Genomic DNA, 288,358 nt, shown 5'->3' on the forward strand with positions numbered 1-288,358 from the left:
TAGCTCTACAAGCAAGTCTTTCCTACCCCATGCTAAACATTACTTACTACAGGGTCACAGTACGCAGCCATTGTCTTAGTGCCACGCAATCCAGAAAACCTGTTCCTGTCCAAACCATCTGGAATGTCTGAGAGAAGTGAAATAAACTCTGATACAGAAAGCACATGAATTGTGAACCACTAGCTAAACACTCATCACTAAACTTCCTTTAAACATTGTGCTCTTGCCTTCCCGGTATTTGTTTCTGGGCTCTTCCTTTCCTTCATTCTTTGTACTTTTTTTATTTAGAATCACAGTACATTAATTACAATTTATAATAACAGCTTGAGGTATCACTCTTTTATTCCACTCTCACATGAAAACAGAACTGCAAGATACAATAAGCAAAAGATAACCTTTAACAGGTATCTTTACAAAGATTAAACAGTTGCTAAATCATCCTTTTCTTACTTGTTCCCAGTAGAACCAAACCTTTTATTTTAGAATACTTTTTATTTTGCTATATCAATTTTTCTTCAATGTATCTGCAAATAATATTGAAGGACAACCTGGGTACCCTCCCTCTTCTTCCCCCAGGTCAGCAAGACGTTAAACGTGCACTCCTCAACCTTTCACTTTCTCCCACTCACAGATAACCTACTCTATTGCTGAGCTGGTTTTCTAGAAAAGCCTCGTTCTTCCTCTGTGCTTCCTCAGAAGCACTGTCAAGTTGCTGTGAAAAGCAAATGACACAAATCAGTATCCATGCCAACAAACACCGTGGTTAGTGTTAAAACTGGACTCATTTTGTTTTTCTGTCTATGGTTATTCTAGTGAAAAGTATTTCTTGGCACAGTATTAGTTCCAATGGCAAATATTTCAAACTTCTCACAGAAAACCATCGTCAATTATTTTTGTAGAAAACAGCTTCACGTTGACAACTTGCAAATAGAGTCTAAATTCATTAAATAAATTATTCATGCCGAACGTAAAAGTGTTAATAGAAATAGAACAAACTTAGAACAAACTGAAGGTGTCTTTCCATTGATTCAACCACTCATCAAGGTATAATTTCAACCTCTTTGTCTTTCCCATATTCATATAAATGGCAACAAAGCCAGTCTCTCCCATTCACACTATACATGATCATATTTTATTTAATGAATATAAATTTTTGTAGGTGTCTGAAACATAAAGGGATGAGAGAAAGAAAGAAATTATTTGCTTTTTGGAATCCTTTATATTTGGATAACACACTTGCCTTTAGAAAGAACTGACAGGTTATAAAAAAACCCTGAGATGCTGACCTGCAGTGCTGTCTAGCTTCACGCCAATAAGGCGTTATCTTCCCACTCTAACTCATGAGTTGAAGAGACACAGAAAATCAATTTTGAAAGCATAAAACTTGGAGTTGTAGAATCCTATTCACTGTCAGTAAGAATATATCCTTATATACAAAGATATCTAGAGATTTCAGGGAGAAAGGTTCAAGGCAAATAAAATACATTTTTAACATTTTATTGATGAACAGCAGAAAACACAGCTTTTGTTTATCATGCTGCTGGATGTCATATCAATTTGTACACGTGTAAATAAACTTCTGCACACGTTTTCAACATAATAGCCGCTGTTCTGAAAATAACTCGGGCATATGGTGTCAGAGTCATGGACATCACCCTGAGAAAGACTGAGGATACCAAGCAGTGTGGTGGGAGCAGCAGAGGGATCTGAGGACTGTAAATCCAGCTACAGCCACAGAGTAAATTATCAGTGGCTATTTTGTGCTGAGCCATCTGTTGCCTTGACTACCCTGCCAGCAATAGTTTAAAGATAGCTGGAGTGTGTCTATACAAGCTACACATAATGATAACTTCTGTGCTCTTTGAAAAGAACAGGATCTGACTTACAGTATACGGTAAGCATTGCAGATGGCCTTTTAATACATCATTCTTCCCAGGAACAAGTTTTGTCACCAGGGACCACACAATGCCCTTTGACCTGTATCACCAGAGGCTCAATAAACTTCTTTTCCACATCCTGGTGGGCACAGCCTGTAGTATTTTCTTCAAATGTTATTCCTATACCTGTATTACAAGTAACTTATCAGAGCCCATGAATATTGGTGTTCATAGTCTCAGTTAGCCATCTGTGTTATCACTGCCTTTCTGTAGAGAAGACGGTGCTCTAAAATAAGGTATACATGCATACATAAATATTTTCGGTTGAGAAGTGGTCTTGTAACGGAATGAATTACAGATCTGTAGATGAAGATTTGAAATGCTGCTCCACAGACTGCTTTCCATCTTCCAGAACTTTGGAAATGCGCTGCAAAAAAAACAGGAACAGTATGCCATATGTTAAAATTACTACTGTATTGGATTCGGTAATATGTGTATTAATTACTAGCTTGTGGCCTTAAGGTATGGCTAAAGAAAAAAGATGCTGACCAATTCCAGGGTATTTTGAGTTAGTTTCTCCATCCTGCAAAACCATAAACCTGTATTTAAACTTGTCAACATGATTCCAGTCATGCTGTGGAAGCACTATACAAATGGATTTCTAGCTTTATTCAGTCCTTTTTCAAATTTTTAAAAAAGGACGTTTTGTCCTCCTTATTTTATATGCTATTTAGGTTTAAATGTGAGTGGATGAAATCACAATGAAAAGCTGTTACTCCTGGGTTTGAAAAGAACAAGTATGTGATAAATTAAATATGTGAAACCCTACAGACTTCAAATTAATAGGTTATTCTTGTTCCTACCAGAAAAATATGATTATGAACACATCTGCATTTAGGAGATTTTCTTAAGCGTTGCTCTGTGGTCCCTGAAGGCACTATCTATATTTTTTAAAAGACTGCAGAAACTAATGGATGAAAATGAAACCTATACACCAGAAAAAAAAATAATTAAAAAAAATCAGCCTTTGCTTTGATGAGCAAAGAGTTGACATGTAACTTATTCAGTGTGCACATCAGTAGCTACCAGCATCAGCATGAAATATCACCCTCCCACTACCTGAAAAACAGGAAAACTTTAAAACTTTTTAATCTTAATATCTGTACTGAATATACATTTTTTTATTTCCAACACTACATTAAATTCAATGGTTTTAATTTGGCGAAATTTCCACAGAAATCAGCAAATGGAAGGCAAGCTCTTCTGAGCAACATTAATGACTCCAGTGCAAGCCAATTTCTACTTTCAAATAAGCATCTCCGACAACAGTAATGGACTCACTCTGTGCATGTTTTGCCATATATGCTATGCTTACCGTACTCCGATGCTAGTGCTAACTGCCCAACGTAATTAAATCGAACAAGAATTAATTGCTTTCCTCATTTGCTAATAAATGTTATATAAAGCAAATCAGAGAAAATCAGTAGGTCAAATGAGACCTCTTGTGGTACAGGTGCAGAACTGCACATCTGAGCCTGCCTTTTAAACACACTAAGATGTACATCCCTACTCCAGAAAGCACAGCCAGAAGCAAATTTTTGCTTCCCGGTAGAGCTTTCACCCCTCTCTCTGACGACAGAAGTAAGAAAAAAAACCAAACACACACGCAAAAAAAAGGAGAATTTAACTTATGATCTTAGGGTATTTTAAAATTGCTTAATTTTCAGAACACATAACTTTTGAAAATGTAACACTTTCTTTTTTTCACCCACAAACACAGAGAACTTACCATTGTTTTAAATAACTGGTTCACTTTCTTTTTTTTGGAGGTTTTCTTGTCACCATCTGAGGTGGAAGGAAACACTGGTTGACTCAACCTGTGCGACGCAATTGTTTCATCAGGTGCCGCGACGCTGACGGACAGAGTTAATCCTTAGAATAGAAACATTGGTTGCACAAAACAAAACCAAAAAAGGAGAGTCAGAGCATAAGATAAAGGCAAATGCAAAATAATGAACTACTGCAATTATGAGAAAAATATGAGACTTTTTTCAATCTAACTGTATCATTAGAATACAAAAATAAGTAAAAAATTTCCCATGGGGAAGCACTAAGCTTCATTTCATTGAAACTGAACAGTGAAATAAACGAACTGATCTAGTCAAAGAAGAGAAAACAGATAAATAGAAAAATACATGGAAAATAAGTGAGCCATAACAGTCTCTTGTGTTGTGCTAAATATATGTTACAGGCATCTGGAAAGACAGGGACAATGAGAGGGACAGATGAAGGGCAAGCTAAGAAATGGTCTGTGCTATGGAAGAAACGGGGTAAAGGGTATTGATACAGGGCACGTTTTCTCTGTATACCTTGGCCTAGAACTGAGTTCCACCTTCAGTTATGCCTTCCTCTTCTCTGTCACGTAACTGTCAGTCTTTCTAGGGGGCAGTTATCTTGTTTCCCCTTCCTCTCCCTGTGAGGAAGGCTTATGAGATTCCTCTCTAACATGAAAAGCGGAAGTTGAAAGCCTACTATGGGGCAACCTTTGGGGACATTAGCCTGCCAAAGCAAAGTACAGAGCTTTTCTTCCCATTTCAAACGCTGCTCTCAGCTGTGAGGGCAGACTGCAAAAGCCCTTGCTTCTGCAAACGAGAGCCTACAAAGCAAGGAAGATGAATAAACCTTGCCTCTCTCAAGGCAGGGGGAATACCCACACTGTACGAGGAAGCAAAATGCGGAGCTCCAGAAGTAATGCTTTTAGAATTTGGAAGCTAGCACTAGGCAGCGCAGATACAATCTTTGTATCTTTGTCTCAGAGGCACAGAGCCATACAGAGCGAGCTAGCTGCTCTCTTGGAGTGAACCCTTTACTGCTATGTTTTCTTAACATAGCAATAAAGAAGTGCAAAACTCTTACCTTACTGTAAGCAGCTTACCTGGGATAGTTGGCATGGAACGACTGACAGAACTCATCTGCTTGAGGACAGATGTTTTCTGAGGTGCTACTGCATGTTCTGAGAGGTTGGTGTCACTCATGAACTCGTATTTCCTTGACAGCTGTTTAGTAAAAAACAAAGTCATTAATGATGAACTGAGATATGAGAAACAAACCTCTAAACAAAATAATATTTTGAGAAAAGCATAATGGAAAATACTTAATAAACAAACTATCATGCCTAACCTGAGTTCTTTATGGGATTGTTTGCTGAGTAAACAATAAAAGTAACTAGAAGCAATAGAACTGGGTCCACATATAATATTATATACTAGCTAAAAATATGTAATGATTTTGCAAGATGATTTATAGTTAGATAAATACTTCTCATTCTAGATAGAAAAACTACTTAACAAAGCTAGCTAGAAGAGACTCTAATCTGGGACTGTAGGATGGTACTCCTACCATATCTTTGGAACAATACCATCAGCCAGCTCTGACTGTGACCTGCAAAGTAAAATGAAGTTTTGAAAACATTTTTCCCTATTGCATTAACATAGCCAGCTCGGCTGCTGCGACGCTTGTCACTATTTTTCTGAAGCAAAAGAACATCCTGTAACTTAGTATGTAATGGGATTCCCACAGTCAGGTGCGTTATCTAATTTAATCAAAAGACAAAAGGTGTTGCTTGTTTTTATATATTAATGCTTCGCAGAGCATGACTGTGCTTTATATCTCTCTTTTGGATGAGGACATGTAGTGTAAGACAATCATAATCCTCCACGAGTTTTACTTTGTTTCCCAAAAGAATCTTAGCGTTCTACTGAATTCACTTTCCCTTTGGTGATTCCTCCAAAAATTTTTGATCAAATGACTTATGCCCTTTCCATGTAATTAAACAATCTGTTACTGCCTGACATTTTAATTTAGATAGGGCTTGTATTTCAAGAGGACATCTTTCAATTTGTTTTTTATTATTTATTTTTATACTAAAAGAAGAAAAGTCTCCTGAGAATTAAACTAGGGAAAAAAAAAAAAGAAAGCCCACTGTGAGTTACAGAAGTCATTCTAATGATCCAGCAGTGCAATAAAAGCACTCAGATGATCTATGGTGCGAGAGATGCCAGTACTTCCAAACTTCAGTCTGGCACCATTTAAGGAACACTGTTTGCAATCTTGCAATTCCTAACAGCTGCGCGTTCCATAACAAGGTACAAAACGTACAGGGCTCATCACTTTTGAAATAGCCCTGACTGCAAGGAGCTGCCATGAAATGTCAGCACAGTCAATTGCCTCTCCACAGGAAAGCTAGCTTAACCCTCCCCAATACAGTACTTCATTTCAAGCTAACCAAGCTTCAGAATTTGCAACTTCAGGGCTATATTATCTGTCATCATAAGCGAGTAGAGATGTTCTGATTTTCCACTGATTTGTTTCCTCCTCAGCATCTTGCAGGTTTCATTCGTGGCAGGGCAGATCATCTCTGCATCCTGCGTATTTCCTTTTATGACAGCTAGAGTTCTAGCTGATAACATTTTTCTTTTCCTAAGCAAAGGAGTAATGTCCTCTTTTTTTATGCGTTATGAAATACTATGCCGAATCAGTAACATACACATTTCATGTCAGAGACAGAAATATCAGGTGCTGTCTTCTCATCAGCAAACACCACGCTGCTTCTTTTTGTTCTTTTTTTGGACCTTCTCATCTTTACTTCAGGGTGAGGATTAATTTGCAGAGCAGTCTCCTCTGATTCTGCTTTCACTGGCTTTGGTAGCACTACTTCCAGATCAAAGCTGCAGGAGCAAAAGAAAAAAGTACAAGTTGCTGAGTGATATTTTAAAAGCCACCGGTATTCTGATGTCATTTCCCTATGAAATATAGATGCAGGTCACCCTTTTCTTTGACTTTCTATGCAGCCTTGCAAGCTGTTTGCAAAAAGTATATGATGTGCTTCAGCTGGCAACTGTAGATGCAAATGAGATGCCTTCAGGAGGTATGATATCGTTTTAAAATGTTGCAAAGAGCGTAAAATATTAATATGATTGCAAATCCCTTCTTAAAGGTTTGTGCATTAGCTTAAGAACTCCCAAACTAAACAGAATTAGAGCTTATATGGCAACTTTATGCACGATGATGATGGTCCTGAAAGCAAGACAGTATTACTATTTATTCTCATGTCTTAAATGCATCCTCCTATTGATTTCAGCATATCGGACAACAATGTACGTACCCAGTGCCAAAATCTCCCTACACAAACAAAATCTCCCTCCTTCTCTTCCTCTAATTTTTATAGTTTAAAAAATTGGGCTATTTTCATTTAAAAACAAAACAAACCCAAATATGAAATTGGTGCTGGCTTTACTGCCTTCGCTGCTGATGGAATTAGCCTATTCAGCATGGGGCTCAACTTATTTTACAACAAAACCCATTAAAGCAAGTAGTATGGTGAATTTGTTGACCCATGTTTCCTAGAAACAAATTAGAATCCTGAGAATTAAAACTAGGTGAACAATTCAGCTGCTTAAGTATAGTTGTCTGGTTCCATAGCAGCCGTGCTGTATTAGAGACAGGGGGCTGGCAGACACGCCATAAATCATGTTTGTGTGATAACACCCTTCTGGAGTGGAAGCTGAAGGGCAGGAAGAGCATCTCATAACATGTGATGCTACACGTTTGTTAGACAACTCAAAAAATTTAATTAAGAATTGTTAAACAACGAACTGGCAGTCAAAGATGCATTAATAGAGGGGTATCTTAAAAAGAAACAGTTCCAAGTTAGGGTCACACACTTTTGGACTTTTTACCGTTTAAAACTGAACTACTCAAAAACGGAGATCACAATCACAAAAAAGCCCACAATCAAACACTGCTCAGCAACATCTACTTTATATGGGCCTTGTTTGTGAACAAGTTCCGTGTGCCCAAAGGATAATTTATAAAGTGATCAAAAGAATTTGTGGATGAAAAGGCTAATCAGTAGACCTATAACGGATCTCTCAAACTTAAAAAGATTTTGTTTGCCACGCAGTTAAGAAAGCATATTAGGCAAAGCATTTTACATCACTACAGGCTTTACTAAAACATTCCACCTCCTTGCTTTTAAATTTGTAAAGGCTTTCCTCTTCCCCCCCAATTCATACAAGCATAAAGATGCTAATTAAGTTCAGTATAAAGAGAAACTTGCAAAAACCCCCCAAATCTTTGTGTTTTTTCTGAAGTGTCATTTAAATTAAAAAATACTTGTTTCCTGAAAATTAAATGCCACTTTTTCAGACAGATTTGAGTATGTTTTGTCTATTAAGGTTGAAATACTGTAGCTTTAAACCCGGTGGAAATGTTAGGTACAGGTAAAAATAATTTTGGCATAATCTGAAAAGACTGCAAGTGGTCTTTATCCTTGAATACCTTTTTTTTTGTCTTTTAGTTTCATCCCATAAAACTGTTTAAAAATCAGGACTGGAAGAAAATTTGTATTGTATTCAGAACCAACCTTTCAGAAACAATTTTGTTTGGAGTACTGCAGTCGGAATTCATGGAAGTCAGTGAAATAACTGATAACTGACGATAGGATCTCAGCATTGATCTTGGCCGTCCTACTCTCTTGTCATCAAAATCTGGCTGTAGGATGAAAAAGAGAAACATTTTCTATCAAAAAACTTTGTGTGAACCTCATTTCATCTCTTTTCACTAGTTCTTGAAGAGAGTACAAATGTTTTAACATTTGGCATGAAAGAAATTATTTGCTACCATTAATTACTGTGATTGTTTCTTCTGTCTGGATGCACTCTAAGACCTCTCAGGGTTTTTCAGAATTTCCCAGTATGTGCATACCATAAACTACTTTTCCAGCCTACTTCAATTTCTATCCTATGAACAGGATATGAACAACTTTAAAACAAACATTTCATATTAAAGCACAGGGGTTTGTTCTGGTTATCCAGAAAAATATTAAAAATATACATGTAATTTCATATGCCGAATTCCCACATACTTTGCTTGTGATGTCATTTCTCACTATGACTCTGATGTCTAGAAGACTTGGAAACATTTGTAGTTTCAAAAATTATTTTCAAGTGTTTTGCAGAGTTTACATGCAATGAGTTTATATGCTGCTCATCCTTTGAATGGCCAGAATCTTGTGATAAAGGCACAATAGCTGCATAACATTTTTTTTCTTTTAATAAAAAAGCTCAGGCCAGCCACCAGAGTCAGACATGGTAAAAAGTACATTCTCTGCTTTTGCAAAATTTTAAATAGGTTGGTTTTTTTAAGTTCTGACCTGTAAGAGTGCTGAAGGTTTCAAGCATTAGGCAAGATTGTTAACTGTGGATTACAGCCTCTTTACTATTGCAAGGATGATGGCATGGGACTGAAAATAAGACAATCATACTGAGATAAATATATAGAATTTTCATCATATAGATGTGTAACACAGCACAACAGCCAAAATTTAGTTTAGAAACTTGCTACTTTTCCCCCTGTAACAGAAGAAATAAATGCTGTTATAAAATCATCAACGCTGAAAGTAAAAACATGAAATAATTTCCAAAGCAACTGGTGTTTAATCACAAAAAAAAAGCCATCATCATTCCGGCCAGCCTGCACAACCGCAGATAGACTATTTTATTCAAGAATTGTCTGGAGAGTTTGTGTTTAGAACGTATCCTTCAATTCCCATATATTTCAGTTTGGTGTCAACTAATATTTATAGTATTATAGACATGATATGTTTTACTTCACAACACAGCTGGAAGTGGCTAGCAAAGGGAGACATCAATTGCAGATCAAAGCCCTAAACCACTAAGAAAAATTACAGAGGAGAAACATGAGAATTTGCTTTTACTTCCTTAATAAAGCAGTAAAGAATTGCAAGTTTAATAGACATAATAAAATACTGTACATCTTCCAGAATGAGGAATATTCAATACATCAGAGAATTGAATTAACTCTGTGACTATTAAACTCAGGTCCTACTACCTTCAGATCACAAGAAAACGCACAGGCAACAAAAGTTTAGTGAATGTTTTTGTTTAGAAGAACAAGATGTGCATTAAGAGAAACTGCAGGAGACATTAAAAGGAGAGCAATACCAATTCTCTGGCTCCATATTGTTTTTCCACTTTAACTTTTAAATGCTTGAAACATTCCTCCATCCGGTCATGGAAAGGACGAAGATTATCAGAAACTCTTCTTTCATGAATTTTAATTCCAGCCCCAAGGAAAGGTATCTTGAAGAGGGAGAAAAAAAGAAAAAAAAATGAGAATATTAAACTGGGTCTGACAACCCCTCTAACTCCATTTAGCATGTGTGCTAAGTCAACTGCAAAACTCTTACTGTGACTGGCAGACAGATTTGTCAGTTGATCTCAGCTTTTAGCAGCAAGTACAAGATGGAAAGGTCTCTTGAAAAATAGGCTTGCTCAGTAAATTTTTAAAGAACGTTGGCTGCCTCATAGTGACTCTAGTCTCTCTTCTATGTATTGTAACGTTAATCCCTTATGAGTTTTAACACACCATGCGCCAGTTTAAAAAATTCTTAGGCTACTAGTCTACCTGCTTATGAAGGTGCCTCCAATAGCTTACAAGAGAGAAGGCAGGGACCAAAAAATATCCAAGTGGATTCCAGGCAGGTGGTTTCAAACTCTTCTCTTTCAAATGGAGGATTAAGTGACTGGGAAAGGTTTAAATCAATGCACTGGGGCTTAGTCCTGTGATCACTTCCACAACTCCTGCAGCAATTTAATATGCTAATGCCTGGTTACTGGAAGTGACCTCTTCCTTTCCCTTGATTTTACTCTGCAGACTTCTTCTGTACTCCCCACATCTCCAGAAAAAATCAGTAAGATAATGCTTCAATACAAAAATGAACGAATCAAGCCATGAATAGGGGCAGCTTGCACTAAGAAATCTGACTTTGCTCAATTTTACCCCTGCCCTTTTGTTTTTTGATGCTTATCCTTTAGGCTGGGGTCAGTGACAAGTAACCAAAGAGGTTAAGAGCTCTGATTCTTCCCACTAGAGTTGAAATAAGGTACATAACAATAGTTTTTAAAAACTAGGGGGGTGGGGGAAGTGTAGGTGTAGTGTAGTCCCTTAAAGGAGAACACCTGATAAAAAGATTAGGAAAAAGTCTATCGGTTCATTAAATACCTCCCTGCACTTGAACTTCCTAAAAAATCCCTCTCCTTTGTCAGAAGGAATGGCTTGCTTATCAACTACAATAAAATAATAGTTAAAAAATCTTATAATGAAACAAATATGATAGTAGTACTACCTTCCTAACCCCTCTTCCCTATAATGCTTTCCTTTGCTTTTATATTGCTACTATCATATTGGCTGTTATATCAGTGTAATATTATCCCGTTAAAAGCAAACAAAACAAATCTTATCTTCAAACATAACGGACAGCACACTTTGACATGCTGTTTAATTAATAATAAACATATTCACAAAGAGCAACTTTTGTAGTGCTGCTCTTTAAAAATATAAAGACATTTCATTACTCTTCAGTCTTTGAAGATAGTGATTTATGAGATTTATGCAATATACTTTCAGCTACCCTTCTGACAGTAACCTTCTCTATCTGCTTCACCATTGACTTTTAGCTATTTTGCATTAATGTTTGGGGTAAAAAAACCTAAAAAAAATCAAAACCCCAACCCCCCAAAACACAGTAAACATGACACAATCACCTAAATGCTATGTTCTCCTGCTAGAAGGGAACAGAAAAACAGAAAAAAGGAATAGCTCGTAAAGCCTCAGAGAGCTGCTGTCAGTAAGAAGTTACCTGCCACGCAATTAGATCTTTGAGTCTATTCAGCTTTTCTTGATCCTCTGGATGGTCCCTGATATATTCTTCTGTAAAGAAAGCCTTAGGTAGACAAAAAAAAATAATTCAGTCCGTCATTTCAACAGGTAAAAAGTCAGTGATTGCTCCAGCTGGTGACCATAATATTGGTCATCAAGCAAGACAACACATACACATGTGCTTCTATAGCAGATGCTGCTAGTAATGATTCCTTGTTATATCAGTTGAGAACTGAGGTGCTCTTTTAAAAGATATTCAGTCTTTATCCAACACTTCAGAGTTTAAGACCCTTACTATGAAACCCAATTACTGTTTGTTTTTTTTAAGCTTGCACTGAAACTAAAAGGGCATAAATTTGGAGTACTGTGATTTCCATTGATAAATGATCATTTTATTCAAGTATCCTGCTTACTGTGATTAGCCAGTGTTACACAATAAAGAAACGGAACTCTTTCATACATAAGCAGAGCCAGATATCACATACATGCTGCTTTTTGCTGCCCCAAGATTTTGTCCCCCAGGTACAAAAGAAGAATGTAGCTATTTGTCCACGATTGCCAAATATCTAATCAAATGATACATTAGGACTAACGTTGCATAAGTCATACTCCTCCAGAATATGTCATGCTTATTGCATATAATTTATGCGTGTACATCTATATGTATATATATGGCATCTTTTCAGTATTGTCTGAGTCTATCCGACACGCTGGGCTCACGGAGCATGGCACATGATTTTCATCAGGAAATGGCAGGCAGAAATAATAGAGCTCTACAGCTGTTGGTTAACCCCACATTCATTTTCATCCAAAACTTTAAAAATTAATAATTTAGAATTTAAATTCATATGAGTTTTTAACATTCCCGCCTTCTTCCCCGCCCTGCCTTCACAAGGTGGCCTTAGGGACAAATTTTCTACAGTTCAGTTCTTCAAGACATTCAATTTCCATGTATTGCCAGAACGTTTTTTTTATTTGTATTCCCATTTTTTAATAACAAAACCCGTTATGCAGAATGGCCACAGTTACTAAGAAAACCTGATGACGGTTTATTCAATAACCCACATCTAAATACTCCAGACCTACTGTAAGATAATCATCACTCATTTACTTCAGACTAAACCTTTGGATGTGTGAGAGCCTATTTCATTACAGAAGGGGTATCTTGTCTCAGATGTATATGAGAACCCTCAAGACTGCAACTAATATTGAGCTTCAGTTACTCTAGTTTGCAAGTTTCTGCTTTCAAAGACAGATGTGACCAGGATATGAGGATTTCTTAATCAGTGGAGTTATGGCTTTCATATTCCCAGCCCACATTCCACTGACGCTTGGAACAAATGATGTAGGAGGATTATGAAATAATATATTTGAATATGTTCTTTGCATTGACTTAAAGGCTCTTACCTTCTCATATTTAGCAAAGCCACCCATAACAGCTGGATCAACGATTCCATTCAGAAGCATAGAAAGTGGGTTAATAGGAAGGTTCTCATCACTCTGGTATTGGTTAATCATCATCAAAATTTTTTCATTCGTTGTGGACATAGTCTCAATAGCATTCTCTAAAGGACTAATTGTAGCCTATAAAGAAACAAAAGACTTCTAAAGTTTATAAAGAGATAAAAAGGTCTTTTTGGTTTTATAAAACTTCATGTATATGAACAACATTCTTACAATTCAGCAAACGAATACAGACTTGTTAAATTCTCTTAGGGCTTGGCCCTGAAACTATAAATCAGATGTAAGATATGTTGATCCCAGAAGCAGAAAGATAAAACATAAGTAATAAGTGTTTCATATGTATAAAAGTAAGTAAATAACAATAGCCTTGTGTGATACATTTACCAGCTATTTTTACATGAGGATTCATATAGATATATGCTTTATGGGTTCTTTGCATGTTAATACACACCTGCGACATGGAGACAACCTCAAACCATCGTAAAATTCCAGGAAGTTTGTATGCTGTAACAAACGATGTTCTCTCAATCCACATAGACTATTAAAAAAGACAGCAGGGAGAAAATGATACTTCAGTATTTAAACTTTAATCTTTTCTGCCTTCTGAAACGCCAGAGTAAAAAGAATATAGATGGAAAACATATGCACATTTTTGCATAAAAAGACACTGCAAAATGAGTCTAGCACAGCAATTTGCACAAATCATTTTTCTGATTTCAGATTAGGTCATCTTCAGGCACTAAGCCTGCACAAAGCAGAGAAAGAAAATTACCCTTAAATCTTTTAGTATCTATTCCTATTTTTGCCATTACAGAGTGGATGACTGTGACTCAATGACCTACTCTCACCTCTACCCAGATTATACTTCCTCCCTCCACTTTTGAAATGGATTTCTGCAATTAAAAGCAGTAATAGCCGTATAATAAATTGCCAGCATTCTTACTTTTTTTTTTCTTTATCCTCTTCTGAACAAGACTAGCTGGTGGTATTTTAAAATGCCACTAGTTCATTTACCCTACTGCTCCTTATGTTACTAATACCAGCTCATCTACAATGCCAGTACTGAGAAACATAATAATGAATGCAATGAAGACATACTCCAGCTATCCCAATTTCCACCTATCTGAAGTAAGTATGTGTATTATCTATTGTCATCAGCAATGAAAATATTAATGATTATTTTATGTAAAACCATTTCAAGGTATATTCATAAATGGTTTCAAAACTCTCCGGTTTGCAAAGGAAGCCGGTGTGCATCATGAGTCTTGATAATACAGCGCAAAGCTGGGATGTCAGGGTAGAGTTTGCATCTGAAGCATTTAATTTGAAAGCAGGTCAGAAGCTCCTTACATGGAACTGTTGACACTACTGATCAGCAGGCACATAACTGAAATTGTACATTTTTGAAATAAATGGCTTTTCCTATCAGTATCGCAAGAGCACAGCTGTAGCCATAAAGACTGGATGGTCTGGTTTTCATGACAAACTATAAAATATCTGATATCTGTAAAATTAAAATATAGAAACTTAACCACATTTTTATTCATGACATTGAAAAATAATTTATAGTGTTGCAGATTTCCTAGAATATTTGAACAACGCAGACTATTTCTCAGCATTACACCATTATGCATGGGAATAAAAATGACATAGGGAGCTCTCGAGTCTGTCAAGATTTCACAGGACTGATGAAAGCAGACAACGCACACCTCTCATTGTCAAGCTGGCAGCTGACAAAAGTGTTGTAAACTACAAGAGGGAAACCATTTGATATTTATTTACATGTCATCTTGTTTCATCATGAAAATCTGTACCAGAAAATGCTAGTGCTTCACACATAATGTTTACCTGCAATTGAAAGTGATGTATCACTAAGTACATAGGAGTAGTGCCGAAACAGAGAAATCTTGCGTTTTTTTGGACCAGATGCTAAAGTTAGGATGTCTGTAATGAGTAATCTGAAACTATGAAAGATCTAGATCCAAATTCAGTCACAGCTACCAGAACTGAACCCATCACCCCGTCATTCATTTACTTACAGCAAATTCATTTTCAGGGTCAACAGATCCTTTTCTGACTGGTCTCGAATAGTGGAACCGGTGCACATTATTGGACTTATAAAAACTGAAAGATTTAAAAAAGACTATTGTAAAATACAGAATTGAGAAATTTATGTCTTGTTATCACAGTGAAATATTTCGAGTCAGTTGAGTTTTTAATTAAAAGCAAATTTACTGCTCAGAAAAAAAAGCACTTTACTGAAAACTTAGGAGACAACTCCTTTATCTATAAATCAGGTTGAACACATAGTATTTTAAAAGTATTAAGCTTCAGCTTGTGACAGGGTATAATTTCCAGGTATAAAAACTCCAGAACTTCCAGATTAATCTTAAAACCTAAAGAAGGTGGTGTAGAAAATATTTTTACTTTCCTGTATTCTTGCTGTGGCATGCAAACTGCTCGCTTGCTTTATTAATGGGGTACAAAAGGAATATATTTTGTTAAAAGTAACTGACTGAACAGAGCAGATATATTCACCTGGACTGAAATACATGGGTTTTTTCATCCATGGTGCATGCCGAACCCGTGTAACCACGTCTAAAAATTCTGCTCACAATGCAGAACAATAGTTATTCGATAAACTACAGATTTGAAGCCGTTAATAACAATTTATTGTGATGGATAAGAAACTGCATATAAACACTTGTAGAGGGGGACATCGATGTAAAGAATCTATTGCAAATTCATGTTGTGGTCTATTCTATTTGGCTACTGACTCATTCTCAATCACTGTGACCACGTATTTCCACTAAATTAACAACCACTCGGCTTTTTGCACCGCCTAATTTGAAAGAACAGAGATTGCCCAATTTTGGCTAAGTATTTTGCTGTCCACAGAAAAATCTCTCCTTTTGGTTTTTAGTTTTTGTTTTAAAGACGAATTAAATTTAAAGCCATGTTCAGTGAAAGCTAATTTTGCACAGCAAAAAAATATCTCAGAAATACCTTAGAGTAAAACCAAGCCATGCTTTGGAAGCTAGAGAAATAAGTAAATGGCAAGACCCGAAACAGTTGAGCTAAGCAAACTTCTGGTTTGTTAGCTCATAGGAACCTATGATTTCTGATCCAAACTACTACGATTATCTTCATCAATAAAGAAAAGAAAAAGGAAAACAGTGCCATGCTGAGTCAGATCACTTTATGCAGTTCCATCTGAAAGGACAGATATTTTGAAGCTCTTTGATAGAATAAATGCATTGCCATCAACTAATGTAACTAAAAATTAAATGCCCAATAAAGTACACTCATAAAAATCTAAGACCAGATGAAATTAGCAGTTTGGTTGAATTCTGCAGCTGAGACAATCAATTAAAACGTCTCCCATATGACAAGAGATTGTACTTTCTGTGGTGTGTTTCACTAAATAAAACTGTTAGAAGTTCAAAATGTGGCTGGCACTACACTGAAATCTAGTCAAACAGGACCAGACTTACAAGCTATATTTCAGTTAATGATTTTGAAATGAATTCAAGTTGAAATGAGGACCACAGTTAATTATTTTTTTATTTATTTTTAATCTTGTAGTACAAGACCTGTGTTTGTATCTGCTTTATTTATTTTGGTGTATGTGGGGGGCAAGTCTTCTTTTTCCACTCTGTATCAATTGCAATTGATTCTAACCAGAAGGCTGCTGACAAAGGTGACATCTGGTTTGAATCCAGTTGTGGAGCAGTTAGAAATGAACTCATCTCAGCTGACAGCAAGGAGCCTTCTATCCTTAGTCTCTTTTTGGAAAGTCATAATACAAGTGTTGTTAAAGGCTTTAGTCTGAGTGCTTGTTTGTTTAAGTGAGGAGGCATTGCAAAGCCTCTCTTACATTAAAAGTGCAGATGCCTCAGTTTACCTGGAGAAAATTTAGCTTAAGATGCCTGTTTAAACCTGTTTCAGTTGGGGAGATGCAGCCATACCTTGTGCTTTCACGAGGTTCTGACAAGAATAGGCAGAAAATACGGCCTGCCTTAACTGATGGTGCTTATACTTTTTGCTGTCCTTAAGTTACAAGCTAACAAATACCATCTTGAAATTTTTCATTCAGGTGTTAGTGACAAGCAACAGCTTTTATTGACCATATTTGCAACGTATAAATCACAGAAGGGTTTGAGTTGGAAGGAACCTTTAAAGATCATCTAGTTCCAACCCCCTGCCCTGGGCAGGGACACCTCCCACCAGACCAAGTTGCCCAAAGCCCCATCCAACCTGGCCTCGAGCACCGCCAGGGATGGGGCAGCCACAGCTTCTCTGGGCAACCTGGGCCAGGGGCTCACCACCCTCACAGCCAAGAATCTTTTCCTTATATCCAATCTAAATCTACCCTCTTTCAGTTTAAAACCATTGCGCCCCATCCTGTCACTACAGGCCTTGGGAAAAAGTCTCTCTTTGTTATAATCCCCTTTTATATACTGATGGATTTGGAGCCGAAAATCTCACAAGCCTGAAGTCAGCCAGTATTCCAGTAGGTACTGTATGCAGTTTGGGCATCAGCTATTAGAATGAACCATCACTTTTCACACATGTAGTCAGAACACTTAATTAGAAGCATGTAATAAATTCAACCTGTTCTACGTTGGGGTAGGAGTTTGGAAATGTTATCCAGTCTGTTCTTAAAAGACTTTGTACAATTAATTTCCTTTATTCCTTTACAAAATCTGGACCATAGTATCAATGGAAACCACTTTGCCACTATGTGTTTTGCCCTTGGCAAGGTAAATCATAACAGATTCTGGTGTACCAGAGCCTTCAACTCAACCATTCTCATACTGCCAGTCACTTTAAAAGCCCTCTCACCATCACTTGTTTAAGAAGCTGCGTTGAAAACTTAATAAGTTGGACCCAAAGCCTGGATTTCGCCTCCCACCCTGTAACCATATGCTTTTTCTTAAGTCGTAGATGACCTAAGTCAGTAAACTAAGACAATAAAAGCTCTAAGGTTCATGGGCAATTGACTGAGTTCACAAAATAAGGCTGTCAGTTTAGCAGTATGGACTGACTTTCATTATATTATCTATTACAGAAATTCACTTACTTTATAATTTGATCAGGTACTGCCTTATTTTTGAATCTAGGTTGCTCCTCCAGGACTGGTTGCACTGTAAAACACTGGATATCTGAAATTGTGAAAGTTAAGGGCATTTTATGAAGTATCAGTATGAAATACTGTAGACTGCAGGGGAAATTTTATTAAAAAAAAAAAAAAGATACTTCCTGATGAAAAATGTGCAGGGTTCATTTGTGGAGCTTTCTTGGCCAAAAAAGGAAAAATCTGCCAGTAGTAACCAGTGAATATATATTAATATTAATTTTGAACTGTGTATTTTCATTATTTACTGAGCTTGAATATCTTTAGCTGAATTTATCACACTGAATCATTCATTAAATTTTAAAGCCCAGCTAACTCACAAAAATAACATCAACAACATCTGATGTTAGCACTTTCACTATTTAGCTTTCAGCATGCATAATGTCATGATGTTTAGCATTTCATCTTTGAAATCTGTAATTGAGCAGCCCTTTTACCCAAGATTTCCTTTTTCTATGAAAGTGTTATTTTTTAAGTTGAGTAGTGTATTTGTAACTAAATATATCATATTCTTACATATTTCAGTGTATTGGAAACTCATGCCCTCTGGTTAGATTCCGCAGCTTTTTCTTAAGTGCCTAAGTGGTGCATATCTCCTGTTAGTTGCAAATAGACTTGAGCAAATTCTACTTTGAGAAAGGACTGAAGCATATCATCTCAAAAAAAAAAAAAAATAGTTAAGACACAAGACAGACTTATCAGAGCTTTGCTCTCAAGCTTCATGTACTATTTTAGACAAGTCTGTATACTCTGTATACTCTCTGCTTCAGTCCCAACAGTGTGAGAAGAAAGCAGTATTCCTTTTCTCCTCCAGCAGTTCCATCAGAATAGACTCAAGAGAACATGTGAAATGTTACAATGTTACCTTGATAATTAATAAAGGAAAAGCAACACGTGAAAAAAAGTATCTGATACAATGAGGTGATTTCATATCTGCTCAGCCAGTAATGACTTAAATCAGAACATGAAGAAACAGATAATGTGTGCAAGCAACTGTTAGAGAGTACTTCATCAGAAGAATCATTTAGCACATTCTAAAAGATGGTTAATGATATTTATCAGCTAATTTTCCTAGGAAAACTTCCAAGAGTGACATAAGGCATGTTTGTGTTGCCAAAAAATAAAGGTGATACCCAAGTGCTGTGCCAGTCAGGAAAATGTTCAAGGAAGACATGAATTTAATATCCAGACACAACAGCTAGGAAGGTGAGGTAATAGACAACTTGCTGCTTTAAACTTGGCCAATTCAAGTGTTCATCACTGGTTTTGCCATTTGAAGAAAATAAAGGCAAACCATGTATGAACTCAAATGTATTTTCTTCACCACAAGGGTTGTCAAGCACTGGAACAGGCCGCCCACAGAAGCGGGGCTGAGTCACCATCCTTGGAGGTATTGAAAAGACGGAGATGTGCCAGTTAGGGACATGGTTTCGTGGTGGACTAGGTTTATGTTTGGGCTCAACCTTACGGTCTTTCCCAACCTAAATGATTCTATGATGACTGAAAGAGACACACTTCTTAGAACTGTGAGAAAAACAGGAGCAAACACCTTAGGAACAAACCAAAAAAGACATGCAGGACATATAAGTAAAACTGCAAACTGAGCTGCCACATTAATAAACTTTCAGCCTTTTTCGGAAATGATTGTTCCACATTATTGCAAAAAACAAGGTTTCCCCAACGCGCATTCGTTGTGTAACGTCCCACGTGTTCAAGGATACATTGACCAGGAGAGTTTTTGACATCCTCTCCAGGTGCTGAGGTGGTGTTCATCTTCTCTGCGCTGGGAAACTGACTCATCAGCTGTGCCTGGAAATCCTCTCTCCTCTCATATTCCTTCCCACGATAGATGAATACTTTGTTCTGCAAGGAACATATAGCTCGTTTCTTGGGCTGTATGATGCTGAGGCAGAAGTTATAGATGCATGTTTATAAGTACAAAGACACAACGGGGTCTCCAAATTTTGGAATGAGTGTTACTGTTTTCTGAATGTTAATTAACTGTAAAGCAAGACACCATTTTGACCAGGTGCTGGAATGCAGCCCTGACTCTCCAGAGACCCTACGTCACGCTGCTGGACAGAAGGAAGATAAACTGGCATCACCACTGAGAATGCTCCTGTAGAGCACAATAAAACCAGAATGGGAGGTAAAACTAGTGAAATTCCTTTTTTTTCTTGTCTGTCAAGTAAAATGATTTCCTTTCAAATACATTCTGGGTCCAGGTTTCACATCTTTCTAATACCAACATATAGGTTTCCCCTGCCTGCTCCTTCTCCTTGGTATTATGAAATGTCCTCATTTATGACACAGTCTAACCCCAAATGTGGTCACTTGTGGTTCAGTTTGCTTCATTTAGCAGGATACTTCTATAACACCAGAAACAAGAGGTACGTGTCCTTTGGTTTAATATTAGCATATACTTTCACTATTTTTCCAGTGTTTTCAAGGCAACTTTGGCCCTTAAAACTGGGAAAGAGAGGTCTTTCATTGGTTTTCAAATGTGAGGAGAGCTATTATGTTCATTGTAGTATGTAAGAAAAGATATTTTTTTTCTACAAGAAAACATCAAATATTCAGGTTAGTTGTATGCTCTGGAAACGTGCGCTACTGTGCTTAAAAGAAAGCAATGATCTTTTAAAAAACTAAAGCATAAGCCAGTTGTGCGTGACTTCCTAAGTTTGGCAGGTTTCTTGAAAAAACAGACCCTCTGGATTCTTGATTTCACACATGGTAGTAAAAAAATGGAGAAAAGTAAAGCAAACGGAGAGACTAGACTCAGTATATAGACGTCCGTTTAATGAAAACAGTTCAAACTTAGCATAATTGTCCTAAGATATCAACTAGCCGTTACCATTCAGGAAAAAACTCAAGAGTAACACAAGACAGCTGTTAAGTCTCTCTTTAAGACCTAGTGTAGAGAAATTATCAGATGACAACAAAAATGCAACAGTAAATCTCCAGCAGACAGAGTTGTGTATTGTGAGGCCACAGTATGTTCTGCAGGGCATCAGTTCAGAAAGCACTGGACAAATTCACCATAGAACGATCCATGAAGGGCTGGAAAACAAAACTGCTACCTTCAAACCGGGAAGCTGCTTATCGGGTAAGTGGGGAATATATACCAGGTCAATATTACTACATACCTATTCTGTATTATACTCTTCCCTGCCCTACTTATCTACTATTTCCCACTGTTAAAGACACAGTATTGGGCTATAGAATACATTGGTCTGAAAAATATGCTGTTTCTACATTCGTAGTGTGTTTCAACTGTAGCTGAGAGGCAATATAAATTTGAAAATCTTGTCAATTCTTGACAAGGTCCGACAAAAACACCAAGCTTATGTGAAACAGAATTTTGGATTTAATTTGAATACAAGTTAGTTAATAACATTCTACTAGTTATCACTAACCTGTGTGGGGACTCATCTGAGAAATATGTACCATAAGAGCTGCCCATACCAAATGACATCCTATTGCTGCATTTGGCTCATGTATCACCTTCACTACCTGATAGGTCTTCTAGTTTCCACAATTAAACTGAGAGAAAGAATCAGCATAAAAGCATCTGAAAACATTTCATGTATATTCTTACGAGTAACAATTCAGATTTTGACTACAGTCCTGCATCCAAGCAAAACTAAATCCTTGGCAAATCTTCGCAGAGACTCACTTGCGTTCGCAGAGCATGCTCGTATTTTTAGAAGCATACGAAAACAGATGAAAAAAAAAGTAAGAATTTAAACAGGTTTACCCTTAGAAATGTGGGGAATCCTTGTCCATAATACCCAACAGCAAAATAGTCTGGTTTAGGTCTCAGAATTTTCATGATGTTTTCATAGAACTTTGCTTGTTGAATCTGAAAGCAAAACCAACTGTAATTACTTCTGTTTGATTTTTTTTCAATTTGTTTTTTAACATCTACAGCAGTACTACACTACATACTACAGCTGTCAGTGGACATGCAAGAGCTATCAATTATCAGCTGATAAGCTACAGCAATAAGCATTAGCATGCACGTGACTGCTATGGCACGTTAAATATTGTTTACATTTATATGCAAATATAATAGATAGCTAAATGTGTATGGCTTCAACTTCAATTATTTGACCTCGGAATCAAGCTTACCCTTAATTTACTAGTGTGAAAAGAAAAAAAGCAAACACCAAAGTCATACTTGGCACTTTACATTTTAAACACTAAACTGATAAGATATTGAAATAACACCATTGGAAAAACTCCGTTTCAGGCGTCTCCTGAGGTACGGATCAAGTGAAGCTTTTGCCCTAGTGTCACGCTACGGACATACTCCAAGAACGCTGGCTTCCAGAAAATAATCCGTGTCATTTAGGTTTACTATTTTTATTTCCCATGTTATATCTATGACGCAACAATGCAACTTAAATGGAATTGGTAAAAATATTGTCTTTATCTTTTAGTTTATGACAAAAGCAGAACTGAATGTAAGGAAAAGTAGCCTTCTTTATAGACAACACTGTTCAAGAAAATGATGTTTTGATTCCTGTGGTTTCTTTATGGAAGTTTCAGGGATATCTATTGAATGAACCTTAAACATTTGTTAAAGATCATGCAAGTGTGGAAAAAAGAAGGTACGTGGGAAGGGGGTTCTTTTTAGATTAATTCAATTTTAATGAAAACAAGTAATTGAAAATTTAGTCTTCCTTCAAAATCTTACTTCTAGCCTTTGGACCTAGTTCTAATTCCTTGTGATATATTACTTCCCCAGTCCCTGATTAGGACAGAATTCTTTAGGCTTGTCAAGATTTGAGTTCCTAAAATTTCAAGAAATTGAAAGAAAAATTTCAGGGAAAAAAATGCATCCAGGTGCATTTTCTACCCTATAGCCGAACAAAGGCTTCAAAAACCTGTTCTATTTCTTTTCTATATGGGCTTTAACTTGTGCTAAGTGAGAACACGTTTATTTCATCTATAGCAGTTTCAAAAAAAAAAAAAAAAAAAAAGCAGATGTCCATGCAACTTGAACAAACAGTTCTTTAGGAATCTCTCCTTTACCACAGGATTGTTACAATAAAGCATAGCAACTCTTTGACAAATGAATTAAAAATCAATTTTAGACAACAAGCTCATAAGCAGCTCTATTTATTGTAGCTCAAAAGTACTTATTTCTGTGACTGAAATAATTTGAAGACCTGTATATAAATCTTACCAGGTTTTGACTTAGAAGTTCATAGTCAAAAACTTCCTTTTCATATTGCTCTGCAAGTTCTTTGCATAAGGATATGGCTTCTTCCCACATCTGCAACGCAACCACACGTTCCAAAAAGTAAATCCAGTACCAACAAATAAGTTTTTAATGCATCACTGTTTTAACTACAGTTTTATTGATTATGCTGTCCTTAAACTGCAGTCATTTATTAATTGCACATTTAGAATGGAAGACTCAAGGCAATCATAAACTTTAGGAAAGCAGATTAATTGAAAAAATAAAAGTGCTTTATGGTTCAGTATAGGAAGTAATAAGTAAACGTACTTTATTCTTACAGTAAGATAATAAAAAATCACCTAAGCTTTCAGATACATTAGAAAAGAAGAGTCAATCACTAAGGTGCATAACATCCTGAATATACCCCACGCAGAGGAGCACTGTATGAGGGGACTGACACCTGCCTCTCTAAAATAAACACACTAATTTTTACAAGAAATCCTGAAGCATACATAAACATAGGTGGCCTTGCATATGGCACCTCTCCTAGTCAGCTAAAAAACTACGAGACTTAAATTGCCACTTGCCAGGAGTAGCAGCTTGTTTCTTCACACACAACTTAATACCTACCTCTGAAAATTACTGCCAGGAATTACAGAGCTGCATTGGAAAGACGAGGACGGTTTTTCCTCATCTGCTACAGGCACTTAATGAATGCAGCACAAAAGCAGTCTTAAAGCAGACACTCTCTTGAGGATATTTCTCAAATTCTGTCAGTCACATCTACTCAGAATAAAGGAGGCAAAAGGGGGTTTCTCTACTGATGCGAGGTCACTGGTGCTCACACGCACTGGGACCATTGTTACATGGTGCCATGTACTTCGGCTGGGGAGTTCTGCGCCTGACAGCTGCAAACCTCCTCTGCTCCCTCCGAGGAGAACCTGAAGGCTGGGTAGACTGGATTATTCTGATACCGTGGGTGGGGACTGCTACACTCTAGTTCGTTCAGATGCTGACAAAAAACCTGGGAAGTTATAAATAGCACTGCATTTTCCTGCACGGTGCTGAAACACCAAAAACTTTCTATCTTCTGAATTATGGGAGGGACTCTCATGGGGGAGTTATGCCTCTATTTTGCAAGAGGCAGTAATGAATTGCCTTCCCCCTTCAAACCTTGAGCTATAGCTCAACAGAACATAATGACTCAAAGGCCTTATTGGGTCATACCATTCATTATCCAGCACTGCAGAATTTTTCCCTGCTTTCTAGTCCTTTGCTTTATTCCCAAAAATCTTGCTTCTACTGTCATTGTATTGACAGGCAATTTTATTAACATATTTTTTTAAAAAAGCTGAACTACACCGAGGTACTGCACATCAAACTACTACATTTTAACTTTGGGATGCAATTCTCAGACTTCTGTGAAACAAGTATGTCCATTTTGAACCGACTGGTTTTTGGAAGATAATGACCAAATGGATTAGAAATGCAATCTGTGTAGTCAGTATTCTTTTCCTAGTAAAGGAAAGTACATTGAACAATTTTTATTATTTTATTACTGTCTGACAGAGATGTTTGTGACCAGTGTCGACATCAGCCCTCTTTCTTTGTGAATGTGGTTATTGAAAGAATACATTGATACAGAACAGATATACTCTGTGAATAAGCCTTCAGGCACAATTTTTACTTGACCCACATTCCAAAGAGGATTTCCTATGCAAACGCTTTATACCGAGCGCCTTCATTAAATACTATTATACAGAGTAACTCAGTAAAAAGATTTGGCAGCAGGAGGAAATCTACAGACCTACCTTTCCTTTGTCAAAGTATTCTATGATCTTCTCATACAAATTCTCTTTCAAGTGTCGATAGGTCTGTGAACACTGGAACTCTGTTGACATGACCTGGGGTGCACACTGTTCATCTGACCACTGAGAATAAAAACACATTAAAAAAACATGATTTTGGAGTTCAACATCTCACACACACTTCCACCTTCCCCCGGGGTCTGGCTCCTGGGCTCTTCTAAGTGTTTTTTTTCTCCAGTCTTTTTTACCCTTCCACAAAGAAACTGGGAAAGGCACTGGAAATGTTTTCACCACCTCTTCAAACAAGTGCTGTAGTTCATGTGATAACCAGGACTGGACATAACATTTTAAAAACCTGTGTTCCTTCCTGCCCCCACCCAAAAAATTTTGGATAAAAACCTATGTGAGACAATTAGTTCATTTTATTTTGGTGATGTCATCCTGACTGATTTGGTTTTGATTTTTGTTGTATTAGAATACTTGCACATAATATTATCTTTGTTTACAGCAGTACATACAATGTGCCTCATAGTTTTGTTTAGTTTTGCCTCGGTTTTTTTTTTTTTTAGTTTTGCCTCATAGTTCTGTTTAGACAAGAGTCAAAATGAAATTTGAGCAAAACAGCACAGTGAAAAGCCAAATTGATACGGTTCTGCACTAAAAGAAATTACATAGGAAATCTCAAATTGTTGCTAAAGAATATTTAAGTTTTGAATTTTCCCGTGAAATGGAAATGCATCTTACTGACCATTTCTTTGGATAACATCAGTTACAATAAGAATAAACATTAGTTCTAGCAAAAAATAATTACGAGCTACAAAAGAAAGCACGCATTATTTGGCAGAGCGATCCATATCATTTAAAATGAAAACTCAGATGTCCCCCTGTGATAGTTGGAAAAGATTGCGTTTGATTTTCATCATTGTCATGTTTGGGACAGTAAAAAAATCAGCAAAATGAAAACCAAATGGAAGTTAAATGGCTTCAGAATTTGCACACAATGTTCTCACTATAATATTGCTACAATATTTAGTTCTACCAATATGTGGCTTTTAATCACCAACTGAAAACACAATTTCAACAATTAACGTTAATTTTTTATGACCTACTGCAGTATTTTTAACTAGAAACTTGAATGTCCTGTGGAAAATAACTAATATGCAGTAAACCAGAGATTAAGACAATAACTTTTTAATTTATACATTTGAGAATTGCAAAAGGCTATTTACTGAGTTTAGAAAATCAAACCTTCAAGAGCCACGTATGGAGTAGAAGGGTATATGCTGCTTCCGTGTAATTCTCACAATCTAAATGAAGATCTCGCAATTTATACAAATATCTGTTAGAGGAGAGAACAAGAATTAGACTAGATAATGACATGACTGGCATACTAAGTGTCAAATAAGTTCTAGACAAACTCTAACGGAAGCTTCATAGATGTCACGGAGTCACTACCCAAAGAGTCTTTAAGCACACTCTAGAAGGCTCAAAGCTCTGTGCGTTTGTTCAGACAACGTTCTGTTCTCTGTATGCTGAAACACTGTGCACAAAAGGAGGAGAAAGAGCTAATCTCCCTCTGTGAATTGCTGTCACTCCACCTCTGAGAAAAAGAGCTACAAGACTCAAGGTCTCAAGTCAGACCTCCAAGTCCATTATTTCTGGACTGTTACTAAACATTGCTGCCTTTCTCTGTAGCACTTTTTGATTGCATGTAAACAGATGCAAGCACAACAGATAACACAGGGTAAAGCAGAAAACAGAAAATACCAGCGCAGAAGGACAAAGCAAGTCCCCATAAAACCTGGAAGGTGGTAGGGGCAGAAGCGTTGTTCTAAGTTACATGTTGCCATGGTTCTGGATCCCTGGGGCAGCATTGCTGCTACCAGCACAACCATTGCCCATCATGGTAACTCAAGCCATATCTCTTCCAGCAGCCAGACAGAAAAAGCGGGTCCTCTTCCACACAACAGGAGTTTTGACACAGGAATTCTGACACCTTCCTGCAGCAGTTCAAGGCATTACCGTTCCCAGTTGCCAACACAACTCAGCAATGCCTGCAGAGGGAGGGTTGCTTCTCCCTGGTCACTCCAGCTCATAGCTCCAGGTTTAGCTCTGAATCCCCTTCAGTGCTCATTTCCGCTGAGATTCGGGGCTTTGCACTGCAGCGGCTGAGGTGCAGAGGGTTCTGCAGGTTTTGCAGAATGAGAGGAGAGGCAGGAAATAGTGAGCTTTGGAACAGCAAGATTTGCTGCAGCTCATATGCAAAAGTCTTGGAGAGAGTAACAGGCCATGTCGCATCTGAGAGAATTTGGTAGTATAGCTATAGCTCTTACAGAAAAATGCTTTACTAGTAACTCTGCATTGCATGCTGTCGCATATTTAAAGAGGCCGCGCAGTTCTACAAAACTTGAATGTTTTTCTGCCATTCTAAATGCATGATACATCCTCCATCAAACCTCAAATCTAGACGTATTTTCTTTATTTAAAACAATAGACAATGAATGCTGAGTGATTTGATGAAGTAAAAGTTGATTTTTGGAGAAAAAAATGCTGCTGCTGAATATATACAATAGATTCCAAATCACCGAAGGCTAAGCAAACAATGGAGTAAGAATACAAATGAGGCCAGGACTACAGCGGAGTCACAGCGATGGTAAACTAACGGTAAGTAACAGAAATCCAAGTACAACGATAAAACCAGAATTTATAAGAGAATATTATTGCCCTGTCCAAAACAGATCCAATAGAACAACTGCCATACCTGATATACATCTCTTCACGGTTAATGTCCTTGTAGAAATTCTAGGGACACAAACATTTAAAAGTTATCTCCTAATGTCTTTTATTAATGCACAAGATAAAAATATAGAGAGAGAGGTTTTGCTTTTCTTGCTAGTTGGATAGCATAAGAAATACATTATTTACACGCCATCTTAAGTTTAAACCTGGCACTACTACTTCAATTAACATTTTAATTAGTTATTGGTATGTATTATTATTATACGTACTTCTCCTAGTTCACTAATAAAATCATTAGTGAAAGTTTTTCTGTTGGAGAAGAGGAAAATGTGGTTATCCAAATGCACTAACATAACAAACTACAAGCTCTGGCTACCCTCGATGGCCAGAAAAGCAGCTGGTATTTATTGAAGCTGGTATGTAACACTGTTGATACGAAACACTGTCGTGCAATACCTCTAAAGGGGGTAATTCCAGGAATGAAGCCTGTGTTTGTCACACAACACTTGTGCAGGTACATGAGTTGCTAAGGCTGTGCAAAATGTTATGTATGACAAGAATTGCCTCCTGAAGAGCTGCAGGAATCTATACCGCATTGCGCAGCGATTACTGAGGAACAGAGAGTATGTGAGTGCAATACATATTAACCACGTTCTCTTTCCAACCTTTAAAGTTGGTTCCTCTTCAGCTTAGAGGAATTTCCTCGTGGAGAAGTCTCTATATGCGATATCCTCATTACAAAATAGGAATGGAAAAAAAGATTGGGTGGCCTAGAACCAGATCAGAGACTCAGATTTTCTCGGCACCTTACAGCTTTCTTCCCCAGATTTAAAAAACGTAATTGTTGAGTTGCTAAAGCAGACAGTGGGTTAGTTCCTCATGCAAAACTTGACTCTGGCAAAAACCCACTGTTATGTTAAGCCTATCAAAAGGTGAAGGTGATTCTCCACAGAATCAAAGTGGATAAAACATACAAGCAAACCCAAAGAACTGCGTGGACGTTACTTTCAGGTTTATGCATATATCCACGCCGATAGCTACAAAAATCCCTTGCCTCAGAGTTTAAATCACTACTGAGCACTGTCAATCACTCCTGTCCCCAGGAAGATTTCCCTTCATCCTTAGTAAATGGATTCTAAAGCTCTTCCCCATTCTCACACAAGAATTACAAGAGCGACCATACCAGTAAGTTCACGGTGCAGCTCATGCGATTGTCCTTGCTTTCATCATTCATCACAGTTCGGTAATCCAGCAGTTTTTCCAGGAGGCCTTTAACTAGGCTGACAAAACTTTCAACCAAGCTAAAAATGGCAGGATACTGACGTGCACACTCTGTAAGTCTGCAAATACAAGGAAAAAAAAAAAAGTTTTTACAATACTGTGAAAATCAGTGTCCCAGCAGCTCAAAAACTGTTTGGACCTGAAGGCAAATACTGAATTAGAGCTAACGCAACTTCGAACGCACTGGAAATTCCCTTTGTGGGTTGGTAAGTTAGATATCCAGAAGGCAGACGGGATATAAATCAAAAGAAAAAAAAAATGAAATATTTACTTTTCCTGTCTGAAAATGACTTCAAATTCAAGGCTATACCCACAATTTCAGAACAGAGTGACCTGCATCTGTGGTATTACAAGCTCAATCCTCTGGAATGCCACACTACTGCAATAAACATTAGACCTTTCTTTCCTCTTTTCCTCTTACTGTGCAACATAAAATGCAACAATTATTCTTCTCTTGGTACAGTTACATGTGAGTAGAAAGTTCAAACTGACAAATTATAGTTTTAAGTCAAAAAAGACCACCACAAACAAGACCTCATCAGAGCAATTTGCACTTGAGAAATAAGAAAAGCAAACAATAAACTTTCTTCAGATTAAAAAGAGCAGTCAGTTCACTTTTGATAAAAGTATAGGAAAGTGAGTTTTATACATCATCAGCAGATTCCAATTGACATTAATAAAATATTCGCATATGCTGTTTCTATAAATTACTGAAGTGATTTAGGAGCTTTGTCTTTATCATACCTTGGTTTTCAAAGTTTAACGGTTTAAACATTATGAAATGATTACCAGCATCTCATTAAGCATTATTTTCTTTCTTTCCTTAAGAGCTTGTTTCCTCTTCTTAGCATTCTGATTTTCCATTGGGACTCCCTAACATTTTTTGTCATTAGCATTTTTAATATTATACAGGAAAAATGGGGTTATTTTACACGTATAAGTATCAGAAACAGGATAAAATGCTAACAAAAGAAAGTACAGCCACCATTTCAGTGACTCTAATGAATTTTTGCCATAGGTTCCCCTGGAGCGACAGCAAACAAGGCAGAGCTGTGGACATGAGTTGGCTGTGAAATGAACCTGAGTCACCAAGACATCACATTTCCTTCCAATACAAGCAGAAAAACACTGACGTAAAACAGAAGCTATTGCTACATCTCACCCAGGATATAGTACATAACTCCAGTCACTAAAGATGAACTGAAGTACACAGAGAACAACTACAAAATGAGCGGGAGCGAGCAATACCTGTCTCACGAGGGAAGATTTAAAAAGTTGTCTTGCTCAGCTTTATACAATAACCCAAATAAAAAGGACCCATAAAACTTTTAGAAGATTTTTTTTTTTTCTCCCCAGGAGGGAGCAAGAAACCTTTGAATTTTTAAACAGAGTTTGAATAAAATAGAAGTTTTAAAATAAAAAATATTTTCAATAAAGCTCAAGAAAACAACACGGGCCACTGAAATGATGGGGACCTGGAAAGCTTCCAAATGCTCTTTTCTGTTGTGCCTATATTAGTAACTAAAACGTGCCAGAACTCATTTTCTGAGCCTGAGGAAAAGTGGCAGAGCACAACTTGTACCCGTATAGCTACTTTTCCCTCCAGTTCCCAAAACAGGGCAGCCTTGGCTATTTTGCCTACTGAGAACAGCCTCCCATCTGTTCCATATTATCCCGGCTCTTCCTTGGTGTCGTCTGGGACAGCATCCATTAGCACACAACCCTGCCACGGCGCACGCTAACATTTAGGACTATGACAACTGCAAGGCAGTGATTAAACTTCTGCTGGTCCGATTTAGTTTACTGGGCCTGGGGAAGTTCCCAGCAACCAAGCAGTATGGGCAAGTGTTGGATACAGCGCTGGGTGAGCATCAACACACAGGGCAGTCATTGACTACTGCCAAATAGCTGCACTCAGGTGGCAACTGGAACTGTGCAGGAATGCGGACAGTTACAGGAAATTAGTTGATGCAAATATGAGCAAATGAATAAATCTGGAGCCCAGTTTAACTGGGTGCCTACCCAGTTGCAATGGGGAGTTGAGGATAGAGGCTTGAAATCCCTGCTTTGGAAGGTGTGAAGGCAGGAAGATTCTAAACAAAAACAAACAAACAAAAACAACAGAGAGAAGAGAACAGGGTCCTACCACAAACAAGTCACCAGCCTCCGCTTCAACTGTCCCTCTACAGGCATCATTAAACAACTTCAAGGATGGAACAAAAAAAATATTATCTGGAGATAATATGAAGTGACATCTTTAGAAACATGGAAACCTTGAACTTGAAGTGTTGTAGAACATGGGAGAGTATCAAGAGGAAAAAAACAGATATGTCAAAGAAAAAAGGGTTCCTAGGAAAGACAGAAAGATCAAATACTACGTAATATATCTGATGAGACTATTTAACTGCACTACTGAGAGATGGGGTTTAACTGGATAGGTACCAGTTCGCTAGAAAAATATGAATGTAAGAGTAAAGTGCAAACAAGACATGCGAACAACGTTACACAGGTCAGAAAAAGTAAACCTCAAAGAGTCTCATACACAAGATCTGAAGGAAGCTTTTCTCTTTGCATTGATAAACTCTCGGTTTGAATACTCTTGCCAGCTTTAAGGCAATGTAGTATTTCAAAATAGATGTAGACATTGTAGGAATGTCCAGAAAACATTGCATGTGATAAACTGAAATACTGCGGTTGTTTACCCTAAAGAGAAGACCAAAGGACGCTTGACAGCAACGTTCCAATTTGTTAAAAGCTGCTGCAAAGAGAAGCAGAATAAATGATTCTTTATGTCCCCTGTGGGTAAAACAAGAAATAATTGGCGTAAACTGAGGCAAGGAAGATTTAGTATGGATGTTTGGCAAAAAACTTACTAGTAGCAAGGAAAGTTTAACACTGCAATAAATGTCCTCTGTGTCAGCTGAATGCCCAGCCCCGGAGATGATGAATTGTAGCGCCGGTTCAGGCAGGCATCGCCATTTAGGCTTCGCAGCAGTGTGGTTAAGGAAACTATGTGCTTACAGGCCTGTTTTCGGTCATAGCAAGAGCCAGTCTGAACATCTCTGCATCTCCTCTTAGCTATCCCAACACTTGAAGTCAAACAGTAAACATTCAAAATTGAAAAATTACTTTATTGCTCTCAGTTGACGTAGTCATTGCATGTTAGGAAGCGAAAGACACATTTTTTAAACTTCATCTGTCCTTGCCAGTGTTACCAGTTTCAAAGAATAGTTTTAGATTGCTTAAAAAGTGTCAGTAATTTTAATTTTTTCAAGTCTGCCTCTCTATATTTTATCTGCCTCCTCATAGGACAGTAATTAAACTAATATAGCAAACATTTCAATTCTGTTTGATTTAAACAACGTTTCTTTTAAATTATGCTATTTGATTAGAATCTAATTACATATTGTTTATATATGATAACGTACACATATTATTTATTATATAATTCAGTATTTTTTACAAAATTACGTTGTCACTGAAAGTAGACCTTTATCCGCTGTGGTATACACAAAGATTTAATGCTTCCCCTGGTGAGGGATGGGATTTTGCAGATTGCTACCCCCTACCCAAAAATACAATCTATCCAAGGTAGCAGGCTTTGAGAGCAAACACATACACACTCAAATGTCACAAAGCCTGTGCTTAACTGCTTAATAACTATTATGTTCTCAGTGCTTGAGAAAGTGTATGATGGGTGACGTAGTTTCTCACTGTTGCAGCCTAAGGCAAAAGCTAGGAACAAATTCTCAGGGGCAGGCACAGGGATTCCAGCGCTGCCCGAAACATCACACACACAACCTGCCACAAGTGAAGCCACTGCTAGTAAGTCTGAGAATAAAACTGAATAAGGGCGGCCAAGAAAAGAAGGAGATGCTATATCTGGCTTTGGGATTGTTAGAAATATTTTTATTAAACTGTAGCACTTTGCAATATTCTCATCCCAGGATAGTCACTTCGTGTTAATTTAGAGAATTGGAGTCCAATCTAGACATCGGGAAAAGCAAGTAAGGCATTTCAAAATCCCTTCTTATTAGTGTGAAACAAAACCAAGAAAGGTTACAAAGAAAAATGGGGAAAGACTAAAAAGTGGGGTAAATATTTAATTATCTTGGCTTGAAAGTTGGATAGAGAACTGCAGGTTAGGTATAATTTCTTCATAATTTAGCTGGAGCACAAAATATTGAAAAACAACCATGAAAATAGTTTCAATGAGCAAAACTACACTTCAAACCAGGTTTAATGAAACAGTATGCTATTGCCAGGCCCTTCATAAAAAAAGCTGCTAAGATTCTATTTTATTCTTAAGTGAGGTTACCAACTTGAGAAGTGGTAAGGACTGCAGATAAAACCACATCCTGAAGGCATTTCTTCTCATGCGCTACTTACATGGACTCAAAGAGCTGCATGTAGTGCTCGTCCCCTCGTCCTCCTTCCACCTCGTGGTCCAACTTCAAAATGATTTCATTTTCAAACTAATAAAGAAAGAACAATCAAAACACTGAGCAGATACCCAGAGGTCAAACACATCGCAATATGGCATCAAGAGAGTCTCTTTGTAGAGTTATAGCACATATTCCCAAGGCTTAAACACGTGAATATCTTCCGGTTGAACAGCGCACATCTGACTATCTCCAGATACCTGTTTCTTAGTACAAACTGATAAAAGAACCTGAGGAAACGGGTTACAGTATCTGCATCATGGGTTTTCATAGAACATCTCTGATTTGAAATGCAGGGGTTCAGAGTAAGTAGAATGACTGTCACTCAGATAAAATAGGAACAATCCTACAGTATGCGATACCCCATTTACTTGTTATTTGTTAGGTCTATCTAGACCCTAATTAGGAAACAGCGACATGTAAACAAAACCAGCAAGGAAGCTATTTTTGTAGTTAGTAGCAGTTAGTAGTATTCCTTCCTCTCTACTGCATCATTTTTTCAGTTTTGCTTTACAGTTGTGCCACTGCTTCATTTGGAGCCATCATCAGCCTCATTTCTCTACTTGTAAGGTCAGAAAGTACCCTTTGCCACTCTCCGAACTGAAAAAGAACCTATGCAGCTTGTGCGCATATGAAGAGAGAAAACCTGTTAATACGTCTCCACTGGTCACACCTTGTTAGCTATCACTAATCCGCCAACTCTTAGAACTCCAAGGCCAAATTAAAAGGTTTCCTTTTATCCCAAACTTTGCTTACTGAGAATCACGGAATCTTCAGAGTTGGAAGGGACCTCTAGAGATCATGTAGTCCAACTCCCCTGCTAGAGCAGGATTGCCTAAAGCACATTACTCAGGGCTGCATCCAGGCGGGTCTTGAAAATCTCCAGAGAAGGGGACTCCACACCCTCCCTGGGCAGCCTGTTCCAGTGCTCTGTCACCCTCACTGTAAAGAAGTTTTTCCGTGAGAAGCGCCACATCCCAGTCTGCACAGTTGGCCTTGAAACTTCAGCTTAACTACTGGGCTCAGGCCTTATAATAAATTCCTTGAAGCTGGATATCTGAAGATGTTTTCTAAATTATTTACTTGCTGTTCCTGTTACACCCTGTATCTCCGGGTAGTTTTACATAATTAAGCAAGGGAACAATATCTCACAATATTCAGAAAAAGATAAAACCTATTTTTCAAGTTTGTCAGAGGTAAAGAAAAATTATCTGGGAAACTAATGCCAACCTGCAAAATTGTTGTTACAAATATGTGTGCAAATTGTCAATGACAATAGCCTGACATCTTTAAAGTGTAATAAACTCTGGCAACACCTCTGGAGAATTTCTAGCTAACAGACCATAGCAATATACCATTACCTCTTCAAGAAATGCAAACACATGTCGGATTATATTTTAACCCAGCACTTTGCAGCATCATACCTTCATTATATAAAGCCTCTTTAAAATGTTATTGTGTTATTGCAATATAAATACATGAATGTAATTTGTCATTTCAAAGCCTTTGCAATACATCATACACAGGAAACTGCTGTATCATTTTGAAAGGGTTAATCCAACCTAACGTGGTTAGATCCGAATTTGTAATTAGTTACCGATGCCTTTACCATATACGATGCAGGCTGCATTCAGGTCCAGGCAATTAAAACCTGGAAACTCTAGTACATGCATATGATTTGTTTAGGGTTTTTTTCCTTCCCCCCACCTTTTCCAAGCACCTTAAAGCATTAAGATTTGCAGGTTGAAATATGTCCTCAAATAGTTGATATTTATGTATCATACTTGTAACACAAATACAAAAGGTGAGTTGTTTTTTTTTCTCAATACGAAATGAAAAGCACCAGAGAAGAATTAAAAAAACAACAACAACAACAACAGAAAAACCCCAAGAAAAAGTCAGTTGGAAATTTACTGGGAGAGGGTTGCAAGGAAAATATACTCCATTAATATTGCCCAGTGTAGACCAAGGCATTTTGAACCAAATTACTGTCTGTTCTAGCCTTTTTTTGCTGTTCAGACATGATGTGAAACAATTTTTTTTAAAAAGAACTAAAAAATTCAAGTGTTTTAAAACAACCTAACTGGTTATTTCAATAGTGGAAAACAGAAAAATAATTAAAATTAATTTAATATAAAAATATTGCACGGCAGAAAATAATTTATTTCAATAAGCTTAGCAGCAATAAATATTAAAATGCTGCAGGTTTTAAGATGTAAAATAAAAATAAAAATAAATCACTAAAAGGCAGCCAGTCCATTAGCATAATTTTTCCCAAGCTTCAAATATTATGCTGTGAAGAAGCCGGTATCTTTTTGCACCTGCAGGCTGGAAACTCAGCACAAATGTAAGCACTTCATTGATGGAAATCCCCTTCGAGGCAGAGCCATTCTTCTATTAACCCCTCTCGAGCTCTAGCTGCAATGGCAATACATTCATTCTCTGGTCACCTAAGCCAGTCTGACCTCGCTCTGTGCTCAGCTTTTCCTGAACACCGTCATCGCTTCTAAGCCTCTTGCATGATCATTTGCTTTGATTCTTCATTCCTTGACATCTCTTTTTGGCTTGTTATATGAAAACCCTAAAATTTATAAAAGCATTCCAAGATTCATCAGCTTGATTCACAGTCTGGGCTTTTAGCGCTGCTGACAGCCTGGACAAACCCTGTCCCTAAGCTGCTGGTTCATTTTGGGATCCCGCTGAAAGAAGGGCGAGACGTGAATCTCAAAGTCTTAGTGCAGCTATAGCCATTTTTTGTTCTCCTCCAACCAATTGTATCACGTTCAGATATCATCAGATGAGAAAACAGCTTGATAGTGATTTGTAAAGAACCTGCACAGTGAGAGAATTACAAGTTTTTAATACCAACACTTTTTTAAACTTTTCTAATGTGGCTGTCAATGTCTTCTTTATGCAGTCACAACACATCTCAATGCCCTCACCCCAATATTTCTACTAAAATCTTTGAATATCGTATGAATAAATTACTCAGGTGTGGCAAAACTTATATTTTTTTTTATTTCTAATATTTCATGTAAGCACTGAGTGTTTCACATGGTTCCATACCGCGTGGTGAGGCAGCAGAAAGGAACGCCCGCTTGTTTATGTTTGCTCTGGTGCCATCTGAGTCACCTGGAGCTACACTAGAAATGGAAGATCGCTCGTGCTCCAAGAGTAAGCCCACGCGCTAGTGAGAGGAACGTGCGGAAGGCTGCAGATAATCCATTGGAGAACAACAGGAAATAAGTCTAAACCAGACTGTGCCAGGTGCTACGCCAAAGTTTGTCTCCAAGAAAGATCTGGCTTCAGAGAAAAGAAACCTTGCCATAACATTTTCAAAGGGAGGTGGGAAGGACCTACCACAAGGTTCCAGACAAGCCATTAACCCATCAAGAGGCACCGAGAAAGCATTAAAAAGCTATGAGATCTGCATTGAAATAAAGCTCTGTTGCTTTACGTGGATATAATTATTAAAAGCACTATAAAAAAGACAGAGGATTCACCACTGTGGTAAAACAGAAAATGTTCGTGTTTTTTTTTCTTTCACACAGTTTTCAGTATATGAATAATTCTGTTTTCTCTGGGGAGTGTTTCTGTGTAATTGAGAGCTTTGGCAGACTGGGCTCCAGATCACCCCATGAGAGAACCGGAAGCCTTTCATGGTAGAAAGAATTTCTATAGTATTTTAGAGGTGGTAATAATTGCAGATAACTGCAATGCAAGATATTTTTCCATACTCTAAATATATCCTCATCAAAAAGTTCAGCCCTGAGCTGAAGAAGCCAAGCCCAAGGGTACATATAACAAAATAGTTCTTCCCCTCAGAACCCCAAGCAGGTCACGCGTATCTTTCAGACATGTTTTGGGAGGCACAGTTCCTTCAGTTGCAGAGAACGTGACATTCTAACTGAAAACATGGTACTACATGTACTTCCTTCAAGTAGGTCACGATTAAAACTCTTCATCCAGAAAAATTACTCAGCATTTCTCAAGAACAAAGGCCAAGTAATTCCCATTTTTCTCCTGAATATCTGATATCCTTCATTTTTGTCCTGACATTCGGCTAAACAGGATCAGCAAATGTCAAACATCAAAGTTATTCCAGAATATAAGCAAATCAAATGATTTTGCCCCTAAAATCAAGTGCAATTGTGTTAAAACAACTTCTCAAACAAAAAGATTTCAAAGTTACATAATATGTAAAAAGCTCTATTTAAACATCCTTAGATCTATTCCTGAGAGCAACCTAAAAAAAAAAAATCCACATAAATTCAGAGTTTTAAGATGACTGACAGGTACTACATGCTTGCTACCCATTGGCTGTAGGATTCCTCAGGTTCCACCCTCTCCCAGCAGCGAGCTGCACACCAGAAGAACCGCCACCAGGATTCCTCAAGCAGTACTCACCAAAGACAGCAGGAAGCTGTGCATCCAGCCCCACACCTACCAGGTCATCCCGATGCTGGTAACTGCTCTTTAGACAGAAGACTGAAGTGGGCTGCCGCTGCTTTCAAGGAGCTTGAAACAGTGTCTTGGGTGGCCTAACTTCTACACTCATCACACAAAAAGCTAGATACAGAAAATCAGGCAATAAAGATACGTGCTTCTTTTCTAGGGGGGCAGGGAGGAAGGCGCAATTTCAACCACTTCATATTTCTCAGACCAAGTCAAAACTACAAAACCACAGCTGTAGGTGTGTGGAACTATAACTGTTCGTACGGTTATAATGCAGCACCAGGCAGATACGCTTCAAATAGAAATATTTAAATGCTTCACAGGGTTGATGTGAGACACAAGAACTTGGATACAAATTGCATACATGCCATACAATGGCACAGACAGGTGACTTCTCCGGCTCAGCAGCAGGTATAACAGATTTTAAGATGACTCTGTAGGAAAATAATGTTCATGAAGAAACCAATAGCCCTGTTTTAAATGGGCACAGAATGGTTAAAATATTCTGCTGTCTGGATGAAGGGGAAAATTGAGAAAATAGGTTGCTTTTTATTATCAGTGGGATGCCTACATGGAAAAGGTCAAGCTGAATGTGAATTTGGACACCTGTACGGTATGCACATGGGAACCACTGATAGCAGAACAGGAGTAACTCCAGCAGCACGTACTCATCCGGTGTGTCAACAGAAGTTGGCAGTGAATGTTTCATCTCTGTGGCTACTGAATAGGCTCTACACTGTTCCTCAAAACATCTAATGATTTCAGATCTCAACATCTCCGTTTAAGAGACACTTCCCAAAATGTTCTCAGAGAAAACTAAGTTGTTCAGTAGAAACAGAAATCCTATTTTCTGATTTAAGTAGAAGGAAAGGACTACTACACTAGTACTATTTCTTAATTATTTTTTAATAGGAGTGTCAAATAAAAGGGAACCTTGTTTTCTCTTTGCAGGCCACAAAGAATTGTGTTTTGTTGGGAGTACCAACAGTCTGTGATCCAGAACAATTCTTTGTCCTGTTACTGGCAGGTTTTGCTACTCTAATATTAGCTCTTTCTCTGTAATTAGAATACAAATTAAAGATTGCCAGTGAAACAGCACATACTATACCAGTACTAGAGAATAAAGAGCTATCATTGAATTACAGAGAAACAGGAAAAAAAAAATTACTGTGGCTGGTCCAGGCTGGAAAAGAAGTTTAAAGGGCTCAGAATTCATTTCTATGTGTAAGTAATATATGTATTAGTATATATATGTGTATTAGTAACGTGGGTAACATAGCTACAGGGCACTTTCAAGACAAGACAATATTAAACAAAAACATCCAATCCAGTCATTTTCTAGAGCTGAAGTCTGCGGACTTATTGGAGTAAGACAGAAATCTGTGAATATAGTGCAAGTCAAGCACCAGTTAAAAATCATCCAGCTCTTAAATCCTTCCTAGTACTGATTCAGCAGGTAGAGAATTGATTACTTCTCTAAGAGGCAATAATTTCACAGATGCTGGATCTGAACAAAAAAAACTCTTCCTAAGCATCTTTCCTGCAGTTTCTCAACGAGCTGCAAAACAAGCCGGTTCCTTGAACCAAAATAAATAAAAAAGTTGGCAGAAATATAGAATAAACTTTTAAGGTGTCTGTGCCAAAATTAAGCCCTGGAAGGGGTATTTCTCCTCTAACTTAAACAGAGTGTGCCTAATTGTCACTGGCACTAATTTGGCTTCAAAGCCACCTGCTTGTCTATCTAATAGATTCAAGAAATCTCCATATCCAAACACACTTCAATACCAAAGCACGAAAGATCTCCATTTTTTATACACGGACCGGTCTGAAGCACCAAGCCGTACAAACTTGGTTTCTGCTAACGAGATGATCTCACATCCTTCTGAAATCCTCACGCATAATAAAATTTCAAGAACTGAGAGTAAGAAACATGGGTATTTACAGCAATGATAAATCACTTGCACCAGAGGAGCTTGCTGAGAACACCTACATTCACCCATGTAGTAACCTTTTACAGCCGGTAGCTCAGAAAGATACAAGACTCCAATAGGCTGACTAAGAATAAATATCTGTCCTCTAACCCAACTAATAGCTGTGTAAGCCCGAGAACACACCATCCGTCAGCACGATTTTCTGACACAGACCAGCAAGAGTCAGGAAGGGATGCAAATAGAGAAAACTTCCCCAGATGGCTTCAGCAACTGCTGGAACCAAGGAGAGACACTAAATTGAAAATACCAAACATGAACAGATTTACTTATTTGGCTGAAAATATAAACACAGATGAATTAATCTTTCCTAAGCCAAGTTAAATCCTTAATGTAACTTGAATCCATGTTTATTTCAGTATTTTCATTTACTCTGCAAAGAGCTAATCTCTCTCTCTTTCTAAGTCTTTTCCAGCTTTTGGTCTCAAATTCTCAGTTAGAACAAATATTACTAGATTGCTTGGTGATGTGTCTTGCTTAGGGAAGTCTTCCTTTCAAGGAAAGATGGATGATCAGCATTTGGAGGATGGGATTCTATTCTTCTGTGTCCAACAGAGAGGCAACAAGCTTCCCTCTATCTGTGAAGCAGAAGATATATTTGGAGCACTAATTCTATCCACAGACACTGAACAGAGTTGGATAAATGGCATTTCCAAGATTCCTAGCTCTCTGAGATAATGACAGACAGAGCCTTGATGGCTACAATTAGTAGATATTAATGGCTTCTTCCCTAGTTCTTCAATTAGAGTTAAAATTACAAACTTATATAACATTCCTTCTGGGTGACTGGAAGTTACATGTGCAAAGTAAAATCAAGGATTGTGACAAAAATGCCTTAGTATGCCATATGCCTACGTACATATCCCATTCCATTCAACACTGATGTACAGTACGTCATTCTTGAGATAACCAGAGGTGGAGTTTTCTTTTCTCTGGGATTAGTTGACTTCCTAGAAATAGCCAAATGAAATAAAATTCCTGTTTGATGAATTTGAATACCTTTCTATCCTGATCACACGTATATCGTGTACATAAAGCAGGACACAGACTTTTGAGCTAGCAGCAACGTAATACGTCTGTCCACCCAGGCGGGAGCACTGCCACGCTGATGTCTCATAACAGTGGAGAGTTATGTGTTATATCCTGTTATATCCACAGGTATGATGTGGATAACAGTCCACATCAAGTTAACAAAATCAGTCTTTTTTGGTAAAGTTTATTAAATTACGTGTCAGACACCAGACAAGCTCTAGTTCCAGTGCCAGCACAGACTCAACTAGTGAAAATGTCTCTGTTTGTGCTTTTTCCCCCCTCTCTCATTAGAAAGGATTAGATTAGAAATAAATTATTTACTTTTAAGTTCAGCAAAATTATGTTTTAATTGAATGTCAAGCTAGGTTCCCGAGTGCCTAAGGCAGTCTTGAAATAACACATTATGATTCTCAAAATCTTATATTAGAGCTTTAAGAAAATATCCTTCATAATACTAAATGCCAATCTGTATACGAAAATTGTCCACTGGCAAAAGCTAGAGTTTACGTGTTTGTGCAACAAATGATTTTCCGCTCATATTAATTCTTTGCCTTTTCTAATTAAGATGGCAACAATTTTAAGTAATAAAACTTAATGTGCCTTCCCTTTAAAATGCGTTTTTTTTAAAGCACCAGAATGGGCAAACTTACAGATCCAAGTTTAGGAAATTTATCTCAATTACCTCATCCACAGGAAAGGAGAGAATAAACCCCACAATTCTTGACCAGTAATTGGATCACAATTTCTAAAGCAGAACATTAGAATCCAATGAGACTCAGCTGCTCAATTATCAAACAGTGCCATCTGATAAAAATTACCTCTTATTTTTAAGCTGCAATAAAATGAATGTCCTTGTTCCTCGGCATCAAAAAAAATGTCACCTGAAACTTATTTGTATTAGCATAAGAAGTGATTTAAGGGTCAGCTAAGTGTCCGGCATCTTCCAGGCTCCTAAGCTGATGTTCTTAATCGGTCAGTATGACTGATGAGTTTTGAGGATTTTTGGTCTGTCTAGATCTGTGCATCTCTCCCAAGAGACGAAATATAAGCCAAGAGCAGGAAAACATTTTAAGAAGGCAAATATAGGACTATTAGGACACGTAGGGAACAGATGCACAGACGCAAAGTGGTTTTTAATCTTGGTCTTGAATCAAAAGCTTTGCTTTGCGATTTGTGGAATATAGACCAAAACAGAAAATCCATCTGCCCGTTTGCTCCACACATAGTTGACACAGAAATACCCCACATGATTTAAAGTATGAAACATAGCTGGGTACAGGAGCCATGTAGTTATATTTACTTTCCTACGGATGTCTAAAATCACGACTTTTTGTTTGCCACTCACCATTACACAGATTCTTCTGAATTAGTTTGTGTAACGACAAAGCCTGAATGTCCAATGTAAAACTTCCCATGAAGGGAAGCGTATGCCCAAAGAGCTTGCAGAGAATGGAAAAGTCAGCTAGGAAAGACACTGACAGATACTCACTGCTCAGGAAGACACAGCAAGCGGTGGCAGATTTAGATTACATTCCCAAATGTCCTATCCCACCATCCTTATTTCTATTCCACCAGTCAAAAATATTTAATACTTGTGATTTAAGAATAATTTTTCTTTTCAAAATTACTGTAGAGAACATTTTTGCAATGCCAGCTATTCACAGTGGTTGTTTCTCTCACAATAATCCTTTAAAAAGTTAGAGTTTCCTGAGAAATGTGATAATACATAATTAACTATTCACTGCTACTTCTGTCAGATATTCTGTATTAAAAATCGGAAGCTTTGTCTTATCGATATCTATTTTACAAGGAAGGGGTTTAATGAAAAATTTAGATTAGAGAGCACCCTTAGAGGTCATTTAATTCTAACCCCTACTTAACCGAGGGCTGCCCTCAATATCATGTCTTGTTGCTTAGAATCTTTTTCAGTAGAAGTTTGAAAATTGTGATAAAAATCCTGCAACCTCTCTGGGTGCCAATTCCACCGCATTATTGCTGTCATTGTGAAGAAAGTTTTACTTAAGTCCAACTAAATGACTCTAGAGAGCCCACTCTCACTTGCACAAGAGCTCTTCCTTTTGTTCTTAATATTTTGGATTTTACTTTCTGTAATCAGAAAAGCCCACACAACAAAGATTTAGCAGAAAGATATGGATCACATGGCATTTTAATGCATTTTCACACAGAGTGCTTGTAATTACCTTTCTGAATTCTCCCGTCCTTTGATATTCACACAGCATCATGTCAAAGAAAATAGGGATTGTGGCTTTTCGTAGTTCAACTTCTGGAATAAGAGTCATTTCCAAGATGGGTCCAACCATCCCCGGAATAAAGCAGATTTTATTCTGGCCTGAAACAGAAACACAAATTGGTTATTTGAAAGGAGAGAAAAAAAAATTTAGGGAAACATTTAGGACATGCAATCATTTAAAGCAGTGTTTTAAATCACCTATGTTGGTAAAGTCTTACAACTTAGCCACTCATCTCCATTCCTTCTCAAAAGCTGTTAAGCATGTTAATGGATATCGTCTCATTCTAAGATGCCAGAAATACATATGCCAGCTTAGTTAACATGTTCAGTGAACATTTCAGTTTTTCAGCTTTTGACATCTCGTTTTGAATACCTGGAGTGATAAAAAAACCTAAGAATCCCCCATATTCTATCACTATGGGAGCGCCACATGGTGTAACCTTTCTGGCTTACCAAGGAGAAAAACATTACTTGCTTTCATTTCGTAATAACATCAAACATTGTAACCAATAAATCAAACCAATGCATCCAACATTGAAAGCAATAACAGAAACCCTATCTACACAACTCCTAAAACCCCACAAAATTATCTTGTAGCACAAGTCTTACATCAGCTGCCAACGAACATCCAAATCTGCAAAAAATTCAACCACGTCCAAGATGTTCTTCAAATGCTGATTGTTTTTTGGGGAAGAAAAAAATTTGATATGTGGAACAGACCAGCATCAAAATCCAACGACCTGCGTAACAATGTCAATACTGTCTAAACCTTGTAAAAAGATAACGTATTCTCACGAACAATTAGACTTGTTCAATAACTAAACAGTAATCTGATTCTGATTTTCCTCGCATATGGTTGCCAGACTAACGTAACTCTAAGCATAACGGAACTATGACTTCAGTGGTTTTTTCTTCTACTCAGGATGCTTAAAATCATTATTAATCCTACTTAAATCAGTAATGTCAATAAGATTGAAAAGAATCTTAGGACAACTGAATAACTTCCAATACCTAGATGTATTAGACCTTACAGGTCTGTAATTGTTGAAACGCACAGAAATTCATGCATTACGTAGCTATCCATTCACCTCTAAAAATCTTCACTCTCCCACACAATCCTCTTCAATGAGTAGAAAAGAGAAACTTTCAGTTAGGTGACCGGGAGACTAATCTTACACTTAAAACCAAAAGACCTTAGCACACATCTTTAAATAAATAAAATATATATTAAAAAAAGGCTTTTTGAAGACTATCTGGCCATCAGCACCTGTTATTTCCATTTCAGGAATTAAGAGTGACATCTCCTCCAACCTCACAAAGACTGAACGGCTGAAGTGGACAAAGGAAGATCATCTGCCCCAGAGCACAAGGCAAGTCAGTTTATAATTTGAAAGGCTCTCTCGAGGTCACAGTATGAGATCCTGACAAGCATTTGCCTGTTTCAATCTTGCCGTGTATGTATCCCTCAAATGTGGTTTATACTTAAGATGCTCCACTGCTTTTCAGAATGCAGATCACTTTTTGTTAAAGCTACAGAAAGGAGCCTGAAATTATTGAGAATAAATGGAAGGGACATGTATTATTAAGTGAGAACTATTATATATTAGTTTGAAACATTTCTCAATCTGCATGCCTCGCTTTTTCCATTGGGTATATAAGACAATATTATTTAAATAAATTAATAATGCATTTGGATATTAGAAAACAATCCTTTGGTCTTCAACATTATGCTAGACAAAACTGCTAAAGGCCCTTAAAATTTTATAAAGCCATTGCGCTTGCTGTTTTTAACACAGACTCTCAGATTCAGCGTAAGTAGGATGCAAAGAGCAAACCTGCAATACACACAGGTGGCAGAGTTCTTCTGCAAGATTTGTTGTACTTTGTAGTACAGTGAAAACTTGAAATTTTATGTTAACAAACAGATGTTAATGGCTCTAGAATCAAGAGTTCACTTGAAAACAATTAATTTCAAATTTACACCTACCAATATTAAAAAGGACAATAGTGTTAAACTAGAAAATTAATGACTATGCTGAAAACATTTGAGAGTCTGCCAATTATTCAGCAGAAGTATCAAATCCTTTGAAATCTTGACTACATCTTTTTGATACATGAGAGTATACTGATTCATTAAAAAAAATTCTACTAAAAATACTAAAATAAAAAATTTAAGAAAAGAAAAACTGAAAGGGGTATATGTCAGCAGAAGGAGTATGTGCAAGGTGATGAAAACATCCAAAGTCTCCAGGCAAGCACTGATACGCTGCTACACCTTGAAACTAGAATGTTTTAATAGAGATTATAAAGAAATTGCACGTGTCCTAATAGAAGAACTTTTCAAAAATTTTCCAAGATAAAACAAATGTTCTACAGTTAATAACAATCACTTTCAGTGCTTTTTGAAAATCATAGTTGGCTTCCTTGTGTAATAATGTGACATTATGGCCTCTCCAACGCTTATTTACCTCGCACATTGCTGCGTCAGAGGTTGTAACACACTGCAAAACTTACTGGGCCAACTCAGAGGCGAGAGGAAAGGTGACTACTAGAACGTGAACACGCTAAAAGGAGAAACACGGAATTACTTTTGCCTCTACAGGAGGTATTGCCACCTCACTGAGGGAAGAAAATATCCCCATTTTGAGATGACGTTTCTTTGCAATAAATATGGTATATCAGGGGAGACAAAGATGTGTGCTGCACTGCATTGTATTTATGAATAAACCAGTAGACTATATAGCAGAGGAAGGCAAACAATGCACTGTCCACTTGAATTCTGTGTGTTGGTTTCTGTATGCTTGGTATTTAGTTCAGAATAAATTCTCCTTTCCCATTCACTTCCAGCCAATCACTTTAAATCTTGCCTTGTATGCAGAAAGGCAATCCTTTTAATTCAAGTATCTTCAAATTTCAGATACTGTGGGTGTACTTTTGATGAAATTTGAATAACATGCAAAAAATATTGATACTACTGGGAAAAAAATGCTCTTTTGTTGCAGGCACTGAGAAGATTCCACACCATTCTTAAAATATAAACTTCTAATACATAGAGATTACACAAGTTGGATGAAGTTTCCTGCATTTTAGCTGAGTCAGAACAATGAGGACCTCAGGAAATAGGGAAAAATACTGTTAGCTTGTGCTCAGCACTCCACTAAAGTGGCACACGGGAACAAAAGTCCAGAACTGGCTTGCGGTCAAGAGATCTTAGACAGAATGGTTGTAAAAGCCTTTTTCTCTGTCTTCTTTCTGTTGTTAAACTGATGAAATCTACTCTTTTCATGATTAACTGGCTGAAATTAGACACTCAGCTTACATTTCAAAGTATAATCATAAGTATCATCATAATTGTCTTCATTGTATATTTAAAAACCCCTCTATAATACATATTTTCATAGAACAATACGTTATTGTTTCCTCTATTATGAGCTCTGAAAGGGGCAGTAGCAGGACACAACTGTACAATAAATGTAAAAACATTTTGGAATTTTAATCCAGACAGCTTCCAAATATGAGCCTACTAATTTCTGGAACTGTAGCTTCAGCCTGAGCGGTAACCTTCTCAGGGAAAATTTTTCTGGTTGTCAATTTCAGCAAAATAAGGTTTCTGAAATCTTCTGATTTCAGCCATCTTTGAAATCTGAGAGAAGGTTGGGAGCTCTCTTCGAAATAAAAAATAGGCAGGAGTCGAACAGTATCTCACATCAGTTCCAAGCTTCATCACAGAAGTGAAAACATATTATAAGTTCAAATAGCAGAAATACTTACAAAAGCAATTCGTGTCAGATATTTTTGAATGAAACAAGCAATACGCTATGGATTCAGCTGCAATTAAGTTCATTTGCCTACTCACCAAGTTTGTACCACATGTCACGGATAGCAAAGCCAATTAAACGTCTCATATCTCCATATCTAGAAAAAAAAAGAAATATGAAATGTATCATTATCTTTATCATCACTTTACTATAAAATTAAAGACATAAGCTAAAGTATACATTTTTGCTTACTTGTTCTGGATTTTGTTGTATTTTGCATGAGAAAAGTTTTCTAGCTGTAGTGAATCCTGGGTAATAAAAGCCACAGCCAAATGAAAGTAGTTGTTCCACAGCTGTAAATTGAATATAAGGAAATGATAACAGTTTTGAGAAAAGCAGGAATAATATTAAACTATGCATAATGCTTAACAATTTATGAAACCAAATGATGCAAGCAACACGAGATTTTTATATTATGCAAAGATGTACATCATTAGTATTATGCTATTAGCAGAAAAGCAAGAAAGATGAATTTTAATAACCACAACTACACATTTGCTCTTAAGACAGAGCAGCTGAATAAATATTGCTAAAAAAGATTCATATGGGATTCGTTAGCTACCAACATTAAGCCATGAACCAGAGCAGGGCCAGTGAAATATCTTACATGCCGGTGAATCTTAACAACCTGGAGCCAAAGGCACCCAATGTAATTACACTGGATTCGAGAACTACTTCAAAAGGTATCTGCTGGCTTCTCTTTGGATTCTAATTCAAAAACGATTCGTGTGACATTCCAATATATTTTGTTAAGAGCTCTCTACATGAAACAAGGACAAAAGACATCCCTAGATAACTACTATTAGTCCTGAGCCATGTAACTTGAACTAGAAGAAAACCCCTTATATTTCCAGGGCGCAACCCGTTGTTTCTGAAAGCAAATGACTTGTTCTCCAGACAGTCAAAGCGAGGTACTACGCGCTCACGCTAGAGAAGGAAAGGGGAAAAAGGAACTTCACTAGGAAACACGATTCAAGGAAGTAAATACTATTTTCAGAAGCTTCTAAGCAGTCAGCAATGGCTTTAGATACTTCTCTTAAAAATTCAGCTGCATGTAAAAATGTAGGTAGTAGGCATCAAGCAGACAGCAGAAAGGCAACAGTAAATGTATTCAGTGGTAATTTAAAGGATGGAAACAAAACATATAACAGTATTACAGAGCCCTCAATTTTGAATGGTGAAATACAACCCCAGGTTGGGAACCCACATTAATCAGCTAAGAAAGATAACGTTTCATCAAAAATTTCAGTGACCTCTGTCCTTTATAACCTGGAAAACTCTCTTGTGCACAAATAACCAGGAAAAATAGATATCAGCACACAAAGAAAACCTCAAAAACACAGGTATTTCCTACAATAAATAAAATCCTCAAACTCCCTCTGTAATGTGAAGATCCTGCATTTCATTTATTCCTCCCTCGAAGGCCCAAGGAAAGCCCTCCTTCATAGACTTGCTCATTTAAAAGCCCTTAGGAGGGCTCTTTCTGTCCTTTAAGCATTTACAGTCCAGAGAGCAGTTACCCTGGTGCAGACACACAGCCTCAACAGCGTTTCACTGGGGCCAGTTGTTAATCTGATACTTATCACACCGTTCAAAGATGCTCTGAATTCCCCCAAACCAACCACAGCCTTATCAAAAACCGCATTTGAAAATGAGCACTAGTAAGGCTGAAGCTTTTTTCCCCCTTTAATACAAACATTTGAATCATGTTCATATCTAATTTTTGACAGTACCAACAGTACATACTAATTCAGAGCATTTTTCCCCAGGATAGATGTTATTTATGCCCTGAAAAGCCTGGTTTCCCCCCTTATCAAACACTTTAAAAGATTAATTTGACCAATTTAGAGTTTTCAGTCCCTTGAGAAGCTGTATTTATTGATGTGTTGGGAATATACTTTGCATATGTCAATTACACCAGTAAAATGGAAAATTTCTCAAATTGTTCTAGATTATGGGAAGAAAAACGAAGCCTTATTACTACAGTTAATGGTCTATTTATTCACTTAATTCAAAGTTCAAATGCCACCTCTGTCAGAGATACACCCTAGAGACTCAATATCCTTATTTATAAAATACATTTCCATTCGTTCCCAAAGATGGCTGAAAAGACACGATCCTTTGCATTTCAATAGCACATTCAAGTTAAGGACCTGCAAGCTTTTAAGTACCAAAACTAACTTTAAAACCCAGTGAGACAAAGTAGTCTCTCAAAAGTAAAAAAATCGCAAAAGCTGAAAGAAAAATATTTTTAAAAAAATCAAAAAAATATACTTGAGAGACCTGCTTTGTTTTATCTTAGGCCCACAATAACATTACGATGTTGCGCATTTGGACATGCAGCTACCGGGATGTGGCAGGGCTGAGTGAAGCAGCAGTGACAGGAGAGGACCAGGGCTCTCGTGCTCTGACTTGTGGGATACTCAGCTTTGCTGCTTGACATGAGCTCCAGTGCTGAGTTGTCACCCAGGGACAGAGCACCGGGAGACAAAGCTAGAGCTGAGAAGGAACCTTGTCTGTAATTAGCTATCAATTGTTCATTGCAAACTCCTACTGAGAGGCAGCACCTGACAGTAAGAGCACAGGCTGCCTTCCTGTGCTGTAACACTTCAATACATGGCGATGGAATTGGCAGAGTCAACCGCATCAACCACGCCAGCCCCAGGCTGGGAGGGCTACGGATGTGCCAGCACCCCTCTAGAGAAGGGCAGAGGGAACGCAAAAGAAAAGAATCTCTCATTCCACTTTTTTTCAGCAGACATGTGCCTGCCCCCTAGAAAACATGACAGCTGCTGTATTGGAAAACGTGAAAGTAATTTAGTAAGGAATTTCTAGCCATCTCACAAAGAGGAGGAGATGTGGATGATTTTTCAGGGTAACTACCAAAGGCAAACAGTGCTGCCGCGTCCTTCATACACCCTCCTGAAACCAAGGCCCCTTTTGCACTAATGCCTTTTACCCGTTGGGGTTTGCTACAGATGTTTTTGTTCAATTCTTTTTGATAACGTAGGAGAAACATGGATTTACACTGCAGAGTAGGACAATTTAAGCTATGACTTCAAAAGACAAATTTTTTGTTAGAAAAATCTGTTGAAGTTATTCCTCCTTTACTATTTCCACTCTTTGTTCCTCTCCATTATGCCTCAACGCTTTAGAGCATTTTAAGAAAATTTGGTAACTTCAAGGATCATCCACTATCTTTAGGAAAGATACAGACTACTCTCTCAGCATAAAAGGCTCTACAATAGTTTGGCAAAATCCTTCTTAGAAATTATTTGGATGAAGTTGATCCTCAGAAAATGAAGAAGGCCGACTAAAGGACCTCTCAAGTTTCTCATTTCAATTAATAACATCTTTAGTTTTAAGTGCTTCTCTATATTCACGTTTTCACAGTCTGAGTAGTTGCAAGACACTGATTTATAGGGGTTTTTTTCCTAAAAACGTAAACATGAAAAACAGTAAAAGAACCTTTAAAACATTTAGATCTTCACCTACCAAGGATCTGAATATGTATAGATAATAATGGGGTTTGTGGGGGTTTTATGTGGTTTTGTGTTTTTGTAATTAAGAAAACATGCTTTGCATTATTCAGACCTTCTTTAGTCCAGTAGCAGCTTTTTTAATAGGTCTATTTACAGGACTGCTAAAAGGTTTGCAGAGCTTTTATTTGTAGAAGAAACGTAAGGTACCTCCCTGAGTTCTACTTTTAAGTCTCTTAAGAACATTAAAAGGGTATCAGAATTCTTTAGATGGAACTATTTATTGACTATAATGTTGTTTCACTTACTCAAAGCCTCCAGATATTTGACAAGTCACGAATAAAAGAGCAAGCATTAACACGTTGCCTTGAACTACATACAAGGCTCAGTGATGAACTACAACATCCCTGGTTGTTTGGTAACATCCTGGAGCGCACAGAATTGCCACAGGAAACTTATCTGAAATAAAAGTTCCAGGTGTAGACTGCTGCTTTAACTTTTGAAAGAGGCAGTGTTACACCTTAATAACATTTTGACAGATACACAGTCTTTACAGTAGTTTGCGTGGCTTTGGCAGCATACGCATACTGATGTCCACCAGATCTATTTTAGTTGCTTTTAAAAATTACTGACACATTGTGCAGTAAAAATGATCAAGTGTTCCAGAAATGATAAACTACAAATTGGTTGGTAACAAATTGAAATAGCCTAAAAGATGCTATATCAGAAATACGTGAAGGATTTGAGAGTTTCCAGCAAGGATATTTACTAAAAAGAAATGCGAAGTTTGTCAAATGAAACATCCTTCCCTAGGATTCAAAAATCTTAATTAACATATTACATACCTACATTTGTGAAGTCACACCTTTTGAATGTACAAATGTTTTCATGAAATAAATGAGGAAAAAGCTCTACATTTCATACTTGGAGGCCACTGTGAGTATGAACTGAATGTTCTACCTTTCTTTTTACTATTGTCTTTTAAACTCTGGTGTAACCGCTTACGTGACTGCTCTGTAGCTACACGTGACTGAGGTATTTCACGTTAAGGACCAAGAGACCAATATCCAAATAGTTTTTCACATAGTAAGCCTAAACACTCACGTGCAGTAGAGTAGAATCACTTAAAACAGTCTCCAAGTTGCAAGATTAACCATAAAATATAAACCCCAAGAAATCAAGGCAGCAGAGCCCTGAAATTTCTCTGAACTTCATGGTTAGGGTCAGTAAGTTATTATCTAATGATTAGATTAGATCAGGAAGCATTTTTGAGCTTAAAACATTTACTCTTAGCTGCGGTTAATATAAAGAGCAAAATACAATAATTTTTCATACTATATTTTGCTAGTGTGTTTTCCATGTATAGCACTCGCCATGATCAGGCAGCATTTAGTGACAAATCCTGGTTCTAAAACTGTCTTTACATTTTAGTAACAATTTAATGAATATGAAAACCACAGACATTTTCATTTTTATCTGAAGCAAGTCAAACATACGGTAAAATGCTAAAATGCATGACCAAATAGTTAAGTTACAAAGAATGCTATCGAGTAAACTAAAAATAAAAACCCACCCTAATTTTTAATTATTTCAGAAAGAACTACTAAAAATAAAGGAAAATAAATAAATAAAGATAGACTTATCAGGGAAGACTACATGTTAAAAAAATAAAAATCTAAGTGCTAAATACTCTAGGAATCAAACAAAGTTAAGCTCTTTCTGCCCTACATACATAGGAGTGACATTGTACGGGCTACGTGCAGCACATCAAAGATCGCCTTTCTGAATGCACTTGGCTGGCTAAGAAAAAATGAGTTTTCTGCTTGCCGGTTCTGAGAGAATCACAGCACAAAATCCTCTGGTTTAGTGCCTTATCATAAATAATTGAAGTATAATTTTCAGGTCATATCAAAGATGGCCTAATCCTGCCACACTCAAATCAACAGCCATCTTGATACCGACATAAAGTACCCGAAGGGGCTCTGACAGACCGGAATGATCACACCTCACATACTACCTCAACTCAACTGAGAAGCCGAAATACTTACTTGGACCTCAAAATTCATATTCTCCAGAAATTTCTGGTTCATTGTCTCTGCAAATTTGTTGATGGCTCTCAAGAACACCCTAAAAAAGAAAAGGAATGATACAGGTAAATGAACGTAATCTCTGGGAATCTATTCCAACCAACCACGCGTGATGTTGATGGAAGCCCATTTAAACACTGAACACACTACAAGAAGCAGAGTTCACACACACGTGGACACAGCAGATGACAGTCTGTGCAATGGCATGTTATTTATAGTCTGTTATACATAAAAAAATTAAACACACAATTGTCAAAAAGTTTCTTGATCTCCTTTGAAAAATTCAGACAACGTCATTTCTTTTCCTCTGCTGCACACTGCACTGCATTCTTGAGAAAACACAGGGAACAATTCTTTCAAAAACAATTTTACCTTCTACGTGACAAAATGGAATTGCTTACAAGAGTGTTACTGCCTCCTCCTCCTGGGTTTGACAGCGGAAAGACTTCCTGTACTTACATTAGGAGTTAGGAGCTGCCACTGCATTTTCCCAATTCAAAGATACTACGTGCAGCCTTTCTGTTTCCTCACAGGTGGTGAGGGGAGGCTGAAACCCCTGCTCATCTTCCTCCCCAGGTTGATTATAAAAACACATCCAAAGCTGAATTAATATACAATTATTTCTTCCAAGAGGAAGAGTGTGAATGTTATCCCTCTGGCTTGAAAAGCAGCACCTGTTTACACTTGTTATTAATGCAGCAAGATTAAGTCACATTTCTAAAGCTAATTTCTTTGTCTAACTTTCCAGCACAGTACATTTGTAAAACAAAAATCAATTGTATCTCTAAATATTTATAAAGTTTATTCAAATAATTCCGTTTCATTCAATTTACAGCTTTGAAAACAAACGATCCATTTTCCTCTGCTTCATAGGTAATATTTTTACAAGTTTTAAGTTGAAATATTTCTATGGGAAAAACTCTGAGGGCAAACATACTGCAACCTGAAAGAGGTGAACACAAGGGGAAAACAATCCTAACTGCTCAAATACAACGACTGACTGTCGACTAGCTACTACCAATCAGGAAAAAGATCTACTAGTTATAACAGGCAGGTCCACAAAACCCCCACCATCCTCGTGTTTAGTAGCATCAGAAAAAGCAACAATTCAATAATTAAAATTATTAGCAAAGATGAAGAGACCACAGGATATCCACATGTTACTGTCAAAGGAATGTTGTCTCCTTATGTTGGATTCTGTGTGGTGTTCTGGTCTCTCATCTCAAAAAAGATAAACAAATATATATATATAAAAAAAAAGGGATAAGAAAACAAGCAAAATAAACGTGACAAAGCAGTCAGCCAACACATTTAATGGATTGTGCCTGAGACCCTGTTTCTTTACGTGGCTGAGGGATACGGTACAACCTATAAAATCGACAGTACCATGGAGGTGAGAGACTGTTCACTGTTTCTCATACAAGCATTGGAGAGCACTGAAGAAAAATCAGAATGTGAATTCAAAATGAGCACGAGACAGTTTTTATGCTAGTCGTGCTTAGCTGTGCAACTCATTCCTACGAAGGGAGGACTACTAAATGTCATTGGTCACTGGAGGCTGGAGAACACATCAAACAGCGTTACTTCTTCCCAGCTCTGTTGTTATACTGTTCCCTGGGCAGCCCTTTACGAGCCGCTACCAGAAACAGAATAGTCAGTGATGTGAATTTTAGTCTCACCACCACAACAAAAAAAAAAAAAATTTGCAAGGGCTAAATTCAGTTTCTTAATGAGGGAGGTGAAGCAGAAGTTCAGCTTTTAGTAGGCTTGTGACAGGGAATGCTATTTAACCACTAAGCAACAGTCCAAAGCAGTGTGTTGCTTCATCAGGGCAGTAACTTGACTGGCCACATTGAAATCCTTTTTTATGATTATGGTTTTCCACGAGGATAAAAATCCTTCGTGAAAACCTAAAGAACATTTTCTTTCCATCCATGTAACATTCCTCTGTAATGCTGATGTGATCAAGGAAATAAAGTAATTTTTTTTTTTTTTTTTTTTTAATGTGATCAGAGGGACACTACAGTTTTAACTACTACAGCAAAACTCTGGCATTGGAAGGCGAGGGACTCCTAAGAGTGCTGTGCTGCTCTACTGCACCATCCCATGTGTTCAGATGAGCTTCTTTCCAATGGTCTAGGGCATAGCCTGGTCTAAGCTTGTAACGCTAGCCGAGCTAATCCCGCCAGCTGAATTAAGGGCCTGATCTGTGAAATGCTGAGTGTCAGCAAATCACCTCAAATTCAGGAAACCTAATTTTGCCCAATACTGTTCTCGCAGGCCATCACCACTCTCCTAAACCTCTGTATAGTCACAGAACTGCCCTGGGTACCCACTGCAGTTTTAGCCTCTGTTGGTCTGAACGGGACACTGTACTTCCTTTTTGGCCCTTTATGCGATCAACTCTTACTCTGGAAAACGCCATTTCCTCTGCCAGCTGCCCCGCGCTACCCACAAGAAAATAAACACATTCTTCCCTAACACTTCACTCGCATGGGTGCATTTATCTCTACAAAACTGCCTGATGCTTGACACAAACCGTTTCAGATTTTGCAAAAAAAGGGGATTCTAAAAAGAACGGTCTACTTTAGACAGCACAAAAAAATTACACAGCTAGGCAGAATCAGACACCCACAGCTTGTTCTGTCTGTCAGCATCCCCATTACTTTTCCAAGCAGGAGTTTTGGGTCAAGGCCTTTGTAGTATCATGTCTTTTCTGTAGAACTATATTGCTCTAGATTCTCCTTTGATTTACAAAGTATATATTTCTTGCCAATTCACATAATCAAGTTCTTCAGCTCCTCTTCAGCTGCTCAGAGAGCAGCACTTCCCTTCCCTCTGAACATCTTCTCTTGGGGTACAAAGGGGTGTCCATTTTTTTTTTGAGACTTTTTTTAGATTTCCCAGCTTCTGTGTATTTACACATTACTCCAGCACCAGGTGAAACACGTCACCTAAAGATCCTGTTTGGGCAGGATGCAGTGTGGTGCTGATAATTTGTCTTAAATTAAAAAAAAACTACACTGTTAGGTACTTTGTCTTTTAGCACAGAAATATCGGGCAAGATATAGTAGAAATAATCCTAACTTAAATGCACGTGAAGTTTATTAGTGCAAATCTATTTAATAATATGGACATACTTCTTGTGTGTCATAATTTAAAATTTTGGGGAAGAGCCTGTGGTTTAACGTTACCCATACATAAAAAGCCCCACAGACACTTGAGAAATGCTGAGGTACATAAGGTCCAGTAAAAATTAATGATTATATTAAAAATATTTACAGGATTCTACACAATGATACTATTACACGTAAGCTATCTTCTGTGAATATCCCTTTCGTTCTCACAGATACTTTTATTTGACGTACTGGAATGACACACTGGCAGGAAGCATGCAACACTTCCAGGCTGTCAAGTTCCACATATTTTCATGCACTTGTATTTTGCCTAAAGGGTATATCTATTTCTGTCATTGGAAGTCATTTAGGCAGTAGGTCTGAATTCTATTCCTGGCTGCTGCCAATGCCATACTGTCCTACCTCAATGATTTCATTTCTGTATGCCCCAGTCTCCCCTTTCACCAAAAAGGGGTATTAATTAACTAGCTGTAAGTACAAAGCCTAACAGACACTTATAAAGCACTTTGAGATTTTGCCAAAAACAAGGGAAAATGTAATTTTAATTATTGCTGAGAGCATCTTCTATTTAAAGAACTAAACATTGCTCCAAAAGGAGAGAATTAGTCATTTGATTGGAGAAGTCATTCCTTACAACATCAGTTATTAGTTATAACTGACACAATGGAGAAGATACAGTTAGAATAGAGACGGTAAAAAAGCGTGCCCCGGAACAGCTCAGAAAAACACCACTGGTACAGTCTGACTTCAGAAGAAGTTATTGAGAAAAATTACTGACAGGGATTGTCTTGTCACAGTGTAATATAACTTCATTTCCCTTGCTTCTATAACAGATCACTGGAGCTTACCTTGGCTCGGAACTTGGGGATTGCTGCTCAGTTTTGCTTTGCAAGTTTAGACTGATCAAGACTGACCAAAGGACGGGATCGTGATTTCTCATACTCAGATAATGCCATTAGGTGTTTTTTCTGTTTAACCTTCTCCTCTTGTCACGTTTTCCCTTAATTTTAATCATCAGACAGGGCTACAAAGATATTCTTTCAGGTGTTTAATTAGGATAACATTTCTACAGTTACTTAATATGGAATTAATTTCTCATCAGTTTTAACAATTGTGATCTAAAATTGTTGAAATGCCTTTACCCACAATAATTTCCACTGCTATTATCTCCTTCACCTTCCTAAATTTCCTGCTGCTTCTGCTTTGCCTTATTGTATTGTCAGAGATATTTCTTTCAAATTTTGGCTTGAAAGCCCAATGAACAGGATCCATGCAACAGTACGTAGCTTCAAATACTTAGATGTATGTTCTAAATAGGGATAGAATAGTACTGTAAGTAACAGATATAAATAATTTAAGACCAACAAAGATAAAAATTTGATTTCAAACTGATTCTCCCTCAAACAAAACAAAAAAAGAGAGGCTGGGGTGGAGCAAAGAAACAATTTTGTATTTGTAAACAACGTATTGTTAATCAAAGTAGGATTTCAAGGCTATTCCTTAGAAGATGATGACTCTCTATTTAACAGTAAAATAGGTCTGCGTGGTGTCCTTGCTTTTGAAATGCAAATAGGTGATAAACCTAAAACATAGATCTGGAACTCCAAGTTATTTTTAGCAAACAAGTTAGAATTAGTGCATCAACTCCTTGCAGCATAAAACACAAAGCTGATTACAGTCAAACAAAACAAACCCCAAAACCCTTAAGTTGGCATTGCCCGTTCTTAGCCAGCTTCACAAAAGCTGCCCTTTTTCTGCACCTATTTTCAGACATAAAATACTTCTGGGTCCACAAAATTATTTTGGGAAAGGTGCCTAAATCAGGTACAGAATTAGAAACCTTCCCCAAAATCATGCATTGACCTTTCCTCAGACTCTTACACATGAATTCTTTTAAAGCAGTGGTCCAACAGCAGTGCGATCCTCTTCAATGTCTTTTCAAGTTCACGAGATCTAAAATTTGGGGGTTGACCACTTCAACTTTGAGATGAGCAATCCAGATACTGAGGTGAAGGCTGAATTAATTCACTTAGGTATTTATGAGCATCGACTCAAACTCACGTCTGCTATGTCTTCTAAAGCTGTGATTACACTGATGTAATGACAGGTGGAAAAAATTAATCAAGTACAAACTTCTACTGGATAATCAGACAGAAAAATAGAGATAAGCTTTAAAAGAATATTATTTCCTGGTTGTGAAAGTTTGTACTGAAAGAAGCCACTAAAATGCTGAAATATATTTTTTTTTTTAAATTACATGGGGAAAACAATGAAGACACGGACAGTTTTTAAAACTCAGAACGTTTTCCCTTTTTCCCCACAAACTCTAAGTGCTTTTCCTTCAGAGAATTTGGTCTGCAAATTAAAGGAGTTACACTGACTTCAGTTTAGCAGGCGTTGGTTGGTGTTTTTCTATAATCCCCAAAGGCTGATCAATCAGCACTTTCACCAGTCAGTCCTCTGCTTGCGCAGATGAGGAATATGAGGGGAGGTCTTCCAAAGCCTAGGAGATGCACTGACTATTATTTTAAAGATCTTTTCTGAGTTGTGATAGACATGGTCTTGCCAGTATGCCAAATATATGAAATCTGGACTAGCAGAGCTGAACTAATACTCCCACATAATTTAAGCTGACTTGATAGTAGCATCCTCATAAAATGCTTCGCGGGAGACACCTGATAGGTATTTTAACATGAAGCAGGCACAAAGGAAAAACAGCTGAAATCAGCTGATTCTCTTGTAGGCTTCTGCCATCTTTCCTCTTCCTTCTTGTGTGCAAAGCCAGAAGGCAGCATGTTAAATAAGGAGGAGACCAGCAAAGCAGGTCAGACCCAATCCCAAATGCTGATCACTGTCAGTGACGGAAACATTTACCAGCAACTATAAACTAAACCTGGAAGATATAAAATACACAGAAGGGAGACCAGACAAAAATTACTGTGACAGGAGAGATTAAAAATAAACACTTACTATTTCAATGACCAAAACAGAGCAGCAGGAAAAAGCCAGAGAAAACAGGTGAAAAGATAATAACAAAAAATCTTTACAAAGCAACAGCAGAAATTATCTCCTAACAATGTGGCAAGCTATCATTGATTTAGAAATGAACAGCAATGCAAGATGGAAACACTATTTAAAAACCTTGTAGCTATGTGAAACCTAGTTATTAAGAGCACAATAATGGCAACACTTAGGAAGCAATCCACTTCCATGGTAACTGGGAAAATAGGGCCAGGGATGCAAGGAAAGTAATATGATTTAATCATATTTCTCCCCTGTGTCAACTCAGTATCACTACAGACTGACGAATAATTTTTTGTACCATTCATATTGAGTACTAATGATAAAGCAATTGTCATTTTCCTAACTCCTTTTTCAGCGTACGGCCAGAGAGCCTATCCAAATAACATGGTCAGAAAATGACTGTTTAAAAATAACTGTTCTCCAGCTTCTCCTGTCAATTATAAATTGTTTGTTACGTACAATTCATTTACTTTATTAGTATTATTTGAACGCTTACCTTGAATAGCTATGTCAAACATACAAAAATAATACATGCTATAATGTATCAGAGTTAATTTGACAGCAGTACAAAAGCAACACCTAGAGAAAGACAAGGAGCAATTGCTTTGATGCTCTACAGGCGAAGTTTCCATTTGAGGTCTCTTGACTTTGCCAACAATCTCTTTGCGTGTAGCTTTTTCTTCAGCAGCTACTTACAGCATGTTTTATAGACGGCTTACCTCCCATTTGGCAATCAAAATATGTTTTCAATGCTGTATATTAGGTATACATTTATACCACACTTTTGAAAACGTGGTGTTTAGCACGCTTTAGGAAACTTCTCAGCTTGAAATCTAAGCGTACAAAAAAGCTGTCATAATGGAGGCTCTGTCAAATGGACTTAGTTTGAAAGGTATTTTCAGTAATTTTCCTTATATTGTGTCTTCTCACTTCAGTCTCCTTTATTGTGCATTCCAGCTAATTGTTTGCAGAATGGAAATATTTTGAATTTTAAAAAATAATTAAAAATCACACGATGTCTTTGGTGCTAGATCAAGTCCGGGAATAAGATACAAAGTGAAAGCCAGTTAGTATACGTTAATTAATGAGGTGGTTATATCAGGACGTCATATACCAATAAAAACTCTCATGGCCTTCCCTTCTGAAGGAAGTTTGAGTTGATATTGTGAAATTACTTCTCCGTTCTGCCAATGATTTTTATTTTTCACCTGTTGACACTAATTTACCCTTACTATAATATTTATACATATCATTTAGTCTTCATTTCTATATATCTAAGAATGGAGAATGGTGCAGAGATGATACTTTGGTAAACGTATTTTCATGGATGTTTCTAGGGCTTATTTCTAGAAATACTTTTATTATTTCAGATGTCAAAGGATTAAAATTGGAGAATTACTAATGGATAACACTGTGGACAAAATTTCTTGGCTTTTAGGGCAGCCTAGCTTTCTGTGAAGCTAAGAATGCGATCTGTAATTACAGGTACAGACAACTATGCATCTGCCTCTTGTCTAATTGCTGCTCCCTTGCGCTTACTACATTACAGCCAAAACTGTATTGATACAGAAGAAGTTGCACTGAATCAGAAGATTATGTCTTTACAAAAGATGCAGCGAATTATGCAGCAAATGCATAATACACCAGCAGGGTTATTTTGTGATGTTGCTGTTTAAAAGTATGAAAATAACTGTTCAACATAATGTTAAATATGAGAAAATGGTATATATTTAATTTCCTGAAAATCTCTTAAGATACGAAGTGCTGGCCGAAGTTACTCATCAGAAAGGGGAAGACAGAAAGACTGCTCAATAGCATTTACAAAACCTGATGGAAATTATGAATACTGAGTTTATATGTTCAGTCTTTCTGTAGGGACATATTTACAACAGTTTATGTGGGTAGTCTCTTCATTATTTATTTACGCATTTGCACATATGTTCTACAGAGTGCAAAATACTACTCATTCGCTTAATCCCCAAATGTTTTAATGAAATTAAAATACCTGAAAACATACAAAAAATATTTTGTAACAGGCCAAATAGCAAAGAACCTTAGAGATTTCTGTACGGCAAGTCAAAGTTGTATCTGGAAAAATAACATTTTATCTTAATGTCTTTCTGAAAACATCAAACAAACAAGTTGTTTTTCTGCTTCTAGTTTGGGAGACCTCGTACTCCAGACGCAGAACCATCCTAGCAGTCAATACCAAGAAAGATGAGATACTCTGCAGTGGGAGTGGGAAAGGGATATCTCACAGCTTGTCTTCTCTCTGCATTTTAGATAAAAGACTAAATGACTGCAGTCAAAACATAATAGGCATCCATTGTGCACCACAACCATGGTATGCAATAGCCTGTCTTGCTGAGCGGATGACCTGCTGCAGTCACCACATAATTAAGCGTTTAGATTCTTGGTAAGCAGATAATTCCACAACAGGGGTAACAACGAGCAACATGCAGAGTTAGTGCAGAATAAGCATCTTGTAGTGTTTGGTGCTAGGAAGATGCAAGTGATTGAAAAGTAGGGTTACATCAAGCACACACAGACTCAAAACACCTACAGATGGAAGAGATGTTCTCTGCTAGGCTTATAACTGACAGCAAAGCATTAAATGACTCAGTCACACACATCAGCCACAGCTGGAAGCGTAACTCTCCATGGAAGTAAATTTACAACCCACAGTGAAACAACTGCCTCTTCTCTTTATGCGCCTTACTCCATTTTCCCAGCACTAACTTTATGCCATTTGCCCTTTTATAAGTACCAACTTCCATAGGGGCTGGGAAAGACAACAAGGAAGCAGAGTTACCTAGATTTAATGGAAAGGAGATACAAATCTGAGAATACTGCGACACTGTGTGCCAAATACCCCAGCAAGAAAAACAATAAATAAAGGCGTGAAGTGTCCTTTGCCTCCAAAAGGGACTTCATATTACCAGGGAAATTGCATTTCAGCAAGGACATTTTTAGTCTCGTAGCAAAAGCAAACTAAGGACACATCTTATTACTATACGTGATTAAAGCAATGGCAGAACAGCACAAACTGGTTGAACTTGTTACAATACTTCATTTACTCTTTTGTGTACATGTGCATAAAGGAAGATTTTCACTAGCTATTTATAGCTGTTGCATAAAATACTTTTTCATATATTAAAATTACAAAGTTCTGCAATATGCCATAACCATACTTGCAAACGCATTCTGACCCCTGAAAATTCAGGCCCTTAAGAAAAACAACTGCATTTCTGTCATGCACACTTAGGCCAGGCAAGAGTTGCCAGAGGAAAATGAGATCAAAGGAAGGAGTTACTTGTATGCAACAGATCAGCCTTCTAAATTCTGCCTTATTTGTGCAAAATACACTGCAACGCCGTCATCGATCCTTAGTTACATAAATGAATCTTAACTCCCAATACGTCTTCAAAAAACAAGAGTAAAACTAACCTAAAATACTTCCTCCACCACCACCCCTTAGGAATAAATAAACAAATAAACGTGCCTTTTAATCTCTGCAAGACAAATAATGAGCCAGGCAATGTATTAAGCAAACTGTTAAAGCATAGTTGGATAGAATAAATCTTAGTTTTCTTCTGCATTTCCTATGAGAGCAGGCCCACTTCATGTTAATAATCAGAGAATTAAAGTTAAGGAGCATTTTTTTTTCCTATTTTCATAATTAAAATGATATTATTGATTTTAAGATCTCGTCACAATTTTTATAAATTGAACACCATATTACAGCACGAGCTGGAGTAAAGGATAACGCATACTCTTATCAACTGAAGTTACGTACCTTATGTATAGTCAGATCCATTAATATCTATGAATAGTCACAACACCCACTGACATCAATACATATATCACAGTATCAAATATTTCTAAAACACAAAAATATGACAAGCTTTCATTTCCAACTGATAGGTGGAAGACTGAGAAGTCGTTCTAATAAGTAATTTGGGGTATTTCTGCCTTCCAACTTGCGACATTCTGTGAAATCTAGTAAGTTGGTAGTAGCAATACAGTTCCTCCTAAACTATTATAAACACCATTCTTGCATAATACACTTACATTGTGACTACCAGCTGTTCAGGTTTTCTCTTCAGAAAACGTAAAAGAAAATTCAGTCCAACAGCCACTGAATTTGTTACGTGTGCTTGTTACTTAAAAATTGGGACCACAACTCTAGAAATGCCATCTCCTCATAATGCACAAAGCAACATTTTATGAAGTTTCACAGGACAATACTATAAGCAGCTACTTCTTCTGAAAAGACTTTTTCTATTCAAAGGTAGAGCTGTTCAGAAACATGGATATGTATGGCGTGTAAAACACGTTTTTCAGAAAGCATGTTTAACAGAAGTCTGGAAGCCCTACTGTCCCTTTCTTAAAAAGAAATCCCTACTGTCCCTTGCTAGGTGATGAATAGGAGCTCATTCTGCCTCCTTTTGCTGGTTGGCCAGGGCCTAATGATACCAGCAGAACCTGGCAGTTCCTGGCAGTCTGAGACATGGTGCGGGACGTGGGGATGCAGGTGGCACTGATGTGAAGCCATAATGAGATTCTGCTGAATTAATAATGCTGCCACAACATGCGAGCTACATAAGAACCAAGTCTTGAGGGTGTTACAAAGCAGTTCATCAGCAAAGAGGCAGCTATTTTTAGTATGTATAATGAAAGAAAATTGGCAACACTTCCAGCTGTTTTGCCAAATACCTGCAGTGCTAAACCTTTCAAGTTAGACTTAAAAAGGGATGGGGAACATTTGACTCCGACAGATGCCTGAAAACACTCAGATCTACAGGTAATGAAAACATATTTTAGAAAAAGCCTAACTACCAGTGTTAGAAAACACCCTACCATGTTATCTCACACGAGTTTTCCAGCAAATAGGACCTGACCTTGAAATGTACTGGTGAAAAACTGATTCCTTTTATTTTTCAATACCTAAATATAATGTCAGCAAGGTTCAAAAAACAACTCAAAGGGACAACACAAACAAAGAAAGTGCTTACTAAGCCACTTGTGCCTGGACACTAACCAAAACTGATTCCAGGTACTAATTATGATAAGATCAAGTACTTTCAAACTCTATCTGAGCGATTACCATTTCAAAGCCCAGAGGAACAGAAAGAAGGGATGGGAATATTTCCCTTCTAGTTGCTAACCCCCACAACCATTTCTTTTATTCAGCGAATCTGACTCTCTATGCACTTCATGTTGACAATAAGGTATGGGAACTTCCTGGGAGGAATTATGTACCTCAATTAAGATTACAAACAGCTGAGAGATAAGCAGAATATATGGTATTACCTAAACCACAAATGCCATGTACCTAGGAATTACTGCTTTTAATAACCTAATAGCTAATAGTCTTAGTAGCATAAGCAGAATAAAGTGCATATACAAGCAGTAGCAACTAGTAATAAGTGTGCAGTATGCAACCTTTATTAGAACAAAAGTTAATTAAATCTACCATGTGGGATCACAAAAATATCTCAGATATTATATCCTCATGACCTCAGTGAGGATTTTACTATGTCCCAAAGTGTTCTGCCCCACCTAGCATGCCACAAAAAAGTGTCCTTCCCATCTTGCTGTTAATGGAAGAAGGGAAAAAAAACAGCAAGGGTAGGGGGGTGGGGTTGGGAACAGTTGTTCATTCCCCTTTTTGATTCTCGGTTGCTAAGTCTCACTCACAGTCCAGTGGGACTAGTACACAGCCTTTGTCTCCTTCAGATGGGCTTTGGGAATCAGAACGTGCTTTGAGAGTAAACAGCACATCATTTATAATAGTGATTTAAAGTAATTTGAGTTAAATCATTCCATCCTGATACAGGCAAAGCTTGACTAAGTAAGCTTAGTCAATCAAGCTTCCACTCCTGTTCTTTCAACTCTCACACCACAGTTTCTCCTGGACATGAATATGTCCATTCTCTCTTCCTTTGGACCCTGTAAGAAGTCATTCTCTTCCCCTTATCTATGCCAGACATCTAACATGTAGTAGAAATATCCCTGTTATAATACAGGCACTGTATGTCTTTCTGTAGAAGAGTAATTAGAGCGTCCTGCTCATTAGGAACACCTTTTACCCACAAACAGGACAAAACTTGCAGTGCTAGTTATGCTCTTCCCTTTCCTCTGCCTCTAAGTAAACGTACTGTGATTTTACATTTCTGTACTGCAACATATCCTGCAGCAAAATTCCTCCAATGCCCACTTTCCCTGCTAGGTACAAAACACAGGAGAGCATCTGGGGGAGACTGTCAGGCTTTGCTGAATGCCCGTAGGGAAGACGTGCCAACTCCATTCTGCCATTAGCTAGGTTACACAATACACATGCCTTACAGCCTGCAACTAATAGCTTTGCAAATCCAGAAAGGGGAGACTCTTATGGTAAAATATCTCCTTCAGGGCGTAAAAAGGCCTGCATACAGCCTCCTGCTCAGAACAGGTGAATTAAGAATGCAAAACCTAATACTTTTGGGGGTTTGTGGATTTTAATTTATTTTCTTTTCTGATTTTTATTATAAGAGAACCCAGCCTGATCCCTTTGTGACTTCTTCTCTGCTACTTCTCTGGTTTGGAGTAACGCATGTTAAAAGACAAATCTAGATACCTGAATTACTCTTCCATTCATTTCACAGAACACCTGCGCCCCTCAAAAAAAACCCACACAAAACCAAAAACACCAAACCCAAATCTCTATAAAGACTGATAAAATAATCCCCCCTCCTAGTTGTTGATTTAAACATAAAATTAAGATATGAAAGTAAGATCAATAACTCATTTCCTTATGAGTTCCTCATGTTCCTTGGGAACAGAAACATAATCAAAGAGTATAAACAGTGCCAAGTCAATTTAGGTAAGCAATGTGTTTATAGAAGCACTGTTAAATAGCTTCTAAACATATTTTTTTTTAATGCTGACTTGTTGTTTTTTTTTTTTTTTAAACTATTTTCGTTTGACTTGTCCAATGCAGGATAAGGTTCAGAGCAACAAAGCCTGCCTGGACCAAAGCATCTCACAAAGTTCAGAGTCATTAGGAGGCATCATCAACAAACATACAGTACCACAAACGAATTTCTATTGTCATTAACTTAGGCAATATAGATTTCACCAGGTGAATTCCCAAACCCCAAAGGCATAATCTTTGAACAAGGATTGACGCTTCCCCTACCCCCATAGAATAAAAAAAATCCTTTATGTGTGAATAACGCAAATGTTATCAGCATTTTCTAGATAAGAGAAACAGTTTTACATATGAAAGGTTTGATACGCTTACGTGCAATACAAGACTGTTAGGTTACTCTAGTACTAAGCTGATACTGCAAGAGCAGCCACAGAGCATCATGCACTGAATTTGATTTTACCTCTATAGCACAAAGATTCAGACAGGGAAACAAGTGGGATGAAACTACTATCATTTACAAAATCTTACCTGTAATGAACACATCCACCAGTATATACATATTTGCCCACCTCCGAAGAGGCATTAGCAATCTCTCTGCGTGAACATTAGTGGACATGAGCGACAGAAAATGCGGTTTAGGCACATGAAGCCCCGCTGCCATCATCACTACCCACCAGAACCATAATCCTTGCTTTGAATGATAGCACACACACAAAAAACCCTCTTTTCATTTAACATCGTTCCATTCAAATCCTAGATGAAAATGTATCCAATATCAACATTTGATAGCATAATGCTGTAAATTTTCTTAGCAAATCTTTTCCTCAAGACCAAACACTCTCAGGAGATTATCAACTTCATTAAGGCTCCTCTGTTCTCTCTTTCTCAATATTATAAAACTGGAGGAGTAAAGGTATGTGACATTTCAAATGAACAGCATCTGTGGACTTCTAAGTTAAGTGGAACCTATGCATCTTTGAGACTTAATTCTTAGATTAGTCTCTCTGTGACTTCTAGAAAACTCAATGTTACTGCCATTTCTACAACACTAAAATAATGATAGTACAGGTGATCAAAATTCACCTTGCCCACAGAAGTCTTGCTCAAAAAAAAGAAAGCACGGTTGCTTCATAATCCAATCCAACATATAAAGTGTTCCTTTGAGAAAAAGAAGCAAGAATAAATTCAGAATAAAACACCCAATAAAAAAGATACGTAAATGACATGAATTTTTTCCTCAAATCCATATCCCTTTCAGTGAGATTTTTAGCCATGATTTCCACTAAGTATGAAGAAAAGGAAATTCAACAAATAAAAAAATATACATAAGGTGCTCACATGCTCACAGCTACTTTTTTTGTTCGATTTCCTCTACATATGCAGATGCTTGTAAAACCTCTATGCGTTCAAATTTTGAGGAAACTCTTCCTCACCTACAAGTTCCACAAATAAACAAATTGAAGCAACTAACTGTTTAGAGCAGCCATGTCTTTTACTTTGCATTCTCAGTCCAACTCTCCCTTGCTTTCCTCTGTTATAGACTAGAGACACAAGAATAAAGTCAGTACCTCAGCATGGCTAGGAACAATCACTAGGAAACAGACAGTTACACAGCCCATCCTGTACCCTACATACTGCCCTTTCCTTGTTGACAAAAAAGTTCATTTCTAACTGATGCCCATAATAAACAAAAACCCTCACACTTCAGGAGAAAAACATTTCCTTCCTCTTCAAAGCAGCAATATTTCAAAGACACTCTGAAGAAATCCACCTGCGATATGCTGGCCCAAACCAGTTGTCTAAACATTATCAATGGTGGAGGTGCACAAAGATCACTTCTCTTGTCTCTTTGCAGCAGCAAAATCTGTATAACGTGAAATTTCTCTTACGCTACTTGCAATGCTAACACCAAGAAAACAGTGGTTCTGTGACTTAACAGAGATCGAGTGACACCTTGTTTATCCCACTATCATTTATGGTGACACCAAAACAGACAGCTTTTACACCTTTACCTACAGCTACAATCTGCACAGTTTATGTCTGCAAGATATTTCCTTCGATCAATTTTATAATATAAGAGTACTCAAAGATTTCTTATTAATAGCAAGCTCTCAATAAGCAAGCAATAGGGAGCATGATAAATTTGATTACATGAACTTTTGCTTAGATGCCATCTTGATCTACAGAGGTAATATACCTGAGTTGGAAGTAACCAATCATTATGAAACCCCAAACGATCTATTGTATAGCAATACATTTCCTCAGTGGTGTGAGCTCCAGTAAGTACCATAGATCCAACCTCCTCCTACAAATAATGCATTGTGCTCAAAGATTTGGTCTTTATCATCAGACCTTTAACCAATCCAAGCAACCATATCATTTCAGAAAGAAGATTGTGTTTGGTAACTCTTGCATCACAATGAACTTGCTGACATGTTAATGAGGACATTCTAATCATGTGCAGAAATTGTACATCTAAGATTCAACAGGCCTTTTACAGTTTGGCTTCTGTTGATTGCCAACATGGAGACCAACAATGTACTTTCCACTATACTGTTAAATACATTTTTTTTCCCCTTTCCATTGGACTTAAAACACAGGTAGCTAGCTATTTAGTGTATTGCCAGTAAATTATTTCAGATGATGACCTTCTCGGCATTCACCAAACTGCAATGATATAGTCACCTTAGACTGCACAGCAAAACTTTTTGTAAGACATGAAATGAGCTCACTTTTCACAAGCATGTGGAAAATGAGCACCGATCCTCTAGCCCCGTTTTACCTGTTCTGCACCATGCTCATTGCCATCCAGTCTGAAGGGTAAACATTCTTCCCAATGAGATCTTTGAACATGATGAATGTTTCCATCAAGAAGTCCTAGAACAACAGAATACAATAAGTCTGTGACTGTGTAACACAAAGTTTAAGTGTTCCTACTGTGATCACAGAACTAAGATGGAGGGCTCCACTTCGCTCCCAGTGAAGTCAATGGAAAAATTCCTGGTGAGATCAGTAAGCCCAAGACTGGAACTGAAGTCCTGTAAAACAGCAGTCTCAGATTCCAAATAGAAGCTAAAAACCATTGCATTGGGCTCTTAAGAAAAGATAAGCCATAAATGAATGGAAAGAAAAAGTTATAGTACTTCAGAGTAAAGCTGTTGAATTTTTAATTAATTAGCAAAACAAGTCTCACTGTGCATAAATCATTAATAGATTTGAAAAATATAGGAATTTTTTATTTCATCAATGTAGTCCAAATTTAGTATTCTAAATTAAAAATTGAAGGCACTGACGGAAAGTTTTCAAACAAAACCACAATTTCTTTTCCTAGAAGTATTTGGAGATCACTGTATAATGAACTTAAATAGAAATGAACATAAACACCTCAGGTCTATTTCATGTTTAACACATATATGTGGTTTTACCCTTGAACTTCTAAGCAAGTCACCTAGAAGTTGGTGAGACTAGCAAGCTGAAATGTTATCATCTATTTCTGCCACCTCAGGAGCAACTCTCTGCGAAGTCTGTACTCTTTCATGTCATATTACTTACAGAGAGCCAAGTGAACAACAGCTCTCAACAGCATGATTTGACAACAAATCTTTGTCATCTTCACTGACGTATACTTATGGTATGGAAAAAAATGAGAAGACAACAAACCAATGCCCTTACAAACAGTAAAGCCCATTGAACATACTGATGGCTTGTCTTTTTTAATTTTGTTTTCCCTCTGTAGAACTGTTGTAGTTTAAGGATTACTAAAATTCTAGGACCAAGTACTCAATCTGCTTGGAAGCTGAAATGATGTTAAAATACTGTTACATTTTCAAGAAAACTAAAGCACTTGAACTGCAAAAGATCCCCAAGATTTGATCTGTTAGTATTACAGTTATGGCACCACTCTGACTTTAAGAAAGGAAAATGGACAAATCTTGCCAACTTAAAATAGTATCTCCATGGACAAAATGTAGATGGTGTAATCAAAACCTTTGCCAATACCCAGACTTATTTCAGAGTTACGTCAGAAATATAAAAGGATAGACGTAGGACTACCAAAACCTTCTAGAACACAGTGAACACTGACTGGTACAAACCAGAATAAACCGCAAGTATCATTAAATCATGCCAGAAACAACTGTCAGAAAACAACGCATTGCAATAATAAGGCATTTACTGCATTGAGCATACAACATAATCTGGACCAGGAGTAGACTCAATAGTGAAAATGGTTCACCACGTGCAAAGGGAGGGTTCAATCAGTTGAGGGTTGGTTTTGTTGTAGGTTTGTTGTTGGCTTTTTTCCTCCTCAGAACAATATAACACAAAGATGCCATTAATTATTCTTGATTATTATATTATCATCTCAGTGCTAGGGTCAACAACAGTGACATTTGTATCTTTCCAAATTTCTGATTACAGTATTGTCCAAGGTCACCGCTAGAAGAGGGAGGGGCACCGTGACAGAGGCAGAAAACATACAGAAACAGGATTTGTTCTAGGAAGAACAGGACAAGATACAAAACAATACTACTGATTTTACACCAGAAATAAAATACTTAGAATTACTTATCACCTCCATGATTATTTTGTACTCACCACTAGTTCTGAACTTGTCTGAAAAGTTTCGATGTAAACTGAATAATGTTGGTTGTTCATCTGATTTAAGATCGCTGTCATGCATGCCACAAAATGACTCTGAAAGAAAACCAGACAGAAATCAACACATGCAGAATACTTAAGATATTGGATTGTATTCTTTCGAAAGTTGAACTGCTCTAAACGCCTAGTAAATCCTTTTACGTGTGCAAAAATAAAATAATATTCAAGCTTTTGCAAGCCCAGATGAAAGAAAAATACTGAGAATTCAAAAGGATAATTCAAAAGCTACCCTGACAAGGAGTAGGCTGTGCTGACAAAGCTGCATCATTTATGACACGCTGCACGGAAACACGCATTGTGACAAGAAAACTTTATATATAAAGTACCACTCATTATTACCTTAAGACTCCTAAAAGGCATGTGATGTTGCCCAGGATTCTTCCATTAGGAATTCATAGGAAGAAAATACATTAGCATCAAAATTTTCTAATCATTCTAGAAACATAGGCTAGTCACAGGAAGAAATATTGCAAGAAAGGATATTTTTTACATTCTGCACGTGTTTAAGTAGCTATTACAGAACTCCATAAAAAATGTACAGAATGCTATTCTGTAATATTTCTAATAGTATAAAATACTATTTCATCTCTCAAAACTTTTCAAACATCCTCAAGAGGAAATATTCTATTTTTCTCAATTCCTAAAGCAGAAATGCTGGAAGATATACAATCAGTTATAATTCTAGGTTTTCACTGTAATTTACTGAATGTCACAAAGACATTTAACTCTCAAGCAATAATAGTGACCTTAATGATTTGCAGTTTTCCTTTAAGACAGTGAAGAATCCTCCTTACTGTTTTCTTCTAATTTTCTAAAGTTTATTGATTGTTTTAAAAGTGAACAGCTTTAAATGCTTTGGTTTGATTAAAATAAGAGACTACAAAGTACATGGGCATGCAAAATAATTTTCTAGGATTTTCTCGGATCTTTTCATTATACCGGTTTAGAATTGATACAAGGGACGCAGCAGCCCCTCTGACAAGAATTTACTTTCCACCTGGTCCTGGTGAGATTCTCTATTTAACTCTGATTCACTTTATGCCTCTGCTTACATCAGAAAGGCAAAGACACACGTTACCAAAGTATCAGCTGCAGTTTGTCTACCCAACCATTTTGTCTACCACTTCGAAGGAAAGCCTTCTTTAACTTCAGGTTATGGCCACTAGAGGTCTTTTACTTTCATATGTTAGCTGCTGTTCAGTTTGTACTGCCTTTTTTATTTATTTATTTATTCCTACGTGAGCAGACCCCAGCACACTTCTTGCATATCAACAGTGAAAATTACAATATAAAGGACCTATTATACCTTCTTTTGGAGTAACATTAGTGCTAGTGAGAGGCTTGCCTACTTTTTAAGGCTAAGAAGACAGATTTTCTGCAGGTAAACCAAAAGCTTTCAGGTAAGGAATCGTGTGTTCTCGGGTACTGATGCTCTTCTAAAAAGAAATGCTGGTTTTCCTGCTGTAGTAGTTCACTTTTACAGTTATGGATCAGGCAAATCTTTTCCATGACATTAAATGTTACAGCTGGAAGTAATAATGAATTGCAAAGGATTCAGTAATGAAATTGTGTGGGGGGTTTTCTGATGTCTTGATTTTGAAAAGATTACTGACAGAAGTTAGAGAATTGTATGTGAAAAACAGCTTGTATTTTTAGTAGTTAGACATTCACCATAGAATGCCTTTCTATACTCATGTTAAATAATCACTTCTTGAAATAAGCTGCATTTCTTCACAAGACTGAATAGATTTATTATCTTGCTTAAAGGCATAAAGACTTTAAGAAGGTTATTTCTTTTGTTGAAACCAACTTCTAAAATGTCTGTAGCTATATCTGTGATTATGGTACAGCATGAATGCCTTTTCTTAGTGACTGTCTATGGTGATTTTAAAATTAACAGATGATATGCCTTGATTACTGAAAAGAGCCATAAGCAAAGATCGCACATTACTGGCTAGAGTCTCGCACCAAACCTGTCAAATTCACACCACTGGGACTGAATGGTACATGAAAAAAAAGAAGGGGACAGTAAAGCTGGTTTGCTACAAAAACTTCCTCCAGCATTTCCATGTAACTGTAAAGCAGGAAAATACACAAATATTGTTTGATCTTTAATAATGTTCTTGCCGGCGATCTCAACTATTAGAAATTATCTGCTAGCTTCTTTATAGGTTAAAAGTTTGCCCCTCCCTCCAAATCCCCAGTCGCCAGCAATAAAGATTCGCTTCTCAGATGCAGCCTCAGATCTCTGAAGTAACTCGGGCACTCTCAGCATCACCATTCTCACCGGTAGAACTTCAGTGGAATAATACAGGACTATTAAGAGCTGTGATCAAATCTGCTACTATCTCTCTGTAGTCACTGAAATTCTCCTACACTGTTTAAGTACCTCTTACTAGAATGTGCAAAGAGCATGAACTGCTTGAAAATACAGTAAGTTCTGCACAAGAGCAGTCCCATGCTCATGATTCAAAAATGTATTTCACTAAGGCAAGGATTGTACATAGGGATTGAATAGTATAAAAAGGGCTGTGGGAGAGAAGGTGAAGTTCTTTGGATAGCATCCCAACGAGTCATTTCAGCTTTGCTTAGGCTTGTTAGGATTTATCCTGTGAATTACAGCAGAAAAGGTTGATTAGAACTAGGTCAACTGTGTAAAAAAATAAATGTATCAAAGTAAACACTTGATTGATGAGACAGTACTAAGAAAAATTAACAGAAATAACTCAGAACACACTGCACTACTATGAAGAGATCTAATAAAATACGTTTTCTAACTTAAAAACATTAATTTCCATTTAAACAGAACAGAAAGTGCACTGAACTCTATTTTTTTAATTAATCAATTGGCTGAAAACCTTTCCAAAAATGTGTAAAGAAATAAGGAAATTCATAGTATGAGCACTGCACTTCTATCAGGAGCTGGAACACAAGTAAATAGGTAGTCAAATGAAAATGAGATAGAGGAGAAAATGTCTCAGGAAACGTTCAAACTCCCTGTTCACTTTAAAAAAAAAGCATGATTAATATCAAATTTAAATAATGATAATACTGGCTGGCTTTAGTATAAACAGAGCAAAATAGCGGCCAAGGTAAAAGAAATACTGTTTTGGTTGGGTACATACAAAGTACATCAAAAGGCACCAGAGGTGTATTCTGTAAACAAATAGGGCTTTGTAAGGTCAAGCAGAAAGAACGCGGAACCTCTCCCACTGGCACTAAAGGCGTATTAGCTGTGGATGCAACATATACAGGAAAAGAAACAGCAGAAAAACACTAGGGTCATATGAGTAAGATGACAAACTTCAACACCTAGCAACTAAATCCCAGCATACTTTATAATAGCAGATGGTGACAGGTTGCCGTAGTAACTTCAAATAATATTAGCACCACAAGAATAAATAAAGCAAATGCACTGGAAAAACAAACAGCAACAGAAGTAACGTAGAATGAAGCTACACTTCGATTCTAATCTAGTAGAAGTATTTCAGTGGCTGTAGGGTGGGTTATCTTCATGCAGCTGTACTTTTAGAAGGATTAAGGAGGGTATTTATTTCATGTAGACACTTAAGTAACGCTTATCCTCATTAATAGAGCGCTTCACCAACATAGAGCCCAAGTGTAAATATACGACCACAGGTACATCATAAAAAAGCAGACAAAACAGAAACATGAATAATTCCTAACAATTCAAAGAATTCTGAAGGCCAAAGATGATGTACTTATTATATCCCCTATTTAACAGAATACTGGGTGTTTTAAATGCTCGTTTTACTTACTCCTTTACATACCACCATCCTCATTATCTGTAACCCTTTATTCACTAATGAGGGTTTATATTTGATTAACAAACAGTTTTCTGTATTGGTCAAAGAATCTTATCCAGAAGACACAACATATTTGTGGTGTATAAAGCGATCATACTCCGTAGATTAGATTTAATACTGAACTCCCTTTCAGGTTAAGCCAGAAGTTTCAAAACTCATTGTATGTTAGTGACAGTAATGGTAAAAATGGAGCACATAAAAAAGGGCGACCAAGAATTTCTACAGGCCAAACAGTTATGTTGTTCTCTTTTTTTGTTTTCCTCTTTTTTTTTTTTTTTGGTTCTTGTTCAGAAACAAGTGCAAAAATCTTTCTGGAGGAAAAGGGATAAATATGTTATCTTTAATGTAATTAAAGAAAAGCTAACCAACCAACTATCTCAATCTAATGTTAAAAATCACCAATATTTATGTTGTAGCACAAGCACATAATCGAGAGGGCCTCCCAAAATATTGTCTCCACAGAATTATTGAGTTATCACACCTGCTTAGCCTCATGAGCTAAAGGGCGACATAATCACCACAAAAGGAAAGTATGGAAGTTGCTCCGTGATGCCATGAAGAACAACAGTGGTCTGAAGTCACAGTTCCTCAGAAAACCACATTAAACCTTGAGAAGTGTGGCATATGTAGAGGTTAGCACAAACTTCTTTATCATATTATGCAAACACTAATAGCACTCTGAAATGAAAAAATAAGCAGAATTTAAAGTGAACTGTTAATGCAGTAGCTATGTTTTTCCTCCAGAAATAGATGTTACTGCCAATGCATGTGCTGTCCTAAAATGTACTCTTTCTAGCTGTAACAGTGCAAAAATGTAAGCATTCAAACAGGCTGCTATGCAACAGCCTAGAGCATTCATCCGATGCATGGAGTGTATCTGAAATCCACACAGACTTGTAGCTTGCCAATGAGTGCACCTTACTAATAATTAATTTACCACAACAGATTCATCTACTCTTAGTAGGTCTGAGATTTTAATTTTCCATTTATACATTCATATAGTTCATTGGTTCTGTCGCCTTGTCTTTTATAGCTGAGTGCACAGAAGTTTAGGCATCCTGCTTCTACACCTTCCTGACAGCTGCTGAGTTCTGACCGAAAACATGCCAGGCTGGTTTGGTTTCATTCCTACGATTTAGCCAAAAGGATATACAACTATAAAACCACCAGACCACTAGATGGAAAAATATAGGACAATTTTATAACACAATGAAATAGTAATAGTGGCTGCTCTGTAAGATTTAAAGATACATTACAAGTTAGACAATCAAGGCAGTTTCAAAATTATTTCATTTAAGACTTTTCCCAAACATAGATAAAAGCAGTAAAGCCATGGTCTATGATATGACATCAAAACAGCATGATTTTTTTAGAATGTATCCTTTACCATCTATTTTTATTTAGTTATTCTAAACTTTGTGTTGATTTCCCAGCAATATTCCAAAAAGAAGATTTCTTCCTTCTCTACAATGTTTTTGCTGCTGCTGCTGGGTTTGGTTGGTGGTTGGTAGGGTTTGTGCCATAAATCCACTCCAGAGTTTCTACTACACTCTCTGGCTAGGATGAATACCCTACTGTATTTGATTTATGCTTAAGTCTGTGCTCACAGTTGTGTAATTTACTACTTTTCACAGAATATTGTGTTCATCTTCAAGGTGTATGTACAAATAAATACTAGATAACACTATTTAATATGAAGCGAGAAGGCAATCATCTGGAACGAGCAATCATTGTTTGAAAACTGAACTTGCTTGTCCAGACCAGTTACAACTAAAAAAAAAAAAAAAAACCAAAAAAAACCAAACAAAAAACCAAAAAACAACCCCAGCTGTTTCCCCTCCTCACTTAACCCCAGCTGTCCACACTCCCAGTCTCAGCCCTGCTGTACCAGATGAAATCTCCTACCTTTGCCTTCAGGGATGCAGCTTCATGCCACATGTCTTCCCTTCTCCTCTGTAATCCACTAATTGCTTCATCACAATTACTTGAGCATGTCTCCAGGCTCGGCTCATAGGCCAGAAGAAACTTCCTGCCCTGGTACATAAGTTATCCACTGAGAATCCCAAGTATGCCGTTGCTGTCAGGCTGTTTATTTCACTAATTTCTTATTCAAAGTGCTATTCCATTTCTGTGTTACCACTAGAGCAGATGGTCAGAAGTTGGCAAAGCATGGCTTGTCCTGCCAAGTGTCCCAGTGCACTTAATCCCATGTTAAAAGATAATGCAGTCAGTATTCCATAGAAATAAAAAAAGCACAAAAACAAGGAATAAGATTTCAAATATTATTCCCACTTTATTTACTGTGGTAAAGCTTGGCCAGTCTCTTGCATTTATTTAGAAGTACTGGAATCCAAACTGGGAACTTGAAGGAAGTGATACAATGGCTGGGATGAGCTGGAGCTAGTCCCCTGCCCAGAGGGATAATACCTAACAGCAGAAAAACCAACCCCAGAGGGGATTGCCAACTAGAGAGGACTACTCAGCAAAACACAGCAGCTGCAAGGGAGATCAGCAACGGAGTTGAAGAGAAAAGGGTAGAACCAAGCAATTTAAGCTCATGAAAGTGCAGTAACATCTTTTCTTTCTAAGCCATATATCTTAAATTTACACATATTGTGAAGATGAATGTCTGGGATGCTAATTCACTTCCTTAAAACTAAACAGAGCCACCTCCTGTATTCCCAGAATTAAGCCCCTCTTTAATTGATTTTGTTCTTTTACAGCTGCACTCACTGAACACAGAAAAATTAAATTAAACTTCAACTGTGTGATCAGAGATGAGACTAATACAATATATTTGCAAAGGGTTAAACCAAAGCTTTATCATAATAGTTCTGCTTAAAACTTCTGAAAGTCATATCGCTCCAGAAACTTTCCTCTTGCTTTTAAATTGATCCTACAAAGCAAATAAGGCCCAATAAAAATATTTTTCGAAAAACTCATATCCATTACTCTAACAAATCTACCCACTGTGTATGTTTATAATTAATTAATAGCAATCTCTAAGGAATCCACCCATATGTTTTATCATAAATTACGTACGATTTTATTTTATTATTTCTTTTTGAGCAATAGCACAGCTGCACTTGACCTTCCAAAAAACCACAGTGTTTTTCATCACCTGGCCATCAAAATCTCACCAAATCCTGAAGATATTAATGGAAAAAATCTTTAATTCTTTTAGTACCAGACATTCTTGTTGAAGAATGAATATTGGTTTTGTCAAAGTACGTGCAATCCAGTATGGAAACATTTGCAGATGCCAATATGCAGCCATCTCTTAGGCTGAGACTAAAATCAACAATGCCGTACCTGGTTGATAACCCTTTTGCTAGCTCAGAGTCTGCCCTTTTACTTGGCACAGCTAAGTAATCCATAAGATCCAAGTTGCTCCAAAATTAAAATTAAATTTATTTAAAATCACTATTTCTTTTTCAGCAGCTGTAATACCCAGATAAACTTTTATGTGAAGAGCCTGGTACTCTTCCCTGATATTTTAAATGTACACTAATGCCAAAGTGCTTTTAATTCGGCAGTTCCGATTGTCTTTTGTCCATTTCCACATTAAGGGCATTGTATTGGTACTCTGATAATTTGTTTAATTTTGTAAAAAGAACAATTAAACCAGGCTGAAAATTATAGGAGTTAATAAGCTACTATTTTATTTATAGCTTCTTTGAAATAATAATAATTACCTCCATATTTTAAAATTGTTTTGACTGCTGTTCTTGTGGGTTGAAAGCTGTCTAATTATGGTCTATTCTGATCTGTGGAGGTAGTGAAGGGTAAACAAAAGACATACTCAGCAAACCCTGCAAATACACATTGACTAAAGCCAGGAGAACTTCTAATGCTTTCCTTTAAAGCAATCTTTCACACTCAGCCTGCCTTAAAAAAGAAGTTCACTTGCCACTTTGTTTATCAGAAAATTACACAAATGTCTATAAAGAGGTTTTTCCAGGACCTAGATGAAGAATATATGAAGGGGAACCAAAAACCCCCAAAACATCCTGAACCTTTCACAAGGATCCTCAAGATTCTGTACCAAAACAGCTGAAATAAATGGAGATGCAGAGGTAACTGCCTGAAGCTGCCCTGTTAACCCCCTTGTTTACCAACACCACCCTGGCAAAGGGACTCTCAGGAGAATGATGCTGTTCTCTGCTTTTTCGCAGCTACAGTAGGGGAAAACAGAAGAATCCAGTTAGATTCAAGCATGCGTATACACAGGAGCTCCAATATATATATATAAAAAAAACTTACCCACAGAGTTTAAAACAAATTCATTCTACATCAACAGACAATGACATAAAATGCATCCAGTCTGCATAAACGGGGACTTTGCCATCAAGGAAGGAAGATGTACTGACATAAATCTTGGTTAGTGTAACGCAGCATGCATACAAACATTTCATATCATTTTCTAACTATATAACTCTTACACAGGAGAAAATACTACATGGCTTTTAAAGCCAGCTAGGCTGTGGAGAGGTGTTACAGGAACTTCTTCATGTTCTTCTGTCAAGTCGCTACTCTCTGCCACAGATGAAAGCAGGGAAAATGCGCACAGAAATCATATTTTAAAGTAAAACCAAAGGAGTAATTAGCAACGGTTGTAACACACTTGTTTTGTATCTGAAATATGAAAAGTATTTAAATTCTGTCCAATAGGGTTTTATTAGGTTTTTAATTTTTATGTAATAGTGGGCTCCACTTTTAACCATGAAAAAAAAAATCTCAGAGCGTGGTTAGCAGAGTAACTGGCTAATAATGAAAGTTCATAACTAAAAAAATATAAAATCTAAGACAGAGAGCTTTTCATATTGAATCTTGGGTAAGCTGGTTAATAGAAACCACAGGGAATATTCAGTGAAAGGAGAAAACCCCATGGGAATACGTGTATAAACTTGGAAGGATAAAACTTCAAAAATTACAGAATAAGCTGCTAGTGGGTATTCTGCAAACTACTGCCAAATAAGCATCCTTCTTAGGGTGGCTCTTTTTAAGGAGTGCCACTTCTAAGACGTCCCAGTTGATTTAGTTTCAGTTATAATATCACAAAAAGAAAGAATTCTGAAACTGGGATAATACATAAAGAAATTTACCAAAATAGCATTATTTGCACGACTAATTTATGTACATGCTAATCTCTTTTAGGGGAACTGTGTCATACTAACACACTATACCTGGGCTCTGGCAGAATAAGGAATACTCATTTAATAACTCTTTGCACCAGCCCAATGAGAGCTGGATTTATTATGTACTTACTAGAAAACTAGTATGAAGATGGGAATACAAATTTCTTTGAATAACTAAATCAAGAAATAATTTTGCTTTCAATTTTTCTTCCATTTTTTTAAATGAAGAAAAGAGAAACCAGTCAAAAGCCTGTAAAAGGCAAGGTCATTAGTACAAGAGATGAACAATCATGTAATTATTCAATTAAGGGTAAATACATAACCACACATATATACAAAACACTCCTTCAGAAACAAAGGAGAGAAAATATGTACCATTAACTGTGTTTCACAGCCACAAGTTAAAGAAAACTGCTGAGAATTTGAATAGGACTTTTTTTTTTTTTTTAATACAAATGCCAAATTTAACAAATGGTTAGAATTTATTTGTAAATAAGTTACTTGTTTTGCCTGCAGTGTTTAGGGAACTAGCTTAGTTCATATGTGCTCTGAACAGCTTTAAAACTGTATCTATTGGGAAGCTTCCTAATTTGCCTGCTAAAGCTACTCTCTGAAGCTGTGACAGATATTTTGCCAATGAAAAGAAGAGCACACGCAAATCCAGAAAGCCCCAGCTTATGCTCCATCAGTAGCATGACTGTCCCTTACCTGCGCAATGACAGCAATCGAGGGGCCACTGAATCCTAAAACTGCAGTAGGGCAAGACTGAGCTCCTGTTCCACATGGGCCACTCAGAGCCTACCTGCATTTTTTCCATCCCTCTTCTCCCCTCATTCCCACTAAGCAAGGCAGAAGATGATGTCACACGAGGGTATGACAAAACCCTGGCCTCACTTCCCATATTGGTGCTTTTGGGTTTTTATAACACACATGAGCATGCTCAAAGGCGGCACCTCCGCAACCTTGGGATTAAGTCTTTTTGACAACAAATGATAGCCTCATTCCAAAATTCACCTCACACCAAGAAAAGCCCCAAACATAAACCTTCCTCAGAATAAACGGTGACTATAGATGTAACAGCGCTGTGTTACAACAGGTCTTCCCAAACACAAACTGATTTTCAAACTTTTCCCAGCATTTTAGCAAACATGAATGTCAATATATTTTGTGGTGCCATGTCATCCCACCACGTGAACTCCTTCAGAGGATGACAACTACAAGCCAAAAAGACATCTCTTTCTTTGTGTTGCTTAACCGACAAAATATTCATGACTATTTGCAGCGATTTGTTTTTCCTAATCACGAAACTGGGATTTCATCTAAGTAGATTGGCTTGCTACCAAACCAGGATGCTGACACCTTCTCCCGAACCTAGCAAACGGAAATAACGAGTGTAGATACATGTGAGGGAATCGCATTCCTAGCGGAAAACAAACAAAATCGGAATCACACTCATACACAAGCAGACTTGATCAATGAGTCAGAGTGACAGAGAAACAGCTTATATGAAAAATATACTTTGTTATGCCTCTGATATTTCGTGTATGTATCTCCTAAACAGTCTAAAGTCTCTTTATTTTTATGATTAGTCACTGCAATACAGAATGTGTGGGAGCATCGGTATATATCTAACGACACATATAGGAAAAAAAAGATTATGATTAGAACTATTGCAACCTACACGTCCACTAATTATATTTCTATATTAACGCTATTAGATTTAACAGCAGTTTCAGAACTATATTACCAAAACTGTTCAGAAAAGCTTACTAGGTCATGGTATGCAGAAACATCCCTATTATACCACTCCACTGAAATGATAAAAAAAGGACCTGTTTATGAAGTACGTAATTTTTTGTCATTTTAATTTAGTAATGAATACACATACAATCACCTCTATAGAACTGAAGGACAGAACAATCATTTCGTAGATGCACGTATTCAAAAGAATTTTCAAGGTATTTCAAGAGGACTAACCTCTTGACAACATCGTTACAGTACGTTTTATAAACAAATTCTTCAGTCATATATGCATAAAGCCATTGAACTGAATGTTACATTACAGCCTCCTGAACCGGTATCTTATGATCTATTGTATGGTTTCGATTAAAACAAAGCCCTCTCAGAATTACAGTTGCAACCTTGCAATATTAAGAAGAGAGTTTGGAAAACTAGGGTTGATTCTCATGCTCTCATTTAACTTCAAAGGGGACTGGAATCAAATTTCCCATTTGGATCATTATCAGTTTCCAAGGCATGTTTTATGAAGACAAAAAAAAAAGTAACTTGTTCTGCTCAGTTTTTATTTTAAAGGACACTGCTGATATTTTATAGCTTAAGACAGAACTTATGGACTGCTGAGCTTAGTGCCAGGAATTCAGTAACACTGCGTATTTAAAAAAAAAAAAAAAGGAAGACAGCACAAGATGCTATAACAGTCTTTCCCACAGACTTTCTTATATTTAGAAAACATGTTGCAAAAAAGCATTTACTACTAAATGAAGGCGATTTATCTGTTTTTTTTAATGATACTGTAGTCATGTAAGATACAAAAGTGACTTTTATTTAATCTCTCCTTGGTAAAATGTCCTGACCTCTGAGAAATACAACAAACGCTTAAATATTTAAATGATTTTAGCAACTAATTACAAATCATTTGTAAAAAATGCAAAGACAAGAAGTCTGCAACCAAACAAGAGGAGAAAGAATATTGTATATATGGCAACAATACAATGCCAAGTAAGGCAAAAGAGAAGGAACAAATCTGAAATACAGGAACAGCAGTGGAGCTCCCTTACCCCTTCCAGATTATCATAAAAATCTAAATGACAGTGCTGCAATTAGAGAGTTCCAGGACATTAGGTCGGACTTAGCAGGTTGTACAGCTCAAGGCACAGATGCTCTGGAGGAACAGAGTAATCAAGCATGAAAACAGGAAACCAATAACATAGTCACCGGGATTTTGGAGGAGAGAGAAAAAGAACTTGCATTCTATTGGATTCAAGAACACGTTATTCAGGATTCCACAGCAACGTGCGGGGAAGAGGTTCTTTGGTGGCAGAGAAACTGAAGAAAATCAATGTGCAGGATATGGACAGTGGGCTGGCAGAGTAGTTTAGACTGGGCACAGTTAGCAGCTGAAAAAAACAACCCTAAACCCAGCCCTTGTTCAAACGCATATCTGTTGCTGGCTCTTCCTCCTTTAACCCTGGTTTGGGGCTCCCCCACAGGTTTGGGGCACATCAGCATTTCAGGACAAGCTAAAGGAGGAAACAACGTGATGTACAAGCCTGTGAGATATCATGGGGACATGCGTATGGAAGTCAGTCTTCACAGAATGATAACAGATAACAGAAATCTCAATTATTGCACCAGAGATAACTATATGAATCCTATGGTTTTCTATTCACAATACGAATAGTACTAGGAACGTGAACATCTCTATCAAGATATGAACTTAGAAAAAAAAAAAAAAAGGAGAGAATATTCCCACTGAACTAGGTCATTCCTGTTATACAAGGATATACATGCCTTTAGGCTGCCAGTCAGACAGACTTACATTCCTGCCTTATAAGGCTTTTTCTGGGTTTACAGTTAGCAGAATAACATAGCAATATTGACAGATTACACACAGCAACATTTTTGTGGGTTCTATCAAAATATATTTTATTTTTTTTAAGTGTTGTGACTGGAATTATCTTTTTTAAATTTACAGGGGGAAAAAAACAAAAAACAAAAGAAACTGAAATGCATACCTTATTATTCATGCTAAGACAACATAAGATAACCCAAGCTTCTCTAACAGATTCTAGGTTGTCTGCCTTGCTCAACTTTGTGGGGAAGTAGTCATTTGGTTTCTTGGTCAACCTTATCTGGAAAACCTTGGAAAAACTGCATGTCCAGTCATGTCTGAAATGAGACAAAACCCCCACACCTGCATGCTTCATATTTACCTGTCTTGTTAACAAGACAGGAATACATTTCAAAATTTTCATTGAATCAGACAGCTACTTATCCAAGTTAAACCTGAAGCTATTCCCAAGGAGACCTTTCAAAATGAAATTAGTGTTTAAAATAAAAACCAGTGCAATTTTGTGACAATAACCTCACTGCGGAGCCACTAAGGAAACGTACTGCTTTTATGGCAAATAACAAAGAAAGGAAATAACTCCTATAAAATTACTGACATCACAATAACAGGCCCCAGGAGAATACCCCAGGGGTACAAAAAAGAAGGAAGCAGTTCTTTATTCCAGAGACAGGGAAGCAGGGCAGGCCATAGTACATATTACGCAGCCACTTAGGAGCAGAGATTGCTGTTTTCTTCTCCAGCTCACTAGAGATGCTACGATCATGTAAAATACTCAATTACGCGGGCCATTCTGCATTCTTATGCTTAGAATAGCACCAGAAAGCACAGGGAAAGTGATTTTAAGGCAATATGCTTTTACTTAAGTGATTAACTTACATTATTACTTTTTAAGGATTTCACATATTTCACAACATACGAGTAACAAGATTTTCTATTAATTTGTAGAGCCTAGTACGGGTATTCTATCTTTCCGTCTCCTTTGAAGCTTACTGCTTTCACTTGCGGAAAACTAATTTCAGAACACAAGACTTTTTTTGAAGATACATATTTCCATGCAGTTTTTGAGTTACGCTCATTTCAATTCCCACATACAGCTTCTGGACTTCTTCAAAATGCCAGCCTGAGTAATGACCAAATAACAAAAAACCCAACACTGAATGACAAGCAAGTACTACACAGCTTAGGACAGTCCAGATTTATTAAAGATGTTTATCAACAATTAGCTTCTCTGACTATCTAATAATAACTTTGCTAGCTAAAAATAAAATTTGAATGTATACAAGTTATAAAACAAGTTACAAGATACAGATATTAAGAAATATCTGACGTGAGAAAAGGCAGAAAACAGGCTTTTGTTTTGCCATTGACATCACTGGGACATTTGCTTGTGTTGCCCAGAGAAACGACATGTTATTAATTTCTTCAGCCAGGTTCAGAGCCCTTGGGTGTGCTCACAGATATTAATCTTTCCTTTAGTGACCACATCAGTAGATCATTAAAGGATGACCTACCATTCTTCGTGTTCTGTCATCTTAGAGACTCAACAAGAAAGGTTAAGCATCGCCTTTCCCAAGAGGATAGTGAAATGCTTATGCACACTCTTGTGATTTATTTTTTTTTTTTTTTACTATATTATTGCACCTCTGCATTTTGGAGGCATTCCAGAATCGACTAGGCACAAGATCCAGATGATTCTAAATGCATCCAGCAGGAGATATAGATACTTTAGCATGTGCTGAGATCTCTCCCTGTCCCCATCTCCACACATACTAAAGTATCATCTCACTTTTTTCTGCCATTGTATTGGCTTCCTTTTAAATATCATACTGATTTTATTATCTCACTCCGTGCACTAAACCCATTTCATGATCCTACTGTATATTATCCTCCTAAGATTACACAATCGCACAGCATTTGCTCCATTCTGTTTCTCCATGCAGTGAGCCAAAAGAGCCAGAGCTACTCAATCTCAGCCCTTCAGTTTCGAACACTGTGCCACCTTGATAATAACCTCTCACTGCAGTCTCATTTTCTTTACTTAGTGTTTTAAAACTAGTATTAAGAGATAGTGAATATTGTCAAGATTAGGAGCTGAATATACCGAAGCAATTAGTTCACAAACAGAGGTAGAAGGTTGATAGAAAAACTGTAAATTTATCCTCCTAGTTTCTGTTTGTTTCTAACACATCACCCTCAGCACTTCAGTGATCTAGGGCATTGGGTTCCAGCTGAGTGTCCAGTCCCTGTGGAACTCAGACCTTCCCCAGCTTACTGCACTGACAAATAAACCACCTTTGGATAAAGATGATAAGCATATTTTCTTTCTAAATACCAAGGGACAAAGTTGTTTGGGTTTGTTTGGTTTTTTCTTTTTTTTGAACACTCCGTATTCCTACATTCCACAGTACCTGTTAGTATCGAGACAATTTTAAACTCTCATAACCTGTCCTAAGTCCGCAATAATCACCAAAAAAAGATAATAGTATTTTAGTAAAGTGTGAAGAATAAATCATCCAGTTGTTCATCTTACCCCAGTGAGACCAGATTTGACTGATCTGTCATTCTATTGCTTTGAAGAATGAACAACATTTAGCCATAGATATATTAAAATAATGCCACACATGGCAATAATGCTGTGACTTTAAACTGGTATCTCTGTGAAAGAATGAGCTGCAGAGAAGCTTACAGTCAGTGCCTGGGGCTCCCAACATTGGGACTGGTGCAAAGCTTAGAGAGCAACTGGAAGGTTACTTTATTTTTCAGGCTGTGAATAATTAATTGAAGTAGGTTTGTGGTGGTTTTTTTTTTTTTTTTTCCAAATCCTCCCCTCACAAACAGCAGGGCTTTTGAAAAGCAACTTCTTTCTACCTTCAGAAAAGGTTATCAGGCAATAATGATGCTACAATTCATTTTTAAAGGCACCTGCCTGGCATAATAACCTATGAACCTCACAAGAAACATTGAACCACAAATTAAATATACAGGACAGAAGTGGTCTATAAAATGACAGAATAAAGTCACAGAGAATTACAGATAAGTTGGCGTACCAGACTGAAAACATGGCTGAAAAAAAAAATTGCTTACAGAATGCTCATGAAAGAAACTAAACCTGCAACCCTTCTCATGGACCGAGAGAGAAGTACTGCACAACACATCAGATGCAAGCAAAGCAAAATATACCTGTGTTGTCATTTCCCACCATTTATTAGCAACACCAAGCTGTTGGGTTGGTTAATAGCTGGTCAGGATACTAAGTGTTGTGTTTTTAACAAATTCTTGTACATCTTATAAATCTGAACTTTGAGTTTCCCTAATGCCTACACTAAGGACAATAAGAAACAGACCTAAAATTTGCAAACGCAAAGCCAAAGGAAGATAACAAGCATGCCCAAAGACTTGTCTATCATGTATTTAATTGTAATCCCCCAAAATACATGTCATTGAACTCTCCAACAAAATCAGGTTGGTGTATTTTGAAGTAAAATGACTTATAGCAGGAACTCATAATAAAGAGTTTCTCTCTTGCTCTACTCTCCTCACCAGTCCCCTCAAGACTGGATAATTCTGGCTTCTGGCAGGTTGAGGAAAGAACGAAATCGAATTCATACAAGAACCCAAATTACCAACCTCATTGACAATTACATCACTGCATCATTTTGCAAATATTCAAAGAAAAGCCATGCCAGTACATTTAGACTGTCTTAGCAGACTATGCTGCAGAAGGATAAAACCTGAGAAAAGATTCCTCTGATATTGAAAAGTAGTCATGATCACAACTGATACCGCGTTTTCTCAGAGGAGTCCCCAGCTCATTATATCTCAACCTACATTCTTTCTCCACCTGCAGCTTTTCGCACCAGCTTATGGGAAACGTTATTCTCTGCATATATCCTGCCAAAGCCAATAAGCATAATTTCAGTCTCTCCAGCGCTTACTGTCAGCCAATTCCTTGTAACCCAGCCTCTAAACTGCCGTAATTCAATTCCCTCACACTGGAAATGTTTTTAAAGCCAGCAGTGGAAAGAGATACAGCAAGGTATATTCAGCTAAGTACACAAAATCCATCTCATGAGGACAAAATATACTGCCTCTTGCATTTCTGATGTCATTCACTGCCCTGAAGGAATACAGGTAAAAAAGCCTCAAGATGCAGATTTTGAATTCCAGCCCTGTTACCATGATGAGACCTGGCACAATCTTTCCACACAGGTTTCAATATTTCCATAGGAAACCCACAAGCCATGGGAGAATGTATTTCAGCAAGCACCTGGCACGGTTTCTTCTCTCACTGTCTCCCAATATATCCAGAAGGTTTGTGATATAACTGAGAGTAACAGTTGACTCATTACATTTACTGAATACTCCCACATACAGAAGTGGCAAAAAAAAAAAAAATTAAGTTATGGAGATCCTGAATAATCACAACTGAAAACACGATGCTTACAAGGCATTATGTACAGCTGCAGCACAGCAGACTGCTAAGTATTTTTGGACTTAGCTTTGCTGTGTCATTTTTCTTGCTCTGAAGTGATAAATTAATTGGAAAAAAAACAGAATACAGAAACCAATTGAAAGCAAAGGGGCTGCAGCAAGTACACTCAGAAATTGTTTTCTGAAAGTAAATAAATACTTTAATGATGAAAACAACTCAAGTGTAGAAGTCAGCCTTCAGAAAGTGTTTTTATTCTGTTTTTAAATGGTTTAGAATAGAAATAGAGGGTTTTTTTCCTGGAATTCAAATCTCTTCGATACATCCCACATACCTGTAGTTCAAAAGGGAAACACGTCTTAATATACAAAAGCAGTATTACCCCCGTAGTCTTCCTTTCCTGTTCACCCAACGACTGCAACATGAAGAACGTATCATGCACCCTCCAAGTGGACAGGACCAGAAGAAACACTTCATCAAATACTAAGACATGCATGGATACAAAGTAAACGTAGCCAATACAATAAATTCTTATTTGATGAATTCAGAACAAATCTGCCCAGAAAATTAAGCCTATATATAAGCCTATACACAAAATACATAATACTCTTTTGAGTAACAATGTTCATTCTAGTTACAGTTTGTGCATCCGTTGCAGCAAGGAAGACTAACAGCAGAGTAACTGGACATTTATTTTCCCCCAGTTCTCCATCCAGGCCAAATGCTGGACTCCTCTTGTTGCCCTTAGTATCCTGTGGGCCTTCTTACTGGACATGAGAAATCGCAGTCATTCTAGGCATATTCTCAACAGGTTCATTGAGAACCAATTCTGACCTATAAATCATACTTCCAGGTCAGCTGGGAGCTCTGCAGAAGAAATAACACTCCACCTCTCAGTCAGGCTTTAACTGCCCTGGTAATGCAGCAGCCCACATATTTTAAATGGAATCACAGTATGCAGTATTCGGACTTCATGCAAGATTCCTACATTCCCACCTAGAGTGCACCACTGCACTAAACAGCCTATTTAGAAAAAGCAAAATTGTCTTCAATAGTCAAGCAGTATGTTACATTGACCAACAATTATTGTTAAATACACACAATGAAAAATTACACAGTTTGGGGCAGAAGGTGTCATATTACCAGACATTCCCTATATATATATATAGTTACTGTAGAAAAATATATGAATTTTATTAAGATGTTTTCAAAATCCAGAAGCACAGCAATGAAAACAGTAGTGCCTTGGGAAACTTGAGAACATTATTAGAGAAGATGGCAAAATTTTTTCCTGTTACATACTTTAAAGTCTTCGTGCACACTGCATGGTTATCTTCCTCAAGGGCATACAGCCATCCTCATAACCTTTCACTGACGACTGAAAATTAACAAAGCATGCAATATCATTTTGCTAGTGTTTGAATTTCCGTTAGAGAGGAGCATATACATTCAAATTGAAGAGTTCTGCAGCTCACAAATGAAGACAGAAGAATCATGTTCAGTGTATGAAAGTCTAGGCAGAGATTATGTTTCTTTTTCCTAAAAGAAGCTCTACTTACAGTAAGAAAAAAATAATTCCGATAAGGAAATAAATGGTTTCTATTTGTCTGAATCAGTATGATTGAAAATAAAGATATCTTTTCTCAGTATGGAATGGAATGAAATACAAATTTGAATAATACATTGCCTAAGTTAAAATGAATGAAAATATTTCACAGCCATACTGGTGGTGGCTTCAGTTGGATACTTAACTACACTGTGATGCATTTTAAAAGGTGAAAGTTATCACTGCATGTTACAGCCAACATACGGATATCAAGAACACCACAGATCTCTGCATGACACGAGACACCCACATTGAAAGAACTCCTGAAAATATCAGTGTGAGCCAAGTGCTGAAAAGTGAATTCTGTAATGAAAGTCCTCCTGTTCCATAACAAAAAAGTCCATCAATTTTTGTTGATCTGAGGATAGCAAACAAGATCCTGTGGGATGATGGGAAGGGATTATGTTACAGAATCACCCTGAGGCACTTCAGACAGTTTTGGCCTCTTCATCTTCTGCCTAGAAAAGACACAGACCACTTGTGTTCAGAAATACACAGGAGTGGGAAACACTGTAAAGAAAGACGAAATTCAGCACGTATATTATGAAGGGAAGCTAACCTTCTGGAAGTCTAATGGAGTAAAAACATACTTTTGATCTTTTTCCTCACCTGCACTAAGATTTTGCGTAAACAAGCCCAAAAATTCAGACAATAAGCACATGAAATCACCAGATGTTGCTACTTTTAGTTATTGTTGATACTCTACTGGAAAAAACAACGTCCACTATGAACAGGACTGAAATATCAAGGAGAATAAGGGACAAGAAGGAAGGAGGGAAAAAAAAAAGGCAACTCCCCCCTCTCACCCACTTCCCCCCATTACATGGAGAAGAATCTTTTGTTAATAGATGATCAGCTGACATCTGAAGAATGAGCCAGAGCTCAGAAGTGTCAGGTGAAGTAGGGGACAGCAGAACATAGGTGCCAAAACCCAGATATTAAATGCATGGCATACGTTTCCTAGAGCAGCCTTCTCACCAGAGACACCCAGAAGGAAAGGGATGGGGAGTGGCAAACTGTCCCCACAGGAACCATGTAAACGTTGCTTTTAAGTTTGCTACTTAGGAAAAATATTAAGATTGGTTGTTACAACAGGCATAGTTGTTGTAACTAAACAACCAAAGAGAAAGTTCAAAAGGTAAGTTTCATGAATAAATATATCTGTAATCAAACCGCTAAGGCCTGCAAAGCAGCATGCTCTCTCATACACACAGGGATGGGCATATCTTAAACCTGGCTAGGGATGTCAAGCTCAACAGAAAGGGCTTCTACAAGTATATCGGAAGCAAAAGGAAGAGCAGAGAAGTTGTGGGCCCACTGTTGAATGAGACAGGAGCCATGGTGACGGAGGATGCGGAGAGGGCGGAGTTACTGAATGCCTTCTTTGCTTCGGTCTTTACTGCTCGGCCCAGCCCTCAGGAGTCACAGGCATTGGGGGAAGTAACAGGGAAAGAAGACGACTTCCCTTGGGTTGAGGACGATCGAGTGAGGGAGCAATTAGATCAATTAGATATTCACAAGTCCATGGGCCCCGATGGGATGCACCCAAGAGTGCTGAGGGAGCTGGCGGAAGTCATCGCCGGGCTGCTCTCCATCATCTTTGAAAGGTCCTGGAGAAGAGGCGAGGTGCCTGAGGACTGGAGGAAAGCCAACATCACTCCAGTCTTCAAAAAAGGCAAGAAGGAGGAGCCGGGGAACTACAGGCCGGTCAGCCTCACCTCCATCCCTGGAAAGATGATGGAACAGCATGTTTTGGGCGTCACCTCAAGGCATGTGGAGGAAAAGAAAGCTATCAGAAGTACTCAACATGGATTCACCAAGGGGAAATCATGTCTGACTAATCTGATAGCCTTCTACGATGGCATGACTGGATGGATAGATGAGGGGAGGGTGGTAGATGTCATCTACCTTGACTTTAGCAAGGCGTTTGACACAGTTTCCCACAGCATCCTCATAGGGAAGCTTAGGAAGACCGAGCTTGATGAATGGACAGTAAGGTGGATAGATAACTGGTTGAAAGACAGAGCTCAGAGGGTAGTGATTGGGGGCACAGAGTCTAGTTGGAGGTCAGTGACGAGTTGTGTTCCCCAGGGGTCAGTACTGGGTCCAGTCCTCTTCAATATATTCATCAATGACCTGGATGAGGGGATAGAGTGCACCCTCAGCAAGTTTGCTGATGACACCAAGCTGGGGGGGGTGGCTGACACAGCAGAAGGCTGTGCCGCCATACAGAGAGACCTGGACAGGCTGGAGAGCTGGGCAGAGAGGAACCTTATGAAATTCAATGAGGGCAAGTGTAGGGTGCTGCACCTGGGGAGGAATAACCCCATGCACCAGGACAGGTTGGGGGCTGACCTACTGGAGAGCAGCTCAGCTGAAAGAGACCTGGGAGTCCTGGTGGACAACAGGATGACCATGAGCCAGCAATGTGCCCTTGTGGCCAAGGCCAATGGCATCCTGGGGGGCATCAAGAAGAGTGTGGCCAGCAGGTCGAGGGAGGTCATCCTCCCCTTCTACTCTGCCTTGGTGAGGCCACATCTGGAGTGGTATATCCAGTTGTGGGCCCCCCGGTTCAAGAAGGCCAGGGAACTGCTGGAGAGGGGACAGCAGAGAGCTATCAAGATGCTGAGGGGACTGGAACACCTCTCTTGTGAAGAAAGGCTGAGGGATTTGGGTCTCTTCAGTCTGGAAAAAAGACGGCTGAGGGGGGACCTTATCAACACTTATCAATACTTAAAGGGTGGGTGTCAGGAGGATGGGGCCAGGCTCTTTTCAGTGGTGCCCGGGGACAGGACAAGAGGTAACGGGCACAAACGTGACCATAGGAAGTTCCTTCTCAACATGAGGAGGAACTTCTTTGGTGTGAGGGCGGCAGAGCCCTGGCACAGGCTGCCCAGAGAGGTGGTGGAGTCTCCATCTCTGGAGACATTCCAAACCCGCCTGGACGCGTTCCTGTGCAACCTGCTGTAGGTGACCCTGCTCTGGCAGGGCGTTGGACTAGATGATCTCCAGAGGTCCCTTCCAACCCTATGATTCTATGATATCTGCCTATGCACAGGCTACCTATGTATCTATAGCTAGAGATACGTTCACATTGCATAAAGCCTGGATACAAATTTACAGTAATGTAAGGTGTCCTCAAACCATGACAATAAATATGCATACTTTTACACAAACATCAAGTACTTGCCAGTATTTTTCCAACTACCAAGAAAATAGTAAATACCACTTTTATATGAGAAAGAGCACTGAAATTTTATGTTATGAACCAGCTATTTGGACACTTTCCAGCTCACCAACCTGTCACATTGAATAACTTCCATCTCCCTGTGGCACTCAAGCATTTTTTCAAGAGAAATTTCTCAGCTTTAAGTACACTTGTCTTTGAAAACTAACACTGAAAAAAAAAATCCAACTTGTGTACTATACATACGTGACTGAATTCATTCACTTAAGAGTATGTGCTGTATCTTATCTCCTGACAGTAAACCTTGTATTAACAGTTTCCAATATATGCTCCAAAAGAAATATTGAGCTAGAAATCTTTTCTAATTCATGAGGCCTTTTGTTCTGAAACAGCCAATGGAATGTACCACCTCTTCAAAGGAGATGGTTGAAACTGTAATTTTATTAGAGTAGAATAAAGGAATTTCGAGTACCGTAGTTCTGAAAATTATAGTCAGAAATCAGATCATGATTTTATCTTTCAGTGCATCTTCAGCGCTTCATATGAATGGCACTGCATCATCCCAAAGCATAGCCAAATCACGCTACATTTTCATTCCTAAAACTTGCTTAGCTAAGTCCATTTTTCGGCTCCTGCGAATACCGCAGCATCTTCTCTACCCAGCCTCACGAACCTGAAGTAGTTTTGAAATCGTGCTGTAATATTACTGAGATAAAATCCTCTCATCTCTTCCATCACTGAAATGTTCCCTTTCCGAAGTCAGAAGCTTACATCCCACCTTGTAGTACTTATCCGTGTTAGATCCTCCTCCCCATCTTGATCCCACCTTGAGGTAGTTCACAAAACCTGCTGGCAGGCTTTATAAAAATGTTCATGCCACCTTTCTTAGGTCCTCGTTTCTTAGTGGCTCAAGCAAGGTTTTTCAGCATTATTAAAACCACTGCAGTAGGGAACATCTGAGCACATAGAGGAACATCCCCAGAACTCTTCTGTGGCAGTGCACGCAAACGGGATAGTCTGTGTACTGGCAAATGGGAATAAGTAATAGAAGAATACTACACAAGACAACCTATGCACTGGAGAAAACTCCCGACACCAAACTATTCTACGCAAATTGTTCCAGCTTTTATAATAAACACATTTACCTTCATAAATAGCTTTTTGCTTTATTGTGTGGGACCCAAAGCAGTAAGACTCCTTGTGATCAATGACTGGCCCCTGTACACAGAGGCTATTTTAAAATCTCTCTCACCAGCTTCATCTTTCCTTTTCTCTGCTAGGTTTTTTCCTCTGTATCACAATAAGCTGCAAATTTGCACTTCTGGGGGATTGTTTTTACTGTATAGGCTCTGCATCCTTTTATCCGTTTTCATCTCAAAATATTCCCCTCAGAAGCCTCCTTGCTATTCATCTGTAACTTTCGGTACATTTCCATTCATTTCCTTCTGCAAGAAACGCTATCTAAAACATGTTTGCTAAAACTTCTTCCATCTAGTCTTAGAGGGTTTTCTTTCAAAAGAGAAAACCGTTTTGTTTCAGTGCCAATGAGATTCTGGAAGAAAATTTTGTGAAATCACCAAGACTTTCATACCAAGCCACCCACTGCATGACAGCCTGCCCTTGCTCCACGATTTTGCTAGCAACAAATCCCTGCGATCGCCACATGCTGCCTCTGGATGTTAGCTTCATAAAAGGAAAAACTTGAGTCTCATCTGAGTCTCTGACATCCTCAAGTTTGGGACATTTGCAAGTTAAAGAAAAGTCATGTTTGGAAAATAATCAGACAACATGTTAGCATTAGTGCATAAACCTAGTGACTGTCTCTGTTCAGTAGGTACTGCTTACATTCTATGTTCAAACGGCAGGGAAAAAGCCATATAGTTTAGAGTGTCTAACTAAGCTGTCAGAAAGATGCTATATAAGTCTCATGAACATTAAAACCTTGCGATTTCAGAATTTTGCCATTTTGAAATTAAGCCTGAAGCTGTAACTGAATAAATATATCCACCTTTTATAAAATTAAATTAGCTGAGGTATTGTGAATAATATAACCACAGAAACATAAAACTTCACACTATATTTAAAGAGGCCCCATCAAGGAAAATAAAGATGCACTTGGCTGGATTTTGCAGAGTTTGGGAATGTGTGCTATTTTTCCTCTAAAGGCAGATGTACTGGCTTTTTATACAAGATTTTTAAAACTGTGAAGCTTTCACGTAGAACAATACAAAAGGAAGCCTAAAAAGTTCTCTCTGACTTTGTCTTTTATTTCACACTTTATGTTTTTTAAAAGCTCCAAGAAACTCACCCCGTTTCTGCTTATGTTAGAAAGATATCTCCTGACAACATTTTTTTTTCCACCAGTCCCTCTGTCCTGACCAGGGAGAAATAAATGCAGTGTCAGCAGAAATCCGTGGTTGCATCTGCAGCACTTCACTGGACCCTCAACGATGCAGTGGGAGCCCACCACAGCCACCTCTTTGCCCAGGGGCAAGGCACAAACCCAGGGTACACAGATGGAAACAGAGAACTAAGGTTGTGCCAAAGTGTGGGCCAGTAACATAGGGGATACTTGGCAGCACAGATGCAAACAGTGAAATAAAACAAACAAAAAGAACTAGTTTGAGGTCTCTCACAATCCATTCTCACCGCAACGTTATTAGCCAGGCAAGTACTACACAAGTCAATTTTAATGGTTAAATCCAAGAAACAAACCAAAGCATACCATAGAAGCAGCTGTACTTCAGTAACATCAGAATGAATAAAATAAAGGACATCTTGAGATAGAAAAGAAACAAAACATTTACAGAATTTTCAAGACAGTCCTTTGCAGACCCTAAAAAAAATTTGGGCGCCAAAGTTCAGTTTATTACTATTAGTGACTATTAAAATAATTCAACTGCTAATTATATCCATGTCCTGACAAATATAACTGGTACATCAGGTAACTGCAAAGTGGGATATGTTTTTGTACTTTGTCACAAACCCTTTTTACAATCAGTCAAAGTGTTCTCAGATATGACAGAAACTAATAATACCATCCCAGCAAATTCTGGAGTGAAGTCTTCCAACAGAATTGTTACACTGACCTGAACAGCACGCTGTGTAGCACAGTGGCTAATAACATGTTACCTGAAGAGATATTCAGTGGTCTGGGCCGAAGATATCCAGTCACTACATACAGTGATGACCATAGTTCACAATTTCGTTTCTCATGTGCACTTCAGCACTTCATCGGTGTACTTTTAAGACCGACTTGGACTCTTAAAGGACTGCCACAAACATTAATTATTTCAGTTGCCTCCAATCTGGAAACTGCAATACTGTGAAAGTAATTGATGAAAGTGCCAGACGAAAGATAGCACCTAATTGCAGCATCCGTATTACAGCTACAGCTGTTGACTGAACATTGGAATTAAATACCACCTTTTTCAAATGCATACACGGCACCAACTCCAGACCTACAGATTTGTGGTGAAACTAACAGCAGCAATTTACCAATTCCTTAGTCTGGAAACGTTCCATTGCTAGTTCAGACTGGGGAAGCCTAGGGAGTTGTCAGGACACTCACGAAATGAGTGGAGCAGAACCATGCTACAGGTGCTGTAAAAACATGCAACTGGACATGGAATGGTTCAGATTCCACACCCTGACAAATATCCAAATCCAACTCCAACACAAAGTAAGTGTACGATAACATTAGAAAACACCCTGCAACCTAAGACAATGCAGGAAAAATATGCAGAGGAAAAATCGATTCGGAAGCAATTTGATCTTTTTTCCCCCCTCATAGAATGAAAGCTTCAATTAAAATTTTTATTTTTCCCCAAAACATTAACGTAGTAGTATTTACTTGATAAGGCTACAAACTGCATTTAAAGATGTCTATCGCTTATTAATTCAATAGTGAAAATGAATAATGTTTCAAAAATACTCAACAGACATTTTTGGATGAGAAGAAAGGAATGTTTTCATGGTACAAAAGGGTAGGAAGCTTTCAGTGAAGTATGAACCTTATTTATTCTATCTTTAAAGTTACCCACATCAAGAGAATGCTACAAGTTGCTTATACAATGGTATTCCATTATTCTAGTATCATTCTACTCTAGACTCTCAAAATCCCCCAATAACCTGATGCTACTATACAAGAGCCTGCTATAAACATGAAGGTTACCTTAAATTAAAGGTGAAACTATTAAAAACCATTCTGCAGTCCACCAGACTGATTAATTTCTTTCTGTACTTCCTGAACTTAAAAGTTTGCAGAAAAATAGGACTGTAAACTACATTGAGGTTTCTTAGGTTATAAAAATGTAAGATGTTCATTATAAACTGTCCTAGAATGACTTGCTGTGACTGTTGCTTTAGAGTTTACCTTTGAGGGAATACTGAACAAAGCAAAGTCTCGATAATAACATTAAGAATTTTGACAGTTACAGAACCACTAAATTATTAAATTGCTTTATATTCTTAGACTTTAAAGATTGCTTCCACATTGGATAGAGTACTTTTCATCCCAACTGTAAGTTTTACATCTCAAAAGAAAAATACGTACCACTCTGTCTCATCATATTTTTGCCAACATGCATGTTTTAAAACTTGTGCTGCACTGAAAAGAAGAAAGAAGGCAAAGCATCAAAACTTGACTCAGGTCTGCGGATGGAGGGAGAACAGACAGTCAACTTCAAACTATTGTTTTGATTTAGGCTTGGGGACGAGGGGAACCCAATGCAGTCCAGCTAAGGTTGTATTATTGGCACAAAAGGGCAGGAAAGGGGGAAAGGAGAGAATTTTAAGCATCATCCAATTCCAGTGGTTTTAAATCCATCTCTAGCTCTTCATGCTACCTGGTGATGTGTGTTTCCCTTTACTCTACATGGATTTCAGAAGCAGATCTAAACTTATGCTCAACATGTCTCATTATTTTGAGGAAACAAAGCCAACACGAGTTTTATAATAAGTAGAGACAGGGTTAAATTCAACAGCTTAGCCAACATCTACTGTCAAAGTTCCTGACAGAGAAAAAATGAACACGAAGACAACTGATGTCCGAACCAATGCGCCTAAAGCACGTATTTAGGCGCGTACTCATTAACCAAAGAAGTTTCATTTCAGGCACTGATTTTCCTTTTTGAAAGGCAGGGGCAAACCTGCAGATGGAATGAGTCCTCTGCAGTGTTTAGTCTGTCATCCAGCCATTAACAAGCACGCAGTTCAGAACGGCTACAACAGAGGCAGCCTCTTGTCCCACCAATAGTTTAGGAATATCAGAGACATCCACAACGTGACAGAAAAGTGACAGTCACACAAATTTCTTAGAAACTGAGGATCATGATTCTCCCACCTAGGAAACAGGTTATTAACAAACACAAACCATAATTAAATAAATCAAGATGACTGTTTAAAATGAAAATGTCCATCTAGCTGCATACCATAGAAGAACTGTATTATACAGGATAAAACACAGATCAGACATGACATAAAACTACTCAGTCTGAATATATTATCTTACAGTTATTACAGCTCTGTCAGCTGTCATTGTATCCACAATGCTCAAATTCATCTGCTGTTTAATCTTTGGTAGATACATCATCAGGAAGTGGCAAAAATTTAAAGTGGATCAGGAATTTTAAAGTATCGATGCTCAAAAGTATAACAAGGTAAAACCCACTACTCACCTTCTTGTTGAAAGCCCTCACAAAATGCTTTTAGCCTAGTGACTTTACTGAAGAGGGTCTGGCCAAACTTGTTTTTCAAGAAATACTGGCTTTAAAACATGCATAAAAGAAAGGCATAATTCTACAAATATATGTCACAATTTCACTAGAAGGAAAAACGCTTTTTCTTTTTTGAGCAAACTAATAAAATGGAAAATTAAGGTGTCAAACTGCAGCTGAACGAGGTTCAAAACCATGTCAAATATTCAACTTTCCCCACAAACTGCTGAAAACCCCCAGAACCACCACGCTTGCACATCTGCGCTCTTACAAAATCCCCACTGCCCTTTGCTACAATTCCTGCACTTTCCCATAATCCCCACTTATCCTTACCAGCTGCATTCCACTACCCACAGCTTCAGTCATTAGACTGAAACAGGAACTAAAAAATACGTTTGACTCAAGAAATCAGGAAAGGAGACAGGAAAGATGGAAAAAATAATTAAAAAAAAAATATAACTATCTTTTGTGGTCAAACATCCTCTGCCTCGCTGGCTAACTAAATTGCGTGTGCATTTCTAAGAACTCAAACCCACCATCTTGAGGGTGGAAAACCAACCCCATTGCTGTTTGAGGTGGCGGGCTTTGCACCTTAGTCTTTTCCAGGCAATTCACTTATTACACCTTGGAACACACAATTGTACCGGAGCTGGAATAAATTCACAGGGGACAGTAACTATCACCATTAAGAAGTGTGGGCGCAAAGCATGCAGAGACTTAAAAAAAAAAAAATACTCAAGATTTGCTTTAACACTATAAGCCAAGCATAAAAGAAAAAAATGCAATCATATATATATATATATCAGATTCACATACTCAAAATACTGAAAAGAGGAATGTGATATATGCACCATTTAAAAATAACATTAACTTTCAAGCACCGAATAGGCCACTTGCTTCAACAACCAGTGAAGGAAGAGACTGGAACAAATGCACAGTGCTAATTAAGCAAAACAAGGCACAAGGCATTTCCTCAGGACTGATGGGCAGCTGCCCAGGGACGGGACAGGGAGGAAGAGGAAGAGGCTGGATGCAAGGTCACAGAACCCTGGCAGACGTTAAATCCCAGTAAATTTTCCCTACCAAAACTGTTTTTATTATTATTACAAGACACAAATTTAAAACAGACATATGCTTTCTGAGATGAGTAAAATAAGTTAAATTAATACATTGAAAGCATTTCTATAAAATAGATCCCTATAATTTTTCATACTTCAGTCAATATGTGGAATAACAAGCAACACAAGAACTGTAAATTGCAGTGCCAGAAAAGAATGAGGAATTATATCCTGGGCAAAAGAAAACGTTATTTAAACTTAGTAATTGGCAATGTTACACTGATTTGTTAATCTAAACACAGACACCTATAACTCATTGAAATTCACTAGTTTGGGTTTTCAATCCAAATATTTGAGCATTCTTTTCTATATATTCTTCTATTTCAGCTTGATTTAATATAAATAACAGCATCAAAACTTTCATTACAATAATTCATATGGACCCCAGACTGCTGGATGCCAAGGTAGCTAAAACTCACACAGAATTAAAATAGCAATTTGCAAATTAAGAATGCAAGAATCGAGCTCACATGCCTCTATAGCCAAAGTAGAGAGCTCTCCTAAAACCCTTGAGGGCTTTCTACTTGTGTTTGAAACACTAAGGATTAGATTTCTAAAGCTTCTTTCTGAATTTAATTGGACAAGTATAACTTTTAAAGTAGCCCATCTGCCTGGAGCACAGCAGTCGTGATGGGAAGTGGAGAATGCTACTGCAATATTTGGATAAATTCTCAAACAAAACTGTAAAAAGCCTCCAGTAATTAGTGGATGATATGAGAATTCAGAACTTGGCACCGGAACTTTATGTGCAGAAACTGTTTGACTTGTTTATTGTGTATACTTGTTTCCACTGAACAAGCAGTACAGTGATTTAAGCAACTTAATGCTAGCATATCATGAAAGTAAAATTTGGTGTTAATGTACGTATTTACTTCCTCGATGTCTTATGCAACATTCCTCTCTGCAGTGAAATCGTCCAACACTCATTTTCTCCTAGAACTTAATAATAGAATAATATCACATTATTACTTTGCTTAAATTATATTACATTGCTTAAATGTTACATGAGGCTACATAACAGTAACAAGATCTTTCCCACTGCACCCATCTCACCAATTCTTGTAAATTAAACATGGTAAAGCTTGTGTAATGCTTAAATAAAAGGTACACTAAGAAATTTTTCACGCTGAAGGTGGTGAGCCCCTGGCCCAGGTTGCCCAGAGAATCTGTGGCTGCCCCATCCCTGGAGGGGTTCAAGGCCAGGTTGGACGGGGCTTGGAGCAGCCTGGGCTGGTGGGAGGTGTCCCTGCCCAGGGCAGGGGGTGGCACTGGATGGGCTTTAAGGTCCCTTCCAACCCAAACCATTCTGTGATTCCAATGAAACCACCAGTGAATTAACAGGTAACAGGTTTAATAGTAAATTAACACTATGCTGGGAATTTAGCCCCAGAGTCTTAAAATTCACTGTAATCCTAGAAGCAGACTATGTCGGATTATTAAAAATCCCAAAGAATGTTTCCCACATTTTGCATAAATTTCTCCTCTTATCCCTGTTTTATTCCAGCAGCTGGTTTCAGATTTAGCATAACTTATTAAAAATACAGGAAAGATACTTTTACATACAAGTACATCTCAAGAGTGAGTTTTGAAATTCAGGATTTAAAATCTATTACTAATCCAGCACTATTCATCGCATATACCAAATTTGGGCTCAAACTAATCTGGAATGATCTGGGTAGGAGAATTCACACTTGTGAGGAAGTCTATCACACAGATGATGTGGGTAAGAAACAGCAAGACCGTCCTTAACACTGTAGAAACCTAGAGTGAGAAGTCCTGGCAGAAATACAGAGAAGTTAAAGGGACACAATTTGAACAGACGACATATGGCGCACACTCACCTATACGGCCTATCTCAGGAAGCCATAACAAGTCTAAATTTGTAGCAGAAAGTTTGCCAACAAAACTCTATCAAAGCAACTTACAGTTTGACGTAAAAATATTGAAGCAACAAGATTAGTCTTGGCCTATGTGATCGCTAGTGATATTTGAAGCTGTACTCACACGGGTGAAGGGCAAGACTTGGTTTTCACTTTTACTGCCTTTATATTGTCTTACTGCAGCTCTGGTACCTCACAGGTTCATTAGCAATGCATCGTGACACGTCTTTTCCATACCCTGTTGTGCCACCAGTCAACACATCATAGCAGATGGGTTTGTATTCCAGGAAAGAGGAAACAATACACTGCACAACCCTTCAGTCAGTAAAACGTACTGTAAACAGTAAAAGGAGCAGCCTGGGAGTGACTGCCTACCTTAAAGGAATCATCCATGTCTACACTTGAGCACAGACTTACAAACAACCCATCCTGGTACTTCCCTAATCTGCATTTGGAGTGACAATTCATTAGCACTTCAAATGTCACTAATGATACTGCTTTTATAGAATAAAGACAGAGAACTTCAAAGCTGTCAGTGCTCATTACACCTTAACCTATGAATAAAATGTCTCTGCGGCAAACATCCTCATAATTGCAGTGGCAGCTGTGACAAATGGGTCAAAGGTTTATTTTTTCGGGTACAGAAAAGATTAGTGGTTATATTACACTTGAAAAAGACTACAATACTCACAACTTAAATTTTGGTAACAGCTGGCTCCATAATAAAATATGTTCTCTTACTTTCCTCCAGTCTTCCTAATGCAATACATGGTTGTTATGACTATATTATTGTCCTTTTTTCAGAAATGTAAGTTTTAGTGGTCACTCAAGATGTTCCATGTTTGTTTTTTCACTATATGAGCTCTGGACAAAAGTGACAAAGCACAGCTTTACAGGCCAGTCTCCTGCATGCAAACTGAGCAGAACACTTTACACATATGTGCAGCCAATTTTAATCTTGATTGCCAAATAACTGATACTGCACAGGAAAGAGATTTTGTCTCCTCAGAAGAGGTTCCACTTGCATTATTCACATTTTAAAACATCAGGATAATTTATTTTTCCTTGATCAAGAGCTGTGCTCAAATCCAAATACTTAGAAATGAGGAGCCCTAAAAAAATAAATTTAAAAAAAATCTGCATTTTGTTCGAACCTAAACTTGCCTCCAAATGAAGAACTTACATTTGTATTGTTCAGTTTTTTGTTATTTTTTTAAAAAGGAGATTTGATAGATCTTTAAATTTGAAAATGGGTAAGTTTTAAGTTCTATATTTGGGACCAGATTCAGGCCTGCACATGAATACTGATCACAAAGAAAAAACTACTCCTCTGAGTATTTTATAACCATTTCGGCGGGGTTGTATTTCATATGAAGAAAACTTTAGACACTTCAAAATTATAAATCATTTTTCAGTTTCTGTACAAGTATCTCACTTTCAAAGCTACAAAACCACTGGAGACAAAAAGTTATTAGGAGACAGCGGCAGAAAATTACAGTGTTTAGCAGTGTGTTCATCTACAACTGTTGTCTTTTTACTTTCAGGAAACATTTCCTGTTATGCCGTATTTGCTGGTTATTCCACCTGGACCACTCTTCTGATGCCAAAGTATTTACAGAACTTCCCCAAATGAAACAGTCCCTTGGATACGACTGGCCTCATGCTTGCATGAACTGAAGTAACAACTACACATCAATAACGTCTCTCACTGAAACCCACTGGATGCTGGATTTTTGTGGGTCAGAAGCGGTTACATCTTGCTTAACTGTTTGGGAAGATTAGTTTCATTTGCAACATTAAAGAGATGGCTAAAGAAAAAAAACTCTCTTTGAAGAAAGCAATTCAGCTTGGTATTAATGGATATATTCCATCAGTAAAGCTATGCATCAGAAATGAAAATGCCCCCAGAAGTTACTACTCTTTCTGTTTAGACAACATGCAAATAAAACAGATGTGACCGGTCCATCAGAAAACACCCCGGATCACTAATGGAGCGCTGACTGTCAAATAAGAGCCATCAGGAAAGCCACAGACTCAACCTCACCTTTAAATTAGTTAACTGTAAGCATAATGGCCTGTGGCAATTTTGTAGTAAGAAGATCATATTAGCTTCAGAACACAAGGATTTCTGCATTCCCTAGCTAAAAGAAATCTTTCCTTAAGCTTGATATTTAATTTCTTTATCTTGGAGTTTGGTCTAATCAGCAATTAAATTTGAAAGAGAGCATGTCAGTTAAAAGTACACATAGTAACAACAAGAAGAATGAAAAGCTTAGCTTCTTCAGGAATAAGGTATTCATTTGCATCTTGGGAACAATCTTAATATACGGTTCAAATGACAAATGAAATGGGTCGCAAAGAAACACGTTACTTACAGACATTAAATTGCGATTCAATGGCCCAGCAAAACATGAAAATGCGCCCAGTGCTATTGAAACGGAACAGTCTGGATTCAGCTGATTTTATGCGACAGCCGCACCACCGCAGGACCAAATCCCAGCAAGTTCGATTCAAGGATGATGGTGTGAACACAAAGACGGAAATGGATACCAATCCTGCCCAAGACATAGCATTCACGACCAGAAAAATGGAAATATTTAAGGATCACGATTTTTTGCTACATCAATCTCCATCTTTTCCAAGGGCTCAGAAGGGGCTTCGGAGTATTGCCATACAAACATCTCCTAGCCTCAGGAAACACTTCCCGGTTTTCAAAAAGAAAAAGCTGACAGTAAGCAAATCATTAACAGAAATGCCAACAGAGCCTGCAAATTCTATCCAAGTAAATGGCAATCTTTCAGAACAAGACATTATGTCTTCTGATCTCTGTTATTTAAGAATAACTAATGATTTGGAAGATGGATTTAGGAATAGTGAGGTGGACAGTCAGTTAAGTCAAAGATCACCAAAAGCACAAAGCAATGGACCTATCCACTCAGATGATGTCTCAGCATCAAAGACAACTGTTTCTACACAGGTGCCTGAATACATACACGTGAGTTTTCCACAACACAGCAATGTTTCCATGGATGCATCAGACACAGCCACGAATTTAAGTAATTCACTGCGTTCTTCTACTGTCATAAATAGCAACGAAAATAATGAAAACAGCACTCTGTCATCTAATTCTGAAAAGGCGTACCCTTGCCTAAGCAATTCTACTAACTGCAGGGAATGTGATCCTCATTCTGACTCTTGTGAAGCAGATAAAAGTGATTCCGAGCCGCTCGTAGCCAGCAAAGCCGCAAGCAGTAAGGAAACTACTCCATTATCACCTCCATCAAACCACAGTTCATCTCCTTGTTTCCTCAGAGACTATCAACAGGCAGGAGAGCACAAAACAGACTCCAGCTGTGTGACATTAACAAATGATGATCACACAATAATGTCATTGACCGACAGTAACGTGTCAAAATCTATTCTGTCATGTAATACTGAAATGGAGAAAAATTCTACCCAGTCAGATGTTTCCCAGTGTAACAGCTGTTTCGAAGGATTTCACATAAAGTCTTATCTGCCAAGGAATGAAATAAACCCACAAACCAACAAAGAGATTAGTGAAATAAATCAAATTCATTTGGCACGTGGCGAACTCTGTGCCCTACAAGGCAGGCTGCAGTCTGTAGAGGAATCCTTGCAGTCGAACCAGGAGAAGATTAAAGTCCTTTTGAATGTAATCCAAGACCTGGAAAAATCCAGAGCCCTCAGTGAAGGGTATGGTGCATTTTAATATTAGTAATTCATCAGAAGTGTAAAGTAGATGTTAGCATTCTTTTAACCTTCGCTATTGAAAAAAATCTTTCCTGCGATATTTAAAGATGAGTTTGCAAAAACTGCATTTTATGCTGGTTTTCTGGTATTTCGGCCTCAGCAGAGAAGCAAGTCTCTTTATAGCTTGGCTTTAGCTGACACTGCCTTTACGAAATCCAGCGAGAGACATAGTTTATTAACTCCTCTTTTTTTTATTTAGATTTATGGTGTCAGATACAAAGCCACCAACACCCGAGAGCTGGCAGTCTCCATCTAGCTAAAGTCTTTATGCAGTTGAACAATAAAACCCAGCAGTTTAAAGTGCGAACGTAGAACAACAGAAATCTATGACAAACCAACTCTCTCTAGCAACTATCAACTAGCAAGGTCAGATACGCATTTAGTGCCACAGCAGTCCTATTGCTGAGACAGTTTATATCAGCAAAACCACGCTTCTGTTCAATGAATTACTACTGCCTTCACAGGCAAACAAAAGTACTAGCGGCGAAAGCATAGCATCTGCAGACATTTGGGGAGCACACTGCTAGTTACATTTCATGATACCACAAACAACACAGCTGCCTAAAGGGAATGCCTGAAGAATAGGAAAAGGCACAATGCCCGTAAACTTCAAGAGCTTCAGTATGTCAGGGAGATTTCATGGGAGGTTGAGGTAGGTGCTTAAAAGGGATTAAATGTATGAACATACAACATGTAAAGACTGTTAGCAAGAGCTCACTTTGGAATCTCAGAGTTTAAAATGACTGCTTTCTGCACTACCATAAGAATGCATGACCTGCATTTATTTTTAGTACTCTCTCAGAGTGACTATTACCCAAGGCTGCAAGCATCATTTATGTAATTTATTTATGCAACTTACTTATGCATTATTATTATTAAAAATAATAATACAAATGCAACTAAAGTCTAAAGATTGGACATTTTTGTAGGACAAGGTTAAAATAGAATTTTAAATATTTCTAGGCTCAGAACAGGTTTTAGAATATCCTAATAACGCTTTCCAAACCATTAACAGCAGCTGCTACTTACAGGAAATGCATCTAGCATTCTGTTCTGTTTTATGATAATGTAGTATATCTTACAAATAATTTTTGTCTTTAAAAAAACGACAAATAAATCTTTCTAAATATCAAGAGAATAAAGGTTCCATTTTATTTTTTAAAGATAAAACACCACAAAGTCTATGTTATCATACGTTTAGTTTTCTACTTAGCACAGCTAGCTTAGGCATCCAGAATGATCATTTACGCACATCTGGTTTGCGTGTAAAACTGCATCCTTCATTTTAAAATCAGACCACGTGTATCAATAGTATTTACTGACTACAATTAAGGAATAAATTTGATAATCTTCCACATTTCCACAAACTGCAAACATCGCCAGGAGGCGGCTGCGCTGAGATTTTTGTGTAGGTTCAGTCTCACAGAAATAGCCCAGAACATGACACTGACTTGTTCCCATCACTCAGCACCAGGTCTTTGCACTTGCTCCCATGTGAACAGAAAAGGTTTGTCTGGTTGCACAAAAACTGTCAGGATATAACCAACTGAAGCCACAATTCTATACGGCCCAATTTTCTTACAGCTTCTGGAGAAAAATAAATCTATTCTGAAGAATTCTTTGTTCCTCCAAGTATTTTACCTGGGACTTGAAATTACCTTCTTGCATTTCTGAGGAATAATTCTCCAACTCACACTCCAAATACAAATTCATACTCATTAAAAAAAATAAAATAAAATCATATGAATCAAATTAAAATGTTATTTTACTCTGCACAGATTACCTTTCTTATCTGGAAATATTAACCAGTAATGTCCATCTGGCTGTTAGCATGAAAATACTTCTGTTGGCTTCCCCTGTGCCCACATAAATTTTTATTCCACATAACAATTTCCCCATATAATTCATCTCCAACTATCTTCTCTTAGAGGGTTGCTCTTAGTCATTTTTCTCTATCCGAAAAGCCCAGACAATTTTCTAGCACCAACTTTGTAACAGCCTATGCACAACAGACAAAATCCAGGTGGACACACTGATAACCAAAAAGCAAAAACATTTATAAGCCACCAAAACCCAAAAGTTTGGTTTAGAAGCAAGATCCAAGGTGCGGGCAGGGAATCCCCAGTGTGTGTCAAGCTTGAGCAATCACTTGGCTGTGGTATATTTCATACAACTACCACTTGACTATGGATCTTTAGGATATTACAGAAAAAATACCCACTCCTTCTCCCCTGGGTGTAGTTATGTATGACAGAGTGGACAACTTTCAATTACATTTGTAAATCTGACCATTACAAAGAGTAACTTGCAGTGAAGCACAGTCAGATTATTCAGCAATATTTATAGTGCATTTCTGTTCAGTTACTACATGGTTGAAAACAAAAACTTTGCCAAATATCTTTAAGTTTCACACTGAGATTGAATGATAAACTTCAATCCCCCTTGCGAGAATCATCTAGCAGTAAAACTGAACATTCCAGGTACTGTGGAGGTGACAAACAATGCACATGAAGAACCTCCTCTTCAATTCCAAAAGCAATCAGAAAATTATTGTGGTACCAACTAAACTCCCCTAATTAAAAAAAAACTCATTAAATATAAGTGTTATGCATCCTTCAAACATAATGAGCCACCGACCTCAAACTGTTTCTACTACAGATCTCTCCATCATAAAAATGATTCAACTCTAGTTGGTGTTAAGTATGAAACTCACTCTTGTTTTCTCAATACTCCATATTTGTATACTATCAGTAGTACAAATCTGACTTCCTTACACTCAAGTGAGGAAACACGAAAAGGGAAACAATGGAAAGCATAAAGGTAGACATCAGATTAATTGACCAAAAACCATGGATATTCAAATATTTTCAAGCGAGTTTATAAGGAGCAGTCAGTCGCATGTCTAAGTGTTTTCATAAGAAGGATTCATGCAAGAACCAACAACCAGAATCTTAACAGCACGAAGTGAGAAAGATGCAAGACAAAACCAGAAATCAACATAGGGTCGGGGTTTTTTAAAGCAACCCCCTAGTTTAGAATTTGACACTGGAACTTTTAGTGAGGATAACAGAAGTGGTGAACAGAATTACTTTTATTCATGAAAGATTCAAAGATCTGTTAAAGTATCTATAAATAAACATTACATGAACTACTGTCTATTACAGGCGTAACTTCTATCACACTGGGCAAGACCTCAACAACTGCAGCACCTGCCAGAACACCGCATGTATCATTTACAGGTACTTCACTCCTTCACCCAATTTTGTATTGTCTGTATCTCTCTCACAAATGTACAATGCAACATCTTGCTCACAGCTATGGAAGGTCTCAATTATTATTAATCTAGTTTTTAACAAAAGACCAAGTGGTATGTGTGAGGCGGTTTGTTTGTTTTCCCCAGTAGAAAACAATTAATATTGGTGTTATCTGGAAGAGGTATCGCACTTCTGAGAATTCAAATAGAAGTTTCCCAGTAACATTTCACAGCATTATTATTACTAGCATGCTTTGAAAAGCTTTTATGCCATTTCTCATGATGAAATTCCCTCTTGTATTAAATTTTTAAAGCTAGGATTTCTGTAATAAATTTACATCTTGGAAAAGATAAACACTCAATTCTCCAAATGCCAGTAAGCTATAGCTACAGTTCATGTTTACTTGCAAAACAAAAACAAACCTCCCACACTTCTCACTTCAGTAAATATTTATTTGTTATTATTTTGAGAGAATGTAATTTCAGTGTAAGTTACTCCAAATTCTCCAAATTTAAACTGCAGTTTATGTTAAACTCTTATGACCAAAAGCTCTGTAGTATTGTGTTCTGGAAGCTGTTCTTGTTTCAAATGCTATCTCTGTACACACTGTAAGAGTCTTCAGCTTGCCAGCCATCCACCAAAAAGCTGGCAGCTACAAAGTCTTGGTTCTACTGCACACACAGCTTGTCCACTCAGCAGAGGATTTTACAGGGCTTCCACCAATAAACACGTTATCTAATCTTTGCAACCTGAGTTATGAGGCAGAAAACACACATCTTCAGTTATTTCATTCTGTAATAAGGGCTCTCCACAGCACATTAAGTAACATATTGCACAAATGCAGCATAATCAGAGCTGGAGCTCACACTTCGCCGTTTCAGATCCTTCCCAGTACTGCCATACACTGCAGACTTCAGAGAATGAAGAGGAAGACGAGTGCATGGCCAAAATGATACCTTAGGCCTCATTTGGAGAGGTAGAGAATACTTATTCAAACCCAAGCTAGTGGAGAAACTCTAATACTGCTATTTTAATCCCATCTTTTTGCATTCCTTTTTTGTTAGGGGCATTTGCTTAAAAGCTGCATATAGCAGCTGATGAGCTAATTACTTGAATTGCATGCTTGTTTTCCTTGCTATACACATCACAATTCTGATGTGCTGTACTGTTTTAATGTTTTGGGGTGGGTTTTTTTGGTTTTTTTTTGTTTTGGTTTGGTTTTTTTTTCAAAAAGCTCAGTGGAGAAAGAACTTGCCAGTCACATATTGTGAAGATCAGGTACTGAAGTTAGACATTACACTGCAAAATGAAGGAGAAGTTGATTTGAAACATCTCCTAAAACTCTGAAAGCAGTAATTGTTATCACTTTTTGCTCTAGACAAACCCATGAAATTCTTGTGTTTTATGCAGCCTAAAAGATCCATGGAAGTATTTTTCCCACTAACGTAGCATCACTGTTATAGAATCTAGTGTTTCATCTTGCTCCCCGTTCTCCTGCTCTTAAAGAACCTATCTCGGCAGTGAGTCAACCAGTGTACAAACAGAACGTTAGGTTACTGTCACTGACCCATCTTTATCATGCACATTTTAAGCAGTCCCTGAGCCAAACAATATCCTAATCTCATATCAAGCCAAGTGTGGATTACACTGATTGCTAAGGTAATCAAGAGCTTTTCAGTCTAACAGGGACCAGGTATATAGTGGCTGTAAGTTTAGCTTTATTAACCACCCAGCAGGGTTATGTGACATGACTGGGGACTTCCCAATCTAGATTCTGTAAGACAACTGTATTATAATAAACAAATGCAAGTAGCAACTGACCTCTTGCCTCTAGAGATCATAGAATCATCAAATAGTCTGGGTTGGAAGGGACCTTCAAAGGTCATCTAGTCCAACGCCGCTGCAATAAGCAGGGACATCTTCAACTAGATCAGGTTGCTCAGAGCCCCGTCCAACATCACCTTGAATGTTTCCAGGCATGGGGCATCCACCACCTCTCTGGGCAACCTGTGCCACTGTTTCACCACCCTCATCGCAAAAAATTTCTTCCTTGTATCTAGCCTAAATCTTCCCTATTTTAGTTTAAAAACATTATACCTTGTCCTATTGCAGCAGGCCCTGCTAAAAAGTCAGTCCCCTTCTTTCCTGTAGGGCCCCCTTTAAGTACTGGAAGGCTGCTGTAAGGTCTCCCCAGGGCTTTCTCTTCTCCAGGCTGAAGAACCCCAGCTCTCTCAGCCTGTCCTCACAGCAGAGGTGCTCCAGCCCTCTGAGCATTTTTGTGGCCTTCTCTGGACCCGCTCCAACAGGTCCATGTCTTTCCTATGCTGAGGGCCCCAGAGATGATCTCTCCAATATTAAATTAGAAACTTTGAAGAAAGGAAGAAAAAAGGAACATGAGCAAATGCCATCCTTACATATGCTATAAACTGAACATGTCATTCTCCAGCACTTATGATCTGGGACTACTGAAAAGTATTAAGCTGCAGTTTTAGCAATAAGCCAATAAAATTGAAGAGACGCTGAACAAATTAGTCATTATATCACTTTCTTCTTTTATATTTATTATGTATTGTTCCTTGTCCAGAGACCCCTCCCCAGTTCTTCTAAATTAGAATAATCCTATTGCTTTGTTTTTGCCAGCTGAGTTATTTCTTTAAAAAAACCAAACATATTAATTGTAAGGGAAACAAGCTTCTAGTTAATTTTAACATATTATTCAACAACGTTTATGGATTTCTATGTATATACAAATACTTAGAATTAATAGTGTTTAAAGATACGTATATTTACTAATTTTACAGATTTCTTCTACTCAGTGCCCAAATTGGTTTCAGGGCCTTAATGGGACATCCCAACATCCCTCTGAAGATGCCTTTTTCCTCCCAAAGAGCTTGCATTATGCAAAATGCAACCAGCTCCTTTCTACTCTCTCCTCCACCTGCTAAAACTTCCACAGCCAACATACAGCTGATACAACTCCCACTCACCTGTCCAGAAAAGATGGTTGAAATAAAGAAAAAACATACAGCACTTCATCTTTTTCATTTTGTTTTTCTTCGTTTGTTTTTGTTTAACTGTACTGGTTGCATCAGACTGCATAATCACAATCCACATTGATTCTTTTGAACCTTACACTTATTTCTGTGCGCATACCTGCTCTTATCTAATTAACATCTTGGGTCTCATTTGACATCAATAATAATTATGGGTTTCAATGAAGAAAATTAGTTACATTCTGCTTTCCTGTTAACTAATACCACTTATCTCAAAGACTTACCTATTGGCTTAATTTCACTTATTTTCAGTCCTAGTAGGTCTCCTAGCAGGAGACATTCACATTCAACAGTTAAGCATGGGAGAGTTTTGACTCCATGCCAAGCATATGGCTGAGTTAGATTACAGTATTAAAATCTGACGACTGAATAAAATGCATCGAAAGGTCATCCTAGTACCTTTTCATTTTTCTCCCTTAATTTTTGTCCTATTGTTCTGGGCGCAACGCTGGAGTTCTTAGCTCATATAAAGAAAAAGGTTTCCCTCAGAAAATATGAAGAGATGAACTTCTTTTAAAAGCAGTATCTTATAACCTTGTGTTTTAACCAGGCTCCAATATTGAAAACATGCCAAATTATTCTAATGATTCCACATGTTTTTTAAAGAGGGAACGTCTCACTTACTAGCTTAAATGTCTTCATTTTTCCATAGTGTAGAATATGACTTCAGACAACAAGAAGGAAGATTTCATCAGATTTTGAAAACACTGGATAACGCAGAGCAAAATCCAGCTTCAGCTTCACCTCAGAAGCTACCATCTGATCATCCAGCTCCCGAGAAAAAGGAGTTAAGAAGAAAAACAAAAAAGGTGAAAAGAAAATGCTTCTGGTGGATTTGACTTCCTTTTGGAGCCTTTTACATTTCAAAAGACGCTAGAACAGAAAGAAGCTTAAAAGTACACACCTGAAAAGGTGCTATTACGAAATTGCAGAACTAATGAACATTAATTAGAGTATCTGAAAAATCAAAAGAATTGAATTTACTTAAGTCTTCTCACTGATTAAAGGCGCATGAAGATACTATTTTCAAAAAGAAATTGTTTCTTTCAAAAGGAAGCTTTCTCATTTTTTCCAAGGACATTTTCATATGCTTTGTAAGAGTTTTTTTTCAACTTTCCAAAAATATCGAGGTTTAAATCTCTACTTGAAAAACGAATGCTAGACAATGCTAAGGGTGTCGCACAGTCTTGATTTCCTATTTATATGTAACATGAACTAAAAAGAAAGAACTTCATTGATCTTCTAACAGATGACAAAATGAAGAACAAATTTAGAGGAATCTACATTGTTCAAACAAATCTCTCCTCAAAGGAGACAGTTATAATTATTTCACATCCATACTGAAATATTTTTGTTGCTGTCATCTTACATTTAACAACAAAAAAGTAATTTCAGGTGAAGTTTTAGTCTGTCCTTTTACTGTTTCAATTTAAAAAGCAACCATTTAGAAGTTTCAGACATAAAATCATAGAACAAGAGAATATCTTGGTAACTCTAGTATTAATCCCCTACTCAAGCAAGGTCAAATTACATGAATTTGAGTGTTGAGTATGTCCAAAGACAAGAATCCATAACCCCTTGGGGCAAGTTGTTCCAAATTTTTTCTTAACATCTGACCTGAATTCCCTGTGTTCTAACTTGTGTCCATTACATCTTACCCTATCCAAACACGCCTTCAAGAAGAATTAGACAGATAATAAGACTTCTCTCCTAAGCCTTCACTTCTTAAAGACTGAACAAATCCACTTTTCACCACCTCTCTTCACATGTTACGTGCTGCAGCCCACAGTCGTCTTGGTGGTCTCCCTCCAGGGAGCTGATGTCTTTCATCTACCTGGGAGCCGAAAACTAGACAACGCCTCAGATGTCATCATGCAATTGCTGAATAGAAGGGAAAACACACTTTGGCTACTGTCTTGCTAAAACACTTGCCCAATTTGTCCATTTAAGACCTGTATCAATACACCAAAATATCCCAAGATGTGGATTTCTGGCCTTAAGGTTTAAGTAAGTTGACACATGATACAAAATTGATCATAAAAAATAATATTTAATGACCTTATCTGTATTATATAAAAAATATATATGCTGAAAAGATTTTATCACATGTCAACACAGTTATTTCTTTCCTTCAAAAACAGTCAAGTTACCAGCTAGCACAGGGTCTGCCAATGTAACCTAATTTGGGGTTGATGATACTATTATTTCACTCATGAAAACGTGGTCACCTTTCATATGGGGGGCAGAGAGGAAAAGGTTTTCCAAAGCAAGTTTAAAGGGCACACTGTAAAGCTCAATTAATGTATTTTACGTTTAGTGGAATGTACTGCAGACCTTTTCTTAGAGGTGACTCTGGTTAATTAGTTCAAATGGTGCCAGGGTATTCAATAGATTAAGCCCTGGATCCTATTTTTCTAAATCATATTGTATTAATTGTGTAATGTTAGTTTCAAATGTCTGTACACTTTTTGTAAACTTCTGTGTTCCTTGAATTCTTAGGGGTAATTACACATTTGAAAACACATTAAAAACAATTTTGCACAGAAGAATTTTGCCTGGAAGAACTAATTTTTTTTGATAAAACTAGTCTTCATTTAGAAGAGAGTATGCTATGTGACAGGGCTTAATTTGTCAAAGGACTTAAATTATTTAAAGGATTTAAAGTTTTAAAAAACGTTTCCATCTTAAGTTCAGCCAGTACCAAAATGACATGCATAAAATTATCACTATTTTAGAATTTTTACTTGCAAAAAGTATGCCTTTAGTCAGACAGAAAAGCTCTTCAATAATAATTTGAGTGTATAACAAAGTTAAGAATTGAATTATTACATCAGAACACGCCATTATATTACACTCAAATACTCATCCTGCTTATGCTGGTATGCCAACAGCATTCCTACTTTGCATTAGTCTCTATAATTGATATAATGAAGGATTTACTAGTGTGTAAATGTTTCTTGTGCATTGAAAAAACATTTTAAGATTAATACAGTATCCCCCATGGTAAAGGTATAAAAATAAGCAATACCAACATGTGTAACACTAGCAAAACCAGTAATTTTTTTTCTGTAATGAATTGCTTTTCAATAATTTGTTATTACATGAAAACAGTATTTTTGTCTTTTTTTTTTAATAACCACAAAAAAGCTCATTTTAAGCCATCTGGTTTTGCAAACATAATGAACACATTGCCTGCAATACCTTTTCAAAGGACCCAGATTATTCAATTTAAACAAACCACAGTATTTTGGTTCACCTCAAGCACCAATCAGTTCCTGCAGCCAGTAAAACTATGCAAGAACAGAAATACTCTATTTAGTTTAAGAAAGTCCAACCGAAGACAGTTGTAAGCAAGGCTCTAAGTCTTTCTTATGACCTCAACTAGCATCAATACTCCTAAAAACCTTAAATATACTGATTTAAATCGTTACAAGTTTTATGTTTTAATGTCTGATCTTGATGGAGTTCAGAACTGTAGACAAAATCTCCTAGTCAAAATTAGCCTTTGTTTTCCATATTCCTCAGTCGGTTGTTTTTCAATTCTTTCTCAGTGAGTAAAGTATAGGTTATCCAAATATGGATATGAAACTGTAACATATGCACACACAGCAGCAGGGAAACACTGAAGGTATCTAGGCCAACTCACTCTCAGCTCCCAGTGCTGCAATTTAAGAACATTCACTTGTCTTTCAGCCTACCCTCTGGTCGGTGTTTTAAAATTCACTCCCTTCAAGACATCTGTTTTCCTTGAAAGAAAATATGAAATTACAGTGCTGCTAAAGCACTGACCTTCAGAAAGGTTGCTCCTAGAGTTCTCCACTTCAGTATAACAAAGGAGATTTTTTTTTGAGTTACTATTAGTAACAAAGTTGCAACAGCCAGCCAAATTCTAAAATATGTAAACGTTCAAACAAAAAAGGCTTATTGGAAACACAGACAGAACTCCCTCATTCTTCTTGCAGAGGCTTAGACTACCATGAGCAAAAGCATGCAATAATTTAACTGAAAATAAAGTAGAAGTATGCCAGAAGTTAATCATTCCTACAAAAGAATAAGCATCAGTTTCACAACAAAACCACACCTACTAAATGCAAGACGTTATACCCAGACATCTCCCCAGTACAACACACACGATAGGCTTTCTACATAAAATTCTAAAGGCAACATTGGAGCAAAAGGCTATTTGTTACATTAAAAGGCAATAGTGGAAAAGTGTCAGTCATGGCATGCATCAGCCACAGCAAGAGGGTAAGACTGCTTTGTTGCTGTATGTTTTGTTTATATTTAACACAGAAATTTATATCCTAGCAACACGAAATAACTAAAAATTAATAGCTTTGTAACACATAATTGGAGAATCTGAAGTATTTGAAGATGTAATGCGTAAGCATTGCATTTTTTTATTAATATTTTTAAAATATTTTAGTAATTACTTTTTAGTTCATATAGGAACTAAAAGAATTACCAGATACACATTATGCAATTTATGATGTCAAGACCGGAAAAGCAATAGAAATGGGTAAATTGTTAGAAGATAATAGTGCCGCCTATAAAAATTTCTCTGATTTAGAAAATTACGGTGTAATGGCTAAAGCCAGCTCCCAGAGTAGGAAATAAATGTTAGAAATCCATACAAACATGCTGTTAAATAAAATATTTAAAAAAAAAAAAACAAGAACACAAAAACCCCAGAAACCAAGAACAAAAACCCCCAACCCCCCAGCTGTCTGACAGCACTTACATACAAAATATCATAGGCTTCTCTGAAAAGCCTATTTAAATGACAACTATAATATGCTATTTATAAAACCTTGCACAGAACACGGCATATTCCAAAGTTACTGTATTTGAAATTGCTGTTTTAAGGAGTAAACCTAACTCTCTTTAAAAATTCAGAATGTATGAATAAAATACTGATTTCTCTTGGTCACATAACAGCAGTTCATGTGGGGCTTTTTATAGTTTTGTGCACTATAGCTCTTTCAAAAAGATCATAACACTTCGTAATTATGGTAGCTTAGATTCAAAACAACTTCCTAATGAAATGTATTATCTAATGTATGTTTTGTAAATTTCTAGGTTCTTTAAATGTGATGTTATCTTTTGCAATAAAATGAGATATTTTTCTCAGGTTTCAGGAGTCAATTAATAACAAACAACAGATTACAAAGGAAGTGAACAATTGTTCTTTGGAAAAGGAAATTGAATGGGAAATGAATGAATAGGCCTTTCACTGAATCATTTGCAGCTTTTCTATGTAGAGAAAAGATTTCAATTTGATTACTAAATAAAAAAAGCTGTAACTTTTATCTAGCCCATGTGTATATTTGAATATATAATATTCTCCAGCCACAGCAGCTCTGTAAAGTGGTTTCTCTGGTCATTGTTTCCCCAAAGAGTATTGATTTTTGCAAAAGCATGCTATCTAGAGTAGCTTTAGTTAACAGAGCACACTATTTTCAGCAAATTCCTTATTCGTACATTATTTTATAAAAATATTGTCTAAAAACTTTTCTGTGTAGCATGACTACACTATCTTCATCATGCTAAAATGATATTGTGAACAAAATCAAGTTTGGGAGTACCAAAGGAAAGCTTTAAGTGCATATGCTGGATTTATGGTACTTTTGTTTACCTAACCAAGCCAATACCAAAAACGAGTACTTCTGTATTCTACATGATTCTTCTATACGTTTTACTTCTATAATTACTGTAGTAGGACTTCACCGCATCATGACAACCCTTTAACTAAAAGTCTAAGTTTCATAAAGTATTCAACATAAAGCCTGAATGGCCAATTTCAGACAATAAACTTGTCACTCTTTATGACAGGTTTAGAAGCACTTCAACTATGAACAGTCAAAGCTTTTTTTTTTTTCTAACAGTGAAAATAACCAAGCAGCTGTTAAAGCCCACAACTGCCAAAACACCATCATGAAGGCAAGAGTGGCATTTAAGTAAGTCTTCTCTGCAGTAGTTGCAGAGAGTCAAATTACTTTTCCACCACCAACACCTTCTCCGGAAGGGATTATGTCCTTCTTAGCCTGACTGTTTCCCGTAATTACAGGAACAAAGCTCACAGCATGCTGCTACCAGCTGAGCACAAGGCAGCACCTTCCCTGAGATTGATTCAGCTGGCTTTGTAGCAAGAAAAGATAAAGGTAACTGTAACTCAAAATCCTTTTAACACCTCCTCTGCCAACAAGCAAGAAGATTATGAAAAGGACACCTGAATATGAACAGTAACCTGCTTAGCCCTGCCAGAAAGCAAAAAAAAAATTAAGGTAAATAAAATCCAGTACTTTATCAGGTGCAAGACATTTAAACTTGCAAGGAATTACAGGTCTTGTAAATTGTAACCATTGCTTTGTAACCATAGTATTAGCATTGTTTTTCACATCATTTTCAAATTCTAGAAAATTACACAGAAGATAATAAAAATACTTGCAATATTCAGAAACATAGTGACAGATTTAAGAATCTAAATAGCAACCTTCTGTTCTTGTGGAAGTAAATAACAGATGTAGCGCAATTTGAAGTGTCACTCATATCCATACATAAGCTACACAGTCTGACTGCAGCTATTCCGTGTGTCCCACCTGTATTTGCAGCGTTCACCATACTTGTAGCAACTTTAGCTCACCTAAGCATTCTGCAGAAGGCCACAATTCCTGACTATCTACCTCATTTTTAAAAGATTAAGCCATTCAGGCTTTCAACAAGTTTGGCCCCCTCAAGAGCTCTTAAAGCAAACCTGCAAATTAACTGAGTGAACTGAAGGCAGTACACAGAGCACGTAACGAGCTCATTTTGCCTGTTCTTTCTGAATGCAAAAGACTATTTTAGTTCATTACAAACAATTTCTTCACATGTAAAAGCTTATTCTGTTGAGAGATCTTGCCTCAGCTCTAGAAAACTCTTTGTAATTTATTGTAATTCTGCTTTGAAGAACCTCTAAAATGCCCAATATACACATATGCATAGCTGCTTATGAGCATTATTAGCATTTGGACATCTGGATTTCAAAATTCACACCGGATTTTATATTTTTAGGTAAGAACAGTTGAACAAATTACAGTAGACGAGAGGGAAGAAAAAAAAAAACCAGAAAAACAAACAGATTTTCCAAGCCATTTCAATTGACTGTAACCAGCTTGTTTCCTAATGATTTCTTAATGTTTCCTAATGATAAGGATCCTTATTTGCAGTTTTACTACAGTTTCATTTTGCTTCTTCGTTGACTGTTTATGGTATCCAGACACAGTCTTTAATAGATTGATTACATCATCCATGACACTCATATGATGCTTTCTTTGCAAGTACAGAAAACGTTTTCAGACACTGTAAAGCGAGTTCCCTGCATCTTCCTTCAAAACCTCTTCCTGTCACGACCATGCCTACACGCCAGAGGGTTACACACAGAACAGCAGCAGACTGCAGTGCTGATGATCAGCTAACGATATGATTTCTGAAACCTGCAGATGTACCACCAGGGAGTTTGAAGGAACCAGTGGCAAATACCTCCTCTGAAGAACTCAATTATTAGGAGCCACACATGCTCTGACTGGCAAGGATCTAAAACTGTTATTTTGATTTTCCAACAGAAATGAACAAAGAAACAAAAGTACATTTTAGGAGACAAGCAATCTACCGCTCATGGCCAACACCATCAAGTAAATGCTGCTCATGATTTTGCAGAATAATGTAAATCTCTAAAAACTAACAATTAACATACATCTTAAGCGCACAGTCTGAAGGGCAAGTTCCATAACTCCTGCTGAACACAACTCACTCGCATTCTCACAAATAATCTAAATCAGGGGGAGTACCCATGAGGTATGTACTTAAACGTGAATAAATTGCAGAATCTGTCCTTGAATGTAACTCTCAAACAATGGAATCTCCACAGCAATCCCAGGGGAGCGCTCTGTGCCAGCGCATCCCCAGGTATTTTCCCTGTGCACAGAGGGCATCATCTTCCACCTCCAGAAACAGAGCCAGGAACTGTTCCTGGCTGTTCCATAGCAAATCTAACCCACCAAAAAGTAAAGCATGTGGCAAAACTGAGGGAAACAGAGCATCCACCAATTATTTATATAAGCTATTCAGAATAGCTTTTTTTTTTAAATTTTACTCAGAAACTTCCACTTTAGATTAGTAGAAACACTATTTTCAATGTGTTAAAGTGTGCCCTTTATGCAAGTTTGTAAAATATTCTTCTGTTTGGAAACAATTAACTTTATATTTAATATTTGGTTTTTGAAAGAATGCACACATCTCACAGTATTCAAGTACACTTCAAAAGACACTACAGTGGCACAGATGAATGAAAAAAAAAAAGAGTAAAGCTTTAGACCTTTTATTTTAAGTCTAAAGAAGTCCACAACCAAGGACTCCACAAATACTGTATTTGCATTTTTCCACATAACCATAAAATTACTTTCAAAGCATTAAAATACATTAAAATATTACTCACAATTAAGGGATCATCTCGTCCCATTGTAATAACAGTTCGGTTCACGGTGCGTAATAACTGTACCATTATTTCTTGAATATGGTGATAAGTTGATGCCTGTAAAAGAAAAAAAAAGTTTTGGTATTCAATCTGTATGTCTTGTAAAAGAAAGAAATGCTCCATGTTGACAGTTTAAGCTGTATAATATAACTACCCTATTGAAAGAACACTAATTCTCCTTGCTCACACTGCTCCTTAGTCCCAGCAACTTCAGTGGAATATTCATCTCAAGTGGCACAGTCCAATTTTAGCTCTTTCTATCCCATAACCGTTTTTTGTTTCAAATAGTCACTTCCCATCCCTCACTCAAGGGACTCCTGTTTTCCTGGTAACTAACTGAGTAGCCTATAACTTAATAGCAACACCCTGGCAACAGATAATTGAGGCGATTGTATCATGGTTCTCAGGGTAGTCTGGAGCTCAGTAATATTCTTAGCTTGCAGTCACAAAGTATATATTATTAAAGGAGAAAGTCATCTTCATTTCAGTTGTCAGCTCTGAGAGGGAACAAACTGAAGATGGTCTACTCTTTGGCCCCATTGCCAAAGTAACAGTCAGTCTGGCTGCCTGGGACTGCACTAGAGACCCATCTCCTGTCAGCAACAAGTTTTGAGAGTAATCTTTGCAGCCCAATGGCAAATATTCACCAACTCACACCAAACGATAAGCACCTCCGGCACGTTGCCTGCAAAAGGACATCTGATTTATTTTACAACACTGAGCAGGGGGTTATAAACCTTATATTCACCAATTTCACTGACCTTATTTTGATCACTAAACAACTTTGGAAACTAGCATGAAACAATCAATGAAAGAAAAAGTTTCTAATAAGAAAATTTCTAACAGGAAAAAAAAAAAACTTACACCAACGAGGCACCTCTTCGACGTCACACATAGTATGGAAAGACGACCACAATCACAGAAGCCATGGTGGTTTCTTACAATATTTTAGGTGGCTGAGCTCCAATACCAGCCCAGGAGAAACTGCTTCTGACTCTGTTTTTCCTCTGAGACATCCAACACTGTCTCCTTTCTTTCTCCTGTTTAACCTGGATCAGGCCAGCATCCCTCGCAATAGAGACCTTCCTCACATCTAGCCATTTATTTACTATTACCATTTAGTCTCATTGTATCCTTCAACGAGGACACATGCAAGCTTAAATTATCTTCTCACCTGTCACAGAATTTCAAGTTACTATATTCTATAAATGAACAATGTATTCACAGAATAATTTGTTTGAGGTTTGTGTTTTCTTTTTTTTAATTTCGATTTCTCTGGTACAATTCCATGTTTATAAAAATGCTACACCTGACAGTTGCTGCCGAGAAGACACATTTGTTGGAGTGCTTTCACAAAGCTGCCTTCTCTTCCATCTCCTCCACTCCCAGTATGCATACTGTGAGCTTTAAGATTTATGCCAATCAAACAACACGTAAACCATACAGTGCATCGGCTTTGTATTTTAAATGCACTCGAAGTAACAGTGAAATTAAAAATAAAAATCTGCAGTGCATCTCTCCCCATATTAACTTTAATAATTAAGCAAATGCTCTTCTTGTCCCTATTTTTTCCTTTTTTTTTTTTTAAATCACCTGAAAAGCCTCTGACTTAAAATTGCGCTTTGTTCCAGTAAAACATAACCACACTTTGTCATACAGCAAAGCAAATTCTTCAGGCTTATGCAAAGTTTCAGTCAGAAAGACACCTTCCGTTCATCACAATCAGAGAGACACTTTACATTCAAAGAGCAACAAGCAGAATCTTTTGGCCTCTCTGCTGCAGCAGCAGCATATCTTAGTCCTCCTAAGGAACGTATCGGCACAGCTGAACTCATAGTAGAAAAAAGAAAATCCAGCTTTGCCACTGGGTTGTTGAACAGGGGTGGCCCTTGGCACCAGGGTATCTTCACAAGCTTTCCATTTTTAGAGTGTTTTATTATACAGCTAGAAAGCAAGACATTACTTGAAACATTCTTTGTAAAACAGTATAAATTTTACCGGACTAAGAGGCTACACAAGCCACTCTTACCATCTCAAGTATTTCTCTTTCCAAGACTGTACTAATGCACTACAGATGTATTTACCTGGATCACAGATTCTTCGCTACTGTTTCACCATATGATACAATAGTTACTGCTCCCCGCTTGAAACTCAGAACAAGGCGCAGAGCATAATGGGAAAGAAATAGAGAGGGACGGCATCTCACAAGGAGCCAGAGAAAGGAAAAACAAGCAGACAGATGTTGACAGTGTGAGGAAGAGGGGACAAAGGATGTCAAAAAAGATGAGCCAACCATAGGAAACAAAAATACCACCAAGGTGCTTGAAATTGCATGATTTCCTGGACTAGAAAATATATAGAAGAGCTATCTCTAATCCACTGCCTTCAGGACCTAAAATGCAACATGTTTTCAAGTCCTACTCTTCTACTAGAAGCGCTAGTGAAAACTACTGAAAAAAATATATTCCATTCAAGTATCGTCTTTTTCAGAGTTTAGACATTCTCTACTTAACAAATACAGCTTACACAATGAAAAATGGAAGAAACAGCAATATTGAGTGCACAGACATGGAATTGTTTGGTAACCTTACAGTGAAAACCATCTGCATCCTACAGATGCTTGCTTTTTTCAGGAGGATTTTGTGTTTCTGTGAAAGGCATCCTATTTGTTCTTTGAACTTGAACGCTTTCCATATTCATTAGCATCACTATAACATCAAACCTAACTTTCAGGAAATAATTAGCTTTATCTAAACTGCATTCTGGGTAAGTTTTTGATACATCTTCGGAGTATACTCTTGATGAACACTGCTTTATTTACAGACGTCTACACAGCTTTTCTATTTTGTTTTCAAATCATTTTTGTATATTCTTCTCGAACTTTGATTATAGCAGTGTATTTTATGATTGTGCACTTCTGCCCAAAAGCAGTTTTTCATCTCTTATTCCAGAGTATTGCATTTATGAAATAATTTCAGTGTTTGCTTTTAAGTGTAGAACGTTTGATACACTTACATGTTGAGATATCAGTCAAAATTCAGCATTTTGTTTCAAACAAACATTCTCAGCTGTTGAAAGAATGAATCCTAGGACAGCAGAGGCCCTATGGCAAGCCACCTGCCATGAAATGCATAATTTTATCAAGCTACCAGTTAACACAGCAGTAGAGGAAAGGTAAAGCAACCTGGAGTACAATAGCTTTATACAATTACACACCTTGTCGCAGAATTTTTCATTTCTTATTATTTATCAATTGGAAAATACAAGCTTCAAATTGAGAAACTGCATTATTTGTATAACAACTTCCTTGCCATAACTACAAAAATTAAATACACCAATTACGTATGCCTTTATCTTAAGCATAAATTGAATCCTTGAAAATTATATGGCTATGCCTATATCAGCAATTCGGTTCGGAACAATTGTGAGAGAAATCCTTGATCCCTTCTATTCACCACGTGCTGCTTCCCTGCGGTTTTGTTGCATACAAACTAGAAGCTCCTTGACAGAGATAAACCAGAAGCTCCTTGACAGTGCTAGAAATGAAGACATTAGCTTCTTGATCAATGTTTGTGTCACAGAAATATAATGTCCCCCAGCATGTTTCTAATCTGTTTGTCTTCAGAAAGCTGAGCCATATGCATAATGCATAGTCTGAACCACAGTATCAGACCATATCTTATTCCATGTAAGCTCCCCAAGCCATGTATGACACGTATCAGAAGCCCCATAACGAGCCATGTAAGTCTAATGGTACGCTCCTGTTGTAACACATTGCTTGCCTTGACTGTGTAGGATGTTTTGGTAATGTCTGCATTAGCAAAAAAACCAAACCAAACAAAAAAACCCTACACCATTACAGAGGAAGCCACATGAAACAAAGCAAGCATGGTATAGATTTTTTTTTCCTGATACTTCTTAATATTCGTTTAAAAGTATGCAAAGCCACCTGCTGTAACAGTGGCTACCTTCCAACAATAGTCTTTAAAAGCACTAAAACTCACAGCATGTAGTTTGCACAGAGTATTTTCTTTTCACCCAGGGAAAAGATACTATGTCTCACTCCAAGAACTGCACCACTTAAACAGCTTTTCTGGTTAGAACTCTGTCCATGCAGCTGCCATAGCCAACGTAGAGATAAAAAACTGGCAGCTCAGCTAGAACTGTTAGCTGTGGTACTGCAAGAAATATTCTATGATTTGGCCTCTGTTACAATTCAAGATATGTTCATTAATCATAGCTGTTCTTATAATATTGATTACCACTATATTAAAAAAAAATTAAGAGCCAAAAATTGTAAACTACATAGTAGCATCTTTGCAGACTTTCCTCAGGCACAGGGAAGTCACTTGTTCCTTAGTTTGCCCCCCCCCCCCCCTTTTTTTTTTTTTTTTAAATTCAAAGAGAAGGGCTCTTCTTACCTAACTTCACTTCCTTCCACATTTCAGGACATGGTACACCATTATTAAATAAAAGTTCAGAAGACATTTAAACCATGACTCCAAAAATTAAAGTTGAGCTCTACTCTGAATTCATAAGTAGCACGTAACACATGCTTCCTGGAACAAATAACACACACGCTCAACCATGCAAAGGTTATTTTCTGCTAAGCCTCTGAATTTTCAGAGAAATTTTAAGAAATTAATTTAAACGGTTTGTTTATGAAACTAGGACTAGCTTTCTTCTTGATAATCTACAAAACAATTAGGCATTCAATATTGTAATTGTTAACTAAAAATAATTTTCACGCATTGCCTAGACACAAGATTTCAGCTTTATTTTAACTAAGATTTTCTAGCTTCAGAAGACAGTCTAGCAACCCATTGTAACATGCATTTTCTTAGATCATATTTCACTTCACAAGGGTGACATGGTTTTTAGTGAAACCTGGAAAACCCATCATTTCACCGCAGTCCATTTGGTTAAGCATAAGACTTTTCAGAAGCTAAATTAACAATTTATACCATATATAAATGCTCCCCTGGAAAACATTAATTGTATTATTCCGTGTAACGGAATATGGTCAAAAATGTACACTTGCTTTCACTGTTGAAAAGGATTTGCTAGGTGATCAAGGCATGAAACAGCTCATACGAGGTCTGCAGGTCAGCAGCAGGAAGCTCTCTCACAGAACTCAAATGCCTTCAGATTCATTGATGGGATGGATGGCACACACCGGTACACACAAACTAGTTAATAGAAAAACTAAACCAAACGAAATTTCACTCTCTTTAAAAATATCCGTGCAGGGTAATAGCAGTTAGTGGTTGATTTAGATTTCATGTTCTATTTAAACTTCTACAGGGTTGAGACAAAAATTAGAGTAAACACGTTGTCTCAGAGTCAGTCATCCACTTCAGAATATGACAGAGAGCTCGTTTATTTGGACAGTGACAAACGTGGACTAACTGAATGGCTCCTTCACAATTATAATATTACACAACCCATGCTTGAGATATCCAATTGGAGATACCTCTTTGGTCAACTAATTTCAGCTGTCCCAGCTGTGTCCCCTCCCAAACTCTTGCCCGACTCTAGCACACTCCCCGGCGTGGGGCAGAGTGAGAAACTGAGAAGGTCTTGACACTGTGCAAGCACTGATCAGCAATGAACAAAATTTTCATTGGTGCATTATCAACACTGTTTCAGTCACAAACCTAAAACACGGCACCATATGGGCTGCCACGAAGAAAATGAACTCTGTACCAACCAGATTCGGTATGCTCACTCTCTTATGCATTCAGTTCTATAACTTTGCATTCCCCCTCTGACATGCACATAAAAAAGAGCACACATAAAAGGACAAAGATGTTTATTCTTTTTAAATCACATAGTTCATAATCATGCCTTGTTCTGACTGAAAATTGTCTGCAGAACTTAAGATAACTGGCCCTAAAAGAACATGCAGGTTCCCTGACTAAATTCCTTTGAAATTCTCTTTTGCTAAAGTCTTAAGATCTGCCATAAGTTAGGGAAATGCTTTACAAATTTCCTTACAATTCTAAAATGCTTCCAGACTTGTTTACTAATATAATCAACAGCTTAAAATGCAGCTGCTACTAATTATTGACTTTCTGCACAGAACAGGAAAATATTAGACATCTCACTTCCATTTGTAGTCTCAACTAAGATTTTAGGTTCCAAGAGAAAGTTTACCATTACATTTAATCGTGTAAGCACAATAAATAAAAACTTGTTCTGATACAGTACATATTAAACTATAGAATATATGTCAGATTAGAGACAAAGTCACCTTATGAAGGGCTGTCAGATTGCACGCATCAAAGTTGTTGTAAAGAGGTAAAAGCAAAGCGTTCTTAATTAAAACAGAAACAAAAAGTCACAGACTTCACTACGACCTTCGTCAGTGATTGACTTGCAGTTCTGAGCTTCAACTGTATTTCACAGGTGCTGAAAGCACAGCATCTCTCAAGCTATGAAGCTAATTTTAGACATGATTCAGTCAAAACTATGTCATCTAATGTCCGAAAGCTGTCTGCTGTAGAGGCTATTTAAAATCAAACATAAGCATCTCACCCAGATGCCTAACAATGACTGCTAAGTCATAAAAATAAAGTCCTTACCATAAACCAGTGTTCTTAATGTACTTCCTACCTGCAGCACCCAGCAGCCAGACAGCAGCTGTTTGAACACAAGGATCTGATGATTCACATGTTCTCACTTGCCAAACAATGCAGGGCAAAACAGTAGAGCAGAGCTGGTAATGTAACAATATCTTTTTCTTTGACAAAAAAAAAATAATACATTCTTCAAAAATTCTGTAACAACTTCAAAGAACACCTCACAATATAAATTTTGACCACAAAAACCATAAAACTACTGCTGCTTCTATTCTGCCCTTTGTGTATATTCCACTTCTGGTGATTTTCACAGAATAAATACAATGCAAAAATATCAAGTTTAGAAAAAGTTTTAAATACTAATCCAAACCCAGATTTCTCTATTCAGATGGAAACACAGAAGAAATATGGACAGGACGTTGGTGTTCTCATGACAGCTTACAATTAATATTGTAAACGGAGTCTGCTGCTAATGCCTTAAGTTTTCTCCTCCAGCAGGTTAAAGCATCGATTTTCTTAGAAAGATGCTGAGATACAGGAAATTATTTGTTCAATAGAAAATTGCATTAATCTTAAGGTTCAAGTGCAAGCCCATAAGAAATAATTTGGTTAATTACCAAAACAATTCTCTATATGTAGATCACACTGAATAAAGGCATTCTGAAGGAGACCACCTACATACTACTACCATAATAACCTGGCTGCATGTGAACCTTTTCCATTTGCCGGCAAGAGTATGGGATACAAAGTACTCCCTATTGCAAGTCAAAACTGCATACCCTTGAAACAACATTTTTCACTTTAGCTGGAAAGTAAACATCTATCTTGCAACCTAGAGAAATCTGCACTGTCTCTTAAAGACAAATGACTGTCTGATGCCTTAGATACTGCTGTATTGAAGGTGTTCCATTCCTTTAGTCTTCTTTTCTCCTTCAGGTAAGTCATCTCAAAAGCTGATTTTTATTACTAAAGCAGGAACAGTGTTTGCACAGCTGAAAAAATGAGACTGTGACCCATGGATTCTCCAACAAGGAAACAAAAAAAACTACTAGTGATAGACACTCTGTTGTAGTTAAAAAAGAAAAAAAAACCAAACAGCCTTATGTTTAATGACATATACCTTAACATATTCTAACATCCATATTATCTCTGATTAGCAATTGTATTGCCAGAAGGCATGCCAGGGTATGTATTTTTCTCAACAGAAGCATCTAGTTCTTTTGTTGATGTCCCAAATATTCTACAATGTTCCTTACACTCATGAATATGATGCCTCCAGAGGGGTCGTCATATGCTGACACCACAACTGGATTTAAACCCACTCCAAGGGACTTTTCTGCTTATACTACAAATTCATCAGTATTTATTGCAAATGCAATCTGTAGATAACGGCCACTCAAACATCTCAGAGAATTTCCAGTTTACAGGTTATCTTCCTTAAATGAAGCTATTAAGGAAATGTCATTTGTTCTAAACAAATGTGAATGTGGTGGGGTTTTTTTAAATGTGTGTGTTTTAAATTCTCAGCAATTTTCATGACATAATGGGTTGCCTAAAAAGCCATTGTTTGTCCTAATGCAAAAAGGTCTGCCTGCCTACCTCCTTCAACAGGAGGTTGGAACGGGTCCCGCGGAGAACCATAAAGATGATCCGAGGGCTGGAGCCCCTCTGCTGTGAGGACAGGCTGAGAGAGTTGGGGTTGTTCAGCCTGGAGAAGAGAAGGCTCCGAGGAGACCTTAGAGCAGCCTTCCAGTACCTAAAGGGGGCCTACAGGAAGGATGGGGAGGGACTCATTATCGGGGAGTGTAATGATAGGACACAGGGTAATGGCTTCAAAGTGAAGGAGGGTAGATTTAGATTGGATATTAGGAAGAAATTCTTTACTGTAACAGTGGTGAGGCACTGGAACAGGTTGCCCAGGGAGGTTGTGGCTGCCCCATCCCTGGAGGGGTTCAAGGCCAGGCTGGATGAGGCTTTGAGCAGCCTGGTCCGGTGGGAGGTGTCCCTGCCCAGGGCAGGGGGGTGGAACGAGACGAGCTTTAAGGTCCCTTCCAACCCGAACCCATCTATGATTCTGTGAAAAGCACAGAATGCATCACATGCTTTTAAACAACATCATTCTATACAAATTACATAATTTTAATTGGATAGTTAAAAGACTGAAGTCCAAACCTGTGAAGAATTCAACCACCCATTAAACCTCTGGTCTCCAGCTGTGTTTATACATACACAGCATACCGATTGGTGAAAAAAACTAAACAAAACAAACCCACAACAAAAAATCCTATTATTAAAATAATATTCTCCTCAGTGATAAAATGCATTTGATTTTAAATACAGCTAAGCATTTGCTGGATATCAGGGAAGAACATCTGAAGGAAAAAAATTAAGAGCTTTTCAAAAGCTCTCAGCAGCATCACACTAACCAAGTACCTTTCAACAAAAATGTTCCCAAATGAAATCTAAAGTATTTGTTGGCTTATTTTTTTTTAAGTCCTTGAGGCATATGTACATTAATGCATTTGCAGAACTGTCCAAAACCAGCAGTTACAAATCTCTCAAATGTGGAATTCATTGAAACAAACACTTGCTTTTCTTCAATCACCTTTGAACTTCATTTACACCTTTTTTCTACAGGCATTTCTATAGGATATAGGTCACCATCCATCCCTCAAGCTTTATGTTTTTACTAATATTGAGGAATAAAAAAAAAATAATTAAAATGTATCTACACTTTAATTTTTTTTCTCCAAGATTGAAACTTACAAGAATTTCCAAAAATGAACAAAAACACTTATTAGCAAGAACTCTACTTAGTAACTGGTTTAGTGCCAAGAGTTACACTTAAAATATGAGTAAGACACAGGTTGAAAGGGGTGTTGTTCTTTAGAAACAGTAATTTGAGAAATAAATAAAATAGGATGCCTTTTAAAAAACCTTATATTTTCAAATACTTTTTCTCTGGAAAACAGCCCCTCCTGTTTCTACATCGTTCTGGATCAGTTCCTACTCTTGGAAACTGGACAAGTTATAACCTACAAAATAGTCTTCAGACATCATAGGGCTACATGTAACCCTTACCAAGCAAGAAGAATTCAACTTCTTCATGCTGCTCTGCATATAGCAATGTTCTCCCTCACACAAACATGAGCTCCAAACCCATGTTTTCAGTAGGATGAACAAGTCTTTGACATATCAGCTACTGTTACTAGGGACTGTAACTGTTAAGTTTGAAAATAAACTAAATTTATGTGGTTCACATGCAGAAAGTATTAATCCTTTTAAAGTATACAGTAATGAAACTGGTTTACTTTACATTATAGCCCTACCAACTTTTAACTCCACTCTTTGCCCTCTCATGCTTTCACCATTTCTCCTACAAATTCCATTTGAAATTCAAATATTCCAATACCCCTTAAGTATCATCTTGTAACAATCCCTCATGAAGTTCTTTTGTCTAAAAGGAGGAAAATAGCCTAGAATATACATGAAGATTGCCCTGTACAAACAGACAAGCCTCTTCAGTTTCAAACTGAAATACTTTTACGAAACAAACCAACATGCTGTAATGATTTCATTAGCAGAAAATGATCTAAGGACCCACAGAGAAAAACAATTAAAATGACAACTTGCCTTTATACAAAAACCTAAAAAGTTTGAACACATGCATCAGAAAACTATAGCTCAGGAGAAACCAGCATGTATTCATAGCAGAAATGACATTCTTAATGTAATTAATTAATACAAGGTTTTGTCAGAATAAATTCTTCAAACTATCATGAAACTTCATCGAATAACCTAATGGTCACTAATAAGTCAGGGACTAAAAAGTCAATTCAATATCCTCTCAAATGAGAAAAGCAACCACCCAGATTACAATTTCTGCAGTGCTCCAAAACTCCACAAGCCTGAGAAAGAAACTCAAAGTGAAGTACAGTAAAGAGTAATCTGTTTTACACAGACAGTGCTGAAAGCAGAAACCACAGCCTACAACATCTGCACACTGAAAAACATTTTTCTCAGCAACTACAAAGGTTTTGATAAAAGAAAAAAGATTAAATTTGAATATTATTCTAAATACTTAGAATAATCACAGAAATATTGAATACTTTGGGTTGGACGGGACCTTCAAAGGTCATCTAGTCCAACGCCGCTGCAATAAGCAGGGACATCTTCAACTAGATCAGGTTGCTCAGAGCCCCGTCCAACATCACCTTGAATGTTTCCAGGCATGGGGCATCCACCACCTCTCTGAGCAACCTGTGCCACTGTTTCACCACCCTCATCGCAAAAAATTTCTTCCTTGTATCTAGCCTAAATCTTCCCTATTTTAGTTTAAAAACATTATACCTTGTCCTATTGCAGCAGGCCCTGCTAAAAAGTCAGTCCCCTTCTTTCCTGTAGGGCCCCCTTTAAGTACTGGAAGGCTGCTGTAAGGTCTCCCCAGGGCTTTCTCTTCTCCAGGCTGAAGAACCCCAGCTCTCTCAGCCTGTCCTCACAGCAGAGGTGCTCCAGCCCTCTGAGCATTTTTGTGGCCTTCTCTGGACCCGCTCCAACAGGTCCATGTCTTTCCTGTGATGAGGGCCCTAAAGCTGGACACAGCACTCCAGGTGAGGTCTCACCAGTGCAGAGTAGAGGGGCAGAATCATCTCCCTTGACCTCCTGGACATGCTTCTTTTGATGCAGCCCAGGATAGAATCACAGAATGGTTTGGGTTAGAAGGCACCTTGGGCTCCAAGCACACATTGTCAGCTTATGTCCAGCTTTTCATCCCCCGGCCTGTACTGATACTGGGCACTGCCCAACCCAGGTGCAGGACTCCCTGCAACTTGGCCTTGTTGAATGTCAAAAGGTTCACGTGGACCCATTCCTTGAGCTTTTCCAGGTCCCTCTGAATGGTATCCCAATCCTCAGGCATGTCAGCTGCACCACTTAGCTCGGTGTCATCGATACCCAGCTTGGTGTCATAACATTCTAACTAATTTCAGTACGTATATTCCATTGAAACTCACCAGTCAAAACTAAAAGTGCCTAAACATTTGCTAGGAAAAAAAACACAGCAGCATCACTGCTTTTAATAATACTGTGGTGCTTTACAGCAGCTGACTATTTAAAGAATATAAAATTGAGAAATAAAAAAAGATAGCATAGATTTCATTTCAGTACTTCACCTTTAATACCTCAACTGCCCTTTAACTTATGTTTATGAAAAATAGGAGAAAAGTTCAATTTGCCACTGACTTGTATTAAAAATTTAAATGAGATTCATCAGCATCAATAATTTACTACCTAATCAGCTCAGGCTTACTACAGACTTGGGCCATCTACATCATCATCGATACTTACAGGGTCTTGACAGCTCAGAACCTCCAGGATGCTATTAAGTAATTCAACACAGTACTTCTTCTCTTGGACCTGGAGCTGCTGATCATCCTTCTGTTCCAGTAATTCCTTCAGCTCTTTTGTAATCACAGGAAGCAGAATGTCCCTGCATTCTGAAAGAAAGCAAGTTATCTTAAGAACAAATCTAAATCAAATACTACTTCCAAATAAACCCTCCTCCAAACAGTGAAACACAACATGCTTTAACAGCTACAGTCCCTTCCAACATGGAATTATTGATCTTCCAGTCACGCCTCAGGGATACTCTTAAACTTGTATGGTATTTTAAGTCAACAGTATTTCTTATGTATGAAAGACACACCTTCCTTATAAAAATAGTTTGTTTCAGTTAAATTCTGAAGGCTGTTTAGCTTGTCTGAAACACTTAGTGACAAATTATTCACTTTACATACAAAGCATCTAGAAATAAGCTATGTTTAATCAGTGACAGGATTTTAATGTAAGAAAAATACTAAACTAAATTATTCTTTCTGAAAATAAGACACAAAGCAACAGAATTGTTCTTTGCGCACCATTTTGAAACATAACTTCTAAGTACACATAAAAGAATGCAGATAAGGAAAAGACTCTAATGAAAGGCCTATCAAGCCTACGAGAGCGAGAGGTATGCATACATTGATCCTTATTTAAATCTAAGGAAGCTGACACAAATAGTAAGTTACATTTCAAACCCATGTGTACATTGACTTTTTAAGACAGAGGTGCTTATAGGAAACGTTGGGAAGACAAGATGCACAAATTTGAAATAACTTCAATGAAGGCACTGTCTATCTAGGAATAAAAGATACAGAAGATTATTTTTTTATAATTTGATACATGCACTGAGTGATTGAAGTAGCAACTTATTTGTACAGTGCTATGTAATTAAAGAGTACGACACAACAGCATGAAGAACGCTGAGCAGATGCTTCAAAGATTTGTTATCTTCATGAAGATAACCTACGAAGAAAACAGAGCTAAATGTAGCTTCAAAGGTTCCACCTCAGAATAAAATTTGTATAGAACTACAGAAGCATTCTAGTCACAGACAGTGAGCTGAAGTTCTTACCCATTTCCACTCAACTCACTTCCTATTGCTTAAAATTCTTGTCTGTCTTTGGAAAAATATTTGTATCACCAACTGGATACTATTTTCTATCAATACCACATATCACAGTTTCTGAAAAAATAATAGAACAAAACTAGAAAACTTCTTAATTACTGCAAACAAAAATGAAAATGCGGCTTGTTATTTTTTCTTTTCAGAATGATTTAGAATACCTTTCCCTGGACTTACAGCATACTCACTGATGAACTAGTGGAGCGTGAGCCATGCTGAAACTGTATCCAATGGGACTTAAAACAAGCCAGGGGCTCAGAATCCCCCAAATAAGGGTGCTAGTACAGGAAGGCAAGAGTGTAAGAAAGAGAGGAAAAGAATGGGAAGTAGGTTATAAGTTTCTGAATTTTGCAGATGAAGCCACAGAAGCTATCCGTGCAGATTATTCTTATTTCAAGTAACAGCTCCAAGCCATGTAAAGCCAGGAGCTTTTTATTACATCTAAGGGCCAGTGTAATTTCTTGCCTCAGAAAGTATCTCTACTCTTGGTAATGCCACAACACGAATAAAAAGCTATTTATCTGATTTTCTATAACCCTTGTTCCAAGCTACAAGAAATATCTTTCTCAGTGACTAAATTACGAACTCGCTAGTAAAACAGCAGTTAAAGAACGCATACCAACACAGGACTTGTTCAAAAAGCAGCATAAAAAGGAATTTCACACAGCTTACAGTTCATTTGTGTGATGGATTCTGCACATAGACAAGCTTCCTGCACTTAACACAAGCCACAGCCTACCCCTCTGATTCAGAAACCAAATAGCTGCATCTACAAAGCACTTAGTAGAGAGTAGCAGCAGGTAATACTAACACTCCTAATGCACTTCAGTGTGGATTTGTGACCATGGAGACAAGAGAAAAACTGCCCTCCAAGAGTCATCAATACCGATAGATCTGTAGTCACCAGCTGTAGACATCAAACATTATACAGTTTTCGGAAACTGAGGCATAATTTGATAGTTAGCAAATTCTTGATTTGCTCATATGAACCACTTCTAATAACTAATTACAAATGCAACAAATGCAGTGTCATTAGCTTCTTGACCAAAAACTAAACCAAAGAAACAACATTAGCAATGTTCAAAGTTATACGCTACGCAATACCTTGAAAACTTGCTGAAATGTGATAGCGCTTTTTTTTTTATAAGGTTTTATATATTCAGTCGACAAATATGTACAAATTGTAAATTAGATTATTACCTACCTACTTTTGAAAAAGCTAGAAAACAAACTTCCATTCTGTTTTCACTGCCATCTGTGGAAACTGTCCTTCAACAGTCTAAGGCTATTCAGGTGGAAATAAGTTTATAGTATGGTCAGCTCAGGATTCATTCATCAAGGTTCTGACCACTCCAAAAATATTTAAGATACTTTTTCCTTTGGACATAACATTTATTGCTAACCAAGTTCTATTTCATGATGGTTATGAAAAAGACCATAAGTGTATTAGTGGAAACACCTGCTAAACCTACTAGTATAAACACCCACTTCTCTAAAACAGCAATGACTGTTTCATTCCCACAGCAGAGTTGGGGTGTAAGAGTTATATGCTAGACTTTTAACTTCTCCATACAGCCCATATGCTGCCGAGATAGAAGCTGTATCTCACATCAGTGAGATACACGCAAGGAACTCACTTATGAAGTTGCAAAAGAGAAATTAAAATGGACTGCAGTGGATTTCCAGTCTGTTACTGAAAGACGGCAGGCATTTAACAGATTTTGAAGTGGATGAGACAAAAACAAATAAAAACTTGACTCACAACTGAAACAAGCAGTTCAGACTGGATATAAGGAAAAACTTCATCATGAAGTCAAGCAGTGGAAAGAACAAGTTGCCGAGTCCCTGTCCTTGGAGATTTTCAAGACCCAACTGGAGCAGGCCCACAGCAGCCTGGACCGACCTCACAGCTGACCCCATTTTGAGTGGGAGGTTGCACTAGACACATTCTCAGGTCCCTTCCAACTTGAACTTTTCTATGACCCTTTATTGCAAAAATTGCTAATTAATGGTAGCATAGCTTGGTGCACTGCAGATGACCAGCTGCTAATCCTCAGAAACAGACGACAGCAGCCAACTACGATAACAATTAAGTGCCAGCATATAGCAATAAAGTTACAGGAGACTGCTAGACCTTGAATATTTGGAAAATGAATGGAGACAGTCAGAAAGTTAGGAACAAAGTACATCTCTACGTATATACCTATATATGTAAATGACGACATTTTTAAGGCTTGTAATTTTTTCACCCATAGACTCAAGCATCAAAGTTTCCTAGACCAGAAGAAAAGACATCAAAATCATGACTCTAAAGACAGATGGGAGAAACCTTTTTCTTGTTGATTCAGTCCATATCACTTGCACAGCATCTGTAGAGAGGCAAAAATGTTGCTTCACATACGTTTAACTTATATGAACGTACACATGCAGCAAGAACTGAGTGACATCAAAAATTCAATTTCTCTTTTCTGATACCCACTCTACCTCATCTCTGTCTTCCTTCTCAGATTCTCTATCCACGTGCAAGACAGGCTGAAGGAATGATTCATCACAAGCTAAACCCCCCATCTCTCCTATAGCATTATGGATCCAATACACAAACTCATATGATAGGTAATAAAGCTCATCTGCATACAGTATCACTGTACATACTTGTCTGCCATTACACCTACGACTACACATGGCAACATTTTGTGTCACAAGTTCTCTGCTCTAAACCTGCTGTGTACAAACTGCACTTTTTATTAGGACACATAACTATTACTCTAACATTCTGCAATAGACACAGTAACAGCTACAATTAATACAACACAGAGATGGAAATATTTAAACAAACACATCCAACCTTTAACTAATCTGCAATCACATGTCGTAGGAATATGGATTCCAAATCAACAGCATGTAAGACATTTAGCTGGCAACTGTTTTCTCATAACTACCATTCTTAAAAATAGTGCTTTTAAAACATTTCCGGTTCAAAAAAATCAGTAGGGGCTGCTATGCTAACAGGCCTGTTCCTAACAGCAAAGTTCAAAGTCATATCAAATTGCATGACATTTCAGCCACTTTTCACCACTTAAAGAGGAATGTTATATGCACATACCAGTTTCACATCAGCCAGGATAAACACACTTATTGCCCCCGCTTCTCCAAAATAATATCCAGCTCAATTTTTAAGCCATTAAGATCTCCCTTGAAACATCTAACAGCTAGCAAACATAAAAGTTCTCTTTGGGTAGCTTTTAAAGCTACAGGAAGCAATTGGGTAATAAATCATAATAAACATCTGTACTTAATGAGCTCTGTTTCAAAAGTAAAGTAAAAGACTAGACTGAATGAAGTCCCTGTTCAAGGGGAATTCTGTATTTTAGCTAAAGTACATTTTAAATTTATACTGATATAGAAAAAAAGCTAGGACTTCAAGGTAGATATTATGTGAATATTAATAACTAAATCACATCTGACTTCACATGCCAGTGATACCCATTATGACCAATAATGAGTTACAAGTTGTGCTGGACACCTTAAAAAGGAGTGGAAGTAAACTTCATGGAGTTTAAAACTCCTCCACAGCAGGGTTTCAAAGGCCATTTAAAACTTTTCCTACCAGAACGCAAAATTCCCACCATTGCCTAGAACTCATTTAAAAACCACACACACATGTATTTTGATAAAAGAAATATATCTTTGACTTATTAATAATTCTTATGCATAAAGCCATTCCATACTTCTTAAATATTAAGAAAGCAGGGCTTCTTGTGTAGACAAAGTTTTCCTATTGTACTGAAAGAACTGCTGAGGCAGAAGGTACAATTGATTTCCTCCAGTTTTAAGAGCTAATTACTCTGCAAGCTTCATTATTCCCAGCTGTACTTCGCAATATAAATAAAAATTTGATCCATATTTGATACATAGAGAATCTATTAAAAGGACTTAACATATGCAGCTGATTAATTATTTACAGTGCATTTTCAGATGTGAACAATGTTGAAGTGTCAAGCTACATGCAAATTCAAAGGTCGTATAACTAGCCTTAGCTCTATTATTTCCTTTTTAAAAAAAGCCAAACAAAATCTGCAATTGTAATTAATGAGAAAATTGTTCAATATATTTTTACAAGCAAATTGTATTTTCTGTATTAGTTATTTTGGTTTAGATTAAGGCTATATGCCTGTATTTTATGACTGGCTGCTAGATAAACTCTAGCTTGTTAGTTAAGGCAATACAGGAGAATTATTTTATTTTGTGTTTAGTAAACCCAGATAATGTACTTCTAGGACATTATTCATACACAAAAGACAATAGTCTTAGAAAACAAAAGTTAATTTACTTTTATATGATCCCTTCCAGTTCAAGTTGTCCCATATGAGGATGCAAGTCCAAGATGTTCTGGTGAACGCATGCAACCAAAGTAACTGAAAAAGACTAGCATCCGTAGCAAACAAGCCCTGGTCTCAGCCTGAGCCTGCAGGTGGACTAGTATTAACATAAAACTGTAGTTATGCCCTCTCATCTTTAAAAACCCCATTAAAACTTTTTCACTGGAACATTATACAAAACATGAAATTCCACTATTATCTAGGGAAAAGAAAAAATTATTCAACGGGTGTATAAATTCCTGATTATAATATTAAGGTATCATTGCACAAGTTAAGTAAGCAAAATGAGCAAAGCGCTCATTTGAGCGTCGACAACTCATTGACTAGGGAAAAGGAGAAAGAAAATAAGAAAACCATGGAAGACAGTAATCAAGAAAATAAAGAGCCAAAGTAAAATTTTCTGTTGTAGTATTTGATGATCTGGACTCATTACTGAGTGCACCCTCAGTAAGTTTGCAGATGACACCAAGTTGGGCAGAAGTGTTGATCTGCCTGAGGGTAGGAAGGTTCTACAGACGGATCTGGACAGGCTGGATCAATGGGCCAAAGCCAATATAATGAAGTTAAACAAGGCCAAGTGCCAGGTCTTGCATCTGGGTCACAACAACCCTATGCAACACTCCAGACTTGGCAAAGAGTGGCTGGAAAGCTGACCAGAAGAAAAAGACCTGCGGTGTTGGCTGACAGCCAGCAGTGTGCCCAGGTAGCCAAGGCGGCCAACAGCATCCTGACACGTATCAGAAATAAAGTGGCCAGCAGGACCAGGGAAGTGATTGTCTCCTGTACTCAGCACTGGTGAGGCCCCACCTCGAATACTGTGTTCAGTTTTGGGCTCCTCATGACAAGACAGACATTGAGGTGCTGGAGCAGGTCCAGAGAAGGGCAACGAAGCTGGTGAGGGGTCTGGAGGACAAGTCTTACAAGGAGCGTCTGAGGGAGCTGGGGTTGTTTAGTCTGGAGAAAAGGAGGCTGAGGGGAGACCCTCTCACTCTCTACAACTACCTGAAAGGAGGGTGTAGCGAGGTGGGGTTCGGTCTCTTCTACGAAGTAACAGGCGATAGGACAAGAGGAAACAGCCTCCAGGGCTATCAAGCACTGGAATAGGCTGGACAGGGAAGTGGTTGAGTCACCATCCCTAGAGGTATTTAAGAGACATGCAGATGTCTTTAAAGACATGCGGCACTTAAGGACATGGTTTAGTGGTGGACTTTTGGCAGTGTTAAGTTTATGGCTGGACTTGATCTTAAGGGCCTTTTCAAACTAAATGATTCTATGACTAAGCAATCCAGACAGACACACCTCTCCTCTCCCACCCCAAGAAAGCTCAAGACAGATGGGGGAGAGACACCACGGCAGGGGCAGATGCCTATTTAATTACTAACTGCTTTTTTGCTTGATAAATGATGTGATAACATTGCTGGAGACAAATATACCCCTCCTTAATGTTCAAACCCCTGAAAAAACAACTGTTCTGACTGGCTCCTTTTCTAAAAGCCAGAATAAAACATGTGCTGCCCCAAACTGTATTTGAACACATAGAACATCACCATACAGTTTCAGCATCTTGCACTTATTTTAGCAAGGTCTGTCAAAAGACATATTGTTCTATGTATTTATCAACCCCAAAGTCAATGCACTTCTCAGAGAGAAGTTCCCTGGTAGCACCTTCCTGAATAAGGATAGGTAGATTCATTCTCATAAAAGATTATGGAGTAACATGTTTTTAGTTTTGGGTTGGGTTGTGTTTTTTTTGTAACCCCTCTAGTCACCTTATTCTGTTTCAGAAGATATCTATAATGATTTCTTCTGTACTAGGTAAGTGAAATTCAAACTCTAAGTCATTAATGCAATAATGCCATAAAAAAAAAAAAAAAAGACATTTGGGTCTCCTTCAGCAAAAAATCACAGATGGGCTTCATTCCTGACTGCCTCATACGTGCAGCCAAAATGGTAATAAAGATTTAACACCACTTTTGTCTCCCTTAGGAAACACTCCTCTTGATTCCCTGGCATGCCTGTAGTCATATCCATCTGTTAGGATGGCTTCAGGCCCACTTAAAAACTGGCATGCTGATTTAATAAGGACATAGGTGTCACCTGAATACAGATTTAGAGCAAAGCCTTAGAAATAAAATCAGTGAACAATATTCCTTCAACAAGGAGAGACTTCTGATGGCAGTCAGTGCTCAGTTAAAGTGCCATGCTTCTTCACAAAGGACATCTGTTCACAACTGCAGGCATCTTTCTATTAAAAGTCCTCCCTCTTCGTTATTTGCCATTTAACTCTGCTAGAAGCCCAGAAGCCATGAATTCACAATTGTATATATTTTATTCATTGCTAAATCTAAATTCAAATTTCACAGTTCAAATTCAAAGCCACGGAAAGGGGCGGTACCATAGGTCACCTATACTGCACTGTAAGATGAAAATACTTTTTGTCTCCTGGAATACAGTACCAACATAGGAAGGAGAAACACAATGGTTGATCCTGTGAAGCCAGCACACAACACTGTTGCTGATGATTCAAAGCAAGTGTCAGCCAGTAAGGTTAGATACAGAATGGGTACAACATTAACGGTCACAGCACACGACTGCGACCAAGCATAACACTGCAGAATACATCCACTTCCTGACTTGAAGGCATACCTTCAAGTTTCTCCACTCCTCACGGGAGCTGAGTAATGCCATGTATTCAAAGGCAGCCAGATCTAACACTATCATTGCAGTAGCCAAAACAACACTTTAAGCATTTGGTGCCTTTTCCAGCTTACAATCATTATAGTCTGCCAGCTCGCCATGAATGCTTGTCAGCATACCCTCTCTGGTAGATTTAAAAGTTTGCCTTGTGTTTGGATTATGGAATATTGATGAATTCCAACTTGCATGTTTCCACATTTCATTTAATTGACACACAAAATTTTGCTAAAATAATAGCTTCGTATCAACTTCTGTGGTACGCCTTTGTTCTTTCTTTTTCTACATGAAGTAGTTATAAACAAAGTTTTTACACATATATTTAGAAGTTCACTGTTAAAAACTAGTCCACCTAACTTGATTTTGATTTCCCTCCCTATTTGAAAATTTTTTTAAAAAAATGTACTAAAAAAGCTGCCATAGTGGGTCAAGTCTAACAAAAAGTTACCAGTAGCAATATCGAGCATGTCACCTACTCCTCCATAAACAGAGAAAAAGTAATGGTTTTAACTACACATGTTCATCACAGATGTATGCAGATAAATACCTACAGATAAGTATATGCTATCCTTATCCATATGAAAATATTGCAGGAATAGAACTGGCAAAAAAAAAATACAGGGTTTGAAGCAATACTTTAAAGGTAACATACCCCTAAAAACACTACTGCATATTACAAAAGGAGGAAGAAAAAAAACCAAAAAAACCCCAAAAACCCCAAAAACTACAAACTACTCAGAAGTGTGTTTCTTAAACTAATCTTTTCAAACTTAAGTACAAAATTCAAGAGTGAATCCACAGGAAAGATTTTTGTGTTTTAATAGAGAACCATTTTAAAGGAATTTATGAACAGTGAGTAAAACTTGCATTTCCTGACAGATCATAGCCCACATAACAAATTCAAACCTTTAGAAAGAAGAATTCCAAAGAACACAAAAGTACAAGTCATTATCTTCCTGGTTTTTTCAGACAGAAAAGTTCATTAAAGAGTCTAGTAGGACAATCTTAGACTGCTGAGGCTCCACTGTAAAAAAACATGACATTACCAAACCCATTTGTATATCATGCTATATTACGCATACTATATTAAAGTTCACGGATTTTATTTTATTGGTTCTGTTTAAATTTAATATTACAGTATTTAAGATAATAATCTAATTTAAGAGATACCATAGTTTAACCTGTATGTAATTACTAACACACCCACAATATTCATAGCACAGGACTGACCTACTGACAGTTTTCTTCAGCTGCACCTCAGAAATTTAGAACACGTTTATATGTGCATTACTTATTAAGGAATAAGCCTCAGATCTGACTTAAATCTTTGCTCTTCTAGATCACCAACACATGAACTAACAACACTTTTCAAGCAGTGTAATGAAAGAATCAGAATATTTCACAGGTAAAACTCAGGAATGTACACATGAATGTTAGGAAACCAGTCTAATTATGGGTGTGTGCAAGTACCTATCTTGTTCAAGCAAAAGTACAAGAGAAAGAGTTCTGCAGTTCAGAAAAAAAAAATTACTGTAGTCTCAGCATTTCTTCTGGCATCTGGCAAATTAACCCCTACTGCTAACATATGTCTCCTGCTGCTGTTCTTCCAAAATCAGCAAGTGGTTTGCATATGCTGAACATGCAGTAGTGAGCAGAGGACCTGGATTTCAAGCCAAGAGACTCAAACTCTATTCCCACCCCTGCCACTGACCATCTGTGTGACCTACTTAGGGCTTATATTCTTTGGAGTAGATCTCAGAATGTTCTGCTACGGCACAAACTCCTAAGCAGGAGTGGAGCTCTAGAGAATATAAAGTCAAAAGCAGCAGTATGCATACATACACATTTTATCATATGTTCAAGCATTTTATATACATTTCACAACAATAAAAAACTGATTTACAAATTTCAGCATAATATCAGTGAATATTCCTTGGTCAGCTTCGAATAAAAATCTAGCTCCAAAGACTATAAGCTCAGAAACACTAACTACAATAAAAATTGTGTGTAATTTGTAAATAGCTATGTCTTCATTTGGTCATCTCGCAAAAATGGAGATGGTCAGGGAATTTGGCAATAGGTTTCCTAAAAAAAGCCAGTGATGCATCAAAAGTAGCTTTACATAGAAATAAAGCAATTCTAACAAAACTTTTATTTGATAGGTCCAATAGAAAATTTCACAATAATCCATTACATCCCACTATACAAAGGGAAAGATATGTGCCAGGAGACAGTTTCTTACATCATAAATGAGACTTTGAAATCCTGGGCGGGGGGGGCTTATACAGGACAAGACAACCATTTCTTTCCCTCTGATATTTTTAAATAATGAATTATCAAGTGATCTAAAAGGAAAGTGTCAACAATTAAGTTTAAGAAGACTTCTTGTCCCCTAACCAAGCGGGACATAATATTGTCTGAAGACAAAACTGGATAAATGTCTGTGCATGAGCTCACACATCCTCTCAGAATGCTCCTAAACATGATGGTGAAAGCGCACAAGCAGTTGAAAGCATCGGTCTTCCTGCATTCAGCCACTCCAACACCTGAACTACCTAACCCCCTCTAAGCTATATTGTCGTTACAGAGTGGGAACAAGAAATCAATGCCTCAAAAAAAAAAAATCTGTCAATGTAATTTAAAGGCTTGTAAAAGTGCTGTAGCACTGTATGACTTCTGAAGATCAGTTACAGCAGCAGTCAACAGAATCCTGTCTGACGAAAGCACTCTATTCCATGCCAGTCTACCATGAAAACTTTTGAATGCCTGGGAATACGTACCAATAAATTCAGTTTAACCTCAAGGCTACGGGAACTTCAGGTTCACATGTAACTTATTTAATAAAAACAAATTTCACGGGATTTTTTCTTATTTTTTTAAAAGCACATTTTCATGTTTTCACAAGTCTGCTTCCTTAGAAGACGCTGTAAAGACCAATGGCTAAAGGAAAAGGAATACCAATATTGGGGGGGGTTGGACTACATGATCTCTGAAGGTCCCTTCCAACCCCTACAATTCTGTGATTCTGCAATATATGAAATCCAATTAAATTATAAAGACAATACCATTGGGAATAGAAGTAAATGAATTGAACTGGAACTGTAATGAACTACATGGAAAGAGACTAAATACTAAAGCCTGAAGGAAAAATGGTAATTTGAAACACACGCAAATTAATAGACTTCACTGTAATTAGCAATGTAGTTAAATATAATCCATATTCATGGCAGGAAAAAATACTACCTGTTCTAGATAAATATGAACTTTAGTTAATGATACTGCTGGCAATCTTACCTTAATTATCATGCTGCAGCCTATTTTGTGATACACTACATATGCTTTCATTCTTGTAAATTACCTTCCACCTCATTGCTTGGAGTAATGAATCAGGCATTGTTTATACCCTACAAACAGAGTTGGTTCTCTACCCAATTAATTTCAGAATCAATTGTATTTAATGAATAGCTAAAAAGCATCTTTGGAATTTTCTATTTTAAACCATGGCAGTGCACAAGAAAAATTACTTGTTTGCTATTTACTGTGCACAATATTACAATAGCACAGTGCAGAAACATTTCATACTACTATATCAGAGATACTTAATTGCGTATTGGTCTTTTCACACTCTCTGGTGCCTACATTTAAACATGTTGTGGATTTTCCCCCATGGTAATTACAACTTGAAGGTTAAATCCAAGGAATACGGGAAAAAAAAATGCAAGTAATCATAAAATATCAGTTAGATAGAAAACACCCTGCAATTATCCCAAGGTTGATTTTCTGCCATTAGTAATGTAGAGACAGGTTGGGTGAAAGGAAAGTTAAAAAGAGTATCACCCAAAAGAGAAACTCTATGACTAAATGTCCTTAGAGATACTCAGGTAACACCACTGAGGCAACAGTAACATTGTTAGCTGGTGTTAGTGCTAAGAGGAATGACAGCTTCGCCATGAAATGGCCTCATGAAAAGGAAAATACACTTGCAAGCGTCTATTTGACCCTGGCTGGGTTTCACTGAGGATGGTGGAAAAGTATGCCTGCCCTCTTCCAAAGGAAAAAAAAAAAAAAAAGAAAAAAAAAAAAGAAATGAAATTTACAGGTTATTTTGGAATCGCCACAGAATCATGGCTGAAAGAGACCTGTAAGATCATCAAGTCCGACTGTTAACCTAGTAATGCCAGGTTACCACTAAGTGATGTCTCCCAGCACCGCATCTCCACATCTTTTATACAGGAACCAGTGCAAAACAGCTAAGCCGGAAAGCGGTTTAAGTATTATATGCTGCCTTTACGGTCTCAGCTGCTTGGTTTGTCTGTCAACTGTTTGATGTTAGCAAAAAATCGCACCGAGAAGACATAATTTATTTTTTAATTTATAGATTTAAGACTACAGCACAATCAGACTTTTTTTCCTCTGACCAGGCAGAGGCCTTATATAATTGTGTTCATGAGGTTTGACTTCATGTTCCTACTTCACTACAGAGCTCACAAATGTGTTGAAAGGATATATATAGCTTCATCCATCTAGCCATTATATCATAGGAAAAAAAAAAAACCACAAAAGTGTTCCTCTGAGACCCACCTGTTCCTTGTTCTAGGTTAGCAATCACACTTTGCACAATAGACATCTTGTAGAAAGAAGCAAATCCTCTCCACAGGTCAGACTTCTAACATTCACACTCTTTCAGTATTCGTTTTACTCAATTTCAAACATGAATTGCGCAAAACATAATTCAGTCAACATTTTCACGCCTATTTATTTTAAGCCTTAAAGGCACTTTATATTTACCTTGTTTTTTAAAAAGGTTGCTGCAAACTATTTCCTTCATGGACTGCACTTTCTGCTTCTGTAGTTTCACTGGTGGAATGCAAGTGTAAAATTCATATAGTAGTTGGCTGCATGTAAAGGAAAAGCGTCATAAATACCATACAGATGAATTCATCATGTGTTAATAAAGACAGAAAGAGCAACAGATTATCTCTTTCTAAACATTTATTTCTTTTTAAGACTTGGATTTATTTACCGTATCACAAATGTTGATGAGAGATCAGTAGCAGGTTAGAAAGAAAACTTTCAAGAGAAACAAGATGAGGATGAACTAGATTTTGGCCATGTTTACAAATGTTTATTACTTTCCATTGTTTTCAATGGAATAAAGATACTTTTGTGTGGCAGAGGCAATTTATCTTTGTCTGACAAATAAAGAAAAATCTTATTTTAAACTGCAAAAATCAGATTTGGTTTTCTGGAATAGGGTTTATTCAAGGGAGGGGCAAGGAGAGGGGAAGGGGAAAAAAAAAAAAGATTGTTCCATTTGCTCACTTTATTCACCAAATTAGTGCTTAAGTAACAAATTCTGTCATTATGTAAGTCGCGTGGGAACTCTGTTAAAAACGTATGCCCAGAGGTCCACCACTGTCTTGATCAGTACAAACTGGCATAGCTTTGTTGACTTAAACTGATCAATAGGAATTGATTGTTGACAGCAGCGATACGTTGTATACACCACGTGATACAGCTATTAAATGTTCAAAAGTAGCTCACCTCAGCAACTTGGCATCGAAGACCATTTCAACATCATGAAGAACTGATGGTATGTACTTCAAGGCAGCAACCTGAATTGATATACAGATTGTGTTAATTTTGTACGCTTATCTGCATATACAGCATACAAACAGTACAGAGCACACCACTGAAACAGATGCACACAAAACAAACAATGATAAATTTGGACTTTATAGTCCATCCCAGAAACGTGCCATGCAGGAGGCTGACGTCAGGGTAAGAGTCATGTATCCACTCTAAAGCTACACTTTCCAAAATAGATTAAACGGAGCATCATCTCCCTAACCAACCACCTGCAGCTAAGCTATCTGATAGCTTATCTTATCCTGTCAGTTTCGGAGGTATATTTTGACAGTGCAGTGGAATAATCAAACCTTAAAAGATGACAAGGGTGAGAAAAAAAACACGCGTTACTATTCTTACATGGACAAGAATAATTAAGCAGGTAATTTTCAGGCTCAAAATCATCACTAACATTTCAGGCTAACACCCTTAAAGACTAACTTGCGTAACTCTGTCATAAAGTCCCTTTTTAGGTTGAAAGTATTTGGCCTCTACAATACCTTTTGAAAGCACACATAGCTAAAAATCTTGCAATAAAAAGCCAAAATGTTAATCACTTAACACTTTCTGTGCCACTGTCCACTCATTTCTCTACTTACACTTTAGATACTAAGAGCTGCCTATAATGATTTTTATGCTCACAAAATGACCTGTGACTTATCTTTCCACTAACAAGCTTGTATTTCTCAAATGCTTTGCATATCCAGAAGGATATGCCATACTTCTCGGCTGAGAGCTGTAATAAATCCCAAGCAAAAATAGACTCCGTGGTTTTGACAGTATTTTTGGTAAAGTGCTAAATAATTTGTCAAAAAGGAGAACCTGGCCACATTGATACAGATCTGAAGCAGGACACCAAGTCTCTTCCTTCCCTCCCATCTTCCCATTTCAATAGGTCACCTACAAGTGGAGCCTTTTCATGGAAGTTCAAATCTGTGTAAAGATGCTGTGTCATCACTGACTGACAAAAGAAACAACATGTAGGGATAGTTATTTATCTAAAACAAGTTAGCTGTTTTCTCTGTTCTTATTTCAGATGAAAACCAGAATATCTTTTTGCCAAAAACATTTTTGCCAATCTAAAATTTGACCACAGCATCAATTTTTTGTTACAGGGCAAAAACTCTTAGCAAAAAGCTATAGTTAATCTCTGCTGCCATTATGAACTTACAACTGAAGAAAATAGATTTAATCACATCAATTACATTTGCATGCTGCTATAAATCCAACCATAGTAAAGAGAATCAATTTACAACTTTTTAGTTTGACTAACCTCTTCTTGGTCCAGGATGACAAGATTTACAAAGGTAATGACAGCTTTACGTCATTGTGCAATTTTAGGGTGTAAATTTCTACTAACATTTTGCTGAAAACTAAGTTACAGTAATGTGAAGCCTTCTATTACTGATTAGCTCTATTTTTCATAATGGGCCTGTTCCACCCATGATACATCCTGGTTTAGTGAAAAAAAATTAAAACAAATCCCAAAACTAGGCATTACACAGACACTGTCTTTTCTTCAAAGTAATATGGTGTGCGCTACAGGATGGATTAAACAAGTTATCCAATAAATGCATGCTGAAATTGCACCATTTCTTCCCACTCAGAATAGTGGAGTACAGTACCCACCATGAAAACAGGAGTAACTCTTGCTTTATGTCATTTGTTTATAGGGATTGTAACAAAACAGTAAAGATGACACCTTCCGTTTTATACTGGCAAAGCATAAAACCCAAACAAATTTTAAGAAGTCCCAACACAAGTATGTTTCCACTAGCCCCTGAAGTCTATACATATTTTAAACTACAATAAGGGATAAACTGAACTAAATACAAGCAAATGTGATTTTTAATTATGAACTACTGCTATACATGATAGCAAGTCTAAAAAGACCATAAGCCTGGAACCAATGGAACACAATTCTTGACTACTTATGTCTCTTAAATTCAGCATAAGGAAATTTAAGTTACAATAGGGTAAAACAAACTACATAAACCTAAAGTAAGCTACTAACTCCAAAAATTATCAGAAAGTGTTCTACACTGCGCTCATCTAGGTAAGTTCTTGACTACTTATGCTTGCCTAGACATAGACCTAGCATTGTTTTTAAGTGAAAACACTCCTGGTTTCATAGTTATATGCTTTCAAAATAATACTATAAGATCGGGTTCCATCTCTCACACCAGGTTTCAGAAACCACTGCTGTGAAGTGATTTGATAGTTTCTACAAAGAAACAGAAGTCGTCAATGATTTTAGCATGACAGAGCAAAAAGCTACATCTTGCTTATAAACATGTATGGCTATATGTCATAAGAGATTCTCCAGTTTTAACCACTAAGCTAAATGCTTCTCTTCTGTACAGGAAACTCAAGAGGTAGTTTGCAAGTCAAGTCCCAAAAGCCTTCTTGAATCATGAGATCTAAGTCTTCGTCCTACATAAACGAAAAACAAAAACGAAAAAAAAAAAAAAAGAAAATCTAGATAACTGCCTGGAGTCCATAAAAAACTCACAGGACCAATTCTCACAACAGCAGAAGCCCTACCAAGAGCTGTAACTGAAACATAAAACAGGAACTGGAAAAAAGCGCTGGTATGTCATGGGAATGCTACATCAACTGAGTGCTCCATATGATGCAAAACCACACTGGTCTGGATTTTTATAAAACAGAATAAACATATGCCTGCTATCCTTTTGAAACAGAGAATATTAGTATGAATATACGGTTGAAATTACAAAGACCAAGGAAGAAGTATTTTTCTTTCCAGGTACCAATTTGAAATTTTCATGTGCTGAGGGTTTGAAAAGCTTTTGGCTTTGTCACTAATTGTGAAGCTGTCTACTCTTCCCTCAATAGCTATCAACATCACAGTGCTTCTATACTGAAACATTCAGAGACGAAACAGCCGCTCAGGAAAAGGGTTACAATGAAGCCTATCTAGAATACATACATCCCTGTGTCTCTAAACAGCAAGCTCCTTGTTAAAAACTTAATCTCTTCTTTATAGGGGGTAGGGAGGTTAGAATAAAGACAATCAGAGCACAGCTTGCTTTGGCTCTCATTTAGACCTTTTACACACCATAAAGCTATCATTTTGTTTCTACAAGCTTCCACTGCACTGGACAACTTTTAAAATAAACAAAAAAAGAGAACTATTCAGGTCTTGATTCAAAAAGAAAGAATTTTTTAGCCTGCAGCAAAGATGTGTATGGTATTTCAAACTGGCTCAATGTTGGCTTAAGATGCCTTCAGATAAAAAGTCATTCCTCTGCAGATCTCATCCCCACATTCATACATAATCCTGGGAAGGTCAAAGCAGTGTTTAAAATGCTTTTGCCACTTCAACAAAAAGATTCTATCTTCTACTGATCTTAACCATTGTTAGCTCCTTGAAATAGTTGGGGAAAAATGTTTGTTTGTTTTAAAAAAAAAAAAATCAAGTCTGTGAAACATTGGGGCTATCTAAAACACCCGTACAAATATCTGTTGTGATCTAGAAACTCATCCTAGCCCCACTTTTACTTCAGCAATGTGTTGTTCCTTGCTCTTCACCCAATAAATACTATATGAAGATACCGTACAATAGCAGCATCTGAATTTCATTTTACACCAATTCACAGTTACTGTGGAAGATGTTTGATAAAGGACAGGGCCACCAGTGGCCAAAAAATATTTCAAGCAGTACTCCCCTGACACTTGCTCTATTGCGCTGTCTGCTGTCATCTGCCTTCCCACATATTCCCTATTCTGCACTTGTATGAGGAGGCTGTATCTACCATTTCTCTGCAGCTCTGTAGTACCAACTGAAGTATAATAACAAGCATATCCCTTGCATTCTTTAAAACTCCCAAGTTTCATTTGCAATAATTGCTTCAAATGATGCACTATGGACACGATTGAGCGCTGCCCTTAATGAAGTCATAAAAATCTCCTAGTAAGCAGTACAAGATGTTCTGCATTCTGCAGACCTTAGAGATTAATTTTTTTAAGTGGGATACAGATAAACCCAGAGCATTGCAGAAAATTATTTCCTACATATACAATATACTGTTAAATTTATTTTAACCTTTTCTCCTGACCAAGCTTATTTTCTTAGTTGCCCTCTTTTGCAATATTATATTATACATATTCATGAAATTCAAGTACCCATGAGATGAAAAGAACACTCTAAGAAATCATCAATGCTCTGTTTCTTAGTCTAATTTTATTTGCTATCAAGGCAACTTTAACAAGTTACTATGCCATTCCCTACTGTAGACCACAATGAAAGCAGTACCTTTCTAGCCTTATTCTCTCCTAAGCAATCTATGCATCTCTACAGTTTTAAGTTCTTAGCATCTACTGCAGCAGTACGCATGGATCAAAAACGTGTGGGAAAGAATGAGAGGAGAAAGGTAGCATCTCTATATTAAATTATTTTCATACTTTTCAATGCCATAGACAATTTCTTCTTATGTTTCCATAACCTTGAGAACATGTCATACAAGGTTTCTGAGAACATGCATAGAATTGGGAGTACTACTTTCTAAAATCAGTGCCTAGGAGCAAGCTGCATATAGCTGACATTTGCAACAGCCAAGACTATCTGTAGGTCACATGTGATGTGTCATCTGAGGGCAGAACAGTTTTTGGAAAAGAAGCTGTGGCTTGATTTGTTATTTAAGGTTGAAAGCACAAGCTTGACAATGAAAGGGCACATGCAGACTACAAATCAGACATCAACAGTATGACCTTATAAAAACACATAATCTGAAGTTTTAAAATAATCAGATTTTATGCCCCAAAAATCTAGGTTGATTTACACAGACACAAAATATATCTGCAGAAATATGATGTCTTTTTCCCTGAGAGCTAAGAGAAAGGGAAGAAGGTACTAACACCTCCCTACACTCCCTCACCCCTAGATTCTCCCTTCACCAAACTATTTGCAGATGCTAGAAATTTATTTCCAAGTTTCCAGATTTCAAGGAGTCTATTCTCAGAAATAAAGACTTTAAGAAAAACTATCTCTAAAACTACTAAAATTCATCTGCAATGGCTACAGAGAAGCAACTGATAAATGAAACAGACTTGTAATATCATTCCTGCCAAAGTAAATGAAAAAAAAAAGTTTAAGTCTAATATCTAGGAAGATCAGTGCCACCACCAGTAAGTCAGTATCACGACAGTTCTGAAACTATTCTTTTAAATAATTACAAGAAAAAACTGTGAGAAGTCTCTTAAAAGGAGGAACCCTTACCCTGCACACGCACACTGGTGTACCCTAATGGAGATTGCCCACTGCCTACAAGGGCCAATCTCTTGACAAGTAACAACCCAGGACCTAAAATCAGGTCTCTCTCCAGTTTATATGGCTGCTTTCAAACATCAGCAAAGTTAGGATGTTGAAATTATAATCCTAATTGTAGTAAAATGCTGAAGTTGAGAAGCATTCTGTCTGTATCTTTAAACAAAAGAGGTAACCACCAATTCCTGAAGTATAAAAAAAAAAAAAGGGCTAGTGTGGATTTACATGTAAATTTCCAGTTTACCAATTTACCAACAATAAATCAACAATTCCATCTTCTGTTCAAAGCTTAAATAAACAGTACTGCAAAACAGAACTAGATATCTACATTTCCCAAAGACTGGGCAGTAAAGTAAGTTGAAGCATCTATCCACTTCAGCCAGCTTTAGAACAAAAGATTGAAAAGATAGATTTTTAATTTTTTGTATACTTATACAGCATGTGACAGATTAGGAAGTAAGATTACACTCAGAAGATAAAGTTAAATTGAAACAATAAAGTGCTTCTGGCACTGACTAGGCTGTTTCATACGACATGTAATTTTATAAACAATCTTGTCCTGACTGCATTAATATTCAACACAAGTCTGACTATGATTTCTATCAGTAGAAATGACTGGGAAATTAATACTGACTAAAATACTGAGTTCCAAGTTTAAAAAAAAATTATTAGCACAGACCAACAGACATTTCAGGTTTCAAAATACTACTTTAAATCTTCTAAAGCTAAACCTCATAGGTATTTGGACAATCAAGGGTGAAATAAGAGCTAAGAATTCACATTCCAAGGCTCTGCAAACTAATTTATTTCAAGTTTCAATATCCTGAGAAACCCAATTAACATCCTTCAGGGCTCCTGAAACTTTCTTCTCTGATATCTTCATAGTGTAATCCACTTAAACTTATTCAATTGATCTTACCAATCTATGTTCCACTTTAAGTCATATCAATGATAACTTCAAATATGATAGATTTAAGGCTGTTTTGATATTCTGATTATTTCTCTATTTTTCCAATAGACACTGAACTTTCCTGTCTGGTTATGCGAAGTATAACAACTATGGAGTCCTGCGTGTTTGTAATATCTCTGAATAATTACCCGTCCCTTATCCTGCAAAGTTAACTTTGTACTACTATGTTGTCTACCACAGTCATCCCAAAACTTAATATGAGGGGAGGGAAATCAGTGTTGGTTTTAGGCAGACTTATGAATTTATTTCTACCCCTTTCTGCCCCATCTCACCCAATACAGAAGTTATCTCCATTCTTCTGGCCTGTTATGCACAACTTATATCCAGCTACCAGAGTAGGAGTCTCAAGTATCGTAACTGAAGTCTCCTCCAAATAGGCACAGAAAAACATATCGTCCATTGTGAAAGCTACCATGATTGACATGCCTATGGAGCTTATGATGGAGTGGCCTTTTTTATTTTTTCTCCCCAAACTTATTTTCAGAAGTAGGAACTTAACTACAGTGGGACACTTCTCATTCCATGCCTCTCCTAATGGAATTTTATAACATTAATGCAGTAGTTTTTATTTACTGTATGTAAATCAAACTCTTGGTAGGTTTCATCCAGAAATATGTCTGTATGAGTTATCAGTAGTAGGGACGACAGCAAAGTTATGATATGAACCAGTATCTCAGGTCTGCCGCAAAGTGTTTCAGCTAAAAAGAAAACTTACAGTAGCTGGTGCAGATTGAGATACTTAAAAACCCACTACTGCACCATTGTTACGAATATATATGATCCATTTTTTCACAACTGACAGCACTCATTAGAAAAAAAAAATATTCGTGTTTAAGATGGTATTGGGCAAAGCATAACTGTTAAATAGCTAGTCTATCTTTAAAACATGTTTATATGCTCATTAAAATTTGCATAGACATCTTTTGTTTAGTCCTTCTAAGAGATGTTCAGTTATATTTTCAAGGTTCAACTATTTCTTAAGAGCACCAGCAAAGATACAGTATATTTTTGCTAAACAGGTGTAATATTAAGACCTAGCACCAAATATTGAAATATGGGAATCACAATAAGCACAATCAGCATTCACCAGTACACACAAGGTCATACCACCATTAATGTTACAATACCATGTGTTTTAAGCACACCCATCAGCCTTTTCAAAGTCAGCATTGCTGGTTGCAAACCCATTAATGCATCCCAGCAGCAGTTAAGCAAGAAAAACAGTCTTCTACAACTATTTCTTGTCACTCTCAAGAAAAGACTATGCTGCTCATTAGAGGAAACACTGACAGACAATTCCACACAACAATTTTGAGATTAAGGTAGGGAGGAACACAGTGTCACGACATCCCTCTCTCAAAGGGCATAAAGGCTTCCAAGGCCTATTTGTTAGTTAACATATTAACACAGTAGAAGTACCACAAGAACAGACTTTATCATATAAAGTATCTCTTTCAGTATTACTTTATAGTAAAGACCTTTTTCCTTCCTCCAAAGTTTCTCCTGCATCTGATGCAGAGTCTTTCAAACATACAAACTATTCCCAGGAAGGTCTCTACAGAATTGTCAAACAACAACAGAGTGTATCTGAATGACTTTCAAATGCATTTAGAACATTACTGTAATTCTGGTATTATATAATTAAAGTAGTATTTAGGTTTTTAGCTCTTTTGCAGTTGCTCCTTAATACTCCATGCAAAGTGTCAGATAATACAAATTTCAAGATCAGCCAATAAGGATTTATTCAAGACAGAATTTTTCACTGGTTTCCACCTCTAGTATAAGTCATAGCAAAAGGAATCAAAACACCAAACCAGAGGGAAAAGTCAAGCCAAATAAACACAAGGAGTTCGTCATAAAGAATGTATGAAGCATCAATAGTGCAGTTGTCTAATAAAATAGTCTGCTTCCTACTTCATAGGAAGCGTTGATAGTTTTCCATTTTAATACAGAATTAAATACCAGCTTTTATATATTAATGATCTTAAAAGCTCCTTCTTTCCTCGCTTTTTTAAAACATCAGATTCCAAAGCTACAGAGTAACTAACACTGACATAAAAGGGAAACCTTTACCCTATTTTCAGTTGTTTAAGTAACATATCTCCAAAAGGCTGATAGTATAAAGTTTACTTTTCAAACTAAGACGGTGGAATCCCTGTTTGAAGAAACTCAAGAATGAAACATTCAGCTCCCACTGAAGGCTTCACTTCATTAGATTCCTTAAAAGACTCCAGGATCTTCACATTTGTTCTTTCACTCACTACATTCATAACGTTATATAAACGTATCTTCTCCTGACCTTTTCAACCTAGTCTTCAATTTATTAGACAAGCTGGTCTTCCAATAAAGGGGAATTACAAGAGAAACACAAAGGATAAATTTTCTAAGAGTGTCTTTTCTGCAATTTAAAAAGAACAAAACCAAAAAAACCACAAACCAAAACCATACAACAAACCAAACACAACTTCTTTCCAAGCAAACACCAACCTGCAACAAAATGGCAGTTTTATGTTGGCTTTTCATCAGGTTGTTGATGGATTCAAAGAGTCTCCTCATAGATTCTTCAAATTCTGTTTGTTCTTTGCCTTCATACAGTCTGTTGAGAGACACATTGGGTTATCCTTGCAGAATCAGAAAGTTTAATAGTTCTAAATGTACCAGACATAATATTAACTGAAAAATATATTTAAGTTGATCCAATATTATGTACATAGATATCTCACCAATGCTATTCACTGCATTGAGTAGAAATTCTTCAGCTTGACCACAACTTAAGCGTTTTCAATTTTTTTAAAAAGCCTCTAAAGAGTGACACCTCCCAGACTTGAGCATATAAAAAAAGTCATTTCACTTTCAAAATGCCTTATACGCAAAAAAAAAAAAATTGTGATTTCTTTCTGCAACAACTGAGCTACTCTAGGATATTTCTCACATATTATCACATTGTTTCTTTCCTCTACTGTTTATGGCCACTTTTTCAAACAGGTATTTTTACTGTCCCCAGTAACCAGTCTGCTTTTTGAAAAAAGTCTCTACTTGATGCTTAAGTTAAAAAATGCATTTAAATTAAGCTCACTCCAATTTTTCTTCATTCTCTGTCCGAAAGTTTGAAACTTATACATTATCTCTCCTGTGTTGTTCATAGTAGCTATTAATACTAAATACTGATTACATAAACTGTAAAAAACACTGCTGTCACAGTAAATTAGTTACCTGAAACAGCTGTCAAAAGTCAAAGAAAAACAAGCTAAGAAGGAAGCCTAGGCAACAAGAGAAGCCTGAAAAGTGTGTAGGATAACATGAACTAAATGCTGCACCTCCGAGGTATTGCCTTCTCTACCAGAAGAGGAAAAACCCCTCTTTTTAAAGTCCTGTATTCCAGTGTCACACGCTTTTCTTTTCAACTTGAAACTGAAGTCCTTAAGAGAACTAAAGGCAAATTGAGAGCTCCTGTCTACAGCAAGGAAAAAATCAAAACTGCTATTCATACGGTGACCAGCAAGAAGCTCTGAGGAGGAGAAAACACAGAGGTTAACTATACAGGCCCATGGCCTCTGCACTGTTTTAGGTCAATGGTTTTCAGCAAGACTTAAGTCAGTTATTGGAAAGGAGCCCCAAGATCCAAAACACTGGCTTGAGGGGAAAAAATAATTATATATACATGTATACAACACAGGTGATGCACGCTACTTGAGATACATTCCTACTGAGGTGTGATACCTGTATAAAAAATGCATACCAGAAAAACTTGGATGTGAAAGGCATCAAGTAAGTTTTAGTACAAGCACACTTACATAATTATTATCTTTTAATTATCTTATTAATTATCAAGTGGTATTTTAGGAGCTTGTGTTTTGATTAACTGATCTACAAGTTTTTTTAATCATACTGGAGATTGTTGCATGTGAGGGCTATTTAAAGTTATTTTTTAGTGAGAATTAAGTACATGTAAGTTGTAACAATGTGACTATCTCAGTCTATTTATTAAAGTTATTTGGCTAATGCACTGACACAGCTTTTATTGACTATACAACATCGCTACAAAAATAAATGAAGTTTCTTAAACCTATTTTTTTATGCAAGTAGAAATTTGAATCTTTCTTGATTAAACCTGTAGGGCAAGGAGGAAGGCAGAAACATCACACAACACGAATTAAACATGCTTCTTAAATTTACACCAGGACTAATTTAAGCCAGGTGGAATGACAATTCTATTTCCTGACATATCATCTAGCTTCCAATTAGACACAACTTTCTGTGTTAAATTTCAATTAAAATCACTTTTTGTGAAAGCAATTTTTAAAAGATGATTAATCATTTCCTTTGGAAACAATTTCATCACAACAGTACACATGAACTTCACCACCAAAAATAACCTTAGGCCAATGAAAATATTTCATGTTTTCAGAGTCTGTATTATGTAAACCTTTGGCTAATATATATGACCTTTCTACAAAATGTAGTCAGTGAATAAACAGCTGCAAGATGTCACCCTAGTTCAGCTGACTGGAGTAAAAGAATTTTTGCTTTCATTACTTCTCTCTTACTTCAACAGGATTGAATGAATGCAAATTAAAGTAGAACTTGGTTATCTTCAACATATCTGCCTGACAGGATAAAAAGTTTCCCATTTTACATCTAACATGAGAAGTCATTAATTCATCTCTTTCCTACACAATTTTCACTTTGTAATGTCTCTTACCTTTCAACAAGGCATCTTAGTTTCTTAAGCAGCCCATCAAATTAATAAGAGAACGATCTAAAGATCTCTCTCAGCTCTATTAATTCAAAATATTTGCCTCGAAGAAGGCTAATCTCAACCTTTGAAAGTACTTTAATCGTAAATCCTAACTTTTCTCATAGGAAGAAAACACATTAATCTATTTTTTTTCCATATTTTCTTCTTTTTCATGACTAGCCTGACAATAAGAAGTTGACTGCAAAAAGTTAGATCACAACAGCAATAGATGGATATACAGTATCACGTGATTTTTTTTTTTCCACTGTTTGGTTATTTTTGCCAGAGGCTACCATTTGCAAGAGCTATTACAGCCTATAATAACTGTCCAACTGAATTAGAGTTTCAGACCTCCAGTGAAAGCATTTATAGGGAAAACTAAAGGGAGTAGATATGTATAGCTCATCACTTGAATATGCAATATATTGCAATAACCTAGTTTACTACAGACTGTCCAAGGCATACTTTTTGCTGACAGTTAATACTAGGGATTAAAATGGAGACCAAAGTTCTCCCGGCAACAAAGCCCTGCCTTCTGACCTTCATCCATACAAGAAGTTTTCTATAATCCTCTACACAATGCTTCCTTACCCAAAACTTTAAGTGTCCTTTTCTGCCATGAGACCTATTAAAAAGATTTAAAACTAAGCTTTTGAACTACTAGCTATATTTTATACACATGAGCACCATTTCCTTCCTTATACAGGTTTTCACCTTGTTTATCTGTATCCACCTATAAATACTAAGGTCCTAGAGGCAAGAATGTTTCTAAGGGACCATCTGTTATGGTTTGAGAAACGCACAACTATTTATTGTCATTTAGACAATTATTTATCACCCAATGATCCCTCCCCTCCCAGAAAGGGGAATCGGGAAAAACAAGGAAATCCGAGGGCTGAAAATATACACAGATTTAACAGAATAAGACTAGATGATTAACATTAATAATGCTAAAGAACCAATATTGATCCTAGTACCAATATAAAATACACAAGGATTATACTCAGCCAACTCTATCAGCAGGAAGCTGTGCACTCCCAGCAGTGGATAGCAAATGTTGGACACCAAGAGCACTACGGCTTCAGGAGGAAGTGAAGGCCTCAGAGGCCCGGCATGGGGGCAAGAAGTTCTCTGGATCGCAGACATCAAGAAAGAGAGAACTTTGCAGCAAAGTTTCTAATTTATACTGAATGTGACAGTCATGGTACAAAATAATCCTGTTGGCAGCTTGTTGGCAGCTCACTCCTCCACGTCCCTGCACCTGGCTAAACTCAAAAACACTGAGACCTTGAATCTCACTTACCATAGCTAGCTATAAAGTAAATATTTTCACAAATTCAGACACTAGAGTCCTCTAAAAGTGCAGTTTTCCCATGCATTAGAAATTAGCCTTGTGTTGCTTAAGCCAGGACACTATCTACCAGCAGCAAATAACTTCTGAATCTACTCCTACTTCAACGAAAATTTCATAATGCATCAAATATGCTTAAATTTACAAAACTATAAACCTACATGGATTTTCTGGAAAAAAGGGGCTGTGCAGTAACAGAGAAAAACTGTATTAGAGCTCCCACTGAGCAAGAGAGAGATACAACACCTTCCTGTGCTGCTGACTGCCAACCACAAACATAGCATCCAACCACTTAGCCTACGTATAGTCCTGAGTTCGCGACTGCGTATCTTCAGCCATGTAGCAGAGGGACAAAAGAACAAGTATTAGGGTGAAACCAGCTAAGGATAAATGGAAAAAGATGAAGCATAAAAAAAGACAAGAAATGGGATGTGGATGGGATCTGTGGGACATGGTGAGAGTCCTTACAGGCTAGGGGAGGAAATGGGGGATGCAATTACTGTAGCGCAGTTTTTCTCCTTCCAGCTTTCATGTCCTTCATTCTCCCCATTGCCTTGTCCCTTAAATCTGAATACTGCTTGTAAATATTACACCTCATCTGTCTGGCTGAGCTATACACACCTAGTCCATTGAGTCTTCCCTCTAAATTCCTTAACTGGAGATCTGAAACTCTAAATTCAGTTAGACAATGATTACTGAAAATTACATTGTTCTATGTACAGTCTGAGCTGCTGAACACCATGAACTCAAGGACAAGCATCAAGCTTCAAGCCATCTGTCGCAATGTTTGGCTATCCATTGGTCTTCGGCCAAGACACACGACACAAAGAAAAATCACTCTTGAAAATGGCTGCTATTACTAAATATGTCTCTGAAACTTACACTGCGAACTGAAAGGCAGATTTTTTAAGATTCCCTCTCCAAAAAATATCTCAGCAATGCCTGTACATTAGGCCAGTTGCCAGCTTTTATGTTTTATTCGCGAAAAACAAAAAATACAGTTCTATTCTGGAATCCATTTTTTCTATTTCTCAGGTATACTTCTATTTCTGATACTGTACTGGTAGTTAAATGGCAACAGCCTGAGTACTTACTGTGAAAATAACGTCCTTGATCTAACAATGAACTTGAAAACATATTCCAGCGCTTTCAGAGTTCTTAGGATAGGTTCACATTGCTCCCCTCTGCTGGACGTATCCAAGTAAGTCTTCAGAACAGTCATTAGTTTCCTGAAGTTAAAAAACATTTTAAAAATATCCTTTTTTTAAAAATTAACTTCTCTAACTTGTTTGGCTACCCTAAATAAATGTTTACGCTTAGTCAAGCGCACACAACAAAATATACTGCATGTATTTTTGCATTTATGTTGCACAAATTCTATCAGTACAAACAAACGAGGAGTAAGTTCTTAACTGCACAAGCAAGAAAGCAATCGGAAATCTCAAAACAGCAGCATAACTCCACAATTCTGGAAGCACTTTTATGGAAGTTTGCAATATACATGCACAAGCTAGCAAAAAATGTTACTTCTGCCTACCTACATTAAGCAGTGATTAAACACCACTACATGCTCTAAATTAGCTGCATGTAAATAGTAAAACATTCTGGTACGCAGCAATATCTGATTAAAGTATTTATTTTATTTAAACACTGCCTTGCTTTCCAAGGTGACTTTTTTTTAAATACACCTGCTAAAAAAGTGTAAAGCTCATATAAAAATAAGTCCTTTTATTTATAGTTACATTTTCATCTTGAACCATTAAACTAATATTCAAGTGGTAATCTTGATCTTAATATAGCCATAAGAAGAACTAAAATCAGGATGGTTAGGGTTTTTTTTTTTTCTTGCATCACTACGAAAATGGAAACCTACCATGCCCTACCCTAAACAAAGAAAACCAACCAACAAAAACCAAACTAGCACTTGCATGTTGACAAAACTTAACAGTTCGCCAACTGGAGTGACAAAACATTAGTAAGTAATCACTATATTTGGAACATACTGGCATGCAAATAATACCTCCAAGAACTGCTTGCTACTGCACAGAATATAGATACATATGTGCGTGTATGCACGTGCATCTCTATCTGTGTAACTAAAAGACACATCCTCAATCCCACTGCACTAGCCTAACTCACATTACAGGACCAAAATATGCTTTCAGCCTCTCAGTCTTCTGGGCACTCATCCTGTTTCTGTTTAGTCTTTTTAATAGCTCCTGTGAATTCACAGCTTTGTACTGAGTTGGAACAAAATTTATCCAACTTGTATGCAAGGGCAGTCCACTCTATGTCCCTCAACTGTCAATGTTAAGTCCTCTCAGAGCTCTATAAAGCTAAATGCAAATGGATGACTAAGTAGTAACTGAATAAATATCTGAATAAATATCTAACAGTTTGGCCAAAATATCATATCATAATATAGTCATACTATGTCTGGGACACAGTATCTCCTTCCTAACTACGAGTTAGGCCACCTATAGATATTTGTTTATTTCATAAATGATTCTTGAAACAGAGTGCATCTTCCATGATGTGCATGGAGCCAATGATGCCAAGTAAACTCATGATTTGGGGAACAATCAAACAATATTTTGCCTCTGCCACTTTGATTAAATCATCAGAAACTCCCAGCAAGGTAAGCCTTAGAAATATTTTAAGCAAATAAGGCCGTCCTGAGAGGTTCCATACCCAACCTTCTCTTCTTTTGCAACAATATAAAGCATTAAATTACACATGCTTATTACATATGGAGTGAAAGAGGATTAAAGAAGAGCACATAGCTTGCACTGGAGCTTTCTGAGCTCAATAATGTTAACTTCAAATTTCCTAGAATGTGAGAAAAGATTGATTGTGCGCTACTGCCTTTCAATTCTAGCAAACTCATGTTCTAATGCATGATCTGCATGACATTTCCTGTTGAGTTGGAACCGATGCAAATTCATCACAGGACACTACAAGATATCCTCAACTATTCCAAACCTTCAGCTAAGGTCTTCCATCTATTATTCATATCCCAAATTAAATTTCTGCTTCGATCTGCCACCCCGTTAAGCTGCCAGAACAAGACTTTAAGTAGATGAAAAAATACATCTATCATGTCATAGCACTTCCCCAAGATCAGCACTAACTGAAGATGTTATCTTTCTTCATAATTCAAAGCAATTTTATCCTACCATCATCCGCAAAACCCTTTTTTAAATAAAGTAGGAAACCAGTATTAAATTTACTGTATAACACATCTCTACAGTTTTTATTCTCTTCTATGAATCCATGTCTTTCCATCTGGGTCTTATCTGGAAGCTCCAAGAATAAACTTAAAACAAACAAACAAAGGCAAAACCAAAAAACCCAAAAAACCAAAAGGCCATCCACCTGCCCACTGGCATGACCATTAAACAAATAGTAATAGTCCCAGTTCACAGCAAATCACATAAATACAAAAATTTCAGTTCACTGCACTGAAACCCTCCTGGTGCAACATCAGTCTGTGAACTGCATATGAAGACTTGACAGTTCCCAAACAATTTTTTTCACCATGAGTTTGTTTGCTGTGTAAGAATATGTGGAAATCTAGATAAGTGTGTTAAGGACATCCTTGAGCCCTCACTTAGAGCATTTCAGGTTAAGGCCAGGAACGTAGCAGGAGAGACTGTACAGCAAAGTCTCTTAACAAATTTGACAGGATACAGGTGAAGTGCTCAGACACAGCAAAATTCAGACAAGAGAAAAATGAATGCCAAAGAATCATTTAACCCCAAGTCAATTAACTCTACTTAAAATCACATGTGTTTCTCACAGGGAGGTTTGTTTCCAGATAAGCAAACACGAGCATCAAAACAACAGTCATAATTAATTACATCAGAAAAGTCACAAACAAGGTTTACTTTTTTTCATGTGATGGTGGAGGTTTAGAAAAAAAGAAAAAGGAAGAGACAATAAACTTACTTGTATGCCAACGTTGCACTAAAATGCTGCTGGATATACGCTTCTAAAACGGTATTAAAATGTTGAAACTTACGGTCTGCAATGAGTCCTATGATATATATCTAAACAGAAATAGACATAATTAGCATTTTTCATTAAGTCACATTTTAAATTTAAGTATTAGTCTTCTGGAATATTTTTGATAATCCACTATTTAAGAGTTTTTAAAGAAACTGGATTTTCAGTCAAACAGTAATAGTTTATCTGTTCTGTAGATAAAATTTTAAAACTAATTCCCTGAAATAAATGAATTGATAGCTCATTCAAAATTATAGTGTTCCTTGACAAATAATATCCTTCAGTGCTGATTCTTACCAGTGCATCAAAGACAAGGATGTCATACTCATTACTGTGGGAATGTTCCATCATGATATTAAACAGGGCATCCAGCGTATCCTGGAGAAACTATAAAACAACATGAAATGACAAACTGGCAACCAATTCAACTTGAAACATCTCACAAGTCCATTTTCAGATAGCAGACTTGCTTTCCCTCAAGGTAGAATTTTAAAGGCCTTCACTGAAACATCACTTATATTCAAAAAACACTTTTGAGAAATTAGGGTCTAGTTTCTTTAATTTTAAGAACCTACACCCTCAGATGCATGAGAAATCAATAATACATGTTTAGCTTAAAGTGTATGGAAAAGCTAAAAATATTATAACAGTGACGTAACTATCTAAAACTGCATTCCTACTTCCTTAGTGATACAGGTCAATAGTTGCTATTTCTGCATACACATCAAGATTAAAAACACATTTCATACTTCTGTGATCTGATTCAAAGCCCACTTTAAATTAAAGAAAAGCATTCCCGTGACCAAATCTTTGTTTGTCTGGAAAAAAAAATAATTCTATTTTTATTTTTTTTAAGTTCTCCTCTCTCCTCCTCTCAACAGAGAGATCTAATGCTTATATTTAGAGAGTAACAAAAGTGTAATAGACTCCTAATCTGAATGGTGGAGTCTGACACTTTCCAAAATATTAACAAATTTTTATTCATACTATTATTAAATGAACAGAGAACTTCATTGGGTATATGATACACTTTTTTTTTTAATAACAACATGTAAATTAATACTAAGAACTGTAAAGAAAGCACGAGGAATTATTTGTAATGTTTCAGATAGACAAAAACAAACAGTTGAACAGAGATTGTGGAAAATATTAAAATATTTTACCATTACTGCCTTCACATCCAGGAAGTTTTTAAAATAACATTTTCCGTTCACATTCAAAATAAAGTTTTCCTTTGACATAAGCACCTGACCAAACCAGGAATGACTCCAAATAATAGTCTTGATATTGAATTCTCCATTCATGCACTGAATTTCCAGCAAAATAAAACAATAGAAAGGAGAAAAGGATCCTAATAAATTAATTATCAGTGAAAGCAGGGAAATTTGACCAGTAAACCTGCAAATCTCCATAGCCTAACAGTAGCCAACACATGAGATGTTTGTGAGTAACAAGTAGAAAAAAAAATGGCTAACACTATGAAGAATCCTGTCCAGCTCCTTATTTCTCCTTATTCCCTCTCGTGAAAAGCTTTGCTCATATCTTTTGCAAATTATTCCTAACAAAGGCATTACACTGAATGCCACTCCTAAAAAAAAGTATAATTTACAGGCTTCTTTAAGTTCCTGTTTACTGTAACTGACCCTCCAGTTTCTGTGTCATTTTGAAACTACATAGCATTTTTTCTGCCATGGCATAAGGGGATGTGAAGAGTAACTATTATTAGAACATACATAAAGATATACCTTCACAACTTCCTCTCCATCCACAATCTTCAGTTTTTCCAGGTTCTCCTGAAGCAGCTCTGGCTTCATACGCCACTTCAAGAGACCTAGTAAGCCCACTAATAAAAAAATAAAAGGACAGACATTAAAATTTAAAATGCTATTTATCATTTGTGCAAAAGTCTTCTTTCTAAAACTTCTCCTTGTTTAGAAGATACATACCATTCTGAGTTAACTTGGTAGAACAAACAAGAGTTGAAATATAAAATGCATCTCGTGAGCTTACTGAAAGCCCCCCTACAATACTTGAGTTCCTGACTATGGTCGCTCCTTTATTTTCTATGTGTTGACGTGTAGAAGGTAGCGTCAAATAAGCACTAGCATCCTCCATTTTTTTACTTTCCCCCTGAAAAACAAGATTTGATTTATGACATATTTCACACCACTGCACTTAAAAACAGAATTATTGTGTACTTTGTACAAAAGTAAACAAAAAGCTATGTTTCTATGGAACAGGTATTTTTCCCTCCTCTATTTCACCAAGTTGCATGCCACAACCCTCACAGATTTTTATGTCTTAACTGCATGCACTAAAGGATAAAGAATACCCAAGTCCCAGCATGGCTCGTACAGGTAAACCAAGAGTCAATGTTAGTCAGCAAGAAAGGCTGCAATGAACATGTAGGGAAAATGCTACACTGAAATTATAAAGGTATGCGTTCTAAGGTGCAGTAAGGAACTATGAGTGGTGACACCACTGGCAAAGCAAAAGAGCGAGCAGATTTCTCATTAAAATAAAAAAGGTCAATAGCTACAGAATATAATAGACTATGGAGCATCACCTTGAAGACTGTACACAGGACACAGACAACGTAGTCTGCACACAATTTAAGAACAGAAAATGAGTCTGAATAGGGAAAGAATAGCAGCACTATTCTGGTATCCCCATTATAACTTAATATTTAGATCTTTAATATAAAATTTCAGGACAGATCAGGACATGGTAAGATTATATTCTAAATTAGACAATATGCTGCAGTAACTAACACAGATGTTACGGAATTTATGCTTTTTAGTAGAACAAATAGTACAAAAACAGAGAGACAACAGGTATTTTTCCCTCCTCTATTTCACGAAGTTGCATTCCACAACCCTCACAGACTTTTATGTCTCAGCTTTTGATTCATACTGAGGCCAGAAAAGCAGTTTTTAGACAAAGACAATAAAAGTCATATTCCTCACTCTGCAGAGAATATAATTTTTCTTTAACAAAACTACTCAAGAAAATTTCCCCAATGAGTTTACGAGCCGTCATTTAGACCTACAGTATCATGACAGATCTGACTCAGGTGCAGACCCTTAGCCTACAATTATGCATAAACAAGGAGTTACAAAACCCATAATCTAGAATAATTTTCTGAAGTTTTGGGTTCGTGTCTGATTCAATGACTGTAGGTGTGCAGTCTTTACTCCTATCAAACAAGAAATAAGGTTGAAAATTGACTATAAAGAGACCTAGACACACCAAAGGCAAAATCCTTATGTAGCACGACAGACAGCATTACTAACTTTTATGATTATATCAAGCTTGCCTAATAATTACTTCTCAAAATTTCTGGAACCAGAAGAAAATCCTGACTTCCTCTTTTTGAGACAATGTAGACAGACAATGGGGAAAAGACTTGAAAATTTCATCCAAAAGTGTCTCAAAAAGATTCAATGCCGGAAGGCATTGAAAATAAAATACAATATTTAAACTTTGCCATTTTCAAATTACTTATTTTGAGAGACCAGATGTAGGACTGTTTAAAACACTTACAGCTTACCATTACATGTTTAATTCTAGAATAGGCAAACATATGTCAGAAAAATCTGTCTCTCTCTCCTAAACATAAACTAGGTCAACTCAGTTTAGCATTTGTCATCTATGCTATCACTTCAGGAAAAAATAGCAGGTTGATGCAGTAACGAATTACATGGAATTTCATAACCAATATTAACCACACAGTCACACAACGTAATCATTGCTTTCCTTCTAGTCTAAGTATTTATTAATGTTGATACCAATGAAGAGAAGAAAACTTATACAGTGCCATTAATCTTTGTTGGACCACCTAAACAACTTGATTTATTTGTATGCATCTCACTTGCCACTAATGTTATGGCAAACTAGTTTACTGAAAAGAGCACTAAGAAATACCTAAAATAAAATTTCTTCTGTATTGGAAGTGATTTCTGGTTCTTAGTTCCTGCTAGACAGTATTCTCCAAGGAAAAACAAACAAACAAACAAACAAACAACAACCTTGAAACATCTGTTCCCTGCTTCAGTTCACAAAGTCAAAAATGCTACCTGTGTCCAATCAGGGATAGCCAAAACTGTTCTTCACATCCAAAATCAAATTCCTGAAACTTTCACTTATGCATCTCAGTAACTACACACAGCAGATTCAAATAACCAATTGCCTAAGATGACATGTCCTGATTATTCATGTGACAAAGATTCTAAATTAATCAAAACAACACTTTTCCCTCCTTTAGCAAGAATAATTGTACACATCCAGGTACTGAGCTTTAGCATGACTTCCTCTATGGTACAGAAGACCGAAGGCACAAACTTCTGTAAAAATAGTAGGAAGAGTAACTGTCTCTCATTGCTTTTAGATAATTAGATGCTCTAATTAAAATTTAGAGCAACATTTACTGACCATAGAACAAGTTACATTTTTTTTTGTTCAGATTAAAACTGTAATATTTATCTTTGACGGAATAATAAAATAGAGTTAATCTAGCACTAAGAAAATAAACAATACAGTCAAAGATAACAATATGAAAAAGGTGTCTCGTGGGGGAAAGAAAGGAAAAAATTGATCCAATACCTTTAGGACTAACAAGTCATGGATGCCATCTTGAAGAGTTGTTCCATCCTCCTTCATTAGTCTTATGTAGGCCATTGCAAAATTCTTTTCTCCTTTATCTTTAGCTGCAAAACAAAATATTTTCAGTTGACTATCCATCAATGAATTAAGAGTCACTAAAGTAAAAATTCCCTACTTACACTCTTGAGATGACCTGTGTCGGAACATGAAACGCAGATGTATCCTCTGCATGTCTTCAATAGGGACTGCTACCTTTTGTAAAATCAGAAAATAATTAACAGAGCTGGGGGAGGGGTTTTCACCTGTAGTGAACCTCTATTTTTGAATAAGCACCACTTCTACTGGCTCCATAATGCCTTTTACAGACTACTGAGCCTGATCACAGCATCAGAAGTGGTGGCTGATAAGCAATTATCTGTTAGACTTTGCTCACAGTCTAGCACCGCCATAGAAATAAAGCACTGAACACAGGTGCTTTTATGCTAGAAAATAAGTATACTGCAGTCTTATTATTTTATTATTTAAGCATATGCAAGACCCCTGCACTGTGAAAGTTCCACATTTCATACACATAAATTGATGAGCAATTTAATAAGCAGGTGAAAAAGGTAAGAAAATAGTGGCAAAATAAATATATTTTTATCATTAAATTCAGTCTCAAAGCCTTGAGTAGAATCCCAGAAACTCGTGACTGCTTTATTCTTAAGGCAGCATACCTATGTATAACAAATATGCAACAAATAAGGCCAACTGCATTAAAAAAGCACAATTTTTTATATTATCAACTTCATAGTTCTAAACTCTGAAGACTTGTACTCCTTTGTGTTCACTCACAACTAGCAAGGCTGAGATATGCTTTAGAAGAATCACTTCTAGCATTTTCTAACCAAAGAGATGAAAGCTAGATTAGATAGTTATTGGTGTGTCTCTACAGGAATCCAAGACAGTTTTCTCTCTCTAAAATGGTAACGTTGGGGGGGTGGGGTGGTGGTGTTGGGTTTTTGTGTTGGGGGGGCTTTTTTTTTTTTCTTTAATTATGCAATTGAAGCTCCTCGTCTCCATTGTTTCACTGCAACAGAACAAGTGCAATACTTCATTTTTGATGTGATGTGTTAGGACATATGGATATTTAAGATGACCTCATTTGTTTTGCTGAACAGAATCTTCACATCACTTTCTAGGTCACATTTTAAGCCTCAGTAATCATATATGTCCAATAACTGATGTATGACTAAGGCTTCCTCCTTCTAGCTGTATTCAGGACCAAGTTATTTTTTAGGAAAAGCTGATGCCGTGCAACTTTTCTGTGTGAGGTACCAAGAAATTAAGAGGAAAAAAAGCAAGTGAAAAGTATCTACACCGTACCTTTAAAGTTTCCATCCACCGTGGCTGTTTGACCTGATAGTACAGAACGGATCTATATTCACTCACGGGTTTGTCCCCCGCTCCCAAACAAACAGCATTCTTGCAAGAATAAGGGAAAAACCAAGTGGTTAGCGCCTCATTAATTTCTGTAAATCTTTAGGACTTGAGCAAAACCAAACAACGAGAGACCCCCACCCCCGGCAATCCCGCCCCCGGCTGCGGGCAGATTTACCTCAGCGCACCGCCGAGGCCTGCGCCGGCCCCCGCCAGCTTTACCCCTCATCGAGGTACCGTGACATGGCGGCCGCAGCGCTCAGGGCCAGGCCAGCACCGAGGCCCCCGGCCTTCGCCTCCCGCCCTCAGCCGCCCAGCCCGGGCGCCCCCGAGCCCCCACACCGCCTTCACAGCGGCGGGCGGGTAAGTGAGGCGGTCTCCCCCTCTGCTTCCTCGCAAACCGCCGCGGCGGCTGGGAGCCATGAGGAGGGCCCTGGGGCCTGAGGCAAACCTTTCCCCGGGTAACAGGCCCCACCGCCTGGGACAGGCTGCCCCAGGGCCCCGCGCGGCTCCAGCTGGGAGCCTCTGGAGATACTCCATGAAAGCTACGCATTCAGGGCCAGATTAATTGTGGAGAGTGAAGACCTGTCACGAGCAAGCAGCGTTGAATACGGATATAGCATCATTCAAAATAGAGTGAGTTTTACAGGCGTTACACAGTGGGCTCTAAGAAGAGATGGGTGCTGAAAATACATAGGCTCGATTCTCTTCTCAAACTGACAAACTTAAGTAGCCAAGGCATCATCTCAAGTAGTAGAAGAAACACACAAAGTAAAAGTGATCTAGCTGCATTATTCCACTTATTTCTCCACTTACTTTAAAACTCTATTCTAGCAGAATCTCACGAGCACTGGGCTGCATGCCTGAGGTGACTTCCAAACTAAACGTTGTAGAGGTACTGACAGCATCCCCTCCTCCCTTTTTTCCAACATTTAGAATTCAACATTCTATGATAGCTATCAGAACTAGCACAGATCCAACTTTTCAAGTTCAAAATTTGTAACCTAGGAATTCAGTTTCTTTCTCAGCCTACGTCCATCTTTCCTAGCTGACTGCAGTTGAGGATTGTACACTCAGAAACTGGTAATGCTCATAATTGATGAGGCAAGGTCATTGACACCAGGCATCAGACATGAAACTGAAGCACAGGAAAGAAGCAAACATTAAGTCTCCACTGAAAGCACAAATTAAACTAATCCTATATAGGCTACACTAACTACTGCAAAGGTGACATTTTCCTGCTTAAAGTCCAGTGTATCTTAGATGTCTGTTTTGATCACCAGGATACCTTGTGACAAGAAGGATGTGATGCTGATACCTGAAGATGATTTGTAACGTTTGGTCAGAGTGATTTAACTGCAGAAAGGTATGTCTCATCTGCCTGAATGGAGATCTTTCAAGGTTTACACACCAATTTGTTTGAATGTATTCTGAGATAAGGCCTTTTATTTGCAACAGTAAATCCAGTGCTAGATATTCAGCTGAAACTAGTTTGATACCTAAACAGATCCAACCAGTTTCCTGTATAGTGACCATAAACCTGTTTTGATTCATGGATAATTAGAAGCATTGAAATTAATATAAATTCATGCATTTGAAAGTTTATTGGTATTTATTTATTTTTTGGAGGCTAAAAGGGAAAGGTAGTTACTTTTCTTACTACTTGCATTCAAGAACATTTCAATTAATTCCTCAAAATTGTTGCTTAAACATGTCTAAGGCATATTACCCACAGAAAGCAGGCATGATTTGAACATATATTTCAGATCATAGACAGCATGACAAATTCACTTTTTCCTGGTATTTGGAGAAAGGATGCATCTGCAGAACCAAACATACATAATATTGGAATGAAAGATTTAACGCGTTGCAATAGGTTAATTTCTTTACGTAATACTTTGGTATATGTATTTTAAGCATACTAGCTGTGAATAGACAGAGTAGAGGTTGATGAAGTAGATTTCTCAAGAGTTAACTTCAGTACACGCAAGGCATGTGGTTGTTTTCACAGCTATAGGTACTGTTTTGTAATCAGGGTTAAAATTTGTTGCATGGATTTAAGCATTACATAGGTTTAGGATTTTCTCTAGTCAAGCTTTAAAGTTATATTTTAGGTCAAGCAATTAATTGTAGTTCATAAACACATTTCAGCAAGTCATGAATCACAATGACTTACTCCATCTTTATTTTGTCTCAAGAAGCACAGTTATTTCATCCTCTTGGTCACATTACTGATTTAGTGAACGGTATAAAGATCAGAAAAAGAAAGGCCCAAAATCCCCCTGAATACTGAACTATTGCTAAAAAGCCCTGAGGAAAAGACAAAAATTCCTCAAACCAGAAATAGACAAGCAATAAGACACTGAAAAAACTATGTTGCACATGTACAGCATCCACACTCATCTGTTGTCACTAATTTAGTTATGTGCCATGGACTTAATTCAAGGGTCAATGACACAGTCTTCCTGGCACAAATGAAGGGTTTGTTATGTAGCAGAAGTGGTACTTTAACATTTTAATGTGCAAATTGTATTCCTCTGGGAATTTCCACAGGAAAAACCCTAGAGTAAGAACACAATAATTGTCAGAAACAGCATTTGTTCCTTGGCACAGCTAAAATAGGTCATTCAATGTTATGTCTCTTTATAGTTTTATAAAAGACATTTATAGGACTTAAATAGATATGTTACTTTAAACATCATAAAACTTATCAGTCACAAGATGACACAAGTGAGGGAACTGCAAGTTTTTGTACAATTTTATAAAAAATTTTAAGAAGTTTAAGGCTTACTTCTAAAGTGCAGCTCATGTTTCTATGTTTGTCATACAGAAAAAAGAAAACTTACTGGCATCACTTTTCCTTCTTCATCACAGACACACATTATCACTTCCACATTTCTCTGAGTTGTTTTATTGTATTTATCAAAATCTCCATACAGCAATGTAATATAAATGTCATTTCTTATATCTCCTAGAAAAGAAATTGAAAGATTAAAAATCAATGAAAATGCTGTGAGAGCACAGAGTCAACTGAAATTCACAAGAGTGCCTCTTTTTCTGCAGTGAAACAGGAAAAAAATGTGTTATTTTCCATCTGAATTTAAATTTTCAGCTGTTATTCTTAGCTAAGAAGACGCTATGATGTGATATTAAAAAAAAAAAACAAATGGGAGTTCTCACCGACTTGAAGCAATTCGCGTCGTGCACTGACACCTGCTGGTGAGGTGACAGATGATGCCATTACCGATTCCCGCCCCCTCCCGCCCCGCCTCCAATACACAGCTCTCTTTCTAGAGGGAGCTTCATGTTTTAATTTTCTTCTGTGAACAAATTAATATGACTTTTAAAAGTATCGAGATTTGACTTGAAGGGTTGGGGGAGAGGGGTGTATGTTGTCCATTTTTAAAAAAGGAGCACTGCAGACAGTGAGCAACTTTAATTGGAAAGTATCACAAATCCAAAAAAATCAAGATATTGTAAACATGTGTGTTTATTATTATTATTATTAAAGGAAATTGATAAGATACAATAAGTTTAGTTCAAAATTCAAGTAAGCATCCACCATAATCTGCTTGGAAGTCAAGAAAGCTTTGTACAAGGAGCTGGGATTATCCTTCACTGTCTTGATTTTATTTTTTCTGCTTAAGTACTAGAAAATACTTTCCAAGGATTTTGCTATTTTATCTAAGCCTCTAATATTGGAACAAAACTTGCCATGTAGAGTGAATTCTAAAGAGCCTCTCCATTACCCATTACAGAATTAAGTAAATAAGGATGCAGCTGATGTTCAGTAACCTAGGCAATGAAAAACAGCATCCATTCCTATTACAGAACAAAGCACATCCTACCTGGCATGATTATTTCAGGAAATCCAAGCTTTCTAGCAACAACTGTGGTTCTGTCTACAAGATGTGGATAGTCCTTTCTAGTTTGAGTCACATCTCCAACAAGCATTTTCACAGTTACCCAGAGACCTATTAAGAGGGGGGAAAATATAAAAAGATTACATGTATGGTAAGGAAAAAAAAAAATAATCTGTCTTCAGATCATTGCCTCTTCTACCCACCAAAACAGTGACAAGAATTCACTTTCCCTGCTTTTTGTAGCTGAAAGTAAAAGCTCTGTAACCCAAAACTGTAGCTGTGAAGTTAAATTGCCTCTACGGTTCAGCAACAAACTCATGATTCTTCACTTCCAGCTTCAAAGTTGACTCACCTCCATGCCACTGCTACAGCTCTAACATAAAAACCTTTCTCTAAAGCATAAACAATATGAAATGAAGTTCCACAATAATTAAAAAAAAAAAAAAAAAGAAATATCTCCTTTACCTTGTCCACCACTGTCTCCTTTTGATGCAGTGACTTTGCTTAGGAGACTGTGTAGAAAGTCATTCTCTGCCACTACCCTGCAAGATAAAGAACAATGTCTACTAGGAATTAAGTGCTAAATATATCAAACACCATTCAGAACATAGATGACAAACAGTCTCAGTCCTCTTTGCAGTACTTGACCTTATTATGATACGTTCTGTAACTTCATTATCTCTCACTCTGAGTTGCAGACCACTCACATTAAGCTTATGTGTACACTGAGGTGGAAAAGATTCAGTCAACAACTTTAGGAAAAGCAGTTTGTGACAGACTGGTGATACGAAAGCTTGTAATTTTGTAGGGATTCACAACATGAACGCATTCACCAATACACTAGTCCAGTCCACTTTCCCAGATACAGAGCCTGACAGATTCACGAACTTTGAATTTTTTTTCAGCTACTTTTGAAATTGGAAACAAATGCTTACATAACAAACATGTTGGATCAAATTGTAAATAAGTGAAATAATAAACCAGTGTCTCATACTTGGGTCTTACAGAATTAAGCATATTCTCTATAGTACATAGCAGCAGTGCTATGTAAAATAAACAAGTGTTTCCAGTGAATACTGGCATCTCTGCATTTGAACTGCAAGTATCACATCTTTAGGCAGCTGATCTGGCATTGCTTTTGAAGATAAAGTTAACATGTAACAATTCAACTACTTTTTAACTCAAACTCAATTTTTACTCAGAGTTTTTCTCAAATTCAAAACAGAATGAAGCACGTAAGTTACTAGTTATCCATACATGTAAAGCTTACTGTTGAATACGTATAACTATTTAACTTAGGTTTTGTTAAGTAGGACACGGTACTAGCTGTCTGAAGGAGCACATTCATAGCAATGCACATTCATTTAAGTCTTGGCAGAGGTTACAGGCATGTTAAGTGCCTTTTAAAGTGGTAGTTAAATAATTAGCACTATTACAACGTGGAATTATTAAAAGGAAAAATTATTTTTTCTTGAAACAGTTCACAGCCAAAGAGATCTAGAAGTATTTTTGTGCATGTAAAAAAAAAGATGTCTTTGAGTATCTTACGGGTGAAAGGGAATGAAATGCTGCTTTTCTTCATCACTTTCAGCTTTTCCTTTTATGATATCTGTAATATCCATAACTAGAAGAGTAAAAGAAAATGCATCAAAACATATGATATCATTGCAAAATAGCTCCTCTTATCTATGAGTGATGTACATTAACATTCTTGTGCCTTAAGGCAAATATAGATTTTTCACTAGCAAGCAGTGTAGCCCAATAGGGGTAGATTTGTGGGTCAGAACATTTAGTGCAAAGTCCACGCTACAAACATGACAGTGTGTAAAGGGAGAATTACTTCAGACTAGTTTTGATCTAACCCTGTGAATGCAGATATGAATGCATTGGTGGTGCTTTTGGGACATAACCATTGGTTTTGCTTCATCGAAGGATTTCTCTTATTATACTCCTCAGTTTGCACTGCATAGCAGTAAGTATGAATTATTAAGAAATTCAATTCAAAAGCACATTTCTGACCTGAACTAAAATGCTAATGTAGGTGCAGTCTTTCTGGACTTAAAAAATTAAATATGGAAGATAGACGATATAGCTATCTTGTATTCTGACTTGTCTTAGTAGAGATTTTACGGTCCAGGCTGGGCAAGTATCACTTGGGCCCTGCTTCAAATGTAGCACAGGAGACATCAGATACCTGCCACTCCAAAAGGCCGCCGTAGTCCTTGTGTGTATTTCTTTGAGTTACTGTCTTTAAGATCCATCCTTCCAACTCGGACTATTTGACAAACTAAATAAATTTTGTCTCTGCTAAGGTCTTTATTTCCAAGATCCTAACATACAAACAAAAAAAAAAATTGGAATATTAGTTGGAGAAGATCCAAGTTTTGAAATTTAAACAGGACCTCCAGTAATAAATTGAGCTTCAGTAATCAATGGGGAAGAAAAACCAAAACCAAACCCAAACGGAGTCCACAGAAAAGATTAAAATTTGAAGAAAGTAGAAGGTAAGATAAATAGAGAAAGTAGTAGCAATCAAGAGGTACAGCAGATAAAAAATATCAAGTCATCAGTAAATTTATGAGACAGCAAATTGATTTGAAGAAAGCAGACTGAAGCATTGTCACTGCCTTAAAGCACTCAACGACTGGTTGGCTTGCTCTGTTTCTAAGATTACTTCTGCTTCCTTCGTCATCTTGCTCAATCTTCAGGAGTTCTGATAGTGACCACAGAGAAGAGACAATCCGATTTGCAAATATTAAGTAAGGTGAACTCTAAAACACTTACTGTGAACACTACTTTAAGGTTGTTGAGCATATCAATTTCCTTTGGAAAGCCTCTGCTCCCCCATCTCACCAAGTAGTTCTCACTGTTTTGAAGATAAATATCTTATTGTCATATGATTTAAAAATTCTTCCCTTCCACAGAACATGAAAAACCACAGCACATAACAAAGGTTGCGTAACAGACAATAGTCTGTGGTGACTGTTTAAATCTCATACCAGACTAAAAAGACAAGAAGAATGCTGTACAAAACACCGTCAGTAAATTTTGAAAAATAACTTGAACATGAGACAGAATGGCACTTTTTTTTGAAGAAACAGTATCATCATCAGTCTGTTTGATGGGAACACGCAACAGAATCTTAACTTATCTTTGAATTTATAAGTTACTCCCATTTTGTCCCCTACCCCCTGTTTCAGCACTCTATTCCAGACATCAAAACATTCCCCATCAAGAATAATCTCTTAACTTTGAAATGGTCTCAAGCTTCTCCAAAATTCTAAAGTGTTCAATCCAGGAATTATGTATCAAAATATTAGGGATCCCTTACCCTAGAATTCTTTATTAGCCACTAACAATTAGATCTGTCCACACTTCCCTTTCCTTTTAGTTTTCTTCCTTTAATATCTTTTTTTTTTCCTGCATTACTAGCACGTTGGCAACTATCTGACTTCATTTTGGCTAGCTCCTTTTGCCACTCTTTTGCAATAAAAAAGAAAGCTTACCTTATAACTGTTAATTTCTGTGGATCATATAGTGACATAAAGAGTTCTGCATCCTCTCCAATTCGGCACACAAAATTCCGCACAAAGACGTATAGGCTGTGGGTGGGGGATGAAGACATTCGGGAGTACGATGCATAATCTGGTTGATCCTTTGACTACTCAGAAGGAGGAAAATCATTAGCTAGCTCCATGAATTAAAATGGTGGGATACTATAGCTTCAGTTTTTATTGTATGTAACAGTTAATCTTGAAAAATTGTAGAAAATTTGGATAAACATACTTGTTTACAGCACATAAGCATTGCCCTGTATATTCTTCTGAAAGACCTTGCTTAATAACGCAGACATTACTAGCAAATAACTTTGTCACCCTCCACAATGCTTCACCAGCGCATCAACATCCTTTTCTACTATGAAGCTAGAAAGGAGCAGGTTGGTTAGAAGGTGCAGAACTGACACAGGTATGAAGATCCCACCTTCCTCCCCTGAGCCTTCACTGTATGCAATGAGATAAAAAGCTCAGGCTGGGATCATTAAAACACTGCATCCAGAGCAGGGAGCTATCTCCTTGTGCAAATAGTGAAAAAGTTGATGACAGAGATGCCCTAAATCTACCTTTTGCAATACTTAGGGGACATACTCAGTAATATGAGTAAGAACTTCCTTTGTATGGGGTTCTAAGCATATTATCCCTTCCAGGTCAGTATCTCCTTTTAGGAATAGAACAGGGATTACTTTTTTAAGAATATTTCCAAGGAACACAATAGTTAAGCTGTTTCTCATCCCTTCACCTCCAGAAACCTACTTTTCGTGAAAATCTTACATTTACTTTCATTCAGGAGAAAAAAGAGCCAGCTCCTGTATATGAATGTATTTCAAAACCTTATCTCTCAAGATGATCAGGCTGCTTTCAATGGAACTATTCTGAAGTCCTTTACTGGAATTTTGGTAGACGACTCTGCCCTTTGGTAAAAGATGGGTCTCCTCCAATTTGAGATGCTCTATGAATCTGTGACTTCCATATCCTAGGCCAGTTCTTCAGCCACTGGGTAAGTACAAAAAGGGTGAAACAGTATCACCACTTTTGACGAGAAAGTACTGAGGTATCACTACAGAGGCAAGCCTACAAGTCTGAAGGAGATGATTTTTTAACACAGTAGGATATAGCAGAAGGCCTACTATCCACTTTGTAATGGGGTTTCAGTGTGCTAGGAACACTAGCAAAACAAAATACATTTCTTTGAAGAGGAGACAAATAACACATGCTGAGATCAGGACACAGCTGAGCAGGTTCACTGACTCAGAATCGGCTCCTAATTTCTATCTACATCCCATTTTAACCACCTAGAAACAGCTTAACAATTGATGGCCTAAAGCTCTTTTTATCTATTGTTTGGCTGTATTTTTAAAACAAGGCACAGTCTATTGCAGTCTACCAAGTTTAATTTTCCTTATATTGTCAGTGTGTCATTTTGATGTCTGGGAAGCAAGATTTATTTACTGATGAGAACAACTCATAAGGTATTTTCCAGTGATTTGTCTTGGGCATTATTGAAGTGTCATGATGGCCCCGCTTTTTTTTTTTTGCCAAGTGTTTTACTTGCTTTACTGTTTATTTTCTCATCAGTGACGAAAAGAACCCAAAAATCTTACAAGTTCCTGAACAGATGTAATATAGAAAAAGGTCGAGGAAGTGTAGTCTCCTGCTTTCCCTTTTAAAAGATGAAATTTATGCACTCAGCAGCTTTGCTTAGGCATGGTAATTTCTGGTGTCCACAAGATTATGCTGAGTTCATCTGAGTTCCTCTTTGGTAAGCTTAAATTCTTCAGCTCCATCAGAGTTGAACTAACAAGCAGCAACACACAGCAAACAACTAGTGTTGTCACAAGATTTAAGAGCTTTGGTTAGTCATAGCTTGCAGCCTGAACTCCAAGGATGTAACTATTCATTATGCGAATCAGCCTATTAAGTAGCCTACAGATGAAATGAGGAGACATATTTCTATTTAGGAATCCAAGAATGGACTTAGAACCAGGTTTAGACACAGGCTTTCAGCCAAACCCACAGCCTGAATCCAATGCACAAATGCAGCTAACTCCATTTGAGGCTTAGCCGTATTTATAACGTGGATGTGAATCTACTCTTAGTTCCGTCAGAGGCAAAAGTTTCCAACAACTTTTATGGTAGAAGATTACATTCTTTGACCCTTGTACTGGTTTTTGTTTTTGATTTTAGCAAATGAAGCATTAAGTTTGGCCAGTCATTCCTACCATTTCCTCCTTAATTCGCTCGGTGATTTTATTAGTCGCTTCTTCATGTGCATGAAATAGGCTGATGACACTGGTTTTATCTGGATCCAAGATATTTCCATCTTCATCTCTAACTATGAGATCTAGCTCAAGTATCCTGTGAAAATACAAGAGCATAATGGCAGGATTATTTCTATAAAAATAAAGCTTAGAATGTAATGCACAAGGAGATGTGTCAAGTTTTAAAGCAATAAAATAAGTTTAAATATATGCAACAGTATTTGATTGTAGAAAAATTTAACTAAACCCCACGATTTTCTTTTCAAGCTGTTGTACAGTATTTATCTGTTTTTGGAGTTTATAGTAATGTCACCAAAGCATTTAAATGCCTGTCACATAAAATAGATCCACCACGTGCAGTGACGTTAATCAGTCTTCATCTCTTTTGCTTTTTAACGTATAATCTTTGTACCCAAGATGGTAGGTTTTTCTTGTTCCCTTCTGCTTTTATGTTGTCCTCTTACTCTCCCAGACTCATTACTTAACTAACTACTATGTGCTGTTCTCCTTTACTCTCATACAAATCATGCTCTTTTTCCTTCTGCTCTTTTTTTTTTTTCCCCCTTCAGCATTCAAAACTCAAGTCTTACCTCCATACATCCTACATATTCTTGCCCACAGTGCCATGGTGTCACCTTAGCCAAGGGATACCCTTTCTTGCCTATCCAGGATCTCATTCCTGCATCCCCCTCTAAAATTTGTCTACTTCATGCCAGACTGTACCTTTCATAATTTCTAAAATGTACTGGCTGCCCTTAGGGCACTGTTAATGTTGTTTGAAGCAGTCTGGATCAGACGGCAAGCCATAGTCATCACCTTACATGATTATCCACAACCTCTTCTGATTCAGTGTTCAATCTCCTCTCCCAGAATAACCCACTCAGCCTCCATTGTCATTCCCCTTTATTCCTTCTCCACAGTTTGGCAAGTTTCCTTCACGCATCACAACTCAACCCTATGCTTTCAGGCACTTAAAAATACTATCCAACTTGCATTTTTCCTCTATACAACCCCAAACCATTTTAAACACTCCTGCTCCTCTAAAGGAAGAGGCTTACTGTCTCATAATTTGGAAAGAGTGTGAAAACAAAAGTCCAAAAGCAAAGAAGTGTTAGTGTTGTCTTAATCAGAGCTAGGCTTCTTTGATTGGAGCATTTCAAAGTAAAATCTGTCTTGGAGTGACCATTCAGCTCCACATACTGTAGCAGGATACACATATTCCCATAGTGTATTCCCATAGTGTGTTCTCGAAGAATACAGTTCATCAGAAATCTGTGCATCCAAATCACAGTGAACAAGTTAAGAGTTTCGTAACATCTTGTGGTCATTGTTTACATCTAGCCACAGGTAACTGAAAACGTTCAGCTGCATATAGGCCTTCGGGCCACACTAACCACAGTCGCTTGCAATAGCTAAATACAGTTTATAAGCAGATTCCAATGCCTATAAAACCAATACTGTGAAGATTTGTTTACCAAGCTCTCTCTCCGCCTTATCAGACGGTGGAACACCGCTCAACTCCACATAACCCCATTTTTGCCAAAAGTGTGTTGTGTTGCAGTGACTTTTCATTAGCCAGAAACAGACAAGGCATTTTATCAAATAGCCATGCTACCCCTAGTAGTTTCACTTCTGTGAAGTGAACCAGAGTTCTGCCTGAAAGTTCCCTAATAAACTGGGGGAGAGACAGGGTGGTGATGCGATGCCTTTAGCAAAGGCTCTGTACACTTCAGACTTTTCAGACTTTTGCTGTTTATCCACCATAGTAAGGTGTCTCAGCAGCACTTCTGAAGTGGTAGCATAACACTATTAGAGGTAGGCTGTGTTTGTGAAGGATGGACAAGTTTGGGGTCCCAAGTACACTGATGTTATATGTATATAAAGGCCAGTTATCTGACCTCAAATCTTTACAATAGACAAGCTGATATATCTAATTGACAAATAAATTAATAAATTGAAAAAGCAATTTTCTGTGAGAAGCTTCAACATGGTATCTACTGTTATCACAGGAATAACAGAGAGAAGTTTGAAAAGGAAGGTTCACTATGTATACATCTCACATTAATGAGTTACAAAACTGCAAACAGGAAAACTTTATCATCATCTCTGTTCTAGGTGGATGCTTTAAAATAAATCATGTTTTCCAGAAGCAACATAGGCCACTTACTTGTTACCGTAGTCAATTTTGGAAGTGACTTTCTGTTTGAGTTCTTTGAGCTCATCTTTTGGCAAAGTCCCAGACAGAAGCTGTGACCGCCACTCCATTAAGTCATACATCATAGACTGGACCTGCTGGAACCGCTCTTTCTTATTTGTCTAAGATATAAAAGAAAACAATAGGTTTCAAGCTTCAAGTTGAAGTGGAACGTTGGTCTTGACAGTTAAAGGATTTCCAGTGTCATATTTAATGCAAAATAATTGCAGGAGCAAGAATTAGGTCAAGTACTTACAAGGAACACAGATGCTGATGCAGTGGCCGTTTTGACTAATAACTTTTATGTATTGGTAAAAGCACTCACAGGAAAAAATGCCTCTCATCTCCAAGATTGAAAAAAATATGTTTTTCTTTAAGAAACGTAAAATTAAGATATCGAAAGTAAAAATACTGAGTTCTTGAAATTGCCAGTTGTTAATAGCTACATGTTCCCAGTAACCTTTGAACAACTTTTGTTCTAGCATCCCAAGAACATGGTGAATCTTTTTCAAATGCATCTTAGTTATGTTTGATACTCCTGTCTTGAAACACGTCAACTCTACAAAGAACAATTAAGAAAAATTTATCATATACAGGGTACTGAAGGTTGAAACTAAAGGCCTGAAGTTACACCACTCTTCAGCAGTAAGTCAGCCTTTTAATTTAAAGCCATTGAAGAAAATGGTAATCATCTAAGCAGTGACGAAGAAGTAATTGCTTAAATCCTCCCAGTTCCTGCCCCACATCTAAGAAAAGACACTAATTTGAACAAAACCTCAATATGCATAAATAGAACTAATTAACAGGACACAAAAAGCATGGAAAAATGTCATACCACATAGAGCTGTTTCCAGATGCTTCCCCATTCCCAGAGAGTAGTGGTAACTTCTTGAACTAAAGGAATTTCAGCAGGTATTATGTTTTCTGTATGTCTAGAAAAGAGAAGAAAATTTAGCACAATGGAAATGAAAAAGAGTATCTGAGTTTCATGGTTTTGTATTATAGTTACTGTGTTTAAGGCATTTAAATGCCTTAAAGCTCATTCTTTAACAGACAAGATCCTTAATGTAATAAACCAGTTAAATTCACTACCTTTTCTTTTCAACAGTAACTTCCTTGATGTGGATGAAAGATTTAGGAAATATTCCCTGTTGAAGGAGAAAAAAGAAAATACAATCCACTTTTATTCTCCAAGAATATTTAAGTAACAAATAAAAGCTTTCCAAAATCCACTTCTAAATTTTCTTCGTAAAACTGTGACATAAACTGTAATCTCCAAATTAACTACTGCCTATCGAGTTTTCTGACCAGCTAGATGCATTTGTTTGACAGACGAAGAATTGAAGTTTTGTCATATCCTTTTACACAAACATAGAATGCATAGAATTACATTTCTTCATAAGAAACACAATCATCCACACCCACCCCCTATTACTCCCACAGAAAACAGTACATACAGTGTAAATACAGTAAAGAAACTTTTTCTCTGTTCATCAGCCCATACATTTCTCATTCTAGGAAAAGAAATGCAGTCTAATTTAGAGATCAGTGTGATTATCAAAGCAGAGAAAAGACGCTGATATAGGATCATCACATCTAGTGAAAGAAATATTGATAGACAGAGGGAATGACTCAGGATGAATAGCAAAATAGCCACTGACATGAAGGACAGTCAACTCAAAGTTTACTTTGAAGCATAAGAGCCAAGAACACTGTGCGTAAGACTAAAATTGCTTTAGGAAAAAACCCAACCTTTCATTTGCAATGCACAAAGGAGGGAGACACTTAGGAAAGCCATAAACTCTCAGGCATTCTAGGTCTATGTGGCACCACTGCGATTGAGATTATGGTCTCATTTTGTACTACCTAGGGCCAGACAGTAAGATGCAGCAAAGGAGGCATCAGATTTCATGACATTGTCAACATTTATTGTTAATTGACCTGCGTAGAAAAACACGGTCACCAGACAAAATGATCTCATGTGATGTGTCCTTGCTCTACAACAGCTGAAATGCCTTAGGTCATCCTAAAGGAATGTTTGACAGTCAATCTATCCATGATAATCCTCTCATTAACTAGAAAATCTAGTCCTGGTAATTAAGCTAGGTTCTTCTTGGATTCTTCTCTCTTCAGTAACTGACATGCGTTATGTGGTACTTTAAAAAGCATTTCTGTGAATTAGATTTCAGCTTTTGTAGCCATTTTCTTTTAGCACGAGATCTTAATCAAAACACAATCATGTCTTATCACTTCCACAGTTTTTAATTAAGATTTAAGTTCAAAAGAGTCCAGGAAGAAGCAAAGTAAAAGAAGAAAGTCCCATCGATACTAAATTTAGTGAAATCTTAGCTTATGAAATTAATACTACTTCTTAAAACATGTTATGCATGTTGAACTTGAAGGCCTTTAGCAATATTAAGAATTAGTTAAAAGGAAGTGGTTAGTTCTGGTCAGTATTTTCCCTTTTTAGTTTTAGACTAAATTTTAACCAATTCAAATGAAAAATTGAATTAGAACAAACAGCAGTAGCATTTTGAGACAAAAGAAATGTCAAAGGAGTATTTCAAACACAGTTGTATTGGACAGGGTGGGAGGACGGTTAGCCATTCTCTCATATCCACCCTCAGTTAGTGCAGATCAACCAGCTGATAGTAACTACTTTGGGGAGCTTCCACTGAAATACTGTGCTGTAACGAGAACTTACAGTGGACTAACTTATCTCTGCCCTGGCTTCCACCTCATCTGTCATGAGCTAGAAGTGGAAGCAAGCAAATAAGGTGTTCTGTGCAGCTGTGTTGGAGCTCATAGAACACGAGAAACAAGATAGAAGTCTGGAGAAAACAATTATGCATGATTATCACAAACAATTATTTATTTCTCTGTCTTTTAGGATGTGTAGTCATTGAGCAATGAAGTGAAACATTAATTCAAGCATGTAATATTTCCAAAAGGAAACTAAAATATTTTACTGTCACACACAGTTTGAAAATTAGTTACTCTAAGTTAATGCAAGTTACTGCTAATACCTAAAAGTCACTGTAGATGCCTACTGAATACAAAATAAGAAAAAGGAGAAATAGACAACTTCAGACTGTTCTGATTTTTTCTGGTGGTGTGTTCTTCGTCAACAACTGTCTCTCTGCTCCCCAGATATCCTGTTTTAAGTGGCTGTCAAGGTTTTGTACAGCCTTTTTCCAGGCTACAGAGAGAAACAGCTTCCACCAATCATATTTCAAATGTCTTCATCAATCTGTTAAACTGAAGACACAGTAATTTTTTCTTCATTGATCTGCTTCTCCCAGTCCTCACTTCTAATATTTACCAACATTGTTCAGGGCAAATGCTGATAATTTTATTCATCTTACAGGAAACAGAATGGAGATAGCTGACTTCAGAGACCAAAGTAGGACTCTGATAAGAGATAGCAAAAACCCGCTTCATGGGTTGTTTCCTTAAAAATAGTGCCGTAGATATGAATAGCGTGATCTTACCTCTGATCCTTTATGTCTTACTAGATAACCCTTGTACCAATCTAAAAGGAAAAAAGAGTGCCTTTAGTATGATAGAACATATGCAAAAAAAAGCATGTAATAAGGTCACGGGTTTTGTTCCATATAAGAACTATCTAGCATAGGATGTTCAAAATTTATTACTTACTTCAAAAATACATTAGCATGACTTGCACATTAGCAAGTATGATTATATGGTCTACTCTCAGGTCTTGCATAGTAATTACAGATAATCTTGCACAGAATTTAACACCCCCACACTGACATAAAAAAGGTAGGATAAGTGTTTTGTAATGTAATATAACACACACACACACACCTCTCTCAGGCAAGATCATTCATGATACTGGATAGCCCATAAAGTTTTTTTCAATTGTGTTCTAGGTGTAGTATTAATCCAATACAGGACATGGTTGTTATATATCCAGCTTCCTTGAGTATAAGAAGAGTAAGCCATCTTTCTGCCATGAGGAATTACAGCTTTTGGACCCAACTTGAATAAGCAGCTTCCTAATGTGAATTTCCAGTTAGAACCTCAAGAAAATGAAGGGCTATTATGGGGCTCCTGCTCCATTCATAACTAGAAACCCCTTCCAAAAAAAAAAAAAAAAGAAAGTGCAGTATTGTAGTAGTGGCAATTAAAATACTAATTCAGACTTTGTTCCATCTATACCCTAGTTAAGTCACAATAAACTTCTACAAAGAACATAAAATTAAGAGATTACTAAATTGCAGCAGGAGCCGCATCCACTGTGCACACATTCCATCATTAAACATTACCTGTACAGCAACAGTATTCAACTCTGTTACATACTTCTAATTCACCCTAAAGAAAGCATTTTATGACTAAAAGCATACATTTTCTGACTATAATTGCATGAACAGATATTATCTCTTCCCTACCACCTTCTCTCTCACCATTTCACAGGTATTTTGGCCATGCAACCAAACAGTACTGTGACAAAGGCAATGTTAAAAGTCAGAAGAAAATCACTGACCTCAAGGAAAGACTCAGGACAGATTTTTTTTCAAGTTTTTTAGCAATGAGATTTTTTTCCCCAGTATCTTCTCAACAATAAAATTCCAACTAACTTCTAAAACTGAATTATTTGCACATAGTCTCCAATTTACAACCAAGCGTGTAAAATCTACTTCACCCCATTTGCTGTAACTGCACATGTATGTTCTGTGCATATATTTTGTGAATGCAAACCAAACTAAAATAGCATGTAAAATGAGCACAAGAAAAAACCCTGTTACTGTTGGTTACTCTTCAGCTGCAGCTGGCAGCATATTTTTTAAGATACCTGATAAAAGATCAGCTTCCTCAATTGCACAATACAGAAGATTCCACTTCATTGACAAACGGATTTCATAAAGCAACCTATGACATGGCGTGTTAAGGGTAGAGGATTCAGAAGAAACTTCTAGATAAAAATGACCCCATAAGATCACCATTCAACTTGTTAGGCTGGGCTGGCAACCTGACAACAAACATACCACGGGAGTCAAGTCTGAAGCACTGTTTCTGCAATTAACAGAGACAATGTAGGGATAAGGAGGTATTTTTTTTTCCTTAGCCAATATGTTTAGAATGGAGGCTTAAAGAAATATGCACACCTTTCATTTTTTAGGAGAGGACATGAGATGCATTTGTTGACAAATAGTCTAATGAGTGACATCAATATTTTCACTGATGCTTGGACATACTGAATTTCTTTTACAAATAGAAGAAGGAAAAAAAAATGCTTCTGTGCTCAAACAGCTTCAGCTTCTTTGCAGCCTTATGACCACAACATACAAAGTGTCTTTCAACACTGAGCTCTCTCTATAACTGCATAATGCAGCAGTTGCCATTTCTCTTTAGTATAACTACAGTTCCTAAGATACAGCTGATAGACAATAGAAGCTGGTTGAAGACAATTATTTTACAATACATTTTGCAAAGCTTGAAACACCTTATTTTTTTTTTTTAAACTCTTACCTGGTCAAGAACATCACTGCAGATTGAAAATAAATTACTGTTACAAGGACCTTTGCAGATACCTAACTGTTGAGTTAGTAATAATAATTGCAACCTTGTTGCTTTATACTAATAAAAACTTCAGCTCTGACAGACTTGGTAGAGAATTCAGTAAGATTGTGAAGGTACAGATCAAATCAATGTGGAGGAATACACTATCACTACAGTACTGAAAATTAATTCAGCTTCACAAACATACAAAATTTTATTTTCGCTTATTGTTCTACTGCTTGTATTTGGTCAGGTATCTCCACATACTGACTACATAAGTTTGGATCAGCATATTGACTGTCTATCATGCATGACTTGACTTGGACTTCTGCTGTTCAGTAAGTTGGATGGTTTTCAGAAATGTTTCCATCATGCTGACCTACAAACTACTGTAACATACTAGATTTCCATCTTAGACTGTATACTTATGACTAGGGTGATTAATATCTCCTAGCGACAAATATTTAGTTTAGAGGCAAAAACATACTCCAATAAAATATCAATCAAATCTAATGTAAATTCAATCAGGTATTTTTACAAGCTAGCATAAACTTCACAAACCCTACATTCACCTTGATGACTTCCTCATTTGGTAATGGCTTCCCAAAAAACCACATATACTATAACATTTCTGATTTTGGCTCTCCAAAAATGAATAGGTTCTTCCTCAAAATAGAACACCACCACAAGTAAAAGCATTAGACAACTACTTATGCAACATGGGGAATTATTGTGAAGTAAGAGGATGAAGTTACTCACGCAAAGAAACCTATAGCCTGAAGGCAACTGACTTACCTTCACAGGACTCCAAGATATGGACCACATCACCAATCTGCAGAGGTAGTTGTGGCATTCCTGTGCCTTTGAAATTGTATATAGCTGAAAAATTAAAGGACAAAAATACTGTTTTTTAATACAGCCATACACTACAATTAAACTGAAAAACACACATCGTTATTAAGATTCTGATACTAGGATAAACACCCTAGAATAAACAAACAGAACCACAATTCTATCAAGAAGTTTCATCTGTTACCATTACTTAATTTCTTTTCTTGTGAAAACCAAAAGGTGTTGAAAACAGCCAGTGCTGAAGACAAGGAAAAACCAGCATATGCATGAAAATAACCTATTCATAATAACTGCTCTGCACAGGACTTAAGAGCACCTATTTGGATGCAGATCTTCAATATATACATCTTCACTGTGCTGGAGAATTGTTAGTCTACTGGTCTAAGAATTTACGTGCACAGTTTACAAAAATGTATTGCTACACTGCTGAGAAGGGCCGCAGAGACACACATGAAAACTGAATTTACTGAATTCTTTCCTGGCTTTAGATGCTTCATCTTAACATGAAACTGTGTTTCATATGGAAACTGTAGAAAGTTTCGTCATTTTCTGTATTTAAACACTTGGTCAAGAACACAGGAGCAGTGGATTTTAAAAGCGTCCTAATCAGAAGCCTATCTATGTGTGGTTAAGAAACAGTTAAGTTTCAGAATTTAAGAAACTAAGCTTTTTTACTAGTTCTTACATTCTAGGGCTACAGGATGTGGGCAGCTATGGTAAGCATTTGTTTCTGTATATTTTTTCTTCATGACTTGGTTATAGACTTTTACAACAGCATCACAGAGTAGAAGTGGTTATTAAAGCTAGTATCACACAGGGGAACCGATTAAAATATGTAAGCCTGAAACCACAATTAAACTGTCCAAGTAGGAACCATACACTAGTGACTAACCATGACCTCTGTTGTGCAGTAAAGATATCAGTCGGCAGAGTTTTCTTCCTTTTCTCATGACAGCGTCCCAATCCATCCACACATACAGAGCATCCAAACTGGCAGGATTTTGGATTTGGGGAGAACTGATCTAGAAAGCTGAGCCTACCTTCAGTATGTTCCTCAGGGTATTCATATCTGCTAGGCCAAAAGGTATACTAATGACACGTTTCACTTAAACGTTTCACTTAAAATTATGTTTAAAGTCTCAAATTAAATTGACTTTCATGAAAATGCCTAAGGTTGGAGTGTAGAGCTGAACAGATGCATCCGCTTCACTTTTTCAGGTGTTCTATAAATTTTGTTTCTCGTTTCTTTTGTAATTGTTATATTCATTATATTTCTGGAACAGAAGTTAGAAAGAATTTCAGATTTAATTAAGAGGCTTATTGGACCAAAACTAAGTTCTTATTTTTGTTGACGTGAAGAGGCCTTCCAACCAGCTCCTCCCCCTGGTTGGGTGAAGCAGGGCTTGAATCATTAAACATAACAGGGGGGGAGAAAAAAAATAACAACTTTGAAGTGAGGCTCTGCCGTCCAGATTCAGCCATTTATTCAAGATACTCTTGAAGACGTTTCCTCAGTGATCCTTGGAGAACTGCCTTAGCTCCACACAAAATTGAATTTAAGTAGTAGATGTGTAGTGAGGTTCTGACTGGCTTCCTTTCATTAGTCTTGATACCGATTTCAAGAAATGGAAGACGGCAAACAACCCTCCTAAGTTGTCATGATGTTTAAAGAGATACTTCCAACTGAGTGTTTTGTTTGGGGGGTGTTGGGGGGGTGTGCTCTTAGTGTTTTTCAGAAATGTCCATATAGATTAAGTTTAATGGACTAGCATATACTATATATTTCAAAATATGCACTGCTCTGCTTAGTCTCATTTGTCTCAAAATACAGATGCAAATTACTGAGTCATACTCACATTGCATATTGGTTTTGCTCTCTTAAAAACTTCATTTAACAGCAATTATTATATTGAAAAGTACAGTAAGAAACTGACAGAGGAAGTGGCTATATCAGCTAAGACTTTTCTAAATGAGTAAGTGGAAACTTAATGAGAGATTTCGCTGTAGAATTTGGATTGTTTGGTAGGATGAGTTTAACAAATTCCTGTACAAAGTTTTAAGCTGTAGAGCTATCCAGACTTTTTATGGTAAGAAGTTGTCTCCCATATACCATTGCAAAAAAACTCTGTAAACAATCAAACAACCAAATACCATCAGCTACATCCTGATGTATTCCCTATAGCAGACAGCTTAATTATAATATCTGCTAATTTTTTTGATTATTACCTGTGAAGGAAAATTTGACAATTATATCCAATTATATCTTCTGTCAGCTGTAACCGATACCATTTCCTTAAAAACTACAACCCTTTTATGTTGCGAGCATCACTTCAGAGTTCACCAGCCAAGAGCAGGGTTCTCTTTCCTCCACCCTCTGTCGAGATCTTTGGGGTTGCGTGTGTGTGGTTTTGTGCACACAGACACATATTCCATTTATTTTCCTCTTCAAAAATAGTATATGAAAAACCTCTATGGACTTAAAGTGGTTTTAGTAGGATACTCACAACAGTTGTATTTTTGAAAAATAAACTCTCCAGCCAGTAGAAATAAAGGCCCTTTCAAATAACTCCAAAGAACTTTCTACCACTGCCCTCCCTGCATCCTCTGTCCCAGCCACAGATACGAAATGAGACGGTACCCTCAAGGCACAAAAGGTGGCCTGCTTGAAGGCCCCAGCATTCCTTCTAAATTCCAGTAGCAATTACTGACCTCAGGAACAACCGATGTCATGGCAATAAGGTTGGTGGGAGAGATTTGGACAGCATACGCCCTCCCCAGCAGCGTCAGGGTAAGGTGTGCCTGTCACAGTAGTGTCTCTGTACACAGATGCTGCCGGATTCTCCCAGAAAGGCACAGAGAATGCCCAGGAACTCCAACCTTAAGACAGTGTTCCTAAATATGGACTTTACAGTTTGTTGAGAATACAGTTAGCAAATTTCCCCCTAGATCAGCAAAGAATAAAATCTTTTTAGAGCTTACCATAACCTCAGTGGTAATTTTATAGCAGGACACATACACACACGACACCCAAAATCAACAAAAAACCCAATGCAAAACCCCCTTAGATTCCAGGTGTTTGGTTTAGCTCCCTCAGGAGATGAGCTGAAAGCCAGCACACCACCACAATATTGCTTCAGAAAGCAAGCCTACAAAATACCAAGTCAAACCACTAATATAAAAGATTTTCCAAACTGAACCCTGCTCAAGCACAAGTGGGCTCTGAATTGTCCCCGAGGAAGATGGAAGTGGTTGCCCTCACTGCCGTGAAGGATCCCCAAAGAACCCGTTCTTGCTCAGCCAAACAACACGTGCTGTAAAGACGGCTTCTCTCAGAAGCTCCTTTGCTTTTCGGTAGCTTTTCGGCTACCACTCTCATTCATTCAGCCACCCAAAGAATAAGTGAAGATATCTGCCAGCGGCCATCCCAGTGGCAAAAAAATGAGTGTGAAAGCAGAAGAAAATTCCTATGTTTCCATTTAATCCGTACGTATCTATTAAAGCCAGAGCTGTCGGATATGATACGCACATTCTCCCCACTAGATCTATATGTGGGTATGCTGTTGAATATATACATGGCTATGAAGCCTGTTTCATTAAGCTACATAGATATGTGCGTGTTTTCCAAAGCAGAATAATGAAAGTCTGTAGAGGACATTTCTCTACCAAGACACAAGGTAAACGAAGCAGTCACTCTTTGTTCAGAGTAGGCTTCCTGTTACAATATAATTTCAACCAACCACAGGTTGAGACAAACATAGTTAACACTTCACAATTTAAATAACATGCCCTCAATTTAGAGGATGACAAGCAGAAAAAACCTCAAAAATAAAAATCATTATTTGTACCTCATTTAGGAACATTCACACACAAAACACTCTAGGAAAAACTCACAGTAATCCAGATAACAGAATCCCTTCCTCAGAAAGCTACATTTCCTCAGTATTCGTGTACTTTAAAAAGCCAGATTCTTGCTATTCACACGATTACACTGTAAGCTAATGCAAGGTGGGAATGGTGAGTGAGGGAAACACCCCAGACCTGCAGCCCTGAAACCATTTGTTATCCTAATCTTCCTACCTGTCTTTCCTGCCTGTGAAGTCCCTGCACTGTTCTTCGTAACAAATACAAGCATTACCTTGTTTCAATTTTTTGTGACTCACCTGTTATTAATAAGCCATGTTTCAAGTTGATTTCCTTGGCTACTTTCCCCCCTTCCACTTAAAACAGAATTTAAAAAAAAATTGAGTTAAGAGCTGCTTCAGCAAAGCTATAACTTCACTTGACCATAATAGGAGGACTATCTGGAATGATTTCTATGTAATAGCTCATGAAGGGTTTTGCATATTCAGACAATTTATAATGAATAGCCTCAGCAAGAATCATGTTCCATTTTGTTTCTGAAATATTACAGCTCTACTTTCATGAGTAGTAATGTAAAAGTAGTGCCTTCTTTCTGTACAGATCAATTATTTGTGTCCATTTACCATTTTCTTCTTGTGAAAACAGGGGGAAATTACTCAGCAAGGACACTGACAAACTTCTGTGAAAATATTATGCAGTCCTAATGGAATTGCTTGACTTCTGGAAAGAAATCTATAGAATTTGTGTTCCAGTATTCCGAGTTCAGGATCTTTTCTTAAATCTCACAGAGCAGGTGTGCTATAATGAACATGACCTGAACGCAGTTCTAATGAATATTTCACAGGTCAGGGACATGTACCAAAGCTCAAGGTGGGTTAGAGACTAATTTAATTTAATGCAAATCATGGTCAGCAAAGGGTAATTCCATTTCTGAGATTAAAAAACACCCCCACCTTCGATAACAATTGAATACAGATTTCTTCACATGCTTAACCATGGGGCCAGATGGAGGTTTTAGCTGACTTGAGCTACTTATTTTCCTTCTTAGGCACAATAAAGCCAGTATAAGAACCAGGAAGTTCTAACATACCCAACTAGTTATGTGAAAATATTGTTTCTGACACTTTATCTTTTCATGGAAAAAACCAGCATTGTCATTTTTCTTAGAAGTCTTTGAGAAGAACAGAGTATTTAACTGTGCTTTTTCCTTTTCATGAAAGATTGTGGATAAAGAGATTCCTTTCCCAGCTTTGTCTTCATCTTACTTCAGTTTGCCTTTTGCAGCGAGCTGTACTTTACAAAACTGCTGTTGTTTCCCAAGCCGGTACAACAGTCTGTTGGGTTCGGGGGCTGCATTTCATGAAGAAGGCAACCAACCCCGAACAAAGCTCTGCCTCCTTTGCAGCTCAATCTACATAGGTTTCACAGAGATGCAAAATAATTTTCAACGGTCTTCAGCAGGTGAAATCAGACAAGTCAGTCACAGCCCTTTGTGCTCAGGCTGAGCATATGCTTTTCTACAGTTTCAAAGTCACCCACTCCTCCCCTCCCCCCAGCTTAACATTTCAAATTGACAAATCCCCGTTTTCAGATTCAGCAGTACAGGAGTAAATCTGACACTGGAATCTAGCATGTCAACATATTTTGCCAGCCCATAACTTTTTCACAAGTGTGATAGTTTCCTCAAGGTCTGAGCAGGTATCAAACGCTTTTCATCTTGCACATTACTAGGAAACTGTCATCCAAGACCACGAGCCTACCAGGACTTTCCTGCCTTGTACCGTCCATAGAAGTAGCTTACATTTATGCCGGGAATGCTTCAAGACTAAGAACAAGCTTTATGTGTAAAATCAGGAATATAGTTTCCAAGTGCAAAGCAGAATATTAGCTGTCTGGAGTATCCTGTTTAATTAAGTGAAATACAAAATTGAGCGCATAACCAAGAATCTCAGCTGGGATTGTGCGGTCTTCAAAATCTATTCCGCTCGTCCAAAGGTTGGGCCAGACACTGTCAAGCTGAAACTCTGCTCATCAGTGGAAACTGAAGGCATCAGGCACACTTCTAACGAAAGACTTAGAAATTCAACACAAGAACCATTCATCAGATACTTGAAAACAAAGCTTTCTGAAAACATAGAAGACAAAATAGCCCTAATATGGCTAAAAAGCTTCCAGTCGATATTATTCCAAAAGCTTGACAACTGTCACAGACTTTGTCTCAGTAGACTCAGTTTACCCATATTTTTTAATTTTCCTGAGACTCAAGAGGCATGCTTACAACAGACCTTAAATTCCAAAAGCACTGTATGTGTGACTATAGTCGTCATACCCCCTATTCCAGGGCTCACTAGTCCGTGAGTTTCCTATAGTTAAAATTTAGCAATTACAATAGTTTCCCATCAATTTTTAAAAGCATAAATTTATTTAATTTCCAAAAAACCTCTTTGAACACTCTTCCAAAATGAAATCCTCATTGTGACTATTTCCCTGATTGATTTTCTTTTTTTTTTTTTTGGGGGGTAGGGGGGAGTGGTTATGGGACAAGACAACTGGTGGTGGTGGTATGTGTGGGGGGGTGGTTTATGTTTTGGTTTTTTAAGTCATTCTCCCACTATTCTTACCAACTTATATATTGAATATATGTAAGAACAAATACATTTAGTTTCCAAGATAAATAAAGGAAAATAAAACAGACTGTGCACCAACAGCTTGGCTAAGAAAAGGAACTCCTGGGTATAAGCTATAGCTTATATTGAATTTGTAGTTAATAGTTAACTTAAGTTATAATTCAAAAGCAAGAATGGAACCCTCCCTACTGAAGACCACCTGCAAGAAAGAGTTACACGTATGAGTACTTACAGAACCAGTATTCTATTATTGTTGGGAAGTGTTTGGTTATTGCTTTGCAACAAGAGAAGAGCTAAGAGGCAAAATTATTGAATACAAAGTTGATTCTTTTTTACCTCAAACCAGGACAACTGCAGACGTTGCTGCAATAGTGATTTTTTTTTTTACATACAAGTATAAAAAGCTCTTACAATACAATGTTTAACAGAAGAACCTTCTTTAACCCAGGAAGCAGACTTACTCGGGGTGAGGGGAGAAACGGCAAGAGGTAGTACTACTACCACACATGATGACACAGCTTGCACAGATTCTCTTTTACATCAAAATCCCATATGTGCTTGTGGAAATACCAACGGGTCCACAGAGTCGGTTCTCCCCAGTGAATTATATTTGGTTTGGGCTTCCCGTTGGAAAGCACAATCCTACCTACCCTTCTTCAAGGAAAAGTTCAATAGGTGTGGAGGACACATCTAAAAGAATTTGTAGAGCAATGCAGTAATCTGTTATGGCTATGGTAACTACGATAGAGGGAACGTATATTCAAAATACATATGACAATGTTAAAGAGCTCCTGTTATTTTCCAGCTTTGAAATGCTTTGTAGCACAGAGTCCTCAAGATCTGGTATCTGCCAGCTACAAATTTTACAAACTAAATATACCTATCTGAGGCCTCACAGCCATAAAACTTAAGGAATTATTTCTATAAACAGTAGGCTTAATCTCAATTGGCCTGATATTAGTCCTGCACAGGCAAGGTTGTACAGTTTTTGTTCTTGAGCAAGTGACTTCAGGGCTAACCAGGTTTACTTTATTATTTTTTTTAATTCATACAAAGGAAAAGGTATCATCTTTGAGAATTATCAGAGTGTAAAGCAGAAGTCCATCTGCTGCTTCACAAACTGGATATATCACTTCCTTTACCAATTTAAAGGATATTTATCAAAGCTTTGATAAATTTGTTGTTTGCTTTTAAACACTAGCAAAGTTCCTTAAAAATACAGATGATCAGTTGCAGCATTTCCTATTTGGTGCTCTTGATAATCCCTTCTCATTATTCACGCTCTCTGCGGATTTCTTTTAGTCAAACAGCGGTTGTTTGCTTCTTTGAGCCAATCTCAACAGTAGGTCGAGTGCTAACTGGCTTTTTCTTAATTGGCAGCAGGAAATGAATTCTTAAAACTTGCAAATAAAAAGTAAAATTGAGTTTTATTTTGCCCTCATCTTCACTCTTCCTGACACAAAACCACCACTGATATCCTAAATGCTTATTAGTGTCCTAAATGCTTATGCAAGTTCGTCTTTCAGTTACTTCTAGCCCCGAGTCCACAAGTTACAGGTCACCGTGTTGGCACCTGGAAACTTCCCAAGTCTGAGGACTCCTCATCCACATGATACACCAGAGCACAGAGTATTCAGTGAAGAGACTGACTTGAGTAATCCAAACGTGCCTTTAGCACATGAGCACCTGGAACAATCAGACTTCTTAATGCTAACAGACCTTTTTCAAGACTTCCAGTCTGTTCTAAACCCAGATAACCAGACCGAAGGAGACCACAGTCTTCTCAGGAGGATGGGTGAGAGAAGGAGAAGCAGTATTTCTAGCAGACCACATTTCAGAAAGCAGTACCTGTGCGTAGGAGTGATGCACTGATACCACCCTCCGAGCCCCACGCGGTACATACTCACTCTAAAATGTGAGTGCCATAGCTGTTAGAGATCACGATATTTGAAGAGCAAGAGCACTGGCCCACTGCCAGATCAAATTAAACCTAGTCCTTCCAAGTTCTTAAAAAGTCTTGAATTTGTGTTGTTTCTGTGGCAGTTTAAACTTAAAATACTGCCTTTAAATCTTTTCTATTATTTGCTTTCCTTTTATGCACTAAAAAGTGTTCATGATAACTGATTCAGTTTAAAGCTTACTATTTTGAAATAAGTATTCATAGATCAGAGGTAGAAAAGGCTACTGCCATACAAAAAAAATATTCAGACTATGCAATTTAAGTCAAATAATGCAGTGAATTGTTCAATCACAATACATTGTAGTCTTCATGGAAACAAACTTCACTGGATTATCATTGGTTTATGGAGTAATATATTTCACAAGATGATTTTTATTCTGCGTGGTTTGCTGTACTTTTCACGTACCGTAGAGGCTACTATAGCATATTAGCTTTTTGTCTACTTGGTCATCACATTGGCTGTGGAGTTACAAACGGGCAAAACTTCCCTGGCTGCAAAGCATGGCAGACCGGGAACGAGCGACAGATCACAGCCAGGGGCCTTTTCAGGGGACACACATTGGTCAGACTCAGGAGGTCGGTCCGCTGCAGGGGGACACGCAAAACAAATCATTCACCTGTAGCACACTTACCATCAAGTCAGGTTGTTGGGCCCCCATAACATTAAAGATTACAGTGCAAGAAGAGCAAGCCTTTTTATAATTACGTGAAACTCACCCTGACCCAAAATGCGCCCTGTAAAAAGATGCTACCAGTGAAACTTGTTTTATATTATTCCTGTAACTAATTAGTATCTAGTACTTTTATCCATATGCAAGAGAACATCCGTCACTAGTATGGGGATACAGAGACCACTTCCAACAAGTCAGTCATATTCTCCCAAATAAATCACTTCCAAAAAATAAGTGCAAAAATTAAGTACTTCCTATTATTTGTAAAACTGAAACAGAAAATATTTACACCCTTTATTTTGTAATATAAACTGTCACCAGAACAGGCTACTTCCATTTCACAATTCTGCCACTGCTGCACATGGAAGTCGAACAGGAAGATGTTCTTTTCCTCTTCTTAATTCCTTGATGATTCATTTTGTTTCATGAAGCCAGTTGGGTGGGATTTTTTTGTTTTTAATGCCTATCACAAAATATTATGGCCTTCTTAAAATAAAAAAAAAAGTCTTTTATAAGAATTTGGGGACTCCAGATTAATAGCTATGCACTAGTAGGTAAAATAAAACATAAGTAGTGCAAGATTAACTGTCTTCTGTATGAGAACCATCAGTTAACTTCAGCAGCACATTTATTACAAGTGCTTCAGCTTTGATTCCTAATTTTAAGACTTTTTTTTTAAAAAAAAGCAATTCAGTCCTTTATGCAAGATAAGAGGATTTATTTTAAGAAAAAAATATGGTTGGAAGATGACTTTCCTTCCCAATAGTATTACTCACCAACTCATACACAGGGTTTTCTGTAACCTCAAGCGACAGCCTCTCAGAAGTAACTGCAGGATTCCCCTTCCCCTACATTTGTTCCCCATAACTTCTACCTGACACTTCTTATACAACATACTACTTATTTAATCTTTTTCAAAATATTGAGGTGGGAAAAGCTGCGCTACTGTGAAAGTTCAAGATTTGAGAGGGGGGTAGGTGCGTAGTGGGGCCGAAGGGTCACGTCTCCCAAGCTGACACTCGTGTAATTCTTGTCATTCTGTAGGAAAGATTAAAACTTTATACAAAATGGATCATTTCAATTACGCCACAATGGTAAAGTGGAGGGTGTCAGCTCATCACACCAGAGAAAACACCTGCCCACATCCTGTTCAGAAGTTATGAAGACAAAACTGAAATGGCAGTTTACTCAGTTACATACCCACGCCGCTCTTCTCTGTCTTCTGCCAGCTCGTCATCGTACAGGAGTCCATGAGGCTCCGAAGGATGCCCACCGCCAAGGAAACCAAGATTTACAGGATTCAGGCTTCAAGATGGGTGACAAAGGCTCTGGAAGCAAGATGCATTTCCCGGCTGCTGTCACTGCGTTCTAGCGGGCAGGCTCAGGCAGCTGCGAGGCTTCTGCGAGATTTGCTGCTGTTCCGAGCTCCGAGCTTCCTTCCTCTTTTCTCAACTCGAGATACTGTACCCCAGTGTCATGGGGGAGGGGAATCCCAAACTGGGTGTTTCTGTTGTGTGACACTGGCTGTAACACATCAGCAGGCTAAAAGGAGAAAAACCACCGCAGTCCTCTCCCGCACCACCCCAGAACTCAAGTTCTAAGCTGGAAGGCTGCTGTGTGCCAGGCCAAGCTGCAGTAACAAGCTCTAAACATCGACTAACTCAGTTCTGGAACATCAAGGAGGCCTTATTTCTTAAATGACACCAAAGCCAGATTTTAAATATTTGACTCCATCAGACACTATATTTTTTTTTTCCATAATAGACTATCCCTTAATAAGGGAAACTAGGACAAAGCCACATTTCAAACCACACCCGTTCCTTTTTATTTCTGTCATTTTACCTTTGTAGGACAAAGTAGGAGAGTTTCTCTTTATTCTCTAAACAAAGCAGCACTTTCTTCAAGACTTATTGTCAATACAAAGCTTCAAGTAGTAATTTATGGGGTATATATTGAGCCTTTACTTTCACACAGGCTGCTGTGTGAGTTAACTTACCTCAGGACATTTTGCATGTGCAAAGTTGTTTGCAGTTTGGATTAAGGACAACATACCGAATTGAAGACAAGTACATCACCTTCGTTCACGTTCTTCACTTATAGTATGGAATTAAAAATAAAACAAAAAAACACACAAACACACCCACAAAAAAACACACAAAACAGGAGACGTGGTATTTATCTCCTGCTCAGTACAACAGTCATATCACAATCCCATCCTCTGGATACTACTTGTAACTTAGCAATCATTGTTTATCAAAACTTCTACATCCATCAGGATATTTTTGATAACACATGACATGGCAGTTCTTGATTTTCACCAGCGATCACGAGAAACAGACTGCCAGTCTGTCTTGTTGCACATGGAATTCCTATACCTATTTCTGGAGAAAAACCACCTTAAACTTTACCATAGATTTGCTTGAATTGCCTAATCTTAACCATGTCGACATACTAGCTTAGCAGAAGCATTTAACTAGTTATTTTTTCAAAAGAAGTGATACACAAGAAGCTTTACCTCCAAACTGGAACCCAATTTGCAGTACTTTTCTGATGCCCTGAATCTCTTCCATCTTAGAGTTCTGTTTCTGCAAGTACGAGACATCTAAATACCACTGTACATTTGACGACAGCTCTGTCCCCACTTCAGAGCTCACGCTGTATTTCTTACCATCCCAGCTCACCACTGGAGAGCCTGAGCTCCTGAAGTCCTTGCTGCTCCCCACCTGCCAGCCCCCCCAGCTCTCAGCACTGCACACATCTGCTGCTGCTTCCTCCTGTCATACTTTCGTGATGATGCTTTTGCACCTACTGCTACTTTCCCCATCAGTCAGCTAAGACAATCTCCTCCTCTCCCTGTCTGCAGAAGTCCCGGTTGTAATTTCTAACACATGGATTGAGCAACAAAATATTTGTATTTTTTCACCTTTAAGAGGAAAATGCATCCAGAGAGTAAAGCATGCTTGAACCTTGAAATCCTATGTTCCTACAGCAGAGGACAAACACCAACAAGGGTCTAAAGAACTAAGGTGGATAATAGTTACACCCTTTGTCAGGGATGGGTTTATTCCAAGTGTTTGTTGTTTATTTGTGTAATTACCATTCCACAGAAAGTAGTGGACAGATAATCATTCGTTGCCTTCATGCCCCTCTACTGTCTTTTCCTTATGTCTTTTTCCAGCAGAAGGTCTTCACGGGCAAGTAGAAAATACCTTGCTTCCCAAAAGATAAAACTCTTTCTGCCTAGGGAACTCATGGGTACAACTTACCTTTTGGGGCGTTGGGGTGCAGGCAGAGGAAGAAGGGAGAGAATTCTCGCTTCCTTTAATACTGCTATCCATTCCAGAAAACAAGATCTCGTACACAGCTGACTACCTAATTATCAATTTTAGTTACGCTAACTTCCATTATACAGAAGGATTGAAGCAGCACACAACAGTTGCATTTAACTGCCTCTAAATTCTATTATATGCCCAGATCCGTGAGCACAGTCGCCGGAAAGCAACTGATGCAACAAAACAGAAGGGAAAAAGAAAACAAGCAAAGTATTTTCAGGCACTTAAAGAACAATACCTTAATTAAGTTATGGCACTACAAAAGCCTCAATTCCACGCATCTTCCCCCACCTGCTAGTTGCAATTCTGCAAAAGATCTGTAAGCATGCATGTATTATCAAAGATAAAGACTCTAAGATAATACATACTCTAAGTAAACTACAGCAGTACCAGTAAAGCAGTAGGTTTTGAGGGTAGATAATCAGTTTCATTCATTTGTTGAAATGACATCCTAGTTTTGTTTGTAGCATTAATTAACAAGTTATTTCAATTTAAAAAAAATTTAGAAGTTTCATACGCCAAGTACCTCAACATAATTGTCTTAGCAGACAATGGGCAGTTCAGCACTCCCATTTAAAGTACATGCATCCAATGTCAAGTTACTGAAGGTTTTCCGCTAACTAAAACAATTATGTACTTTAGTTTTTTAATGCTATTTGCATCTCAGTGTACAGTGACAGTAAATAAAAGTAACACCATTTGCATAAGAAACATTTCTGCTAACATTTTGTAGCATGAAAAGCATGATTCCTTCAATGTGGTATTATTTAAGTTCATGTGTGTGGTCAAAGCCAAAACGAATAAGAACTATTTCATGGATACGCATTCGCTTCCCATAATATCATTGAATACCTTAGAAGTTAACAAGAAATAAGATTATTAACGGAACTAGCTTAAATGTTCTCCTCACAATTACTCTGCATCAAGCACCGTCAGAAAGTTAAGATTTGTCTCCTAAAAACACGACAAAAACACAGCACGTGCATTATGGTTTCTTAGCTTTTATTGAGTGGTACTTTTTTTTTTTAAAAAACAACATCCTTTTTACAAAAAACCTCACTTCTCAATCAAAAACCTGACAGCTTTAGGTAACTGTTTTGACTCAAATGAAATATAGACTTCATATTAGAACAGAAGAGAAAGGTTTATTTTAATCACTAGGACAAATATAAGAATTTTTAGAGTTTCAGAAGAAATCTATCCCACAAAATGCATAAAGATTCACATGTGCCTTTGGAATCAGGTCAGTCTGAAAGTTAAACAATTACACATTAGGGGGAAAAATATTAAGAAATTCTAATCCAGCAACTGGAAGAAATTTAGGAGCACAGGAGTTAGTTGAGTTCTGCATCAACACTGTCTAGCCTGTCTTGCTCAGGGTTGACTTCTGACTTACCTAATAAAACTTCCATAGCAAATACTTGTCTTCAAGTGAGCACTTTGCTTCAAATAAATGATGATTAACACACATTTAGAGACTTCTCCAAGATTCAGGGCAAGACAACGCTTCATGTCACGATGCCAGGGAACTTTACGTGTGCTCTCTGGGAAGTTAAGGTATCAAAAGTGCCAGTCTCATTAATGCGATCATACTCTTCATATAACAAGGCAGATCAATATTTAAGTTAGGAACCTGAACAATTTGGAATCCTGCTTCAGCAGGAAATAGAGTAGACTTCTGTCACACATAAATGTACAGGTTCCTTCCATAAATGTAAGTTCTATTGCTGAGCACATTGTGTTTCAGAAGTTGGCTTAGAAGAGACATACAACGTTGTATATTTTTTCTTTTGCGTTTTCTTCTCAGTCATGATTTTATTTTCTTTCTTATCTTCATTTTCCACGGTTTCAAATCTGGATTCAGCTGTTAACCTATAGGCAAAGCAACCATTCTAAATACATATTTAGTTAATAAAAAACAGGGCTAAAAAAAGAGTTTTAAGCAAAATCAACAAGGCAACTGGCACATGGGACCATCCGTATGGAAAGACAAAGCAAGCAGCGTTTAAGAATGAGACTAAAACAAAGCATTTATTTTTTTATCAATTCTACTCGCATTGCATCAGTTAAAGTCTAGCCTTTCTCCTCCCCCCCTTTATCTGCTGAAATGTTTGCTAAAAAGGTTTCTGAACATGTTAACTCATTGGAATCAGCTGTTAAAAAAAAAAACAGTGACTGTGCCATGCACATAAATGAGATCAAGTCCACAAAAGCACAAGTCCAAGTGAAAAGTCCCGGCACCATAATACAAGCATGATGAAGTCAAGCATTTTGCTTTAACACAACCAAAAAAAAAAACAGGACTACACTTAATGCAATATATGCATACACACTACTTTCCAACCTAGTTCTCTACTGCTACCGCCTTTATCTTAATGCCTGAAGAAATGAAAAGAAGTTGTTGGGGAAAAAACCCACAACTTATTTTCAGGCTCTAAATTACACAATTCTTCCACTGACATGTTTTAATTCTGCTAGGAATGTAAATGGGAATGCAATCTTAACTGCCACATTGCTGTTACAGAGGTAAGTTAAAAACAAAATTTAGACACCTGAGCACAATCAGGTGTTTTGATTATTTAAGAATTACTTAATAAACATATAAATGTGTCATTAGAACAAATTGATAAATAGTGGTATTTACTCAACCAAATCACCACGACCAATACATTATTATTTCCACAGCAAAACAAATTATGGAACATTAAGTTCCAAATTAAACATCACTTCACATACCAACAGAAATTCTATGCTGATTCATCACCACATCTGTTAAAGCAACTCTCTAGTGACCTTGTGGATTTCCAGTGGTTTCAAGAGCTTCTAGTGAGCAACCCACAACCATCTGCAGCTGCTGTCAACGATGGTTTTCCCAACATGAATAGCTGCTGCTATTCTTGTTAGAGATTCACTTGCAACAGAGAGAGATACAGCTGAAGATGAGGGCTATGAAAGGAGCTGTAACAAAAGTGTTTAGGGAAATTTAGCTACAGATTTTCCCCACCCCCAGTCTACCTTCATACACAAATATATCAAATAAGCTATTCTTACCCATCACAAGCAATCTGCATATTATTTCCTATAAGCATGGCTCAGTAGACTACAAGAGAAATATGCTTTGCTGTGCATCTCCCTTAGGTCAGCTCCACCGTTCGCTCTGTAGTAAGTCCACCCCTGTAACTCTGATGGCAAGCCATTTTTTCTCCATAGTCGGAGCAGCCGGGGGGGCATCTTGCAGCAAGTCAAAGTTAACCCACCACAGTTATCATACCAAGCCAGCTCACAGACCAACCCTTATAAGCCATATTTCATGACGTGTTAGCACAGGGAAGTGAACGGATCAGAAAGATGACAGTTAAACACATCCACTTAAAAAATAGTCGTGAAACTATGACATGATTCTATCCAGCTTTAACTATGTAGACTCCAAAAATAAGATATAATGGGGGGGTTCCTTCTACCCATTTAAGGAAGATCAACTACTCTCATCAGATGGAGCTTTACTTCCCAAGGATAAATGCCATGCCCCAAAGAGAGTATTAGTTATCCAGATCTCCTGCTGAGCCAAATGGCTATAGGCATTTCCTGTTTGAACAATCCAAATGAGGTAGATGTGGCACATTAATCCAACTAAATAATTTAAAAGAGCAAATAAGCTTTTAGGCACACAAGACCTTTAGATCAAAGTAGAGCAGACAACCTCAAATCTAAATGCAAAGTAAATTGGGCAGCAAGGGCTGGAATTTGCTATTTCAGTTTCAGCAGTGAAGAACAGCATTTCAATACACAAGTGTATCTTTTTATTGACCAGTTGGCCTAACAGAAGATATCACTACTTATAACCCTTGCAGTGCCTGAATTACAATAGGAATTAATAGTAATTGCTTAAATATTGAAATCTGTCATCTCAAATACTATGTTCTCAACGCTCACATACTATAACCTTATCAGTACCATCACCTCGTAAAGTATTCCAATGTTTACTTGCTTTAAACTTTACATATACACACACTGCAGATATGTACATATGCTGTTAGTTCAAAGTTATCTGACTTTACCTTGCTAAATCACATTAGCAAGCAAGACTCTTGAAACAAGGAAATCTGTCGCCCATACAAGTACACGTAAATCACTTCTGACCGCTTCTTCATCACCTCCTAAACTAAGATGACACAGGTTTTCAAACACCATTTCCTAGAAGTGAAGTTTGCAATCCTTTCACAGTTACTATGGCTCTTTTTACTGCCACATTTCATGGACCAATAATGACAGAGCTACACTAATTATTTCACAAAAACTGCTCCAGTTACAAAACTAACCCCCAATGACCACAACAGCTTTTTCAGCCAAAGCATCACATTTTACTTAACAAAAAGTGAAACACTGACAGTTATCCACCATGCACATGCCAATTGCTTTTTCGTCCCCCAAGCTCTCCATTTTCAGGTCCACATTCCTGCTCAAGCTGCCAATATATTTTGTGCCTTTGCATTTAGCTGTATCCCTACATACGGTTTGGCCACATCCATCACAGAACAGTCCAGAGATTCTTTTAGTGTTTACAAACCTGACCTCTCAAATACTCAGATTTTATCATGACTTCCTATTTCATAATAAAGTCATAAACAGATCGGGTTAAGTAAATCCTCAGTTTTATCTTGACAACATCATTAACTAGGGAGTTAGTATTTACTAATGCAATCAGAAACACAAACAGAACCTTCTGCCTGCATTTGCCTTTTACAGGTTTATACCGCCACAGAAAACCATTTAAAAGCTTATATAGAATTTTGTGGTGTTTTGGTCGTTTTTATTTTTTGAATTCTACTGATTTATATTTTATTCCTTATTTGAACCAGCAGTAATTAATGCAAGATTAGAACCCTCCCTCTGAAGTATGACTTCATCTTCCTCTTCCACTTTTTCCACTTGCACTGCTTTCAAACACCAATCCCATAAAATAACTTCCTCTCTTCACCCTCTCTCCCGTGTGTTTACCCCTTCAGTTCACAAACTGTTTCCAACAACTTCCTGTTGGCGGAGGCTGTATCTTCCTTTCCAAAAGAAATACGAAGAAATAAGTTAAACTTTTCACACCCAGGTTAGATGCTATCTGTTCCTTTGTGTGCACAGAACCCTGCCAAAACGCAATACCATCACTACATTACCCAGTCTTTCCTCTCAGCTTTCACCACGTTCCCGATCTTTCCTCCTTGGCAACAGCCCCTGTGTGTTCTGACACAGCTACTTCAACTGCTGCTCCTGCCATATTCTTTCCAGAGTATTTCAGAAGATTGGACTGCTTAGTTACTTTAAACTTGTTAATTGCATCCAATGCAACCTTCATCTAAGAGTCAAAACATCAATCCAATTACTTCTGAATGCCATTAGTTTTGGATATACTGTACAGATTTCCATGTGTTAAGCCTTCCTCCATCTCTGAAGCTGCTGTCGTTCTATATTCAATAAACTATTTTTACTAGCAGACATTAGCAAGTTGGAAGCTCAAAACATCTAGACTATCACAGATTTTCTCCCTCCCCCCACACACTCTAACATGTGTTTACTAAGATTATGAATATGAACAGAATACAAAAACACCAGCAGAAAAAAAAAAATCAAACAGTATTCCTTTTACCAAGATAAAAATAAGAAATTTGGAGCTAATTACTGCAGTAAGTTACTTTACCATCTATCAAAAAAGTAACTTAAATCTGCAGTCCACGGAAAAAACTTGATCTTAGTTCAGCAGTTGTGTTTCTAGTTATCATGCATCCAGATTATGGAATTTACTTGTCTGACAACACAAATAGCATAATTGTCTATTATATTGTACAATGCAAGTTTTGTTAACCCAATTCAGTTTAAGAATTACTTAACTGGAATAATTTTTAGGGTTTTAGTTAAATCTGAAAATTGATGAGGGCTAAAATCAAGCATGAGATGAAACTGAAGCATGATACCTATTGCCTGTGCTACTTTGACATGTAACACAGTTGTGTGGCAGCTTTGAAGGGATGAAGAGAAAAGTCCTGTTTCTGAAGTTAGAGCAAACTGAGTGAACTGTCATGCCATCTGTGCACCTTCAGCATTTTCAAGTAATGGGAAAGTTATTTCAAAGATTGTTACAGTTTCAAGAGTCTTTTTCATTAGTCATCATTTTAGTCTTTCTAAAAGGTATGGAGAGGTTCAATGTAGGCAGCCGGAGATGAGGAATTACACTGCATGCAACACTGAGGAAATAGATAAAGAAGTGGATAGCACAGTTCATGCAGCGAAAGAAAAGAGATGCAGGTCTGTGCTGATTGCCTTGACCATAGACAGAAGCTGACACTGACCTGGGGGCAACTGAAGTCAAGGAATTACTTCCACTTCTGCTATACGAAGTAAAGGCATCATGATTCTCTTCTTTAATTTTAACTCTCTTTCTTTCTCTTTCAGGTTCAATGACTTTTTGCATTGCTTGAAAAGCTATATTTATTGGTGGTGCTTCAAAAGCTTGTTTTTTTGAAGAAGCGTCACTTTGCTCCAAGTCCTTGGAAGTCACCTTTGTTTCTTCCTTACTTGGCAATTGAGTGGGAGCATCCTCTTTTACCAAATTATTTTTGCTGTCCAAGTATTCACAAGTAGTGTCCACTGGAATCTTCTCCCTCTTCTTTTTAATTTTAGTGCCTTTAAGTAATTCTAAGACAAAAGGAATATACTTTTTGTACACAAGTGAAGCTAGAGTTAGCTTGTCCACCAACATGTTCATAATGAAACTAACAAAGAACATTTAACATGACTAAAGATCTTGGAATAATTCTTAATAGACAATTTACATCCCTTAAAGAATGTCCTTTCATATAATCTGTTACCAGCAAGTAAGCATCCCAACAGAAGTTATATAGAAAGAGAGACAAAAAAAAAAAAATATATCTTTCCCTCCATCCACTCTACCTTTTTACCAAGGCTTTTATTTAGATGCTCTAAAGTACATGAATATGCTCAATTATTTTATTTCTATTTTGGAGGCTGCTGAGGTAAGCTTCCATAACTAAGATTTTAAAGTTGAATCCTTCAGGTATGGACAAGTACCAAAACCAATTCACCCATCTGGTTCCCCATTCATCTTCCCCCACAGGCTTCATCTCCCTTATTTCTGCACATAGACAGGTATCAACCAGGCCTCTGTTGTCAAAACTTAATCCATATTAACTTGAGCTACTAAAGAGTTTTTCCTCTAGATGTTTTTGCACTTATTACAAAGCTCATATCAGCTGCCTACGTTCAGAAAGCTGATACTTCTCATTAACACAGGTACTGCTACTCTTATGAAAAGCACCTCCTGAGAATTTGTTCCCACCTATTTTACTATGGTTATCTAGCTATACTCTATAAAGCCTCTGAACACTAGAATTTATACTCCTTAGTTTTCTGAAATTATATTAGTATACATATTGAAGTAAGGTCTTTCAGCAAGGTAGGGCTTTACTATTTCAATTCAGCAGTTTTTGACCAGGTTATTATCAAAAAGGCAGCCATTTACACATTAGTTCATAACCCAATGCCTTCCTGTTTAGTGTCATTCAGCTTTTGAATACTGAAAAGACCAGATTTCCACCCCACTCCCCATATGGAAAACTAATATTTACCTTCAGGTTCATATTTCATTTTTAGCTCATCCAGCATAACTCGCAAGTTCATATTCTCACTCTGACAAGCTTGCAAATTCCTCTCATTTGTGAAGAGTTTCCTCTCAACTTCCAGAACCCTCTGGCTCTCATACAGAGCTTTCATCCTCTGCAAGGATAGTTCATTTTTCAAGGTCTCAGTTTCCTTGCTGGGGTGGGAGGAAGAAATAGACAGTCACTCAGACTTGGCTTCTTTTGTTTGATGGGGTTTTTTTTGTTGCTGTTGTTTTTTCAGTAAAGCAACAGATACAAAGTCAACTAAGCATTTAGCAACTTCACAGAAAAATGAAAGTTTTTACTTGAACTTGACATAGAGCTGTGAGCTTAGCTACCAGAGATTGAATGCATGTTAGAAACAAAGCTGTACACTGAACAATGCACACATGCATATGTAACTGGTTTGAGAAACCTTCTCTAACATACAAATTGACTATTTCATTGGGGTGTTTCTAGCCTGTGTATAAATTAATATAACTACTTCTATAACTGACAATACAAGCTTTACACAAAGGTGTTCTTCTAAGCGACCAACATAATAATTATGATGATACTCGGTGCATATCCTTGCCTCTATTTTAGAGGCCATTAACTTCCACTAATCATAAGGACTGAATCACCATTCCTCAGCAATCCTAAGGGACTCGGATCACACCAGTTTCTCATAACACCACCACCCATCAGGGGACAGACTTCTCCGGAGTTCCCACAGCAGACCACTCCCTCCTGCTGGAAGTGCAATACTTCCATCTGAGGGCTTAAACAGTCCTGAGGCCAAACACTATGGACTTTCTAATCAATAGATATGGAATTCACTAGCCAAAGAACACATCTCAACTAAACAGTCCAATAAAACATTTCAAGTGTTATTATCCGATTCTATAGAAGAGAAATAAATATATAGACCCTACAGACTTTAAGAAGCTTCATACAGTTCCCTTACAGGTTAGTTTGTTTTTTTTTTTTTGAAGTTCTCAATTATCTTGCATCTAGTAGTATTAACAACTTTTCTAGAAGAAAGCAACAGTAATATAAGAGTTCTGCCGATATCTTTTACAGCAATAAGTAAAATGACAAACAAGACAATTCTCAGTCCTAAAACAAAAATAGGATGGTTCCACAGCATTAGAAAAATGAGACACTGTTATTTGCACGTACAGTCAGTGGACTACATACAAACAGTAACAAAAAAGAGGGAGAATAAAAACAAGTAGCTAGAAGATAACCAGACTACAACCAACTTCTAGGCCTCAGACCATCAAGTACTTACTTTGAGTTATCTAGTTTCATTTGCAGTAAATCGGCATAGTAACCATCTTCAGATTCGCCTCCTTTTGAGCCACTACTAGCTCTGGATTCTTCCATATTCTCATATAAAGTCTGAAAAAGAAAGAGTGTCAGGTTGTCAAATAGCGACCTTTCAGAAGGCACATTAGCTTAGTCCTTAAGTGAAATTTTCCATCCATTTCTGTAGAGAAGCCTCATCATAGAGGCATTTAAACACACAAGAGAGCTGAGCTGCTCTGAGTACTTCCTCATTTGTTTCAAATGTCTAATACCACTGAAAGCAACAGTTCTCTTTCATTCACTGAAAGAAAAAGAAATAAAAAAAGTTATGTCTGCTCCAGGTTTTCAAATAGCATTACAGAACAGCTCCCTTTCTTTTTACTTGAAAATATAGGATATTTAATTAACCCGCAGGGAATTTGTTCCAGCCTTTATTTTTAGTCTTCAGCAGCTGGATGCCAAAGGTAAGGAATACAAGCCACGTTAGTCAACAGCCAAAATCTCAAAATCAATTACATCTTTTAGATGAGAAAGTTGGTTCACAGTAAAGACACCATAAATGCAATAAACTTCCTATAAAATACATTAGTAACGTGACATTCTGGGGTTTTTGTTTTGTGTTTTTTTCTGAACAAGCATTACTGAGATTTAATATTGTCCCATAGATGTCACAGGCTTCTGTCAGTCACTGACAGTCATTTGATTTCCTGACACTACTTATTTATGGCATAGATACACAAATAAATACTGATCAAGCTTATACATGACCGAACTGGTAAAGCAATCAAGCCGTCTTCATTGCTTACTAAAATGGGTTAAGCCTAGCTTTATACCACTTTGGTTAAACGCAGAATAGAGGATCCTATCCTGGAAAGCATAATCCTAATGCATAAGGCTAATACACCTAAGTTTACATTCTAAAGCTGTGATAAGAAAGGGCCAAACGAGTCCATAAGTATGTAAGAAGGTAAGAAACACTACAGTTTTTAACTCTGTATGCACACAAACATCGCTAACATTACAATAATGCATACAGGTGTTCTCATGTATTTCTCACCTTCCAAAATATTGACAAAATGCTATCAAGCTGCATAAGAGGACTGAAGAAATTGCTTTACAAGGATGATTAATTAATTAAGTTTTTCTAAAAAAGAGCATACTTCAACTGCAAAGCTAGGACACATTAAGCAAATAAATATCCAAGAAATCCAACATAGCTGAGAGACTAAAGAGTGATAAAGCTTAAGTACATGCAGTAAAAATGCAAAATGGTTATGTCTTCCAAGAAAAAAAAAATAAAAATCAGATGTCATAGCTCAGTGAACTTTGACCAAGTAATTGAATTTAAACACCACAGGTAACTACATAAAATATGAGCGTGCTACACATAGGAGCAAAGAAAAGATTGTTTATCCAGACTGGGGGTTGGGTGATGTAGAGTTTTCTCTGAACTTCAGAAGTCTATGTTCTCCAGCTGTAAAATGGAACTTTGGTCAAATAAAAGTATGAGGAGCCTTTGGATTCCCTTTTCAAACCTGAGCATGGACTTCAGATAGTTTTCATAATTCTTCTTATTCTCATGTTTTAGCTTCTGATTATGACTTTTCCACATAATTTCAGACCACCTACCTTAAATTTTTCTAGCTGCCTCACTTTCATAAGAAGATCCTCTATCTCACCATTCTTTTGTTCTAACATTGACTGTAAGCGTTCCAGCTGGTCAAATTCTGCCTGAGAGCCTTTCATCTGTAGCAGTGTAGCCATTTGCAGCTGGAAAAAAGGAAAAAAAAAAATCTTTAAAACAAATACTGGGTTAAGTGACTGAAAATCTCAGGCTCTTACCCAGAACAGTTAGGGTACTCAAGCCTTGCAATTCAAATCCCGAATACAGAAGCACACTGCATACTTAAGCTCAGTAGGCTTCACAACGGTCTTTACAATTGCCATCATTGTAGGTTGACACCAAAAATCTTTAGGACAGCTGAAAACCTACTGAACAGAGTAGTCCTGAGGTGTCATATCTTTCTCCATATTGACTAAGGAACCTACAAATATGCCGGCAAGAACACACACAACATTTCTCATTCAGACCATAAACACCAAGTCAGCTAGAACCAAACTACAGTCCAGGCTTGTTTATCAGAGCTAAAATGCATCCACCAAGATGGGGAAAAACACTCCAGTTCATCAACTTTTTTGCAGTTCTGATTCTGAGGTATAGATAACACTAAGTTTGCCTTCTGTAACATTAATCCAAGAATTGCAGCTTCTACTGCTTCAGTGGAATGTACCCTTTGAAGCGAAGGAACACCCTTGGTCATTAAAAAAGGAGAAATTTAATCAGAGAGAAGTCTTGCATTTACAGATTCTTCTCATGCTGTTAACAAAATATCACAGTACAAGGGCCTTAACACATTCAGTTAAAACTGATACATCAGACAGCTAAAGAATTAGAGAAAAATATGAAATGCAATAATGGAAAGACTCAACAGGGTGTTAGTGATAACTGCAGCTTTATTACCAGACTAGGCAGTATGGATAAGATAACACTGTAGGACACTTGAAGTCACAGGGAAAGGATCAACTGAAACAAAGGAGACTACAGATCAACAGAAAAAGTGAGAGAAGAACATTTACCCTATAGAATCTCTTAAGTAAAGGATATTGATGATTCTGTACACAAACTAAAGCTAAAGAAAGATTCAATCACCTCATGCTCATAGCTTCTACAGGACATAGGGGAGGCAAATTTTAACCCCCACTGCCTGACTAAAACTATCTTACATTTCCTAAGCATGTAGACACCTAACCTTTTTCCCTTTCTCTTAAAAGCCCACTTGCTAACTGTCAGAATTGCAAATTGCAGTCGATCTACACAAGAACAAAGAACAGAAACATTAAGAAACTGGAAGGGATACTGTGGACAATACACCAGATGTGGTAAAACTTTCGCAGCAGTACTGCTTACATTCTGCTCAGAAGTCAGATCTTCCAATCTGTAAATACCACATTCAGCTATTCCAACAACTGCAAAAACAGTTAACTATACTGTTGGAATCAGCTCCTGAATGAAGAGATCAGTTAACTATAGATTGAGCTTTAACACACAGCATCACAATGCAACTCAAAGCAGAGAGGACCCTACCAGGGATCTAAGGTGGCAGCTTAAGCAAAGCAGCTCTCCTAACAAACTACCTATCTCCAATACTGATATTGGAAGACATTTCATGGGGACAAATGAGTAAAAATTGAAGTTCCAAATAAAAACATTAAGTAGTACTACAACAGGAATATCAACTTGCCTCAGTTCTTGGTGAAAGTCTTCAGTATTAGGAATGTTTTCTTATACCATTAAATCAGTATGACTGACTTAACCCTCACATTACAAGGAGAAAAATTCTGAAGAAACTGATTCTATTCAATCATTTTACTCACTCATCTCTTTAGCTCTCAAGGTCAGATTTTAGTAAAAGATAATTCCTTTGCTACATTAGTAGTTCTTTTCATGTCATTTAAGAATGTTGTTTCAATTATTCTCAACCTACCTCTCCACAAAAGCTAGATACCACAAACCTACATCTTAAATGTTACTCATTATTGTCACTTGTGACATTTAAGCACTTTCCTCAAACTGCATGATCAAGTATTTGATTGAAATGAAAGGATCCACACTCTTGATCCACACAAACATGAAAACAGCTGGCAGTTTTGCAGCATCCCCTTAACATTATCTTGTAAATCAGCTCCTGCTATCGTTCTCAACTATTTACCAAGAGGCTCCCATCCTATGGAAGTGTAGTCTAAATGAAACAGTTATAACAGAAGTTACGACTTATTCTTCCACAAAGATAGTGAGAAGAAAGAAAAACATGGACAAACATAAAAAACAAGAAAGCAACCCGGGGCGGGGGGGGGGGGGGGGGGGGGGGAGGAAAAACAGTGTGGTAAGAGGACAGAACACAAGCCTTCCCTGTTCTTTATATTCATTCCTGACAACCAGCATTCACATAGTACAAGAACAGGACAAGAAAAGAAAAGGCAATTGTCAAGACAAATTGAATGCTAGTTTGACTGACAGGAGTTGTAGTTTACTCTTATCCATTTAACAACTACTGCCAGAGTAAGGAAGCACTGCCCTCAGTATAACTTGGAGTTCTAGGAGAAAGTAATAGTACTAGTAGCAATAGAAAGATGCTGATGTACCATAGAAGTCAAATAGCACAGCGACGTTCACTTGTTTTTTCTCCCATTTCCTTCCCCCTAGACTACCGTATCATATTTTAAAGATAATCAAATCCCCTGGCCTGTGTACTAAAGCATTGCCTTATCAGACCCCAAGGAAACCCTGGAGTATTATAGTAATGGTCATACCTTCATTTTTTGCAATTGTTCTCTAGTGAATGCATGCTGTTTTTGCAGTGAATGATATTTTATTTTCACACTGATCAGCTGTCGTTCCATTTCTGCCCTACGGTCCTCCACCTACAGAACATTGTTAACAATTATTACTATGAAAATTATAACACTTGTTGTCACTTGGATGGTAAGTTTTACAAGGAGATGTTGCCTAGCAATTGATGTTAGTTCTGCAAATATTGCTTTTCCAGGAAGACTACTTGAAAATACGCGCTATTGCCATTACCTCTGAGATAAAAGTGGGTAGAGGTAGACAGCAGTGTAGCAGCTGAAGCACAATCAGTAAAAGCACAACAGATTTTTCTTTTGTTCTTTTGATATCAAAATAAAGTAACATTTCATATGTTTCTGTGTTGCTATACAGTAGTTTTGTCCATTGGCATCAAAACAAGTAGTTTTTATTAAAAAAAAACCATGTACCAATTTAACCCATTCCCTGGGTGTTGCTAGAAAACAAAATAACTTCCTATGCATTTAACAGCAGCTGAACTCTGAATCAGAAACTAAATCAAAAACCCTCCCAAATGCTCAAACATCTAGCCATTTTCAGCATGTTTTTAAAAGACAACATTTATCATCATCTTTTAATATTTCATATACTATCTTCTGTATTAAAGAAGTCTCACCAGCTGAACAAAACTACTTAGAAATACTACTATAAGAAATACAACTACTTTTAAGAAATAAAATGAAGTATTTCTTCTCTCCTCTGTACATTATCAGATCCGTGGCATAATTTTACCTCAGCAAAGAGAGAATTGCCTTTACTTGCAGGGTCCAAAGACTGCTGCACTGCATGATCCAGCTGAACCTGAAGCTCTTGATTAGCTTCACGAGCTTTCTAGATTAAAGCAGAGAGGGTATCAGTCATTTAAGCATCTGATGTACTGCATATATGAAATTAATCAAGTAGTTTTACCTCTTTTGCATTTCCTATGCCTTTAGCACAGATTATCTTGTACTGCAGTCCTTAACTATGCATATAGTTTCAGTCAGCAACAGATAATTGGTATTGTTTCACTAAAAAACTTAATATTCCACTTGCTCTTCAGGACAAGAGCATAACTAAAACTTTTAACGGAAAACTTTGGTGTTTATCAGTTGGATTAATGGTATTGAGACTCTTAGCCTTGCTGTGCTCCCCAGCACAAACTTTTCCAAGGCATTCAGCAGGAACTTGAAATAAAAAAGAGAATTATATCAGTGACCTGTGAGAAGATCCTGTTATGAGGCAGAATGTTGCAGTGCCAAGGATCTCCATAGAGCGCCTTCCACAAAAGAAAGCCAATACAGAGGGTATTTAGCAACCAGCAATATCAAACATGACTAGCCAATATCCTTTTTTTCCTCCTTTGCCTTCTCTTTCTCCCTCCCTCCTCAGAACTCATATCTCAAAACTCCTCTTATTTCACTGAAAAGCCAGCACCACAACTTGTGGAAATCAGGGATCATCTACCACTTTTGAATAAAGTTAAGAGAATACCTCTAACGCGTTACAGTAAGAAACAACTTCTTTTTCTCTCTCTTCTTTTTCTCCCTGTAGACGCTCCAGCTGATTACGTAAGTTACTGTTTATGAGTTCTAACTGTTCTTTACCATACTGCAGTTCATTCAGCTTTTCTTCAACATTGGCCTAAAGAAAAAAAAAAAGTATGAAATAAAACATCTGTAAAATAATTTGAAGAAAAACAGGCTCAAGTGAACCAAACAGGTTTGCCAGTAATAATTACTTTTAATACACAATATTATCTTGAAGAAAAGGTTGTATTAAAGTCTAATTATTAGGCTAATTTTTTTTTCTATGCATATTTTCTTAATAGTAAGCCAATCATAAGGTAGCAATATACACAAAGCGTCTAAAAATGAAATGAGCAAAAGCACAGAATTTTATCTTCACCTAGCATACATTCCTAATAATGAAGTACTAGTCACACACCTTCACACTTTCTAGTTCAGTGAGTTCTATCTGAAGATTGAGCATTTCTGAAGACATGGTCTCATGTACACGTTCAGACATCATACGTAGTTCTTCTGATTTGGCAGCAATTATTTCCTTCTGATGATCCACTTTGTGTCTCAATTGTTTCTCCGAGAGTCGGGTTTCATCTAGTTCTGCTTTCAGGTTCTCCAACTTAAAGACAGTTGACAAGCAGTACCCTTTTATCATAAATTCTTTAAAAGCACAATATTTTTGACTCTGTTCTAATTACAGAAAATGTCTTAGAAATACAACTTAAGAGTAAACTTCAAAAAAATAAGCTTTGAAATGTAATGTAATTCACAATCTAACTATGCAGATGTTTGTTAAAAACAAACCACACAAGCTTCTACACATTATAACTATTTATTAGATTTGTTTTGGTAGCAAGTGTGCAATTATGAGTTAAATACATATTCTTTAAAATGCTATTAGCAACATTTGAGCTATACATTAGCTGCCAAACCTTGTTTTTAAGGTCACTGATTTCTTGTCCATAGACTCTGGCAAGCTGTTCTTTCTGTTTATCCAGTTGCATGTTTTGCTGTTGCTTGAGGGAATCACATTCAAAACTCAAGCTTTCCAACATTCGATTCTTGAGTTCAATTTCTCTCTGAAGAGAGTATTTCTCTTGTTCGAATTTCTGAAAGAAATAACATACTAATAAATCTATATGTAATATTCATAAACGCTTGGGGAACAACGTACTAAATACAGGCTTAGAACCAAGACACTAAATGCCTAAAACTCATTCAACCTTTTGTTGCAGTTCCAATTATCGAATTGTCATACCCATGTTTTAAGACAAAAAACAAACCACAAGCTGCACTGAAATTTTATGACTTATTTGGTTGTGTAATCTTCTCCTCTTCATGGAAACTGTATATTTTTTTTGCCCCAAGATGAAGGGTGTGGGCATCTTTTCTGTAAATGTAACAAATTTAGTGAGAGCTTACACGTCCTTTCTACCACCATGGAACCCGATTATGTTAAAAATTGTTACAGTCCATCAAGTGCTCCCCTACTGCAGACCAGTTAGGTTAAATGTTTGGTAAAGACATCTAAATTGTCTCCTGTTTTGTAATAAATACCACCAACCCTTCCAGATTGAAGAATGACTTTTCAACCAGCTTCCCCTATGCCTGATAGTATATGTTTGCTAATTACAAAGGGCAGCTTCGTTTTACTCTTCCATTCAACTAGTAATTAAGGAGAACAAAAAAAAAAATAATAAAAAAGGAGACTCTCCCTCCGCCCTTGGATTCTAAGTTACTAATCGATCTGGTTCACACAAGCTTAGCTCATAACTTTGCTCCAGCCTGTAACACAGGATTACAACCCATGGGTGCAGCTTGACAACACAGCAGCTACCATCTCAGGTTGTCTGCAGGAAAGGATGATTCTGCCCTGCCTCACATGAGCTTTACAGCCACACCTCTTGCACTAAGCTCACCAATGGCAAACTGACCAAAATAAGCTATCACAATTAGCTATGAAACTCTGTCCCAGTTAGCGAATATTGTGCTCAATATCGTATAGCAGAGATGAAAAGCTCTCTCTACAAATACTAAAAAGGCTTATTACAATTATTCTAGACTCTAAAAGGCATTTAAAACACACCTGACATCAGATAATTGTTAAAATAAAAATTTGACTGCTTTTTTACTTGAAGCTTAAAACATCACCTCAGTTTTCTCAGTCAGTTCATGGCGTATTTGATCCAACTGATTTTGAACTTCACTTTGGGACTCCAATAAATGCAAGCCATATTGTGCTGCCTTTCTTCGCTCATTCTCTGCTTCCTTGAGTTGGTGTCTAAGATTTAAAATGGTCTCTGTCTCCATTTTTCTTCCTTTTGTTACTTCAACATTGCAAACACAAAATGATTAAAAAAATATTTAGCACTAAGTTACAATAATTAATCTAAAAGAAGTTATTGGATTTCCTTTCTTAATCAGGATACAAGGATATATTTTTGGATTAATACAAGACATTAAAAAAAGATAGCTCATAACAAACAGTGCTGTGCACAGTAAAATAATAGCTATTTCTCCATAAACTTGGTTAACATCTTATTCCTGACTATGTCTTAACTAGTAGCACGCAGCAAAGCCACTCTTGTGTACCCAGCCCAGTTTCCTAGTGCACTAGAACCACGATTAATCTATTACATATATAGCTATCTTGCCATATACAAAAGGAGGCTAGGAAATACCCTTGGAAAAAACCATTTTTATGCCTATCATACGGTTGACAACATTTTCTGTGATATTATAAATAAAGCCACACTAAGCATAGCATTTCTTGTGTACACAAATAACACTTAAGATTCATGTAGGCAGCTGTATTAGCAGTACAGTTTACTCCTAATAACATTATGTGGGATATAAAAACAGATGAAGATAGTTGAATGAAAGAGTCAAAAATAGAAGCCTTCTTAATATATGGAATTTTAACACAGGGCCTTTTATTTATTTAAGTGCTTAATGGAGCCTTTCATGACTGTCTTCCACTTTAAACTTCAGTCATTGCAGGCTTCTGAACAACATAAGCCAAGAGTTCTCTCAGAAAGTATGCAGTAACAATGACACACAAATACAAAAAAACCCTGCAGCTGATTTTTGAAAGTCCAGTTTCATAATTTTTATATAATTTCAAGATTTAAGTAATTCTTCATTGAAAAGCTTATTCTATGCTTTTTCTTTTCACTTTAACAATTAAGTTGTTGCCATTTCATACTGGCACATATATTATTCTTATGAATGTCAGCAAGATGCTAGTCTTGAAGAGCAAATTTTGCAGCTCAGTACAGGAAAAATTATTTTTAAGAGTCATTATTGGAATGTACAGCCTTCAGTTTTTCTCTTGCTAACTTTTATTGAACATGGGTAACTCCTAGTGGAGTAACCCAGCTTCCTAGAAAAGGAAAAAAAAAAATTTAACTTGCAAAAGTAGATCATGCCAAAACTGTGATAATTCCTTTCAGAGGTACAACATAGAAATTATCAAATTCTGCTTTTCACATTTTTCCAGCATTTATTGTTATTCAATTTTAACACGTACAAAGAGACTTTACCAGACAGGCTCTGAAACTCCAGTTTTTCACATCAGACAATTGCAATGCTTGAAATACTAGTTTTGCACACTTATGCTAAAATAAGATACTTAAAGACAGGAATCGAGCACACCTGTAACTGAGAATCAACAAAATTATTACTAGTGCAAGGACACATACACTGTGTACAATTTAATAATGAAATGTTTACAGTAAGATGGAGCAATACAAGCATATAGCCAACAACTCCTGGCATTCATTTATATTAGTAAAGGGAATTAATTAATCCTTATTCACTTCATAAATAGAATTTTTAGAACAGCTTTATTTTCTGAAAAAACAACAGTATAGAAGCAACATAGCAGTTTGATTGCTTCTAGCTTACTAAATTAAATTTGAGTAATGTTTTTAACTCACCTTCAGAAGTCCATTTACATTTTTCTTGACCTTATTCTCGTACTCCACCTCTAAAAGAAAAAAAAAAAGCAACAGTTGTCTAGTCCGGATGAGTATAAGCTGCCATTACTGCACAGTCCTTCATAGAAGTCCTTTTCTGAAAAGGCTTAATGCCTGTGGCTGTCTCATGAAAATGCAGATCACAAGCTAAAACCCCATGGAAATGCAAATCTTATTCAAATCTCAGTTGAGGAAGCTGTCAAATAGTTCAGAACCGGCCAGATCAGGCAACGTTGCCAAAGGATAGATGCTCTGCAATTGGTCTGCAGGGCAAGTAAACAGGCTACATGCAGGGTCACCTTCTTCCAGCACACATACAATTTTTAAGGGTTGAGGATTTTGTCTGGCTCCCTTCTACTTTCCTGTACTGTTTTCCAGTTTCACATACAAGATCTTTGAGCTCTTAATAAATCACTTAATGGATAATATAGAAAAAAAAAAAGATCTTGGGCTATTTCATAGTTGAAGTATGAAGGGAAAGAGAAATAGTTTTCCTATTCACACGTTCCTTGCCAGCTGTTCTGGAAAACAGCAAGTGTGGTTTTGGAGCACAGACATCCTCAACTTTTCAGTGTCAATTTTGCGTGAAGTTAATCACACAAGTCCAGGTAGCTTTGCTCATAAACCTGTATTGTTATATACAGAAGGAATTGCCTGCAATTTAATATTGTACATGAGGTTAAGTAAACTTCCCTGAAAATAACATTTAAGGATAAATTGAGTAGGTAGTGAGGTAAGCAGGTAAGAGGGGAAGTAACAGAAATCAGTCTCTGTGTATTCTACCAAGAGTTACAAGAGAGCTACTCACTTTTGGCTAATTATCTTAAAACACTTTATGACAGATTCTACACCGAGGGCTCCAGACCTTGATTATTCAGCCACTTAAGTACTTCTTGAGAAAAACAATAAGGTGGGAAGATAAAAAGAGAAGAAAGCATGCAAACTTTCTTCTCCCATTCGATAACTGTTCTTCTAGTTAAACTGCTATTCCCACGGGTCATATGCCGCTTCAAACCAACGTCGCAAACGACGCAAACTCGCCCCAGCCCAAGGCTCTTAACAGGAGTCCCGTCCACACGTTACCCAGGCAGTGACTTACAGCCGGGCTTGTTTCCCACAGGGAAAGGCCCCTGCCCACATTATAACGGGCAAAAAGGGCGGAGGGGGAGAGGGTCCCCCCCCACCTCACCGGACGCAGCACCTCCGGAGGCCGGAGAAGGGCCTTTCCCGCTTGAGGCAACAGGGGCCGGCACTGGCAGCGCGACCCCGGTGAAGGGAAGGGCCTGACGGCCACCAGTCGCGCAGGCAGCGGCAGGAAAGAAGGGGAGGGAGACCGGAGCTCTCCTCCACCCTCCCCGAGCCCCTCGGCCCCGCCGCCCGAGACCTCCCTTCTGCGGACAAGGAGCAGCGAAGCGACGGCCCCACAGGGAGAACAACGCGCCCCCCCCCCCGCTACCTCAGCCCCGCCGCCGCTCCCGCGGTTCAAACTCGCCACCGCGACGCCACCACAAGTCTCGCGAGAGCTGACACCGCCCGCCTTTCTTCCCCCTCCCCCGCCTCTCTCCCGCGCACGCGCCTTTCCCGCCCACTGCCACTGCGGCGCGCGTGCGCGGTGCCGCCAGCCTGCGGGGCGGGAACAGCGCGTGCGCGGGCGGGCGTTTGTGAGGAGAAGTGGCAGAAAAGGGCGGCGGGTTTGTGCCGCTGCTGCTCCGCTCGTCGGCGTTGGAGAACAGTTGTACGTTTACGCTTGGTATGGTACGGAGTAGATATACACGCCGTGCCAGTGCGGAAGAGTTTTTGCACAGAGACTATGGGAGATTTTCCGAAGAGAAAGGGCAGGCAATAAAGTTACCCGCTCGTCTGGAGCATACCGAGCCAGAGCACAGCAGGCTGGAGGTGCGAGGGATGTGCTTGGCGCCAGAGTCGCAGGCATTGCCACCTCGCTCAAAGAAAGCATACGCTGTAAGTGATGAGAGTGGTGTATATTATCTAGGAAACCTGCCAAGTAGAGGGGTGATCTGTGCCTCCCACACAGTATTCTGCAGGAGAGTTTTGGGGTTTTTTTTGATAGCAGAACACTGTGACTGGTTTATCCCACTACCTGCTTTCCTTATCAAGGAAATCCCCTCCTTCAGCAGGGAATGCTGAGGCTGCCTGCACCTGAGGAAACGGCACCATCTTCTTACCCAAACAAACCATTCCATAGAGTATGTGGAGCTTACTGTCCAAACTTCAAGAGCTACACAGCAATTACAGTGCTTGTAGCATAGCTGTTCAACTAAACTTCTGATTTCCTATTTTTATCCCTAGCTTGCTCTAGTATCTACTCATCTCTGCTTCCTGCACTAGGGAGGAGCCCCAGGGAGTAATTTCATAGTGTTAAGTTTGCCCAGAGTTCAAGATTTCTTAAGCCAGTGAAGATCTGAATAATACCCACAACGAAGACCAAATTTGTCAGCTGAAGCATTTCAGCATGCAGTTCTGATAGTTATTTGAGAGTCCAAGCACAGTTGTCCACGTGCAGTTTTCTCTGCCTCAAGAGAAAACCTGAGTAATTTTTACCTTTTAAGCAATGGTTAAATTTTTCATCTATCCTGCAAGATTCATGTATTTTTGCACTTTCTCTAATCACATCAGTGAGTATGGAAGGTTTATATTCTCATAACTAATGTGACATCTGTAGTAAAAACCATTGCATAGAAACATACCAAAGCCAATTCTGCCTTTAAAGAAACATGCTTCAAGTTATGCAAGGTTAAATTCAAGCAACAGGCTGTAAGTAGATGCAAGGATAACAATCCTATTTGGAGCAACCAGGACAGAAATAGATGTCTTAAGATAAAAGGGGCTTGGAAAATAAGCACATAGTGTAAAATTCTACAGAGGAAGCCAATAAAAGTACTACTACTTCTATCAAAATGATACTAATACTACTGTTCTAGCAAAATGTGTGGGTCTAGCTTACGTCAATAGAAGTAGGATTAAAAATTAAATACAGAATGGTCTAGACAAGGACAAATGCCAAGTTGATTAAAACAGGGACAGGAAACAAGAGAATCCTGTTCTAATCCTGATTCTGCTGCATTCACTATGTGATTAACCACTCTAAATACCCACAGCTAAACCCCCTTGTTTTAGAACAAGGGTAACAGTGACTTAATTAACAAATCCATGTAATTCTGCTGAGAGTTAGTTGAGTACATCTTGGAAAAATATAAAATACATTGTAAATTCTAAGTATTAACATGATTACTCCACCAGATCAGTTACCTGCCGTAGCACGCTAAATCACAGAACAGTTAAAATAGCTGTTTTTCCCCTGCCTTCATTTCCACAGTCATGTGTAACAGCTGATGTTTAACACATTAAATATGTTACCCAGCTCCATAATGTTTTCCTCAGCTTAAAATTTCCATTGATGCCTTTAAAACAGAGTTAGGAGCTTAGATACAAATTATTTAAAATACGACGTAATTTTCAGAACTGTTCTCTCTTCCTTGTTGAATCAGCACTAACTAGGATCCTGTTTTACAGATCACCTCTACTTGTGAATATAAAATACATCAGTTGCTAATAAGTTACTTGTAATACAGATTTGCCAAATGGAGTAAGCACCTTGCCAGAACACTACAAGATTATTCACTGGTGTTATAAAATATTTAATAGTGACATAATACCACTATTCATAGTTTGGCTATATACCAGGATTCCTTGAGTTGTACTTAGCTTTAAAACTAGATTTTGCTGTAAGAATTTGCTTGTAGAAGACCATAGAATGACAAGGTCATGAAGTCCATCACTTGTACTAAATTTGGCTTCATGGAGACAAATGCTTTTGCCCCACTTAGCTGTGAGAAGACACTCACTTTTCATGTTTCTTTTCAGCTCAGGTTGTATTTAGTCCCTAGCTTGCCCCTGTAACTGTGTATTTTGCTCTTAGAAATTTTTCTCCTGCTTATGACCTCATTAAAAGCTATTTTCCTATAGGGATTCTACAAGTCCAGTAGTTACTGAAGCATAAATGTTTCCTAAGTGTGTAGTTTGTATAGTTTTGTTTATTGACATTTTTACTGTGCACTGCTGACCTTGTATAAAATGTAAAAGTGTGTTTTGTAAGTCTTACACGGAATGCTTGACTGCTAGCATAGATAAGTAATAGAGTAATTACAGCAAGTAGATGTGTTGGATTTTTTTTTTTTAATCCCTGAAGAGGAGGCTTGTTGCCTTTCTCTACATAAAAACAAGTTAAATTAAAAAGCCCTCTTAGTCTTACTCTGCTAATTGCTCAGTGTAACACAGGAGCTGACAAATGTTTTGCTAACTGTGCTTAAGAACCCAAATGCTATACAAAGCAAGCAAGTAATAGCAGCCTATTGAGAAACAGCTGATTACTGGTTATGTAAGTCATTTTTGGCACAATAGATCCAGGGTTCATTATAATCAAAACTTGTTGGAGCATTAGGGTTTTTTTTTTTTTTGGTTTGGGTTTTTTTCCCATGTTCTTACTCTTCATTATTTAAGAACACTTATTTTTATATAATTTAAAGCCATATTACTTTATTTGCTAGTGCAACTTCATAAAAGCCCAGATTTATCTGCTTCCACGTTTTTCAGTTGGTAAACATTAAACTGTTCTGCGTTTTTGAGATGAGACACTTTCACCTTTAATTAAATGGAATTCATAAGCCTACATGTTTTACTTTATTACTGTGAATTCCAAGAGCAGTAATACTAATACCGAAGTTCTTTTGCAAGGAACTCAAGTAGCTCAATAATTACAGCAACAGATTGACGGCCAGTAACATGCTGTTTCTAATCCTCTCTAAACTATTAGTGACTGACCTCATCCCAATCACTTCATCTCACTGTTTCAGTGATCTTAGCTAAACAAAGATGTGTTTTGCATTTTTCTTACCAATCTAACCTTAACTAGCCTTCTACGGCTTCACATGATTACTTGACAAATCTATAAAGTAGGTGTGAAAGTCTTTTTCAAATACAAGCTTACAGGTACTCCCTTATAAGAACTTTCCATTACTTTTATTTAGCTTTGTTACTTTTTTTTCTCACTACCTGGTTAAGTAGGTCAGGAGACTCACAATAAACTTCCTGGGTTTATGAAATCAAAGTATCCAATTATGAAAATATTATAAAAATATACATACTTCAGTACATAAATTCAGAGCTAAGCTATGATGGAAACTTACATTATGACTTGACAAGCATCTTGTAGACTATGCTTCACTTTTTCCTGATTTGCACTCGTTTTTTTTTTTTTTGGAATAACAAGTCAAATTGGATGTGTCTTTCAAGTTTTCTGCATATCCATAGCTAAAGTCATAATTGAACAGTTTTGCTAAAAACAAGAAGATAATGATAGAAGTTTTATGATATTAAGTTTATGAGTTTGATTTTTTGTTTATACCTGGTAGCTCAAGAACTTGATCACGTAACAAGTTTACAAAATCAACACGTAATAGAATCTGGAGCATGCTGTAACTCAATTTCACTTTAACTTTTCCTTCTTTAAAGGGTATCTAGATAAGTCCCTATAACTTGATATTGAGATATCTGTTGTTATCAAACCATAATTTAATGGTGGTTCAGAATCACCACTGCTTTTTTTTTTTCATACATTGTGAATTTAATTAACTGACACCAGTTCTCATTCAATCTATTGCACTTTGATAACAGTATTAAGTATTTTAAAGCTGCATTTTGTGATATAAAAATATACATATAGACATTACCATTAACACTGCTAATTATACAACCATTAACTTACCCAAACATTTTACTGCTCTCTAAAACTACTTAAAAATTATTATAATTTATGAATTTTTTTTTATATACTCACTAACAGTAGAGCTTCTCTAATGCAGTCATCTCCTTTTTAACATCCCTGCTGCCATGGTAGTTAATATACCTGGTGTTCTAGCCACGTAGCTTTTGCAACCCTGATTCTCATTCCTTCCAAATTAGGACGAGTGTCAGGAGATGCATACCCTCCTGACCTGCGACCCAGCTGTCGTTAATCACCAGCACCACCTTGCGGGTATCTGCCTTAATTACTGTTTCCTTGTATAGTTTGCAGTCTCCGCGTAGGTGGGACAGTACTCCTTTACTACTCTTATAGAACTTTCTATTGCAGTGGTCAAAGACAAGTATTAGGAGAAGCAAGTAACAGTTATTAACTATTAATGAGAAAATTTTATTTAATGAAGAAATATAGCTTCATTTTGATAAAAGGTATGTTTCAAATTAATTTACGTGACTGCATCTTTTTTCAATAAACAGTTGGACAGGGGAATTATCTTTAATTTTGACAGAACTTAATTTTATACAGATGATCAGCTACATTCTGGACCATAATTTTAGCGCTGCTACTGTGCATTTCTAATCAAATGGAGTAAAAAGTTTAATCAGCTTTGCAAGCTGGAGGTCGTTAGCTTTTTCACCATCAAAACCAATTTAGCTTTCACCTGGACCTCATTTAAGGCCTACTATAAAACATCTTCACTTTCCCTAAAGACAGTTTAGGTGTTCTGTGTGAGTGAATGTGAAGGCCAAAGGTAAGGCTTTTCCTTCGTTGTTGGGTTGTTGTTTTGTTGTTTTTTTAATCTTTGCTGTTAATAATATGTAGTGTTTATTTAAGTGATATATTTCATCAATTTATTTTTTATGAAGTAGTTTTCAAAATGCTAATTAGAGACTATATAGCTCTGATGCTTATGATGATGAAGAATAGAAATAAAAAGACAAATAAAGAGTGGTGTAAGAGCTGTGTTTCAGTATGTAAATATTTGATGGCTTAAGGAGTGTGTTTTACTTCTAAGGTGTGTTATTGTGTCATTAAATGTTCAAGGTAAGATTGTTCCTAAAGGGTCTAAATTAAGCTATAAATGTAATTCTATGTTATGCATAAAACTGGTGTTGTAAGATCTGTGAAACATGGATAACTTGTAAGAATCTTAAATGGAAATGTATGTAATATAGCTAGTTATGTCTTTATTGATTAAGATTTATTGCTCTACAACTAAATAAAAGCTTGAACTGTAGAATACATAATTGGGATCAGGACTGTGAAGCATTAATTTATTTTTTTTTAAGCTTAGTTGAGTATTTTTATCCTAGGATGTAATAGGAAAGAGTAATGAATTGAGCTGTGGTTGTTTAGTTTTGTTTCAGTTCTAGGTTTTCCATATTTAAGACTTTTAACCAGCTTTTATTTTTCAGAGTAAATACTTCTAATTTTACTTCTAATGCTAATCCCTGGTCTCCTCTGTTCCCCTTAAAAGATGAACTCAAGCTCTTTATTAGGTAAAACTAAAGAGATGCTTTCATATTCTTAAGAAAACTTATGTAGTACTGTTTGGAATTAAGTGGTCCTATTCTGATTGTAGGGACATATAACATGAAATGAGACCATGTGAAACTGATGTTTTAAAAGTTAACCAAGTTAATGTTATCTGATACCTGCCTGCTCATATAGAGACTTAGCAGACTGAAGTTTTGTTGGTTTTGAGGGGTTTTGGGGTACTTTATGCACTAACTAATTTCACTTTAAGTTGCTTGCTTGCTTACCAGTTAACAAGTGTACCATCAACTACAGCACCTGAATAGCTTCATTCTGGGACTGACAGGCTGAAAACGACCTGACCTGTTGAAGTCTTACTAGCAAGCAAATTTGTTTTCTAAAACTTTTGGAAAAGGTTTGCGTGAGGAAAAAAAACCAACAACTAAACCCACAAATGTGCATATGCACACACACACTCCCAAACATGACCCCAAAATCCACAACTTTTTGTGCATATTTTTTTCCCTAGTGTAATTGTTTTCCTCTTATACTTACTTTTGAAAACAAAATGAGAAATAAAAGCAATGAAGTGAGCAGTAATGAGTAAAATGGGACAATTTGGAAAGATGAACCAGAAGGATCTAATCACTTGAATATGTTCTTGGTGTTTTTGCCTAGCCTGGTAAAATATGCTGATGCTTTTAGTCCCAATTTAAATTGCCTCATTATTATACTAACTAATAGTTTTACTGCCAGATCAACAGCATAAAGTCTAATTATAATTTAAAAATTCTAAACACAATTTACTTTTATTTCATTGCTAAGTATTCATGCTGTTATCTCAAAATACAGAACTGCTTAATCTTGTCAGTTTTGTCTTGAGTGCAAGATCTGACAAAATGCCTCAGTGAAGATGGCCTGTAACCATATTTGCACACTGTTTATGATTATAGTGTCTTTAATAATACAACTAATTCTTTTCCACAGACAGATTACATTACTGAATGGCCTGAAATGTGTGGTGCACGAAGCTTTCTGACCATGAAATTTGCTGTCTCACTTAGTGTGAAGCAGTGTATCACCCTTTACAAAGTCTTACTGTAGTTAAACTTAGCCTATATAATCTACTAGGCCTTAGGTAGATTCATCTTGGGTTTTTAAATCCAAATCTACCTCTTCAGAAAACCAGTATCACTCTATACTAATTATGATGTCATGCTAAGATATCAAGTTGCATATGTTTTCTTGCCCAAGTCTGAACTTGGGCAATGTTTACAAGAAAATGCCAGTGTGAATTTGGGCTAATTGCCATAGAATGTTAAAGCAGAAATGCAAGCAGTTCTGAGCACTGAAACACTTAAACTATCTAGGCTCCCTTTTAGGGATTAACTCAAAATTAGGAAAGGAGCGTCATGGTTACATTGTTCAGCACTGGGGACCAGTTTTTGGTGGACTGAGTCTGCTCCATTATAGAATGTCTTAAGATGTGCTTACTTAACACAAAGTTTTGGGGTGTTATTTTCTGCTCATTAGTTTAGTGGGAAGGGAAGCAGTAGTGCTACTTGGAAGGTTCTCACTTATGAAGAGGAAGGTGAAAAAGAGGTTAAAGCATAAATGAATGCAATAGAAAAAAAACTGATCCCAGTTAAAATGTAGCAATTTACATGTGTTCTTTACTCTTTATCATGATAGTGTACTTTGTGTAGCTGGGAAAAAGTACTATCAAAAGGTTGATTTCAACATGGTTTCCTTGAGTGCTCATTGCTTTTGAAATATTTGCTTATTGCATATCTTGTATTTTCCGCTTGGGTAGTACCAGATCCATAAAATACACATGTATATATTTTGAAGCTACTTGTTAAACTTTTTGATGATCTTGGTAAACCTTACAAACACAGTAACAGCTCTGTGGTAGAGGTATTGTACCCTTTTTCATATGGCCAAAATAAAGCACTGAAATTGCCCTTCTGAGTATAATTAATCAGTGCATTGAAAAGCTTTTGGTTACTTGGTCTTTTCCTTTAGAAACAAATAATATATTCATATGTTATTCCTATTATATAGACGTATAAAACTTGAACTACAAAATAGCAGGAACTTTTATGCATAGGTTCATTAAATAATTATTTATTCTTGATCATAGCAATGAGAACATAGCTAATGCTTCTGATAAACATTTGGGATCAAATCCTCTTTATTTTAAGTGTTAACAGATTTTTTTTTCACACTGATCATATCAAAGAATAGCAATATTAAGATTGCAATAAGCATACTTTTTTCCTGTGGTATGCAGGATGTCTTTGTAATGTCTCAGGATGCTTTAAATTAAGCGTATGCTGATTTGAGCAGATGGGATCTGGCTTTGGTTTAAATGATCCTATTTAGATGAGTAATAGGACTTAGGAAATATTTCTGAAGATAGCTATTTTAAAGCATGCCACTGACTAAATAATGAACCACTGGATGTCACTGTGTTTCTCCAAGTGCAAAGCACAATATTATTTTATTTGTTACTATGATAAAGTATTAAGGTAGGCAATTACTGGTTTTGACTTTTCTGATAGGCATGTCTTTACATAAGAAGGGATTATGAAAAAGTCAATATGGCTAACAATGGTTACAGACAAGACATTTCAAGTGGTAAAATAGAGCGAAGAACCTTTCATATTGTCTGACCTGAAGTACCCAATATAGGGAACTTGGTTAGGAAACTAGAGTCTGTATAGGAAATAGTGGGACAGATTCCTACAGAAAAGCTGACTCATGAATTGGACCTTACCTTTCTCTGTTTCTGATATGAGTAGTCTAAAATTAGAATAGAAGTACCATTCTATTTCAATCTCTCCTGAAAACCTTTTTGTATTTTATCATTAACATAATTGTGCATATCTTCTCTTCATGAGGCTTGCATTCATATTGTTTAGTTACAGTTATGTTATCTTTTAATATCTTAGTGTTTATTGTATGTTGGGTACTATTTAAATGAACTGTTTTTATGACAGATTGGTGCTTTGCCTTTAGACTTTATTTCATTCTGGCTTATTATTCAAGGTTGAACAGGGGAAAACTGTGTTCTGCCTGTGTAGTTCTGTGATACTTGGTTTTCAGTAACTTCAGAGGGAAGTTTCTCTTAATAAAATCCTTCGCAGACAGCCCACTGATGCCAATTAAGTTAAATCTTGTTTATTTTCATGTTTATTTAAAAAATGTAGCCTGTTAGGTCATACAAAAGAATTGCCACTTAAAGTCTTACTACAGTTTAAATGTCATAGAAACAGATGCAATCATGAAAACAGCATCTAATGTGCCATTATTTTGTTGCAGAATGTAGTATCTACGTGAGATGCTGAAGCAGATGTGGTTTCCTCAATTTACAGTGGAGTTCTGCATGCTTTGGGACTCAAGCTGAAGGTAGTGTTTGTTATCCCTTGCGCCTCTGCTATGAAAATATGGCAAATTGGATTAGTAGACCTGGTACTATTTCTTGTTGAATCAATTTAATTCCATTTAACTTTTTAATAGTTTCCATGTCACTTTTTAACTGCACTTTGCTTTCTGTGTGTCTCCTTGAATCTTGTATGTGTTCTTGAAACACTTCTTAGCTTTGTTAGCCTAACCAGCTTTTAAGCTGCGTTTTTTTATATATCCTTATATTAATTTCAGAAGGAATGTTTTTGATAAAGAAAATTCAAAGTTTGTGTTTGTATTCTTTGGCCTGCAGCCAAGATGCTTCATCTGTCCACAGGTTGTTCTTCTCTTGGGTTTTTATGGATGCTTTTAAATGCCAACAGCTACAGACATGAAGCGGTATTATTTGCATGAGCAACAAAATTCATGAGTCTAGGCTTCCTGTGTATTTATTTTATGATTGCTTCTAAGGTTTCTCTCTTGTCTGTTTGGGACATCCCTTGTACAGCTCTTGAGCTGATTTTCTCCAGCAATGGCAGGTGCTTTCTTTTCCACCTTGCTGCTTACTTTCATGGAACTTGTGGACTTGGTTTTCTTATTGGTCTGCCAGCTGAGGTTATAGTCAGTAGCTGAGGTGAGGGAAGGAAAGATGCTAGTGCTGTGGTTCTGTGAACAATTTAAGCAAGCATAAACCTGTGCTACAACTGAAAGACTTGGTCATTTCTCTTACCTGTTCCTGCCTGCTTGCTTCTGTTGAAGAAGAATATTAGTAAAGGATTTCTGTAGCTCCTCAGTAAAATGACTTACATTCCAACTTCGGGCTGGATTAATTTTAATCATAATACAGTGTCAGATTCTGTGTAACTGTATGACTTTTCTGATTGAATGACTGATTGTGAAGATAATGGTTTTTCTGGATGATGCCTTTTTAAGCTGTACATTTACTGCTGTATCATTTAGGCTTAATTAAATGACTTATGGGAAATCAGAATGTGGTGCAGGTGGTGGTTTTTCATATTAAATAATTATATACTGTATACATTTATTTTTCCTTTGACTTTTATATTCTAATGGTGTTTTAAGTGAATTTAGTCTTCAAAACAGAAGGTCAAAGCTCTTCCAAACAGGATCTTTATTCTCTGTAAATCCAAGCTGTGTAGAATAGTAAGTTCCTTGAGCAGTATGCTGTGGGGTTTTCTTGTGAATTGTGATACCGATTTTTTGCAAGCTGAGTAATGTTTTTGTTCAGTGTGGTGTAGCAGAAAATAACTACATGCTATGAAGTTAAGGCTTTTATATGAAATCAAACTATGTCTTATCAGTTGAAGAGATTTGTTTACAGTTAAGGTTTTGACACGCTAATATACATGTTATACTGTGTCAAAGAGCAAATAGATGTGGAAGAGGGTTTTACTATACTGAAGCTGAACCAGATTTTTGTATGAGGAAATTTCTCCATAGGTCAGACCCTCTGAATTAAATTTGTCAAGCTGTATAGAAATGCAGGTTGTGCAGGGTTCTGGAAAAATAAGCCCTTTGCTCTTTCCTATTAAGGCAGGAACCTGTAGAGCAAAAAATAGGACTTAGTCGTGTTCTTACAGAATATTTGTAAACTGCATATTCATTAGCAGATAATTCTTTAGGTAAGCTACTTGCATTACAACTAAGTTCCATTTCAGATTTCATGGGCCCAAACAATCAAATAGGGTATAGTTTTATTGTAATCTAGACTGGCACTGCTGGTCTAGCTTGCATGTTTGTTTCAGCTGATCAGAGAATAACACATTATCCAGTGAGCTTTTTTCTTCTTTTCTGAAGTAGAATAGTACTAGACATCCAGTAAAGGGTGCTTGTTTGTGTCAAGCACATTGGAAAAAGGCTTATTTAAAATATTGTTATTGCTCCATCCATCAGTTTATTATTATAGTAGAGATGGATTCTGCAGAGGTGGAAATGACTGTTACAAATATTGTCAAAACAAGAAATGAAGAACACTGCATTAGTCTTCCTCCAACATCTAGGAAGACAGGTTCTGCAGTCTTCTCCTTTAAAGCATAGTACTATATTGTCTTGGGGCATTTACCTCATCTCATGGAAGCTGACAGGTTTTTTTGCTTTTAGCTTTCCTGCAAGTATGGTTAACCTTAGAGTGACTATTGAAATACATGGCAGTTTACTTGTCATAAATGTACCATTATTTATTACTTTCACTAAATTATTCATACTTGCAGCATACAATGGGGCTGGCTGCAGCTTTCACCTTGCTGGGTGCAGCTTTCTCCAAGTTGCCCAATTTTGTTTTGACCGTACTGGAGTGAAATTCAACAGCTGCTTCATGCTTACTTAGGACTTCAAATCGCTATTCACTTGGATAAAAAGCAAAATTACATTGCTAAGGTAACACTTGTAGGCAATAAAACATTGTAATGTTAGTTGTTCCTATATACCCAGGATACTAATTCTTGCAAAAGACAACAATAAGGGATCAACTGGGATGTTTTACCCAAGTCTTAATTTCATAAAAGCTTCTGCTTCCCAGAGGTTTTCCATAAAGCCATTTAGAATAAAAGCCCTTTTGGATATTACTAGTTGAATTAATATTTCTAATATCTCAAAAAAATTTTCTGTAGTTACTTTCAGCATTTTATCAGTCTCCTCACTCTCAGCAGAAGCTACATGCTTATCAGTAATTGGTCATTTTAAAAACCATAATCTGCTTTCTTAGTTATGAATTAATCCATTCTGATAAGCCTTTGCGTGTAATCAATACTTGACCCTTGTTTATTCTCTATCTATAGATCTTTTGATTCTCTAAATTACATGTTGACACAGAAGAGTCCTGTAACTGTAAACCTAGTGGAAACCTGTTATTCAGCCATAAGGCATTATATAGCTATACACATGCATACTTTTCACACTGTAGGTGGGTAACCAGACAATAACGTATTTGTCACTGACTTGTTCCAAAATATGATCTAATGTGATCTTTCTGATCTGTCTTTGGTGTTGAAAGAGTGTATGAAAAAGAGGAGAAAGAGGGGAGGAAAAAAGCATGTCTTGCATAAAACAAACCATACTGCTTTTTTGTCATCTTACAAATAGTCTTGCATAGCAAAGCTCAGTTCCAAAGGAAGTAAGGCACTTCTGTTGCCTTAAGGTCTTTTCAGTGATGTAAAGTATTACTGATTTCTTCTAGATACATAATGAATTAAAAGGCAAGGTTGTCAAAATCAAAGATGTAAAGCTTTAATCTTCACAGACCTCAAGCTGGATCTTTAGTATCCATTATTGCGAATTTAAGCTCTAACAAATTTTTTTAGAGGTTTGCTCGGTCCTCAAATATTGTTTTCTGAAGCTAGATAGCTGCATGTCAGAAGTTATACTGAAACTGTTTTTAATCTAGAATTTGCAGTAGGACTGTTTCCAAAAGGTACTATTATACAAAAATTAGTGGTAACTTCTAAATGATCTCATGAATTTATTTGTATATAAGTATGCTTCCAAAAAGTACATTTACAAGAGACTTATTTGCAACAGGCATGTACAATGAGCTACTAGATTTTTGTTCAGTTGCCAAGAGCTTTTTCCAACTGCTGCACTTAAGAGTTAAGTCTTCATTGCTTCTTGGAGTTTCAGTGGTATTGAATGCTATGCTGTGCACCAACTTTGAACGCAAAAATTAAAGCCAAATGTAAAAGGATCATAATCAATTGCCAGGTTTAGATGAAGAGATGATTCATTTGGCTGCTTACACTATTGGACCTGGAAGCTGTTCATTGAAAAGCTCCCATCACTTCTTGGGGGGAAAGTGTGCAAGTTGTATAGTTAATTAGGACAGATATCCATTACCTAATGCTTCTGCTGAGGTTGTTTATTTTACATACTTAGAGGATTTTAACATGAAGATTTTAATATAATTCTTGAGAGGTATAGAGTCCTTACAGTTGACAACATTTGTTTACTCAAGCAATTCACTAGCAATATAGTGTGACCTTCGAGTATTGCAGTCTGTTGTCTAGTTATATGCTCATCACTATTTTTCTAATTTTGACTACAAAATTTTTAAAACCTGTATTTGAGCACAAAAGCTCTTTTGAAACCCTATGCATTTTATATCTCTCTTCTCTGGCTCCCGATTTAGTATTTGTATTGTATTGAAGCTCAGTGACTGCAAGAAACTTCAGGCCTTAAGAAACAGACACATATTAAGTTCTCCATACTTAAATTTCTAGCAGGAAAAAAAATCAGTCTAGGGGTTTTATCTGTGACTTCAGTTACCTTAGCATTAGATTTTCAGCTACATCTCCCTGCTATTATCTCACTTGCAATGAATTTTCTTGTTGAGCTTGGTCTCTAGCCATAATTCTGGAAGATGAACAGCCGAATTTGATCTTTCTGAATTTAACCATATCACTATATGTGATCCTAAAATGAAATTCTTGGCTACCCTATGCTTATCCTCAATTCAGTGTACTCTTATGATTCCAAGGTTTTCTAATGCTGCTGATCAGCTGAACAATTAATGAAAAGTATAATGAAGGCTGAACTTAAAATTCATAAACTTCTCATCATGAAATGTGAAACTAATAAAAGAATAGCTATGAACATAATATGATGTTATTGAGTAACTGAGTCCAGTATATTAGAAACCTTCTGAAATAGAAGAGCTACTGTGCTTAAAGTTGGCTTGAACTCAAAAGATTCATGCCTCTGGAAATACAGTGTATAGACTTAAGCAATTGCTCTGCTGGCCATTGCTTTGTTTTCTATAGTGAGGGAATAGGGTGGGTCTATAGAACAAGCTACACTTTCACTGTAAATCTTTCACAGAGTTGGTATTGGGTATGTTACTCCCACTTCTGTCCTGTCATATTACACAAGTACAGTATGCTACCAACTAGAATAACAGAAATTACCTAATCCTTAAGTAATATGTAGGTCCTAACTTAAATTTAACAGCTTCTCTGATCTTAGATCAGTTACATAAGGTAATTTTGAATTTTTTTAAAAAACTTTTCATTTCTAGCGTGAACTGTTTTGGCAGTTGCTTCCCAGTTTGAGAACACAGGCCCCAATTAAGGCTTCTCCTTAGGCAAACTTTAAATGTGATGGGAGGAGTATGAAGACTCATCCACTGAGTTGTTTACCGCAGGTTTTATTTTATTTGAGAGTGCTTAGGCTGACTCCTTATATATGTTTTTAATGATTCCTACTTTTCCTTCAGGGGAATAAAATCAAATGTGCTTAATTTTTAGGCACAAAACTGGCAAAAGTTTATGTAATTAATACTCCTTCCAGCAGAATGTGAATTAAAATGAATTGAAGCACATTGGGTTTAATCTCTTTGGCTGACATCTTCAAACAAGTGAAGTGTTTGAAATAGTTACGTGTTGAGCATCTGCCTCTCCTTAAGAGTCCTGAAGATCCCAGCCTTCAGTATAGTCATTCAGATTCTGATGTATCTTGGCTAATAGACAATTTGTTGTTTTCTGATGCTTTTAGCTCACTATGTGCAACTGATCTGCAGCATAGAACTTGCATTAACTCTTAGAGATGCGTCTTCCTTTGTCTTTGTATATAGTCATCTTGCTTCTGGAATTACAGGTGAGTGAAGCAAGTTTAAAAAGTACAACATGGAAAGCAGCTGCTAGTAGCTGATGAACTGTTTCATTAAAAATATATTTTTGTTGAGTAGAACTGCTGAGGAGAGGGACCTAAAACATTCTTCATATAGCAAACTTCTCAGCAAAAGGCATTTGGATTATTAGCAATTAGTTTGTAGTGGAGACTGAATGAGAGGAGAATTTGTATTTAAATTGCCATTCATAATTTGCTATGTCGTTGGTTTGGTTTTTTTCAGGTAGAGAAACTTCTGTTGCCTTAACACAGGTCTTGGCAGACAGCTATTTGAAATAATCAAGGTATGCTTTAGTTTGTAGGCATTTGGGATATGGTTTGGAATGACCAGAATGCATGTATAGGTCTGGCATAACTTTAATACCAAGCTGGGAATTACTGTGCTTACACTGAATATAAGGCCTGTATTGGCAAACCTAGCTCTTACTAATATTTTTAATAGCTTGCTATTACATATTTTTCCTCAAGCATGTTGTGTTAGCAAAAGGTTAATGAATAACTATAGTTACAAAGGAAAGTGTAGCTATATGTGCATGCGAAAGCCGTTTCTTCTGAGATTTTGCTGGAGTCCTACATGTTTGTATTTATAAAGTATGAAAGTATTAGAGATTAGTTTATACTGATGTCCAGTTGGATTTCAGTACAATAGTTGGTTGAATGTAAGTACTAATGGTGGAGAATTAAACTTATAATTTTCAAGTACTGTAAAATTAAGGATTCCAAATGAAAGTTGGGATTTGTATTCCAATCTAGTTGAAGGGTTTACTTGATGATGAGTTTTCAAAGTGACTTACACAATGAGAAGTGAAATGCACGTTTCCTAGTGGAAATGGAAATAGTTACCACCTAAAGCAACAGCTCAGCTATCTTCAGAATCTGTAATTGATGGTCTATTTTACAGAAAGTGGTATGGCCTTAGTAACTAATGTTAAGTAAAACTCTTGTGAGATTTGATGATCTTTTAATCAAACATTCACAAATACCTCATTTTAAAGCAACTTACTTCTCAATATTAAATGTGCAAGCAAGGCAGAAGAAACCATATTGAATACCCAGTAGCTTTGTGCTGCTGTTTTTCCTGAGGTTTTGTTTTTTTATTATTCTTTATCTGCAGATGAGTTATCTTTGTTAGAAACTTGAGTGCTGTGCTTTTCCTTGCTTTTATAGTTTAGTTATGGAAAACAGAAGTCAAAGCCTGAAGTAATGCTGATATTCTGTGATATGTGATCACATATTTGCTTATCACATACTGAATATATAGATTGCATTAAAATATTGTGCTATCACACCATTTTCTCAGCAAATGAGCTGAATGAAACTGAAATTAAACTGCTCAGATATTTTTTTCTCTTTGAACTACATGTGATAAACAGAAATGATAGCTTTCTGTCAAATACGATGTTAGTGTTGTGCCATAAAGATATTTCTTGATCTTAAAAATTCACTGTGACCTCATATCTTGGCATACTGCATGCTTAACTGAGGAATGGGAGTACAGTTGCTGTGAAAAAATCAAGTTAAATTTGGAAGCAAACAAGACAAGCCTAATCTGAGTAATGCTCTGATTAGCGTTTTCAAATGCAACAAGTTTCAGAGGGAAGAATCTAGGTAAAACGTTAACGGGTGTGCAGAAGTTAGGTCGGGAGAGGGGGCTGTTGCCCCACTGTGCTGCGGGCCCGGGACTCCCTGGCCCCGGGCCGCCCTTGGCTGCCCCACCGCGGCTGCAGGTTTTCACTGTTCTGCTGATGCTTCACACCATCGAAACTGAGACACGTTTGCCGAGTGGTTAAGAATCTTTCCTGAATTGCTTCCTTTTCTGCCATGTTTCACAATGCATTCGACTAACTTACAGATAATGTCTGGACACACAAGCATTAAACCCACAAAACTTCAAGACTTGAGTTATGAAGAATTGATGTGACTTAGGGAACCATCCCATAAAGATGCTGTTTGGTATTTTTATTACATATTTTTTCAGTAATAAATAAGAATGCAATGTTTCACTATTAAACATTCCAGATATTTCTATGGCTCAATCCCTTCACCTTTGTGGGGTGTGCACAGAATGCAGTTGTTTATTTAACCAGCTTTGTCAAAAGAAGCTCCTATGCAATAGCAAGAGCATCATTAGGGATGTTCGTCTCTTTAGGTTCCATCTGAAAATGGTGGGCTCTTTCAGAGACTGATCTAGACAAATTTTTATGCTATGAATTCATAGCTTAAGTTGCACTCATTCTTTAAATCAGTTTCTGGAGAAGCCTTTCTGTCTATTGCTTATAGAAAGACAAGTATAATAACTTTTGCAGACACTTGTGGTTCGGGACTTTTTAATCCAGCTTCGAGTTAAAGATGGCTTTCATCTTGCCTGATGTAATAGTATTGAGTTATCTGACTGCCATTTGGAAAAAGGGACTGCACTGAGTGTAACTTGCGTGATTCTTTTAACTTATTCACTTATGGCTTAAGCCTTCAGCAATCCAGTTCCACTTTTATATGTACCAGCTTGCTATCAGTTATCCCCTGATGTTCCTTCACTATTAATTGCCAAAAGATAAGGGAAGATATTTGTCTCACAGTGGTTATATATTGGGACCAAGCCGTTTAACTGTTGAAGTTAAGGCTTTACAGTCTTAACAGTCAAATTCCTATTTTTGTGTGAAGAAATCTATCAAAACTTTAAAAGATAAATAAAAAGTCCTGGTTGCTTCATTTAGGTGATATTTACTGTGGTGTAGGTAGGAGTGTTATCACTACAGATAAATTCCTCAAAAGGGACTTTATGTTTGTTTTCTTTTAATAGAAAGCCACAGGAACAATGAAGAACTGAATACAGATGGCATAAGGCTGACAGTAGTCAGTCACTCAATCCATACAGTCTGCTTGAAATGCAAAATTACTTTTAACATTCAGTATCTGTACTGTATATTTAACAGTGACTAGTTTAGAATTCTGTAAGCAGTCAGAGGCTTTGCTTGGATATCATAACCTTGTTATCCATACAGGGGTCATCTGCAACTCATTGTTTGGACTGATTTCCTTGAATATCTGTTCAGTTTTGTTATCTCCAAATGCAATGATCAAGCCTGCTTACCTCAGGTTCATGTTCTGCCTTAACCTTTGTGACCAAGTTAAAGAAACTAAAAACAGGAAAAGGTAGTTTGTTCATGCTTGATAGAACATTGGAGTTTCTCAGGGATTGATTAATGACAGATTCAATCAAGAGGGCATTAGTTTTCACAAAACTTCTGCAGTTGTAAGTAATGCAAGCTTGTTTTTATGTAGCTGCCTACTCTATAAACCACTTGTTTGTACACTTTACTTCATAGTAGACCTCTGCCTTCCCTAGTTTATGTGTTTTCCTCATTAGCTACTTGATGCATCAGAACATAGTAGTAGAAATGGACCCTGTTTCCTATGGCAGGTAATGAAGGTATATTGTCAGACAAGGAGGTGATAAAACTCAGGGTGTGTTTACATCTTATCTTGCCTACCATTGCACATCTTCAACTAAATCAGGTTGCTCAGAGCTCTGTCCAGCCTGATCCTGAATGTTTTCAGGGATGTGGCATCTACTGTCACTCTGGGCAACCTGTGCCAGTGTTTCTTGTCCTGTTGCAACAGGCTCTACTCAGCCTGTCCTCATAGGAGAGGTGCTCCAGCTGTTGGATCATTTTTGTGGTTGTCCTCTGGAACTGCTTCAGCAGGTTTGTGCCTTCCCTGTGCTGAGGGCCCCAGAGCTGGACACAGTACTCCAGGTGGGGTCTCATGAGAGCAGAGTAGAGGGGTGGAATCACCTCCTTTGACCTGCTGACCACACTTCTTTTGATGCAGCCCAGGATACAGTTTGCTTTCTAGGCTGTGAGTGCATGTTGTTGGCTCACACCCAGTTTTTCATACACCAGTACCCCCAAGCCCTTCTTGGGGGGGGCTGCTCTCAATCCCTTCATCCCCACCCAGCCTGTCTGAGATACTGGGGGTTGCCCTGACCCACATGCAGGACCCTGCACTTGGCCTTGTTGAACCTCATGAGGTTCACATGGGCCCATTTCTTGAGCTTGACCAGGTTCCTCTTAATGGCATCCTGTCCCTCAGGCATGTCAACTGCACTGCTCAGCTTGGTGTCAAACTTGCTGAGGGTGCACTTGATCCCACTGATTATGTCATTGATGAAGATATTGAACAGTGCTGGTCCCAATACAGGCTCCTGAGGGATACCGCTTGTCACTGATCTCCATCTGTCATCCTTCTGGATGTGACCATCCAACCAATTCCTCATCCACCAAACAGTTCACCCATCACCCATCAAATCCCTCTGTCTCCAATTTAGAGAGAAGGATGTTGAGGGGGACTGTGTCAATGGCCTTACAGAAGCGAACATGCAGCTATTGAAGTTTGTGCAGACAAATACTTCTATCTGTTCTCTTTTTTGCCATAAAATCACCTTTGGATCAAAAACTCTGCAGCTTGGAAGAACTCCTTGATTAAAACAGGACGCTGCTTCACATTCCACTTGGATGTGATGTTCATATGGAGATGGTGTAACTGGAAGCCAGATCTAATGAATTTCACACTTTTTTGTAACATCATTTTGAAGTCCTACCAAAAGATTCTGTGGGTTAAGAATCCTTACATCTGCAGTGTATGCCGATCTGCACATGAAATGGGGCAACAGAGGCCTAATATCCTATGTGAAGAGTGGTTTAGGTTATTTTCATAGTCACTAGTTTTAACTTCCTCTGATATGTCTTTGTACTTACAGCAAGCAGGTAACTCTGTTTGAATTATTCAAATGGATTCTAAGTCAAAAGGGTGTTTTCAGAAATTCTCTTCGGTGTGGGTAGCCTTCATTGACATTGTTCTCAACAGGCCATTGACTCTAGTGCTCACTTGAAAATTTTTTTTCATTTGACTGTGGTAGTTTCTATAAAGTAACTATGCTGTATCTAAGAACTTTCAATCAAAACCTTTTTTCTTCTGAAAAGATGTGTGTAACATCAACTTATTTATTTTTTATTACTTTATGTAGGACATTTATATAAGGTGTGCTGTGTTTTGTAATTTTAAGGTTAGGGTATGCAATCAATTATCCAGGATGCAGCTGACTGAATTAGGCTTGTTTGCAGCCAATTGATGATGGGATGAAACCTTGAAGCCTCAAATAAATCACAAACTATTTTTTCTCAGCCTTCTCCTGCTTAGACACATTTCCAAGAAACTTCACCCTCTAGTTGAGTAACAGTGTCTAGTGTGTATAAGAATATACTAAAGAATGCTTATTTTAAAGAAGTGCAGCATTGGATGACTAAGAATGCATATTAGGCAGAAAGAATAGGCTGTGCTTATTTTTTCTTTAGAGGTAGATGAAGCTTATGTTCATGGATTATTTTGTACCAGGAATAGAAATAAGCATGTTGTATTTTATCAAATCTTATGTATATCTTTAAAACAATTGGTTGTTAAAACAATCAAATGATGAGAGTCAGGTGTCAAACTGAGATGATGGGCCCTTTTTCTTGCTATTAGTATGTCCTTAACAATAAAGCATAGTGTATTCACTGAAGGGCAGAAACTGATAATTTGATTTCAGGAAACTAAAAATGTCCACATTGAGTTTTCAGCTGTATCCTACTGAAGTTGCTATGTGCCTGCATAGGCTTGTGGCAGGGTTCTTTAAGCATACTATGGGACAGATGTGAAAAAGATACACAGGGTGGCCTGAAGGTAGAATAAGAACTAAAACTTCTAGGTTCAGCAAAGTTCTTGTCAAGATAAGTTATTTCTAATTCCTAGGCACTTTTAATTGCTGCAGTTCTATGTTCCATGTCACATATTAATTCATTGGCCATATTTATTCATGTAACAGAATGAGCTGCTGTGTTATTAGAGGAAGCTTACCTTAATACTTCAGATATGCATTTAATTCTGTATGTTCCTCATCAATATACTTGTGCGGCCCTGAGCAAGTAATTTAGTTTGTGCGTCTCCTGTAAGCAGGATAAAACTGTTTTCCCCAAAGCTTTCAGTATCTTCTGAAGATATTCAAACATTACTGTTTCTTTTTGGCTATCTTCAGCAAGAGGTCAAGAGCCAGTAAGTTGTTTGAAATTGATAAACACCTGATGCACCTAAACAATGTTAGTCATGTTCCCATCTGTGTCCACATAATCTTGAATGATAAGCAGCAATTGCTTCCTAAATACAATACTTCAGAGCATTTAATCACAGTAGGCAAGTTAGCATTGTCTTTGTGCATCTGATAATGATTTTGATCATAAACCAGGTGGGAAGTGAGGGTGTATCTTAGAGTATTCCTGAGAATATTCTGCTAAAAGTGATGTCTGAGACATGTTTGAATATCACATATCATGGGAGAATATGAGGAAAAAGTAGTAAAGCCATAGATGTATTCTGTCATAACTGGAGACAAAAAAATAACTGGGAAAAGCTTGTGTTTTGTGTTACCCCATGATGTGATTTCTCCTTGATCCCATGAATTGTTGTAGTTTCCAAGTAGAATGTAATTAGAAAGCATGTGGACCTCCATGTGGTGTAATTGAAAAACATGTTTAGAAAAATAAATCACTAACAGCTATCTTCTAGCTGTTGCTTTGAAATTCTCTAATTGGATTATTAGCAGATGGTGCCATTTCTATTGTCTTGCCTCACAGCAGACTTTGCTGAAAAAGGAAGAAAAAAGTACCCTTTATGCCTAATTAGAGGACTGTTTCATCTGGAAAATATTGCCTTCAGTAATCTGCCTCATAGCTATTGTCAAATAGTGGTAGATGAGATAATTTCACTGATTCATGGATCAGAGAATATGGTTTGGAACGTGTTTCCAGTGAAAAGTAAAACTGTTACCTTGCTGTATTTTTCCCTCTGGTGAGATGCACCATTGAGAAATGATGCCTCTCCAACACCTATTTATGCTGAAGACCCTTTGACTTATTCCTCTAGAAGCTGAAATGTAATATTGATTTTCTTTGGGTTTGGTGAAAATGTATTGTCATGATGTGGTTTATGTAAATTATCTTAAAATTTTTCTTTTATCTACTTCACTAACAGGTGAAAGGACTCTCAGTTGGGACATAAAAGCTGTGTGCTACATTCAGTCAGTAAGAAGCTTAAAAAATTTCTAATTTCTGTGGAGGTAAAAGTTCTGCTTGTAACTATTTAATTAGTTACCTTGTCTAACTGATGATTCTTCCTGAATGCTATATAACTAATCATTTGTTGTTTGGGTATAAATAATTGTAGCAAGTGGAGCATAGCTTTGCACCAAGACTTGGGATATAGCCTTAGGTAGAGGACTCAGTTTTAGTATGAGGGGAGCATATAAGCAAAAACTTAGTTCTGAAGCAGTTGAGTTAACTTTAAAGGGTGTGTGAATATATTGTTTACTGTTCAGCTTCCACTTACTTTGCTTTGTAAGGTGTGATTGATTTTTTTAATAGTTTTTTTCAAGCAGTCTATTTTTACTATAAATGTTTAGGCTTTAAGATTCCTGTTAGAGGCAGATGAGTTTGCTTGTCAACTTTGGGAGGAAAATTGTCCTGTCCTTGAATAAACTTGTGTTGTAGAATGCCACATTTATTAAAAAATTCATTAAAGTTTCCTCAGTGAAGCAGGAGACTACTGTAACTAAGACTTAAAAGAGTAGAGAGGACACATGTTTGCTACTTAAGTGGTATGTGAAGAGCAGACTTCAGGTTTCTCTGAATCTAGAACTGTCAACCTAAATTTTCTAAATGTCACAGTCTCTAACAGTACGAATTGCTGAGTGACTGTTTGTTAGTGTATGTGGATGGAACCTTTGGAATCTTGACAGCATTTAGCAATTTACCATCTGTCTTGCCTAAACTGTAACTTTGTTTGCCTCTACCAGCATTGATGCACATAGTCTGACATTATTACACTGAAAAGGTTCTAGTAGCTCCTCTTGCCTGTTGAAAAATACCTTGGAAAACAAATCTAGCTTTTCAACAGTTCTGCTATAGTTGTTGCTTACTAATTTGCGGAAATTTTTGATGCACCTGTTTCCAGAAGGGAATAATTAAACCTTTTCATTTTAAGGGTTTGACCGTTTCTGATTATATTTGCTTGTGAAATTGGCCACCAAAACTGTTAGACAATAAATGCAAATACTTCCACAAGTTTTTATTTCTCAAATCTAACTACTTGCACTGATTGCCAAATGGATACAGTGTGTACAATGGGTTACTAAGTAGTATACACTTAATCGCATGCACTAGAATGCAGTGTTTGAATTTTCTGTAATGGGCAGGAAAGACATCTTTAAATCAACTGTTTCTTTTTTGTATCACTTAAACTGATGTGTTTTGCAATGAAAAAGGCAACATTTCAAATTGCAGCTATTTACTGAAGTAATAAGAACATCTGTGATAAAGCTAGAGAGGAAAAGTTATGTTCCTAGTAAGATTAACTTACAACATCAAGCAGCATGCCATTTATGGTATTGACTGATAAATAGTATCTTCTAGGCTTTGTTACAATTTCATAACCTTTCTGTCTGGGAATAGTCTCAAAAGGAAATATTATGATTCCTTTTCCTTTAATGATTCTCCTGTGGACCATGGACTACGGAGTTCCAATGTCAGTGATTAAATGGTAATCACTGTCTATATGCTGGTTTTTACTGTAGAAAGGTACTGCTGTAATGTAACTTTTCTGTTTTGCCTTCTATGGTGAGATCTTGCAGCAAGAGGTATACTTGTAAATTTTCATACATCCTGTCTTCAGAAGTAGTGTAATGGTGGGCCTGATCTATACAGCATATACACTGTTCCGAATGCTCTTGAGTAAAAAAAATCGTTAGCAGCAAGGCTGAACAGGGGACAAAATAGTGTTCTTGAATGATCAGGGTTAAGTAATGAAATGCCACATTAATTCACCTAAATAAAGCAGCTGGACTTAGGAGCTGGAAACCAAAGATTTAGAACTCAGATAAAAAAAGTCATTTCCACTGTACGTTTGTGAGTTCTTATTGTTTGGAATTAAGAGTATTCTTAGTTTTACGGTGTCATCTGGTCATTTCTGAAGGATACACTTACATTTCTATTTTCGACAGCTGTAGTAGTGACATCATTGCTGCAGCATGTGTTTATAGAAATTGTCAGGCTTGAAACCTATTATGAGGTTTTTATGCCTTGGTTAATGATGTCTGGTTTTAGATTTCAAGGTATGTGGTGGGTTCTCTAGGGGTGATGCTGCTTGAAGCTACAAAACTGTCTGTGTCTGTATTGAATCCATATTGTAGTTACTGACGCTTTGGAATGTTCCCTGATGTAGTGGGTTAAGTAAGCAAAGTAAAAGGAAATAATGAACTTGTGTTGAATTTGTATACACTGGAGTTGCTTAATGTGTTTATCCTAGATGCAAAGAAGGGCCTACATAAAAGCCAAAATTTTACTAGTAGGTGTTAGACTGTGAATGCCACTCCAGTTGTGTTTGTGTAACCCTGCCCAGCAGTGCTTGTGCACACTGACATTCGAGTGACTTTTTGCAGTTCTCAAGAATCTACTCTAGGCAACAGAAGTAAATTGAAAATGCACAGAACATAGTTGGATTTTCTTTCAGGAGCTGGTAAGCACTTGTCAAAGGAACAAGAGAAATGCAGCCTCCTCTTGGTAGATCCAGGGCATGGGTGGTAGAAAGAAGGAATATGAACATCGGGTAGGAAGAAATGATAAGAATGGAAGAGAGCAAAGGGCAGGCTCGCAGCATATGTAATTCACATCTGCCCTGTCATGCATCAGCCAGGGGTTGGGACTCAAGCAGTTGTCTGTGCAGATTGCTGTACAAAGAAATCTGAGAATTATAAACAGAGGGTAAAAGTATATATTTTTTTTACTGTGTTTGGTTTTGGCCTGGTATTTTCCTTTTTGATTAACTTACCAATTGCAATTAGGGAAACTAGTTCACTGAGAATCATGTATTTTACATCAAACTTCCCAGACTTCAACATGGGGACTTCATTGCTATTTCATAGCATGTAAAATTTGAAAACTAGACTGTCTTGCTGTCGAATTTAGACTGTTTGAGTTGGAATAATATTTTTGTAATGACAATACAATTGGAATGTTAGTAAATCCTAAGTCTCACATGTATTTCTGGCACTTTGTTACTGGTAGAAGTGCAAACCTCTTTACAGTGTGGTTCTTTTACCGAAGCTGTGTATTTTAGTAAATAGTTATACTTGGTTCATCAATAAAGTCAGGACCCTCAGGACACCAACAGGCTTTAATGGTCCAGACCAGCCTCACCTGGGACCCACATGTAACCCTGCCCATGTGCTTGGGAGCCTCATCTAAGCTCAGCCTGGGGCCTTCAATTCCTGCCTAAGTGTTATCACAGGAGTACCTGTCTCTGGCACTGCCTCCTGGTGGGACCTCAGCCTTATTCTGTAGGTAACTTGTCTCCTGCATGGGACCCCCAGCCATATATTGTAGCTTTATCTCCAGCCCTATCTCTAGCCCCATCTCCTCTTGCTTGTGCCTGAGCTCCCTGGGTGGACCCTGGCTCCAGGTCATACTTTTTGTGGGATGAGTTCTGCTGCATTGTTTTTGACAGTAAGACTTTACCCCTATGTGCTGAGAATATTTTAAAGGAGTGACAGGGAAATGTTGAAAAGAGGAATTTATTTTTTTCTGGCAGGTTCATGAAACTTCGTTGCTCCAGAACTGAACAACTTAACAAATTTGTGTTCATATGATATATGATTAAATTGATAGGCATCAAGTTCCTGGTACATACAGGAACTGCTTTTGCTGCAACATGTGCGAAATAATGTTTCATTAAAACATTAAGAAGTGGTATGAAAGCTTGCTTAAAACTAGTCTTCAGTCCTAATGATTAGCTAGGCCTAGCCTAAAACATTTTCTGTGAGCACCACTGATAACGTGTGACTGAGTTGAAATAAACTTCTCAGCATTTCAAGTTCTCAAGTAGTGGTGTGTACTGATGTAAATATAGTGTTCTTGGATCTGCAACATTAATTACCACTGAATGATGGATTTCTATTCACTTCTTAATAGCCACTGCAGTGGAAGCGTAACAGGGGTATAATTTTCTTGTATCTGTACATACTAAGGCTTTTGGTAGCATAAATTTTGGCATAAGTACTTGTGCTGGCATCTTAATTCATTCTGGCAGTAGCTCAATCAGAACAATGTTAAACTGGTATAATGGTGAATGGTTTGCCAGGGTATCTATGTCAGACTTTAGCTAGTGGGTATCTAGTCTCAGCCACTTCATTTTGTTACTAGAATAAAATTTTCAAGTGCTGATTTTCTTCTTTCTTGCTGGTTTAAAATATAACTTCCAAGAGTTCAAAAAAAAAAAACTGATCCTTTATAGCACCTGGCAGAGAGCTCATCTGAAATCTCCTGAAGTTGTTCCATTGACTCTGCTGTCTGTAGTGGTGTCTGTGCTGGTTCAGGACCAGTTTAGTTTCGTGGACTAGAGCAAACGTAGCTAAATCAGAAGATCATTACCCAGGCTGGCCCTAGTTCTGCTATGAGGGGTTGCCAAATAGTGCCCAATGATGCCTTAAGGTATATTTTCTGCATAGCTTTTCCTGTGCCATTTAGAGGTACCAGTTCATGTGAATCTTCATTCTAGACTAATTAAATGTATTTTTTAAGGGTAAAATCATCTTGATTTTTACCAAAGAGGACTAGCTGTCTCCTCTTGACAGTTCACTGCATTATTTCCAGTGTTCTTTGAGTCTGATACAGATCTGGTATTGATTGTAAAGGGTTGAAGTCTTTTCACCTAGGAGCTTTCAATTATTTGAGTCCTTAATGGGGTGAATATTTTTGAAGCTATGCAAACTGTAAGAGCTGAAAGGTGAATCATAGACAAACTGTGATTTCTAAGACAAAACAGGTAAAGATATGGATATGTGCCTGAATGGAAAATTCTGCTGAAAGCTTATCTTTTGCTTTCTTCATCTATGAAATTCTGCCAGTAACTTAAACAATTAATGCTTTTCTTCCAGCCATGAAGTCATAATACCATCCTCCGGCAAAAATTACCTCTTCCAGGTTCTAAAAGAAATACTCAATATATGCTACTAAGTTACTGAAAAGCTGGCATTGCAAAAATAAGGTATAATAACTGATCAAGCAGTTTACCACATCCTGGACCAAATCAAAATGTTCATGTCAGCTGTTTCTATAGCTGACTCATTTACAAGCACGTGCAATCATGGACAAGGGATTAAAGTAGAAAAATGTGAAGGCAATGTCACTAGCACCTATCTTGCTTATCAGTGTTCATCTGGCATATTTGTATGGGATACCAAATAAGTAGCTCTATTTTAAAGAAAACTTACACTGCATTCATATTGTTAAAGTTATTTGTGGTGTTGCATTAGCAAATATGCCCAGCATTCTGTACTTCTGTGTTAATTTTCACAACTGGGTTTCTTTTCATTGAAGTGAAATTCAGGGAAAATGGCATAGTACTAACAATTCGGATACTGTGCTGCTGTTATATTTAGCAAGCTCTATTTGTGAATTTCCCAAACAAAAAAGTTAGAGCACCTGTAACTGCTGAAAGGATATGTTTAGCACTTCTGGCTAGTTCTACATTTCTTTTTTTCAGAGTGTATCCTTGCTTCCTGATAATTTTTTAATGTGATCAACTCCCATGGGACTGGAACAATTTTTGTGTGGTAGGCAAAAGCCAATCTGGAGACGACAGGGTCTCATGTGCATTTGAACTTTTGTTTTAAGGCAAGGCCTGATAGATAGTAATACTTAAGCTTTTGAAGCTTTATCTTGCTTAATCAAAATCAGGCAGGATTAAAATCTTTTTTTCAGTGCCAGAGATGCACTGACTGGCAAATGCCTTTTGATTCTCTAGGGGCCTGGGTGGGTTTTTTCTTTTTGTTGTTTTGTTTTCTTTCACAGACTCTTTAATCATAGCAAGTGTGACTGGGGTCTCAAACACGTAATGCAGAAGTGTTCCAATGCTTAAGAATTGTTAAGATCTTATCCATGTTATGAAAATGTAATTAGGTCTGCCAACTCCTGAATTTTCCTTCCTTCAAGTTTTCTTTACTGTTAGTGGGGGGTCCAAAGCCATTTGCCTGTGTGTGTCGGTGGGAACAATCCTTTCATCAGAGTTGGTAGGTACTAGTTGTTACGTTTCATGAGACTGAAGCCTTGACCATAGGCAAAATTAATGCCATACTTATGGGCAGGACAGTGATATAAAGCAGAGATTGTAAGGAGCAGTAGAGAGCCTGGAGAGATAGCCTAGCAATAGTAGGGTGAGGAAAAAATTAGGATAAAAATAACAAGATCATATAAGAGGATATCATGAATTGTATAACATCGTAACAGATACTTCACTCTAGAGCTACACTAAGAATTTATCATCAGTTCTTCAATTTCTGTTCCAAACTGGACACACCCAACAAAGTGTCAAAAACATTGCATGTACCACAATGCAATTACTTTAAAAAAAAACCACAACAAAAAATCAGCATCTTCTAATGACGTTTGTTCACAGCAAGCTTTTTGGTTTGTATTCCATATTTCAGGAGTGGATTTTTATGTGGAAAAAGTATTTACAAATAGGCAACTGGGTGAGGAAATAATTCTGTGCGTTATAGCTGTCTTTAAGCCTGGAATGTTTTGCTAGCATCACCAGAACTTTACAGACAGATTCTTCAGCAAGATTTGAAGAATAACATAGTCCCTCTATGATTTGTTTTCCCCCAGCTCCCTTGTCTCAGGCTATGTAGTAGATACCTGCAGTTCTCTTGTGAATATTAAACCCTGTGAAGAAACTATAACCTCTTTTCATCTGTTGTTTAATATCTGTATAGTAAACCTAAAATCTCATTAGTATCTAACATACCAGTCTTGAAAAGGTTAGAGCTCTCTGCTACTACTTATAGCTGCCATACGAGGTGCAGCTCAGTATCATGCTGCCTGGATAAATTATGTAAGAAAGAGGTTAATATAGATTGAAATTGTTAGGGCTTATTGTTTAAGACATTCAGCTACAGTCTTGTCATGTTGTTGAAAGTCAGTAATTTGAACACATTAAGAATATATTGTAAGAAACAGCAGATTATTCATGAGGGAAAGAAAATGAGGACACGTTTTTACTTCTACTGAGTGTTATCAAATAGCAATTATTGATATAATATGTGGCACCATTATGATCACAGTGTTCTTAAATTTCCTGGGAAGTCAAAAGGAAAAGTTTGTCCTTGCGTTAGGACTACTGAGAAAGTCACCAATGCTTGTAGAACTTAGATTTCACATCTTTCTCCTTATTCTCCGTAGCTGTGTCTTGCAGGTAAGGTAACCCATTGCCACAAAAACTTGTTTGGGGTTTTTAAGCAGAATAAGCTGAAGCTTGATCAGTGAGGATGATCAGCGAGTATTTGAGGGGGAAGAGAGACAAGGTGTGTAAATTCTATATCACATAAACTATCTATAGATTAATTTTGGCTTAAAATTATGAGAAAACTTTGACTAGAGTGTTCTCTGACCATTTTGCTGTGAGACTGTTGTGAGGCCAGACATGGGATGGATGGGTTTATGAAATGTAGCTATATTATCTGTTGGTCATCTGCAATCTCAGGAAAATGACTCATTGCATAAAGAGAAGGCCTGAATTTCATTTAAACTCAGTTTTATGGCTAGTTGCTTCACAATGTTTGTTTTACATAACCTTTCTAAAAAGGAGTTTTGAGGCTTAAATACTGTTAACCGAGTCACGACAAAAACTGGGCTTATATTAGATGGGTTGCACTCTTCTTGCAGTATGTCTCTGCACTACTCTATGCACTGAGGAGGAGCAGGGCGAGGCAGTGGCTGCATTTGCTGAGTCTTTTGTGTCAGCCAAATGCTTCAAACTAAATTGCTTTGTTACAATTAGTAGGATTACTTTGATCTGAAACTAAGCCATACTTCTAAATGGTCATATTCCTAAAGGAAATTACTTTATTCAGACATTTTTTTGAACATGCATCACCTTAATCCCTTGTCACATAGAGAGACAGACTTCTGATTTAAAGGCAAAAGTGTAGTCATGGGTGGTGGGGAGCAGTGCTTAGCCTCTTGCCTTACATCTTGCAGATCTTGATAATCTGAATTTTCTTTTTATCCTGGCATACTGGTGTGAACATCTGTCAAATGTCATTTTGGAACAAAACTGGTAATTCACCAAGAAAGAGTTGGAAACATTAATGTTGTTCATTTGTAGCTTCTGAAGGTAGAGCTACTTGATTAGAAGGTAGAGCTACTTGATTAAATAACAATGAAATTGACTGAAATGTAATCGATACATAAAGATGTTCAGTTTAAGTTGGTAAATTAATGTGACATCTTATTAGACACTGCATTACTAGTTACTCAAGAAATATGCCTTCCAAAATAATCTAGGTAATGTAAAGCCTGTCATCTTCCCTGTGCAGAACTTGTTGACAATGAACAGAATTTTAAACAAAGCATGGACTCTCTCAGATTAGGATCTGCAAGAAAATGTTTTTGACAGTTACTCTTTATCAAAGATGGCTTTGCCAAATAGCAATTAAATTGGACAATAGATATTGCTTATTATACTATATTAGATGTCAATTTTGAAGGTGAAGTGCTAAGCTCATTTTATTGTTTATTCCAGTTAACATCTGCGAATCTGTATCTGGATAATAATCATAGAACTTAATGTACATATTCAGCTGGTCTCTGTGTAGGGTTTTGACTTGGATCAATGTTATCTTATATACCAAAGTATGTTTGCTTAAACTGCCATATGTTTTACTTCCCAGTTCATAGGCAAACTTGAGACAGTTAATAGCTAATTGCTTTAGTTCTACTCTCCGAACTTTTAGTTTTTAACAGTCTGCTCCACCCCCTTGTTTCCCTCTCCTGCCAAAAAGAGAAAGTGCTCTGTTTTAAACTTGTTGATTGTTTCCAGGAGAGAAGAGGATTGATCCCAAATTATTTGTAAACATGATTTAATCAAGGGTTGAACTTGTCTAAGGACAAAACTTAGGGCGTAGTGTTTCAACTGCACTGCTAAGAGGGCTTTAATTCAGAGAAATGTTTTCCTTTAATCTTTCTTGCCTCAACATGTGTCCCATTCGTCCTCCCAACAGTTTTTTTTTTAACCTTGATATACACTTAGATGCAATGTACTAAGTTGTTAATATGTTGAAGTTCTGATGAAAGGAGATTGTGCATAAAACAATTTGTTTTGGCAAGAGTATGTGCCAAAAGTAGGCCCTTCCTTGGTGTGTCAATGCAGAAGTAAACACAGGAGGGAGGAAAAATGCTGGAGAAACAAATACAAATAGAGATTGGACATGGCAACACTAAGTTTACAAATAGTATCTATTAAGCAAACATTAAGACTGGAAACTTAAACAAAATGAAGTTCTCCAGACACATGAAAGCCCTCACTAGTAAGCCTTAAAATAAAACAGAAGATATGAAACTGAAGTGATGAGGTGATTGTTTCTCTTCCCAATTTACTTCCGTGAAAGGCCTTAATACACATAAGAATTCTTCACATTGCAATGGCATCTTCAGGGATCCCATTTGGCCTGTGATTATAATCTTCCTGTCTCAACTAGCCAGGAAGAAACCTTTTGCTTTGTGGAATACTTGGAGGACATATGTTTGGCTTGCTACTTCATATCACATGAGTGTGCTTGCAAATCAAACTTTGTGACCTGTTATGTACGTGGCTTCCAGAGGCTTACTTTTATATCTCTAGTAGGACTGTCTGGTCGTATCAAGAGAAATAGCTTCCAGAAAAGATAATGTTTTGGGTCACATCAGGCTTTTGGTCACCAGAACAATTAATATGCCTGCAGAAATCTTGGAGCAGGAGGTTGGCAGTGAGCTGATTGCTTATTAAACTTCAGTGAGCCAGGCTTAACCATAGTCTGAACAGGCTAGTCTACTTCATGCTTAACAATTTTCAAGCATATGGTGAATTCTTCTCAGAACTATAGGTCCTTGTTCTGGCATAGGCTATAGCAGAAAAGTGCTTCATACCATCACTCATCTTGGGTTATAGTGCACCAAGTACACTGTATCAGGGCAGCTGACCAGGTGAACCCCTAATAAAAGTCTGTGCTTTGAGTCATAAATAAATCTCAATACCAATTCTAGTCCCTGAATTGCTTCCTAATTCACTATCCATTAATATAAACTACATGAAAAACACAAAATGACCAATAATTTAAGGACTGCAGATGTATGGCTAATACCAATAACTATAAGGCACATAGTCCTTAGGATCAACAGGTTTATTTCCTTGTGTACTGGGTTCACTCTCTTTCAGGAACTAGAAAGAAAATTCTGTTAGTGAACCAATGATGAAATTCAGGTTTTCCTACAGTAGATACAGCTCTTCCATTCTGAGTTCTGTGAGGGGTGCTCTTTTGTATAGTGTTAGGAAATATACTTTTCTGTTTGAAGTATAGTTAACTTGAGCTGTGATAAGGTTAGCAAACTTGGCTGAAAAAAATGGTCATTAAATGCACAATAGCATTGTGTTGGATGATCCCAATATTCCAGTAATTGATTGGTACTGAAAGCTGGTCAAATATTCTTGTATTTAATAAATAAAATCTATGTTCCTCTTCCTTTATTTAACTATTCTGACTGGGAGTACTTGAATTTTTGATCTGTGGCTTTCCTGGAGTTGCTGTGATTAAAAGACTGAGAATCAGATTTCTTAGGGAAAACTGATGGTGTTTGTGGTTTGGGTTAAAATGTAAATGTGAAACTAGTTTACTCTGAAGATACAGAATGTGGGCAAATGGAAAGAAACCTGTTGTGTTAAAAAAAAAAAACAAACAAAAAAACCCCAAACAAATTATGAAAAGCACAATGGTGTCAAATCAGAATTGCTTTAATTTGTGCATTGAAATTAATTTTGCACTTAATGAAGCAGTTAGGGCTAGTGATGATCCTGGTTTTTGATATGTGTGTTTAACACAATTTGACATAACTTGGCAATGGCTGGGTTTCTATGGAGCAGTGTGCTGTGTCTTAGCCAGTCTAGACTGTCAGAAGACAATGACTATCGTGCAGTGGTGACGGTGCTCTGGGATGCGCTCAGTATTTGAATGCTTTGCTGCTTTCTCTATGGTTCCCTATTCAGTGAGCAGTGGAACTCTTGCCTTCTGTGTTAATGCCAATAAAAACAATTAAAAGAATATTGCAAAGCAAATAAAAGGAAAAATAAGCAATTTCACCATGATGATCTGTCTTCTCTGCAGAAAGATATAGTGCTGTCACTTGATGCCAGAGAGAATGTTGTAAACCTTAGTTTGCCAAATGAATATTTATTATGTTGTGACCTCTAGAAGGTGTATTTGAAGTGACACTAAAATTTCCAATTTTGAATGCCAAATGATTGTAAAAAATTGAATCTTAGAAGTGAAACTGCTAATTGCAAATGTTAAGACTAAAAAAAATAAATCAGAAGCCTGACTTATGTCTGTGCACTGCTTGTGCAATGATGTAATGTGACTGACTTGGTTTTAGCTCACCCAAGTTAGAAAAAAACCTTACGCAAAGAGCTCATTTCTATTTTGCAAATGTTTTGAACAGTTCTTTAACATGTATGCCAACGAGTGTGGCTGCAGCAAGTTTGCCTCTTTAGACAGACAGGTAGTCATGGTAAGTAGCAGGTGATGGCTACATGACAATGATAGCTTGGGTCTTTTCTCCTGCAGATCAGTTTTTACTAACTGATTGCGGATGTCTAGTAGGGATTTCTTCACCTCAGTGATTAGAGGAATTAATAGAATTGACACTGTTTCTTCCCTGGGGCCAGCAATGTTGTGAGGGGGAGTGGAAAAGAGTTTTGCCTTTTGTCCTGCATATCTGTTACTAAGATATCATTTAAGCCACCACTTGTTTATGCTCTTGAGGAGAATGTCTAAGATGTTCTCACCTGCATTGCTTCTAGGGTAATTACATGTTTAGGAAATGAAACAGGCTGTTTGGCTAATTTAGTTGCATGGCTCCTTGGGTTACTTCTCTTTGAAAGCAACTGCTGGATTAGGTGCTGTCTCACCTGGGAGCTATTGGTGAAATTCTTGTCTTGTTTTCCATAGTGTCTGTACCACATGCCAGGAATTACAACAACAGCACCTTCATCCATGTAAAAAATCTTGTGCGTGCACAAAAAAAATCTTAATTGAGCTGTTTTTCTCTGGCATGAGAGGGAAACTGTGATAGTCCATGGTTTCATACACATTCATATACCCCAAAAGCAGTTAGTATGCCTCTCTCCCTGTAGAAAACTGAGTTCAAATGCTTCAATTAGGAGACAGTAATTCCAAGAGTAGAGCCCTCAAGGAATGTGAGGGAGGGAGACCTGCCTCCTGGGAGGTACTGTATCAACAGGAAGAACTGCTGCAGAAAGGGCCCCCAAGGATGGATCAAGCAACCTCTAAGTGTACCTTGAGCAAAGCTTTCCAGTGTGACCTTCCATCCCCACCCTCCCACCACTTCTAACTGCCAAAAATAAAAGTAAAAGAGCTTTCTGGTTCAAGGTCTCATTAGAAGTAGTTTGAAACTATAAACAAAGATTGCCCTTTTTGATTTCTGCTGTGTTGGGGAAATACAATAGTGTGCTATAATTATAAAGGAAAAGGATGGCATCAAAGATGCCAGACTCCATTATCTTCCTAGTTGGAACAATGCGTAGGCCCCACAGTTTTTGGCTCACTGGCTTGAAAGTGAGATGACTCATATAAAATCTTAGCCTTAGGAGTCTTGTTCATTCTGATAATCAGTAATTTAATTAACTCAAATCTCTGAAAACTAATGAAAAGCAAACAGAAATTTATTTGATTTACCACTCCTGTAACTGACTCTAATCGAGTAGGAGCAAGCTTAGTCAGTTCCATTGCAAGACGAAACAGGTTGGCTTGTGCTTTCAGAGAAAGTGGTCATTTACAGTAATGATGAGAATATATTAGCATGATAACAGTCCAAAAACTTATCCAGTGAGAAAAAGAAATAATACACCTGTTAAGAGTATCTGCTTTTGGTTTTTTATCTATGTATATCTCATGGCTATAATGGGGCTTTAGTAGCTATAGACCTACAAACTGTCAACAACTGACTGGGCAGGTTAACCAGCTATTGTTGAACAGTTATTCCCATAAGTGAAATTGTCAATGTGCTGGGTGTTGGCTTACTCAATTCCCAGGAATTTTCAGTTTCTAGTGAAACTAGGAGTGGTAGAGGGAGGTTTTGGATATGGAAGAATGTTTGAATTACTGCACTCACAAAATTAAATGCAAGTTATATACAGGTATTCCTTACTTCTTATTTTGAGAGCTGTTGTGTTGAAAGTTCTTGATGCTTCACTATACTTTTATACCTACAAAGGTAGCTTTCAGCTGTGGAAAGAAAGAGCTATTAACTTTGTATCTTGGGTTTGATAGGGTGATTTAAAATACTTAATCTTTGTTTGGAGGACTGAAGTGCATGCTTTTCCGAAGTATCAACCATAATAAAATCTAGACAGATGATATCACAAACAGATTGTAGTTGGATAATTGAAATTATCTTACTGGCTCCAGTAATTGCTTTTGACCTGAGAATTCACTGTTGACTGATCTTACCATGAGGTGGCTAGTTGTTGGTTTGTTGTTTTTTTTTCTTGAAACCAACACCTTTTTAACTTCTATTAAGCATTTAAGTATACTTAATACGCAGCAAGTCTGTGCATATCTCAAGGTGTTAAAATGTACTTTCTGAGAAGTCTGCTTCAGCACTACTTCTCTTCCCTGCTCCCCCCCTGCCCCCCCCCCCCCAAAAAAAAAAAGAGGGGTAATCCTTCTAGCAGTGGTAGAAGACAGAGTAAACCCCACATAATGTGTGGTAAAGGAGCAGTGAAAGCCATTTATCTCATAGGAATAATAATTATCATCTGTTCTAATGCTCTTTGCTGCTACTTCTGTCAGCTTGCACCAATATAAAAATAAGAGATAAACACACTGGCCTTAAAACATAGGAAGCTATCTTTGTGTCTTCTGCTCTGCAGTTGAGGGATTTACATTATTACAGTAGGTAAAATATCTCTTAAGTGAATTCTGCTTTAATTCCATTAGGTCTTCTTTAGCTATTAATATAAGATAGGAAGCACACCAGGTCTGATGCTTAGTGAGAGAACTGCACAAATGTGGGTTTTTAAAGAATTAGTTACAGTTGTTTCATATGAGGTCTTGTCCCTCCAAGCTTTACAACAATCATCACTTAGAATAGTTTTGCAAATACCAGAATATAATCTCTTGTATGGATCCATTGACTACAGTGGATACATGCTGATAATTCATTTACAGAAGTGTTAGAAACAGTCACTGGGTTCGGTGTCTCATGTTTTAGCAAGTTCTTCTCTTCAACATAAACAGCTCTTCTCTTTCATTTTTACTGTTTATCTTGTTTGGGTATACAGTAAGCTAGGGCTTGGACCCTGTTGTAAAGTTGCTGTACTAGATATTGGCTGAGCAAAATCTTCCCCTTTTGTTTTTTGTGCCCCTAGTTACACTATTACCAAGACTTATTTGAATTTATTGAACCTCTGTGCAAGCAGTGATGGAGGCTTTTTTTTCCTCCAAACAGCAGTTATGAAATAGATGCTGAAGATAGGAATATGAGCTGGTGAAAAAAGTGAACTATAAGATAATGCAAAAATTCTTCTTCTGTTTACTTGAGAGAGTTCATGACTCTTTTGCAGTGTTATTATTAGTGCTCATCACTTTTCATGCTAAGAAACTGAAGCTTTTCAGGTAAATAAAATGACAGTAGTCGTTGTTTTCTTTGGCTTTGATACCTCGACTTCAGAGGTTGTCTGTAGCTTTCAGTGTTGGAATGGAAATATGTTGTGTTGTCAGTAATGTATTTTCTGAGCTCACAGTTTTTTTGGGGAAGAGGGATGTAATGTTTTGTCTGAAAGGTCAAAGTGGATAAAAACATATGCAAACACTTGAAAAATGTATACCAGGACCATCCTTATGTCCCCTTAACCCACCCAAGTTACTTATCCAAGGTATGTGAAGTGCTTGCGTTGTCATCAGTTTCTATGAACCACAAGAATGGGAATAAAATACTAAAATTCTACTTAGGGTAGTTACTTATAGCTTGATTGATGATTAGGAATGTCACAGGAGAGTAGTTTTATGTCATAGTAAAATTCTTCAACAATAGTAAAGATGGAGCTTTTGACTGCTGGAATTTGAGTATAGGCTGAGTAAGTTTGGTAGAGTTAAGTCAAATGGGACAGACAAATACATTGGAGCTAGTAACTCTATGGAACTTACCGATTTTAATGTCCTCCTCCTCTTAGTAAAGGAGTCCAAAAATAATTCATACCAAGTATGGGGGACAGTATGCTTCATAACGTTAGTGGATCATTGCACTTATTGCAGTTAATTTATAGCTATATAGACACTTACAATAGTTTAACATTGGAAAGTTGAGCTGTGAAGTCTTATTCCCAGAAGTCTGAAATTCCTTCAATGATTCTTGGAATACCTTTTGGTGAAATAAATCTGTACTAACTCCAAAAATAGAGAGGTGGATCCAATTGGCCACAGTAGTCTGAATGCTGAGCACTTAGTTATCAGTCTTTACTGCTATTTAGAGTAGCTGAATACTTCATGTTGAGAAACTTAAGTCATTTGTTCCAGGAAAATCAAAATATTTATGTGACTTATCACATGCATTCAGCAGGCTCCTAAGTATCTTCCTCATGTCACAAAATATGCCATTGACTGCAGTGGATATCTTTACATTACAATGCAAAGATGCATAATTTTTAACTGTTTAAAAGTGAACTCGTACAGAATTATAATGCAGTTAATTTCTGATGTTAACTGTGAATAAAATGGACCTTTATTGACTGCTTCCCTTGTATGCACATACACTGAAACATCTTTATGGGAGGGACAGGGAGAGACAGTTGAGCCCTTTCATAACCTACCTTCCTGTCATGTGTGCTGACAGATATCCCTTTCCTCCTCCCAACCTAGGCACCATCTGTGTTGCCCCTGTACTTTTAAACTTCCACAAAATATTTAACACTGCAACTTTCTGCTTAGCTGTTGCAATATATGCCTTCATGCCTAAAATACATGCATCTTATTTCTGTGAAAAATGGTGTTGATCTAGAAGCATGTTAGGTTTAGTTGATGTGAATTGGAGCTTAAAAATGTTATCACAGGGAAATCTTCTCCTCTGTAACTAGCAGTACAATTTATGAACTGCTAAGCTTAGCCTTTCACATTGAAAGGAATGAGAAACTGTAAATCTCAACAGCTGCTAAGTTCAAGCAATTGGGTAAAATACAAAAGATTATTTTAATATATGTTCTGTGGGCAAATTATCCCTGTATATCCCAAAAATATTTGTTTTCTGAAATTGCCTTTCTCAGTCACTGACCAAAACCCAATGCACACGGGTCAATTTTCAAGGAAGTATTTAGGAGCTCTGTCTGCATGCCCTGTGATGATGGTTGCAGTGTTGGCAACTCCCATTCAGTAGAAGTGTCTGATCAAGTAATCCCCCAAGGAGTCTGGTGCTGCTGGTCCTGGGAAATCCGCTTGGATTTCAGCACTGAGCTCTGGCTATGCTGCTCTGCAGAAGAGTCATTTGTGATCCTCTCTTCCTTCAACACCTTCAACAAACTAGCCAGTGTTCCAGAATTTTGGCAGTGCTTCATCTTTGTGTCTATTTGTTTTCTTGCAGTCTGCCACTCTAATGCATAGCAGTTAATAAAATAACAAAAATGTCAGAAAGAAAAATACTGTATAAGAGAGGTAGGTAGACTTCCTAGCAAAAGTTGAAAAACTAACTTGAGCAGATTCTAAAACAAACATACATAACTGCCAGCAGTGAATTGAAAAAATACTTGGGAATTGGGCTATGTTAATGAAAGCTGAACTTTCTTTCTCTTTGCTTGTTTCTTAGAGAGTGTATTTGAAGCACAGTCACATTAGATGCAACCAGACACTTTTCCTCACCTGCCCAGAGCACTGATGAGATGGGGTTGGTGTTGAAACATCAAGGCACTTGGATTTATGGAAATTGGGAAGATCCTAGCTTTCACTGAACTCTGTACATGCTGTGGTTTCGATGTGTCTTTGCAGATTTGAGTACTAAGCAAAATATTTCTACTTCATAATTTCTTACCATGTTTAAATTAGTTTGCCACATCTTAGAGCGTAAGAACAAAATGAAAAAATGTTTTAAGCAATTTAAATCAAGTATATAATAAATTTTTCAAGTAACTTTTGACACTGAAATTCACAAATTTTGTATCTCTTTAAGCAGAGATGGAAGATAATGGAGAAATGGCAGTCTTGCTTATTTCAGGTTTTTGTAGATTATTCTTATCCTACCTCAGTTTGCAAGTCCATCAAAAAAGCAAAATCAACTACTTGCTCCTTCTATGTAATTTCAGAGATATCATGGGGTTTTATTGTAAAGACAAATGGGGTGGAGTTAAACCTTTTTGTATAACATTAAGACTCTAGAAGAACAATTTTCAGATTATTTTTTGTGGTTGAAAGCATCTGCAAAATATCACTACAAGGTAGGCAATGAAAAAGCTATTTTCTGCAGAGTTATGCCACATTGCCATACTCAGAGGTTTTAACAGCGTCCCAACTGTAATTTTATAGGGTTTAAACTGTTACTTCAGTTTCTTGTGTTTTTTATATTGAAGTTTCCACCTGTGTAGTGGAAACCGATTGCTTCTGACTTACAGCTCAGTTCTCAATTTTTGTCTATTATGTGCTTCAAGTGACATGATGTCAAAACTCTACTTAGAAGAAAAACTATTTTTTTTTCTGAGCACAACATTTTTTAAATAGATACTTAAAAAGAAATCATTAGGAATGTTAAGAAAAACTTAAAACTGTTTCAAATCTAATTCAAAGCAGAATTAATTCTATTATACTAATTCAGTTTAACAATTTTCAGGTTAAGCTAGTAGGCTTTCTGCAGTGATCCATATTCTTTATGGGTGTGTTAGTTTACGGTAGATTTTATACAGGGGTTATACTTTTGATGCAGTTGTTAATTTGTGTTACTTCAATTATAAACGAATATGCAAACTCATTTCGAGGTGTAAATCACTTGAATGTTCTTTATGTTATTTTCCTGCAAACAAAGAAAATCCCCTTCTGTTGAGGAACATCTTTTTCAGGCTAACTCCTGTTTTTTTTTTTTAATACTGTTACATACAGACTCCAAGTGGCCTGTGTAGCGTCTGAGGGAGCAACTCTACTGCTCTGGACTTGTCATGTTATTGCACTGAGTTCTGTAAGGGTAACCAAATATTTGGGTTTAAAGATTTGGGAAATATAATAGGAACTGAATGCCTCACAATTTCATGGTAAATGGGGTGAAATTGCTTTTAATAATAAATATTAAATTAAAGCTAAGAAGGAATTGGGACTGAGTGATTGAGGATCGCTACTGAGGATAAGTTGAATCAAACACAAATGTAGCCACCTATATATTAAATGCACATCAAGAAGATAGCTCTGAGTGTGCTTACTCCGTTTGGAAGCTGAGATCCTGTTCCTAAGAAGCACTTGTGTCATAAGTATTTCTTTTAGGCAAGGACATTCTTAGATTTCTCTCCAACTTTGTAATTACTTGGATAGAAATTTCCCAATTTTATTTTTCTTTAATGATTCTAGCTTTATCAGAGTTTAGTCTGTATCAGAGCTCTCAGTTGCTTACCCTCATCTGGGCATATTATAAAGTAAGGTAAAGGCTCTGTGGTTCTGGATGTTAAGGTTAAAGTTCATCTTTCCTTTACTCTTCAAGATATAATATTGCTGGTAAATACTGAGGCACATAAACTGTGACTCGAATGCAATAGTTAGCAATAGGTAAGTTAAGAAATTGCTTTGAGTTAACCTGAAGGTCAAGAACAGTCTAAAATGTTTGCCTTGGGGGATCAGAAATTGTGATTTTTTCAGGATATGAATTGATCCAGCTCTGGTTTCTTGGGGCCTTGGTGTATCAAAACTGACAACACACATCACCAAAATTTGAAGGAGGAAGCACACCATTTTAGGTATTAGCAGAGCTGAGATCAAACTTCTGTGTCATATGCTATGGTTATGATTTGCACAAGGCCTCAGATGAAACTGTTCCTTGGGTTTCCAACTGCTTGTGTTTGTGAAAATGGACATCTCCTTTGCTGAGCAGTGGTGCTGCTGCAACTCTCCTTGCAACAGTGTCAAATTATCTTGTGTACTGAGGAAAGGAATTTGAGTAAAGTGTGTGTGCTGTCTGCTGTTTCAGACACCTTTATAACTAATGATGCTTGGTTATAACTTAAATTAGGCCATCTAGTGGTGGAATTCTAGTAGTAGCTATGTCTGCGGCTCTGAATTTTAAAAAATTGTGGATAGGTTTGCAAAGATGTACTTAGTTTTCAGTTATATTCTAGCTTGCATTAACTTTCCCTTCAAATACTTATTTGGCAACAATTGTTAAAACTGTGCATTGTTCACCCTCAAATCTAGTATAAGACTAGAAATAGGAGGAATCGCCTAGAACCTAGAGGGCAAACAATTAAAACCAGACTGCAGTAGAATTAAATAACTTCTATATGTCCTCTGTAATTTCCTCTGTATATATGCAAATAGTGTCGATAATGAGAGCTAGTTATGGTTTGTGTTCAACGGTTACTTCTGGAACACTTTTTTTCTTAGTTTATTCCACATGTTCAGCAAGGGCCTCACCTGTAGCATGTATTTGAGTGATGTATTCTCTCCCTTCTTTTGTGTACATTAGTGTTATCTATATGTGTGTTCCTCTGGTTCAGCTGAATGATGGCTTACTCTATCCTGTGACTTTGCACAGGTGAATCAAAATGGGAGAAATATGTTCTATAGCCAGAAAATTATTTCATCTGTGAAGCAGAAACCATCAGTGTCATGCTTCTGGCATCTGTGGTTTAAGCTACCCTTCATAATCTTTACAGTAGTGATACAAAGTTGTGGAACTTCACATGATTGTATGATATATAAAAAGTGAAGCAGTGGCAAAGTTGGGAACTAGTTTATTCTGGGGAGGTATTGACTGAGAGCATCGTCACCAAGTTACTTACCTGAATTTGTGTGACGTATTGTTTTGCCTGCAAAAAAAGAAAGACCTTAAGCTGCCCTGTGGTGTTCTTGTTCTTCCCTAACCTTTTGTTTCCTGGTGGTTTTGCGTATGGACATAAGGCTTTAATACTTTGCAGCTCAGGACTCAAGCTTAGATAAAAGTACAGGCTTGACTGAGTGAATTAATTCCTTTCTGCTCTAGTCAAACCCAGAAAAAAAATGTTTCTCCACCACTTCCTGAGACAGAACCAGAAAATGCAGTACCCCATAATTATGAGAAACCTACTTTTGGCTACATTCTGCTACTGCTTACTTGCATAACTGATGTGTCTGCCTGTGGAAGTAGGTTGACATCTGAGCATTAAAAAATTTCCAGGGTGGAGGGAGTTTTCAACAAGTCTCTAATAAAACCAAAAATCAAATAAAAATAGCGATTGATAGAGCTTGAGATAGGCTAAAAAAAAAATATGCAGTATGGTGTATTCTTTAGCCCTAGATATGTTGGTAGTTATCCTGTGCCATTTGCCCTGTTTCTGTTGCGTTGCTGTCAGTATACAGACTAGTTAGTCCAGTACTATGTTTAACTGGAAGGTATTGAATACTAAAAATATTGTCCCTCTCAGGCACACTGAAGGATTCCTTGAAATACTTAAAAATTTATTATCTAGGGCTTTATCAGTTTCAGTGATCACAGAAAGTTCAACCAGGGTGTCTTTTGAATGCAGTTTTGTAAAAGACTCTAACTTGCTTAAATGTCTCTACATCTGGAAAACTCCATAGATAATGGTAATGGCTTAAGAGAAATAGCACCTAGTCTATCAAAATAAGATGTTTCTTAAAAAAAACAACCAAACAACCCACAACGAAAACACTCATATGTCTTAAAAGTCTTTGGCTTCTTAGATTTCTCTGGGAATAGTAGTGGGAAGCAACCTGCGTCCTGAAACTCAGGTTGTTCTTTTAGATTTTTTTTTATTTATCTGTGGACTGTGGAGAGACTAGCTGCTGTAATTGGAAAGTAAAACAAAAAAAAAAAAAAAACAAAAAAAAAACCAACCAAAACCAAAAAAAACCCAAACCCAAAACAAAAAAACCCAAGGCATTCTACTGTCATAGAATCTGCTGCTTTCCTACTGAACTGACTAATAAGATCTCCTATATTTTTCATTCCTCAGTTCTAGTGCAGTATAGTCATGCTCAGTGCAAATGCTGCTAAACTTAAAGATATTTTATGCTATTTTCAGAACTTAAAATTGACCATGTACTTTAACAGTTCTGCTTCATGGCTTTGTAGGATTGGATCTCAGCCTCTACATCAGAGGTTGCTGAATAGTTAACAAAATGACGAGATTATCCGAGAAATTAACTAAGTGAGGGTTTTATATACACTTATATTTCATGGTCTTCAGCTGGCAGAGACAACCTTATGTTTGGGTCTTTCTCAATATCTGCTTTCAAGCTGGGTACTTTAGTATAATTCAGAAGATATGAAGTGTGAGTTATATAGTAAATGGATAGAGGGACTTCCATAGGATGAGAGAGAAGACAGAAATGAGTCTGAAAATGGATATGTAAATATCCCTCAGCTTGCTTTCTGAGCAGACACATATAATCTCTGGTGTGTTGAATGGAAGCTATGTAGCTGTGGTTAGTACAGAGCTGAATTCAGATCAATTCTGCTGAGAGTTTTGGCATGTTAGCTGGACTCAGTGTTATATTAACTGTGGTTACACAGCTTTTGGTTGGCTACAAATATAAGACAAACTCAGCAGAAGACTAGATAGACACTGAAATATATTTTGAAGTAAATTTGAGGATCTGGGACTAGTTAAACAGATCGGCAAAGGTATGTAGGTGTCCAGAGGGAGTTAGGTTTCTAATTGACTTGATTAATATGGAATTTCCTATATAAAAAGCCAAATGCTTAGCAGCTTTCAAGAAATCCTGTACAGGCACAGTGTCTGACGACTCAGCTGCGATGTGGTGTAATTATCTTGTATGAGAGATGACACATGGGCTATGTAGGCGACAAATTTATTTTAGTAAAATAGCTGTATATGAATGACATCCAGCTCTGGCTTTCTGTGGGATGGAAGACTCAGTGACTTAATAGATGGATCATAATAGCAGATAGTGAACAATGAGAATTATGAGCTTTTAAAGTTCTTGTAAATATGTGAGCAATACTTTGAAAAGTGATTTTAGTACTCCACTGAATATTGATATTAGGAGTGTTATTTTAGATCATTGTTTTACTGAAGTAGAAAGTGACAAGCCATGTAATCTGTTTCTATTGTCCTAGCAGAAAAAGCACTATTAACTGATCTTTGTCTCCACCTTTTCAATTATCCTTAGGTCAAATAGTTCAGTGTTTCTATGTTTGTACCAGTTCAATATAAAAGATAAATAGAAAGCAAAGATGCTTTCATGAGACTTGGTTGTAATGACTGGAAGACGCTGAACTATAGCCAGTTTAAATGGCACCAACTGAAGCCAGACAGTGTGAAACAGCTAAGGCAGCGTTTAATTTAATTTAATGTAGACCTACACAGATGAAAAGCAATGAAGTACTAGGTTTACTTAGGGTGAAAACATTAGAGTTGAGAAATTCTCATTGATTGAAAGATGCAAATGAAGCTTACATTTTGGAAAGGAAAAACTTAAGCCATGATAGCAGGACTTTACCAAAGACTAAAGCATCTCATAGCTGCATAGGTGGTGCTGACTGTCTTGAAGGTGACTTTAGATCCAATTCTTTAAGCATCTTGTGCAGAGACTGTGTAGTTCAGTAAAGCAGTGTACTGATCAACTTTCAAATTGGGTATATAAGAGAACATTAAACATTGCTTTATTTCGTACATACCAATGCTACCATGTGAACTCAATTTTCATCTGAACTGTAGGTTAAGGTGTTTTCATGAGATTACCCTCAGTTTTAACAGGTATATATGCTTAGGTACAGTGACTGAGAAGAAACAACTTGGTTTCTTTGTACTACCTGGCATGTGAGAGATGGCAACTAATTTGAAATGCTTCATTATTATTATTAATTTCAATCTTAATTTCAATAGATGATTAAATGAATTCGACTATTCTAGTGGTATTATCCATTCTTCATATTCAATATTTAAGCTTTATAAACTACTAAAGCTGAAATGATTTTGTAGAGACTGACAGGTTTTTTTGTAAGGTCTTGTCTGATATGTACCGTCTTCTAGCTTTTGTTTTCCCATGATCATGGAAAGTGATTCACTTTCTAAGGGTGGTATTGATGGTTTCTTTCTGCTGTGTCAGAATAGCATGTATAAGTCTCCTTACTTGCATGATGGACAGTGCGTTGTGCCAGCAAATATGTAAATAGGGTACTTGAAGTCTGGAAGGTTATTGCCACTTGGCAAATTAGTTATTAGCAAAGTAGAGGGGATCATGAAGTGTGGTACACAGATGAAGTTTCGAAAGATTAACAAAATTCTCTGTCTTGGAATTTGGTAGATGATGTGAATAAGTACCTAGCAGTTTCACTGTCAAGCCCGATGAAAGTGACAAATAAAAAAGTATTTATCTTGTTAAAAAAAAAGTAAAAATATTTGTGTTCCTTACCCAAAGTTTTTACTCATTCTCTTATTTTGCTTGTGCAAAAAAGGAAATTTTGCCTCTGGGCAGTGACAAAGCTTTGTGGCAATATTCTCTAATGTTTTAAGCCTTGCAATTTTGAAGAAATGATGAGCCACACTTCTATTTCAAACTTATGTCTCAAAAATGATTTTATTGTGATCATAATTGATGTCAATGATGCACGAAGAAACTGTGGAATGAACATTACAACATGAAAGTAAAACATTTGTAAAGATTAACCAAATTCAACCATTTCTGATGGTAAAATCAGTCTCTGCTTAAGGGACAACAGATGTTTTTTCATCTACCGTAATTTCAATGTTTAGCAATACCCCAGGAGGAACAAAGTACATGTCTAAGCTTTTGTTATCTGCCATAGATGAAAAATTGCTTTGAAACTGTGTCAGGAAAATACAGAATTAGTTTGTATAACATAGATTCCACAGGTAAAAAATACATGGGTCAGCTGTAGTTTTGGACTTGATTTTCTTCAACTTCAGTTCTACTTTTTCATCTGAACATGAATGTATACAGTACCACTTGGGAGGTCTGCTTCCACCTTTTATCTCTGAAAGTTTAGGTAGATTTTTCTGAACTTAAAATGCGAACACAAAAAGCTTTCATAAAAAAATACTTGGCCACTTCAAATGCTGGCCAATCTTTCTCATTGTCTCTTTGATAGTATACTCTGGATGTTAGGGGCACAGACTAAGAACAAATTATTGAATATCAAAGGTGAATTGTCACCATAAAATGTGATGGGGGGTAGCAGATATATGGTTTTGAGTTTAAGAGGCTTGGTTCCCTGAAATCTTTTCCCACTAGCAGAATTTGTGGTGTTCTAGAAAAACATACATGCTTGCTTTGTTGTAATTTGTACAGCTGTTTGTGATGAGGAAATGCTTTTTTTATTTGAAGCTAATGAGTTAATTAGATTTCAAAAATTTTATTTTTAGCCTGGATTAGTTCATGTCCTGAGGCTGCAGGAAAACGTGCTTAGAATCAATTTATTGGTTGCTGATTAGCCTACACCCTCAAGTGTAAGCAAAGCTTACATATATTAATATATGTCAGTTACTTAACTGATTACAGGATAACTTGCTATTCCTCCAACTAATTTTTCTTGCAATTTGAGCATTTAGATGAGTATCTTTGTATTATCTTCCTGGTTGTTAAGTTCTCGGAATATTGTGCTTGTAGTTGCGATCCTATTAAGGTGCCTTTTGAAAGAATGGACATTTCCTTATCTTTGGTCAAGATTTGAAGTTTAGGCTAACAGTTGGGTTTTTTCTTGTTAGGTCCCTATTAAGGTTTACATTTCAAATGCTATCTTCTGTCACTATATATTGGTTGCTGGTCATCTAAACATGTGCTGCCATCCATATGTTACTGTCTAGTTTTGGTAGTTAGTGACACAATTGGTAACCTAGTCCACATTTCTGTGAAGTATCTGTAACTTTTTCTATAAGGAAAAAATACTGTTTAAAAAAAATGTTTTCAAGCCTTAAACTCTGCCTGATGGATTTTTACTCTAATATTCTAATTATCTAAAACAGTCTACAAGTGTAAACATGAATATAATCCTATAAATTCTGGGTTCCTGGGATTTTGATGATCCTGTATTGAGTAGAAGAGAATAGATTACTGTGCCAACCGAAAATGGGTTCTGAAATGGGAACAAAATTACAAATGCCTGCGGATTGCTCCCACACCCAAGGTGCTAGGAGGGAAAACTGTTGCTTGTTCTCACTCTCTCTGGGAACCACTTCCATCGTCCCCCAAACCTCAGGGCTCTGCGCTTTCCTGGGGACTTCATCCTTAAAATCACCTTTTTTCACTCTCCCCAGGGCCAGGAGAGGGTGGAGCTCTGATGTTCTTGTTTTAGCTGATAACTTAGTTTCTCAAAATTGTGTCTTAATTGTTTTAATCAAGGTTACTTTTTTGATTTCTACAGGAAATTGCTTTTGGTCCTGGTATTAAACTGTCACTGATGTGCTACTTCAGCACTCCATAAAGGAAGTAAACATTTGTCTTGAAACAACTAATGAGAGTTTGTGAGTTCCAGCTGGCTTTTCTGGGAGTTTCTCAGAAAGGAAAGGGGTCTTGAATGAAACTGGATGATTGGTTTGTTTTTTTTTTTTTAACCAAGATGTACCAGTAACACATTAATCGTTAATTAGAGGACTGTAATGATTGAAGAGTTTCACTGCTTCCCCTGATTACTAAAGCTGACAAGAATGCTAGCTATCTTAAAGTTATTTCCTCTTTATGGAAGAAAGAGTGTATTGTCCAGTTATATTTAAATGTAAATGCTGAAACAAATAAAAAGAAAACTTACCAATAACACAGAGAAAATAGGAGTCTAAGAGATGCTTAAGTGTCCATGTTTGGTTTGGATTATTGACTAAAATAATGTTACCGAATGAATTATTTTATCAATTAGTGCTAAGTGGGTAGCAGGGGGGTTTGGAGGAGCTGTAAATACCTCATGCCACCTATATATTCTGAATTTCTGGACCTTCTGTGTTCATTTCTGGTAACAAACTAAAAGCAACTCATGTTTCCCCACATGTGCAGTCTTATTCTGCAGCAAAAATGAGGGAACTTGTACTCCACTGTAGACACCATGAAACTGATACTTAGGGTATGCGTTGTCAAATAAGGTGTGTCAGGTTTCTCCAGCAAAATGCGTGTGGATGTGGGACTGAGGTGCAGCCCCCACCATCAAACTATGGTTGTTGGAGACAATGTAGGGGAAACCAAAACTGTAATCTAGCAGGTACATCTTAGTCTCTGTCAAAGTAGGATTAAAGAGGCATGATCATTCCATAGCAGTAAGGCTTGGGGTATATATATATATTTATTGGAATTCTTCTTAGGAAAGTCAGATTTAGCTATGTTTCAATTGTAATAGAGAAAGAGGAGGGGCAGGCAGTGATTACATCTTTTCACTGTTAACAACTGTGAAGTGTTAGAAAAAGATATAAATACAGCACCTATATGACCATTGCTTCTAATTCAGGACCCATCTTACAAAGCTAGTCATGGTTCTGGAAAGCGAATCAGTTGGTGAAGATGTCTGCAGATCTTTCAGACATGTGAAGCGACAGGAGTCTGTCCCTTGGGAAGCTGCACAGGCTTAGTCTGAAACCAAAACAGTCTGAGCCAAGCAATGAGTGGAGACATATCTGTGGAGAGATTGTGCCAGTCAACAATCAGCTTTGCATGTAGTAGGCTGTACGGATGCATTTTGTTAGCAGAAAGTTTAGATTCTGCTGGATAAGAGGCAAATTTAATTTCTTGCTACAAAGTAGAGACTGCCAGACACGTGCACAATAGTGGGTTTTCATTACAAAGCAGTTGTCAGTCATCTGAATTTGGTACAGACAAAAAATATATTCACAGTATGCAGAACATACAAACACCTCTAATTGTTATAATTTGGACCACTGCTACCACCTGTTGTATTCCCCCACTGTTAGTTCCAACATCTCTGGTGCGGAACTAAAGGAAATTTAGGCTCAGCATTTCTGGAGCTTCTTTTATTCCTTACTTTGATTAGAGGTACATTATTCAGCCGTAATACTTAGGAGTACTAGTAGGAGTTGAATGACTATTCACAAGCTTGAAGCAGTAGTTCTTGCTGTCACATTCCTCTACAATCTTTTGGGATAATTTCTCTTACCCAGATCATTGTATAAACCTTTTGATTGAAACATCCAGTACTCATCACTTAAGTGTTTTAGACATTAAAGAAAAAAAAAACAAACCAACAAGCTATTTTCCCTAGTAATTAATCAGTATCTAGTTAAATCTTAAACCATTGGAAGTATATTAAGATTGGTGCATGTCCTGCAATATGACATGGTAGTATTGACTTTACAAGCATTTTCCAGTCCATAGTAATCTAACCCATTTTCATTTTAAGCAGAGATTTTACTGTATTAAACCTTAAAAATGTAATGGACTCCTAAAGATATACTTCAGAATTCAGGTAAATGTAATTCCATATGCAGAGTATCTCTGACCATAAGTGATATCAGTGATCCTATTAAACATTTACACAGCATAAAATAAGTCATAATTTTGTCCTAGGTTTGATAAGCATACTGAGTATGTTTTTCAGTGCAGGAAGGGACGAATATTTTTAAGGAACATCTAGCACAATTTTACCTTAAGAGTATTCTCCAATACCTTCATTAACAAATGTTCACATATTTTTTTCAGTATCACAAGAACTATTATGTGTTAACAAGAAAGCATGAGAACAGTGTGGGGTTTGAGGTTGGTTGTTACTGTTAGGTTGGAGGGTTTTTTTCCAAAATGAGAATTCTGGATTACCTCTGAAGTGTATGACGCTTAGAATTTCAGATGGTTATTTTGACTTAGTACAATCTGTAGAAGTAGGTTAAGGCTAAGACATATGCCAGATAACTAAGGATGGCAAACATTTCTTCTTTTTAATAACAAAACTGAAGACAATGCAAACACGCTTCCTATTTAAATATACTTCTTGATGACTGGTTTTGAATTAGCTGTTTTACGGGGTGAAGTCTGATACCTTAGTGGCTTAATAACTGGCTGCTTCAAACAGAAAGTCAAAATATTCTGAACAAGTTTGTCCTCTCTATAGCAAAAGTGTGTACCTTGTTCACCCTGTTAATGTATATTTTCTGTCTACTTCACAGGGATGTTTCTAGAATGTTCTGATATGTCTGAGTTGTCAGTAAAAATTGTTTTAGATTTCACAGATGTATTTAAGTCTCATGAGAAACACCAGTCATGTTTGATTATGCTACGTATTTATTTGTGACTACAAAAAAAAATTCATACCTGAAACAGGAGAAAAAAAAAAAAGTCAAGTCAGGAAGCCCATAAAGACAGAATGACATAACTCATTTTTGGCAGCTGGTTCTTGCCCAAATACTGGAATATAATAGTGAATTTGCAGGTCCAGTTTCTAGTGGCCAAAATGAATGAAAGGGTCCTGCGTATCAGCAGAGCAGCAGGATTCTTTCAGCTCTGATTAGTAGCTTTGGTTTAAGAGTCAAAACCAGAATGTGTATTTCCCCTGATATTGGCCGCTTTACTGGCACTGATATTGTCTCTTAAGAAGGTGACAGGTTGCCATAAAGCATTTTGAGAATAAAAGTACTTTCCTGTAAAAGTACACATGCATATAGCTTGATGAACCAAAAGAGCCTCTTCCAGGCTTTTCAGAGCAGCAAGTCTTCTTTCTGCTTGCACAATACTAATCATAGTTTGTAGGGAGTTGTTATGGCATTCAGAAACTTCACCATAATTTGAACTACTGAGATAACGAAGGTCAAACAATAGAATAACTTAATGAATCAGGGGAGCTTGTAAAGTGCTCTTTGATTAAATGAACTTGACTCTAAATGTGTTGGATAAAAGAAGAGAACAAACCAAACAAACAAAACAAACCCCTACCACCTTTGGTACTAATTTTTCTTCCCTATGGAAATCAGACTTGTTTTCAGGTAGCAGTGAATACTCAAGGCATCTTACATGCTACTGACAGCTCTGTGTGGTAAGGTTCCTGATGATCTAGCATGTAAGTTCTGGTAGAATACTCAGCTGTGTTATAACTTCAACTTTGTGCTACAACTTTGCACTTCATGGACTATGCTTGAGAGTATTACAACATGAACTTCTACAACTGCTCTGAAGATTTGCTCAAATTCAACTGTTTGAATACCTAATAAGGGAAGAAAGGTGTGTGTGGGGGGAAGAGGTATGCTCCAATTCTTAAGTTTATGTCAATAGCCCAGTGACTGATCAGGAGGCCTGCTAATGCTGTTTTTCCAGAACAACAGTGAAGCTTTCAAGGGTAAGCAAAAGCTCTCCTTGGAATATAATTCAAAGTGGTTTAGTTGCTGATGCCAAACCATGAACAGTATACAGGTGAAGCTAGAATAGTAAAAAATATTTAATTTTTTGTTACTGTGAAGTATTTGTTCTGAAATTACCTGGGTTTGGATTATACTGTGCTTCCTGAATTCTGACAGTAAGGTGGAAGGGAATAGAACTTGGGGACCTTAAAGAGTTATGGAAGAATTTGGCACTTCACCGATGTCTGTGCTTTCAGAATATTTCTAGAGGAACACTTCAGAAGTGTTTTTAATAAACAGTGTTGAAGGTTATAGGCGAGGAGCTCAAGAAAAGTTATGGCATGTGACTGTTTCACTGAGAAATCTAGTCCTGTCTTAGCTTTATCATTATTACACAATATGTTATATGCAAACCCAACACTTTTCTAAGTTGAGTTAAAACATAACATGTGACTGGAATAATAGCTGCAGTGCTGTGTGACTAGGACATCTTTCTCTCCTTCTCTGTCTAGTTCATTGAAGGGTAAACAGGTAAGCAGTGTCTGGTATATCTCTTAGCATTACGCTTTGGAATCGGACTCATAAGGATGTTCGAGGTCTCCCAGTTCCAATGTATATCATGTGTCAGCAACTGCAAACAATGACAGTGAGATGTTATGATAGGTCTTTTGGGTGTATTAATCATTAATAAATAGCTTGTTAAATACAGGTGGATAATATCCTTTCATGCTAGCTAGCTACCTCAACCTATCCCATGTCTTCCTTGAAATTCAACATTAAGAATCTTATTATCTTAATTTTCAGTTAATCCATGGTGACAAGGCCAGTTATAAATGAAGAAAGTAAAGCGCTACCTGCATGTCTCCAGAGGGTTCATTGCATATATTCTGAATATCAGAATTTTGTAGTGAAATATGTATTCAAGCAGATGTCTTAATTTGACAGGAATATAAATGGCCTACTAATAATCACAAGAAAAAGTGCTTTTGTTACTCTGACATTTCCAACACCTACTCTTGCCAAGTTTTATATCATTAAATGAAGGTCTTCTGAATAGCTAGCTCCTTTTCCTGGTAAGTTTTTCTCATAAGAATAAGTAAATACATCAGAGCCTAGGCTGAAAGATGTGTGTGAATAATGAATGTGTGGTATGTATCTAATCTATTTTGAGTTGAGTGTTTTGAAAGAAAACACTCTACCATAACTTTTTTTCCCCCCGAGAACAGTTACCTCATGGCAATATTTAGCCAGTACAAATGTTCTCTTTCAGAATATCATTATCATGATTTTGTTTGAGTGGAGTTGTTACTACAGAAGATGGGGCCTTTATTAATATATTCAGTTAATGTTATCCTGGGCCAGGATTTAGTGCTAAAGTTGAGCCTTTCAGTGTTTTCTGTTATTCAGCTGTAACAATCATGTCATTCTGAAGGTCTCTCCTTGTATGATAGATTCTTTCAATGACAGTTGACACAGAGAACCGATGTGCATAACTCCTGCTTTGTTGCTTCTTGAATTTCTCATTCTGCATGCTATTATTCCACTTCTTCACTTTGGGGTATCTCTGACCACTTTATATGTCTCTAACCTTACTGGGGTACTACCCAGCTAAGAAGTGAAAAGGCAGTTAACTGTTGTGCAGCTTTGAGGACAGATTATTTTGGTTTAAACAGCATTTACACACTGGAGCAGTTTAGCATCAGGTATTTTTCTATACCAGTTGTCCTCTGAACATGAAAGGATAAAAGCTGTATAAAAGAGCTCTGTGTTATTGTAACATGTGTTGCTCTTCAAGAAGAAGCTGGAAAGATGTAAGAAGGTATCAGTCAAACAGCTTGTGCTCATGGAGCTGCGACATTCTTCTGACTATAGGCTAAAACTTTATAAATGGGATGCACACAGTAGCACAAATCATAATCTTTATTTGTGATAGGAAGATGTTGAGTTGCTTACATCTGGAAAGTACTTTGCCTGTGTATTTCAGCATACTGAGCTGTTACAGCTAACTTCTAGAAATTTCCTGTTCCAAAAATGGATTTGTAAAATCTGAATTCGTGACACACAAAGTGCTTTGGGTCTAAACTGTGTTAGTATTTGTGCAGATGTAGAGGAGCTGCAAAGGCATAGTAATTCCAAAGCTCTGACAGACAGATGGGCATGTGTGTGCACACTCGCACTATGAGCAATAGCTGCATAATGTGTCATAATAATGGAAATTTTATAATAGTACCTTAGTGTGTGATGACTAACCTTGTAATTTCTAAATTCAGAAAGGAGAGTCATGTACAGTGAACTGAGTCTCAAAAAGGTTTGTGGCAGTAAGACTAAAGAATTAGCAAATGTAGGCAAAGAGAAACATGCTGTTGGCAGCATATCAAATGCTGCATTCCTTCCTGGATTTTGTGCTATCAAAATGCTAGAAAGGGAATGAGCTTGAGCTGGGAGGGACCTCTGCTGTGGTGAGAATAGCTGTTGGGCTCAGGATTTGAAAGGGACTTAGAACAATTGTTTTTTTTCTTAAGTTCTCTGTGCATTGTTAACGTGATGGATTACTAAATGTCTGTGGAGAGGAGTGGTTATTATTAGTATCTTGTCATTCCTTTCCATAAGTCTTTAGAAGCCAACTATGATGTGCTTTTAGTCTATATAGCTTCCTGAATGTTTTGGGTCTTAGAGTTTGAAGAAAAACAATCTTAAATTTCTTATATTGTATTGCTGTGGTGAGTACTGACCACAAACATTCTACTGAGCATAATAAAATAGATCAAAATTATCATTATCAGGGTAGTGAGTGCATAGATTCAGAAACAAGTTGATGTTTCTGCTCCCCTCCCACCCTGCCATCGTATCGGTCAAAAATAACTTGGTGGAAAGTGTGAAAAGATCTAGTGAAGGTATTGATTTCTATTCACACAAGTGATGCTTTTTTAATTTTACAGTGACTCTGAGGGCTTTGTTTTTTACAGTGAATAAATACAAACAGTAAACATTTAAAAGGTAGTTTAGCAATAGATAGTGAAAATTACCTTAGACTTTTTCCATCCACAGAGGCTTCAAAAGCTAATCTTGATGGGTTCTTAAATAACTATGCAGACTTATATTGGTTAGCGTATTAAATGGGCTGATAGCTTTCTCTGCAATTCAGTAGACATCATAAGTGGTTGTTATCCAATTTTGGAAAGCACTTTAAGATGAATAATGGTTGAAGGTTTTTTTTTTCCCTTTTGTGTGTGAAAAATAAATAATGTGTGCAGGGAGGAATTCATTAATTTCAGCCCAGAATTTTCAAAGTCAACATACTTACGAAGCAAGTAATTTAGATGCAATGAACTTTTAATATATTGCTCGAGGAATGCTGTTTGGTATTCATTATCCGAATAGCAATTTGTAGTAATGCATTTAATTTGACAGATGAACAGTGAACTGGTAACAAAATTATGATAAAGAAACTTTAACAAAATAAAATACAACTTCAGTAATTAAACTACCACCAAAAAAAAAAAGACAAAGCCACCCCCTCAACTATTAAAAACTATTTTTTTTGCTTCTTGAAAGTATTTGCATTCTATATAAAGGCAATCTTGTGGGTGTAAGAGTTATTAGCATTAATTGACCAAGTAATTGGTGAGTGAGCATGCAGAGATGCACTAGCAATGTCCTACTGAAACTGCAACATAGCAAGCCCTTAGAACATCAATGAGGATAGAGGTGAAACTTGGCTGCATAACTTGCCTGAGTGCTGTCTCAAAAATATACATCCGACAAAAGGCACATTTCCTGTTGTCTTTAGGTGGTTGTGGTAAACTTGACGCCACAAAAATGTGGTGGTGTTAAAATATGATGGTGGATGCTCGGCTCTGCAGAAAAGTTTGTGATCTTTACAGATCAAACTTGCTTGACTAAAAGCATGCCTAAGAGAAAGCCATTGCCATAATAGCAACCAGATTGTATAGGAATTTGAATGTGTCTAGCTTTAAGCGTCATTTTGAAATTAGTATGTATTTTACACATATTTCAGAAGTTTATATTAGCTGAAAACTGGACAAGTGACCTGGGAAAGTTAAGTAAAGATAGTGTTGAGTTTTAGTAATGGAAGTCAAAAACATAACATTGAAAAGTAACAGTCAAGTTTTTGGCCTTTTATACTTGGGCAGTAATGATTTATGTTCTAAGGAATAGGCTTAAGGTGTAAATAACCAGTAATGTCAATCATAACTATAGTTAAGATAAATATTCCAGCTGGCTATGTTGTTCTGACTTAAAAAAAGAAAAACAACTCACCCTCTTCTGTTCCATGAGTTAGCCTTTTCCCCTGTATGTATATTCTGCCTAATTATACTGAAAAGATATCAAATCCAAAATGCTGGGTCAAAAAATAATAATCTGATGTTTGTGTGAAATTGAGAAGTGAAGAGTTTAGCCTTCCAACTGGAACTTAAAAGCCTTTGTCTGGCAGTTTCCTAAATCTGTCTCCTGGCTGGTTTGGCTTCTAAAAATGCTACTTTAATAATTAGCTGGTCATGAAATTTCACACTAGCTAGGTAAAATGGCACTTGATGCCCTGGGTTTGAGCCTAGTTAAGGTTGCATATTTACAAAAGACAAATTCTGTCCTGATTCTCCTGAAATCACTTATGTTTTGGCACAAAGAAGCAGTTATATCACAATTAAATGGTGGAGAAATCTTACACAAAGTCAAGCTGATAAACAGTGAGCAGGAATCCAGGCTTCCTACAGCAACTACTTTCTAAGACCTTAGTTCATTTTATAATCTATTAACAGAATAACTTTATTGCTTCCTTTTTGTGGCCGTATATTTCTGATTTTCTACCCAGATGGAAAGCTAACCTTGCTATTGTTCCCTCAGATCTTCCACTGGTTAATGCTTGTTTAGTCACTTGTCTTGATTACAGTCTCCTGCTCAATCTACTTCAAGAACAAGTGGGCCAGCTGGTATTTTGTACTCACCACCTGGTGCAGAATAAAGGCAAAGCTGTTATGGCACAAACAACCCTAATCCCAGAGCTGTGTGGTATCCTAGTGTGGCTGTTTATCAGTGGTGAGCTATGTTCCCTAAAACACAACATAGTTGTGGATAATACTATGGGAGACATGTGCAATGAATCCTGCAAAGTGTAACTAAAATTCCCATTGGCCGAGATAAAATGAGAAAGAATAATTAAAAACCAGACTAACAATGCAAATGAAAATAAAGATTGGTAAAGTTGTGAATATTTGTTTGTTTGACGGTGATTGTGGAGAAATAAGGCTATTGCTAGAGATTCACAGTTACAATTGTAGTGAAACTTAAAATTCAATACTTGATTGACCAGCACAAGATGATTTGGATTTTATTTTTTTAAGGATAAAAATCATTTTATGCTTAAATGATTCCATAATATCAAGGCTGCCCTAAGTCCAGATTTTCTCTCCAGTTTTCAGAGCACTAAATAATCTTGTGATGACTCAGAAAATCACTGGGAAATAAAACAAAAAAATCCAAACCAAAACAAAATAGTACGTGAGGTTACTCTCAAATAATCTGCATAAACCCAATGAAATAGACTACTGTTGCTAAAAAGTGAGTTTAATATTTACAGCATAAAAGTAATGGGAAAAGATTGCTGTGTAATAAAACTAGGCTTGGAAAAATTATCTTGAAAAAGTGTCCAGTGAGTCTGTACAAACTGCATTATTTTCAATATTAGTTTTGCATAAATATAAATTGGGGTTGTTTTTTTGTTTGGATCGCTTAATTTGTATTGTTCTGTTGTATGTATGCGTATTCCATTTAAAGTAACCAGCAAATACTAATTCTAACCTACTGGACTGTATTGACTAATTTATCTTTCTGTATATTTTTCTTGATGAAATTTCCATTTTTATTTTAAAACGTACATGGAAGATAAAGCCTGACCTTTACGAACATAATTTCCTGTCTTAGCCCTTACTTGAGGATGATGTTCTGGCAAAAGACAAATTCATTTTCTGCACAGCATCTTGGAAAAGAATTCCATCTGTGATGTGAATTTTGCTCTTCCTGGTGTTAAAGGCATATGAGTATATATGACAGCCAGTAAAGAAGGCACAAGGTCCAGTAAAAGACACTTTAAATAAAGGGAACAATAAAATAAATTTCTTAGACTATTCCTAATTGAAAGAGTAACCTACAATAGAGTTAAGACTTCTTTTAAATTATATGTTCTGAGGCATAGAACCTCAAGCTTAGAAATCATCCAAGATATGAAACTAGTTTTTAGAGTCATTGTGGGTCAAACTGGTATTTTGGCATTCAGTGATGATTCTTTAGTAATAACGTAAAGAATTAAAAGATTAATTGTATAAGGCCTTTTCTTGATAAACTGTATTCTATTTGTGAAGTGGATTGTTGAAGGTGAATCATAAAATGGTTCAGTAGATCTTGAAGAGGAAAATGATAGAAAAATGAATTAGATTGTGAAATCCTGATATAATTCGTATATAAAAACATATAATTTCAGGATTTATCTGCTATTTATTCCACAGTGACAGTGAATGAGGTCATGTGCATGAATTAATGTGTTTGAAATTAGCCTTACTAAATGCATCACAGATGCACGCTGTCTTTTGGACTTCTCTGAAGGGTGTTTCAAGGATAGGGGTATTTTGATCATTTGAAAGGTGTTCTACCCTGTTTGGACTCCATAGTGCTGCAGGATATGGGGATTGATCATAATGTTGGTGGATTAGTGGATTAGTTGAATTTGGACTATTGGTTCACTTGAACAGTGAACCAATGATTTTGTCATTGAGGTGTCATCTGTGTGCTAGACCCTTGCTGACAGGAGGAGAATATGGTTCTTTTTTTTCCCCTCCAGTACCAAGGTGAAAAGGTAAGAGTTGCCATCAGAAAGAGAAGCTTTATTTTCTAAATTTGTTCATTTCTTTCCTTGTGTTTGTGTGTTGATTAAAGGAAACATAGTTGCACTTCAAAAACAATGTTTCTAGACAATTTTGGGTAATTTTACTTGAGAAAAAATTAAAACAAACAGGAAGGCTGGCAAATAATGTTTGACCTAGGAATAACTATCTTCAGAAAGAGGAATTTTATTAACACATAAGGCTTTCATTTTGACTTTTAAATTTTAACTCTCTTAAAATTTCAAAAGTCTGAGCAGGTCATTCTTTGTGTCTGAAAGTGCAAACAAGTATCAAAGTAGCACTTTTGAGTATTTTGTGGCTATTGAGTTAATTACATTAACAGCAATTTGGCTTTCCAATTAGTAACCATATTGGATAAAGACTGCTTTCATTCCATGAGTTTAATAATCTTCTATAGCATGTGGAAGATCAAGCTTGAAAACTTCAATGCAAAGTACCTTGTAGTAAGTTGTTATGAAGTCTTGCAGTTTTCTTTCCAAGTGTTGGCTTGAAAGAAACTGTGAGAAGTAGCTTCTGTGACCTAGAAAATTAGACAAATCCTTTTTCTTCTTTGTCCAGTGTAGCTGGTCAATTTGTAGTCCTGGTGTTCCCAGTTTCATTGTGAAATTTCTTGTACCCTTTTTTTGTGTGTGTGCATGTGGCGTCAAACAAGCAAACAACTCAAAAAATTTATGGACTAGATATTAAATTTTCCACTTCAGAAGCTTTGCATAAAACATTTTCAGATCTTTCATTCCTTGGCTTTCTGTCCCTTTTATACAGGGTGCAGAATGGATATTGAAGAGTACTGTTAAAAATACTGTTCTACAGCTATCCAGGTCAATGTACATAGAGTATGTAAACACAGGGAAAATTTGAAATTTTCTCTAGTACTTTGCTTTTAATTACTATATCCATTAAAGACATCCATAAGGGGGGAAAAACTCTAATGTCAAAGACCACAAAATGTTCATATTAATAATATTCATACTTACAAAATACTTCTAATTCTTGACATTTAATGTAGATTTAACTTAGACTGAAACTAATACTTGAAGCTTGCTTTGTAAAGCTCAGATGGCTGTATAACCTTGTGTGATATAAATCTTTATGAACTAGGAAACTGAGGCCAGAAGGCCGACTTGCCAAGGTCAGAGCCCATAAGCAATACAAAAACAAAATCCAGGTTTTATGATTCCTGCTTTAAGCACTAGATATTTCCTTTCTGTAATAAAAAATGTTTAATGTTAGTGTGTTTACATAATGGGGATCTATCTGCTTAAGCTTTACATTGAACATATTTTTAAACTTCTGATACGTTACTGAAAACTTTTCAATGTCAGGGACTGGCAAACCACTATGCTGTGAATAGGTGAAGGCATGAATCTCTGATGCCAGCACATGGTAAATGATATTTTACTTCTAGTGCTGCGTCTTTGAAGGAAAAATTCTAGGAAGCTACTTATGTTTCAAAACAAGACAGTTCTGGTTTTACCCATTGAGCTACATGATCCATACACAGTTGAAATAATGAAATGTTTCACATTGTGGCAATGGCATTGCTCGTTTTATGCATAAGAGTTGTAAAATTCAATCAAAATACAGAAGTTTTACTAATAACAGCTTTAAATGCTTTATTTTCTCCAAAGCTGCCAAGACTTTCAGGTTAGCTTTGTCCTCCAAGACAATGTAAGGTGATAAATATTTTCTCAATGTGAAAAGGCCTCATCTAGGGTATAGGTATATTTTGCCCCATGCTTCTGATTTGGATTCCAAACTGAGGAACTAGTCAAATCTTTGAAGACTTTAAATATTTATTTTGGATTAGGAAAAGATGATAGTCTCTATCTAAAGGATTGCTGTGTCTCAAAGTATGGAGTTGTTAGCTCTTGTCCAAGAGAAGTATTCACTTCCAAGCCTAGTGCTCTGAACACTTTTGCATTTAATAGACTTCAATGGCTGAGCTAAAGCCTGTGTTTGAATTTGTTTTTCTGGGCACCTTCCCTGTTTGCCTCTCAAATACCTTTTTGGGGTGAGAAAATGGATATGACTTCTTTCTGAATGCAAAACTGTTATTCAACAGGAGCCTTTGTTTTAGATCTATGTGCAAGTAGCATCTAAATGTAAGAAACTATTAAGGGGTCTTGTGTGGCAGATTTGTGTTGTTATGAACAGTGCATCTCCAGCATATTCATCCACTATTCTTTCTCCTAAGTGGTACTATTTTTAATGATTTTCTACCACTGAAACTACTGGGTGTTGTTGCATATGTGTGAAGACTGTTAGTATTATGTATGCTGAAGTACAAAGAGAGAAAGCATGTTTATATCAGAAACTGGTAATGACTGGTTTATGAAAACAGTGTTTCTAGAGTGTCTTAATAGTTGCTGGTAAAGTGTAGCTATGGTTGTGCCCCTTAAACTGATGTTTTGTTTTTTTTTTTAGCAACTGCTGATGTAGACAGACATGAATGATGAATTAGGCCTTGAATAATAAAGAAAAAAACCTAAACTTCCTCTAATGCAGTATCTCCCAAAATTGCTTAATGGCAGATTCTGGCTGAAACAAAACACTAGACAGTGAAGGGGAAATATTGTTTCATTGTTTGATACAGCGATGAGAGTTGTGGATTATACATTTTGACTCTCCAGTCTCTCCTGTAACCACTGCCAAAACTTGCTATGCCTTGCATCAGAAGTAACACCCTAAGCCTGAAAGGATACTGTGCTGTGGCCTCCTTAGCCTTTCATATATTCCATAACTATTTAAATTTTTTAGATTTTCCAACTAATTCAGTACTTTCTTACAGAAGCCTGTATGTACTAGAAACAGAATGAAATATATCAAATATCGCCTGCTATATGAAAGCCGTGTTCTTACTGATTACAAACCTTAAATTAAGAAGAAAATGCTCTTCTGTTAGATACCTTTTGTGCATTAAAAGCATATAATAATAGGCCGTTTTGCATTTTTTCCTCTCCTTTTCTCTATTATTCACTTAAATGCTGAGCATGAAGCAGAAAAAGCTATAGAAAGTTGTATGTGGATGTGAACTGTGCAAGAGAAAGGTATCTCAATAGTTAATACTCTATAGTTGATGGAATAGTAAGTAGCAGAGGGAATATAATGTGGAAGGCTTTCTAGGTGGTTTCAGTTGTATGATACAAATCTAATATAAAAGAAGCTAATTTAATTTACTAAGCTTTTAGTGGAACTACTTTTTTGTTTTCTTCATAAGTTATAATTTAAAGTTCTTTAACACCTTTAAAATGTTTTCAGCAACAGTGAAGGTGTGTGATCCCTTCTTGATGTTAGTCAATTAGCTTTGTGCTACTTCACAGTTTGACTTCAACTCCCTGAGCAACAGCATATTAGGAACAAGAATAAAGAGCAGGTAGATTCCATACCATCCATTATTAGAATTAAAATGACAGAATAAACTAATTCCAAATTGCAAGGACAATTGCAATTCTGTCTCTGAATCTAAGCAAGAGAGCAAATAGATGGCTTATTTTCATTCATAATCTTCTGTGTGATTAATATGAATGGGAGCCCTGTTCTAAGTGGAAGAAATCCTGTTTAAATTCTTTGCTGATCAAAGTTTATTGCTCTTTTTGTGTACTGTGTGGTGAATTGTGGTGTGCCAGGTGACACAAGCTTTCTTGCATGGAGTCATCTTCCTTGTTACCACATCTCAAAATGGGAATGGATTTGTGAGTGAGTATGTACAGACTGCTAATATTCTTGGTTTTATCTGTTTGAGGGCAAAATAAGGCTAGCTTCAGTTGCTGGACTTTCTAATCCATCTGACGTTTCATACTGAATAGTAGCCTTTGGCAGTGTCTTAAGATCTGATGGTTGTTTTCATTTTATAGTCTGACTATTTTAAGAGCAGCTAATGCTTATTTCAATAAGCGTAATATTTAAAAACAAAGGCAGAGGTAAAAACATTGTTTGCTCAGCCTCTAATGCATTCTTAACAAACATAAGAAAAGCATTGTTTTCTTAGTTAAAGATATTTTCATGTTAATTATTTTTGTTATAAAAGCCAATATTTAGTGTTTAACTGATAATGAATTTTCCTCTTGAAATGGGAGTAGAAAACACCAGTATCTTTATGAAACTTGTGGCATTACACCTCTGAGGGTAATAAACATACGGTGAAAAACATGGTCTGACTCAGTGTCAGTTGAATCTGTTTTTCCCTGCAGTGCGATCACCTTCTTATTTACGTTGACCGCGGTTTCGACGCCACCTGCGTGTGGATTTTAAAATCTGCTGGGTTGCAAGGGTGATCAACCTCTGCAAACGGGGCGGGCGCGGCAGGCAGCGAGCCGCTGCGCAGCCACCAGAGGGCAGCGTGAGCCCGGGCGGCTGCGGCCCCGCGCCTGCCCGCCGATGGATGGGTGCCCTCTGGTTCGTGCCATGCTTCTGCAGAGCCTAACCCAGCCCATAGATGTTACGCGCCCGGGAATAGCGTGGCAATATTGACATCTGTCACGTTAAACCTATATTCTATTTCTAGCTTCTAATAAAAATCCAGTTCAAATTCCTTAGCATTGAGAGGGTTCTCAAGTGCTAGCTCTATGTCCTTTTTAGGGAATGTGCTGGGATACTTTATTTAACTTGCTATATGTCATTGCTTCCCAAATGATTGCATCAGTGACTTTAAAATTAGGCGGAGTTTGAACTTTGCACGTTTAAAATGCACACATCAGCTTCATCATGTGACAAACATAAAGTGCTGTGGTGAATGTGCTTGAGAGCTCCTCTTAGAGCTGTTCAGGGAGCCTTGTGACATAAACGATAAGATTCAAGGCCTGATTCCTTTGAAGCAATGAAAATTACTCATTTCCTCTCCACCCTCCTAGTTACTACTGGTGACTGTGGAGGCTTTCTTCTGTTGTGCAGATTGTCCTGCAGTACGGGGTTCTGTGGTCTTTTGTTGCTTGAACCAGAGTACCACATGCTTGGATTCCTTAAATGGGTCTTATTTTTTGCCCATAAACTTTCATATTTCAGGACTTCAGCTAGCTGACCAGGCCCTGCTACAGTTCCCATCAGGCCTCTAGACAACTGACTATTGCGCATGCAAAAAGTATGAGCATTTGAGAGCCATCAGATTTACTGCACATGTGCAGGCCACATGGACAACACAAGTGCAGTGAGTCCTATGTTTCTCAGACATGTCACACTTGCTACACAGCATGTGCACATGCATAACTGCCCAGGAAGCCCCTGACAAGAAATACAGTGATGTTATGCATACCACACTATGTAATGTATCTTGAAATTAACTCTAGAACACTCATTTTGCTTGCATGTTTTGTGAAGAAGGTATTGGAAGCTCAAAGCTGTCGAGGGAAGTGACTTTCTTTTACTTACCTCTCCCCAAGCAGCTGCCACAATCTTTGGTTTTTCTCCACCCTGCCTTTCTGCTGCTCCCAGAACTCATCCCTCCTAGACTGTAGTGGGCATTAAGGGTAGTATTGCAAGGTGGAGATAGTGGTGGAGTCGGTGAGGATATTGATGGCAGGTTCAAGAGAGAAGACAGCTACGAGCTGCTTAGCTGACAGCACTGCCTGAATGTAAATATACTCTGAACATCTATTCAGTAAATGTTCTTCCATACTAAGAGAAAAAAATCATAACTACTTTTTTCTTACTTGAAAACAAATAGATAAAAGAAAAAAAATATATTAAGTAGTTTCCAAACTGGTGCAAAGATGTTCTAAATACAGTGAACTAATTTTCTGAGAGAAAGGACGATATTTCATATTGCAGAAACAGCAGGCAAGATTTAAATCCCTGCTGAGTAGACGGCACACCTTTGATAATAATCTTGTTTGTAAGGAGTTTTACATATATGGATATGCTGGTAGTTTCTAATATTTCAGGGAATAGTTTGGATAAAAACTGTGCAGCTTTAGATAGCTTCATAAGAATAATTTACTTGTTTAAATTAGTTTAAAGACAAATAAGAAACACTTTATAGATTCAGCTTATTCCATAATCCGTTGTTTTGTGCTGTTTTGTGTAACACATGCTGTACTGACCTCTGCCAACTCGTACTGAGAGATGAATAGTGACTAGTTTGGCAGCTTCTACCAATTGCCAGGAGCTGGAAGCCATAGTAGATGTGTGAAGGAAAAACGGCAGAGTCATCACTCTTCTGCACAGTGGTATGTCTTGACAATATGTGACCATCTCCTTTTAAGAGCTATTTTACCTGGAATGTATGAAAACATGCCTCTTCGGTTCTTATAATAATTAATTTGTACTTCAAGGGTAGGGTTGACTTCTGGCTCATCTGTTTTTCTGCCATTTTGTCTGGTTCACTTGTCCTTTTCAGGGACACTTTGTTGTAAGGGATTAGCAGTAAAGCATGGATTATGCTGACTGCCATGGATGATGGTGTGGAAGGCATTTTAGGGATTTTTTTTTTTCAGCATTTCTTAGAATTTGAAGTTCATCATACCTAAATATTAGTAACTTAAAATAAAAATACCATCAAGCTATGATGTTTGCATTATCTATAATCATATTTACTTATTAACCAACAGCTTCTGTACTTCTGTCCTGAGGTGAGGGGTGTCTGCCTCTCCATACAGCCACCTTTGTAGCTGGGAAGATGCTTGTTAGTAAACTGGAATAGGGAGGGGTGGGGTGGTGGGGGAAATCGTTCTTTAGAATGATGTTGCCTGACTGCCAAGGTATGTTAGGTTCCAACAAAAGTATTTTCACTGCTTGAATGAGCTAAGGACATATACCTTCGGTCTGTCTGGAGGAGACTTCAGAGCTTTCAGAGTACTTTGTCTTCCTAAGCAGTATAATTTCTGTCTTGTCTGGCCTGAACCAGCTGTTCCTTGTTGAAGAGCTGATCTCTTGTAGACTAACACTTGATGGAGGGTGCTTGCCTCAGAATAGATAGTGATGAGTGTCAATGACATGCCCGGAGCTGTCTGGGCTTTTGCCCTCTCAAGAGCGTAAAGGAGTGGGATTATTGTTCCAGCTCCTACAGTTCTCACTGCTGCTTTGGGGACTGGAGGGGGGTTATTGTTGTGGCTTTGCCCCTTACTTCATCTGTTAGTGCTGGAGGTTAAAGGGATCTTCCTCTGCCTTTTGCTCCAGGAACCGTTTCTCTGGGGATTCAGACAGAATTACACACACCTTCACAAACTTCTAGCTTCTGTAGACTTGGGAGAATAGTATTTTCTAATCTTCTCTAAAGCAGCATAAAGCAGCCACTTAAAGGGGTGACAGCTGAGTCCCTCTGTGCATTTTCAAACTTTGTCATTCGTCACTGAGCCTTCGCTCGTTGGATACTGCTATTTAAGGACCACTTGACTGAGCTTTGAGTCTAGTCATGTAAGTGGCTCAAACTTAAGGCTTGGTGAAAATGGTTTCTATGTAAAAAAGAAATTTCTCATGTAAATAATTCTCTCTAAAATGAAAAAATCACTATTGCTTTTTTCAGCCAAAGATCAGGAGAGGTGAAGGTTAAACTGTGGTCTTGTGTGTGCTCTTTGGCAGATTTCTTTTCATAGGGAAATGCTCTATAGTGTCAAGTCTTTGCTTGCTAGGGAGGGCATCAGACAGGTAGCTGCTTTGCTGGCTATAAAGGGGGGACATTTCACTAGTTTAGGGAAAAAACAACTATCAAGGTGGGCAGGAATGCCTCAGGTAATTACAAATTTCAGTATTCAAAACATGAAGCAGATATTTCCAGAAATGAACAGGTATTGAACATGTGCTACTGCACACTGGAATGCCGTGTCCCTATCTTATGGTGAACATCTTACAGTGCTTTTTCCCCTACAAGCCCTTTGCTTAGAATGCTGGATTTTTATGTTTGTAGAAAGATGCTGAGAACATATTTTGACCACAACCTTGAGAACTCGAATCCTAATGTAACTTTGCCTTGTCAAATCCTTGGAGGGCTTGTGAGGGTTTCATGGTAATGCTGGCCGTGATCCTTGTTGAACTGTGAAAAGGAAAACTTTTCCCTACCGGCAGGAGCAGATCCTAGACTCCATAGTCATGGGCCCAAGCGTTTGTGATGTAGATGAAGAACAGATTATCCGTGTTCCCGAGTACCTATGCGTAAACATGCCTTTTTGAACTGGCTTTAAGTGTGCTAAATAAGGAACTGTGTATTTTGAAGCAGCCTGCTTGGTCTCATCTCCCGAGAACGTTGCCGAAGTTCAGTTTAGCGCTGAATTTGGGAGCTTGGAGCGCAGCGACCGCATCGAGGTGCGGAGGCGGGGATGCTCGGGGCGGGAAGGTGAGTGCGGCTGGCTCGGCAGGAGCCCGGCGGGCGGTGAACCTCCGCCTGCCGCCGCCAGAGGGTACTCGGGGAGCAGGAACGCGGGAAACAAAAGGAGGTGAATTCCCTTCAGAGGGGAAACTTGAGCCGGTTTCACGCCGGAGCGCCGGTTCCCGTGCCGCGGCCCCCGCATTCCTCCCCAAAACCCCGACCGGGGGAGGGGGCGGGCTCGCCCCGACGAGGGGAACGGCGTCCCGGCGGCGGGCGCGGGAGGAAGGGGCTGCGGGGCGCGGGGGGGCCGCTCCGCCGAGGCCAGCGCGGCCCCCAAACTTTCACCCTCCCTCCGCTCCGAAAGTTCAGCAGTTTGGTGACGTCAGGGCGGGCGCAGCCAATGGGGGCGGCGGGTGATATTTTGGGAGGGGGGAGGGGTGGCACCGCGCGGCGGGCGCTCGCTCGCCCGGCTGCCATGCACAGTGAATGGAGAGCGGGCGGCCGGCAGCGCCCGCACCTCCGCCCCGTCCGCCTCCCCTCGCCGCCTCCCGGTCCCGGCTCCGCGGGGGTGCGGGCCCGCGGCGACACCAGCAGCAGCAGCGGCCGAGCAGGCGGGAGGGAGCGAGCGCCTGAGGAGCTTGCAGCGGGGTCGCTTTGAATTCCCGGTCGTCTCCTCGGCCGGTTACCTGCCTGGCCCAGGTGGGGCGATGCGGAGCGGAGGAGGCTTCTTGGGAGATTGCCGCCGCTTCTGATGGATGTTTTGTGTGTGTTTACCTCCGCTCCCCGTTTTTCTTTCATCTGAGGACGCATCTGGCTCAAGCTCTGTTAAACTGTCTGCCTTCTGGTACCGTTCGTAGATAACAGAAAGAAACCTGAGCCTGACAGGCAATTCCCCACCTTCTTCCACCTAACGTAACCTTTTCAGGCGCCTTTGAAGGTTTGCTGGTGCTCCGGCGATGATGGCAGTGGTGGGTTCCCTTGGGCTGTACTAAGAGCCTCTTGTTTTCTTTCCCCTTTCTTCTTAGAGGCATTTCATCTTTAAGGGCCGGCTGCTTGCGCACACTTATACCCACCGAAGTGATCAAGAAAACATGTTGTCTGGTGGAAGAAGTGTGTTTCTGTGCCTTGGAATGATCTTGAGCTTCTGGAGCTCTGTGACTTGGATGCCTGTTGGAGGATGCCCGCATAAATGTACCTGTATTGCTTCCAACGTGGATTGTCATGGACTGGGACTCAAAACTGTACCAAGGGATATTCCCAGGAATGCGGAGAGACTGTAAGTAAAAACCGTTAAGGGTTCCTTGAGTACTTGTAGAAGCACCTGGGATGAGTTTCTCAACACCTGCCTAGCAGTGCTGAGTACATACGAACAGCAGTTTCAGTGATCAAACGCGGATTAATGTTTTCAGGAGGGAAGGGGAGGAGCTTTTCAGAAGTTACAGCTATCCTGCTGCTGTTCTTGCTTTTTAGAAAAAAATTGGTTTCAGAGTTTCTTTTTTTTTTTTTTTCATTTTCAGTTATCTGAGTTAATGGAGTTCAGAGCTCGACCTGGACTGCTCCCAGCAATAATCACTGTCAATGCAAACACCAATTTAATATGCAGTTAGAAACCTGGATGTTTTCACCTGGTGGCTGGTCGCGGTTTCTCCTTACTTTCTCAGCGTGGTGACTTCATCACCATGGAAAAATCGACTACTGCCATAAACTAATTAAAATGGATAAGAAATCACATTAAAGCAGCCTCTGATTTCGGTCTTAAACTGCTGGGGCAAAGCTGGCTATTTCATTTTTAATCTACTTCAGGGGTTATGATAGTAGTGTAATGTTGCAGTGTGCTTCCATCTTCAGTGCAGGAGAATGTAAGAATGTGTTCATAATAGATCTTCCGTGTTGTAAGTTCTCAGGAGTTTTTTAGTTTGCTTTTTTCACTTGCTTAACAAGTTTCTGAGGAGAAAGCTGAAAACAAACTTCAGTTCTCTGATACAGCATTGGCACTTGCTTGGTGCAGAGGACGGCATCTCTGGCGCTGCTTAATGCATAGCATATGGCATATTTCAGAGTTTGCCTGGTGCTAGATATGAAGATGTCTGAAATGGGATGTTAAACAGTGCTTCAGTGGGACTCTGCGCTGGGCTCCACAGATGACCTCAGGAAAGTGCAGTTAGTAGTGCCTTATGTGGATTAGCTGATAATCTAAAATGTTTTTGAACTTGTAAGCAAATGCTGTAGGTTGTATGACCGGACTTCCTGTTTTATTTCCTTCTGGGCTATAGAGTTGGGGAAACTTCAGACTCTCAAGTAATTTTTCCTCCAAGAAAGTAAGTTAGATGAGGTTACAGAACAAACAAGGTTTTTGTGCGTAGAGTCTTCTTAAAGGCTAACTTCTGTCCCAGAATTAAATTTTATATCATCCTTGAATGTTTCTGTATGCATTTTATAGTGCTGAGAGCTCTTAAATGATAGCAATATGCAGATTTGTTACTAGACTATTCCACCATCTTTAACATTTTGTGGCCATATCAGCCTTCCTTTTAACCCCAGCTGTGTGAACAATAGTTTTCAGATGTCAATGTTATAGAAAGTGTAACTTCTGTGCATGAAACTGTGTACTTTCTAAAATTGATGGGTAGCAACCTGGCAGAGAGAGGAAAAAAAAATCAAAACAACAAGCCCCACAACAAATCCCTGCCAAAGTAGTATACTAAACCAGTCAGAGTAAGTATGTCTGGTAACACAGATGTTTTCTGTGCTTTATTGGTGAAGTGTGTTTGCATGGTTTTAAGAGTTAAGGGCTAGAATTAAACTTTTAAATTTCAGGATAAAATGATTCACAAATGCAATGTTGGTTGGCCACCTGAGAAGAATTTTAAAATGGTAATTTGTTATTGCCTAAGTTTTAGGGGAACTGAATTCAATTTA

At 37.3% G+C, this 288,358-nt stretch overlaps 4 protein-coding genes across 16 annotated transcripts in view; 2 read left to right on the forward strand and 2 right to left on the reverse strand.

Moving 5' to 3' along the window:
- Nucleotides 1–326: 326 nt before the first annotated feature.
- Nucleotides 327–196,548, reverse strand: DOCK2 (dedicator of cytokinesis 2). The gene is made up of 52 exons (XM_074603976.1): nt 196,330–196,548; nt 185,954–186,037; nt 183,127–183,167; nt 180,728–180,783; nt 180,471–180,567; nt 179,609–179,757; nt 177,403–177,538; nt 175,133–175,287; nt 174,411–174,492; nt 173,821–173,956; nt 173,175–173,250; nt 172,092–172,168; nt 171,612–171,737; nt 170,610–170,734; nt 167,710–167,808; nt 166,524–166,596; nt 166,345–166,448; nt 163,689–163,872; nt 163,488–163,585; nt 162,040–162,129; nt 161,686–161,786; nt 158,832–158,966; nt 154,136–154,244; nt 145,308–145,378; nt 144,552–144,658; nt 131,535–131,683; nt 119,569–119,664; nt 70,458–70,556; nt 68,644–68,738; nt 52,749–52,827; nt 47,414–47,514; nt 47,260–47,318; nt 43,354–43,502; nt 33,625–33,710; nt 29,138–29,294; nt 27,977–28,017; nt 26,464–26,554; nt 25,219–25,338; nt 23,411–23,500; nt 21,977–22,081; nt 19,941–20,082; nt 18,166–18,247; nt 15,122–15,206; nt 13,534–13,620; nt 13,026–13,202; nt 11,599–11,682; nt 9,902–10,039; nt 8,302–8,429; nt 6,424–6,604; nt 4,813–4,933; nt 3,667–3,809; nt 327–2,304 (listed from the first exon to the last, which is right to left on the reverse strand). The coding sequence occupies exons 1-52, from the start codon at nt 196,379–196,381 to the stop codon at nt 2,230–2,232; spliced, it is 5,523 nt and encodes a 1,840-aa protein (XP_074460077.1). The 5' UTR covers nt 196,382–196,548; the 3' UTR covers nt 327–2,229.
- Nucleotides 103,240–111,931, forward strand: INSYN2B (inhibitory synaptic factor family member 2B). Its single transcript, XM_074604303.1, has 3 exons — nt 103,240–104,728; nt 107,950–108,024; nt 111,745–111,931. Exons 1-3 carry the CDS (start codon nt 103,350–103,352, stop codon nt 111,929–111,931), a joined length of 1,641 nt encoding a protein of 546 aa, XP_074460404.1. The 5' UTR covers nt 103,240–103,349.
- Nucleotides 196,549–199,442: 2,894 nt separating the features above from the next.
- Nucleotides 199,443–223,303, reverse strand: SPDL1 (spindle apparatus coiled-coil protein 1). 13 transcript variants are annotated; one of them, XM_074603831.1, is made up of 13 exons: nt 223,250–223,303; nt 217,285–217,334; nt 215,498–215,673; nt 214,279–214,455; nt 213,771–213,965; nt 213,318–213,467; nt 212,577–212,675; nt 211,790–211,900; nt 209,048–209,188; nt 207,402–207,511; nt 206,096–206,283; nt 204,800–205,145; nt 199,443–200,333 (listed from the first exon to the last, which is right to left on the reverse strand). In XM_074603831.1, the coding sequence occupies exons 3-13, from the start codon at nt 215,654–215,656 to the stop codon at nt 200,183–200,185; spliced, it is 1,827 nt and encodes a 608-aa protein (XP_074459932.1). In that variant the 5' UTR covers nt 215,657–215,673; nt 217,285–217,334; nt 223,250–223,303; the 3' UTR covers nt 199,443–200,182. The 13 variants fall into 13 exon arrangements, with proteins under 13 accessions (XP_074459932.1, XP_074459931.1, XP_074459937.1 ...); XM_074603830.1 differs by lacking the exon at nt 223,250–223,303 and adding an exon at nt 218,780–218,889; XM_074603836.1 differs by lacking the exons at nt 215,498–215,673; nt 223,250–223,303 and adding an exon at nt 223,181–223,239.
- Nucleotides 223,304–285,863: 62,560 nt separating this feature from the next.
- Nucleotides 285,864–288,358, forward strand: part of SLIT3 (slit guidance ligand 3) — a 522,490-nt gene continuing 519,995 nt past the window's right edge. The window contains exon 1 of the mRNA XM_074604436.1: nt 285,864–286,715. Within this exon, the coding sequence (XP_074460537.1) occupies nt 286,531–286,715 (185 nt within the window). The 5' untranslated portion in view covers nt 285,864–286,530. The remainder of the gene's footprint in view (nt 286,716–288,358) is intronic.

Source organism: Larus michahellis, chromosome 11 (genome assembly GCF_964199755.1).
Source record: "Larus michahellis chromosome 11, bLarMic1.1, whole genome shotgun sequence".
Taxonomy (NCBI): Eukaryota; Metazoa; Chordata; class Aves; order Charadriiformes; family Laridae; genus Larus; species Larus michahellis.

Excerpts from the sequence above, each read along its gene's own strand:
- SPDL1 (XM_074603825.1), bottom strand. The coding sequence starts at position 215,656 with ATGGAGACAGAGACCATTTTAAATCTTAGACACCAACTCAAGGAAGCA. Across the intron at positions 213,966-214,278 it reads TCAGTGACCTTAAAAACAAG|TTGGAGAACCTGAAAGCAGA; the intron begins GTTTGGCAGCTA and ends ACTGTCTTTAAG. Across the intron at positions 212,676-213,317 it reads CTTACTGTAACGCGTTAGAG|AAAGCTCGTGAAGCTAATCA; the intron begins GTATTCTCTTAA and ends GCTTTAATCTAG.
- DOCK2 (XM_074603976.1), bottom strand. The coding sequence starts at position 196,381 with ATGGACTCCTGTACGATGACGAGCTGGCAGAAGACAGAGAAGAGCGGC. Across the intron at positions 179,758-180,470 it reads TCTGGAAACAGCTCTATGTG|ACAAATAAGAAAGAGCGGTT; the intron begins GTATGACATTTT and ends TTTATATCTTAG. Across the intron at positions 173,957-174,410 it reads ACCTTAAAGTAGTGTTCACA|GATCTTGGAAATAAAGACCT; the intron begins GTAAGTGTTTTA and ends TTTGTATGTTAG.
- INSYN2B (XM_074604303.1), top strand. The coding sequence starts at position 103,350 with ATGACAAATGAAATGGGTCGCAAAGAAACACGTTACTTACAGACATTA. Across the intron at positions 104,729-107,949 it reads TCCAGAGCCCTCAGTGAAGG|GCGTAACTTCTATCACACTG; the intron begins GTATGGTGCATT and ends TGTCTATTACAG. Across the intron at positions 108,025-111,744 it reads ACCGCATGTATCATTTACAG|TGTAGAATATGACTTCAGAC; the intron begins GTACTTCACTCC and ends ATTTTTCCATAG.